This window comes from Mobula hypostoma, chromosome 19, assembly GCF_963921235.1.
Source record: "Mobula hypostoma chromosome 19, sMobHyp1.1, whole genome shotgun sequence".
Lineage (NCBI taxonomy): Eukaryota > Metazoa > Chordata > Chondrichthyes > Myliobatiformes > Myliobatidae > Mobula > Mobula hypostoma.
The window spans coordinates 2018062-2306419 of NC_086115.1; the positions used below are offsets into that span (position 1 = coordinate 2018062).

Here is a 288358-nt window from a genome sequence, read left to right on the forward strand (position 1 = left end):
GATTTTCACACATGACCATCTCTAGAGTTTACAGAGAATGATTCAAAAAAAGAACAAAAAAGAATCTAGTGAGTGGCAGTTCTGTGGGCATAAGTGCCTTGTTATTGAGAGAGATCAGAGGAGAATGGCCAGACTGGTTCAAGCTGACAGGAAGGTGACAGTAACTCAAATAACAACTGTGTTGAACATCATCTCTGAACACACAACACATCAAACCTTGAAGTGAATGGGTTACAGCAGCAAAAGACCACACGAGGCCTTATAAAGCCTCAGCATCAAATCCCTTGTCCTTCTATTCCAGCCCTATTGCCTTCCTTGCCACCGGCTCGACTTGCAGGTTAACCTTTAGGGAATCCTGCATAAGGACACCCAAGTCCATTTGCAACTCTGATTTTAGTTTACGCCCTTATTCCTTCTACCAAAATACCTGACCATACATTTCCTCAAGCTATATTCCCTTTCTCCCAATCTGCTCAAGTCCTACTGCAGACTCCCTGGTTCCTCAGCACTTCCTGCCCCACCACCTATCTTTGCATAATCTGCAAATGTGGCCACAAAGCCACCTAAATTGTTGACATATCACATAAAAAGAAACAGTCCCAATACCAGACTGTGAGGAACACCACTAGTCACAGGGAGCCGATCAGAAGTGACCTTCTTTGTTCTTACCTTTGCCTCCTGTCAGTCAGCTAATCTTCCATCCATGCTAGTACCTTTCCTTAACGCAGTACCACGGGCTCTTATCTTGTTAGAGTTTCATGTGCAGCACCTTGTCAAAAACCATGTATACAATATCCACTGACTCTCCACTGTTAATCCTGCCCGTTATTCTCTCAAAGAATTCTAACAGATTTGTCGGGCAATATTTCACTTAAGGAAAACATGCTAGCTTTGGCATACTTTATTTAAAAACCTCCAGATACCCCAAAACCTCATCCTAAATAATGGACTCCAGTATCTTCCCAACCACCGAGGTCAGATGAACTAGCCTATAATTTCCTTTCTTCTGCCTCTCTCCCATCTTGAAAAGTAGAGTTAGTTTTGCAATTTTCCAGTCCTCCCGATCCATTCCAGAATCTAGTGATTCTTGAAAGATCTTTACTAATGCCTCCACAATCTCTTCAGCCACCTCTTTCGGAACCCTGCGGTGTACACCATTTGATCCAGGTGACACATCATCCTTCACACCTTTCACTTTCCCAAGCACTGTACTCTTAATAACAGCAACGACACTCACTTCTGCACCCTGTTCTCTTCAAATTCTGGCATGTTGCTAGTGTCTTCCAGAGTGAAAACTGACACTTTTTTTCTGTGGGTGTGGGGGTCTCGGATTGTTATTGACACTGTTTATTTTCTGTGGGTGAGGGGGTCAAGGATTGTTATTGTCTGTTTCTTTTCCGTGGGGAGGGGGTCGAGGTTTGTTATTTTCACTGTTTATTTTCTGTGGGGACAGGGTCGAGGTTTGTTATTTTCACTGTTTATTTTCTGTGGGTGAGGGGGTCAGGCAGTATTATTGTCACTGTTTATTTTCTGTGGGTGAAGGGCTCAGGAATTGTTATTGTCACTGTTTTTTTGTGGAAGTGAGGGAGTTGGAGATTGTTCTGTCGTTATTTTTTTTGTGAAAGTGAGGGGAGTTACGTATTGTTATTTTCACCAGTGTTTTTCCGCAGGGAGGCTTTGGGGAGCTTTGGGGTCTGCAAGTTTTGGTTCTTTTCTTCTTTGTGCCGGTTGGCGGGTTGTTGACATCTTTTCTTTTTTCACCTCCCATGGTCTTTCTAAATGTCATGGCTATCTAGAGAATAAGAATATCAGAGTTGTATTGGCAATAAAATGAACCTTTGAACCTTTTAAAATATGTATTCTTTTCATCCACCATTTCCTTGGTGCACATTACTACCTCTCCAGCGTCACTTCCCTGCAGCTCCATATCCACTCTCGCCTTCCTTTTCTTCTTTATCTGTCTGAAAAAAATTGTGTTCTACTTTATATTATTGATTAGCTTACTTCATATTTCATCTTTTCTCTCCTTGTTATTTTTTTAGTCCCCTTCTGTTGGTTTTTATAAGCTTCCAAATCCTCCAACTTCACACTAATTTTTGCCATGTTGTATGCTGTCCTTTTGACCTCCCTGGTCACTGTCTCCTAACTTCAGCTCCCTAATCAAATCTGGTTCATTACAGAATACACAACCTAGAATTGTTTTTTCTCTTTTGGGCTGAACCACAAGCAGCTCTAAGAAGAAAAGTCTTTGACATGAAGAATTATCTCTGTTCCTTTTCACCGATTCTGTCTGACTTGTTGAATATTTCCAGCATTTATAAATTTTATTTCAGATTTCCAGCATTTGATGTCTTTTGACTTCCAATCCCAGTGGAAGTCAGAAAATTGCAAATTCTGGCTTTATTTTAAATAATAAACTGACATTTTACAGATTATTATGTTGTGCAAGATCTCAAGCGCTTTACATTTTCTCTTGCAGAAGAAAGCCTTTAGCAGGGAAGGAACATTCCTCAACACATGATGGGCTGGCTATCAACTCATTGTCTGTACAGTCCAAGCAGGAACAGAGGTGTAACAGTGCCCTCTGCTGTCCCAGCTGAGCCATTAATCATAAATGCCAGAAAGATATGTTACTGCTACTGATGAACCTGTATCCAGATTTCCGGGAAAACAGTCATAAATTTGAAAGGAGCATTTCAACAAACACTCAACAAATTTTAGCAATCCCAATTTGGAATTTATTCAGCCATGCAATAAATGATAGATCATAGTGTTTTGTGATGTAAACAGATGGAGGACTTAGACAATAACTGCAGTTGCCTCCATGGTGACTTTCTTACCCTTGTTAGTTCTAAATGTTGCATATATGACGTCAACATTGATCGCGCTATTTTTAAGTGGATGTTTTCTGACATATACAGAGGGATGATGCCACTAGGATTTTGTCCCGCACAAAAGAAATCGTGGGCTCTTCTATTTATGAGGTTAGTAAAGTCGGAACACATCACTTAAAACTGAACAGTTTAGCAAAGTCAGATCCTAATAAAATGGAAAGGGAGCAGTTTCTGCAAGCAGGTGACTAGAGAAAAAGGCAAGCAGAACTTCAGTAGTGAATCCAGGCCTCCGACTGAAATATATTTCAGTTCAATCTACTAGTTGCTGCTGTACATTGTAAATGGCGTCTCAGTGGCCGAACACCATGGAGTAACACTTTCTAAATCAGGTATCTACTGACACTGACCACTATTTCAATGCATATTTGCTCACTAACAGTACACAAGCTGTGATTTAAAATAAGAGGTCCACAACAGAGTCAATTTAACATGCTGATATTGACCTGGCTCTCAATGAACTGTACGAGACCATCAGCACCCAGGAGACTGCATACCCAGAATCTGCCTTCATCGTCACCGGTGACTTTAATAGAGTGTCATCGACTACAGTCTCTCCGAAGTTATGTCAACAGATCCAGGTGAGCACACGGGGAGATAGCATACTCGACCACTGCTATTCTCTCTTCCACAATGCTTACGAAGTGCTCCTCCGCCCACCGTTTGAAAAATCAGATCACTCCTCCATCTTGTTGCTGCCAAAATACAGGCAGAAGCTGAAACAAGAGGCGGCCATAGTTGGTCCGACTAGACGGCTTCCATGCTACGGGACTGCTTTGATGACATTGACTGGAATATCTTTCATGATAAGGATGTCTCCAAGTTCACGGATGGAGTCACGAGTTTCATCCAGAAGTGCATCTAGGATGTTGTCCCCCAGAAATCAGTTAGGGTCTATCCAAACTAGAAACCCTGAATCAACAGTTCTGTGCGAACAGCACTTACCGTGCGAGACAGAGCTTACACGGCCAGTATTCAGCAAGATCTCAAGAAATGCAGCTACGATCTGCGCAAAGTCATCAAGGCAGCAAAACAACGATACAGGGACACGATCCAGACACAACTCTCCACCAACAACACACACAGCTCATGGCAAGGTCTGCACACTATTACAGACTTCAAAGCCTAACGCAATGGTGCTGCCTCTCTCCCAGAAGAGCTAAATCTTTTTTATGCTCAGTTGGATGTCGCCAACACTGAGCCCCTGAGGAGAGCCACTGAAGCGACCTGCACATTGGTCATCTCTGAGGCTGAAGTACGCAGGTGTTTCCAACGAGTGGACAGTCGCAAGGCTGCGCGACCGGACGGCATCCCAGAACGGGTACACAGGATGTGTGCAGCACAACTGGCAGGTGTGTTTACAGACATTTTTAATCTCTCCCTCTCCCAGTGTAGAGTGCCCTCCTGCTTCAAAACATCCACCATTGTTCCTGTACCTAAATAGACCATGGTAACATGTCTGGATGACAAGCATCCTGTCGCACTCACCTCAATACAGTAATAAGCAAATGCTTTGAGAGGCTGGTCAAGGACTACATCTGCATGTTGCTACAACCCACAGTGGACCCTCCAGAACAGATGACGCAATAGCCACAGCTCTACACACCATCCTTACACATCTGGAGAAGAGGGATGCTTATGTGAGAATGCTGTTCTTGGACTACAGTTCAGCATTCAACACGATAACCATATAACAATTACAGCACGGAAACAGGCCATCTCGGCCCTTCTACCGAACTCTTACTCTCACCTAGCCCCACCAACCTGCACCGGCCCATAACCCTCCATTCCTTTCCTGTCCATATATCTATCCAATTTAACTTTAAACAACATCAAACCTGCCTCAACCACTTCTGCTGGAAGCTCGTTCCACACAGCTACCACTCTCTGAGTAAAGAAGTTCCCCTCATGTTACCCCTAAACTTTTGCCCCTTAACTCTCAACTCATGTCCTCTTGTTTGAATCTCCTCCATTCTCAATGGAAAAAGCCTATCCACGGCAACTCTATCAATCCCCCTCATAATTTTAAGCACCTCTATCAAGTCCCCCCTCAACCTTCTATGCTCCAAAGAATAAAGACCCAACTTGTTCAACCTTTCTCTGTAACTTAGGAGATGAAACCCAGGCAACATTTTAGTAAACCTCCTCTGTACTCTCTCAATTTTATTGACGTCTTTCCTGTAACTCGGTGACCAGAACTGTACACAATACTCCAAATTTGGCCTTACCAATGCCTTATATAATTTCAACATTACGTCCCAACTCCTATACTCAATGCTCTGATTTATAAAGGCCAGCATACCAAAAGCTTTCTTCACCACCCTATCCACACGACATTCCACCTTCAGGGAACTATGCACCATTATTCCTAGATCCCTCTGTTCTACAGCATTCTTCAATGCCCTACCATTTACCATGTATGTCCTATTTTGATTAGTCCTACCAAAATGTAGCACCTCACATTTTTCAGCATTAAACTCCATCTGCCATCTTTCAGCCCACTCTCCTAACTGGCCTAAATCTCTCTGCAAGCTTCAGTATTCAACACCATAGTTCCATCCCAGGCTTGACAAGCAGCTCAGAGACCTCGGCCTTCACCCTGCCTTGTGTAGCTGGATCCTGGACTTCCTGTCCGATCACCGGCAGGTAGTAAGAATGGGCTCCCTCAGCTCTGCCCCTCTGACCCTCAAAACATATGTCCCTTAGGGTTGTGTACTAAGCCTCTTCCTTTACTCTGTGTACACCCTTGACTGTGTTGCCGCCCACAGCTTCAATCTGCTAATTAAATTTGCTGACAACACTACACTGACTGGCCGGATCTCAAATAATAATGAGGCAGCCTACAGAGAAGGTGTCATCACCCTGACACAGTGGTTTCAAGAAAACAACCTCTCCCTCAGAGAGTTGTTGCGAAAACAAAGGAGCTGGTTGTGAACTATAGGAGGAATGGAGACAGACTAATCCCTATTGATATCAATGGATCTGGGTTGAAACGGTGCCTCTTTCACCTCAGACGGTTGAATAAGTGTAGTATAGCCCCCCAAATTCTAAGAACTTTCTATTGGGGCATGACTGAGAGCATTCTGACTGACTGCATCACTGACTGGTATGGGAGCTGTACTTCCCTCAATCACAGAGAGTGGTGTGGACAGTCCAGAGCATCTGCAGATGTGAACTTCCCGCTATTCAGGACGTTTACAAAGACAGGTGTGTAAAAAGGGCCCGAAGGATAATTGGATACCTGAGTCACCCCAACCACAAACTGTTCCAGCTGCTACCATCCGGGAAACGGTACTGCAGCATAAAAGCCGGGACCAACAGCTTCTTCCATCAGGCCATCAGACTGATTAATTCATGCTGACGCAGCTGTATTTCTGTTATATTGACTGTCCTGTTGTACATACTATTTATTATAAATTACTATAATTGCACATTTGAACGGAGAAGTAACAAAGATTTTTACTCCGCATGTATATAAAGGACGTAAGTAATAAAGTCATTCCAATTAATGAGGACAGGAGGTAGATATGGGACGTGATTACAATACTTCTTTCTTGCCTAATGTTGCATCTCGCCTCCAACAAAACTTGATCATGGAAATGGAACCAGTCTTCAGAACTACTGGGAAATTGCTGAATCTATGATAAACAGAGTCTCCAATTAATATCACCCAAATCTCAATCGTCAAGCTGCAGACTGGAAATAAAGTTTCCATTTGTGCATACTCAAAGACTGAGTTCCAAGACTAAACTCCATTAAAAAGTGGTTCCCATCATTTCCAAATCCGGTTCCAACAACCCCGTAAACTTTCAGAGCGTGAATTACTCAGCCTCTAGCTTCGGCCGCAACTCCACCTCCACCTCAAGGTCGAGACCTTCATCCTCCATTGGGCACCTGGACTCCCCTCCTCCCTCCGTCACTCCACAGCTCCAGGTCTCTCAGGTTCACCAGTCACCTCTTGGGTCCTCAGAGTCTTTTCCTTGCACGCCGCAACCCCACTCCCTCCTCTGACACCAACAACTCTCCTCCCCCTGCCCCCATTCCATCTCTAACCCCTGCTGTGTTTTCACCATTCTCTCTGACTTTCCCCTCTCTGCTCTAATCCCTGCTGTGTCTTCACCATTCTCTCTGACCTTCCCCTCCCTGAAACAGAACATGTTGTCCTCAACAAAGGCTTTGTCCCTCTTTTCCCGTACCTCAGTCAGTTCTGCTCCACAATACAGATTTGTTCTTCCATTGCCTCCATCTCCAAACCAACTACTTTGGCAAGGATTCCACTTGGCTGATGACCCCTTCTCCTGTCTTCAACCCTCCTCCTCTTCTTGGACACCCCGCTCTGGTTCTTTGCCTGCTCCGACTCATTTTATCTCAAATTGCCAATGAGACATCGACCGGCTCAATATCAGCCAGCTTTGCCTGCCTTTTTGTTGGCTCTGTGGAACAGTCCACATTCTAAGCCTTCCCTGGTAGAGCTCTCCCGCTCTTTCTGAGCTACACTGGTCCTGCTGAGCTCATCTATTTCATCAGCTTTGCCTCCAACTTCCACTCGGTCCTAAAATTCACTTGGTCTATTTTTAACACATCTTTCCCCTTCTTGATCTTTCTGCCTCCATCTCTGAAGACAAACTGTCCCCCAATATATTGCAATTCCCACAGATACCTTGACTGTACCTCTTCCCACCCTGTCTCCTGATAAAATGCTGTTTCTTTTTCTTGATTCCTTTGCCTCAACTGTATCTGTTCCCAGGATGAGGCTTTCCTTTCCAGGACATAAGAGATGTTCTCCTTCTTCAAAGAACATAGTTTTCCTTCCCTTCCCCCATCATTGAAGCTGCACTCAGCCACATCTGCTACATTTTCCAGACATCTTCAAATGGATCCTACCACCAAGCACATCATTACCTCCCCTCTCTCTCCACTTTCCATAGGGATCGCTCTCTCTGCCATTCCCTTGTCCATTCTTCTATCCCCACCAATCTCCCATTCTGGTACATACCCCTGCAAGTGACAGAGGTGCTACACCTGCCCATTCACCTCCATTCAGGGCCCCAAACAGTCCTTCCAGATGAGGCAACAGTTCACCTGTGAATTTCCTGGGTTCTTTTACTGTACCCAGTGCTCCCAATGCAGTCTCCTCTGCACTGGTGAAACCCAATGTAAATTGGGGAACAAGCAACACATAAAAAGTGCTGGAGGAACTCAGCAAGCCAGGCAGGTAAAAACTAAGGAGTAGATTTAAAAGGTGGGGGAGGGGAGAGAGAAAGAAACACAGGGTGATAGATGAAACCAGGAGGGGGAGGGATGAAGTAAAGAGCTGGGAAGTTGATTGGTGAAAGAGAGACAGGTGGAATCTAATAGGAGAGGACAGAAGGCCATGGAAGAAAGAAAAGGGGGAGGAGCACCAGAGGGAGACAGTGTGTAGGTAAGGGGATAAGGTGAGATGGAAAAGGGGATGGGGAATGGTGAAGGAGAGGGGGAGGGGCATCATTGGATGTTCAAGAAATCAATGTTCATGCCATCAGGTTGGAGGCTACCCAGAAGGAGTATAAAGTGTTGCCCCTTCACCCTGAGTGTAGGCTCATCGCGACAGTAGAGTAATGACATTTATGCCATTAGGTTGGAGACTATCCAGAAGGAATTCTCTCTCCCTTCCACACCCCACCTTTTAAATCTACTCATCTTTTTTTCTCCAGTGTACTTTGTTCCAGGCCGGCTGAATTCCTCTAGCATTTTGTGTGTGTTGCTTGGATTTCCAGCATCTGCAGGTTTACGAGCTCCGACGCAGACTGGGAGACCGTTTCGCTGAACACCTACGCTCTGTCCGCCAGAGAAAGCAGGATCTCCCAGTGGCCACACATTTTAATTCCACATCCCATTCCCATTCTGATATGCCTATCCACGGCCTCCTCTACTGTAAAGATTAAGCCACACTCAGGTTGGAGGAACAACACCTTATATTCCGTCTGGGTAGCCTCCAACCTGATGGCATGAACACTGACTTCTCTAACTTCCGCTACTGCCCCACCTCCCCCTCGTACCCCATCAGTTATTTATTTATATACACACATTCTTTCTCTCACTCTCCTTTTTCTCCCTCTGTCCCTCTGACTATACCCCTTGCCCATCCTCTGGGTTCCCCCCCCCTTTCCTTCTCCCTGGGCCTCCTGTCCCATGATCCTCTCATATCCTTTTTGCCTATCACCTGTCCAGCTCTTGGCTCCATCCCTCCCCCTCCTGTCTTCTCCTATCATTTTGGATCTCCCCCTCCCCCTCCAACTTTCAAATCTCTTGCCAGCTCTTCTTTCAGTTAGTCCTGACCAAGGGTCTCGGCCCAAAACGTCGACTGCACCTCTTCCTAGAGATGCTGCCTGGCCTGCTGTGTTCACCAGCAACTTTGATGAGTGTTGCTTGAATTTCCAGCATCTGCAGAATTCCTTGTATCTGCAGGTTTTCTTTCGTTTGAGTTTAAAAACCAACTTTGTTTTTATTTTAGAAATAATTAAGCCGTCTATGCTGGACCATATTTATTTCTATTCTGCTGTTACCTATGAATGGGGCTGGTATATAAATGGGTTTATTATAGTCACGTGTACCAAGATAGAGTGTAAAGTTGTTGTTTGTGGGCCATCCAGATAAATCAGTCCTTAAATAATTACATCAAGGTAGGAGGACATGAGAAAGAAATAGAATGTACAATATAGTGTTGCAATAACAGCAAAGGTGCAAATCCAGGCTGACAAATGAGTTCAAGGGTCATGAAATTGAGAAGCTCAGAGAGCAACACAACCCAGAGCTCTTTTAGAAGTTTATTAAACTTGAGCAATTGCCACAAATAAGTACAAGTATTATGCCATAAGATGTTATTTCTATGAAATATGAAATTACCAAAGATGACATGAGACCATAAGACCTAGGAGCAGAATTGGGCCATTCAGCCCATTGAGTCTGCTCTGCCGTTCAACTGTGGCTGAATTACTATCCCTCTCAATACCATTTCTCTGCCTTCTCCCTGTAACCTTTGACGCACTGATTATTGAGGAACCTGCCATATATACCCAATGACTTGGCCTGCACAGCTGTCAGTGGCAAAAAAATCCACAGATCACCACTTTCTGCCTGAAGAAATATTTCCTTGACTCTGTTCTAAAAGGACATCCCTCAATTCAGATGCTCTGCCTTCTGGTCTTAGACTCCTCAACTTTATCTAGGCCTTTCAACATTTGATTGTTTTCAATGAGATCCCCCATCATTCTCCTAAACTCCATCAAGTACAGGCCCAAAGCCTTCAAAATCTCCTCATATGTTAACCCTTTCATTCTTGTGAAAATTTTCATGAACCTCCTCCAGCTATCCTTTCTTAGATAAGGGCTTAAAACAACTCACAATACTCCAAATGTAGTCTGCCCAAAGCCTTATAAAGCCTCAGCATTGCATCTTAGCTTTTGTATTCTAGTCTTCTTGAAATGAATGCATTTGACTTCCTTCCTCAACCTGTAAGTTAACGTTTAGGGAACCCTGCACGAGTGCTCCCAAGTCCACCTACACCTTTGATCCTTGATTTTTCTCCCCATTTACAAAATAGTCCACACTTTTATTCTTACATCCCTGCACTATATTCCATCTGCCACTCTTTGCCCATTCTCCCAATCTAAATCCTTTTGCAGCCTCTCTGCTTCTTCAAAACTCCCTGCCCTTCTACCTATCTTCATATCGTCCACAAACTTGACCACAAAGCCATCAATTCCTTCATCCAAATTATTGACATACAAAGTGAAAAGAAATGGTCCCAACACCAACCCATTAATACCCAAGGATACACCAGCAGCCAACCAGAAAAGGCCCCTTTTATTCGCAGCCAATCTTCTATCCATTCTACCACCTTTTCTGTAATACAATGGGCACTTATTTTGTCAAGCAACCACTAGAGCTTAGGCCAGAGACCAGAGACCACAGGCAGTAGATGTGTGGCACCTTGTCAAAAGCATCTGAACATCCAAGTACACAACATCCACCCATTCTCTTTGCCTATCCTACTTGTTATTTCCAAAAAGAATCCCAACAGATTTGTCAGGCAGATTTCCCCTTTAGAAAACAATGCTGACTTTGGCCTACTTTATCAGGTGCCTCGAAGTACCCTAAACCCTCTTCCTTGCTAATAGACTCCAAAGTCTCTCCAACCAATGATGTCAGGCTAACTGGCCTATAATTTCCTTTCTTCTGCCTCCCTTCCTTCTTAAAGAGTGAAATAACATTTGCAATTTTCCAGTCTTCAGATCATTACTAATGCTTTCACAATCTCTTCAGCCACCTCGTTCAGAACTCTGGGGCATAGTTCATCTGGTCCAAGTAATTTATCAGCCTTCAGTCTTTTCAGCTTCACAAGAACCTTCTCCCTAGTAATAACAACGATACTTACTTCTGCCCTGATTCCCTTGAATTTCTGGCATTCTGCTAGTGTCTTCCACAGTTGAAAAGTAATTTAGGTTTCTCCACAATTACTTTGTCCCCTATTACTCGCTCTCCAGCGACATTTTCCAACAGATACACTCTCATCTTATATTTTATTCTTTGTATATCTGAAAAAACGCCTTGTATCCTCTCTTATATTATTGGCTTTCTTGCCTTCGTATTTCATCTTTTCTCTCTCTCTATGGCTTTTTTAAAATTTATCTTCTGTTAGTTTTTAAAAGCTACTCAATCCGCTCGCTTCCCACTAATTCTTGCTATATGATATGCCCTCTCTTTTGCTTTTATGCTGCCTTTGACCTACCTTGCCGCCCATGGATGCCTCCTTCTCCTTTTAGAATACTTCTTCATCTTTCAGATGTATCTGTACTGCGTGTTCTGAATTTCTTGCAGAAACTCCAGCAATTGTTGTTCAGCTGTCATCCCTGCTAGTGTTTCCTTCCAATTAACTTTGTCCAACTCCTCTCTCATGCCTCTGTAATTCCCTTTATTCCACAGTAATACCAATACATCCAATTTTATCTTCTCAAACTGCAGGCGAAATCTATCATATTATGATCACTGCTTCCTGAGGGTTCTTTTACTTTAAGCTCCTTCATCAAATCTGGGTCATTACATAACACCCAATCCAGAATTGCTGTTCTCCTAATCAGCTCAACCACAAGCTGCTCAGAAAGTCATCTCTTAAGTATTCTACAAATTCCCTCAGCACCAGCCTGTCTGCATATTGAAATCCTTCACTATAATTGCAACATTGCTCTTTTTACGTGCCCTTTCAATACCCCATTATAATTTGTAACCCACATCCTGGATACTGTTCGGAGACCTATACATAACTCCCATCAGGGTCTTTTTACACTTGCAGTTTCTTAACTCTACTCAGGATTCTACATCTTCCAATCCTATGTCACCTCTTTCTAAGGATTTGGTTTCATTTTTTTACCAAAGAGCCAACTTACCCTGTCTGTGCTTTCGATACAATGTGTATCCTTGGATGTTCAGCTCCTAACTATGATCTTCTTTCATCCACGACTTGGAGATACCCACAACATCATACCCGCCAAACTCTAACTGCACTGCAAGATTATCTATCATATTCTGTATAATGAATACATTCAAATATAATATCTTCTGTCATGTATTCATCACCCTTTTTGATTTTGGCCCCACTGACTATAATTTCATCCTACCGGCTGAGTGTCCTTCCTCACAGTTTCACTAGACACTACATCCACCTCTATCACTGCAGTTCCCACTCCCCTGTCAAATTAGTTTAAAGCCTCCCCAACAGCTCTAGCAAACTTGCCCACAAGGATATTGGTCCCTGTCGAGTTCAATGTAATCTGTCCTCTATTCACAGGTCTTTCCTTCCCCAAGAGATCGCAATGATCCAGAAATTAGAAACCCTGCCCTCTGCAACAATTCTTCAGCCACACGTTCATTTGTCGAAACAGCCTATTGTTGCCCTCACAGTCACGTGGACAGGCAGCAATACAGAGATTACTACTCCGGATGTCCTGCTTTTCAGCTTTCTGAGTAATTGCCTAGATTCTAATTTCAGGACTTCCTCCCTTACGTATGTTGCCAGATTCAGAATCAGGTTTATTATCATCGTGAAATTTGTTAACTTAGCAAATACATAATATAGAAAAAAAGGTCACTTACAGTGTATGTACATTGAATAGATTAAAATCGTGCAAAACCAATATATATTAAAAGAGTGAGGTAGCGTTCATGGGTTCAATGTCCATTTAGCAATTGGATGGCAGAAAACAAAAGCAGCAAGGGAAATTATCTGATAAACTCACCTACCTTCCCACTCTCCTGCCTTCACATATCCTCTTCTAGTTTCCATTTATTCCCCTTTTTCCATCCTTCTTATCCTGGTTTCTTCCCCTTTCCTTTCCAGTCCTAACGAAAGGTCTCAGCCTGAAACAAAGACTGTTCATTCATCTCTATAGATGCTGCCTGGCCTGCTGAGTTCCTCCAGCATTTTGTGTGTGCTACTCTAGAAGTATCTAAAAACTAAATTGTGTTTAATTACCAACGTGGATATGTTTAACATTGAAACTAGAGGTTTCTTCTTTTAAGATAACTTACTATTATTATGCAGTCCAGAAACCTGGAAATCTTTTTTAAAATGAAACGACGATCACCCAACAATAACTTCTATTTTTATTAAATGAATACTGAATTGATGTGATGTACTCACAACATAATGGTATTTTCTTTTTGGGTGGAGAACAGATAAGTTTGTCTGAGTATTCCTCAGAAGTAGTGGAGGACAACTGGTTGGTTGAACCAAACTATTTTGTAGATTTTTGTGCAAAACATAATTTCTTACAGAAGCTTCCTTTGCAGAACTGGACAAGTTTTTCTTGGATGCTGACACACATTCTAAAGCCTGTGCATCGAGCAGTGCATCAACATCATGTGGAAGTTAGAAAGTCACATGCAACGATTCTTCAAATTGTACCAACCTATGTTACTACTGTATGTATACTGACTGGCTGCATCACAGCCTACTATGGAAACACCAATTCCCTGGAATGGAAAACCCTACTAAAAGTAGTGTTTACAGCCCAGTCCATCACAGGTAAAGCCCTCCCCAGCACTAAGCACATCTTCATGAAGCGCTGCTGCAGGAAAGCAGCATCCATCATTAGCAACCCCCCACCACCCAGGACAGGCTCCCTTCTCATCGTTACCATCAGGACATCACCAGGCTCAGGAACAGTTATAATCAGACTCTTGAACCAGCAGGGATAACTTCACGTGTCCCATCAGTGAACTATTTGCACAACCTATGATCTCACTTTCAAGGACTCTTCATCTCATATTTGGTATTTATTATTTTTTCTTTCTTTTTGTATTTGCACAGTTTGTTACCGTTTGCACATGAGTCTTTCATTGATTCTATTATGGTTATTAGATTTATTGAGTATGCCCTAAGAAAATGAATCTCAGGATTGTATATGGTGACATATATGTATTTTGATAATAAATTTACTTTGGACTTTGCTAACACACATCACCCAAGACAGCAGTGTCTGCATGTGAACATTATGAGAGCTGTTAAAATAAACAGCTTCCGAATGGTAGTTCAGAGATCAGGTGATACTGTGACGTTAGCGGTTGCTCAGTGGTCCCCACTGACAGTACTGCTTTATGTTTATGGAGTTCTGCTGCTGTGATCCGTCCACTTCAGGGATTGACATGACGCACATTCAGATGTTGCTCTGCACACAACTGCTGTAACACATGCTAATGCCGCTCACGGGATTTCTATTCCACACTGTTCTCTGTAAACTCTAGAAATGTTGTGTGTAAGAATCCCAGATTAGCAGTTTCTGAGAAACTCAGCCATCATTCCACGGTCAAAGTCACATATATCATATTTCTTCCCCATTCTGATGTTTGGTCTGAACAACCACTGAACCAGACGAGACGAAAGTTGAACTTTCTGGCCTCAGGGCCTGGATAACTTGCAATCATTGAGGAAGCAACAAATTCAAAATTGTATCAAGACACTTTGTGGGAGAATGTCAGGCAAGCAGTCTGTTATCTAAAGCTTAATAGAAGTCAGATAATGCAACAAGACAATGATCTGAAAGGCTAGAGTAAATCAACAACAGAATGGTTTAAAAAGAAGAAAATCCATGTTTTGGAAAGGCCGAGTCAAAGTCCTGACCGTAATCCTATAAAAATGTTGTGGAAGGACCTGAAGCAAGCAATTGATGCAAGGAAGCCCACCAACATCCCAGAGTTGAAGCAGTTTTGTAAGGAAGAATGGCCAAAAATTCCTTCAAGCCGATTTGCAGGATTGATCAACAGTTACCGGAAATGTTTGGCTGAAGTTATTGCTGTACAAGGGGCTCACACCATCACTGAAAGCAAAGGTTCACATACTTATTCTAAAAAATACATGTAATATTGGATCATACTGTATTTCTCAATAAATAAATAAACAAGTACAATGTTCTTTTGTGTTATTTATTTAATTGGGTTCTCTTTATGTAGCTGTTGGACTTGCGTGAAGATCAGATCACATTTTAGGTCACATTGGGCAGACATAGAGAAAATTTGACAGTGTTCACAAACTTTCTAGCAGCACTGTATCTCTCCCAGATTCTTACATGCTACCATTTGCCCCGAACTTCTCCATCACCTACCAGCTTGTACCTCTCTCCCTCCTTTTCTGGCTTCTGCACCCTGAAACGTTGACTGTTTAATCCTCTTCATAGATGCTGCTTGACTTGCTGAGTTCCTCCAGCACTTGTGTGTGTTAGACAAACTAAAAAGATTTTTGAAACATCTGATAGATATAGCTCCAAAGTAACAATTCTTTCCTTTTCAGGTTGATGTTTTTAATTACGATTTACATCAAAGAGCAGGTCAACCTAAGTCAGTGCATGCAGAAACAGTCAGATCACAGTATTTCTGTTATGAATTTGTATACTTTGTGAGCTGTCAAATATTGCAGCAAGTTACTATATGGTTTCTAAACCAAATTAGATCCATAAAAGAATTTGCAGCACGTGCTCTCCGCTGTAACAGTGCCCAACTGCAGATTAAATCTATATGTAGAAATGATGGCATCATCACTTTTAATATACTGGTGAATCAATCTATGAATCATTTCCTAATTATATGAAAGGAACACTTAAAGCCCATAAACGAGTGCGCAGAATCGGTTATGGACTGAATCATAGAATGAGATAACACTGCCATCATCATCCAAGTCCATAAATCAAACATTACTAATGGCTTAATTGACCATATGACCCTGAAATGGGCATCACAAACAAGACGACCAATGGTGGCCTGACTTTGAACCTGCAGCTTTGCATCATTTGGATCTTACCTGCGGAATCTCAAGATGCACCAACCATTTTATCCTGAATCAAATTTATGGTCATAGACATACCTGCACAGGTATAAATGACATGAAAACTAGCTACTTACATCAGCAGCACAGGGACAAACACAAAGTAACATAAACTTGATTAGGATAAGCTATACATAACAAGTGTACAAAAGGTGATCTCATTATAACATGAACATGGAAGCTTTAGAGAGGAGGTAGATGAGTTTTACCAGGATGCTCCCTGTATTAGAGGACATGTCTTATGAGGATAGGTTCAGTGAATTAAGGCTTTTCTCTTTGGAGCAAAGGTTGAGATGTGACTTGATAAAATATACAAGATGATCAAGAGGACAGCCTGTCTTAAAATTGATCTTAAGAGTTGGTTAAAAGGTTGGCGCATCATGAGCCAAAGGGTCCGTACCGTGCTGTATTGTTCTATGTTCTAACAATCAATAAAAGTAACAGCACTTGTGGAAGATTTAAATAGAGTCTATATAGTCCTAGGTGGATGTTAATGTTTTGCAGGTCAGTTCAAGACCTGACGTCAGTGGGGATGAAGTAACTTTTCAAATTTAGAAAAAAGCTCACTGGCAACTAAATAATTCCAGCATGGTAGACTCAACCCATGCTTAGCTCATTGCCACCAAACTTCCCAGAGAACCGTGGCTGGCTCATTCAGTCACATACTATGTAACAATATTCCCATTAGTCACCCTAAAAAATAACCTAGACTAGTCATATTAGATGATTTTAAGATAGATACTCTTTGGGCAAGGTACACTGGAAACATGGTCCTCAAAACAAACCTTTGTCATACAATTTCAGCAGGAACGCAGCTGCATGCTACAGCCTTCTATAAAAAAGCCTTCCATTAGACTTGTCGTGTGACTAATTTTGGGTAATCTGCTTTAGGAAGAACATCACAATGACAAAGGTAGGACAGGCAACAAGATAAAAAGGTTTTAGATACTTGTTATTATGATCATGTGTTTTATTCATTGGAAGTGATCAATGTTAGTTGAAATCATTGCTACAAATAACAGCAACTGAATTGCTTCACTAATGGTCACCAAGTCTTCTGGTGCTACTACAGGTAGTTGCTTAAAGCTGGTATGTGGAGTTACGTTCATACTTTCTAATCCCAAGTGGAGATAAAAGCAAATATTCTGACCAATTAACTGCCTTCAGTAATTTTCCCCAAACTGATGAGTGACAACATACTACTGATCTGGATGACTAAGTAAATTTTAATCAGTATTACGCACACTTCCCCATGAAGCAGCAGATTAAGGAGGACTTGAGGTCTGGCTAATCTAGGTGTCTCTGCCTCTATTTAGCTAAGCAACTAAACAATTCAGCAGTCTTATAATCCCTCTATGAGACAGCATTGTTTCCCATAAACTGTAGAGAAGTTGGACCAATTGGATAGCCCTCAAAAAGCTACCACATGCATGACAAGTCAAGAGTTTCAAACTGTGCTTACAGAATTCGATGTCTGTGCATCCAATTTCACACCTACGATACCCCACCCTCCACTGGTAACAATCTAAGTTTAACTTGTACAACTACAAATGAACCAGAAATAGGTTAACCGGCTATGCTTAGATGTATGAAATAACTGCTGGCCAGTTTTTAATCACTTCCCCATTTCAGCACTTGTTTTTTACAAACATGGATGGATTACATTAAATCTGTATTTTCAGTAGTCAGTATTAGTGACAGAATACAATTTGATGCAATATAATCCAATTTTGTTCTACATTGTTTTGATTAAAATTACAGTGAGAATATGTATATCAAAAAATCCAAATTGAGTGCATACCCCAGACTAAAAAAGCAAGACATTAACAAAATGTTGTTAAGACTTAGTGGGTCAGAAAGCATTCTGTGGAAAGAGAAACTGAGTTCATGTTCCAGATCAAGTGATTCCGAGCAAAATAGTTATTGTAATTTGGGATTCTGCAAATATCAATTTTAACTAACCATTAGACGTAAGAAAGACGCAGGTTGACCTGTATTTAACTCCTCTTTTCATTAAAAATGATGGATTTCCGACAGCCTGATTTGAAGAAGGAATTATTTTACCTAAAGTGTGTAAATCAGCCTACAAAGTGTCAAAACATGTTATATATAAAAAACAGTAAAAGATCCGTTAACATATATTCAGTCAAAAGGTAGATGACTGATATTCTGTTTTAAAGTGCTAGTTGGCATGTGGGAAGGATTAGTCTATCATATGCACATTTAGTATTAGAAACATAGAAACATAGAAAATAGACTTATCCGTGTAAGCGGAACAAGTGCTACACATGCCCTTACACTTCCTCCCTTACCACCATTCAGGGCCCCAAACAGTCCTTCCAGGTGAGGCATCACTTCACCTGTGAGTCGACTGGGGTGATATACTGCGTCCGGTGCTCCCGATGTGGCCTTTTATATATTGGTGAGACCCGATGCAGACTGGGAGACCGCTTTGCTGAACATCTACGCTCTGTCCGCCAGAGAAAGCAGGATCTCCCAGTGGCCACACATTTTAATTCCACATCCCATTCCCATTCTGACATGTCTATCCACGGCCTCCTCTACTGTAAAGATGAAGCCACACTCAGGTTGGAGGAACAACACCTTATATTCCGTCTGGGTAGCCTCCAACCTGATGGCATGAACATCGACTTCTCTAACTTCCACTAAGGCCCCACCTCCCCCTCGTACCCCATCTGTTACTCATTTTTATGCACACATTCTTTCTCTCACTCTCCTTTTTCTCCCTCTGTCCCTCTGAATATACCTCTTGCCCATCCTCTGGGTCACCCCCCCCGTCTTTCTTCCCGGACCTCCTGTCCCATGATCCTCTCGTATCCCCTTTTGCCTATCACCTGTCCAGCTCTCGGCTCTATCCCTCCCCCTCCTGTCTTCTCCTATCATTTTGCATCTCCCCCTCCCCCTCCAGCTTTCAAATCCCTTACTCACTCTTCCTTCAGTTAGTCCTGACGAAGGGTCTCGGCCTGAAACGTCGACTGCGCCTCTTCCTATAGATGCTGCTTGGCCTGCTGCGTTCACCAGCAACTTTGATGTATGTTGCTTGAATTTCCAGCATCTGCAGAATTCCTGTTGTTTGCATAGAAAATAGGTGCAGGAGTAGGCCATTCGGCCCTTCGAGCCTGCACCGCCATTTATTATGATCATGGCTGATCCTCCAACTCGAACCCCGCCCCAGCCTTCCCTCCATACCCCCTGATCCCCGTAGCCACAAGGGCCATATCTAACTCCCTCTTAAATATAGCCAATGAACTGGCTTCAACTGTTTCCTGTGGCAGTGAATTCCACAGATTCACCACTCTCTGTGTGAAGAAGTTTTTCCTAATCTTGGTCCTAAAAGGCTTCCCCTTTATCCTCAAACTGTGACCCCTTGTTCTGGACTTCCCCAACATCGGGAACAATCTTCCTGCATCTAGCCTGTCCAATCCCTTTAGGATTTTATATGTTTCAATCAGGTTCCCCCTCAATCTTCTAAATTCCAACGAGTACAAGCCCAGTTCATCCAGTCTTTCTTCATATGAAAGTCCTGCCATCCCAGGAATCAATCTGGTGAACCTTCTTTATACTCCCTCTATGGCAAGGATGTCTTTCCTCGGATTAGGGGACCAAAACTGCACACAATACTCCAGGTGTGGTCTCACCAAGGCCTTGTACAACTGCAGTAGTACCTCCCTGCTCCTGTACTCGAATCCTCTCGCTATAAATGCCAGCATACCATTCGCCTTTTTCACCGCCTGCTGTACCTGCATGCCCACTTTCAATGACTGGTGTATAATGACACCCAGGTCTCGTTGCACCTCCCCTTTTCCTAATCGGCCACCATTCAGATAATCTGTTTTCCTATTTTTGCCACCAAAGTGGATAACTTCACATTTATCCACATTAAATTGCATCTGCCATGAATTTGCCCACTCACCCAACCTATCCAAGTCACTCTGCATCCTCTTAGCATCCTCCTCACAGCTAACACTGCCACCCAGCTTCGTGTCATCCGCAAACTTGGAGATGCTGCATTTAATTCCCTCATCCAAGTCATTAATATATATTGTAAACAACTGAGCCTTGCGGTACCCCACTAGTCACTGCCTGCCATTCTGAAAAGGTCCCGTTTATTCCCACTCTTTGCTTCCTGTCTGCTAACCAATTCTCCATCCACATCAATACCTTATCCCCAATACCGTGTGCTTTAAGTTTGCACACTAATCTCCTGTGTGGGACCTTGTCAAAAGCCTTTTGAAAATCCAAATATACCACATCCACTGGTTCTCCCCTATCCACTCTACTAGTTACATCCTCAAAAAATTCTATGAGATTCGTCAGACATGATTTTCCTTTCACAAATCCATGCTGACTTTGTCCGATGTTTTCACCGCTTTCCAAATGTGCTGTTATCACATCTTTGATAACTGACTCCAGCAGTTTCCCCACCACCGACGTTAGGCTAACCGGTCTATAATTCCCCGGTTTCTCTCTTCCTCCTTTTTTAAAAAGTGGGGTTACATTAGCCACCCTCCAATCCTCAGGAACTAGTCCAGAATCTAACGAGTTTTGAAAAATTATCACTAATGCATCCACTATTTCTTGGGCTACTTCCTTAAGCACTCTAGGATGCAGACCATCTGGCCCTGGGGATTTATCTGCCTTCAATCCCTTCAATTTACCTAACACCACTTCCCTACTAACAAGTATTTCGCTCAGTTCCTCCATCTCACTGGACCCTCTGTCCCCTACTATTTCTGGAAGATTATTTATGTCCTCCTTAGTGAAGACAGAACCAAAGTAATTATTCAATTGGTCTGCCATGTCCTTGCTCCCCATAATCAATTCACCTGTTTCTGTCTGCAGGGGACCTACATTTGTCTTTACCAGTCTTTTCCTTTTTACATATCTATAAAAGCTTTTACAGTCAGTTTTTATGTTCCCTGCCAGTTTTCTCTCATAATCTTTTTTCCCCTTCCTAATTAAGCCCTTCGTCCTCCTCTGCTGAACTCTGAATTTCTCCCAGTCCTCAGGTGAGCCACTTTCTCTAGCTAATTTGTATGCTTCTTCTTTGGAATTGATACTATCCCTAATTTCTCTTGTCAGCCACGGGTGCACTACCTTCCTTGATTTATTCTTTTGCCAAACTGGGATGAACAATTGTTGTAGTTCATCCATGCAACCTTTAAATGCTTGCCATTGCATATCCACCATCAATCCTTTAAGTGTCATTTGCCAGTCTATCTTAGCTAATTCACGTCTCATACCTTCAAAGTTACCCCTCTTTAAGTTCAGAACCTTTGTTTCTGAATTAACTATGTCACTCTCCATCTTAATGAAGAATTCCACCATATTATGGTCACTCTTACCCAAGGGGCCTCTCACGACAAGATCGCTAATTAACCCTTCCTCATTGCTCAAAACCCAGTCCAGAATAGCCTGCTCTCTAGTTGGTTCCTCGACATGTTGGTTCAAAAAACCATCCCGCATACATTCCAAGAAATCCTCTTCCTCAGCACCTTTACCAATTTGGTTCACCCAGTCTACATGTAGATTGAAGTCACCCATTATAACTGCTGTTCCTTTATTGCACACATTTCTAATTTTCTGTTTAATACCATCTCCGACCTCACTACTACTGTTAGGTGGCCTGTACACAACTCCCACCAGCGTCTTCTGCCCCTTAGTGTTACGCAGCTCTACCCATATCGATTCCACATCTTCCCGGCTTATGTTTTGAGTATTATCAAGTAATTGTTTCTCTACTGACCGGCAATTGTTTTTTTCTTTTACTGCATGCACCAGCATCTTACACCATATACCTATAATGGGGAGAAGAGGGAGACTGCTTGCTACTGGTAATTATAAAGATGTTGATTCAACAGAATTAAGCTATTTAAGCAGGATTTTCTGCCTGTACTTTTAGCCCCTAATATGAGGTTATCCATAATTTGGAATTAAATTCTCCAGCCTTGCTGCTCAAGTGACCTCCATTAGTCTGTCCTGCTGCCAAATGCAGAGCTGAATACTCCTGGATCCATTTTAAATGTTTGAAAGCTTTTCTTTTTAATACTATTAAACACATTTCAACCTAAAACTAAAGAACTTAAATGAGGTACTGTTCCTGTTAAAGTATGGTGTACACAGCCTCTTGCAGATATCCCTGAATCAAAAAAATCTGGAATTTAGTAAATATTGGTCTCAGTAATAGTAACCTCGAAACTACTGGAATGTCATAAAAATTATCTGGATCTTTTAATATCTTTTGACAACTACATCTCTCTCTTTCTCTCTCCATCAAATAAAATAATGCAACTCAAAATAGACTGTCAGTTTCGGGAGCTTGGTGAGTGAGAATCATACTACCATGAAGAGACTAACACCATACTGGATAGGGCAGGCTTAGGGCAGATTTGGCAGCTTAAAACTAGGCTTTCAAGGTTACAAGGAAAGATTATAAAATTTGATATTCACTGGAATTTAGGATTAAGTTGTAATAATTAAGGGGGAAACGTTTATTTAAATTTACCTTGCTTAAATCTAGAATGGTGGAGAGGACAAATATTCCCACAAGTTGAGGAATCTGGAATGAGAAAGTGTGTAAAATTTAGAAGTTTCTACAAAATGAATATTAAGGAATTGCGCTGTAAGTGCCATTTAATCCTAGGTTGATTGTCAAAATCCAAGAGCGAAGGAAATTAAGTGATATGGGGAAGGCGGGTAATACGGAGTTCGGTCATGTGTAGGGCTTCGACCCAGGATGTTGACAATTCCTTTCCTCCCACAGATGCTGCTCAATCTGCTGAGTTCCTTCAGGAGGTGATTTGTTGCTCCTGAAACCAGTATTTGCCTTTCTCCATGAGGAATTCTGCAGATGCTAGAAATTCAAGCAACACCCATCAAAGTTGCTGGTGAATGCAGCAGGCCAGGCAGAATCTCCAGGAAGAGGTACCGTCGACGTTTCAGGCTGAGACCCTTCGGACGAGGGGTCTCAGCCCGAAACGTTGACTGTACCTCTTCCTAGAGATGCTGCCTGGCCTGCTGCGTTTGCCTGTCTCCACAAGATTTTTGAATGCAGGAACAGGGTTTAAAGAATCAAGTAGCCTCCTTATGTACCTGGAGGCATATCCACCCTGTTCCCAAACTGTTATATAATTTATAAATCCCAGTTTAAAAAGTAATCACACCAGCATCAATCATCATTCAAGCCCTTCTACTTCTCCAGTAGCCGTCAAGCTTAGATTTGTAATATGTGTTACTTTAAGACGATAAAAATATTAAATCAACAGGAAAGTAAATTGCTTGATCAGGAGGGAAGATCGCGACGGAAAAATATCAGGATTTATAATGTTCCTGAAGAAGCGGAGGGATTGTCGATGATGGACTTTGTAGAAAAGCTGTTGCGGGAAGCGCTGGAGATTCCCCCGACTATGGAGATTGAAATTGAAAGGGCGCATCGTTCGCTCGTCCCGCGGCCTCCTGGAGACAGACAAAGTAAATCGCGCTCAATAGTACTTACATTCCTTCGATTTAAGAGCAAGGCGGAGATTCTACGAAGGACCTGGGGTAAGAGAGTGTTTTGGAACGGGAAGTTAATATACTTCTATCAAGATTACACCCGGCGGTCCTACAGAAATGGAAGGAATATTCTGAAGCAAAACGAATATTAAAGGAAGAAAAGATTAAATTCCAAACCCCGTACCCTGCTAAACTGAGGGTATTTTACCAAGAAGGGATACAGCTATATCAGACGGTGGAAGAGGCGACTACAGACATGAATAACAGAGGACTTCCCATTAGCGCGGTCAAACCAAGGGAAAGTCTGGCTGAGCAGTTATCCCGATCCGCTTGGGAAATAGTAAGAGAACAGAGAAAGCAGGGGACGGGAGCAGGACGAGAGAAGGATATTAGGAAGAGACTGTGAGTTCTCTCAATATAGCCCTCACCTCCTCCAGAAGAGCCATAAGGTTTGGCTAACTTTAAAAGTGCTGAGAAACTAAACGGAAAAATTGACGGTGATATACCTATATCCAGAAATACGTATGTAATGTGGATTTTATATTACTCAATTTTTAAAAAAATTCTTTCATTCATTCCTTTTTCCCCACCTAAATGAGAATATATACATGGGAGGAATACACAGGGAAATCATTTCCTTGTAATGGACATAGATTTTTTTTACTTACTTTTATAAGTACTGCAGCGGGGGCCCTCAACTCACAGGTAGGAGGGGCTATCCCCCACGGCTAGACATTTCTTCTAGCTCAACACAGGGTCATCTAGAGACCCCAGCCTTGGAACCACACCTTCGATACCTTTTTTTAAATTATTCACATTTCTTGGTTCTTATTTGTTCAGGGAGTGTATCGATTAAATTATATTCTGCAAATTTCAATGATGTAGTAACAGATAAACACACATGGCTAAGGACAAAGTAAAATTCATTTCTTTTAATGTCAATGGGCTGTTGAATCCAGTCAAGTGCAGTAAAATTCTATCAAAAATGAAAATACAAGCCCATGTAGTATATTTACAGGAAACTCACTTAAGTGATAATGAGCATGGAAAATTAAAGAGAATGGGCTTCACTAATTTGTTTTTCTCCTCATATAAATCAGGACGTAGAAGAGGAGTTGCTATTCTCATCTCAAGCAAGCTAAATTTTGAAAAAGTATTCGAAATGGGAGATAAGGAGGGCAGATATATTCTGGTAAGGGGGGATATAGATGGAAATCCAGTTACTTTATTGATTATATAAATAAAGGAGAAGGTGAACGGAGGAGAAGACGGCGGCGTGCGGCCTCTCTGGTGATGAATATCTGTTATCTGTCAAGTAGGGGACCGTGCACAATTCTGATTTGATGGAGACGGACGTGAGAGTACGGAGGAACATCTGGAAAACTTCTGAAATACCTGCTTTGCTGCCATTGCTACTGCGTGGTAACTGGAATCTCCAGAGCAGAAGGCCCCAAATCCTTGGTTTCGCTTTTTTCAGCGGCCGGGACTAGGTCGAAGGTGCTCGGGAGGCTGTATCTGAGGGGCTGGTCAGAGGCTCGAAGTTTTCGAACGGATGGACTCAGTGTCGGCTGCTTCCAAGGCATCGGCAAGTTGACGGTGCCTGGAGGTTTATGGCAGGGAGTTTCTCTCTTTTGCCGCCTGCTATCGGGGACTCAGGGACTTTGAGACTTTTTTTTACCGTGCCCATGGTTTGTTCTTCATCAAATTATGGTATTGCTTTGCACTGCTGTAACTATATGCTATTATTATGTGGCTCTGTCAGTGTTAGTCTTTGGTCTGTCCTGTTTTCTGTGATATCACTCCGGAGAAACATTGTATCATTTCTTAATGCATGTATGCATTTCTAAATGACAATAAAAAAGGACTGAGTGTTCTCATAAACTAATCTAATCTATATACGCACTCCCAGGAAGTGATAATAGTTTCTTCCAGAAAATTACTAATATTGTGGTAACGGAAACAGGAGGTCTCTTGATATGTGGGGGAGACTTAAATTTACAATTACAACCTAAGTTAGACTCTTCCAATAGAAAAACTTATGAATCAAAGTCCTTACATAAGAATGTTAACACTCTTTTTGAGGATGTTGGTCCAATTGATATATGGAGGGACCTTTTCCCCGACAGAAGGGATTACACTCATTATTCTACCCCCCCCCGCCATTCCGTATATACAAGACTAGACTATTTCATAACATTTGGAAAAGATAGAGACAAAATAGTCACCTGTGGAATTGGGACAATAGATGTAAGTGACCATGCACCTATATATATATAAAGCTCTCCGTTTCTTTTTGGATTCCATACCTAATCAGTTCTCCTCTACCACCACTCTGCTCCGTCTAGCGGAATTAGTCCTTATTCTTAATAATTTCTCCCTTGGCTCCTCCCACTTCCTCCAAACTAAAGGTGTAGCTATGGGCACCTGTATGGGTCCTAACTATGCCTGCCTTTTTGTTGGGTTTGTGGAACAATCTATGTTCCGTGCCTATTCTGGTATCTGTCTCCCACGTTTCCTTCGCTACATCGACGACTGCATTGGCGCTGCTTCCTGCACACATGCTGAGCTCGTTGACTTTATTAACTTTGCCTCCAACTTTCACCCTGCCCTCAAGTTTACCTGGTCCATTTCCGACACCTCCCTCCCCTTTCTAGATCTTTCTGTCTCTGTCTCTGGAGACAGCTTATCCACTGATGTCTACTATAAGCCTACTGACTCTCACAGCTATCTGGACTATTCCTCTTCTCACCCTGTCTCTTGCAAAAATGCCATCCCCTTCTCGCAATTCCTCCGTCTCCGCCGCATCTGCTCTCAGGATGAGGCTTTTCATTCCAGGACGAGGGAGATGTCCTCCTTTTTTAAAGAAAGGGGCTTCCCTTCCTCCACTATCAACTCTGCTCTCACTCCATCCTCCCGCCACCCCACTAGGAATAGGGTTCCCCTGGTCCTCACCTATCACCCCACCAGCCTCCGGGTCCAACATATTATTCTCAGTAACTTCCGCCACCTCCAACGGGATCCCACCACTAAGCATATCTTTCCCTCCCCCCCTCTGCTTTCCACAGGGATCGCTCCCTACGCGACTCCCTTGTCCATTCGTCACCCCCATCCCTCCCCACTGATCTCCCTCCTGGCACCTATCCTTGTAAGCGGAACAACTGCTACAATGCCCTTACACTTCCTCCCTTACCACCATTCAGGGCGCCAGACAGTCCTTCCAGGTGAGGTGACACTTCACCAGTGAGTCAGCTGGGGTCATATACTGAGTCTGGTGCTCCCGATGTGGCCTTCTATATACTGGCGAGACCCAACGCAAACTGGGAGATCGTTTTGCTGAACACCTACGCTCTGTCCGCCAGAGAAAGCAGGATCTCCCAGTGGCCACACATTTTAATTCCACATCCCATTCCCATTCTGACATGTCTATCCACGGCCTCCTCTACTGTCAAGATGAAGCCACACTCAGGTTGGAGGAACAACACCTTATATTCCGTCTGGGTAGCCTCCAACCTGATGGCGTGAACATCGACTTCTCTAACTTCCGCTAACGCCCCACCTCCCCCTCGTACCCCATCCGTTATTTATTTTTATACACACATTCTTTCTCTCACTCTCCTTTTTCTCCCTCTGTCCCTCTGACTATACCTCTTGCCCATCCTCTGGGTTCCCCCCGCCTTGTCTTTCTCTCCGGACCTTCTGCCCCATGATCCTCTCGTATCCCCTTCTGCCAATCACCTGTCCAGCTCTTGGCTCCATCCCTCCCCCTCCTGTCTTCTCCTATCATTTTGGATCTCCCCCTCCCCCTCCAACTTTCAAATCTCTTGCTAACTCTTCCTTCAGTTAGTCCTGACAAAGGGTTTCGGCCTGAAACGTCGACTGCACCTCTTCCTAGAGATGCTCCCTGGCCTGTTGTGTTCACCAGCAACTTTGATGTGCGTTGCACCTATATATTTATCTGTTGATTTTGACCTACAACCAAAGAATACTATTTGGAAACTAAATGCAAGTGTACTCAATGATCCCTATTTTAAGGAACAAATTAAAAAAGAAATTGGTCTTTACTTAGAATTCAATGATAATGGAGAGGTTTCACTTCCCATTCTAGGGAATACTCTGAAGGCTGTCTTAAGAAGGAAAATTATAGCGATATCTTCATATAAGAAAAAAATAAGGAATAAAACATTCCAGGAATTACAAAATAAGCTGAAGGAACTAGAAAAAAACAAATTGAGTTTGGCATAGGATACACTAGAGAAAACTAAAAAAATTAGGAATGAAATTAATAGTTTGCCTACCCAAGAAATTATAAAAACAATGTTTCTGAAACAGAGACACTATGAATGTGGATCTAAATCTATGAAAATACTGGTGTGGAAACTGAAAACAAAAGATAGCAGAAAATACAATTCATAGAATTAGGGATCCAAGAACAAAAGTGATAAAAAATAAGCTAAGTGAAATATATGAAGCTTTTGAAATGTTTTACAAAAGTCTATATTCCAGAGTTCCAGGGGGAAAATTAACCCAAACTGACACCTTCCTGAATTCTTTAGAGTTACACACTTTAAGTAAAGAACAAAACAGAACGATGACTGCTGACATAACTGAAGCTGAACTAAAAACTGCAATTAGTAGGCTTAAATTAAGCAAGTCACCAGGATCAGATTGATATACGGCAGAGTGGTATAAAGAGTTTAGAAGTGAGTTACTCCCTGTTTTACCCCCCACACTGAACTGGGCCCTGAGAAAAGTGCAAATGCCACCCAGTTGGAAGGAGGCGATAATCTCAGCTATACCGAAAGAAGGCAAGGATAAAATTGAATGTGGGTAATTTAGACCAATATCTCTTCTTAATGTTTACCTCCATCGTGGCCAAACAATTAGAAGAGTTTCTACCTACACTGATACATAATGATCAGACAGGTTTCATACAACACCAAACACAAGACAATATACGAAGGACACTTCACATTATGGACAATATAAAAAGATGAAATTGAAGCGTGGACGCTGAAAAGGCATTTGATTCGGTTAATTGGAATTTTCTTTATAGAAATTATTAAAACTATACAGGCACTATACGATAATCCTGGCTGTAGGATTGAAATCAATGGATATTTATCTAATAGTTTTACCCTAGAAAGGGGCACGAGACAGGGTTGTGCATGGTCACCGCTACTCTTCGCATTATATCTGGAACCATTAGCTCAATACATCAGACAAAATGAAGATATCAGGGGAATTACTATTAAAGGGACAGAGCATAAATTGGCCTGTTACACGTATGACATTTTGATCTACAAATGTTGTATCTAGGGCAATCTACAGACTCTTTACCTAAATTGATGCAATCCTTTGAACAATATGGCCAATTATCAGGATACAAGATCAACACAGATAAAACCCCAACTACTTTCATATAACTATAGCCCACCAAGAGAAATTGAAAGTAGATATCCTTGGGCATGGCAAACAGAGTCCGTCAAATATCTGGGCATCATTATGCCAAAAGAATTTGCAAAATTATCAGAATGTAATTATCAGCCTATGTATAAAAAAATTGAGGAAGATATAACAAGGTGGAACCTAATTCCTTTTCTTGGTCTCAGTTCAAGGATTGAATCTATTAAAATGAATATACCGCCCAGACTACTATATCGCTTTCAGACCCTACCAATAGAGATTAACCAAATTCAATTCAATGAACGGAACAAGATGCTATCAAGATATATATGGCAAGGTAAAAGGCCTAGGGTTCGTCTCAAAACTTTGCAATTAGCCAAGGAGGGGGATGGGGCCTACCTTCTCTTAGAGATTACTATTTTGCAGCACAATTGAGAGCTGTGATATGCTGGTACAACCCATCATATGACGCTCAATGGAAAAACATTGAAGAGAGGATACTTTCCATCCCCATACAGGCAATTTTGGCTGATAACAACCTAGAGAGTTACATAAATACAGTAATATTGACAACCCGTGGGTGAAACGGACTCTTAAAATTGGGAAAACTATTATAAAAGAATATAAACTAGAGAGAGACATTCTTAAATGGTGTGCATATGACTCCGATTTTACACCGAATAAACTGGATGCTAGATTTCAGGACTGGACAGCTAAAGGAATAACAGCTATTTGCAATATAATGAAAGAAGGAACACTGTTCAGTTTTGAAATGCTCAAAGAGAAACACTTATTAGAAAAACAAGACTTTTATTGGTATTTACAGATGCAACAGTATGTTAATAGGACAGTTAAAAATGTAACCAAGGCAAGTACATGTCTGATAGAGCTATTTAGAAAAGCATATAATTCAGACAACGGTAGTAAAATCATTTCAAGCGTGTATAAGGGTTTGTCAAGTCTTAAAACACATTCGACTTCATACATTAAAACAAAATGGGAGAAGGAAGGAGGGATAATAATATCTGAGGAAGACTAGACAATAATATGGAGGTATCAATGGAAGTGTACCAGTTCACAGAAATGGAGGGAGTTCGGGTGGAAAAACTTGATAAGATATTTTATTACACCCTTTTGGAAATCCCATTATGATAGTAACCCCCCTGTTTGCTGGAGAAATTGTGGAAATCAAAATGCAAACCATTATCATATTTTCTGGGAATGCCCCATTATCAAAGACTATTGGAGTGGGATACATAATGCCCTACAAGACATCTTTAAATGTGAAATACCCGTAGAGAGTAAGACCATATATTTTGGGTATATATCTCAAGAATGGTTGAAAAGAGAGACATATTTAATGAATGTACTGCTGGTGGCTGGTAAAAAGACCCTTACCAGGAAATGGTTATCACAGGAGAGCCCAACTTTAAATGTATGGATGGAAATTAGTCATAGTCATACTTTATTGATCCCGGGGGAAATTGGTTTTCGGTACAGTTGCACCATAAATAATAAATAGTAATAGAACCATAGTTAAATAGTAATATGTAAATTATGCCAGTAAATTATGAAATAAGTCCAGGACCAGCCTATCGGCTCAGGGTGTCTGACCCTCCAAGGGAGGAGTTGTAAAGTTTGATGGCCATAGGCAGGAATGACTTCCTATGACGCTCTGTGCTGCATCTTGGAGGAATGAGTCTCTGGCTGAATGTGCTCCTGTGCCCACCCAGTACATTATGTAGTGGATGGGAGACATTGACCAAGATGACATGCAACTTAGACAGCATCCTCTTTTCAGACACCACCGTGAGAGAGTCCAGTTCCATCCCTACAACATCACTGGCCTTATGAATGAGTTTGTTGGTGTCTGCTACCCTCAGCCTACTGCCCCAGCACACAACAGCAAACATGATAGCGCTGGCCACCACAGACTCGTAGAACATCCTCAGCATCGTCTGGCAGATGTTAAAGGACCTCAGTCTCCTCAGGAAATAGAGACGGCTCTGACCCTTCTTGTAGACAGCCTCAGTGTTCTTAGACCAGTCCAGTTTATTGTCAATTTGTATCCCCAAGTATTTGTAATCTCCCACCATGTCCACACTGACCCCCTGGATGGAAACAGGGCTCACCGGTACCTTAGCTCTCCTCAGGTCTACCACCAGCTCCTTAGTCTTTTTCACATTAAGCTGCAGATAATTCTGCTCATACCATGTGACAGTTTCCTACCGTGGACCTGTACTCAACCTCACCTCCCTTGCTGATGCATCCAACTATGGCAGAGTCATCCGAAAACTTCTGAAGGTGACAAGACTCTGTGCAGTAGTTGAAGTCCAAGGTGTAAATGGTGAAGAGAAAGGGAGACAAGACAGTCCCCTGTGGAGCCCCAGTGCTGCTGATCACTCTGTCGGACACAGTGTTGCAAGCACACATACTGTGGTCTGCCAGTCAGGTAATCAAAAATCCATGATACCAGGGAAGCATCTGTATCAAACAGGAGATTCTGCAGTGTTGGAAATCTTCAACACGGAAATTGTTGGAGGAACTCAGTAGGTCAGGCAGTATTTATGGAGAGAAATACTAAGTGGACTGAGCTGAAGCACCTGTTCTATGCTGTAGTTCTCTAGCAGTTGTAGATATGCAGCACTAGGCTGGTGTGGAGGGAGTACACAGAGGAAGAGCACACTTAGATGGTGGTGTGCGAGTTCCTGGAAATACGACCATTGGATCTATCGAAACCGAATGCAGTAGCAAACGGACCGAAAGAAAAAATGTTTTAATTACAATGGACATTTACAAAATGGAGAAGATAACAGCATCTGTAACCATAAGCAGGAACAATTTTATTCATACTGGAAAAAATGGTTTAACTACATAACACCTCATAGGCCTGGTTTTATTCTCACAAGTCAATGAGTATGTTGTAAAAAAAAAGGATCACTCCCTACTCTGTACATAGTTTTGCTTCTTTTGATTGTTCTTTCTTTCCTCTCCTTTCTATAAGTGTATACCTCACAAATATTATGTGGAGATTTGTGACAAATATGATTATATGCTGTATATGTACAGTATCTGAAATACATCTTCTGGAAATGTTTGTTTGAGGATGAAATTCAATAAAAAATAAATTACAAAAAAAAGTAGTATGTGTTACTTTGTGATCGATTCACACTAAATCTGCCCGAAAAAGTTAATGCTTTTCCTGTCTGGTACAAATACAACTTTAAACGATATATTAAACCTTATTACTGCAAGTATTTTCTCTGGTACCTCAGGTGTCCCCTGCCTTTCCAACGTTCGCTTTACGAAACCTCACTGTTACGAAAGACCTACATTAGTTCCCTGTTTTCGCTAAAAAGGTGTTTTCACTGTTACGAAAAAAGGCAGCGCACGAAAAAAATCAGCAGCCGCTCCTCCCCCGGATTCGGAACTGCATTCTCACCGGCATTGCTTAAACTCGTGCCTGTGAGCAGCCGTTTGCAAGATAAGTTCTAAGGTATCGGAAAAGCCCAAAAGAGCTCGTAAGGGTGTTACACTTAACGTAAAACTAGACATAATTAAGCGTTTCAATTGTGGTGAACGAAGCAAGGACAAAGTGAGTTTGGCTTGTGGAAGTCGACGAAGATGATGTTGAAGAGGTTTTGGCATCCCATGACTGAGAACTGATAGATGAAGAGCTGATGCAATTGGAAGGAAAGGATAACAATCGAAACCGAATGCAGTTGCAAACGGACTGAAAGTGAAGTCGTCCAGGAACCGAACGTGATGCAACTGCGTGAGTTTTTCGCTGCAATGATAAAGTACGACTCTAATTTTGAAAGGCTACGTCGGTTTAGGGCATATTTGCAAGATGGTTTGAGTGCTTACAAAGAACTGTATGGTAGAAAAATGCGCAATGCTAGCAGTCAAGCAAGCCTTCAGCAGACGACGAACCTCGACCTTCGACATCAAGGCAGGCAGACATAAAAGAAGATGATCTGCCTGTCCTGATCAACGATGAGATGACACCCCAGTGTCCCACCACCCCAACCCCCGGGCCGCCGACAGATATTGTTTCGTGGAGAATGCAGCGGTAGCCGGGAGGCACCCAACACATCTTTATGAAAAAAGCCAAAATAAACAAGCTAATTAATTAGGTGCCGCCCGGCATGTAAATATCGATCCAGATCAGAGCCGATTGCGTCGCCTCTGATCTGGGCCGACATTTACGTGCCAGGCGGCACCTAATTAATTAGCTTGTTTATTTTGGCTTTTTTCTTAAAGATGTGATGGGTGTGTCCCAGCCACCGCTGCATTCTTTGCAGATCGGTATCGGTAGCTGGCCTGGAGGGTGAGGGTCACTGCACCACCCCAACCTCCGACGACTCAGCCTAACACACCATCATCAGTGTGCTCGATGTCTTCCCGATTCCCATAAGTGATACTACACTGTACGTACATTATTTCTACTTTATATAGGCTGTGTATTTTTAGGTGTTATTTGGTATGATTTGGCAGCTTCATAGCTTAAAGGTTACTGGAGAGCGCTTGCGCCGTGTTTTTGCCCAGAGCGCTTGTGTGAGATTTTTGCTACGGAGAACAGTGCAGGCAATGATTGTAGAGAAATATTTCTACTTTATATAGGCTGTGTATTTATCATATCATTCCTGCTTTTACTATATGTTACTGTTATTTTAGGTTTTATGTGTTATTTGGCATGATTTGGTAGGTTATTTTTGGGTCTGCGAACGCTCACAAATTTTTCCCATATAAATAAATGGTAATTGCTTCTTCACTATGACATTCTGGCTTACGAACCGTTTCATAGGAACGCTCTACCTTCGGATGACGGGGGAAACCTGCATAATCACACAGCAGGAATGATGTGATTGTGCCGGAGAGAATAGATTCACTAGGGTATTGGAGGACTTCAGATAGGGTTATGGCCAACAGGAGAGGACACAGTTTTAAGGTGCTTGTTAGTAGGTGCAGAAGAGATGTCAGGGGTAAGTTTTTTATGCAGAGAGTGGTGAGTACATGAAATGGGCTGCCGGTGATGTTGGTGGAGGCGAATACAATAGGGTCTTTTAAGAGACTCCTGGATAGCTTAGAAAATTAAGAGGGCTATGGGTAAGCTGAGGAAATTTCTGAAGTAAGTACATGCTTGGCACAGCATTGTGGGCTGAAGTGTCTATATTGCACTGTAGGATTCCTATGTTTCTTTCAATGTTAGAGGTGACTGAAGGTGACCTGAAAGAGATGCATAAAATTATCAAGGGTATAGTTTCCCCAGAGTGGAAATATCAAATACTGGAGAAACTCTTAAAATATTTGTGAGGCAAGTTTTTTTTAAAATGCATTGGTAGGAGGCTGGAACACAGCATCAGGGGATGGAGGGATATAGATTGCAATAGTTCAAATTGGCATCATGGTTGGCACAGATATCAGGGACCGAAGGCCTATTCCTGTACTGTATTGTTCTATGTTAATAGTCAAAAATAATTGGATTAAGCTGAAAGACATCAGAATTGCAATTTAATAAGACGACTCACCATAGAAAAACACTAAAATATATATCTAACATTTTATTGCAACTCTTTAAACGAAAATACAAGAGAGAAATGGTAAAACGTATACAGAGCAAAGCTATTGCAATGGAAGATACGAAGTGTATAAACAACTACAAGGAATTTTACAAAGCCATGGACATACTTAAACTTTGCATGCGGAGGGTATCTGAAGCAGGTGTCTTTTTTTAATAAAACACAGCAACAAGGAGTCATAATACAAGCCAAATTCCTTCAAATAAAAATCTGCTCTGGTCACGTCCTAAATGCCATGAAGGCCAACTATATTTATCCCAGTTCATTTTCAAAAGTAGAAGTTAGAATTTTTAAGCAGCTATGTAAGATGCAGCAATTACCTAGAGTTTAGTAATAATATGAGCACTATTAGTGCAAATCAAAACTGCAGATAAAAAGTATACAACTTATGTTCAATTGACTGGAAACCAAATCCTGCCGTTATTATCCATGCGTGGTATCGTCTTCCACAAAATCTTTGGCTTGTTCAGCTGTGATCACATCAATATGACTGACCTGAAAAAGTTTTTGTATGAATATCTAAATAAAGTAGCAAAGTATATAAAATGCAAAAGCATGGCAACTGAAACTATTAACGAAGAAAAGGGGAAACTTTACAGGAGGAACTAGAGCAACTATTATCGTGAAAAGAATTCATATACCAGTAAATTACATCAAATTACACCAATTCCTGAGCTGAAAGTGTTGATGTACAAGAAGGAAGTTGTCTGGGTTCTTATTTGCTAGTGATAGAGATGACCTTATTCAAACACAAAAATTTAGGGTTTACAAAGTAGATGCTGAGAAAATGTTTCTCGAAATGAGAGTATCTAGAACCAGAGGCATAATTTCAGAATGAGGGATCTCCCACTCCAAATAGACGAAACAGCTACTTCTCCCATTGGCTGGAATTCTCTAACCCAGATAACTATGAAGGTAGAGTCACTGAATATATTCACGGTTGAGACTAATAAGTTTTTAAACTACCAGAGTATGGGGAGAAAGCAGGAAAGTGACTCTGAGGTCATGATCTTACAAGGCAGTCTCAAGGAGTTGATTAATTTACTTTTGCCTAAATTCTAAAATCTGCAAATTAAAAAAAAATAGTGTAATAAAGGCAAAGCAGTGTTTTCGGATTCCTGGGTTTTCCAAATTTAAAACCAAGTGCTGAAAGTGCATCTTGAAGCTTGGTAAGTTACCTTATCTACTATGTTACATATCAGTGAAAACCACAATTCCAAGGAGGCTTAGTCATTTATGATATAACTTGATTCTAAATTTAATTACCTTCGATTTACAGATTACAAATCAGGGAAGGGAGAGAATAAATCATTGGAAAAGCATCATTTCTTAAGAGCTTAGAATTTGCCTGTGTTGTTTGAACATTCTTGGGAATACAAAGTTTTCTGACCTGCTTGGATTTTTGCCCACTCTTCCTCCTCCCAAACCATGCCCCACCCACTTTCTTCCAACCTGTCACTAGTGACAGTCCATAAAAACTGCATAAAATTGCCAAGTCCCATTTTATTAGTTTTTAAACTAATAAACTCGTCTCGGGCTTCCAGCCAGGTACAGGTTATCACTTTTAACTGACGTTTCAATGACTAATTATGCCATCTTCATCAGGGATGAGGCCTAGGTATGTCTAGTCCGGTGGTATATACAGTGGCATGCAAAAGTTTGGGCACCCCGGTCAAAATTTCTGTTATTGTGAATAGCTAAGCGAGTAAAAGATGAACTGATTTCCAAAAGGCATAAAGTTAAAGATGACACATTTCTTTAATATTTTAAGCAAGAAAACTTTTTTTATTTCTGTCTTTTACAGTTTCAAAATAACAAAATAGGAAAAGGGCCCGAAGCAAAAGTTTGGGCACCCTACATGACAGTACTTAGTAACACCCTCTTTAGCAAGTATCACAGCTTGTAAACGTTTTTTGTAGCCAGATAAGAGTCTTTCAATTCTTGTTTGGGGGATTTTCGCCCATTTTTCCTTGCAAAAGGCTTCTAGTTCTAGTGAGATTCTTGGGCTGTCTTGCATGCACTGCTCTTTGAGGTCTAGCCACAGATTCTCGACGATGTTTAGGTCAGGGGAATGTGAGGGTCATGGCAAAACCTTCAGCTTGCACCTCTTGAGGTAGTCCATTGTAGAATTTGAGGTGTGTTTAGGTTCATTATCCTGTTGTAAAAGCCATCTTCTTTTCATCTTCAGCTTTTTTACAGATGGTGTGATGTTTTGCTTCCAGAACTTGCTGGTATTTAATTGAATTCATTCTTCCCTCTACCAGTGAAATATTCCCCGTGCTACTGGCTGCAACACAAGCCCAAAGCATGATCAATCCACCCCCCCCACCCCGTGCTTAACAGTTGGAGAGGGGGTCTTTTCATAAAATTCTGCACCCTTTTTTCTCCAAACATATTAGTCCACAGGACTTGTTTCCAAAATGCATTAGGCTTGTTTAGATGTTCCTTTGAATCTTTTGAATAGAACTTTTTGGCCGCAATGAGCAAACACCATCTGCAAAAAAGCCGAAGACGGAAAGGGGATGGCTTCTACAACAGGATAATGATCCTAAACACACTTCAAAATCCACAATGGACTACCTCAAGAGGTGCAAGCTGAAGGTTTTGTCATGGCCCTCACAATCCCCTGACCTAAACATCATCGAGAATCTGTGGATAGACCTCAAAAGAGCAGTACATGCAAGACAGCCCAAGAATCTCACAGAACTAGAAGCCTTTTTCAAGGAAGAATAGGCGACAATCCCCCAAACAAGAATTGAAAGACTCTTATCTGGCTACAAAAAGTGTTTCCAAGCTGTGATACTTGCCAAAAGGGGGTGTTACTAAGTACTGACCATGCAGGGTGCCCAAACTTTTGCTTCAGGCCCTTTTCCTTTTTTGTTATTTTGAAACTGTAAAAGATGGAAATAAAAAAAGTTTTCTTGCTTAAAATATTAAAGAAATGTGTCATCTTTAACTTTATGCCTTTTGGAAATCAGTTCATCTTTTACTCAGTTAGCTATTCACAATAACAGAAATTTTGATCAGCGGTGCCCAAACTTTTGCATGCCACTGTATACCCCATGTCGTTTGTCCCTCTTGATTGGTCAGTGCTCATCAAATCAGGTTTCTGCTCTTCCACCTTGCTTACAATCAAATTCCAGTTCTTACTTAAGAGTGAGATCTTCGTCCTTGTTAAAATTCTTTTCTAGTCTTACGTCATGGCTTCCTTCATCAGGCGGTCCCAAAAGCCAATGACGCAGCACAGTAGTTTTGTCCTGCCGAAGTTAATCCTATGGCCATTGCAAATGCAGTGTTCTGCTGCTGCCGATTTCTCCAAGTAACCCAAACAGACACACCTACTGGGCTCCTCGATGTGGGTTTCCACTATGCGCTCCGATTGGCCGATATACGCTGTTCTGCATTCACAGGGAATCCTGTAAGCGCCAGTCACCTGGAGTCCCAGATCATCTTTGACCCACATAAACTGTGATTTGAACTTCCTTACAGGTTTGTGGATGGTATTAATCTGGTATTTCTTCAGGATCCTGGCAATCCTTCCAAAAGCTGTGGAAATAGGGAAAACTACCCAGATACCCCAAATGCTTCTTCAGATACATCAATGACACCTTCATAGTGTTGCCTCAAGGACTCCAGGCACTCCAACAGTTCCACAATCATCTGAACAGCATACATCCAAACATTCAATTTATGATGGAGATTGAGAAGAATGGTTGCCTCCCATTCTTGGACATTCTAATATGACGAAAACCAGACAGTAGCCTCAAGCATGGCTATTAACATGATTTTAACATGAAAGTGAATTGGAAAAACTGAACCTCGAGAGAATTTGTAGGGGTGGCTTTTTAGAACAGCTTGTTGTTGAGTCCACTAGGGGATCAGCTGTGCTGGATTGGGTGTTGTGCAATGATCTGGAGATGATAAGAGAGCTTAGGGTTAAGGATCCCTGAGGAAACAGCGATCACAATATGACTGAGCTCATTTTGAAATTTGAGAAGGAGAAACTAAATTCCAATATGGTGGTATTTCGGTGGAATAAAGGAAATTACAATGGCATGAGAGGGGAACTGGCCAAAGTTGACTGGAAAGGGACGCTAGCAGGAGGACAGCAGAGCAGCTTATGGCTGGAGTTTTTGTGAAAAATGATGGAAGTACAAGACAGATATATTCCAAATAAGAAGAAATTTTTGAATGGAAGAAGGACACTACTGTGGCTGACAAGTGAATTCAGAGCCAAAGTAAAAGCAAAAGAGAGGGCAGACAAGGAAGCTAAAGCTAGTGGGAAGATAGAGGATTGGGAAACTTTTAAAACTTTGCAGAATAAAACTAAGAAGGTCATCAGGAAGGAAAAGATGAATTATGAAATGAAACTGGCAACCAATATCAAAGATGATACTAAAAGCTCAAGTAGATAAGAGGTAAAAGAGAAGTCGAGGACAGATATAGGACCAACAGAAAATGACACTGGACATATTATAATGAGAGACGCAGAGATGGCACAAGAACCGAATGCGTATTTTGGATTAGTAAATTTGCTGATGACACAAAGGTTGGGGGTGTTGTGGATAGTGTGGAGGGCTGTCAGAGGTTACAGCGGAACATTGTTAGGATGCAAAATTGGGCTGAGAAGTGGCAGATGGAGTTTAACCCAGGTAAGTGTGAGATGGTTCATTTTGGTAGGTCAAATATGATGTCAGAATATAGTATTAATGTAAGACTCTTAGCAGTACGGAGGATCAGAGGGATCTTGAGGTCAGAGTCCACAGGACACTCAAAGCTGCTGCACAGGTTGACTCTGTGATTAAGAAGGCATACAGTACATTGGCCTTCCTCAACCGTGGGATTGAATTTAAGGGCCGAGAGGCAATGTTACAGCTATATAGGTCTCTGGTCAGACCCTACTTGGAGTACTGTGCTCAGTTCTGGTTACCTCACTACAGGAAGGATGTGGAAACCATAGAAAGGGTGCAGAGGAGATTTACAAGGATGCTGCCTGGATTGGGGAGCATGCCTTATGAGAATAGGTTGAATGAACTCGGCCTTTTTTCCTTGGAGCGACAGAGGATGAGAGGTGACCTGATAGAGGTGTAAAAGATGATGAGAGGCATTGATCATGTGTATAGTCAGAGGCTTCTTCCCAGGGCTGAAATAGCTAACAAGAGGGCACAGTCTTAAGGTGCTTGGAAGCAGGTACAGAGGAGATGTCAGGTGTAAATTTTCTTTTACTTACACAGAGTGGTGAGTGTGTGGAATGGGCTGCCGGCGACAGTGGTGGAGGCGGATACGATAGGGTCTTTTAAGAGACTCCTGGACAGGTACATGGAGCTCAGAAAAATAGAGGGCTATGGATACCCCTAGGAAATTTCTAAGGTAAGGACATGTTTGGCACAGTGTTGTGGGCCGAAGGGCCAGTATTGTGCTGTAGGTATTCTATGTTCATAGTGGAAGACACCTGCAGTAGACCGGACATTCAAAAGTGTTGAGGAAGTGAAGTACATGCAGTGAAAATTATGACAGAGAAGGTGCTCAGGAAGCTTAATGGTCTGAGGGTGGATAAATCTCCTGGACCTGATGGAACCTTGGGTTCTGAAGGAAAGAGCTGGAGAGATTGCAGAGGCATTAACAATGATCTTTCAAGAATCGATAGATTCTGGCATTGCACCGGATGACCGGAAAATTACAAATGTTACTCTGCTATTTAAGAAGGATGGGAGGCAGCAGAAAGGAAGCTATAGACCTGTTAGCCTGACATCAGTGGTTGGGAAGTTGTTGGAATCCATTGTTAGGGGTGAGATTACAGAGTACCTGGAGGCAAATGACAAGACAGGCCAAAGCCAGAATGGTTCCCTGAAAGGAAAATCCTGCCTGACTACCTACTGCAATTTTTTGAGGAAATTACAAGCAGGGTAGACAAAAGGAGATGCAGGAGATGTGGTGTACTTTGATTTTCAGAAGGCCTTTGACAGGATAAGAGCCCATGGAATTACAGGGAAGTTACCAGCCTGTGTGGAGCATTGGCTGGTCGGAACAATACAGAGAGTAGGAATAAAGGCATCCTATTCTGGCTGGCTGGCAGTTACCAGCTGAGTTCCACAGGGGTCAATGTTGGGACTGCTGTTTTTTTTTTTATGGTGTATGTCAATGACTTGATATTGGGGATTAGTGGATTTGTGGCTAAATTTGCCGATGTTACAAAGATAGGTGGAGGAGCGGGTAGTGTTGAGAAAACAGAGAGCCTGAAGAGAGACTTAGGTAGTTTAGGGGAATGGACAAAGAAGTGACAAATGAAATACAATGATGGAAAGTGTATGGTCATGCACTTTGGTGGAAGAAATAAATGGACAGACTATTATTTAGATGGGGAGAGAATTTAAAATGCAGAGATGCAAAGGGACTTGGGAGTTCTTGTGCGGGATACCCTTAAAGGTTAACCTCCAGGTTGAGTCGGTGGTGAAGAAAGCAAGTGCAATGATGGCATTCATTTTGAGAGGTATAGAATATAAGAGCAGGGATGTGACATTGAGGCTCTATAAAACATTTGTGAGACCACACTTGAGAGTACTGTATGTAGTTTTAGGCTGCTTATTTTAGAAAGGATATACTGACATTGGACAGTTCAGAGAAGATTCACGAGAATGAATCCAGGAATGAAAAGGTTACCGTATGAGGGACGTCTGGCAGCTCTTGGGCTGTATTTCCTAGAGTTTAGGAGAATGAGAGGGGATCTCATAGAAAATTGAAAAGCCGGACCTTTATCAGGATTGCTGCCTGAGCTGTGTGCTAATGATGGTAAGAATAGCAGAATTAAGCAGATGAATGTGTGGCTAAGTAACTGGTGCAGGGGGCAGGGCTTCAAATTCTTGAATCATTGGGATCTATTTTGGAGAAGGTATCACTTATACAAAAAGATGGATTACACCTGAACTCAAAAGGTACTAATATCCTGGTGGGATTGTTTAATATAGCTGTTAGGAAGGGTTTAAACTAAGTTGGCAAGGGGAAGGAAACCAAGGTGTTAGGGTCCAGGAAGAAGAAAATAGAAATGTCAAAAATACTGTGCAGCAAAGATGGCAAGAAGGACAGGCCGGAGAATATACAGGATAATTTGCTGCAAAATAGAAATATAGCAAAATCGACAACAGATACTGATCTAAATGTACTGTACTTAAATGCACGCAGCATTAGAAATAAAGTGGATGACCTTGCTGCACAGCTGCAGGTTAAAAGATATGACACTGTGGCCATCACCTAGTCATGGCTAAATGATAGATGTGATTGGGAGCTGAATAAGGATACATAGTGTATAGGAAAGATAGGAAGGTAGGTAAAAGGGGTGGCTGGCCCTGATGGTAAGTAACGATATCAAATCAATAGAAAGAAGGGACATAGGATCAGAAGAGGTAGAATCCTTATGGGTAGAATTAAGAAATGGCAAGGGTAAAAAGACACGAATAACAGTTATATACAGGCCTCCAAACAGCAGCTGGGATGTGGACTACAAGTTGCAGCTGGAAATAGAAAAAGTGTGTTAGAAGGAAAATGTCAAGATAATTATGGGGGATTTTAATATGAAAGTGGATTGGGAAAGTCAGGAAGGTAATGGATCTCAGGAGAGGAAGTTTGTAGAATGCCTACAGGATGGCTTTTTGGAGCAGTTTGTCCAGAAGCCCAGCAGGGGACCGGCTGTTTTGGATTGGGTGCTGTGTAACGAACCTGAGGCGATTAGGGAGCTGGAGGTAAAGGAACCCCTTGGAAGTAGTGATCATAATATGATTGAGTTCAGTTTCAAATTTGAAAAGGAGAAGCTGGTATCAGGTGTATCGATATTTCAGTGGAACAGGGGAAATTACAGTGGTATGAGAGAGGAACTGGCCCAAGTCGATTGGAAAAGTAAGCTAAATGGAGGGACAGCAGAGCAGAATTGGATGAAATTCCTACAAGAAATAAGGAAAATACAGGAAAAATATATTCCAAGAAAAAAGAAAATCATGAATGGAAAAATGGCACAAATGTGGCTAACGAGAGGTTAAGGCAAAAATAAAAGCAAAAGAAACGGCGTACGAGGAAGCAAAAATTAGTGGGAAAAATGAAGACTGGAAGACTTTTAAAAACTTATAGAAGGAAACTAAGAAAGTCATTAGGAAAGAAAAGATGAATTATGAAAGGAAGTTGGCGATTAACATAAAAAAGGATACTAAGAGTTTTTTTTAAGTATATGAAGAGTAAAAGAGTGACAAGGGTAGATACCGGACCGATTGAAAATGATGCTGGAGAAATTATAATGGATAACAAAGAGATGGTGGAGGAACTGAATGAGTATTTTGCATCAGTCTTCACAGTGGAAGACATGAGCAATATACCTGATAGCCAGAGGTATCAGGGAATAGAATTAGGTACAGTCAAGATTACTGGAGAGAAAGTGCTTGGGAAACTAAGTGGACTAAGAATAGATAAGTCTCCCGGTCCGGATGAGGTGCACCCAAGGGTTCTGAAGGAGGTGGCTTTGGAGACTGTGGAAGCATTGGAAATGATCTTCCAGGAATCAATAGACTCTGGCATGGTTCCAGAGGACTGGAAGGTCGCAAATGTAGTTCCGCTATTTAAGAAAGGAAGGAGGCAGCAAAACGAAAATTACAGACCTATTAGTCTGACATCGGTAGTTGGAAAGATATTGGAGTCAATCCTCAAGGACGAGGTTATGAAATACCTCGAGGTGCATGACAAGATAGGCCGAAGCCAGCATGGTTTCATGAAGGGAAGATCCTGCCTCACCAACCTATTGGAATTTTTTGAGGTAATCTCGAATAAGATTGACAAGGGAGAGGCTGTGGATGTTATGTATTTGGATTTTCAAAAGGCCTTCGATAAGGTGCCGTGTATGAGGCTGCTTAATAAGATGAGAGCCCATGGAATTATAGGAAAGATATTGAAATGGGTGGAGCATTGGCTGATAGGCAGAAAGCAAAGGGTGGGAATAAAGGGATCCTATTCTGATTGGTTGTCGGTTACTAGTGGTGTTGGGGCCACTTCTTTTTATGATGTTTATCAATGATTTGGATTATGGATTAAATGGTTTTGTGGCTATGTTTGCGGATGACACCAAGATAGGTGGAGGAGCAGGAAATGTTGAAGAAACGGAAAGGTTGCAGAGAGACTTAGTCAGTTTAGGAGAGTGGGCAAAGAAATTGCAGATGAGATACAATGTTGACAAATGTACAGTTGTACATTTTGGAAGAAGAGATAATCGGGCAGTTTATCTCCTGGAATGCAGGGGCTAACATATGAGGAGCGTTTGTCAGCTCTTGGACTGTATTCATTAGAGTATAGAAGAATGAGAGGGGATCTCATAGAAACATTTCGAATGTTGAAAGGGTTGGACAGAGTAGATGCGGAAAGGTTGTTTCCCTTGGTGGGTGAGTCCAGGACAAGAGGCCATAGTCTTAAAATTAGAGGGTACCCAGTTGAAACAGAGATGAGGAGAAATTTTTTTAGCCAGAGGGTTGTGGATTTGTGGAATTCGTTGCCACATACAGCTGTGGAGGCCCGATCATTGAGGGTGTTTAAGGAGGAGATTGACAGGTATCTAATTAGTCAGGGTATCAAGGGATATGGGGAAAAAGCCGGAAATTGGAACTAGATGGGTGAATAGTTTAGCTCATGGGGAGCTGCGGAGCAGACTCGATGGGCCAAATGGCCTACTTCTGCTCCTTTGTCTTGTGATCTTGTGAACATTCCGAATGTTAAAAGGACTGAACAGATTAGATATGGCAAAGTTATTTCCCATTGTAGGGGAGTCTAGGACAAGAGGGCATGACTTCAGGATTGAAGGATATCCATTTAGAACAGAGATGCTGAGAAATTACTTTAGTCAGAGGGTGGCTAATCTGTGGAACTTGTTGCCACGAGCAGCTATGGAGCCAAGTCATTGGGTCATAAGGAAGAGATAGATAGATTCTTGATTAGCCAGGGCATCAAAGTGTATGGGGAGAAAGCAGGGGAGTGGGGATGCCCAGAAGAATCGGATCAGCCCATGATTGAATGGCAGAGCAGATTTGATGGGCAGAATGGCCTACTTATAAGACCGTAAGATATAGGAGCGGAAGTAGGCCATGATCTATCAGAAAGCCACTCACACAGACTTATACTTCAATAATAACAGCCACCATCATGCCTCCCAACTTAGAGTAGTTCTTTCTACTTTGGTTAACCGTGCAAAAACTATTTCGGACCCAGAGAATCTCCATGATGAAATACGTATGATGTTCCTAAAGGACAGGTACTAGGTGAATGTAATCAATTTGGTCCTTAAAAGAGCCAATGGAAAAACCATAAAACCTAACAACGAGGAGGAACCGCCTGTCTTCCGTATATTTCCAGTTTCTGAATGGATCGTGAGGATCCTGAAGAAAAATCCACAAACCTGTAAGGAAGCTCAAATCACAGCTTATGTGGGTCAAAGATGACCTTGGACTCAGTGAACACAAAATACTCTGCAGATGCTGGGGTCAAAGCAACACGCACAACACGCTGGAGGAACTCAGCAGGTCGGGCAGCATCCATAGTTTCAATGTTTGGGGCCGGAATCCTTCGTCAGGACTGAAGAGGGAAGGGGCAGAGGCCCTATAAAGAAGGTGGGGGGAAGGCCTATTCCCAGTTCCTCCATCTCCGCCGCATCTGCCCCCACTACCTTCTTTATAGGGCCTCTGCCCCTTCCCTCTTTAGTCCTGACGAAGTGTTCCTCCCCGAAACGTTGACTGATCATTTCCACGGATGCTGCCCGACCTGCTGAGTTCCTCCAGCGTGTTGTACGTGTTACCTCGGACTCAGGATGGCTGGTGTTTACAAGATTCCCTGTGAAAGTGGAGCAGCGTATATCAGCCAGACGGAATGCATAGTGGAAACCCCCATCGACGAACACAGGAGGTGCATTCATTTGGATTACCCAGAGAAACTGGCAGCAGCGGAACATTGCATTCGCAATGGTCATAAGGTTGACTTCGACCACACAAAACTATTGTCCCATGCCAAAGGTTTTTGGGACCACCTGGTAAAGGAAGCCATTGAAATAAAACAGGAGGTACAGATGATGGGGGTATCTATAATCACTGGACTAGACGTGCCAAGGCATCATACCCGATGAAGATGACAGAGTTTGTCATCGAAGTGTCTGTTAAAATCGATATCTGTACCTGACTGGAAGCCTAAGAAAAGTTTATTTGTCATATATGCTGGGAAAGCACTAGATCCTTTTTCCGTTTTTAAATTGATCAAATAAATCAGCTTTTCAAAATAAATTTCAAATACAATATAAATAGGTTACAGCATCCAATTTTCTAGTGAAATTACCTTATTCCTGAATTTCACTCCGTAGAACTTGTCTGCAGATTCAAGCAATTCCGGCCTGAATGTAGTTGTAATGAACTGGGCATGTGAAGAAAGCTCGGATATCATATCTATTATGAGAAAGATTATTAATAAAGGAAAAATAAGCAAAATTACAAATTACAAAAACATAGAGTAAATGGCAACTAGTCTAAATTAACCGACTTTTAAAGAATGGTGCAGACTACTAAATAATAGGTTCGATTTAGCAATGAGAACAAACTATTTGAATGCAGCCATCACTACAGGAGGTCTAGGTGATGAGTTTGCACAGACTGAATGCTAAGAGCCTGCCAGGTACCTAGCAGCTAAGGTAACCCATCTATCCATTTGATTTGACCTTGTACATGTAGTTGCAAACATAATCCAAATATCACGCCTCTCCTCAGCACACCCACTAAACAATCAACCCTCTGGTTCAGCGATTATATTAAATTTAAATTGGCATTAAAATTGTAAATTCTCACTCATATTCACTATTTGTTCCTTTTTTTCCCCCAAACCTAACAAAATAATCAGGCCAAGTAGTTCCAGTAGGGATTTCTGTACTTCCTAAGTTTGCCCTGTGGTCTTAATAACGCACAGCCATCAATCCAAGTCTTTTTCATTATTTTACTGATACCAGTCAGAAGTTGCCTTGTCTTATCCTTTAAATTAACTCTACAATGGTTCACATACTTTAGTTCTAGTTTCTTCATTCACTAAATTGGAAAATATTGTTTGGTAACTTGACACTTCGATTACTTATAATACTGCTTTGTGACAACCACATAACTTAGGAATATAATGTTCAGCTGCAGCCCAAATACCAATACTTGCACCAGATTTTTATGAAGATTCATGGTATTCACCCAACTCTTCCTTGTTTACTTTGACTCCAGAATGTTTACGTTTCTTTGGGGGAGGAGTTCAGATTAGGTAGGCGCCTAAGATTTGGTATGTCATCAAAGACTAGAAAATTTCTAGATGTACCATGGGCAGGATTCTAATTCACTGTCCGGTACAGAGAGGCCACTGCACCGGATTGGGAAAGCTGCACAAAGTTGCAAACTCAGCCAGCTCCACCATAGACACTAGCCGCTCCAGCAGAGGACATCTTCAAAAGGCAATGCATCAAAAAGGCTGCATCCATCATTAAGGACCTCCATCACCTAGGACAAGTCCTCTTCTCACTGCTACCATCAAGGAAGAGCTACAAGAGCATGAAGATAGGCACTCAATATTTTAGGAACAGCTTCTTCCCCTCCACCATTAGGTTTATGAATGGGCAATGAATTGATGTACACTACCTTACTTTTCTTTAGCTCTTTTTGAACTACTTATTTAATTTTTATACATTTCTTATTGTAATTTGTTTTATTATGTATTTTTAAAATTATATTTCAGTCAGAAACATGTGAAATCCCCACAGCTTTGTTACTACCACCAGATCTACACAACTATGGAATCAGCATACAAGAGGGAGACTGAACTCTTGGCTAAGTGATGCAATAACAACCACCTCTCACTCATTGTCAATTAGACCAAGGAACTGATTGTAGACTTCAGGAGAGGGTAACCAGGGGTCCCAGAGCACAACAGCACATCTACTTCCTCAGGAGTCTGCGTTGGTTTGGCATGTCATCAAAAACCTTGGTAAACTTCTGTAGATGTGTAGTGAGAAATGAGCTGACTGGCTGCATTACAGCCTGCTATGGGACCACCAATGCCTGTCAGTGGAAAATTGTACAAAAGGCACTGGATTTTACCCAGTACATCACAGTAAAACCCTCCCAACCATTGAGCACATCTACATGAAACGTTGCCGTAGAAAAGCAGCATCTGTCAAAGACCCTCACTACCCAGACCATGCACTTTTCTCACCACTGCCATCAGGTTGGATGAAGGTACAGGTGCCTCGGGACTCACACCACCAACTTCAGGAACAGTTACTACTCCTCAACCACTAGGCTCTTGAACAAAAGGGGATAGCTACACTCATTTAAGGACTCCATTATATTGTTATTTCATGTTCATTATCTATTGCTAATTATTTGTACCTGCATTTGCAGATTGTTTACAGCTCACAGTTATTGTTCTATAGATTTGCTAGGTATGCCCACAGAAAAAGAATCTCAAAGTTGTATGTGGTGACATGTACTCTGATAAACTTTACTTTGAAGTTCTCTGATAAAACTTATGCCTAAAATTTATTATAATGTTTTCCTATTTAAATATATTGTTTTTTTTCTTTATGGATGAATCACAGGACAATACTGTGCTGTGACAATAAAATTATCTAAAAGTAAAAACTGCAGATGATGGAAATCAGAAATAAAAAAAACAAGATGCAGGAATCGATGGGAAGCGCACTTGACAAATGCTGGCTATGGCATGCTTCCAGTATTTTCTGCTTTCATCTCAATAAAACAAAGTTGGGCTCTAACAACACTTCCACCATCATCAGAGCATCAATACATCTCGCATACGTTATAAGAAATCATAACTTGATTTGAGGTGGACTGTGAAATAAGTATGAGATATTCAAATGAGAGCCTGAAATTTATCGTAAAACAAAATGAAACACTCAGTACGAGAAACTCAGGTGAAGGATTGCATGAAAACAAATCAGCAACACTTAAGAAATTAAGTAGCTTTCTTTTTTGAAAAAAAAAACATCCACTCCAACTCAGTCTTTCTGCCTCCAGAGGCGTTGGTCATTTTGTATGCAGTTTGTTTCGTTCAAACATCAGTTCCTGTTCACAAGCTTCTTTTTACATCATTTCCTGCATGAATTAATTTGGTTTATGACTTACAGCAGTGTCATAAGACATCTATCTCCATCCATGCTTTATTTCAAAGTTCAAAGCACATTTATTATCAATGTATATTATATACAACCTTGAGATTTGTCTCCTTACAGCCAGCCACAAACAGATCCAATAGAACCCATAAAAAAGTTTATCAAATACCCAATATACAAAAAAAACCATGCAAACAATAAAAAGTAAACAAACAACATTCGCAACTAAAGTTCATAAAGTGAATTCAGAGTCACAAATCCAGTCCAGGACAGTTAGTTGCAGGCCACAGCTTCGGTTCAGTGCACAGACAAGTAAACTTTGCTGAGCAGCAAGCTGAACATTGGCCCATTCTTCAGCCCCGGCCCTGACACCCTGATCTTTTTAATCTGCACAAACATCAGCTTATTCCTTGCTCTCAGACCCGAGCCCCTCCACCTCAATTTGGCCTGTACTCGGCATTTTCAATCTGGCCCAGTATTTAAATCTGTCAAATATCAACTTGTTTCTTGTTCTCGGGCCCAGGCCCCACCACCTTGACTCTGCTTTGCCTTGGATCAGCCACTCTGAATCAGTTCAAAGTTCAAATTAAATTTTATTATCAAACTACATTCATTTTCCTATGGGCATATTCAGTAAATCTATAACTCCATCCACTCCAACAATGGCCAAACATTGGTTCATTCCTCACTCTCAGGCCTAGGCCTTAACCCATACACACCACCCTGCAACGGTCCCGCACATTCAAGACTTCAGTTCACACCGCAAAAATGCTAAGTTGTAAAGGCAATTCAAAAGCTCATCTCCAAAAGGGAAGTTGCAAGCTACTGGTCATAGTGACTGGTTTTCAGAAAAAAATGTGATTAATACAGCAGTTAACAGATTTGTTTGCTGCCAGTAAGGCATCACTGTGTTTCACAAGCGCCATCTTAAACCGGAAACAGCAGTAGCTGTGAGACTTAAGCTTTCTTGATATTGATAAACATTTAGTAGATGTACTTTGAAGTAAGTATTAGGTTTATTATTCATCACTATTAAGCTATCGTTAGGTATGAATTTGGTCAACTCCGCAGCATAGCTATAGAATGCTGCATGTGTGTATTACCTTGTTTAACGCTGATCGTGAGAATATTGATAATATTAAGTTTTCTCAAGCTGAAAAAAGTTTCCAGCTTGGATGATTTTTGAGAAGGTGTTTAACTCACTCCCTAGTTTTGTACACAAATAACTCCTTCAAAAGTATCGTCTGTGGACTGGTGATGCATCTGAATGCCATACGCTACAAAGTCAACTTCCGACCTGATTACCAAGACGTAAAACAGAGGACAGAATACAGTGCATTGACGTCTATGCGCTGCTCAAGTGAGTCCACCACCAGCATAGCTGCAGCACAAGCTTATGTCAGAGCTGAAGCAGCAAGAATGAGAGCGATTTATGCTAAACGTGAAGGTGAAATGCAAACATAAGCTCACATAGACATGGAGAAAGCATGTATAAACATGGAGAGAACATGTATAAAAGCCGCAGTAAATGCATTCAGGGAAGAGCATGATGCTGAGGCTGCCTTAGCAGAGGCAAAGGTGTATGAAGCAGTGGTGAACCAATCAGCCATGCTTTGTCATCACAACAGCCAATGCAGTTTTCTGAAGAATATGTCCAAACACACTTTGGCTATGAAAAAGACAGTGCTCCAGCTCTACAGGTAGAAGCTGTTCACACCACTCAAACAACATGCCTTTCACTCAGTCCTGCTGTTCACAGTCATTGTCTACAACTAGTCATGGCCTTGGTCATACTTTATTAATCCCGGGGGAAATTGGTTTTCATTACAATTGCTCCATAAATAATAAATAGTAATAGAACCATAAATAGTTAAATAGTAAGATGTAAATTATGCCAGTAAATTATGAGATAAGTCCAGGACCAGCCTATTGGCTCAGGGTGTCTGACCCTCCAAGGGAGGAGTTGTAAAGTTTGATGGCCACAGGCAGGAATGACTTCCTATGACGCTCAGTGCTGCATCTCGGTGGAATGAGTCTTGGCTGAATGTACTCCTGTGCCCACCCAGTACATTATGTAGTGGATGGGAGACATTGAGAGAGTCCAGTTCCATCCCCACAACATCAATGGCCTTACGAATGAGTTTGTTGATTCTGTTGGTGTCTGCCACCCTCAGCCTGCTGCCCCAGCACATAACAACAAACATGATAGCACTGGCCACCACAGACTTGTAGAACATCCTCAGCATCGTCCGGCAGATGTTAAAGGACCTCAGTTTCCTCAGGAAATAGAGACGGCTCTGACCCTTCTTGTAGGCAGCCTCGGTGTTCTTTGACCAGTCCAGTTTATTGTCAATTCGTATCCCCAGGTATTTGTAATCCTCCACCATGTCCACACTGACCCCCTGGACAGAAACAGGGGTCACTGGTACCTTAGCTCTCCTCAGGTCTACCACCAGTTCCTTAGTCTTTTTCACATTAAGCTGCAGATAATTCTGCTCACACCATGTGACAAAGTTTCCTACCGTAGCCCTCATCTCCCTTGCTGATGCATCCAACTATGGCAGTCATCCGAAAACTTCTGAGGATGACAAGACTCTGTGCAGTAGTTGAAGTCCGAGGTGTAAATGGTGAAGAGAAAGGGAGACAACACAGTCCCCTGTGGAACCCCAGTGCTGCTGATCACTCTGTCGGACACACAGTGTTGCAAGTACAACAGCAAAGACCCACAATACTTCCTTCTGTAGTTTTAACACAGCAAAGTCAGGATCTGCTACTGATACTAATCACATCTGCAGAGGCATGGACAACTGAGCTTTCATCTATTCCAAGACACATATTTGGCAAACCTTTCTCCACAATGGTCTTGTTCAGGAGCTACAGAAGCATTAGATTTGGCTTGGTATCTGGCTTGCTGAGACCTAGTCAGAGCAGGACTAAAAGAGTTCAACACCAGTCTGCCAGTTATGCATCCTGGAAGTCAAGCCTGCAATGCTGTGGAAGGACTAAGTCTTAAACCTTGTGAAGAGCTAGACTGGGGTTAAATTGGGGGGGGGGGGGGCATTGCAACATGCAACAAAGGTTAGAGCAGTACACATTGATAATAAAGCTATGGGTTCGAAAATGCTGTGACAGTGGCTGGACAAAAGTTATGGCTCTCCAGAGGCAATTAAAGAATCCCTTTTCAACAGACCCGACAATTTTATAAAGCTCTCACATGAAGAACCGCAGAAGTTTCTGGAGCTCACAGATCTGTTGTCAGAACTACAAGTCACAAAAAACGAGGGTCACCTACCAGGACTGAGTTTCTTGGACACTGCAAGAGGAATGAACCCTACAGTGGGGAAACTACCGAACAACATGCAAGAATGGTGGATAACTGAAGGGTCTGAGTATAAAACGAAGTATGCTGCCTCTTATTCACTATTTTCATTCTATATATAATCCGCCTGCTGACATAGAGAAATGCGAAATGACCCTAGTATTATACTCTCAACTTCTGGCTACAATTCATTCAAAGAGAGGCTTCCAGCGGAAGCATGGAAAACCAAATGCCCGATCGCAATCAACAAAAGTGAGGCAGAAAAATGCCACAAACCTCGATGGACAATGCCGTGTGCATAAGAAACCTCACTCCTAAAGGAAATGCAGACGGTTCAGAGGAAAACCATTGGCAGACTGGCAACTTTTTCTAAAGGCGAACTCAGTATGTCGTACTGTAAGGCTATCCTACACTGTACCGAGCTCAACAGTGACCAACTCATAGCAGCAATTCATTCAGGGCAAGCACATTGGGCTACTACTGGTTCCTGCACACCCGCAGAACACAACGAGCAGCCAACTGAGAGTCCATGCATTAGTTACTTCCTCATGCACAAAGGTATGTGGGAAAGTGTTCAAAGGCAAATCCTATTCTAAAATATGACAAGGTAGTATCTACCCATAAGGACATGTTGAGCAAAAAATAAAAGTGTATGTGAACACGAAGAATTCTGCAGATGCTGGAAATTCAAGCAACACACATCAAAGTTGCTGGTGAACGCAGCAGGCCAGGCAGCATCTGTAGGAAAAGGTACAGTTGACGTTTCCGGCCGAGACCCTTCGTCAGGACTAACTGAAGGAAGAGCTAGTAAGAGATCTGAAACTGGGAGGGGGAGGGGGAGATCCAAAATGATAGGAGAAGACAGGAGGGGGAGGGATGGAGCCAAGAGCTGGACAGGTGATTGGCAAAAGGGATATGAGAGGATCATGGGACAGGAGACCTAGGGAGAAAGAAGAGGGGGAGGGGGGCAACCCAGAGGATGGGCAAGGGGTATAGTCAGAGGAACAGAGGGAGAAAAAGGAGAGAGAGAGAGAGAGAGAGAGAGAGAGAGAGAAAAAGAATGTGTGTATATAAATAAATAACGGATGGGGCACGAGGGGGAGTGGGGCATTAGCGGAAGTTAGAGAAGTCAATGTTCATGCCATCAGTTTGGAGGCTACCCAGACGGAATAAGGTGAACCTGAGTGTGGCTTCATCTTTACATTAGAGGAGGCCGTGGATAGACATATCAGAATGGGAATGGGATGTGGAATTAAAAGGTGTATGTGATATTGGATGATCAGAGCAATGTGTCATTAGCAAAATCAACATTGACACATCTAAGGCTCTAAGGCTCTATCTCTTCATACACTCTAAAGATATGTTCTGGGGCATCAGAAGAGCCAGTGGATTGTCGTGTTGTTAATACCAGGGGAGGTCTGCTTACCTTTACTAACCCTCACTGAGTGCAATCATATTCCAACAGCAGGAGCAAAATCCCAACCCCTCTGCACGTGGTTATCCACATCTTAAAGACATAGCTGACAATATTCCCCAGTTGATTCTTCTGCTGAGATTACCCTGTTGTTTGACAGAGACACCATCCATGCAATATGATACACAAGCAGCACAATGGTTGGCAGAACACACTTTATGCCCAATGACTGGACCCGGGTTGGGTCATCATGGGTGAAGTCTGCCTCAATGTAGCTTATCAACCCACTGTCAACATGTTCAGGACTAATGACCAGGAGAACAGACACCCAGTCATTTCAGGCTCTGCAAGAGTAGAATCTGTATGAAAGAGAAGATTGTGGGTAAGCATCCCGACACATCTACCTCTGCTCAACCAGATTCAGGCAAGAATGTCACTTGGAAGGCACCTTCTATTGAAGGTGAGGACTTCCTCTGAATCATGAACAAAGCGTAGCCAAAGACAGTGTGTGTGCATTTGTAAGCGATCTCTCAGCACAGAGCAACTGAATTGGGCAAAGGTTAGAATCCTTCTTGTTGTTCAAAGACAGGGTTTTGCAGAGGATGTACAGTGCATCACAAAGCAGGGACCTCTTCCAATCCAAAGTTACTTTAGTGAACTCTGACTCTTTTTTGATTTTGAGGGGCGACAGCAAGTTGGAGGTCGGAGTAAGACAGCACAACTCACTTCAGAGGTACCTCATCCAATTGTCATTCTGGGTGAGCACCGTGTCACCGGTCTGCTCATCAGACATTACCATGAGGAAGAATGCTATCAAGGACAACATTTTCAAAGTGAGAACAGTTAAAGACTGTGCAGTAAGACGGTTTTGAGATTGCCCTTCTTTAAACACTTAACTAAATGAGAATTTGACTTTTAGTTTCAGTACTTAAGTTTGACATCATGGATGTCAGATGAGGAATGTTCTGCCTTTGGAGCTGCTGTTCGTTTTGCATGCAGTTTGTTTTGTAAAAACATGACATACTGCGTCCAATGCTCCCGGTGCGGCCTTCTGTATATTGGTGAGACTCAACGTAGACTGGGAGATCGTTCCACTGAACACCTATGTTCTGTCCGCCAGAAAAAGCAGGATCTCCCAGTGGCCACACATTTTACTTCCACGTCCCATTCCCATTCTGATATGTCTATCCACAGCCTCCTCTACTGTCAAGATGAGGCCACACTCAGGTTAGAGGAACAACACCTTATATTCCATCTGGGCAGCCTCCAACCTGATGGCATGAACATTGACTTCTCTAACTTCCGTTAATGCCCCTCTTCCCATTCTTACCCCATCCCTTATTTATTTTTTTTTTCTTTGTTTTCCTCTCTGTCCCTCTCACAATAACTCCTTGCCTGCTCTCCATCTTCCTCTGGCACTCCCCTCCCCCTTTCTTTCTCCCTAGGCCTCCCGTCCCATGATCCTCTTCCTTCTTCAGCCTTGTATCCCTTTTGCCAATCACCTGTCCAGCTCTTAGCTCTATCCCTCCCTCTCCTGTCTTCTCCTATCATTTTGGATCTCCCCTCCCCCTCTCACTTTCAAATCTCTTACTATCATTTCTTTCAGTTAGTCCTGACGAAGGGTCTCAGCCCCAAAATGTCGACTGTGCTTCTTCCTATGGATGCTGTCTGGCCTGCTGCATTCCACCAGCACTTTGTGTGAGATACATCGTGTTAGTAAGCTATATTTAAACCATTTTCTGCTCGGGTTAATTCCGATTTCGAGTAAGCTCGATAGAAAGATATCCATCTCCATCCACTCTTTATTTTCCATTGAAACAGCAATATCTCTGAGTCATAAGCTTTCTTAAACATTTAGGAGATGTACTTTGATTGTACCTCACTACCAACCTATTGTTATGCCACGAGTTTGGTCTATCCACGGCATAGGTATAAAATGTTGCATGTGTGTAATGCCTTGTTCAACGCTGATTGTGAAAATAATCAATAATATTAGTATATTCAGGTGCACAACCATTCTGTATTAAATCTAATATGTGTTTTACTTAACTTTCTGCAGTTTTATAAAATTCTCACATTAAAAACCCTGAAGGAAAACTTCTGGCTCTGGGGTGTGGAAACTCCCTGTCTAGCTTTGTACATGACATAATGTGAGGGCAACAAATATAAAGTGAAACACAACTCTGACATAGTACAGCACAATAAATCAGAAACTGGACTATTACTTCTGTGTATGTCACCTCTTAAACTTTACAATTTATACAAGGTTGTTATACTATGTTGTTATTTCCATCACTCGGTCAATAATTAATTCATTATCAACTTCAACTGTATGAAATGCCCTGGTTCACATTTTTACTGTTATGCTGTAAGTATTTCAATTTGCAGCTCTGTCGGAGCAGCTGTTCTGCTTTCAGCCTGTTTGGGTTATTGTTGGAGATAAGGGATGATGAGGAATGTGTGTCATCCAACTAGGATGATGGAATTGGGGGCAGGTTTTTCTGGTGAGGGACACCAAGGTTGGGCTTGGGGCTTTTGTTCAACAGGAGATGAAGAGAGAAGACGTTGAAGAGAACAGGTTGTAGGATTCACCCAGTGTGGGACCGTGATTCGATGAAGCCAGGTGCTGAGATCGATTGAGGATCGGTGAATATGGTGAAACCTGGAGCTCCAACTTGTGCACATTAGACTGTTCAATAAAAATGGGCCCTTTTCTTTTTGCTTTTCTTTACTGACCCTTTAGTTAAATTAAGATTCATATAATTCCTTTAATCATACGCAAAGTACTGTTTGTTATTTCATGGCACTGAGTTGTAACAGGGTAGCAAATGACACAGCATCCACACAAACCAGGGTTTGGGATGGGAGAGCCGTCTCAATCTCACAGGTTTGGCAGGACTGGAGAGAGTCTTCCCCAGACTTACACAGCCAAGGAGACCAGGATGTTCCATTTACATTGACATGTTGTGTTGGGGTGGGGGGGGGAGGGAGACACAGTAGTGTACTGGTTAGCACGGCGTTTTACAGTACCACCAACCTGGATTCAATTCCTGCTACTGTCTGTAAGGAGTTTACATGTTCTCCCTATGACTGTGTGGGTTTCCTCACAGTCCAAAGACGTGTGTAAGTTCATTGGTCATTGTAGACTGTCCCGTGATTAGGGTAGGGTTATAATGGAGGCAGCTGTGCGGCTGGCGCACCATGAAGGGCCAAAAGGGCCTATTCTGTGCTGTATCTCAATAAATAAAATTTTAAAAATAAATAGTTTAATCTCAGTTAAGACAGATGGAGATCATGATTTCACTGAATAGTATGTGAAACTTGAGGAACTTAATAGCCTACTTTCTACATTTGAATAAAATAGAATTTCACTGTCTCTATGACATTCCTTTCAACAGCCTCGGCAAAACATGCACATACAGCAAACCAAGAAGTGCTTTGAAATCACCAATTTTATTTGGAAAGTTTACCTGAAACAGCTTTTCTGTGTTGAGCATCCAGGGCCTGGTCAATTTCATCAAAGAGGTAAAAAGGTGCTGGGTCACATTTCTGAATGGCAAAGATTAAAGCAAGTGCTACTAATGATTTCTGACCCCCGGAAAGCTGCTGCATTTCTCTCATTTCTCCTTGTTTTCCTGTAAACGACACCTGCCAATGTTGGAAAAGGAATTAAAATGCTGTAAAATCTATCAACTATGCAAAGACAAGTATTGATAAATTAGATTCTGAATGGTCTAATCTCACGCTCTGGGAAAAGAGTACAGTTAACATGAAAACCAGTCTGCTCTATTTATGAATTTAAAGGATCTGTAACTAAATTGCAGCATTACATGTGCATCACAAACGACAACATCCAAGACAACCCCAGAGCTTATAAGCAAAACATGCTGACAAGGTTAAAAATCTGAAAAGAAATGCTCAACTAAACTACTAAAACTTGTCACAAGAAATTAAGCTTAGGAGTTTGTGCATTCTATTCATGTAAAACATGCAATAGTCAGACTGAATATTATCATTCTCTATCACTGTCTAAAACATGCTAATTTATTCTTCGATTTCACAAAAATCAAAACTAAGATTTCCAACGTGATTCATTAGGTTTATGAAACCTCTTCACCTGTAACCATTAAGTAAAAATAATCTAGAGATCATCCTTATTGACATTAATTACACTAGACAAACTTTTTTTCAAAAGCGTCGTTTCCTCAGAATTTTTTTTGTTTAAGATAGACTGCGTGAAGCTGAACACAAATATAACTACTTGGATTACATAGCAATTTGGAGAAACAAGAAATGAACTTTTTAAATATAATGCATTTAATTGTCTAACAGTGTTGAACAAAGCATTTGCTAAACCATCAAATTAACAAACTGTTCAACCAAGCTAAAAATGTTTTGTTGATGATTTTCAATTGTACTCAGTGTCTGATACTTCTCGCATAAGTATCCAATAATAATCAGCCAGCATTGATGGATTACAGCTCTGACACTATTTCTCTATGACTGCAATGTCCTGGTGAAACCATTCACCATGCTTGTCACTGACAGTGCCAAGATTGGCAGGGAAGAAGTGTAAATGGGAATACAGAAAATAAATCTTTAGTGGCATGGTTTTATATACTGAAGCATGAGGAGGTGTTTGCTTCCCTGAGGCAAATCAGGGTGGATAATCCCCAGGGCCTGACAAGGTGCTCCCTTGGACCCTATGGGAGTCAAGTGCAGAAATTGCCAGGGCACGAGCACAGATACTGAAATCATCCTTAGTGACAGGAGAGGTACTAGAGGACTGGAGGATAGACAATGTAGTCCTGCTATTTTAAAAAAGGCTCTAAACAGAAACCAGGAAATTATAGGCTGGTGAGTCTGACATCAGTTGTGGGAAAGTTACTGGAAAGTATTCTAAGGGACTGGATATACAAGTATTTGGATAGACATGGACTAATTACAGATAGTCAGCATGGCTTCGTGCATGGTAGGTCATGTCTACCATAGTTTTTTGAGGAAATTAACAGGAAAGTGGACGAAAGCAAGGCAGTGGACGTTGTCTACATGAACTTTAGTAAGGCAACTGGAAAATGCACGGTCATGCACTTTGGTAATTGAAATAAATGCGCAGCACACATAAAAGTTGCTGGTGAACGCAGCAGGCCAGGCAGCATCTCTAGGAAGAGGCGCAGTCGACGTTTCAGGCCGAGACCCTTCGTCAGGACTAACTGAAGGAAGAGTGAGTAAGGGATTTGAAAGTTGGAGGGGGAGGGGGAGATCCAAAATGATAGGAGAAGACAGGAGGGGGAGGGATGGAGCCAAGAGCTGGACAGGTGATAGGCAAAAGGGATACGATAGGATCATGGGAGAGGAGGTGCAGACTATTTTCCAAACGGGGAGAAAATCCAGGGACTTGGGAGTCCTTGTGCAGAACACCCTGAAGGTCAACTCGCAGGTTGAGTCAGTGGCGAGGAAGGTAAATGTCATGTTTGCATTCATTTCAAGAGGTCTAGAATACAAGAACAAGGATGTGTCGCTCAGGCTTTATAAGGCACTGGTGATGCCTCACCTTAAGTATTGTGAACAGTTATAGGTCCCTCATCTTAGAAAAGATGTGTTGGCATTAGAGTGGGTCCAAATGAGGTTCACAAGGATGATTGCAGAAATGAAAGGGTTATCATATGAGGAACATTTGATGTCTCTGGGTCAGTACTCACTGGAATTCAGAAGGATGGGTGGGGGGGATCTCATTGAAACCTTGCAAATGTTGAAAGACTTAAGACAGTAAATGTGGAAAGGATGTTTCCCATGGTGGGCGAGTCTAGGACATCAGGGCACAGCCTCAGGATACAGGGACACCCTTTCAAAACAGAGATGCGGAGAAATTTCTTTAGCCAAAGGGTGGTGAATTTGTGATATTTGTTGCCACATGCAGCTGTGGAGGCCAGGTCGTTGGGTTTATTTAAGGCAGAGATTGACAGGTTCTTAATTGGACATGGCATCAAAGGATACGGGGTGAATGCCGGGAACTGGGGTTGACGAGGAGATAGGAAAAAAGGATCAGCTATGACTGAATGGCAGAGCAGAGTTGATGGACCAGATGGCCTAATTCTGCTCCCATGTCTCATGGGAGGCTGGTCAAGAAGGTTCAGTCGCTCGGCATTCAGGATGAGGTAGTAAATTGGATTAGACATTGACATTGTGGGAGAAGCCAGAGATTGAAAGAGGAGGGTGGCCTCTCTGACTGGAAGCCTGTGATAAGTAATGTGCCGCAGGGATCGGTGCTGGGTCCTTTGCTGTTTGTCATCTTTATCAATAATCTGGATGATAATGTGGTTAACTGGATCAGCAAAGTTGCAGATGATAGAAAGACTGGGGATACATTGGACAGTGAGGAAGGCTATTATGGCTGCAGAGGGATCTGCATCAGCTGGAAAAACGGGCTGAAAAATAGAAGATGGAATTTAACGCAGACAAGTAAGAGGTTCTGAACTTCGGTAGGACCAACCAGGTTACAGCACAGTGAATGGTAGGGCACTGAGGAGTGTGATAGAACAAACGACCTGGGAATACAGGTCCATAATTTGTTGAAAGTGGTGTCACTGGTAGAAAGGGTCGTTAAAAAAATGCTTTTGGCATATTAGCTTTCATAAATCAATGCATTGAGCACAGGAGATAAGATATTATGTAGAAGTTCTGTAAGGTGTTGGTGAGGCCTAATTTAGAGTATTGTGTGCAGTTTTAGTCACCCACCTACAGGAAAGATGTAAACAAAGTTGAAAGTGTAAAGAGAAAATTTACAAAGTTGTTGCCAGGTCTGCAGGACCTGGGTTATAAGGAAAGATTGAATAAGCTAGGTCTGTATTCCTAAGATCGTAGAAGATTGAGAGGAGATTTGATAGAGGTATACAAAATAATGAAGGGTATAGTTAGGGCAAATGCCAGAAGGCTTTTTCCACTGAGGTTGGGTGGGACTACAACCAGCGGTCATGGGTTAAGGATGAAAGTTGAGAAGTTTAAGGGGAACATTAGGGGAAACCTTTTCACTAGAGGGTCGTGAGAGTGTGGAATGTACTGCCAGCACAAGTGGTGCATGTGAGCTTGATTTCAATGTTTAGAAGTTTGGATAGGTACATGGATAATAGGGGTATGAGGGCTATGGTCCCAATGCAGGTTGAAGAGGGTAGGCAGTTTAAATGGTTTCAGCATAGACTAGATGAGCCAAAGGGTCTGTTTCTGTGCTGTACTTCTCTATGACACTATGTTGTCAACTAGCTGCATGTAGTTTGCTATTTTGTAATTGCCAAGAAAATTTTCAACAATGCCTTCCTTCCATGTAATTTTCTTCAGTCCCACTAGAAGCGTGTCAATGATGACCTGATTGATTTGTGGACCAACAAAAGTCCCTTCCTTAATCTTGGCATCAGTTATTCTGACTTGAATTATCAATTGAAATAATAAATATAGGTGATTTCAAGAAAATGGTACATGATAGTAAAGTACTCAGGAAGCAAAATTTTTGTTGTCCAGTGTTATTCAACCTTAAAAACACAATCACTGAAAACAAAACTTGCAGGCATACAAACTGATTAAATTTTACACGCAATGGATTCAGTTACCCGAATTCCAACTCCTGTGAATTGATCAACAGATGGCACGCTGCTCTGCGATGCACTGCCTTCACCCTCATCCTGTGACTGGCTTCCTTCTGCATCACCTTTCTTCATAACCAAGGATGCTTTACCACCTGGGACCAACTTTGTAAACACCTCACTGAAATTCTTGGATACCTGTTCAGCGTAACGCAACATTTCGAAATGTTTATAGTTTTAAAAAATGACAACACAGACCACACATTTTCATTTATTACATTAATGCCACACATTGTTATTGCATCAGAATTCGCTCACGCAGTATTGTCAAACTCAAAGCTCAGCAACATTTAACTGTTCAGCTGATGACCATGCATAAACACGCAGAGTAAAACTAGTTGTTAGAGAAATCTTTCTCCGCTTATGACAGAAGATGCACTCCACATTAAACCCTCTGCTTATCATCATTTTACAGTCTATTTCTTTACAAGGAGCACACTGTCGAAAGCCATAAAAATGCCCCATTCAGTTCCATCAATTGTGTCCTATCACTACTGTAATTTAGTTTGCAGCTAGTTGTCAATTAATTGCTGATTAATGCAACTGTAACTTAAAAGTTTTAATCAGTAAAATAATCTTATAAAGAATTTTAAGTTTAATGCAATACCTGGTATAGGCTAAAGATGTTCTGTAATTTTTCTTTAGATGACATTTTGTCTTAACTATTTGCCACCTACCATTTTATCAATAATTCTACGCAGCCTATCAAACCATCTCCCTCTCTACTTCGCACAATAGCTTCCAATTTGTCATAATGCTGTCTGCATTTAGCTATCACCACTGAATTATAGACAAACCATTTATTTAACAGCAAAATTAAAAGCTTTTGGTCAAACAAACAAATTCTTTAAACCTCTTGACAATTTTATGACAGTAAAAATTCAAACTCAAAATATCAAGATTTGCTTTTAAGCAAAGGATACTAAAAACTGTCTGCTTAACCACAATATTCAGAAATTTAGAAATGAGTAATTCATTCAATGAGTAAATCAGGTGCTACTCTGACAATAATCATACTTACTTGGTTCTCAAGCGGAGCAAACTAAATACCAAGCTCACTCAGCACAGGAGCAAGGAGCTAAGGTTACTGCAATATTTGTTTGCAGTGTCCTTAGCGCCATCTTGAAACCCCCTCACAAATAAAGGTGTGGCACTTCGCTCATCTGTAGCACTTTGATGTTACACATTGACTAACTAGGACAATTCAGGAGTGGTCTAACTACCCACTACCCACCATCTTGATGGCTAATCAAAGTACATGAATGTCCCACAGATCATGGATCAGACTCGAAAACAAATGGCACAGTCGTGTCCACATGACGCAGTGTTGCAGTGGTTAGTGTAATACTTTATAGTGCTAGTGAACGGGGCTCAGTTCCTGTGCTGTTTTGTACTTCTCCTGTGACTGTGTGGGTTTCCTCCGGGTGTTCTGGCTTTCTCCCACTTTCCAAACACATGGATTAGTAAGGGTTAATAAGCTGTGTGTATGCTATGTTGACATTAGAAGCATAGGCTTTGCCCAGCACATATTCAGGCTGTGTTGGTCATTGACCCAAATGATGCATTTCACATGTTTCAATGAACACCTGACAAATAAACAGAATCTTCCCTTTTAAAAAAAGTGATTTTCACTAAGCCTTTGATATAAATGTCCACTCCATACTCCCCATCTCCCCCACATTATTAATATTTACAGGAGTTACAAAGTTGACATTGAATGTCCATTGATCAAAAATACTACATAGCAGAAAAAGACACTAGTTTTATGAGCCATTTTTTGAACAAACAGTAAAGATTTAATATTCACCTACATTATAATCTATTAATATCACACAATATTTTACCTGCTTGAAGGTAAGCTGTATGGCTTCATATTTTCTCAACTCAAGTACATTCATAAGCTCCATGATGGACTTGTGGCCACGGTCAAGCTCTTCTTGACGCTTCATGAGTTTCTCCTTCTGTTCAGAGAAATTCACAAACTGGTCCAAGGCCTTTTTGTTGACATGACTGTACTTCTTCAGCTCCTGATTACACTGTTCCAATTTCCGAAAAAGCTGGAAAAGATAGGAAACAAATAGAAAGCATAACAATCAGTAGGAAACAACTTACAAAAGGCAAAACACCACCAGTAGCTTCTAGACAAACTTTAAATTATAAGTGCCAAACTAAAAACTTGCAAACCAAATCATGCACAGTGACTGATGTAAATACAGCAAAATATTACATTATTATTACCTGGATGAGATTTACAATACATTTAGATACTCTGGTTTTACTGAAGGTATCAACAGAATGTGCATTATATTAATCATCGACAAGGCACTTGTTATGATCACACAGGCCTCAATTCCACCAGGAAATACCATACCTTTGTTGAACTGCCAAATTTAACACCCATTTACCCTTGCATCCTGGTAGATATCCTAGTAACTGTCAGCAAGTTTGGGACTTGACACAAATCAATTAGACCATAAGACATAGAAGCAGAATTAGGTCATTTGGCCCAACGAGTCTGCTCTGCCATTCTAACATGGCTGATCCTTTTTTCTCCTCCTCAGCCCCACTCCCGGCCTTCTCCCGGTCACCTTTGATGCCATGTCCAATCAATAACGTATCAATCTCTGCCTTAAATACACCCAACGATTTGGCCTCCGCAACTGCCTGTGGTAACAAACTCCACAAATTCACCACCCTCTGGCTAAAGAAATTTCTCCACATCTCTGTTTTAAATGAACACCCCACTATCCTGAGGCTGTGCCCTCTTGTCCTAGACTTACCACCATGGGAAACGTCCTTTCCACATCTACTCTGTCTAGACCTTTCAACATTCAAAAAGTTTCAATGAGATTTCCCCTTACTCTCCTAAATTCCAGCGAATACAGACCCAGTGCTATCAAATATTCCTCGTACGATAATGCTTTTATTCCTGGAATCACCCACGTTAACCTCCTCTGAACCCTCACCACCGTCTACCTGCAAGTTAACTTTAGGGTTTTCTGCACAAGGACTCCCAGGTCCCTTTGCATCTCAGATTTTTGGATTTTCTCCCCATTTAGAAAATAGTCTACACAGTTATTTCTACTACCAAAGTGCATGACCATGCATTTTCCAACATTGTATTTAATTTGCCATTCTCTTGTCCATTCTCCTAATCTAAGTCCTACTGCAGCCTACCTGTTTCCTCAATACTATCTGCCCCTCGACCAATCTTTATATCACCTGCAAACTTCGTCACAAAGCCAACTATTCCATCATCTAAATCATTGCTATACAGCATAAAAGGCAGTCCCAACACTGACCCCTGTGGAACACAACTAGACACTGACAGCTAACCAGAAAAGGATCCTATTATTCCCACTCGCTGCCTCCTAGCAATCAGCCAATGCTCTAACCATGCCAGTAACTTTCCTGTAATACCATTGGCTCTTAACTTGGTAAGCAGCCTCATGTGTGGTATCTTGTCAAAAGGCCTTCTGAAATTGCAAATACATCTACTGCATCCCCTTTATCTCTGCAACTTGTAGTCTCCTCAAAGAATTCCAACAGATTTGTCAGGCAGATTTTCCCTCATGAAAACCATGCTGACTTTGTCCTAGCTTGTCCTGTGTCACCAAATACTCCATAGCCTCACCCTTAACAATTGACTCCAACATCTTTTCAACCACTGAGGTCAAGCTAACTGGTCTATAATATCCTCCCTGCTGCCTTCCTCCTTTTTTAAAAGTGGAGTTGCAATATTCCAGTCCGCTGGCACCATGCCAGCGTCCAATGATTTTTGAAAGATCATTACCATTGCCTCCACAATCTCTATCGCTACCTCTTTCAGAACCCTGAAGCACAATTCATCTGGTTCAGGTGATCAATGTACCCTGAGGTCTTTCAGCTTTTCAAGCACCTTCTTTCTCCCTTGTAATAGCAGATGCACTCACTTCTCTTCCCTCACACCCTTCAACATCCGGCACACAGCTAGTGTCTTCCACAGTGAAGACTAATGCAAAATATTCATTTAGTTCATTTGCTTTCTCCTTGTTCCCTATTATTATTTCCCCGGCCTCATTTCCTAACAGTCGTATATCCACTCTCATCTCTCTTATTTTTTTTACATAGTTGAAACAGCTTTTACTATCCACTTTGATAATGTTTGCTAGTTTGCTTTCATATTTCACCTTTTCCCTCCTAATGATTCTTTTAGCTGCTCTCTGTAGGTTTGTAAAAGCTTTCCAATACTCTATCTTTTCTGTTAATTTTTGCTGATGGGCTAATTGTTGTATGCCCTCTGTTTTGCTTTTACATTGACTTCCCTTGTCAGCCACAATTGTACTATTTTACCATTTGAGTATTTCTTCATTTTTGGAATACATCTATCCTGCACCTTCCTCATTCTTTCCAGAAACTAATGCCATTGTTGCTCTGCTATCATTCCTGCCAGCATCTCCTTTCAATTTATTTTGGCCAACTCCTCTCTCATACCACTGTAACTTCCTTTACTCCACTGAAATACTGCTACGTCAGACTTTATTTTCTCCCTATCAAATTTCAAATTGAACTCAATCAAATTATGATCACTGCCTCCTAAGGATTCTTTTACCTTAAACTCCCTAAATTGCCTTCAGTATATTACGTAACACCCAATACAGTATAGCTGATCCCCTGGCAAGCTCAATGACAAAGTGCTCTAAATAGCCGTCTTGTAGGCATTCAGCAAACTCACCCTCTTGAGGACCATTATCAACCTGATTTTCCCAATCGATCTGCATGTTGAAATCTCCCATGACTATCATAACATTCTTCTTTTGACACGCCTTTTCTATTTCACATTGTTATCTGTGGTCCACATCCCAGCTACTGTTGGGAGGCTTGTATATAGCTGCCATCAGGGCCCTTTTACCCTTGCAGTTTCTTAACTCAACCTACAAGGATTTCAACATCTTCCAATCCTATTTCTGAATGGACAATGAACCCATATGCATTACATCTATTTTCCCCCCTCTTTCTGCATTAGTTATTTAATTTAACTAACCGATATACCGGAAACAACACCAAGAGCAGTGAGCACAGTATATGATCCCAACAGACTCACAGGTGAAGTGTTGCCTCACTTGGAAGGACTGTCTGGGGCCCTGAATGGTAGTGAGAGGAGGTGTAGGGGCAGGGGTAGCACTTGTTCCACTTGCAAGCATAAGTGCCAGGAGGGAGATCAGTAGGAAAGGACAAATGGACAAGGGAGTTGTGTGGGGAGCGATCCTTGCGGAAAGCAGTAAGTGAGATCCAGTTGGAGGTGGCAGAAGTTTCAGAAAATTATGTGCTGGATGGGGAGGCTGGTGGGGTGGTAGGGTAGGACAAGAGGAATCCTATCCCTGGTAAGGTGGCGGGAGGATGGGGTAAAAGCACATCTTTCCCTCTCCCCCCCCCCCCCCACTTTCTGCCCCCTCCACTGTCTTGATAAGGCCACATTTAGGTTGGAGGAACAACACCTCACATTCCATTTGGGTAGCCTTCTACCTGAACATCAATTTCTCAAACTTCCAGTAATGCCTCTTCCCCTCCCCCCCATCCCCCTTTCCCTCTGTCATGTCATCTCTTTGCCCACCCATTGCACTCTCTGGTGCTCTTTTTTCTATGGCCTTCTGTCTCTTTCACCAATCAACTTCCTAGCTCTTTGCTTCATCCCTCCCCCCTCCAATTTTCACCTATCGCCTTGCGTTTCTCTCTCCCTTCCCCCCCACCGACCCAAAATCTACTCTTCAGCTTTTTTCTCCAGTCCTGCCAAAGGGTTTCGGCACAAAACATTGACTGTGCTTTTTTTCCATAGATGCTGCCTGGCCTGCTGAGTTCCTCCAGCATTTTGTGGGTGCTGCTCAGATTTCTAGTATCTGCAGATTTTTTTCTTGCTGAAATGTTGAAAGGACTGGATAGAGTAGATGTGGGGAGGATTCAAGCAAGAATATGGTGATGGTATCCAGAACAAGAGGGCACAGCATCAAAATAGAGGGGTGACACTTTAAAACAGAGGTAAGGAGGAATTTTTTTAGTTTGAGAGCAGTAAATCTGTGGAATGTTCTGCCACAGACTGCGGTAGAGAACAAGTCCTTGCGTATATTTAAGGTGGAAGCTGATAGTTTCCTGATAGGTCAGGGCATCAAAGGATATGGCGAGAAGGCAGGTGTATAGGGTTGAGTGGGATCCACGATCAGCCTTGATGGAATGGTGGAGCAGACTCGATGGCTGAATGGCCTAATTCTGCTCCTATGTCTTATGGTCTTGTTGAGTTATTGTGAGTATTTTCTAGTGATGCTAGAAAGTTCGTGAACCCTGTAGAATTTTCTCTATTTCTGCATAAATATGACCTAAAATGTGATCTTCATGCAAGCCCTAGAACTACATAAAGAGAACCCAATTAAATAAATAACACAAAAAACATCTTACTTCAAAATGATCCAATATTATATGTATTAGTTGGAAAAAATGTGAACCTTCATTTTCAATAACCGGTGTGTCCCCTTTATACCAATAACTTCAACTGAACGTTTCCCGTAACTGTTGATCAGTCCTGCACACCGGCTTGGGAGGAATTTTAGTCCATTCTTCCTTACAAAACTGCTTCAACTCTGGGATGTTGGTGAGCTTCCTTGCATGAACGACTTGCTTCAGGTCCTTCTACAACATTTCTATAGGATTATGGTCAGGACTTTGCCTCAGCCATTACAAAACACCATTCTTTTTAAACCATTCTGTTATTGATTTAGTCTTGTCTTTTAGATCATTGTCTTGTTGCATTATCCAACTTCTATTAAGCTTCAGGTGCCAGACTGCCACCCTGACATTCTCCTGTGAAATGCCTTGATACAATTTTAAATTCATTGTTCCCTCAACAATTGCAAGCTGTCCAGGCCCTAAGGCAGCAAAGCAGCCCCAAACCATGATGCTCCTTCCACCATGCTTCACAGTTGGGATGCAGTTTTGATGTTGGTGTGCAGTGCCCTTCTACCTCAATATAGCAATGTGTATTTCTCCAAAAGTTCAACATTTTTCTCACCTATCCACAGAACATTGTCCCAGAAACACTGTAGAATATCCAAGTAATCTTTTGCAAACTTGAAATGTGCAGCATTTTTTTTTTTGGAGAGCAGTGGTCTCCTCCGTGGGGTCCTTCCATGAACACCATTCTTGTTCAATGTTTTTCTTATAGTGGACATGCCAACAGACTTTAGCAAGTTCTAGAGATTTCTGCAGGTCTTTTGCTGTTGCCCTTCGGTTCTCTTTCACCTCCTTCAGCATTGCACATTGTGCTCTTGGTGTCATCTTTGCAGGATGTCCACTCCTAGGGAGAGTAGCAACAGTACTGAGTTTCCTTCATTTGTAGACAATTTTTCTTACTGTGGACTGATGAATGCTCAGGTCTTTAGAAATGCTTTTGTAGCCTTTTCCAGATTTTCCATTCTTCTTCTTCTTCTTCTTCTAAGGTCCTCTGAAAGTTGTTTTGCTCAAGGCATGGTACACATAAACAGATATTTCTTGAGAACAGTAGGCTCTGTCAGTAACCTGACTTTGTGACTTTTTTAACAGGCCATGGTACCTCTACAACCCACACCTTCAATCTCATCTCATTGATTGGAACACCTAACTCCAAATAGCTTTTGTAGAAGGCATTACCCCAGAGGGTTACATACTTTTCCCAACAAATACATGTAATATTAGATCATTTTTCTCAATAAATAAATGAACAAGGATCATGTTTTTTGTATTTATTTAATTGGGTTATCTTATCTAGTTTTGGGGCAGGTGAAGATCTAATCATATTTTATGTCATATTTATGCAGAAATAGAGAAAATTCTACAAGGTTCACAAACTTTCTAGCATCACTTTATAAAGAAAATGGAAATACTCAGCAAACCAGTCCACATCTATGAGAACCAGAATTAGTGTTTCAAGTAGTTTCTGATGAAGGGTCTCTGAAACACTGACATTTCTCTTCGCAGCCTGACCTTCCTAGGATTTCCATCAATTTCTGTTTTATTTTAGACTTTCAGCACCTGCCCTCCCCAACCCAGATTTTCTTTACATAAGTGATTAATTAACACTTCTGGAATTGTCCTGAATGTCAGGGAACATCTAGGTCGACTGCTGGCAAACCCAGCAATGTGGTTTTATATTTTCAAAGATTCTCCAAGCATTTCACATGCAGCAATCTAGCTTTTACAGAAAGAATCCAGCCCATATATTTTCCCATAAATCAACACCAGCAATCACTGCTTTGACAATAGGTTCTACCACAAATCTGTGTACATCTTTTATGATGGCTCTGAACTTTAGATGGCTTTACAGAATGGAAACATGGTCAAATCATATGGATGGTAAGAATTGGCAGGAAAAGCCCAATGAATCTGATCTACCATTCAATAATTTCATGGCTCAGCGTGACAATCAAATATGTCCTCAGTGACTCATTACACATCTTTGAGAAATACTGATATAGTTTGTGGGGAACTCTAAAATGTACCAGAGCTTGATGCATAACTTTGTTATTCTTGTAATCAACTGCCCCACCTGATTTTTGCTTTGAATATTCAAATTTACATAATGTTCTATGTAAATATTACAATTGAACCCAAGTCTACTATTTACTGATGACTTCATCTGAAATGGAAGTCAAGTGATGGTAGAGGACAAATGTATGAAGTCACTAAATTGGCATCAGTAGAAGACAATCATTACTTAAGTATTAAAGTCATTTTTAAAGTACATTACCTCAACTCCCTTACTTCAGCATTTTCAAACCTTACTACATTGAGATGCATTATCACTGACATACAGTAGGCCACTAAAATTACTGTTGAATCAGAAAATGTAAAACAAGTTCTCTTAAAAATTGTTGTGCATTGTTTTTATCATAGTAAATAATATAGAAAAGAGATCTAATACCACAATAACCTATTTCAATGTGACACATAATTCAAGCAACACACATAAAAGTTGCTGGTGAACGCAGCAGGCCAGGCAGCATCTATAGGAAGAGGTACAGCCGACGATTCGGGCCGAGACCCTTCATCAGGACTAAGTGAAAGAAGAGATAGTAAGAGACGTGAAAGTGGGAGGGGGAGGGGGAGATCCAAAACCCTCTCAAATCTCTTACTATCTTTTCTTTCAGTTAGTCCTGACGAAGGGTCTCGGCCCGAAACGTCGACTGTGCCTCTTCCTTTCGATGCTGCCTGGCCTGCTGCATTCACCAGCATTTTTTGTGTGTGTTGCTTGAATTTCTAGCATCTGCAGATTTCCTCGTGTTTGCATAATGCACAAAAATAGCAGCGACAGTAAAAAAAAAAATCCACTCTTTTGTTAGATGTAAGTGCATCTCACTCCCATTTGTCACTGTACTGGGAAAAACTAACCAAAGTTTTAGATCACTGCAGCAGTTCACTTTGTCAGTGGCACAGATTGCTGTCATTGAGCACTGAGAATGAGTGAATGAATGCTTAAGGTGCAAGATCATTAAGCGAGAAACAACTCCAAGCCTATATACAGTGGGGTGCAGAAGTCTGGGCATCCCTGGTCAAAATTTCTGTTACTGTGAATAGCTAAGTGAGTAAAAGATGAACTGATTTCCAAAAGGCATAAAGTTAAAGATGACACATTTATTTAATATTTTAAGCAAGAAAACTTTTTTACTTCCATCTTTTACAGTTCCAAAATAACAAAAAAGGAAAAGGGCCTGAAGCAAAAGTTTGGGCACCCTGCAAGGCAGTACTGAGTAACTTAACATCCCCTTTGGCAAGTATCACAGCTTGTAAATGCATTTTGTAGCCAGCTAAGAGTCTTTCAATTCTTGTTTGGGGGATTTTCGCCCATTCTTCCTTGCAAAAGACTTCCGTGAGATTCTTGGGCCGTCTTGCATGCACTGCTCTTTTGAGGTCTATCCACAGATTCTCGATGATGTTTAGGTCGGGGGATTGTGAGGGCCATGGCAAAACCTTCAGCTTGCACCTCTTGAGGTAGTCCATTGTGGATTTTGAGGTGTGTTTAGGTTCATTATCCTGTTGTAAAAGCCATCCTCTTTTCATCTTCAGCTTTTTTACAGACGGTGTGATATTTGCTTCCAGAATTTGCTGGTATTTAATTGAATTCATTCTTCTCTCTACCAGTGAAATATTCCCTGTGCCACTGGCTGCAACACAAGCCCAAAGCATGATCGATCCACCCCCTGTGCTTAACAGTTGGAGAGGGGTTCTTTTCATGAAATTTTGCACCCTTTTTTCTCCAAACATACCTTTGCTCATTGTAGCCAAAAAGTTCTATTTTAACTTCATCAGTCCACAGGACTTGTTTCCAAAATGCATCAGGCTTGTTTAGATGCTCCTTTGAACTTTCTGAGTAAAATGTTTTGGCTGCACGATGAAGGCAAGACAGTGGTTGTTGTCTACATGGACTTTAGCAAGGCACTTGACAAGGTCGTTGGTCAAGAAATTTCGGTCACTCGGCATTCAAAATGAGGTAGTAAATTAGATTAGACATTGACTTTGTTGGAGAAGGCATAGTGTGGTACTAGATGGTTGTATGGGGTGTCAGGGAGGGGTAGCATCTCTGGTGGGGGAACATGTTGTGTCCTTTTCAAGGTGGTTAGTCCACCTTTGGTCCCCACCTGGCACTCAGCTCTCACCTGTGGCTCCCCATAGCTGTTTGCATGCGACAGCGGCCACACCCCAGGCAACGGCTGCGACAAGCCAGCTAAACCAGGTGAGGGTAGCCGACGGGTTTCAAACCCTCGGTGAGATAGGGAGTTGTCTATCCCAGCATGTGAAGACAGACTCCAGCGGATTGAGCGGACGAGACCAATGGAAGGTCCAACCGTCAAGAAGGCGGTCTCTGCAAGCGTCATGAAACGTGTAGAGCAGGACAAGACACAGAAGATGTCTTGGACATCCAGTGCGCCTAGTCCCACCTCCAGCCCTCTTGACTCTGTCTTGCCACTGGATCCAGATGGGAACTGGGAGTGAGACAGATGCTGCACAACTCTCCCCTACCTAAATCCAAATCATGCGCCAGTCTCGACACCATCAATAATGGTGTCGAGGTCCTCATCGACAACGATGGACCAACACACACAGATGGTTGCCTCTCTATCTAGAGACCTGTGACCAGTGGTGTGGCACAGGGATTGATGCTGGGTCTTTTGCTGTTTGTCATCCATATCAATGATCTGCATGATAACATGGTTAACTGGATCAGCAAATCTGTGGATGACACCAAGATTGGAGGTGTAGTAGACAGTGAGGAAGGCTATCATGGCTTGCAGTGAGATCTGGACCAGCTGGTAAAGTGGGCTGAAAAATGGGAGATGGAATTTAAAGTGCAAGGTGTTATAGGTATTGTGTCACCAACCTGCAGGAAAGATGTAAATTAGGTTGAAAGAGTACAGAGAAAATTTACAAGGACGATGCCAGGTCTGGAGGACCCAAGTTATATGTAAGGACTTCACTCCTTGGAACGTAGGATTGAGATAGGATTTGATAAAGGTATACAAAATTATGCAAGGTATAGATGGGGTAAATGCAGGCAGACCTTTTCTACTGAGGTTGGATGGGACTACAACTGGAGGTCATGGATTATGGGTGAAAGGCTAAAAGTTTAGGGGGAACATGAAGGGAAACCTCGTCACTCAGAGGGTCGTGCCAGCACTAGTGCATGCGAGCTCAATTTATATGCTTAAGAGAAGTTTGGATAGGTACATGGATGGTAGGGTTATGGAGGGCTCTGGTCCCAGTGCTGATCAATGGTATTAGACAGTTTAAATAGCTCAGCATGGACTAGATGGCCAAAGGGCCAGTTCCTATGCTGTACTTATCGATGATTCTCTGACTCCAAAGCAGCACAAGACAATTTTTCTCCAGAAAAAAAAATGAAAGTAGGACACCAAAGAAGGTGTGAAATTTCAAAATTACTTCAATGCCTAGGGATATTTTGGAGGGGTGGGAGAGCAGCCAGATGTCCTGGTACATATTGGTACCAATGACATTGGAAGGAAAAGCAAAGAGGTTCTGAAATTAGACAGCAACGTAGAAAGCTGAGAAGCAGGACCTCCCAGGTAGTAATTTCTGGATTGCTACCTGCGCCACATACCAGAAATGGTAGAAGCAAGATGATATGGCAAATTAATGCGTGGCTGAGAACCTGGTGCAGGGGGCAGGGCTTCCAAGTTCTTGGATAATTGGGATCTCTTCTGGGCGAGGTATAAGCTGTTCAAAAGTGACAGGTTGCACCTGAACCCGAGGGGAACCAACATTCTCAGGGGCAGTTTTGCTAGAGCTGTTGGGGAGGGTTTAAACTAATTTGGCAGGAGGTTGAGAATCAGACTGAAGGGACTCAGGATAGGACAGATAGTGAAAAAGCAAAGATAGCGTGCAGCCATACTGTCAGGAAGGGTAGGCAGGTGATAGGCCAAAATTGCAGCCAGCGGGATGAGTATCAGTACATTAGGGATTCAGATCAAAAAGGGTTGCAAATACAGTACTCAAAGTGTTATATCTCAATGCATGGAATACTGTTAAGAAATAAGGTGAATCATCTTGTTGTACTATTACAAATTGTCAGTGAGGTCGTGGCTGAAGAATGGTTGTAGTTGGGAGCTGAATGTCCAAATTAAATATTGTATCGGAGGGTTAGGAAGGTTAGCAGAGGGGGTGGCGTGGGTCTGTTGATAAAGAAAGGCCTCAGATCAGTAGAAAGATGTGACATAGAATCGGAAGATGTTGAATCCTTGTGGCTTGAGTTCAGAAACTGCAATAAAGGGACCCTGATGGCAATTCTACAGAGGCCTCCCAACAGTAGCTGGGATGTGGACCACAGATTACAACAGGAAATATAAAAGGGGTGTCAAAAGGGCAGTCATGGAAAATTCCAACATGTAAGTTAATTGGAACAATCAGGTTGGAAATGGATCTCAAAAGTGTGAGTTTGTTGAATGCCTACAAGATGGCTATTTAGAGTAGTTTGTTGTTAAGCCTACTAGGCTATACTGGATTGAGTGTTATGTAATGAACCGGAAGTGATTAGGAAGCTTAAGGTAAAAGAAATCTCAGGAGGCAGTAATCACAATATGATTTGAGTTCAACTTCAAATGTGATAGGGAGAAAGTAAATTCAAATATAGCAGTACTTCAGTGGAGTAATGAAAATTACAGTGGTATGAGGGAGGAGTTGGCCAAAGTGAAATGGCAGGGATAACAGCAGAGTAGCAATGATGTGAGTTTCTAGGGAAAATGAGGTGGTACAGGATAGATGTATTCCAAAAACAAAAAAAAATACTCAAATGGCAAAATAGTACAACTGTGGCTGACAAGGGAAGTTAATGTAAAAGCAAGAGACAACAAAGCAAAAATTATCAGGAATATAGAGGATTGGGAAGCTTTTAAAAACTAAAAGAATCATTAGGAGGGAAAAGAAGAAATATGAAAGCAAGCTACCAAACAATATCAAAGTGGATAGCAAATGCTTTTTCAAGTATGCAAAAAATAAAAGAGAGATAAGAGTGGATATAGGACCACTAGAAAATGAGGCTAGAGAAATAACAACCGGCACCAAGGAGATGGCAGATGAATTATATGAGTATTTTGCATCAGTCTTCACAGTGGAAGACAGTAGCAGTGAGCCAGATGTTGAAGGGTGCGAGGGAAGAGAAGTGAATACAGTTTCTATTACAACAGAGAAGCTGCTCAAAAAGCTGAAAGACCCAAGGGTACATAGGTCACCCGGGCCAGATGAACTGCACCCAAGGGTTCTGAAAGAGGTAACAGTAGAGATTGTGGAGGCACTAGTAACAATCTTTCATCAATTATTGGACTCTGGCATAGTACAGAGGACTGGAAAATTGCAAATATCACTCCAATAAGAAAGGAGGAGAGCAGCAGAAAGGAAATTAGAGACCAATTCGCCTGAAAGCAGTGGTTGGGAAGATTGGACATGGCATGAAGGGTTACAGAGAGAAGGCTGGGGAGTGGGGCTGAGGAGAGGTAAAAAAGGATCAGCTAAGATTGAATGGCAGTGCAGACAGAAACACAGAAAACCTATAGCACAATACAGGCCCTTCGACCCACAAAGCTGTGCCAAACATGTAGTTACTTTAGAAATTACCTAGGGTTACCCATAGCCCTCTATTTTTCTAAGCTCCATGTACCTATCCAAGAGTCTCTTAAAAGACCCTATTGTATCCGCCTCCACCACCGTCACCGGCAGCCCATTCCATGCACTCACCACTCTCCGCCTAAAAACTTACCCCCGACATCTCCTCTGTACCTACTTCCAAGCACCTTTAAACTGTACCCCCTTGTTTTCGCCATTTCAGCCCTGGGAAAAAGCTTCTGACTATCCAATCAATGCCTCTCAAGATCTTATAAATCTCTATCATGTCGCCTCTCATCCTCCATCGCTCCAAGGAGAAAAGGCCAAGTTCACTCAACCTACACCCTATCCTCGTTATATGCGTCTTCAGACAATGCGGATTCACAGTTATGTGAGGAACCTATTTCTACCAACCTCTCCTTATATGCGTCCAAAACTCACAGTTATGCGAGGGGCACTGCTTTCCCGCCAATACAAGTCACGTGCGCACACCTCACAGTCTCACTGTTGGGACGAGAAGCACCACTTTCCTGCCAATACAAGTCACGTGCGCATGCCTCAGTCTCACTCCTGCCAGTCTTGCATTGGTTTTGGCAACGTGTGGGTGTGCGATCTTGCACTCTTAAAACTTTTGTTGTTTTTACCTACAGTGCAGTGATTTTGTGCTTCAAATATTTAACTATGCCTCTTAAGCATCTGCTGTCAAGTCCTGGGCCATCAGCCAAGTGGCAGAGAACCACTTTAACACTTGAAAAAAAGTTGGAAATTATAAACAGGGCTGCATCAGATGAAGATAACACAGTTCTGGGACGCTACTTTGTGCTGGGTGAGTCCACGATCAGAAACATAAAGAAAAATGCTGAGAAAATAAAAAGTGCAGTGATTGATTGATCACAAGTGTCTTCAAAGATTGTTACCAAAATGCATAACCCGATTATGACAAAAATGGAGAAAATGTTGAGTTTGTACACTGAGCCTGAAACAAAGAAAAAAACACTTAGTTCCGATCATCTTCATGTGAAAGCTTTGGATATTTATGGTCGCCTTTGTTCAGTGGCTAGTGAGGAAGTGCCAAGTGATATTGTTAGCATTAATGCACGTAGGGAATGGTTTTCTAAGTTTGTTAATCGTCACAGGCTTCACAACTTAGCTGTGCACGGTGAGCAAGCCAGTGCTGACCACGAAGCTGCTGAACTCTACCCTGTGCAGTTGCGGGCTTTGATAGCTGAGTTAGGCATCACACCAAAGCAGGGGTTTAATGCAGACGAGTCCGGGCTTTTTTGGAAGCATATGCTGAAATGCACTTACATAAGTAAGGATGAAAAAACTGCGTCAGGTTTCAAGGCAGCAAAGGACAGATTGACTTTGCTTATGTGTTCCAATGCCGAAGGAGACTTTAAGATGAAGCCTCTCTTAGTTTACCATTCACTAAACCCCCGTGCTTTTAAGGGTTTGAGTAAGAATATGCTTCCTGTCCACTGGGCAGCTAACAAGAAAGCATGGGTCACTGGTCAAATCTTTGAAGACTGGTTTGCTAATCATTTTGCTGTTGAGGCTGAACTCTACTGCCGGGAACAGAATCTTGCCTTTAAAGTTCTTTTGTTGCTTGACAATGCACCAGCCCATCCTAAACATTTGGACAACATTCATCCTAACATAACAGTGCGTTTCCTGCCGCCTAACACAACATTGCTGATTCAACCACTCAGCCAAGGTGTGATATCCACGTTCAAGGCATATTTTTTTACGGCAAACTATCTCTCGGATGTTGCAAGCAACAGAGGATTTTGAAAATCCCGGGAGTTTACCAACGGTGAGGGAATGGTGAAAGTCCTTCAACATCAGACGTGCCATCAACAACATTGATGAATCCTGGAAAGAGGGCAGGTCTTCCACTCTCAATGGAGCATGGAAATCAATTTGGGCAGAGTGTGTGTGCACCCTCAAGGGGTTTCCTGCCTTCTTGCCTTTCCTGTTGCACTTAAACAAGCGCGAGGTCAATACGCGCGCGTCATCCATGTCAGCGCGGGAAGGAGATCAACTCCTCAAGCTCGCAATTGACGGCGGGCTGAAAAGTATGTTTGACATAACATCTCTGCCGGCATTCCAGATCAAAGTCAAGGCTGAATATCCTGAGATAGCCATGAAAGCACTGAAAACATTGCTTCCATTTCCAACATGTATCTGCAATGAATGCAACGAAAACTAAATTGCGGAATAGACTGGACATAAGGAACCCCTTTCAAGTAAAGCTGTCTCCCATCACTCCTCGATAGGACCGTCTTGTTTCAGGGAAACAAGCCCAGGGCTCCCACTGATTCAGCGATATTGGTGTGGTTGCAATGATTTTATATGTTCATACGGGGAAAATATGTGCTGTGTGTTTAATATCCGAACGTTATTTAAAATGTTATGATGCTATTGACTTATAAGTGACTTATATAACCATATAACAATTACAGCACGGAAACAGGCCATCTCGACCCTTCTAGTCCATGCCGAACACTACTCTCACCTAGTCCCACCGACCTGCACTCAGCCCATAACCCTCCATTCCTTTCCTGTCCATATACCTATCCAATTTTTCTCTAAATGGTAGTATCAAACCTGCCTCTACCACTTCTACTGGAAGTTTATCCAACACTTACTTCAAGCTCCCCTGTCCTCTCCTGATAATTGACTTAGCATTATATCCATGCAAGGAAAATATGCGGTGTGTTTAATATTAAATTCGTTAGATAAACCCCTTTAGAAACAAAGTTGAGTGTATTAGCCACTTATCACCTATATTCCGGTCGTGATTACACTCCCCCCCCGAACAGAATCGTCAAAAACAATTTGTAGGAAAAAAGCGGCACATACACACATGCGCAAGTCACGCATGCACACTGGTGCCCAGGCAAGGCTTCATGGTCATGGTAGTTTTTCCTCGGGGTAAACAACGTATTTGACTGCTACTCTTGTCCGTTGGCAACCCTATGCGACCGCCCCCCCCCTGCCCCACCACAGGGTCGGCCGGTCCCAAGAATATTGTCAACATTAAACCGGTCCGCAGTGCAAAAAAGTTTGGGGATCCCTGATATACTGTGTCTGGTGCTTCCGGTGATGCCTCCTGTAAGACCCAACATAGATTGGGAGTTGGGAGACTGTTTCACCAAGCACCTACGCTCCATCCACCAGAAACAGCAGGATTTCCCAGTGTGCACCCATTTTTATTCCACTTCCTATTCCCATATGTCCATTCACAGCCTCCTCCACTGTCGCGATAAGGCCACACTTAGGTTGGAGGAACAAAACCTTATATTCCAACTGTTAGCTCCCAACCTGTTGGCATGAACATCAATTTCTCAAATTTCCAGTAATTGCTCCTCCCCCTTCACCATTTTCCTCTCTCACCTTATTGCGTTCCCTTCCCATCACCTCCCTCAGGTGCTCCGCCCCCTTTTCCTTCTTCCATGGCCTTCTGTCCTCTTCTATCAGATACCCCCATCTCTAGCCCTCTATCTTTTTCACCATTGAGCTTCCCAGCTCTTTAACCCCTCCTGGTTTCACCTGTCACCTTATGTTTCTTTCTCCCCTCCCCCAGCTTCTAACTCTGACCTCTCATCTTTTTCTCCATCCTGATGAAGGATCTCGGCTCAAAACGTCAACTGTACTCTTTTATGTGTGTTGCTTGGATTTCCAGCATCTGCAAACTTTCTCTTCTTTTGACATTTGCAATGTTCCAGTCTTCTGGAACCATTCCATGATATAGTGATTCTTAAAAGATTATTACTGATGCCTCCACAATCTCTTCAGCTACCTCTTTCAGAATTCTGGCATGTACACCATCTGGTCTAGGTGACTTACCTACCTTCAGACCATTTAGTTTCCTAACAACCTTCTCTCTAGTTTTGGTAACCACACACTTCATGTTCCCTGACATCTGGAACTTCCACCATACTGCTTCTGTCTTCCACAGTGAAGACAAATGCAAAATACTTATTCAGTTCGTCCACTATTTCGTGGTCCCCCATTAGTGCCTCTCCAGCATCGTTTTCCAGCAGTCCAATATCCACTCTTGCCTCTCTCTTACACTTTAGCAACGATAAGTTTAATACATAGCAGCATAAATGCATGCAGAATAAAGAAGCAGATTATGTCAATGAGAATAAATGAAGTTGACTCATGCAGTATTAAGATAGGCATCAGAATATGCAATACAAATCATCAAATGATTCACTCCACCTGCAGATGGCGCTCATAACCAATCTTCAAGCACATGCATCACTTTTTAATCAGTGTTTCAATGTAGTGAAGCAATCACCTCAGAATATGTATACCTAGTCAAAGAGGTTGTACACGCCAAATCTATTAGCTTCCAAGTCCAATAATTCTACTGCCCAAAGGCCTTCCATTATGAAACATTAAGATAATAGCAGGTGATGCTAAATTGAAAACTCTACACCATTGCTAGTGCTGCTTAACCCCCTGCATACACTAGAATTGGGGAACAACTCATCAAATTTAGTGACTTCCCCAGTCTGCAGAAATGTATACTTCATTCTTCCATTTATATAGTATCTCGGTGAAGCTCAAAAAAAATGTACAAAACAATCATACAGTAAAGCAGAAGGGGTGTGATTTACTTGTAATCCATGGAAGGCCAATGGAACACTTTCACTTTTACGCTAGAAGTATGGAAACACCATCACCTGGATGTTGCCCTCCAAGTCTGACACCATCATGACTTGGAAATATAATGCCCATTCCTTGACATTCATTGACCCAAAAATGCTCTCTCCCTAACAGCATTTGTACACCCACACCTCAAGGACCGTAGAATCTCAAGAAGTTGGTCGTGATCTGCCACCTCAGGAGCTATGAGCTATGGGTAATTAAATGCTGGCTCAGCCTGAATGAACAGTAATAAAACTGGTGCCAGAAATGACTTTTTTTTATTTTAGAATATTCAATTATTCAAGATATAATACCTGCTTGAGGCTCAGTGTTTGATACTTTTCAAAAGCTTCCTGTGGCAATGAACCCAATTCTCTGATTTTCTTCATGCATTCTTCTTTTTTCTTAAGCAACATGCCCTGCCGGTTTGTCATCTTCTCCAGCTCCTTTGTGTCATGGTTAATAGCATCCATATGATCTTTCTCCATGCTCTTCCAGCGGTCCATGCTTTTAAGACGATCCTTGGTTTCTGCTTCTGTTTTGTCTATCAAAGCTTCTAGTTCTATAAAACACATCAAATATTTTAGCACAATTATCTCTCCAGCAATCACCCTAATCCAATATTAACATAGAACTCACCAGATGTTAATAGTTAACATCACAAGAACTAATCTTATTTAGATAATTAAGATTTGTGAACTGCTTTTCTAATACCAACTACTGCAGTCAAAAAATGCCTAATGAATATTTATCCACTTGAGTTCATTCAGTTATACTATATAACTAAAATTAATCCATGTTTCTGACCAGTTAATGGAATCACCAATTACATTCAGTCGCCTGGAACTCAACTCGTGCTCCAAAAATTAATTTCTGATCCTACCCATAAACTTCAATTCAAAAAAAAGCACAATCTTCTTTGAGCAATCCACAAAAACAGTATTTTCAGCCAGGATGTCCGTAACTTGACAAATCTTATTTCTAACCTTTCTGCAAATGATCAACAGTGATTAGAATATCCTGATTCAGAAAAATGCTGTCATCAGTAATGTCATGAAATACATTATACGTGGATGGAGCAATAAAGAGTAAATCTTTTATTGAACAAGTTACATTTAATAGAGTTAAGTTTGTAATTAATAAATCATGAAGCAATACAGCATGCAACATAATCACAAGATTTACAGTCAGAGAATACACTGATCATGAAGCATGTAAATATGAGTACATAAGAGTAAGAGTCGCAGAACACCACAGCACAGAACCAGGTCCTTTGGCTCATCTAGTCCAGGCTGATCTATTATTCTATAGGAAGAGGTGCAGTCGACGTTTCAGGCCGAGACCCTTCGTCAGGACTAACTGAAGGAAGAGTGAGTAATCCCTTACTCACTCTTCCTTCAGTTAGTCCTGACGAAGGGTCTCAGCCTGAAACGTCGACTGCGCCTCTTCCTATAGATGCTGCTTGGCCTGCTGCGTTCACCAGCAACTTTGATGTATGTTGCTTGAATTTCCAGCATCTGCAGAATTCCTGTTGTTTGATCTATTATTCTGCCTGGTTCCATCGACCTCTCCATAGCCCTCCTATCCACTTGCCTATCCAAGTTTCTCTCAAATGTGGAAATCGACTCTGCATCCACCATTTGTGCTGGCAGCTCGTTCCACACTCTCATCACCCTCTGATTCCCTCAAAATTTTCACCTTTCACCCTTAAGCCATGACCTCTACCCTTAGTCTCACCCAACCGCAGTGGAAAAAGCCTGCTTACATTGATCCTATCCATATCCCTCATAATTTTGTGGACCTCTATTACATCCCCCTCATTCTCCTAAGGTCTAGAGAATAAAGTCCTATCCTATTCAGCCTTTCCCTGTATCTCTGGTCCTCATATCCTGGCAAAACCCTTGTAAGCTTTCAATGCACTCTTTCAACCTTATTTACATCCTTCTATAGGTAGATGACCAAAAGATGCACACAATACTCCAAAGTAGACCTCATCAATGTCTCATACAACTTCAACATAACGTCCAAACTCCTGTGCTCAGTACCTTGATCTCTGAAGGTCAATGTGCCAAGAGTTTTCTTTATGACCTTATCTACCTATGAGGCCACTTTCAAGGAATTATTCATCTGTATTCCCAGAACCCTCTGTTCTACCACATTCCTCAGTGCCCTACTACTCGTCCAGATCTGCCCCAGTTGGTCCTCCAAAAGTGCAATATTTCACACTTATCTTCGTTAAATTCCATCTGCCATTTTCAGCCCATTTTTTCCAGCTGGTCTAGGTTCCTCTGCAAGCTTTGAAAGTCTTCCTCGCTGTCCACCACATCCCCAATCTTGATGTCATCCGCAAATGTGCTGATCCAGCTTACCACATTATTTCACAGATCGCTGACATAAACAACAAATAAAATTGGGCACAGTACCAATCCCTGCGACACACCAATAGTCACAGCTCTGTAGTCAGGGAGGCAACCATTTACTACCACTCTTTGGCTTCTTCCAACAAAGCCAATATCTAATCCAATTTACTACCTCACTTTGAATGCCAAGCAAATGAACCTTCATGACAAACCTCCCATTCATGACCTTGTCAAAGATCTTGCTAAAGTCCATGTAGACAGCAACCACTGTTTTGCCAAAATCAACTTTTCTGGTAGTTTCCCCAAAAATCTCTGGAAAATTGGTCTGACACAACCTATCACGCACAAAGCCATGTCGACTGTCCCTAATCAGATCTTGTCTCTCCAAATACTTATACCTGTTCCCTTAGAATACCTTCAAATAACTTACCCACTACTGATGTCAGGCTCAGCCGCCTATGAGTTCCTGGCTTATTCTAAAAGCCTTTCTTAAATAACGCAACATTAGCTGTCATCCAATCCTCCGGCAGCTTACCCACAGCTAAGGACATTTTAAATATCTCTGCTAGGGACCCTGAATTTCTGCACAATCCTCCCATAGGGTCTGAAGAAACACATCGTCAGCCGCTCAGAATTTACCCACTTTAACTTTCCTCAAGACAACAAAAATCTCCTCCTTTATAATCTGTAGAGGGTTCATGACCTCACTGCTGCTTTGCCTCACTTCTATAGACTCCATGTCTGTCTCCTGTGTAAATACAGATGTAAAAAATCCACTTGAGATCTCCCTCATCTCTTTCAGCTCTTCCATTTTTGCACCTTGCTATTTTTTTGCTCTTAATATATCTGTAGAAGCCCTTGGGACTCTCCTTCACCCTGTCACCAGAACAACTTTACGCTTTCTTTTAGCCCATCTGATTTCCTCCTTAAGTGTCTCTTGCATTTCTTATACTCCGTAAGCACCTCGTTTCCTCTTTTCTGCTTATACCTGCTATGCATCTCCTTTTTCTTAAACAGGGTCTCAAAATCTATTGAAAACCAAGGTTCCCCAAGACTGCTATCCTGTACTCTCAAAATTTCACATTTGAAGGCCTCCCACTTACCAGGTACATCTTTGCTCGAAAACCTGCCCCAATCCACACTTGCCAGACCTTCCTAATATTATCAAAATTGGCCTTTCTCCAATTTAGAATATCAACCCAAAGAGCAGACCTATCCTTCTCCATAATTATTTAGAAACTAACGGCATTATGCAAGTGCTCCCCTACACAAAATTCTGTCACCTGCCTTGTCTCATTCCCGAATATGAGATCTAGTATCACACTCTCTCTGGTTGGGACCTCTATGATCTGATTAAGGAAACTTATCTCAACACATATGACAGATTCTATCCCATCCAGCCCTTTTATGGTGTGGGAGTCCCAGTCAATATGTGGCAAGATAAAATCACTACTATCACAACCTTATGTTTCTTACAACAGTCTGTGATCTCTCTATAAGTTGTTCCTCTAAATCCCACAGACTGTTGGGTGGTCTACACATAATCCAATTAACAAGGTCATTCCTTTCCTATTCTTCAGTTTCACCCATATTTCCTCAGTAGATGACCTCTCCAGTCTGTCCTGGCTCCCGCTCTACCATGTCTAAATAACGGCCTGGAATATTGAGCTGCTAGACCTGCCCTCCTGCAACTAATGAAGCATTTTGTATCTAAAATCTATGACTATGACTATATGTGCTTTACAGAATAATTGTCTCAATAGCTAACAACTCAGATGATGCCAGAAATGTTCGTTATTCAAAAAATATGGAGAGTCAGTTAATTAAAACATATCAAAATGGAATTTAGGAAATGTGTGTTAGACAAGGATACTGAATTTATTGAGATACAGCACAGCGTAGATTCCGCCAGCTGCGCCACTCAGCCACCCTTGATTTAAACTGAGCGTAATCAAGGGACCAATTATCCTACAGACCAGTATGTCTTTGGACTCTGGGAAGAAACCACAGCACCAGGAGCAAATCCTTGTGGTCACGGGGAGGACGTACAAATGCCTTACAGGCAGCACTGGGAATTGAACCCGTGTTGCTGGTACTGTAAAGTGTTCTGCTAACCACTACTCTACTGTGCTGCCCCAGAAATGATACAGAAACAAAGGCAAAAACACATCAACCTACCATTATGCAGTTAAATAGTTCAAGCGGCTGAAAGGACTGAACAGTCTCTCTCTTTTGCTGTTTCTGGGATATGGACAACAATGACAATAGACTCTTATCCTACAAATTACAAATGCAAATCTCCAAGCACTAGCATAACACAAACAAATCCATTAACTCCATATTAGTCTCAGGCTGAAATACTAAGATTTGCAACTCCAGTGTCCTAATATTTACTACATCACAAAACATCAGTTGTTTTGCCAAAAATCTGCTACTAAATTCTATGCCCCATCACATCTGCTGACCTACCACCTGTGCCCTCATTCGATACCTCATTGCCGAACTCCTTGTTGTTAAGTCCTTTCATGGGCTTGTTTCTTCCTATCTTTATCACCCCCTCCAGTCTTACAATTACTTTTGATTTTGTTTCCTCCCCCCGCACCACTAATATCAGCTATACTTTCAATCACTAAGCTTCACACTCAAGTTCTCTTACCTACATTACCTTCACAAAGCTCTTCTGCTGATCCAGCAGATACTTTGCCCTCAACTAACATCAGTAAAAAGGACAGTCAGGTTATGATCTCGTTACACCCCTGGGACTTTGTTGTGTTGAAATGCATTAGTGCACTCCTGTATCAAGAGTGAAAATGCTTTGAAAACACTTCGCCCTTTCCTTAAAATTCACCTTTTACCAATCATTTCTCTTTCCTATCCATTTCTTTCTGACATACATATATAATTCAAAATTCAAAAGTAAATTATCAAAATACATATATGCTACCATATACCATGAGATGTATTTCCTTGCAGGCATTCACAAGAAAAAATACATTATAATTTAAGAAAAACTGTACATATACAGACGTACATAAGATGAACTTTAAATACTGAATTGTGTAGAAAATAATTTGTAGTACCATTTTAAAACAGCAAGCAAGTGGGGGACTTATCTATTAGAAGCCTTTAATGAATTAATTGAACTGTGTTATAATTCTATAAACTAGAACAATAGGCAAAAAAATGTCTGGGCACTTAAAATTTTTCCAACCTTCCGCCCGTGCAGTGGTGTCCCTCACACGCTTGTTAATGGTCTCCAGTTCAGTAGTTGTGGCAGTTAGAGCAGTGTTGCCCTCAGTTTCTCGCAGGTCATTTAACTCCTAAGTAAAGGAAATACACAATCAAATTCATCATATCTTAACACCCAGTCTCTTCAATTTGTAACAAACAGCACAACCAATCTCAACACAATACAGCTGGTCACAACACAATAAAACAAAAAATTCCACAGAACGCACAACAGATTTACATGATTACATAAATCACTCGTAGAAACATAGAATATAGAAAACCTACAGCACAATACAGGCCCTTCGGCCCATAAAGTTGTGCCGAACATGTCCCTACCATAGAAATTACTAGGTTTACCTACAGCCCTCTATTTTTCTAAGCTCCATGTACCTATTCAAGAGTCTCTTAAAAGACCCTATTGCATCCGCCTCCACCACCATCGCTGGCAGCCCATTCCATGCACTCACCACTCTCTGTGTAAAACACTTACCCCTGACATCTCCTCTGTACCTACTCCCCAGCACCCTAAACCTGTGTCCTCTTGTAGCAACCATTTCAGCCCTGGGAAAAAGCCTCTGACTATCCACATGATCAATGCCTCTCAACATCTTATACACCTCTATCAGGTCACCTCTCATCCTCAATCGCTCCAACGAGAAAAGGCCGAGTTCACTCAACCTATCTCATAAGGCAGGCTCCCCAATCCAGGCAACATCCTTGTAAATCTCTTCTGCACCCTTTCTACAGTGTCCACATCCTTCCTGTAGTGAGGCGGACCAGAACTGAGCACAATACTCCAAGTGGGGTCTGACCAGGGTCCTATATAGCTGCAACATTACCTCTTAGCTCCTAAATTCAATTCCACGATTGACTGTACGCCTTCTTAACCACAGAGTCAACCTGCGCAGCTGCATTGAGGGTCCTATGGACTCGGACCCCAAGATCCCTCTGATCCTCCACACTGCCAAGAGTATTCTCATTAATACTATATTCTGCCATCATATTGGACCTACCAAAATGAACCACCTCACACTTATCTGGGCTGAACTCCATCTGCCACTTCTCAGCCCAGTTTTGCATCCTATCAATGTCCCACTGTAACCTCTGACAGCCCTCCACACTATCCACAACACCTCCAACCTTTGTGTCATCAGCAAACTTATTAACCCATCCCTCCACTTCCTCATCCAGGTCATTTACAAAAATCACGAAGAGTAAGGGTCCCAGAACAGATCCCTGAGGCACACCACTGGTCACCGACCTCCATGCAGAATATGACCCATCTACAACCACTTTCTGCCTTCTGTGGGCAAGCCAGTTCTAGATCCACAAAGCAATATCCCCTTGGATCCCATGCCTGTTAACTTTCTCAATAAGCCTTGCATGGGGTACCTTATCAAATGCCTTGCTGAAATCTATATACACTACATCTACTGCTCTTTCTTCATCAATGTGTTTAGTCACATCCTCAAAAAATTCAATCAGGCTCGTAAGGCACAACCTGCCCTTGACAAAACCATGCTGACTATTCCTAATATATTATATCTCTCCAAATGTTCATTAATCCTGCCTCTCAGGATCTTCTCCATCAACTTATCAACCACTGGAAGTAAGACTCACTGGTCTATAATTTCCTGGGCTACCTCTACTCCCTTTCTTGAATAAAGGAACAACATCTGCAACTTCTCCCGTCCCCATTGATGATGCAGAGATCATCGTCAGAGGCTCAGCAATCTCCTCCCTCGCCTCCCACAGTAGCCTGGGGTACATCTCATCTGGTCCCGGAAACTTATCCAACTTGATGCTTACCAAAAACTCCAGCACATCCTCATTCTTAATATCTACATGCTCAAGCTTTTCAGTCTGCTGCAAGTCATCACTAAAATCACCAAGATCCTTTCCATACTGAATACTTAAGTGAAGTATTCATTAAGTGCCTCTGCTATTTCCTCCAGTTCCATACATACTTTCCCACTGTCACACTTGATAGGTCCTATTCTTTAACGTCTTATCCTCTTGCTCTTCACATACTTGTAGAATGCCTTGGGGTTTTCCTTAGTCCTGCCCGCCAAGGCCTTCTCATGGCCCCTTCTGGCTCTCCTAATTTCCTTCTTAAGCTCCTTCCTATTAGCCTTATACTCTTCTCGATCTCTAACATTACCTAGCTCTCTGAACCTTTTGTAAGCTTTTCTTTTCTTCTTTTTTAGATTTATTACAGCCTTTGTACACCACGGTTCCTGTACCCAACTATAACTTCCGTCTCATTGGAACATACCTATGCAGAACTCCACACAAATATCCCCTGAACATTTGCCACATTTCTTCTGTACTTTTCCCTGAGAACATCTGTTTCCAATTTAAGCTTCCAATTTCCTGCCTGATAGCCTCATAATTCCCCTTACCCGTGGCATGAGAAAGGAACTGGCCAAAGTTGACGGGAAAGAGACACTGGCGGGAAAGAGCAGCAGTGGCTGGAGTTTATGTGAGAAATGAGGAATGTGTAAGACAAGTATATTCCAAAAAAGAAGAAATTTTCAAGTGGAAAAAGGATGCAACCATGGTTGACAAGAGAAGTCAAAGCCAAAGTTAAAGCAAAGGAGAGGGCATACAAGGAAGCAAAAATTAGTGGGAAGACAGAGGATTGGGAAATTTTTAAAACCTTACAAAAGGAAACCAAGAAGGTCATTAAGACAGAAAAGATTAACTATGAAAGGAAACTAGCAAATAATATCAAAGAGGATACTAAAAGCTTTTTCAAGTATATAAAGAGAAAAAAGACAGGTAAGAGTATATATAGGACCGATAGAAAATGATGCTGGAGAAATTGTAATGGGAGATGAGGAGATGGCAGAGGAACTGAACAAGTATTTTGCATCAGTCTTCACTGAGGAAGACAGCAGGATACCGGACACTCAAGGGTGGCAGGGAAGAGAAGTGTGCGCAGTCACAATTACGACAGAGAAAGTACTCAGGAAGCTGAATAGGCTAAAGGTCGATAAATCTCCTGGACCAGATGGAATGCACCCTCGTGTTCTGAAGGAAGTAGCTGTGGAGATTGCGGAGGCATTAGCGATGATCTTCCAAAAGTCGATAGATTCTGGCATGGTTCCGGAAGACTGGAAGATTGCAAATGTCACTCCGCTATTTAAGCAGGGGGCAAGGAAGCAAAAATGAAATTATAGACCTGTTAGCTTGACGTCGGTGGTTGGGAAGTTGTTGGAGTCAATTGTCAAGGATGAAGTTAGAGTACCTGGAGGCATATGACAAGATAGGCAGAACTCAGCATGGATTCCTTAAAGGAAAATGCTGCCTGACAAACCTATTACAATTTTTTGAGGACATTACCAGTAGGCTAGACAAGGGAGATGCAGTGGATGTTGTATATTTGGATTTTCAGAAGGCCTTTGACAAGGTGCCACACATGAGGCTACTTAACAAGATAAGAGCCCATGGAATTACGGGAAAGTTACATACGTGGATAGAGCGTTGGCTGATTGGCAGGAAACAGAGAGTGGGAATAAAGGGATCCTATTCTGGTTGGTTGCCGGTTACCAGTGGTGTTCCGCAGGGATCAGTGTTGGGGCCGCTTCTTTTTACACTGTACATCAACGATTTGGATTATGGAATAGATGGCTTTGTGGCTAAGTTTGCTGACGATACGAAGATAGGTGGAGGGGCCGGTAGTGCTGAGGAAACGGAGAGTCTGCAGAGAGACTTGGATAGATTGGAAGAATGGGCAGAGAAGTGGCAAATGAAGTACAATGTTGGAAAGTGTATGGTTATGCACTTTGGCAGAAAAAATAAACGGGCAGACTATTATTTAAATGGGGAAAGAATTCAAAGTTCTGAGATGCAACAGGACTTGGGAGTCCTTGTACAGGATTCCCTTAAAGTTAACCTCCAGGTTGAATCAGTAGTGAAGAAGGCGAATGCAATGTTGGCATTCATTTCTAGATGAATAGAGTATAGGAGCAGGGATGTGATGTTGAGGCTCTATAAGGCGCTGGTGAGACCTCACTTGGAGTACTGTGGGCAGTTTTGGTCTCCTTATTTAAGAAAGGATGTGCTGACGTTGGAGAGGGTACAGAGAAGATTCACTAGAATGATTCCGGGTATGAGAGGGTTAACATATGAGGAACGTTTGTCCGCTCTTGGACTGTATTCCTTGGAGTTTAGAAGAATGAGGGGAGACCTCATAGAAACATTTCGAATGTTAAAAGGCATGGTCAGAGTGGATGTGGCAAAGTTGTTTCCCATGATGGGGGAGTCTAGTACGAGAGGGCATAACTTCAGGATTGAAGGACATCCTTTCAGAACAGAAATGCGAAGAGATTTTTTTAGTCAGAGGCTGGTGAATCTATGGGATTTGTTGCCACGGGCAGCAGTGGAGGCCAAGTCATTGGGTGTATTTAAGGCAGAGATTGATAGGTTTCTGAGTAGCTAGGGCATCAAAGGTTATGGTGAGAAGGCGGGGCAGTGGGACTAAATAGGATAAAATGGATCAGCTCATGATAAAATGGCGCAGCAGACTCGATGGGCCAAATGGCCTACTTCTGCTCCTTTGTCTTATGGTCTAAACCCTTTTCTAACTTGTCTGTTCCTATCTCTCTCCAATGCTATTGTAAAGGAGATAGGATTGTGATCACTATCTCCAAAATGCTCTCCCACTGAGAGATCTGACACCTGACCAGGTTCATTTCCCAATACCAAATCAAGTACAGCCTCTCCTCTTGTAGGCTTATCTACCTATTGTGTCAAGAAACCTTCCTGAACACACCTAACAAACTCTATCTAAACCCCTTGCTCTGGGGAGATGCCAATCGATATTCCGGAAATTAAAATCTCCTATCACGACAACTTTGTTATTATTACACCTTTCCAGGATCTGTTTCCCTATCTGCTCCTCGATATCCCTGTTACTATTGGGCGGCCTATAAAAAACACCCAGTAAAGTTATTGACCCCTTCCTGTTCCTAACCTCCACCCACAGAGACTTTGTAGACAATCCCTCCATGGTGTCCAACTTTACTGCAGCTGTGACACTATCTCTGATCAACAGTGCCACGCCCCCATCTCTTTTGCCTCCCACCCTGTCCTTTCTAAAACATCTAAAACCCGGCACTTGAACTAACCATTCCCGCCCCTGAGCTATCCAAGTCTCTGTAATGGCCACCACATCATATCTCCAAGTACTGATCCACACTCTAAGCTCATGTGCTTTGTTCACAACACTCCTTGCATTAATATAGACGCATCTCAAACCTTCGGTCTGAGCGCATCCCTTGTCTATCATCTGCCTATCCTCCCTCTCGCACTGTCTACAAGCTTCCTCTATTTGTGAGCTAATCTCCTCTTCCCCAGTCTCTTCAGTTCGGTTCCCAACTTTTATCATGGTTCATGCCATGATAAAACATGTGTTATTTAAACTAAAAATACTGATTTCTTTTGTGAGAGGAAAAACTTCTGATCCTGTTAAGTGTGCATATTTTTATTGTGGGATTTCTCTGAGAGTGTACATAAAATCCTGAACATTTTAAATTAAGCACCTCTTCAGGACACACAAACTGATGTGTCACTCCTCCCAACACTCTTTGATCCTCTTGACATAACAGGACAATGCTATATGAAAGATGTGAAGATTGTGGAAAGGTGCAGAAGTAGCTTACCAGGATGCTGTCTGGATTAAAGGGTATGAGTTAGGCTGGACAGTTCTTTTTAGGAATGTCAGGGACTGATGAGAGACTTGAAGGAGCTCTTTAAAATTATGGGACTTCGATAGTTAGTCAATCCAAACCGATCCCCAAGGTAGAAATGTGAAATACCAGAGGATATGCTTTTAAGGTTAGAGGGAGCAAGTTAAGGGTGTAGGGAACAATTTTTTTTTTAAATGCAGAGTGGTAGGTATATGGAATGGGTTCCCAAGGGAATCAAGCAGTTTGAAGTTTAAGAAGCTTCCAGATGGTATGAAGGGAATGGAGAGATATGGGAGATGAACAGAAGGATGACAGTATAAATTAGCATCACGAATTACACATGATGGGCTAAATATGTAGGAAGTGCAACCAAACCACAACATAGGTATTTGTTTAATCTATTACTCAAGTTACTTTACCTGCTCAACCTGGTCCAAGCGCTTCCTCAAATTTTCACTGAGATACGTCTCTAATCTGGTCATTATACCTTCCAACTTAATCCGTTCATTTAATAATTGCCGATTATCCTAAAAGAACAAATTAAAGATAGAACAGTCTTAAATTATATTACATTCAGAGTGCTGATCCTTCTCAATCTGTGCTTAAATGGAAAGCACTTTCATGCCATCTTCAGCATGTTTGCAGGATCACAAGAAATTGCAGATGCTAGAATCTAGAATATCGACAATTCCTTCACCCTTCCCCTCATCCCACAGATGCCTCCCAACCCAAGTTCAGGACATCTGCATCTATTCATTTACAGCTCAAGACTATGGCAGAATTTCAGTTGGTTGCAAGTGAGATAGATCAGCTGGTTCAGTGGTGTCGCAATAACAACCCTGCACTCAACATCAGTAAAACCAAGGAATTGTGGACTTCAGAAAGGGAAGTCAAAGGAACACACACTGGTCCTCATCGAGGGATCAGCAGTTTCAAGTTCGCGGATGTCAACATCTCAGAAGACATATTTTGAGCCCAATTATATTGATGGAATTACAAAAAAGGTTCAACAGCAACTATATTTCATGAGGAGTTAGAGGAGAATTGATATGTCAAAGACCCTCACAAATTTCTAGAGATGTACCATGGAAAGCATTCTAACTGGTTGCATTGTAGTCTGATACGAAGGGGCCATTACAGAGGATCGGAAAAGGCCGCAGAAAGTTGTAAACTCAGCTAGCTCTGTGATGGGCACTAGCCTTCCCAGCATTGAGGACATCTTCAAAAGACAATGCCCCAAAAGTGGCACCCTTCGTCACCCAGGACATACTCCCTTTTCATTGCTACCATCAAGGAGATAGTACAGGAGCATGGAGCACCACTCAGTTTCCCTCTGCCATCAGATTTCTGAATGGACAATGAACCCATGAACATTACCTCACTGATGTTTTGCTCTTTTTGCACTATGTATTTAATTTTTATATATACTACTTTTAATTTATAGTTTTATTATTATTAAACAACAGATTTCACAACAAACACCAATGATATTAAATCTGATTCTGACTGTTTACAATCAAGTGATTTCTATACTGCAGTTAGTGAAGCTGGCTTAATATGGATATTAACATATTGTCCGCTTTTTCACCTGCTTACAGCTCAGTGTTTTAAGTTATTTACAAATGATAAGTACCTTGAGAAAAGATTAGAGTCACTTTTCATATCATATCTCAACCTAATCCCCGATGATATAAATAACTTGGTGCATTTGTAATTTGACTAATTCTATCATGACTTTTCAAAACTTTAACCTAAACCATTAATTTAATTAGCAATCACTGCAACTCATTTGACAAGCTCTCAGATGGAATGTGAAAACTATATTTCAATTTCCAGTTCAAACAATAAAAGGAAAATCTAAGTGATAGTCTAATGCAGTGCCCAATATAATTACTATTTTGCTGTTTTGGGCAGCAGAGTTTGCTGAATTAGCTCCAAAGTTTCCTTATATAAATCCCTAACATTCAGAAACATCTTTGGAACACAGATTACATAATGTGTTCTACACTCAGTGGCCACTTTATTAGCTACACCTGTCCATTAATGTAATTATCTAATCAGCCAATCATGTAACAACAACTCAATGCATAAAAGCATGCAGACATGGTCAAGAGGTTCAGATATTCAGATCAAACAACAGAATAAGGAAGGAATCTGATCTAAGTGACTTTAACAGTGGAATAATTGTTGGTCCTAGATCAGATGGTTTGAGTATCTCAGAAACTGTTGATCACCTGGGGCTTTCACGCAAAACATTCCTCTGGAGTAAACAGAGTGGCATGACAAACAAAAAAGTATAGTGAGTGGCAGTTCTGTGGGTGAAAATATCTTGTCAGAGAGGTCAGAGAAGAACAGCCAGACTGGTTCAAGCTGATAAGAAGGCGACAGTAACTCAAATAAAACAGTGGTGTATAGAGAGCATCTCTGAATGCACAACACGTCAAACCTTGAAGTGGATGGGCTACAAAAGCAGAAGACCACAAACATACCCTCAGTGGCCACTTTAGGTACAGGAGGTACCCAATATAATAGCCACTAGTGTATAAATGCAAACTAATAATGCTATGTACCCCTAGGGTTCATATTTTCTGTGGACTGTCACTTTAAAATGTCGGGAGAATGAGACTGACTTTTGGACACTGAGCTATTACAGAGAGAGAGAGAGGGACGAAGCCTGCCTTGGGATGGTGTTTATACGAACTCTAAAGCATGTTTACACTTATACAAGTACGCTACCTGCTTGTGAGTTCTTACAGAGAGAGAGCAACGAGCAACTCGTGGGTCGCCATGGTGACCGAGGGAGGAGTTATTTGATGGACAGCCGGTGTTCAGCATGTTTGGATAAATGCAAGGTCAGCTGGTTGTTAGAGACACACACGTGGTTTCGGACACTGGATGAGCTTGGTGTGCCCACAGAAGGGTGGGTTTCGGAGGATTGATCGGGAGAATTGATCAGTGGCTCTCGCAGTGTGGAAAAGGGGTGACCGGTGGGAAGTCATCAGTGTGTCCAACCCTTGCCTGGGTTGACAGCTTCACCACAGAAGACGGTCTCCTTTTTGAGGTCATATTCGGTGATGTTTAAGGATTTCGGAGGACAACGGAGGATGGACGGCATCGGCTTACCTGAAGAACTAAACACCTCTCTCTCTCTCTCTCTCTCTCCAACACTACTCAACTCAATATTTACCTACTATCGTAAGACTGTATGTCTTGGTGTGATATACTGCGTCCGGTGCTCCCGGTGAGGCCTTCTATATATTGGCGAGACCTGACGCAGACTGGGAGACTGTTTCACTGAACACCAGAGAAAGCAGGATCTCCCAGTGGCCACACATTTTAATTCCACGTCCCGTTCCCATTCTGATATGTCTATCCACGGCCTCCTCCACTGTCAAGATGAAGCCACACTCAGGTTGGAGGAACAACACCTTATATTCCGTCTGGGTAGCCTCCAACCTGATGGCATGAACACTGCCTTCTCTAACTTCCGTTAATGCCCCTCCTACCCTTCTTAAATTATTTTTTTCCCTTTCTTTCTCCCTCTGTCCCTCTCACTATAACTCCTTGCCTGCTCTCCATCTTCCTCTGGTGCTCCTCTCCTCCCATCCCATGATCCTCTCCTTTCTCCAGCCTTGTATCCCTTCTGTCAATCAACTTCCAACTCTTAGCTCCATCCCTCCCCCTCCTGTCTTCTCATATCCTTTCGGATCTCCCCTCCTCCTCTCAAATCTCTTACTATCTCTTCTTTCAGTTGGTCCTGACAAAGGGTCTTGGCCCGAAACGTTGACTGTACCTCTTCCTATAGATGCTGCCTGACCTGCTGCGTTCCACCAGCATTTTGTGTGAGTTGATTGTAAGACTGTATCCATTTACCCCCTAAGCTTGGTAGTTACTAATAAAATAGCTTATGTTAACAGCAACACCAGACTCCGGCTGTGTTCCATTTCTGCTGGCTCTTTAAACCTGTTACGGGGTACGTAGCAATAACTAAACCCTCAAAAGATGAGTTTGCTAAGGGATTTTTTTTTTTAAATTGTGCCATTTGTTTCTATACAAACCAGTGATGTGTAAATGTTCACTCATTGATGCCCTGGGCATTTTCACACCACGGGCATATCTCTAATTAAATGAATTAACCTGTTTAATGGTTCTTTAAGATTGCTTCTATAGATGGGTTCGGAGAGCAATCATTTCTTTCTAATTACATTTCAATTTTTTTTGTTTAACTACAAAGCTTCTACTGAACTGTGTAACAAAAATTAAAGGCAGAAAATTTCAAACTCTTAAATGAGGAAACTTCATAACTTTTTGCATCACCAAACACTGTACCTGTTGGAGCTGTCGGATTTCATCATTGAGTGCATCAACTCGCTTTTGATCTTCCAGGCTAAGCTGAGAGAGCAGATCTGTGCCAAGTTCAGCTTTCAAGGACTCTCGTGTCGATTCCATAGCATGTAAACTTGCTTCTAGACTCTGCAGACTTCGTTGCTACAAATAAGATGGGGAAAAATGAACTTTTATTAAAAACTGGTGAAAACTGAATAAAATCCCATCCAGTCACTAAACATATAATTTTTTATCATAGAAACTACTATCTTGTTCACCACTAATGAAATTATTATTCGCATTACCATATTCTTCAAGAATAAGGAAATGAAAAGTCCAACTAGTGGAGCTGCCTATCACAGTTCTAACGACTTCTGGTGTGCCTGAGTGGAGTATCCATTGTCTCATGATCATGTGGACTCTCCCCATATGCTCCAGTTTCCTCCACATCCCAAGGGCATGCTACTTCTTAAATTAAATGATCACTGTAAATTGCATCGAGTATATTGGATTGCAGTAAACTATCCAGGGGGTAGGGAAAGTGATGAGAATTGGAAAAAATTGGTTACAGGAAAGAATGATGGGGGCTGGTGGAATCACTCTATGAGTATAGCCTGAATATACTGAATAACCCCATGCCAGAAAAGTGCTCAAATATTTTTTCAATTAATTGGTACCTTAGGCATGAATGTTTTTTCAGATTGTTGCCTCTTCTCTTTCAACATCTTCATCTCTGAAAGAATGCTGTCTCGTGATGCCTTAAACTTTCTCTGTTGTGTTTCGATCTGCTGCATTTGATTCATCAACTGATCAATCTCGTTATTAATCTGTATGTTGTGCTAAGGAATGGCATATTCACAATAACGTAGTGAAAGCACCTTAAGTAATATAAGCAAGCAATAACTTTAACCAGTGAACAAATTTATTCAATGTTTGGGCAAAATCATTAGTTCAAATGAACAAGGAAATAATGGTTCAGTTTACAATTCACCTTGCAGCATATAAACCAAGTCAATGGATGGCCACAAAATAATGTAATTTTAAAATTCAGAAAAATACAAAGAAGCAAATGTCCATTCAACAAATTCTGACTCCAAAACCTCTAAAATTTATTTTGACTTTCTTTTCCCTTTAATGCTCTCACATCTGAATCTCTGAAATGTTTCAGCATATTAGTGCAAGAGGAAATCTATCTCATTTTTTGGCAATAAAATTACTTACAACAAGTTCAACCAACAGATAGCTATACGGAGGCATGACCCAGAGTCAAACACGGGTAAATGGCAGAAGTAAAGCATCAGAACTTTAAGAATTTATAAAGCAGAGCAGCACCACCAGCATGATGGACATAGACTTTGACTCCAGCTTCAAAATTCAAACTATTTCATTTTTTCCCCAAAAGTATTAGATGTGACCATCCCAAGATCATAAAAGTTGCTGGTGAACGCAGCAGGCCAGGCAGCATCTCTAGGAAGAGGTGCTGCCTGGCCTGCTGCGTTCACCAGCAACTTTTATGTGTGTTGCTTGAATTTCCAGCATCTGCAGAATTCCTGTTGTTTGCATCCCAAGATCATATTCATTTTTCTTAAACAAAAGAAAATCTGCAGATACTGGAAACTCAAGTAACACACACAAAATGCTGGAGAAACTCAGCAGGCCAGGCAGCATCTATGGAAGAGTACAGTCAACATTTCAGGCCGAAACGTCCTGCCGAAGGGTCTCTTTTCCATGGATGTTGCCTGGCCTGCTGAGTTCCTCCAGCATTTTGTGTGTGTTGCTATTCATTTTCTTATCTGGCCTAAGAATCTCATTAAGAGAAAGGGAGATGCATTTTATCTAACACATATCAACTAGTTCTCAAAGCATTTTATAGTCAAGAATGTGCTGTGATAATGTAGGAACCACGTATGTGCTGTCAAAACAATAAACCTGCCTTTAGGATCATGACTGAAGGACAAATCTTACCAAGATGTTGGGAATAATTACCTGCACTTGTTCAAATTAGCACATTATATCCAACTGCAAAGAGCTTAATACATAATGGCAAAGTATCTCAACAAAATAATAAACCTGCAAGCAGGTATCTGTTCAGGGCTGAAAACTAAAAATGCAACTTCAAACCTGACTCAAAATACAGTGATTCTGGTTAACTGGGCCATTGGTTAATCAGGGCAGCCACTTATTTGGAACAACTTCTAAAGAACAAAAACAAATTGAAGAAAATTGCTGGATTCCCTTCATTTATTTGGGATACTGTGCTGCCTAACTGGAGCAGGAGACCTGCTGAACAAGTTCTGGCCAGTGTCGGTCAAGCCTGTTATACACTATTCTGTGCTTAAAGCGAACACTATTTAAACATGCCAGTTGCGTGTTTGTGTTCAAAAAACATGGTTTTTGTCACTGATAGTTGGCGAGAAATAAACATTAAGACAATTCAGAACTGTCTTGCTCACTACTGTTCCAAGCATTTGGACTTGGAGATACCAGATATGGCCTGGAGTGAAAATGAAATGATTTCATTACCTCAGCAAGTTAGGAACTACAAAGAATTTGAAGTAATCTATTGACAATCATCTTGAATGTTATAATGAAAAGGAAGATTTGGAGGATGCAGTCACTCAGAGCATTGTATGAAGGCAGTCCTTTATCTGCACTAGGTGCCCTCAGTGATTTTGTTGTTGCGTACACTGAATGAATTCCTCTGACAGTAACTATTAGGAACTCATACACAGTTTTATACTACTGTAGACTATTGGTAATGTTGTAATTGGTACTATTTCATTTAGATATGTAATTTATTACACAGCTTCTAACAGTTTCTTTTTAACTATTTCCATGAAACTTTGGCAACTTGGACAGCTGCTTAATTGGGCCAATTGTACTGGTCCCAATGTGTCCCATCATTAGTATACTCTGTACACGTAACTAAGCTATAAACAGAAAGTCACATATTTACATGCTTGAGTTAAAGAAGCATTTTCTGTGAACTATATATCTCATTAGCTCAAATATGCGCAAAGTCAATTCCTGTTATTTTCAGAAGTTGCATTGTGCTTTAAAGAGTATTGTGTCATAAGTGCATTCTGTTTGTCCTATGTTGATGACATTAATTGAGGATGAATCATGCAGATCTAAAGAGTCCTGTCACCAGCTGTGCACTCATTATTACCAACAGCTTAATGATATATCACACTGACTCACTGCTATCAGGGGAGTCCAATTTTTAACAAACCAATTAAAACAACACTTTTCATACAATTTATTTCTAAGAAAACCAATGCTGAAGTGTCACTGAAACTAAAGTGAGTTCTATTCTCTTTTGTTTCCTTTACACATCATTCCTCCAGAAAGGTTACCCTGTAATGAGGAAAATCAGTGAAGACTTACTCGGATCATTTGCTAATCGAATTAAGACAGTGCTCATTTGTTAAGCAGATATTTCTACTCAACTTTCTACATCGCGACACAAGTTATTTTACAAAACATTGAAAGCAATTCTCTCAAACATCATTTCCTTTGTGAAACAAACTTAATTTCACAAGGTAAAACATGAGTATGTTTGAGAAAACTAAAAGATAAACTCTGGTTAGGCCACACTTAGGAGTACTGTGCCAGTTCTGGTTGCCTCACTATCGGAAGGATGTGGAAGCATTGGAAAGGGTACAGAGGAGATTTACCAGGATGCTGCCTGGTTTAGAGAGTGTGGATCATGATCAGAGATTAAGGGAGCTAGGGCTTTACTCTTTGGAGAGAAGGAGGATGAGAGGAGACATGATAGAGGTGTACAAGATAATAAGAGGAATAGATAGAGTGGACAGCCAGCGCCTCTTCCCCAGGGCACCACTGCTCAATACAAGAGGACATGGCTTTAAGGTAAGGGGTGGGAAGTTCAAAGGGGATATTAGAGAAAGGTTTTTTTACTCAGAGAGTGGTTGGTGCATGGAATGCACTGCCTGAGTCAGTGGTGGAGGCAGATACACTAGTGAAGTTTAAGAGACTACTAGACAGGTATATGGAGGAATTTAAGGTGGGGGGTTATATGGGAGACAAGGTTTGAGGGTCGGCACAACAATGTGGGCCAAAGGGCCTGTAATGTGCTGTACTATTCTATGTTCTATGATATGACAAATTAATATCTTGGAATTGCCAGATGCAAGAATTTGTGCAGATGCATGTTGAAAAAAGAGAAAATGAAGATGCTGAGAACATGCTGCAAATTTCACTAATTTGTTACATTAAAAAAAATCTGAATTTAATTGATATAGTATACTATTGGCACTCCACTGCTGTTAGCAATTCTGGATGAATGTATGTACTGAACAATACCACAAAATCAGAAACAATAGGAGGCACCATGCCAATTTCAGTTTTGTAGAATATAATCCCTACTCCCCACCCCTCACCACCTCCAAGTCCAAAGAAACTTTTTGCAGTTACTCACAACTCTGAACATTACACTGAATTTTCTTTCCATATTTTTCTCATTGAACCACAGTGTGCAAAACAATACAAGAAATTTGAATCACTAACATATCTTTTATATTATTAAAAGGCATTTCTGAAGGATATTTTCAATATTTCTACGGAGATTTTCATTCAGTTTTGCTTCCAGTTCGGTTAATTCCTCCTCTGCTTTCCGTGCATCCTTTTGAAGTTCCAGCCTTGATTTTCGGGTATCATAATAGCCACCAGTAAGAGCGCCACGGTGACTAACCTGGTCCCCTAGAAGATTTTAAACAATATGAACAGTAAATCACAATTCTTGCCACATGCTTGACATTAGCGTTTACAACGTTTCTGGAGGTCCAGAACGAGGGGTCACAGTTTGAGGATAGAGGGGAAGCCTTTTAGGACCGAGATTAGGAAAAACTTCTTCACACAGAGAGTGGTGAATCTGTGGAATTCTCTGCCACAGCAAACTGTTGAGGCCAGTTCATTGGCTATATTTAAGAGGGAGTTAGATATGGCCCTTGTGGCTACGGGGTCAGGGGGTATGGAGGGAAGGCTGGGTTCTGAGTTGGATGATCAGCCATGATCATAATAAATGGCAGTGCAGGCTCAAAGGGCCGAATGGCCTACTCCTGCACCTATTTTCTATGTTTCTATGTTTCAAAACACTAGAGGGGAGCAAACACTGGTATTTAATTATTCACAGTTCAGTGGAATATTTATGAAAGAGCCATGATAAGAGTACAAAAATTAACCAGAAAGAGCATGCAAAGCATGTAGGTCAAAGATACAGTACTGTGTCAAAGCCTTAGGCACATATTCGGTTGTGTGTGTGTGTGTGTGTGTGTGTATGTATGTAGAGAGAGAGCGAGAGAGAGAGATAGATAGAGAGACAGAGACACAGAGAGAGAGAGCGCGCGCGCTAGGGTGCCTAAGATTTTTGCACAGTACTGTAATAATTTTATGTATTGCACTGTACTGCTGCAACTAAAAAAAAAAATCATGATATATGTGAGTAATGATAAAGCCGATTCTCATATGGGCCTCTATTGTGGACAGAGAGTAGGAAGAGGGCAGGGAGAGCTTGAATCATGGTTGAGAAAAGGGTGAGAAGGGAGGGAGTGGGAAGCACTAGAAAGACATTCTATTATGACAAAATAAACCAATTATTTGGAACCAAATGAACTTGACTGGTGTCTGCACCTACACTACTCCCCCCCACCCGCCCCGGCACTCCTCGGCAACCTGTCCCACACCGCTCCTGCAGCACCCCACCCTTGCCATTCTTAAAATTCTTTCTCCTACCAGATTTGCAAACATGCTTTCCATTCCACGTTGACAAATACAGTATTCTATAAAGATCTTAAAGACTATATATATATGCCTAAGACTTTTGCAGAGTACTGAAGCTGAGCAAAAAACAGAGCCATTGTGGCAATGGATTCTCAAATATATTGTAAAGTCTATTTATGGGTTGGATACAGCTGTGAATTTTCCTTGAGAGTTTCTGAAAGAAATCAAACAGGAAAAGAGAGGAAAGGTAAAACACTTATTCACTTCCAAGCACAAGCAGCAAATAGTCCCAAAGCAATATCCAGATGGCTGAAAGGAGGACTTTTTCAAAATGTGTCTTCCAATAAGAGCTATTCTGCTGGATAACACACACTTGAAAACTGTAGGTACACATCTACATCTCAAATAAGGTATTATTTGCTTAGGACATGTAAGTATTTATGATGTAGTCTTCATGAATTGATGAAACCATGATCAAGAGACTAGAATATAGTTTGAGAAAGGTGCACATGACCGAGAACAAAATTAAACAGATCAGTTGAATTTCCAGACTAACCAGGGATTAGGAAAAATCAGCTGTTTAGAACTTTAGGACCAGCCTATAATGCAAAGGGGGGAGCTACGATGGCATAGACAGCAACTTATTCGAGCTCATCTACGGAAACAGCTTAATTTCTACCTTTAATGTTTCTCTCTTTTTCCTTCTCAAGGTGGGTGAGGTTCTGTCGAAGACCCTGACCTACAGCTGCACTCAAAACTCCAGTTCTTTAGGATGTTGGTTCCTGTTCTCAGGGCTCACCGACTGGTCATTTTTCAATATCCCAAGAACACGGCCTACAAGATGAATGCGCCTTCAGAGGTTCCAAGGCTTTGCAGCCCTGGGGACGAGCCAATTCTATGCCGGTGACACCAACTGAAGCATGCGGAAAAATATGGAATATCGGGAACAATGGATCAGCTATCAGGGGTTCTGTACTCAGCAAATAGCGTGCTCTCTTCCTCTTTTTGGTGGGGGAGTTTCTTGCTGATTCTCAAGTCAGAGAACTTGGAAAAAAGTGACACAGCAAACTCCATGTCTCCATGGGGAGTTTTATGTCGCCCCTCTCAGAATGACACCTCTCTGCTCAATCAATTCTTCTCACAGCCAAGTTTACATGTGCAACTCACAATGCCAGATCAAATGAAGGTCATGCATGACCATTACATTGCAATTTTATCCATTGCATGCAAAGTGTAATGATAGGATTCATAGCTATTATGCCAAGACAAGGTTCAAGCCTCTACCCTAACTATTACAAATGATCCAATTTACCAGCTGTTAATGACAACAATTAGTGGTTACGGCTGCAAAAACGCAGCTTGCACAGCTGTTTTAAAATTCTAAAAAAAGTCAATTAGAGTTGAAAAATTAAAAGGGAAATTAAAGGAAAAACTAAGACAAACATACACTATGTAAATTCAAAATTCTGATTCTATATACGTCTGTTACTGTTGCATTTCCAACCAAGTGAAATTCGAGTATGGGGACAAAATAACAACTTTGATATAATTAAAGGTACAAAATGATGTGAGGTTGTAAAAAAAAATCAAAAAGTCTGCTGCACTTTGACAATGATAAACGGATCATCATCTGAAAACATCAATTTGTGCAGATTCAGCCAGAGAAATTGCACATAAAAACCCATCATCTCTGCTGTGTATGAGTCAGCCTTCTCAATCCTCCTACAGAACAGCCAACTTACCTCAGGTGTAGAACAAAATTTACATTAATACTTCCAGCTAAAATAGGTGCACGTCCAACTAGTTCCATCAGAAAGGCTTCATTACTCTTATAATGTTACAATAATTGGAAGCTTTGGTAGTTTATTGCACACAGTCTGAGACAAAATAAAGCTTATCGAATATTGATCCCAGTCTGGCTAACCTGCATAACCCACATCACCCAGCACTGAGTCACAACTAACCCAAGCAGCACCAGAAATCAGTAAGCAGAATTAGTTAACAGACACTGGCTATTAAGTGTGCAAAGCTGATTAACTTTTTATATTTATATCCAAATAAGTTTGCAATAAGCATTAAATCCAGAAACTTTATGTAGAAGGCATTCTCCAGGTCAATCATGTCTAATCCCTAGCACAGGGCTCCTTGAGACAATTGTTTTAGAAATAAATAATACTGTGTGTCCTATGTTAAAAAGCGTCCAGTTATTAAAATACCAAATGTTCAAAGTAAAATTTTTTATCACAGTACGTATATGTCACCACATACAACTCTGAGATTCTTTTTCTGCAGGCATACTTAGCAAATCTATAGAACAGTAACTAAACTATAACATCAGGAACAGTAAACTAAACTGCAAGTGCAGATATAAATAAATAGCAATAAATAACAAGCATGAAATAACAATATAACAGACTTCTCAAATAAGTGTAGCTATCCCCTTTTATTCAAGAGCCTGATAGTTAAGTGGTAGTAACTGTTCTTGAATCTTGAAGGCACATGTACGTTCTACCTGATGGCAGCAGCGAGAAAAGAGCATGGCCTTTGTGGGGAGGATCTTTGATGATGGATGTTGCTTTTCTATGGCAACATTTCATGTAGATGTGCTCAATGGTTGGGAGGGTTTTACCATGATGTACTGGGCCAAATCCACTACCTTTTGTAAGATTTTCCACTGATGGGCAGCGGTCTTCTCATAGCAACCCAGTCAGCACATCTTTCTTTTTTTTTTAATTTTATTTTTATTTGGATAAGGAGTTCACAATTATCATGTACTTTTTTCACACATATAACCTTTTCCATTTTTTTATATGTATAAAACTACAATTATTTATACATTCTTAAGTACACATTGAGATGATATAAAAGCAAAATAAACATTTAAATAGATAATTATGTACTGTGGTAAATCTAACCTATTAGGCTAAGTAATGAAATTAGTTGTTAAGAAAAATGGTAATAATAGTTTCCATACAACCCTTCTGGACCATTTCCACTGGTCCAAAATGTTGCATACAAGCCTATATACCAACCATTGTAGGTGTTTCTATCCCAATTTGTTCGTGCTTGTTCCTGCCCACAGACATAATTATCCAATCCCTATGTATTTATTTACTTAATTTTTTCATTTTTTTTTTATCCCTTTCCCAAATCTTTCCCTTTACTTGTGTTAATTCTCTATTTTCCAAAAAAAAACAACAAACATTTAGACTAGGGGTGCTTACATTAGCAATATTACTGTGTTGATGAGAAGAGCAATATAAATCATTAGGAGAGTCATCTAAAGTCTGCTCGCATTGGGGTTATATATTCAATCCATTTATTCCAGATTTGATAAAATGTTTCTTTTTGAGTTCTCAGGGAGTAGGTCAACTTTTCCATTTTAAATATTTCCAAGATAATTTCGTACCAATCTTCTAATGTAGGTGGTATTGGATTTAGCCATTTTCTAGTGATTGATTTCTTACTTGCCACTAAGAGGGCCTGCAGCAACTTTATATCTTCCTTCTGTTCAAGGAACAATACATGCCCCAAATAGAGCGTCTCAAAGTTCAGAGGTATCTGGGACCTAAGTACCTTAACTAATGTTCTATGAATACCTTCCCAAAATAGACTTAATTTAGGGCAATCCCAGAAAATATGAAAATGATTTGCCTCCTTGGAGCTGCACCTTCTCCAACACATCACATTTGTATCTTTATATTTTTCCTGATATGGGGTCTTGAAGTATCTTATAATGTTTTTCCAACAATGTTCTCTCCAAGTCAAAGAATTAGTTGAGGACCATTGAAAGCTGCAGATTTTCCCCCAAGCCTCCTCTGAAAGTACCAACCCCGCTTCTTTCTCCCACTTCTCTTTAATATACAGTGTATTTACATTTTTTGCATGGGAGAGTGCATTAGATAGGCGAGAAACTGATTTACTAGGTATTGAACTGCAAGCCGAATTCAGAATCTTGAAAAATTCTAATTCTACTGTTGATAGGTCTGTATATCTACAACTCTGGTTAACATAGTTTCGTATTTGAAGGTACCTAAAAAAGTCATTATGTTCTAGGCCATGTTTGTCCTGCAGGATTTGGAAACTTTGTAATACTCTTTTATCTATAAATGAGAGGTAGGTCCGTAAGACCTTTCTTTATCCATAGCTCAAATCTTTTATCTCCTCTGTTGGGAAGGAATTCGGTATCATATGCACACCATCTAAACAGTTTTAGCATGTTATTAATTCCACATGAATTAACCACCTTCTGCCATACTTTTAATGTAAGATTTATCCAAGCATTATTAAATTTTTCCAACTGGGCCATCAATCCTTTGTCAGCTATTGAGGCCTGAAGAGGAAAACTGTCAACTAATCCAAATTCTATTTCCTTCCATCTAGCCTTATATTCCCTATTACACCAATATAACAGAGGGGTTATCTGTGAGGCATAAAAATAATTTCTCAGGCAAGGAAGAACCATACCTCCAGTTTCCTTCCCTAACTGTAAGGTGTTATATCGAATTCTAGGTTTCCTTCCTTGCCAAATGAAGCGGGAAATCCATTTGTCCCATTCCCTGAATTGATTATCATCCACCTCCACTGGTAAAGTACGGAAAAGATATAATAACCGAGGAAGAATATTCATTTTTATAGTATTTATCCTTGAATTTAAACTTAAAAAGGGGATAAGATTCCATCATGCATATCTGCTTTTATCTCTGAGATTAATGGCCCATAATTTACCTGTGACAGTGTTGAAAGATCCTTCGGCAGGGTTATTCCTAAATATTTTAATGATTTAGCTTCCCACTTAAGATCGTATGTATCCTGCAATTTTTTGGATGGTGTATAATTTAGGGACATAACCTGCGTTTTCTTTACATTTATTTTATAACCTGATATTTTCCCAAAGTCATCCAACAGTGTAAACAATCCTATAAATGATTTTTCTGGTTCGCTCAGATAGACCAAAACATCATCTGCGAATAACGCCACTTTCTGTTCAATCCCTGCCACCTTGATACCTTTTACGATTTCGCTCTGTCTTATTAGTTGGGCAAGTGGTTCAATATATAGCGCAAAAAGGAGAGGAGAAATTGGGCATCCCTGTCTAGTGCCTCTCTCTAAAATGAAGGAGTCAGAGAGGTCCCCATTTATCTTAATTCGGGCTGTTGGGCTGTCATACAGTCTGAATTACTTTAATAAACCTTTCTTGAAAGCCGAATCTTCCTAACACTCTGTATAGGAATGCCCAACTAACTGAATCAAAAGCTTTCTCAGCGTCCAATCCTACTACCATTGTCTCTGTCTCGTTCTTATTAACCTGTTCTAATATGTGCAGAGTTCTCCTTATATTGTCCTGTGTTTGTCTTTGTTGAATAAATCCAGTCTGGTCTAAATGGATTAGGCCAGGTAAAAGCTTTTCCAATCTGCGCGCTAATATAGATGTAAATAGTTTGTAATCTAAATTAAGAACACTAATTGGCCGATAATTGCCACATTCTAGTTTATCTTTACCCTCTTTAGGAATAACTGAAATAATCGCTTCTCTCCAGGAAGGTGGAGTTTCTCCTCTCTGCAAGATCCAATTAAAGGTGTTAAGTAGTAATGGGGCTAACTGTGTCTTCAGGGACTTGTACCACTCTGAGGTAAACCCATCAGAACCCGGGGACTTTCCAGCCTTTAACCTAGAGATGGCCACGTTCAGTTCTTTGACAGTTACTGGTTCTAATAAACTTTCATTTTGTAAATCTGTAAGTTTAGGTAGATCTAAAAAATTCAATACACTGTCTATATAGGGCTCATTGGGGGCCCGGGGTTGGGAGTACAGCTCTCGATAATACGTTTCAAAACTCTCTTGAATTTTCCCTATTGTACTCTCCACAAGCTTTGTCTTTGGATTCTTTATTTTATGAATTGTATTGTCTGCTTGTTGTTTTCGTAATTTATATGCTAATAATCTAGCTGATTTACCTCCTACTTCATAATTCTTTTGTCTCAGGTAAAGAAAATTTCTTTGAGTTTCCAACGTATAAATATCATCAATTTCACTTTGCAATTTCCTAACTTCCTGTTTTCGATTTGAATTACTTTTGTTGCTACCTCCAACTTGAAGTTGTTTTAATTTTCCTTGAAGGCCTGCTAATTTTTGTGCATTGATTTTTTTCATGTGAGTAGTAATGGAAATAATTTTCCCTCTCAGTACAGCTTTCAATGTATCCCATAAAATCACTGGTGATGTTTCTCCCGTGTCATTAAGGTCTAGATATTCTTTGATTTCTCCCCTTAATCTCTCCATTACTTTTGGGTTATTAAGTATATGTGAGTTTAGCCTCCATAGTGTTTTCCTCATTTTCCTTTCCAGGATTAGAGACATAGAGACTGGGCTATGATCCGACAGATCAATTGTTGCAATATTATAGTTTTTTATCCTGAGTCTATCTGTATTAAAGATAAAGAAATAGTCTATCCTTGAATAGGCTGAATGAGGGAAAGAGTAATATTTATAATCTTTACTAGTAGGGTGTAATTCCCTCCAGACATCTATAATTCCCAACTCCTCCATCAATGAATTCACTTTCCGAGTCAGAGGTTTATTCTGAGTAACTATTCTTGAAGAATCTAATATAGGATTTAATCTAATATTAAAATCCCCTCCACAAATTACTACCCCTCGAGAACTGACCATTAGGTCAAAAATGTGTCTATAAAATGACCATTCACTACCTGGAGGAGCATAAACATTCAGCAATGTTATTTCTGTACCTTCTATTCTTCCTGTGATTTTTACAAACCGTCCTTCTTTGTCTCTAGTCTCTGAAATATGTTCATAATTAAGAGTACTTGATATTAAAGTAGCTACCCCTCTTTTGTGACTCAATTTATATGATGAATAAAATACATGCTTAAAGCCCATTCTTTTTAATTTTCCATGTTCAGATTGGCTCATATGTGTTTCCTGGAGGAAAGCTATTTGTGCCCTCTCTTTTTTCAATTTAGACATAATCTTATTTCTTTTAATTGGATTCAAAACCCCATTAACATAGGAAATTATTTTTACCAATTCAGTTTGCATTTTTCTCTAGTAGAAAAAAAGCACTCTCCTTTTCTAACCAAACAGTAAGCAATCCCTTCTCAACAGTAAACCAAGACGTATAACCACACCCTAGACATTTTTGAACGTATAACATTTGAAAATTTTCCCCGACTTCCCACAGTGAGGCCTGAGCACCGACCCGCCTCAGTTCAGAGGGATAACCTCTATCTTCACCCTGTGTTAGAGGGCCCTCAGCAGTTTGAATAATCATAGAGAATTTTCTCCTATTTATGTCTCGACCATATTGCTATCATTCAAGTTATTCCGCCTAGATTATTTTCAGTTACCAGTTTTCATTTTACTTTTAAGTCCGATTTACTCTTTTCAGTCATTTCTCTTAATTAATCTGTATTCTCTGTACATTCGCGTCTGAATATTTGCAGCTTTTCCTTGTAGTTTGACACTCTGGTTCGAGTGGAGCGTCCTCGCCCCACTAACTGCCACGACTTCTGCCGAATCCTCTCCAGTAGCGACTCCGGTTGAGTGATAACTTTAACAGGTAGTCCCCGGTCCGCCAGGTCCGACGTTGCCTCCTCCACCGTAGCGTAAGTTTTTGTCCCTTCGTCGTAAAAGACTCTCAGCCGAGCTGGATACAGGGTCTGGAATCTGATGTTGTTTTCCTTCAGGACTCTCCATGTTTCCGTATATTCCTTCCGTCTGGCAAGAATCCCCGGTGCGTAGTCGTGGTCTAAACTGATTTTACAGTTGTTCCACATGAAACGTTTCTTTTGCCATGCTCTTCTAAGCACCTCTTCCTTCGTTCTGTAACTGAGAAATCTGATCAGAATCGATCTGGGCTGGGTGCCTGCCGGAGGCTGTGGTGCCAACGCACGGTGAGCCCTTTCTATCTGTAGGTCTTTTGCGGCCGGTATATCAAGGTTCTCTCTAAGCAGCTTCTCCACGAAGGGAATCATCAATCCGGGTTTACCTTCGGTTCCTTCGGGAACTCCGTAGATCCTCACATTTTCCCTTCTCGAGCGGCCTTCTTGATCTATTAGTTTCCACTGGAGTTGGTCTTGTAGCTTCAGCATTTCTGCTATCACCTCCTCTGCATTTTGTAGCTTCTCTTCAATTCCAACAATCCTCGCTTCGGCTTCATCTATCCGCGAGTTAGTTTTTACTATTTCTCCTTTAATATCTTCCAGCTGTTTGCTGTTATCTTGTCGGAACTCGCGAATCTCTCCGAGAATCAAAGACAAAGTCACCGATTCCCCCTCATTATCTCTGTCCTGGCTTGCCATGGGAGAGCTAGGCCCTTCGCCTTGCTGCATCTCTTTATGTTTATCAGCCTTCAGAGCGGACTTTTTATTCTTGTTCTTAGACATCATCCTTGCCCCTTTTATTAATATAGTTATGCAATATTAAGTATTTGTCTAAATTCGATTTTGGGGCAGTTTACCTTCTTTTTTGTCGAGAGACCTTTTCCTTACGCCGCCATTCCCTTGATGACCCGGAAGTCCCCCCGTCAGCACATCTTTCACAACACATCTATAGAAGTTTGTCAAGGTTTTCAATGACATGCCGAATCTCCGCAGATTCCCGAGGAAGTAGAGGTACTGTCATGCTTTCTTCACAATATTTATATGATGGGTCCAGGACAGGTCTTCTGAGATAATGACACCAAGGAATTTAAAGTTAATGACCCTCTCTACCTCTGATTACTGGCTCATGGACCTCTGGTTTCTCTCTCCTTAAGGCTACAATCAGTTCTTTGGTCTTATTGACATTGAGTGAGAGGTTGTTGTTATTACAGCACATAGCCAGGTTTTCAATCTCCCTCCTGTATGCTGATTCATCACCTCCTCTGATACAGCCCACAACAGTGGTGTCCTCAGCAAATGTGTATATGGTGAATGCCACAATCAAACCAAATCAGATAATGTTGTGACTGAGGTCATAAATCTTCTGCCAGTGGGTGAGGTGTCCTTCGTAAATCATCCATCATGTGGCCATTACATTTTCTCCTGAGCCAGGCTAAAACTTTCAGTGCAATACTCCATTGCACAAATGTTTTCTCCAATTGTGAATTTAAAACGCACAGAATCAGAATTGTACAGCACAGAAGCAGGCCCTTTGGCCCAGTTTATCTATGCCAATGGTGGTGCACATCTATATAATCCCATTTGCCATTTAGATGCTTAAACAGCTGGAGTTTTGTCAAAATTCAACTCACTTCACCAAAAACGACTCACTAGAGGGGTAAACCAACATCCCAGCTGGGCGTTCACTTCATCCTTTTACAGACGATGTGTAAATTGGCAATTTATTGGCAATTCCAAGAGACCTGCTTGTCAAGTGCATTGAGATATCATCATGTTATTTCATTTTCACTCATTCCTCTTTTTTTCTATCTTGCACTGAATATGCATTTCTACCAGTTTTTATTAGTATGTTTCTTTTTTTAAAATCTTATTTACATAATTTTGGACATGCATGGAAACGTTAATGGACAGAGGGATTAGGCCAGTAACCAAAATCAATGAGATTTGATGTTATTGTGTGTGTGTGGCTCAGAAGACTGGATGAGGAGGAATACTTGTGCCCAACTAACAATTTAGAGCATATTAACATAGTAGTTCCAGAGTACATAATCCCAACTAACTGGTAGTTTTCTTTTTAAAGTTGTCCTCGAGGACTGCTTATGTTTACTCCAGAGCCCCGATGAAGCCCATATAGGAGCTGCAGACTATCAGAAAGTAGAGCAGCTCTGGTGCTTGATGAAGCTGACAGTGATACATTCTCTCTGCCTTTCAGGTAATGCATCACAGAGAAGTCCAGTCTAAGGTTCCTAATTTGATATGAAATGATCCAACCCCATTTTGAGCACAGATCGGAGATGACAGGATGCTTCATCTTTCAAGGATGTTTCAAGAACATCCTCAACCCTACATTTTTATTTATCCAGCTGGTAATCTCATTTATTGAGGGAGCTCAGAGTACAGCATCTGTTTTGAGTCTTCTGTCAGGCATGTGAAAGATTTGGCCTGTCCATCAGAACAAACAGTCTAATTAGCACCCAGCAGCTGGATGACTTAAGTATGCCTCCCCTTCCATGTTCCACTGACAAGGTATGGCACACCTAACTGATAAATACATCAAAATAACAACCCTTGAAACATCAATACCATTGTACACAATAAGGACTCAATATCTTAGAAAGATGTATGTAAATCATAAAAAAAATGAATTAACATAATACTAAGAGTGCAGCTGTGTCCTTTGAAGTTACAAAACAAACAATGGATGAGTTTCTGCTAGAGTAAACTAAATTTCGGATCTAAATTTTGTGAAACTAGAGAGATGTACCACAATTTTCATCATGTCTGAGAGTCTAACAGTCTGGGAGGAAGGGCTTCTCTCGCAGTTGTTTTTTTGTTTTTGTTCTGTGTTGACCCAGAATGTGTGGCAATACATTCTGGGCAATCTGAAAGTTTAAACTGAATACCAAATTAATGGAAAAATAAGTTTAATACAATTGTTCTATCTAAAATGGCAATCATATAAGTGCCATCAAATATGATCTCTTTCTTATTACTAAATTGACATTTCCCGCAGTCACATCAACTGTCTTTCCTTCTCCCTCTACTGTTTTATGGGAGGTGGTGGGTAACATGACTGCAAGCTATATTTGAAATCTGAAGAGAAAACACAGCTTTCAGCAAATTTTGTACCTCCAAACAAATACTCCCCTCAACACCTACTGAAGTGTTATACCATGTAATACACAGTAAAATTGAATGAAAAGAAAACTGTAATCAGATTTAAGATATTTCACAGAAAAAATACAGTACATGATAGCTCTGTTCACTCTATGAGTGACCTGCAATAAGCAATAAATATAGTAGCCGAGATGAAAACAAAAACAAATTTTGTTTTCCATTTTATCACGTCATAAATAAGATGCTGGCAAATGAGTAGTTGAAAGATCATGGCAGTTTAAAACTGTTCCTGAAAACAATATCCCATGTGGTGGAGATACAAAGCATAACCAAATATCGCTTTCTGCGTTAATTGCAGTTGATGACTCATCTAATAGGAGCAAAGCAAACTCAGAACCCCTTCCTCAGCTTTCATCTAAACAAAGCTGTCATTCCAGATGAATCATCAATGAATCATAACGATATCATGTTAATCATACATCAAATGTCCTGGAGCATTCATTTTAATAACACTCACCTAAAAAGACATGATAGCCGACTTCAAAATGATCTTACTTTGTCTAAGTTAACCGCAAATAAATACTCCGCAATTCTAAATGTGACCTGATAAGTACCCATATGCAATGGACATATTACCCAATTTCATTGCTTCGAAAGTACTAGATTATCCACATGATCAAGTAAAGTGCACATCGGTTGTTTAATTCACAACTTTATTTTTTACCACACTGCATCCACCAGCTAAATGTAAGAATATTAAATATTAAATTTTCTGTTGACTTCACACATTATTCTCGTCACTTTTACAAATTTAACTGTCTTTTTGAGCTTTATTTATAGTAAGGATTCAAAAGCAAAATACTACACAAGCTAGAAATCTGACATAACAAAAAACGCTTAAGTGATTATTATATCAGGTACCAATGCTGGTCTCTTACACTGTTATAATAAAGTTCAATGCAAACCTAAACAGCTTCCAGCTTCCAACTGGATATATTAAAGACTTCTACTATCCAAATCGCACAACTCCAGCATTTAGAACATAGAAGAGTACAGCACAGAAACAGGCTATTCAGTCCACATGTTGTGCCAAACCAGTTAAAAGGAAAATCAAAAACACCTAACACCAAACACTACCTACACAATGTCCATATTCCTCCATCTTCCTTATAACCATGTGCCTATCGAATCGTCTCTGAAAAGCCTCTAATGTATTTGCCTCTACCACCATACCAGGCCGTCCATTTCAAGCATTCACAGTGCTGAGTAAAAAAACAGCCCTCACACCCCTTCAATGCACGCCCTCTGGTATTAGACATTTCAACCCCGGGAAACAAAAGCACTCTGTGCCGCTCATAATCTTGTAAAGCTCTATCAGAACTCCCCTCAGCCTCCGATCCTCCAGAGAAAATAATCCAAGTTTATCCAGCCTCTCGTGGTAGCACTCTAAATCAGGCAGCATCCTGGTAAGCCTTTTTTGTACCATCTCCAAAGCCGCAACATCCTTCCTATATTCGGGCGACTAGAACTGTACAATACAGGTGTCCCCCACTTTTTGAACGTTCACTTTACGAAACCTCACTGTTACGAAAGACCTACATTAGTACCCTGCTTTCGCTAACAGAAGGTGTTTTCACTGTTACGCAGAAAGGCAGCACGCGGGGAAAAGCAGCACACGAAAAAAATCAGCGCGTGCCCCGAGCAGCCGCTCTCGCCCAGATTCGGAATGGCATTCTAGCTGGCATTGCTTAAACACGTGCCTGTGAGCAGCCGTTTGCAAGATGAGTTCTGAGGTATTGGAAAAGCCTAAAAGAGCTCGTAAGGGTGTTACACTTAGCGTAAAACTAGACATAATTAAGCGTTTCGATCATGGTGAACGAAGTAAGGACAAAGTGAGTTTGGCTTGTGGAAGTTGACGAAGATGATGTTGAAGAAGTTTTAGCATCCCATGACCAAGAACTGATAGATGAAGAGCTGATGCAATTGGAAGAGGAAAGGATAACAATCGAAACTGAATTCAGTAGCGAAAGTGAAGTCGTCCAGGAATTGAACGTGAAGCAACTACGTGCGATTTTCGCTGCAATGATAAAATTCGACTTTAATTTTGAAAGGGTACATCGGTTTAGGGCATACTTGCAAGATGGTTTGAGTGCTTACATAGAACTGTATGACAGAAAAATGCGCGAGGCTCAGCAGTCAAGCAAAATGTCGTTTTTCAAACCTTCCACATCAGCCACAGCAAACAAACCTCGACCTTCGACATCGAGGTAGGCAGACATAGAAGAAGATGACCTGCCTGCCCTAATGGAAACAGACGACGATGAGATGACACCTCGGTGTCCCACCACCCCAACCCCCAGGCCGCGACAGATACCGATTCGCGGAGAATGCAGCGGTAGCCAGGAGGCACCAGCACATCTTTAAGAAAATACCGAAATAAACAAGCTAATTAATTAGGTGCCGCCCAGCACGTAAATGTCGGCCCAGATTAGACGTGATTGCCGACTGCGTCGCCTCTAATCTGGGCCGACAATTACGTGCTGGGCGGCACCTCATTAATTAGCATGTTTATTTCAGCTTTTTTCTTAAAGATGTGCTGTGTGCCTCCCGGCTACCGCTGTACCCCTGCATGCTTCGCGGATCAGTATCGGTCAGCAGCCTGACACACCATCATCAGTGTGCTCGGCAAGCTGTCTTCCCAATTCCCGTAAGTGAAACTACACTGTACGTACATTATTTCCACTTTATATCGGCTGTGTATTTTCCTGCATTATTTGGTATGATTTGGCAGTTTCATAGCTTAAAGGTTACTGGAGAGCGCTTGCACCGTGTTTTTGCCAACAGCGCTTGCGTGAGATTTTCTGCCAAGAGCACTTGCGTGAGATCTTCGCTACGGAGAACAGTGCTGGCAATGATTGTGGAAAAGTATTTCCACTTTATATAGGCTGTGTATTTATCATATCATTCCTGCTTTTACTATATGTCACTGTTATTATAGGTTTTGTGTGTTATTTGGCATGATTTGGTAGGTTATTTTTGGGTCTGCGAACGCTCACAAAATTTTCCCATATAAATAAATGGTAAATGCTTCTTTGCTTTACGACATTGCGGCTTACGAACCGTTTCATAGGAACGCTCTACCTTCGGATGGCGGGGGAAACCTGTATATTCCAGATGTGGCCTAACCAGAGTTGTATAAAGTTACATCATAACCTCTTGACTTTTGAACTCAATGCCTCAATTAATAAAAGCAAGCATTCCATAAGCCTTCTTAACCAACCTCGACCTGTGTAGCCACTTTCAAGGAGCTATGAACTTGAATCAAGATCTCTCTGCTCAGAAACACTGTTTAGGACCTTGCCCTAAACAGTGTACTGTCTCCTTACATTTACCCTGCCAAAGTGCCACACCTCACATGCGTTCACCAGCAACTTTGATGTGTGTTACCTCACATTTATCTTGGGTTACACTCCATCTGCCATTTCTCTGCCCATATCTGCAACTGATCTGTATTCTTCGCCAGTCTTCTACACTATCCACAACTCCACCAATCTTGGTATCATCCACAAACTTGCTAACCCACCCATCTACATTTTCATCCAGATCAGTCATGTACATCGCAAACAACAGAAGTCCCAGCACAGACCCCTGTAAAACTCCAATAATTAGAGATCTCCAGCTCCAGTAAGTCCCCTCAATTATTATCCTCTGTCTAACATGCACAAGCCAGTTCTGAATTCAAATAGCTAATTTGCCAGATCCCATGCAAATTAAACTTCTGGATTAGCCTCCCATGAGGGAATTTGTCAAACGCCTTACTAAAACCCATGTAACATCCATAGCCCTACTCTCATCAATCTCTTTCATCCCCTTGTCAAAAAACTCAGTCAAGTTGGTAAGCTGGTAAGGCATGACCTGCCATGCACAAAGCCATGCTTCTTCTCCCTAATTCGGCCACAGATTTCCAAATGTTCAAATATTCTATCCTGAAGAATTTTCTTCTGCAATTTCCCTATAACTGACCTGAGATCCGCCGGTCTAAAGTACTCAGGATTTTCCTTTATTCCCTTCTAAATAGAGGTACAAACATTAGCCACTTGCCAGTCCTCCAGGGCCTCACCTGTGTCTACAGAGCACACAAAGATTCTGGTCCTGGGCCCAGCATCTTGTCTCTTGCCTCCCACAATATCCTGCCTAAATCGCATCAGGCCCTGGGGACTTATCCACCTTAATACTCATTAGTGGAGGCTCAATATTTCCTTCTCCTTGTCCTCTAAATGCCCTAATATATGTACAGTTGTCCCCCGCTTTTTGAATGTTCACTTTATGAAACCTCACTGCTACGAAAGACCTACATTAGTACCGTTTTCGCTAACAGAAGGTATTTTCACTGTTACGAAAAAAGGCAGCGCGCTGTGCAGCCACTCTCCCACGGATTCGGAACTGCAATCTCGCCGGCATTGCTTAAACACGTGCTTGTGAGCAGTAATTTACAAGATGAGTTCTAAGGTATCGTAAGGATGTTACACTTAGCGTAAAACTAGACATAATTAGGCATTTCAATCGTGGTGAACGAAGTAAGGGCAAAGTGAGTTTGGCTTGTGGAAGCTGACGAAGATGATGTTGAAGAGGTTTTGGCATTTCATGACCAAGAACTGATAGATGAAGAGCTGATGCCATTGGAAGAGGAAAGGATAACAATCGAAACCGAATGCAGTAGCAAACGGGCCTCGGACAGATACCGATCTGCGGAGAATGCAGGGGTACAGCGGTAGCCCGAACACACACAGTACACCTTTAAGAAAAAAGTTGAAATAAACAAGCAATCGCCTCTGATCTGGGCCGACATTTACGTGCCGAGTGGCACCTAATTAATTAGCTTGTTTATTTCGGCTTTTTTCTTAAAGATGTGCTGGATGCGTCCCGGCTACCGCTGCATTCTCTGCGAATCGGTATCTGTCCGCGGCCCGGAGGGTGGGGGCCACTGCACCACCCCAACCTTCGACTCAGCCTAACAAACCATCAGTGTGCTCAGCGCTGTCCCAATTCCAGTAAGTGATACTACACTGTACATACATTATTTCTACTTTATATCGGCTGTGTATTTTTACGTGTTATTTGGTATGATTTGGCAGCTTCATAGCTTAAAGGTTACTGGAGAGAGTGTTTTTGCCAACAGCGCTTGCGTGAGATTTTCTGCCGAGAGCGCTTGCGTGAGATTTTCGCTACGGACAACAGTGCAGCAAATGATTGTGGAAAAGTATTTCTACTTTATATAGGTTGTGTGTTTATCGTATCATTCCTGTTTTTACTATATGTTACTGTTATTTTATGTTTTATGTGTTATTTGGCATGATTTGGTGGGTTATTTTTGGGTCTGCGAACGCTCACAAATTTTTCCCATATAAATAAATGGTAATTGCTTCTTCGCTTTACAACATTCCGGCTTACGAACCGTTTCATAGGAACATTCTACCTTCGGATGGCGGGGGAAACCTGTACCTACAAATAAGAGATTTTTTACAGTCTCAAATAAGTATATTTCCTAAAAGCCCTGATAAAAATCTACGAGATGTAATCTTTAATCTGAAACCTTTTTATAATGGATCGATATCTAATATTTATAATGTACTGTTGGGAATGAGAAGTATTCCTTTAGGTAAAATTAAAAATCTTTGGGAACAAGATTTACAGACTTCAATTTCTGAGGAAACTTGGAATCAAATTTTTAAATTGGTCAGCACTTCATCGTTATGTACCCATCACTCTCTCCTTCAATTTAAAGTGGTCGATAGGGCCCATATGACTAAGGACAAGTTGTCTCATTTTTATTCAGGTAAATCTCCATATTGTGATAAATGTAATAATGGAGAAGCTTCACTTATTCCTATGTTTTGGACATGTCCCAGTCTTGGAAAATATTGGAAAGAAGTATTTCAAACCTTTTCCATACTTTTTAAAGTAAATTTCAAGCCTAATCCTTTGACTGCTTTATTTGGTATTGTTGGAGGAAAGGATATTATTTTGAAGCCATCTGATTTGCACATTTTGGCTTTTGTCTCTCTTATGGCCAGAAGGACGCTTTTTGCTTAAATGGTAAGATGTGGCCCTTCCTATTCACACCCAATGGTTATATGATGTGATGTCATGTTTAAATTTACAGAAGATTCGATGTTCAATCTTTGAATCTAATCAAGACTTTCAAACATTGTGGTGACCCTTTCTGAATTATTTTCAAAACCTTTGATTTGCTTCTAAAGAACAAATGATAACTAACATTTTTTTTTCTTTTTTTTCTATTAATCAGCTTCCGTCTTGGTAGTGGGTTAGTTTTTTTATATATAAAAAATTATTATTTTTCAATGTTACGAACTAATTGATTTGTACGAATATAGGGCAAGGAGTCTTTATATGCAATTTAGTTTAATGTATTGACATATATTTTTTTCCTGTACTCTGTATTCTTATATATAAATTAATAAAAATATTGGAAAAAGAAGCTTGTGAGGACAACTGCCTGAGCCAGGGACAGATTAGAAATATCCGTGAAGACCCCGGCCAACTGCCCGGCACAGATTCTGAGCACACAGCCAGGTAATCCATCTGGACCAGCTGCCTTCCATACATTCACCCTGCTCAGGGTGGCGCAAACATCGGAGGTGGAAAGTGAGAGAGGCAGTTCACCAGGTGGGAGATCCGCTTTGACGGTGACCTCTTGTTCTCTCAGTCAAAGCGAGTGTAAAAGTAATTGAGCTCATCAGGGAGGGAAGCAGAGCTGGAAGGGGGCACGGTACTAGGTGGTTTGAAGTCTGTAATGACCTGTATGCCATGCCACATACGCCAGGGGCCCGAGGAGTTGAAATACTCCTCAATCCTCTATTTGTATATGTGTTTAGCCTAAAAGATTCCCCTTTTCAGGATGGCCCTGGCTGAGCTGTAAGCCTCCTGGTCTCAAGACCTGAAGGCTGAATCTCTGGCTTTGAGCAGGAGGTAAACTTCTCTGTTCATGCATGGTTTCTGATTGGGGAAAACTTTTATTTGTTTTTGTGATGTCACTCTATCTACACACTTGTTGATGTGCTCAAGGACAGAGTTGGTATATAAGTCAATGTTAATCTTAAGAGTCTGTGGTGGCACTGATGCTGGAATTGGTACTGAAGAACAGAGTCAGCACCCTCCAGCCAGATCTTAATAGCCTTCAATGTGGCTTTCACACGTTTAATGACCGGGCTATACTTGGGAAGCAGACACAATGAAAGATAATCGGACTGTCCCAGGTGGGGGAGGGTAGTGGCTTTGAAAGTGTCAGCCCATTTGTGTAGACATGATCGAAGGTTTTATTTCCCCTTGTGGTGCATGATACACGTTGGTAAAATCTTGGAAGCACGATACGTAGGTTATAATGATTAAAGTCCCCAGCGACAATAAAGGCTCCGTCTGGATGCAATGTCTGCAGCTTGCTAATAGCAGCACTGAGGTCTTTCATGGCTGCTTTTGCATTAGCATCCAGTAGTACATAAACTGCGACAGCAATGATGCATGTAAACTCTTGTGGTTGATTAAAAAAAAGGTCTGCACTTAATGGACAATCCCTTTTGTTCGCTCCACCCCACCGTTATTGCTATAATTTATAATTTTCTTTTTCTTTAACCTCTTCCAGCTCCATTGTTTTCCTGTGCATTGAATGAAATATTTTCCAGATTTTTCTGTTTTGATCACAGGCAGTTAAGAACATGTTCACATTGATGTCAGTCCATTAACAAACATCCCAGAAACGATACTCTAGTCATTAGCAGTTTTTCAATGTTGCATAAGTGCAACATATTAAGTGACATATTGAGAATTACATTATGAACAGATGGCTCCTAAGAAACAAACCAGAATTTAACGCTTCATCTAAGTATTCCCAGGGGTTATAACTGTATTGTAACAGAACTCTTGAAATGAGAAATTAAAATTATACCACAGTTACTGCACAACTTTACAAATTAAAACAATTTGGGATTGAAGTTGACCTTTCCAGTGCAATAACCTCAAAATATACAGTAATTTAGCATGGTACAAAGAAATGGAAAAAGATGTTAAAACCATAAGGTATAGGAGCAGAATTACATCATTCTGCAGCCTTACCTATCAAACTCTGCTATAAATATACTCGACGACTTGACCTCCACAGCTATCTATAGCAAAGGATTCCAGATTCACCACCATTGATACTGTAGCAATTACATTTCCAAATACATTTCCACATCAAAATATGACATAATTTTAACAAATACAAGTTACATCTGAAAACATCCAATTTGATAACAGATCCTTAATGCTAAGTTATTATTTATACATACCTTCCAGAGTAATGCAATCCATGTTGAATGCTCTGGCCAACTGAGTGGAAACTTCCATACTGCGACATATTAACGTTTTACCAAATACGTGTTTGTATGCTTTATCAAATCTTTGAATGTACCTCAATTTACTGATCATTGGAATTGCATCCTGGAAAGTAAAAATTATGTATCATAAGCAAGGTATAGAAACAAAAACAGCTAAAAAGGATTAGATCTGAAAGTTGATTGAACCGAATACAAGATTATAAATAATCGAATTCTGGAGGACTAATATTTCATAAAAGGCAGCCCAGAATAAATACTTTTTGCACAATTACTAATCTGGAAAGCTATTTCCACCAAAAAATTACCTATAGATTCATGGAATTTTTTGTCATAAAAATTTCATGAACTACAGCCAAAAGACTTTAATTTTAAAATTAGATACTGGGAGAAACTAGATATTTAAATACTTGGTTACTTCAGTGATTCAAAAGATTTTAGAGCTGGAAGCATAAAATACAGAGGAAAAGAGAGTTGCTTACGTACATTTGTTTCAGGATACGCAGTATCTCGAACATCCAGCTTGTTTAGGGGAAGAAAAGTAACTTCACCAGGGAAATTTTGTTTATTAAATTCCATCAAAATCTTTGTACTAACTTCATCAGACTCCACAATATGATAAAACAAACTGAAAACATAAAAGATAGTTGAGACTCTTATGGTCCATTTTTAAAGTTCTCTTGCAAAATATCTATCTAGCAAAATGACGTTAGGAGTAATTAACAGTGGTGACAGAAAAAACAGCATAACATTTTCCAAATTAATTTTTTCTTCTCCTTACTAAATGCTCTTTTCCTACAGGATTTATTCCTCGTGGCTTTATAAATGGTACCGTTCTACCACAAGAAAATCTAAAACATCAGGCTATACAACATGAGAAAGTTTAGAGCTACTTGACACTGAAACAGTAAGGGGTGCTGTAAACACAAGGAGCTTCATCACAAGTCTTCACTGTAATGATAATGCAATTTCAAAGTTCCCCAATACACACAAAATGCTGGAGGAACAGCAGGCCAGGCAGCATCTAGGAAAAGAGTACAGTCAACATTTCAGGCCGAAACCCTTTGGCATTTTGTGTGTGTTGCTCGGATTTGCAGCATCTGCAAAGTTCTGCATATAGCATAATCTTTTTAAATGAAGAACAACTAACATTACATTCTGCAACAAAATCCTTATTTCATAAAAGTTGTTTACCGGTTTCCTGCAGTAACTTCCACACAGGTATAAAAAGCTGGATCACATTCAAAGTTATTCATTACAATCCCATGATAGCCGTTAATGATGTGTGTGTTGATGCCTTTACGACCAAAGTGTTCTAATACTTTGTTTATGCTATCAATACCATTCAAAATTGCCTGTAGGGAAAGAAAGATTGTTTTGTACAAATCAAAATATCAGCCTGTTAGATATTAGAAAATACAACTTGGCTCAAAGTGAGTATTAGACATGTGTAGCTAAGCTTCTGACAATCCTGGAAGTTGTATCACAAACTTCAGTTTCCAGCTGTCGTGTCTGCAAGTACTGACTTTCAGTCATGCATTCAAAAGCAGGCACCAAATAGAAAAAGGGACTTCCCTTGTAAGATAAAACAGAGAAAAATAAAGGATAAAATTAGGCTAAATACTCAAAACTTCTTTCAAATGTAGTGGGGAAGTGGGAAAAGGATCACTTAATGAATAGCCTGAGAAATAGCATACAGATTAGATGCAAAACAAGCAAAAAAACATGAAATTTTGGAAATGCACCATAGATTATTTTCTCACACACCACTTGTAAATGAGCTGCCACAATGAAAGAAGCATACTTTTTTATTTTGTTTTTGTGACCGGGCTTTCTCAATGCAGATAAATGTGTGGTACTACATCTCGGGAGATCAAACCAGGGAAGATTTTGTACAGTAAATGGTAGAGCCCTGGGGTGTAGTATGGACTAGAGGGACTTTGTAGTGTAAATGTGCAGTGCACTGCAAGAGGTTCTGAAATAGATAGGGTGGTGAAGACAATATCTGACATGCTGGTCTTCACCACACAGAGCACAGTTTAGGAGTTGAAGTTATTTTGCAGTTACAATAAAAGTCTTAAGCATGTGTAAAAAAAAAACCTGTAAAGTGAAGGTGCTTTCAAAAATAATGAAAAGTTTCTAAATATCAAAAAAAACTATAAAGAGCTGTAAACAGTAAAAAACTAAAATCAATATTTGGTGTGACCACCCATTGCCTTCAAAACTGCATCTATTATCTTATTATCTTGTCATGCAGTTTTATAAGAAATTTGGCCAGTTGGTTGTTCCAAACATCTTGGAGAACTGGCCACAGTTCTTCTGCCGACCTTGGCTGCCTCTCGTTTGCTTCAGTCTCACCAGGCAGCCTCAATCATATTGAGATCAGGACTTGTAAAGGTCATGCCACCTGCTGCAGAACTCCTTATTCTTCAAAAACAATCTAATGCTTTGAAAGGAAAAAGGACCTAGTGCCTTGTTCTCCTTTTTGCTGAATATAGTTCTTGGCATCATCAGGAGCCTCCCTGAAGGTACTGTGCATTGAAGATTCCATTAATTCTGATCAGATCACTGACTCCATTTGCAAAATGCAGTCCCAAACCTGCAGGGAACCTCTGCTGTGCTTCAAATTTTGACTCGTCAGTTCAGAGCACTTGCTGCCATTGTTCAGCACCCCAGTACTTGTGTTTTTGTGTGCAGGTGAGTCCACTTCGGAGAAACTGTTTCTGGCAAAAACTCTTCCATGAAGACCACTTCCCATGAAGACCACTTCCGACAAGACATCTCCAGACTTTAAAAGGGTATACTTGGGTTCAGAGCTGACGACAGTACTGGACTTCTTCAAATTTAGAATGGACGTCAGTTTGATGTATTTCTTGGCTGCTGCACTCAGTTTCATTGGCCAACCACAGTTCTGATCCTCAACCTTGCCTATTTCTTAGAAGAGCTTGGATAATACATGTTGAACCTCCTGTCCGTCGCTAAATTTCTGCTTGGGAAGAGACCTTGCTGATGCAGAATGACAACCTTGTGTCTTGTTGCTATGCTCACTCTTGTCATGATATAAGAATTGATGATTTGAAGGTTAAACTGTCACACTTGCCACACCTTCACATTTTAGTTTGGTTGTCTTTCGCCCAGTTTGATTCCTTCTACAACCGTTTGTTTTAGTTTATCAGTTTAGTTTATTCACCTCATTATGTCATTAATCATTAGCATCCAGCCTGTTATCTTTGTTTAATCATGCATTGGGCTATATACCTACAAAAGTGGTCTATTATTACTTTCTTTAATAAATTACAGAGAAAATTTTGTATCTTTTTTTGGAAAACTAAAATTTTCTCTTTTCTACTGACACACTAATACAGAAGACAAAAATAAACATCTAAAACAAAATTTATATTAAAAAATCTAGGGTGCCTAAGACTTTTGCACTCTAGTGTATAATAAGACATTGGTGAGGCTGTATTTTAGAGTACTGGTACAGCTTCAGTTGACCTGTTATAGGAATTACGTTATTCAGTGAAGAATGCAGAAAATATTCACCAGAATGTTACCTGGACTTGGGGGCTCAGAGTTATAATGAGTTTGGGAGTTTATTTCCTGGAACCTAGGAAGTGATCTGATAGATGGTTACTAAATCATGAGGGGCATAGACAGGGTGAAAGCAAAGTCTTTTTCCCCCCGAGGGAGGGGTTGCTATAAACAAGAAGGTATAGACTCAAGATATAAAAGGGGCATCAGGGCAGTTTCTTCACACAAATTCTACACTCTAATCCAACAGCATAATGTGTATTTGGAAAGAACTGCCAGAAACATCACAGTAGTATAGTGGTTAGCACAATGTTTCACAGTACTAGCGACAGAGGGTTCAATTCTAGCCACTGCCTGTAAGAAGTTGTACATTATCCCTGAACAGCACGGATTTCCTCTGGGTGCTCCAGTTTCCTCCCATAGCCCAAAAGTCTAGCAGTTGGTAGGTTAACTGGTCATTGTAAAATCTCCCGTGACTAGGCTAGGATTAAATCAGGGGTTGCTGGACAGCACGTGGCTCGAAGGGCCTATTCCGCACTGTATCTCAAAAAATAATACATAAATAGTTGAATTGGGCACATTAGCAACATTTAAAAGCCATCTAGATGAGCACACAGGTAGGAATGATTTACAGAGTTGATGAGACTAGTTTGCTGGACAATATAGTCTATATGGATGAGCTGGGCTGAAGAGCGTTTTTCTTTTCTCTATCACTATGATTGAGACGTCATCATTATTGAAACACAAAACCTAAAACAATTTGCACTATTCAATAATGAACATAACAGTAAAGTTATTCATCTTCCTTCCAATAAAAATCTGAGTATTACAGGTGTGGAGTTTGTGGTAAACTTCATACTCGTGAGGCAAACAGTTAATAGAAACAACATGAATCAAATGCAATTGACCTTGTATTCCACAATTTAGCTGTAAAAGGGAAGTATTATCCAAAACACAATTACCAAGTACAAACTGTAATCTACAACTCTGCTCTGTTAGTTTTAGCAGAGCTTTACTGAAATTAATAACGAGACTTACTTTTCCTGTTGCACCTCGAAGTAGCTGCTGCTTCTTTTCCAACTCTTCTCGTTTTGCTGCCAATGCTTGCTGTTCAGCATTTTCTTCCCGCCATAGGTAGCTAATGAATAAAAAGCACCTGGTGTAAAAAATGTTGATACAGTCCAAAATATATTTTGCTATATTCTCAGACCGTAGTCCAAACACTTCTCAACCTCTATAAATTACATTCTATTGTTGTTGGAAAGACAATCCTGAGAAAGCAAGAACAAAATTCACCACCACAGCTTTCAAATTTTAATCAAGAATAGGAAATAAAAATATTGTATTAAAGTAGCAAACACAAAATACCAGAGGAACTCAGCAAATCAGACAGGATCTATGGAGAGGAATGAACAGTCAACATTTCAGGCTGATACCTTTCATCAAGATTCCTTGAAACATTGACTGTTCATTCGTCTCCCTAGATGCTGCCTGACCTGCTGAGTTCCTCCAGCATTTTTTGTCTATTCTTCTGGGTTTCCGGCATCTGTTGAATCTCGCGTTTGTATGAAAGTAAGGTTGATTTATGAAGCTAATAGATTTTAAAACCCATCAATTCTGCAAGTACTGATGAAGGGTCTCAGCCCGTAACATCAACTGTTTATTCCCATCCACAGATGCTGCCTGGCCTGCAGAACTCCTCCTGCACATTGTGGGTATTGCTCTAGATACCTAGCATCAGCAGTACCTCTTGTGTCAATTCCCCAATAATCTTTCAGAAAAGAAGTCCACCATCTTTGAAATAACGTTTAAGGTAAATCACACTCAACATTCTTTATTTAAAAGTTAAGTTTTTAAGTGGTCCAGCAGGCTACTTAATTCTACCTTCTTACTTCAGTGTAATTCATCGTGGCCACTACACCACATTCCAATAATGGTGCAAAACAAGCTCTCAGTTTATGTCAAACACAAGAAAATCTGCAGATGCTGGAAATCCAAAGCAACACATACAAAGTGCTGATGGAACTCAGCAGGTCAGGCAGCATCTATGGAAAAGAGTAAACAGTTGATGCTTCAGACCAAAACCCTTCTTCAAGACTTCTTCAGTTATGTGTAACTAAAGTAAATTAATGGGGTGGAATATTTATATATAACAACTTTAAATGTTTCTGAGAAGTGTAAGTAATCTTGATCTTGCAGTCCAAACACTATTCATTATTTAAAATCATCACAATTTATTGCTTTTTTTAAAAAACTTACTTCCTCTCACTTTGTAGCTCATCCTTTCTGTTTTTTACTTCGTAGTATTTCTTGTCCAGCTCCTCCACTCGCGATTTCATTTCAGCCAGATCTTGATCAAGTTTCTAATAATGAAAATATCTTCAATCCATCAGTGTTTTTAATCCTAAAATGCTTAATTATTCCTGGCCAATGAGTGGTGGATTTTTTTTTTTGATATTTATTATAATCACTGTATCTGCCCATTGATAACTTAGCCCTGTTTTGGAGGGAGTCAGGATGTTATTTGACATGCAAATCCGCCAGCACACACCACAAGGACTTTTCTTTAATGCATCTTCTAAGCACAATGGACTACATTTAAGATAAACAATAGCTAACATTTAATGACCTAGTCCTAGAGGGAAAACTTAAACTGAATTAATTGTCCAGAGGCCACATGCCAAGGGGGCTAGTTTAAAATGTACACACCCAGTAAAAATATACAGTGTGGTCAGAAACAACTGACATTCTTTTTATTCACAAATGTTAATTAAAGCAAGATATGCAAAGAGTACCATGTGGTCTTGAAGAATTTCTCCTGAGAGCATAGTATTGAAGTACCAGCCTTCTTCATGTACTCAGGTTTTCCCACTGGAGTGTGCATCCAAAACCTGACTTAGTTGACAGTGTTACCACTGATCAAAGCTGACAAGGCTTAATTTTGTTTATGATTCTAAACATTTTTCACATTCAAATTCATCTTCTGGCCACTAATACAAGTCTTCTTCAGGGAGTTTCCTCAAATTAAAAGGAATTATTGCCAAAGCCACAATGCAAAAATGGAAGACATCTCAGTCCATAAGTGATGTTAATTACTTACACTGTACTGTTCTAAATTTTTCTCTTTATTGGCTTCTGTATCCTCTAGGTCTTTGGTAATTGCAGCAATTTGTCGTTTTTTATCATTGATAGCTTGATCAAGTGACCTCAGCTCTTTCTTGATCCATTTATCTCTTTCCTCTTTTGATGTAAACTGACTTCCTCGACCCTGTTTGGCATACAAGTCTGTTCTTTCCTGGGTAGCTTGTGCCAACCTAAGAAAATCAAAACAAATTGAATGCAAACTAAAAGACTACCAGGACTTCTAATAGTTCTCTTTCAATATTACACATCAGATCTTTACATACAAGAAATGGTGCTTTCAAAGTGATTTCCTAAATTTATTTCCTCAATAAATTGATAGAGGAGCTCTTTCTGTTTCTCCTTCAAATTCTGTTCCAAAGAGAAATATTGATAGATTTGATTTAGTGAATTAATGTTGGCAGACCACTTCAATCAACTCCAAGATGTATTTCACAGAAAATGACCAAATGCTCAAAATTCTTTAAATTGCAGTGAGCCAAATTATTCTGATCCCATTATCAAGTTAACTTAAAAAACGGTGATCAAACCTCTCAGAAAATGAAGTGCAAGTTCAAATTATTTCACATGTTGAAATTACAATAGGTAGCAAGGCTGAGAATGGATTCTTAACTACTATCAAAAAAATGAGCATCCAGCACAAAATGTGAAAGACAGAATATTCAGTGCAAACACCAATACTGATCAGAAAGCGTAAACAAACAAGGCACGCAGATGATATATTTTTCTTTCCCACTTACCAATGTCAAACAAACAAAGTAGAAGTAATAAAAGATTTAATTGACAAACACAAAGGGGCCATGACCTGAATTGTATATTATACAGTCTAATGCTTCTTAATCAAAAGATGCTTCACTTGAATTTTACGCAAATTTAAACACTAATGTATAACTTTGTCTTATTACACTGCATTCCTTGTGGTGTCAGGTTAAGGGATGTCTCGAAAGAGGGAGAGCAGCCAGATGTCTTGGTCCATTTTGGTACCAATGACATAGGAAGAAAAAGCAAAGAGGTCCTGACAAGAGAAATTTAGAGAACTAGGCAGAAAGCTGAGAAGCAGGACCTCCCAGGTAGTAATTCCTGGATAGCTACTTGTGCCACGAGCCAGTGAGAGTAGAAAGGGGATATTTTGGCAGACAAATGTGTGGCTGAGAAGCTGGTAGGGCTTCAAGTTCATGGATCACTGGGATCTCTTCAAAGGGAGGTATGACCTGTACAAAAGGGACGGGTTGTACCTGAACCTGAGGGGAACCAATATTCTCACAGGCAGGTTTGTTGGAGCTGCTGGGGAGGACTAATTTGTCAGGGGGATAGGAACTTTAGTGAAGGGACTCGGGATAGGACAGATGGTAAAAAAGCAAAGATAGTGCGCAGTCAGACTGTCAGGAAGGGCAGGTAGATGATAGGACAAATTGCAGCCAGCAGGGCAAGTATCAGTGCATTAAGGATGCAGAATCAAAAAGTGTAGCAAATACAGTACTCAAAGTGTTATATCTTAATGCACAGAGTATAAGAAATAAAGAGGACGATCTTGTTGCACTTCTACAGATTGTCAGGTATGATGTTGTGGCCATTGCTGAATTATGGCTGAAGGGCGGCTGTAGTTGAGAGCTGAATGTCCAAGATTACACATTGTATCGGAGCGATAGCAAGGTAGGTAGAGTGGGTAGCGTAGCTCTGCTGGTAAAGATTGGCGTCAAATCAGTAGAAAGATGTGACACAGGACTGGAAGATGCTGAATCCTTGTGGGTTGAGTTCAGAAACTGCAAGAGTAAAAGGACCCTGACTGCTGTTACATACAGCCCTCCAAACAGCAGCTGAGAAGTGGACTACAGATTACAAGAATTAGAAAATGCATGTCAAAAGGGCAATGTTATGATAGTCATGTGAGATTTCAACAAGCACGTCGATTGGGAAAATCAGGTTGGTAATGGATCTCAAGAAAGTGAATTTGTTGAATGCCCACGAGATGGCTTTTTACAGCAGTTTGTTGTTGAGCCTACTAGGGGATCAGCTATATTGGATTGGGTGTTATGTAATAAACTGGAGGCGATTAAGGCGTTTAAGATAAAAGAAGATAAGATAAGAGGCAGTGATCACAATATGATTGAGTTCAACTTGAAATTTGATAGGGAGAAATTAAAAGTCTGATGTAGCAGTATTTCAGTGGAGTAAAGGAAATTACAGTGGTACGAGGGAGGAGTTGGCCAAAGTAAACTGGAAGGAGATGCTGGCAGGGATGACAGCAGAGCAGCAATGGCTGAGTTCTGGGAAAAATGAGGAAGGTGCAGGATAGATAGAAAACCTACAGCACAATACAAGCCCACAAAGCTGTGCCGAACATGTCCTTACCTTATAACTACCTAGGCTTACCATAGCCCTATTTTCTGAGCTCCATGTATCCATCCAGGAGTCTCTTGAAAGACCCTATCATTCCTGCCTCCACCGGCGGCAGCCCATTCCACGCACTCACCACTCTCTACGTAAAAAACTTACCCCTGACATCTCCTCTGTACCTGCTTCCAAGCACCTTAACACTATGCCCTCTCGTGCTAGTCATTTCAGCCCTGGGGAAAAAACCTCTGACTATCCACACGATCAATGCCTCTCATTATCTTGTACACCTCTATCAGGTCATCTCTCATCTTCCGTCGCTCCAAGGAGAAAAGGCCCAGTTCACTCAACCTATTCTCATAAGGCATGCTCCCCAATCCAGATGTATTCCAAAAACAAAGAAATACTCAATGGGAAAATAGTACAACAGTGGCTGACAAGGGAAGTCAAAGCAAATGTAAAAACAAAAGAGCTTTTTTTTTCAACAAATTTTTTGCTTTTACAACAAAGCAAAAATTAGCAGGATGACAGAAGATTGGGAAGCTTTAAAAACCTCCAGAAAGCAAGTAAAAGAATCATTAGGAAAAGATGAAATATGAAAGCAAGCTAGCAAATAATATCAAAGTGGATAATAAAAGCTTTTACAAGTATGAAAATAAAAGAGTAGATATAGGACCACTAGAAAATGAGGCCATATAAATAACAACGGGGGACAAGGAGATGGCAAGTGAACTAAGCGAGTATTCTGCATCAGTCTTCACTGTGGAATACAACAGCAGTGTGCCAGATGTTGAAGGGAGTGAAGGAAGAGAAGTGAGTGCAGTTACTATTACAAGGGAGAAGGTGCTCTAAGACCTACAGGTACACAAGTCACCCACACCAGATGAACTGCACCTTGGGTTCTAAAAGAGGTAGCAGTAGAGCTTGTGGAGGCATTAATAATGATTTTTCAAAAACTGCTTGACTTGGGCTTGGTGCCAGAGGACTGGAAAATTGCAAATGTTACTCCACTCTAAGAAAGGAATAAAACAGCAGAAAGGAAATTAGAGACCAGTTAGCCTGACCTCAGTGGTTGGGAAGATGTTGGAGTCAATTCTTAAAAAATGAAGTTATGGCATACCGCATGATTTTTCTAAGGGAAAATCTTGCTTGACAAACCTGTTGGAAGTCTTTGAGGAGATTACAAGTAAGATGGATAAAGGGAATGCAGTGAAGGTTGTATATTTGGACTTTCAGACCTTTGACGAGGTGCCACACATGAGGTTGCTTACCAATTTAAGAGCTCATGGTGATACAGGAAAGTCACTAGCAGGGTTGGAGCACTGGTTGATTGGTAGAAAACAGCGAGTGTAAAACAAATATAATGCTTTTTGTCTTATTTATTTAATTGGGTTCTAGTTTTAGGACTTGCATGAAAATCTGATCACATTTTAGGTCATACTTATGCAGAAATAGGGAAAATTCTACGGAGTTCACAAACTTTCTAGCACCACTATATATCAGGAGATTCCACTTATCAACCCTCGGCCTTAAGAAAAACAAGTCAAAACAAAGACCTTCATTTGCTTGCAATGAATTGCGGGAAGAGCTAAAAGCTAGAAAATGGTCATTTCCATATTACCATGATACTAGGCCTGAAAATTCCATAGATCCTGATTTTGGTCCTTTTGCTGTGAAAACTTCTGGGGCGTGGAGATGAAATTAATCCATAAACTATGAAATATATCAAAATTGCATGAGGATCACTAACGTATTTATTTAAAGAGGTAAGTGGATATCAATAGTCTATTAAAAAATTGCAACCATTTGGAAACCAAAACACTGCAATGCACTGTAAGCATCCAAATCCACCCTGATTGCTGAGCAGTGACCCCTGCTGGAAAATACAATATGGCCAAGGAAAGGGCTAAGTTAAGCATTCCCAACAACAAATAAAACATCAATACCCATCTACTGCCCTTGAAGTAAAAAAACATGCAAAGGTCAGCTCTGTACTAAACTCCGCCAAGATCATTGTTTCTGATAGTGCTTACAGCTGTCCCTAGGTTACAAATGCTTGACTTATGGACAACCCTGCATACAAGTTCCCCTTTCTCCCATCTTTTATTAATTGTTCTTTCTTATTGTTCTATTCAGTTTTACGTGCTTTGCTGCCATTCACTGCAATACAATGGAAGTTACCATAGTTACTATGTTACCACAGAGTAAATTTTGTGATTTCTGACTTACAAATTTAATATGGATGTCGGCAAAAACAGAACATGTTCTTTACCAGGGAAAGCCGGTATTTTAAACCATTTTCCACAAACCTTGCTATACCATTTTCTTCTTTTTCTTTAACAGCACTGAATTTTGGTTCTGTTTCTGCAAGCTCTTTTTGCTTCTCTTCTATTTTTTCTAGCAATTTTTGCCTTTCCTTCAAAAGACGTTTCTATAAGAACAGGGAAAATACAGGTATAAACACAATGCATTTTATTTTAATCTCTGCCTCTATTATATCAAACTAAAGACAGTTTATGGGGCAAATACTATGCATACCATTTGACATACTGAAAATAATAAACCGGAAATCTGCAGACCAAGTTCACAACATGATTTCCATGGGTTAAGGCAGTGCAGCAAGTAGAGGTATTAGAGGATTTACATGCATGTTTATATCTGTGCAGCAGTTCAATTTAGTTATAAAATAATGCTGAAAATATCTCCTCTATTCATAACTTAGATGCAGTTAGCTTTACTTAAAGTACTGTTTAAACCTAACATCTGAAATTTATAATCACATACAAGCATACTGCAAAAGCAGACTCAGTATCAGTTATTCAAATACCATCTGTAGATGACAGTTGTTTTTAAATAGAAAAATAATTCAGTATTTTTTGATTGAGTTACTTGATTGATACGTGCATTAAATGAATAACATAGTCCAATTCCAAACAATATTTAAGGCAAATTTACTTCATTAGAACAATCAACAGCTGTTGATGTACATTACAATAAATCTTCCGTACACTATATACATATTACATACAAATCTTTCACCCAAATCACTTACACCTTTCAAGGTGAATGATTAATACTAACCATTTTGTACAATGGATTACAAAAAAAGGGTAGAAAGATATAACACTAAAGAATGGTCCCTATTTATGCATCATTAGACTTTTAGAAATAACATGCTTTCACCAAGAGGACCTTAAAGCTCTCCACTTCTTTCTTGACAACAGACCTAACCAGTTCTCTTCCGCCACTACCCTCTTCCGTTCTGTGGAACTGATCGCACCCTCAACGATTTCTCCTGCTCCTCCCACTTTCTCCAAATTCAAGATGCAGCCACGGGAACCTACATGCGCCCAAGCTACAGCTGCCTTTTTATTAGCTATATGAAACAGTCTATGTACCAAGCCTTCCAGGCTAATTCTCCCTAACTCTTTCTGTGCAACACTGACGACTGCATTGGTGCTGCTTAATACTCCCTTGCTGAGCTCATGAATTTCATCAACTTTGTCTCCAACTTGCAAGCTGCCCTTAATTTCACTTGGTCCATTTCCAACACTTTCCTCTTTCTCAATCTTTGTCTCCATCTCTAGAGACAAACTGTCTACCGATAGCTTCTCTTCCTCCACCATTGTTGCTGCCCTCACCCACATCTCTTCCATTTTCTGGACAGCCGCGCTCACCCCATCTTCCCGCTGCTTTAACAATTATAGAGTTCCTCGTGTCCTCATCTACCATCCTATGAGCCTCAGCTTCAACACATTATTTTCTACAATCTCCACCATCTTCAATGGAATCCTACCACCAAACACATCTTTACCTCACCCCACTCTCCACAGGGATCGTTTACTCCTCGGTTCCTTTGCCCATTTGACCCTCCCCACTAATTTCCTCCAGGCAAATATTCATGTAAGTAACATAAATGCTACACCTGCCCATTTACCTCCTCCCTCGCCTTCATTCAGAAACACAAACAGTCCTTCCAGGTTCACTTGTGAATCTGATGGGCTGACTACAGTATCCAGAGCTCTCATTGCGGCCTCCTCTACACTGGTGAGACCCAACGTAAATTGGGGGACTATTTTGTGAAGGATCTCCACTCCACCCGCAAAAAGCGGAATTTCCCGATAGCCAACCGTATTAATTCCGATCTCCATTCTAGTTCAGAAATGTTCCCCCTTGACCTCCTCTTCTGTCCTAATGTGGCCACTCTCAGGATGGCGAAGCAACACCTCATATTCTGTCCAGGTGGCCTCCAACCTGATGGCCTGAACATTGATTTTTCCTTCCAGTAATTTTTTTCTCATCCCCTTCCTTCTTCTATTCCCCACTCTAGCCTCTTGTCTCTTCTCACCTGCCTATCACTTCCTTCTGGTGCCAGCCCTCCTTCCCTTTCTTCTGTGGTCCACTCTCCTAACCTATAATATTCGTTCTTCTCCAGCCCGTTGCCTTTTCCACCTATCACCTCCCAGTTTCTTATTTCAGCTCCTCCTCCACCCACCGGGCTTGACCTATCACCTGTCAACTTCTTCCCCCTTCCCCTCCCCTCCCCTCCTTTCCAGTCCTGACATAGGGAATTGCTCCAAAAAGTCAACAGTATTCATTTCCATTGATGCTTCCTGAGCTGCTGTGTTCCTCCAGCATTTTGTGTGCTGCTCTGGATTTCCAACATCTGCAGAATCTCTTGTGTTACCCTTAAAAAGGTGCTTGTATAAATGCAAATTATCAGAAAAATTCACAAGCACACACTTCAAGCCACCCTCTCAATATCCTAGCTTTTGAAACAAAGAACATAGTCTAAAACCAATTCTACTGGTTAAAGATTACATAAATAGAGAATTCTCACAAAGCTTCACAGAATAATTACTTCACAAAGCAGCCAGGCAGCTGAACTCTGCACATGTGCTTTGTAGAGCAACCCAGTCCATCCTATATCGTAATTATACTTATCCTACACTTCCCTCTCCCCACAGTCCAGTATATTTGTTATTTTCAAATACTTATCCAGTTCCTATCTGAAAACAATAATTGAATGCAATACTATTTAGAAATATAGAAAACCTACAGCACAATACAGGCCCTTCAGCCCACAATGTTGTGCCGAACATGTGCTTTAGAAATCAACTAGGGTTACCCATAGCCCTCTATTTTTCTAAGCTCCATGTACCTATCCAGGAGTCTCTTAAAAGACCCTATCGTTTCTGCCTCCATCACCATCGCTAGCAGCCTATTCCATGCACTCACCACTCTCTACGTAAAAGACTTACCCCTGACATCTCCTCTGTACCTACTTCCAAGCACCTTAAAACTGTACCTTCTTGTTTTAGCCACTTTAGCCCTGGGATAATGCATGTTCTCTAATCCAGGCAATATCCTTTTAAGTATCCTCTGCACCATTTCTATAGTTTCCATGCCCATCCTGGTGGCTAGAACTGAGCACAGTACTCCAAGTGGGGTCTGACCAGGGTCCTACAGTGGCATGCGAAAGTTTAGACATCCCGGTCAAAATTTCTGTTCCTGTGAATAGCTAAGCGAGTAAAAGATGACCTGATTTCCAAAAGGCATAAAGTTAAAGATGACACATCTCTTTAATACTTTAAGCAAGATTACTTTTTTATTTCCATCGTTTACAGTTTCAAGATAACAAAAATAGAAAAAGGCCCGAAGCAGAAGTTTGGGCACCCTGAGGTGTGTTTAGGATCATTATCCTGTGGTAGAAGCCATCCCTCATTTCATCTACAGCTTTTTCTTTACAGATGGTGTGATGTTTGCTTCCAGAATTTGCTGGTATTTAATTGAATTCATTCTTCCCTCTACCAATGAAATGTTCCCCGTGCCACTGGCTGCAACACCCGAAGCATGATCGATCCACCCCCGTGCTTAACAGTTGGAGAGGGGTTCTTTTCATGAAATTCTGCACCCTTTTTTCTCCAAACATACCTTTGCTCATTGCGGCCAAAAAGTTCTATTTTAACTTCATCAGTCCACAGGACTTGTTTCCAAAATGTATCAGGCTTGTTTAGATGTTCCTTTGCAAACTTCTGAGGCTGAATTTTGTGGGGAGGACGCAGGAAAGGTTTTCTTCTGATCGACTCTTCCATATTTGTGCAGGTGTCGCTGCATAGTAGAACAGTGCAGCACCACTCCAGAGTCTGATAAATCTTCCTGAAGCTCTTTTGCAGTCAAACAGAGGTTTTGATTTGCCTTTCCCGCAATCCTACGAGCAGTTCTCTCGGAAAGTTTTCTTGGTCTTCCAGACCTCAACTTGACCTCCGCCATTCCTGTTAACTGCCGTTTCTTAATTACATTACGAACTGAGGAAACGGCTACCTGAAAACACTTTGCTATCTTCTTATAGCCTTCTCCTGCTTTGTGGGCATCATTTATTTTAATTTTCAGAGTGCTAGGCAGCTGCTTAGAGGAGCCCATGGCTGCTGATTTTTGGGACAAGGTTTGAGGAGTCAGGGTATTTGTAAATTTTTGAAATTTGCATCACCTGGCCTTTCCTAACGATGACTGTGAACAAGCCATAGCCCTAACAAGCTAATTAAGGTCTGAAAACTTGGTAAAAGAGCTCAAACCTCTTGGGGTGCCCAAACTTTTGCATGGTGCTCCTTTCCTTTTCGTCACTCTAAAAATTGTACAAAACAAAAATAATACACAAATTTTGCTTAAAATGTTGAAAAGAATGTTTCATCTTTAACTTTATGACTTCTACTCACTAACTATTCACAGTAACAGAAATTTTGACCAGGGGTGCCCAAACTTTTGCATGCCACTGTATATAACTGTAACATTACCTCTGGGCTCTTAAACTCAATTCCACGATTGATGAAGGCCAATGCACGATATGCTTTCTTAACCACAGAGTCAACCAGCGCAGCAACTTTGAGTGTCCTATGGACTCGGACCCCAAGATCCCTCTGATCCTCCACACTGCCAAGAGTCTTCTCATTAATACTATATTCTGCCATCATATTTGACCTACCAAAATGAACTCCATCTGCACTTCTCAGCCCAGTTTTGCATCCTATCGATGTCCCGCTGTAACCTCTAACAGCCTTCCACGCTATCCACAACACCTACAACCAGCAAATCAGCAAATTTACTAACCCACCCCTCCACTTCCTCATCCAGGTCATTTATAAAAATCACGAAGAGAAGGGGATCTCTGAGGCACACCACTGGTCACCGATCTCCATGCAGAATATGACTCATCCACAACCACTCTTTGCCTTCTGAGGGCGAGCCAGTTCTGGATCCACAAAGCAACGTCCCCTTGGATCACACGCCTCCTCACTTTCTCAATAAGCCTTGCATGGGGTATCTTGTCAAATGCCTTGCTGAAATCCATATACACTGCATCTACCTTCATCAACGTGTTTAGTCACATCCTCAAAAAAAATTCAATCAGGCTCGTAAGGTACGACCTACCTGTGACAAAGCAAAGCTGACAATTCCTAATCATATTATGCCTCTCCAAATGTTCATAAATCCTGCCTCTCAGGATCTTCTCCATCAACTTACCAACCACTGAAGTAAGACTCACTGGTCTATAATTTCCTGGGCTATCTCTACTCCCTTTCTTGAATAAGGGAACAACATCCGCAACCCTCCAATCCTCTGGAACCTCCTCCGTCCCCATTGATGATGCAAAGATCATTGCCAGAGGCTCAACAATCTCCTCCCCTGCCTCCCACAGTAGCCTGAGGTACATCTTGTTCGGTCCCAGAGACTTAATCCAACTTGATGCTTTCCAAAAGCTCCAGCACATCCTCTTTCTTAATGTTTATATGCTCAAGCTTTTCAATCTGCTGTAAGTCATCCCTACAATCGCCAAGATCCTTTTCAGTCGTGAATACTGAAGCAAAGTATTCATTAAGTACCTCTGCTATCTCCTCTGGTACTTTTCCACTGTCACACTTGATTGGTCCTATTCTTTCATGTCTTATCCTCATGCTCTTCACATACTTGCAGAATGCCATGGGGTTTCCTTTAATCCTGCTCGCCAAAGCCTTCTCATGGCCCCTTCTGGCTCTCCTAATTTCATTCTTAAACTCCTTCCTGCTATTTTTATAATCTTCTAGATCTCTATCATTACCTAGTTTATTGAAGGTAGTTTCACTCTTTTTAAGGTAGGATACTCTTGCTTTTCTTTGCAATACACCTTCACAGTATTTACGTGTTGACTCAGGTCAATATTTTAACTCAAATTTTACTAAAACTAAATTCCTTTTCATCTTTCAAGTGCACTGAACGTACAATGTAAGAAAGCACTCCTGTATTTCTCTCTCTGAATCCAATTAAGAAAAAAAATTGCAATGCCATATCCCATTCCTTAAAATATAGAGTTGTAATAGTTGAACAGATGACAAGAGGAGTAGGGTTTTGCAGCTGGATAGTCTGATTTTAAGGACCCCATTTCAGATTTCAAATTACCACATGGAATCTCCTATCCCTGCAATAGTCTGGCTATTCTGTGATCCACTTTCCTCTCCTCATGACCCCTCCAAAAATCCACCCAATTCATTCAGTAGTGAACTTAATTGTACTTATTTTCTTACCCTTTGCTCGCTGTTCCCAGCCATTTCATCCTGCAAATCCTTTGCCCTCAGCTCGAGCTTAGTCCTCTGTTTAATCTGTTCTTGTCGTTCATGAGTTAGTTGCTCTTTCTCTTCCTTCATTGATGAGATCTTTGCTCTCAGTTCACGTGCTGCCCTCTCAATATCCTTGTTTTTGGAAAAGCCATGTTTAGTTCAAATACAATTGGCAAGACAAATAGCATTCTACTTAGCACAAGATCAGTTGGATGGCACACCATAGCATAAGCAAAGAAGGGGAGAAAGAAAATCCGAAATAACTTTCAATTGGTTGGACACAAGTCAATGGACTAAGAATTCAACTTTTTTTTGCATTTAAGTAAATGAAGTAGCTTTTAAAATCTTATCAAATGCGTGCAGTTAAAGTTGCTTTTAAAGCTGGACCTCTGAATATCAAGATGTCTTAAACATTAAGCACAATCTAAGTGAAAGCAAATATGCAAGTCAAAAGGCAAACATTCAAACCTTTCTGAAATTCAGGTCAAGTTGGGAATGTTTTAGTTAACATAAATTTGGTTACAGCTTAACAATTTTCACTGAGAAATCCTGAAATAATTTTTTAAAATCTATGTAATCCACCAGTACACTTGCCAATTATACTCCAACAACTGAAATTCACAGACCTGCAAGAAAAATATTACCTCCATTTTATCTCTAGCTTCTTGCTGTGCATCACGCAGCTGCCTTGACTTCTCACCACTGGTCTCTCGTTTTGCAGAGAGCTACAGAAAGACAAAAGTTCTGTTCTAATCATCCAGATAGAAGAAATAAGTTTTAAAAGTTTTATTGACTTAACCAAATATATTCTTAGTATTATCAAGAAATTTAATAGTCATAATAAATTTCAAACTAAATATACAACCTTTCATTTAGTACATTAAAAATTATAAAGAAACTAAAAGCCTACTATACTCTACTGAGATGGAACTAATTAAGAATAAATGCCATGAAAGCTGAAATTCACAGAAAAATATACAGGAAAAGCTAGCTTGATACCAATAGCATGAGATTTGAGATACTTTTCCCCCCAATCTATGTTTTCAAGTCAACATTACACTATTCAGTACACACAGTACAATGATGCAATGAAACTTTCCAGAGAAAAAAAGTGCAGTTACACAAAATGCTCAGCTCCTTCTTACCTCATCAAGTTTGGCACGAGTCTCATTTAGTTCCTGATTGTAAATAGTATATTCCAGTGCTCTTCTCATTTTATCCCATTTTTGATACTGTGCCAACTCTTCCTTTTCATCTTCTAGTGTATGCAGACGCTCCTCAATGTATTTCAACAATTCATTAATCTTCTCTCTTTTACCCTCTGCAAAGCACACAGAAACTGATCATTAGAAAATCATTCTCTGAGAGAGTTTCCTAATCCGGGGAGACTATGACTAAAGGGAACAGTCTCAGAATAGAGCAGGGACCTCATACCGAGGGGTATGTGGACACCAGGTTGGGAACCCCTGTAATACTGGGACATTACTTTGGAACGGAGATGAGAAGGAATTTCTTTAGCCAGAAGGCGGTGAGTATGGGGAATTCATTGCCACAGGTAGTTGTGCAGGCCAAGTCATTGGGTGTATTTAAGGTGAAGGTTGATAGTTTCTTGATTAATCAGTGTGTGAAAGATTACAGGGAGAAAGCAGGAGAATGGAGTTGAGAGAGAAATATATCAGCCATGATGAAATGGTAGAACAGACGTGATGGGTCAAATGGCCTAAATCTGCTCCATTGTCCGTAAGACATAGGAGCAGAATTAGGCGTTTTCATATGGTCTAACCTCCAAACTGGACAGCAAACTTCCAAAAGGCAATTGTACCAGTATCAAAAACCTGTTCCATATTCTGAACCAACACCAATAAAAAAAAACCAAGCTGATGCCACCAAAATACTTTTCACAAGACCACTGCAGCAAGTTTTAAAGCCTACGTACTAAAGATAGATCAAAACTTCCAAGTCCATAGTTTACCTACAGTATTGCACCACCTAACATATTTGCATCTTTGAACCAAGCGCTTTTTTTTTGGGAAAATGGCAATTGCAAAATTCATAGATTTTCCCCATAATGATCATGCATCAAACTAATCCAAGTTTCAGTTTGCTTCTCTAAGGTCACAGTTAGCAAGCATAAAACATCAGCAGTCAATCAGAAGGCACCAAGGCCATAAGACATAGGTCGCCAGCATCTTTAAACATTCTGAGACCATCGTTAATAGTGAGAAGATCAAAGCAGATGTGACACCCTGATGACTCCCTAGTTTCTCTTTTCAATTACCATCCTATTGAGGGAATAAATCGTAACTAACTGCATCTCATTCATAGTTGATTGATACATAATGAACCAAAAAGCCTCTTCTGCCTTTTGATGCTCCAACTTCAAAGAAAGCAAAATAATTCAAATGGCAATGAACAAAAACAGAAGAGCTCCACTGAGAACCTACATTTTTATTTTTTAAGACGAAGATTGAAATAATATGTAAAAGCATAGTCTAAGTTTGCTCACCAGTTTCTTTCATAAGATTGATGCTCTCCTCTTTACGTTCATCGTACACTCTTGTACCGGCAACTTCCCTCAAAAGTTTCAGTCGTTGAGAGTCTGGTGCTGTTGCCATTTGATTAATCTAATCCAAACAAATACAAAAAGCTCACAAAATGCATTGCGAAGATAGCCCAGAAAATACTTGTCTACGATATCAATGGAAAATACTTCTCAATATATACTGAAATATTTACAGAGGGGCGATTGTTGCTCGCTGCCGCTTATGCGCGAGAGGGGGAAGCTGGGGGGGGGACTTTGGGGTTCTGATGTTTAACTGTTGTTCATTCTTTGGGGCACTTCTCTGTTTTCATGGATGGTTGCGAAGCAAAAGCATTTCAAGATGTATATTGTATACATTTCTCTGACATTAAATTGAACCTTTGAACCTTTGAAAGACTGCAACAAGCTCCAAAGCCATTTTCAAAGTATCACTTCAAAAAATACTATATACTGATTACTCGGGCCGCAAGGACTTCAGGACCACACAACATTGAATCCTGAACTGCACAAAAAGCAGTACAGATTTCCCCCACTCAGAAAATGGCAACACCTGGGGGAGATGAGACATTGAACAAACAAGCCCACTGACTAAAGGAGATAAATCCCTCAGTAACAGGAAAAAACAATCAAATGGGATGGTGGTGGACAGGATGTAAAATGGGCAGATGACTTGAAAGTAAACACGATGTAATGTAATACACCCAATCCCACAAATAAAAATTTTGTAATGTGTACTTTCAATTTAATATCCTTTTAAATATAATCATGTGCATGTCAAATAGGCTCTCCAAAGCTATAAAAGTGCAATATTTAAAGGATTTATTTTTATAATTTTATGTTTTAGATTTGAAAATATGATTTGCAAATATACATTCCGTTCAGAAAATGCTGCAACAATGCGCACAGTAATTAAGTCAATCAGCTCCTAGACCTAAAGTTGGTGATTCATGCTGAATTCATAGTGAGCAAAACAAAACAAATATGATTCATACAGTGACTATGTCAGCATGTTCTACCTTACCAACCTAAAAAGAATAATTGATTTACAATATGAAGCTAATGCAAATACGAAAAGTTGCCTTAAAATTACAGGCAGATAAAATTGATTTCTGCCCTACCCTTCTCCCTCAAGATACTTTCAAACTATCCTTTTAGTAACAAGCACAAATGTTTTGCATTTGTGACAAAACATTTTACGTTGCACCCTCTAGTAGATATTCTGTGGCAAATCATAGGAGGATGGAATGTTGGAATGTTAGTGTCATTGGGCTATTAAACAATAATCTAGATTTAGTGAAAGAACCATTTTAAAGCACTAGATCTATCAATTTTCTTCATCTCCAAATCAGTGCTTTCTGCTTAGAAATTTTAAATTAGTGTAGTTAATACACACTCTTCCACTTCAACTTTCTTCTGTCCAAACAAAAAATTCTAAGATACAAAAATCAGCAAATTTAAATACATAAGCTTGATGAAAGAAGGGACATCTGAGAGATCTGGCATTCAATGACACTCCCAATTTTTGCTTTAATGAACTAACACTTTAACATAAAACAATCGTTTTTACTTACCATCAACAGTTACTGTTTAAAATACTGCAATCATAATACAAATCGTAAGGCAAATATTACAAGCAGCAGAGTGAAGGGTAAATTTCAACAGGTGTGTGTGTGTGTGTGTGTGTATGTGGGTACACACACACACACCAGGGTTAGATTTTCTTTAAAATGTCGGATACGAATTGCTAAGACATCATGGTCCTCTCCAATTTAAAATCACAACTGTCAGTGTGTTTGGTCTTTTTTTGCATTCTGACATTATTTTCATGTGGACAAAAGCTCCAAAGTCAAATTGCATTCACACTTACTAAACAATGCTTATAGATGGTTTATCTGTCCGAGGTAGGTAAGTGGAATGAATCATGAAGATAAGCCAGAAAAGATGTTCATTTCCTGCATACCCTGCAGATCCAGACCACTGTAAGTACCAAATCCATCAACAAATCTCTCTCAACTTTATTGTTGCTTCCGGAATACTATTTGATATTCCAGGCTTCAAATTTGTTTCATTAGGAGTGCAATATCAGACAGACAATCCAGCAGCAAAACTGTTTTAATTGACAGGTTTCATTTGAACAGAAATAGCAAAGCGTAGACACCAAACAGTATTCTTTTGCAGCTTGGTTTTTGGATCATAGAAATACAAGCCCTCTGGGGCATCAACAACTGCTACAGGGACAGTGACTAAGAAGGCCAAAGTCTGCAATACAGCACCCATGATAATTTAAAACTTACATTGCCTGGATCTCTGCACCTTTTCTACCAGTGATGTTAATGTTAGCTTGCATAGCTCACAATCAGTTCAATAACACTGAGTTTTCTATTAGTCACCTCTATTTTAGTTTGCACATGACAGGGGGACCTACCACACTAAACAATTGCACCTTTTTTGTTCTAGTGAAAATCACAGCAGCCAAAGTCTCAAGAGTAATAAACTTAATGCTTTGAGAACAGTGCATTCACCATATTAACCCTGGCAGGATTAAATGAACCCAAGGAAACGGCACTATCCATTATTTTTTAATGTCTCCAACAAAACATGTATAACACTTCTTTTCATGACTCACTGCATCTCTCTTTAGACTACAAACAAATGAAAATGAACCTCACTGAGGATGATCAAGAACTCATACCACACTAAACCAAATTGACTTAGTTCTATATTTGGTCCAATTTAATTTGGTGGCGAGACTTAAAATATCTACTATGATGTGACTTCACTTAATGCCCACGTAATTCCAAATACAAAATATTTTTAAATGGTACAAATGCAGTGCTTATTGTCTAGTTGTCTGTGTCTAAGGTAAAAATGAAATCCAGAAAGAAATAGTTACAAAATTAAGGCCTAGTTCAACTTTCTTAAAAAAAATGTTAAGCCTTCACATACTAACTACAGGTCCACAATCCCTTATCCGAAATCCTTGGGGCCAGTTGCATTTCGGAATTCAGAATATTTTGGATTTCAGAAAATTGATAATTATATTGATAATTAACCTGTCTCAGTGTGGGTGAACTTTAGGACCCGGGGGAGCTCAGGACCTATGCACATCCTCCCATATACTTTAAATCATCTCTAGATTACTTATAATACCTAATACAATGCAAATGCTATGCAAATAGTTGTTATACTATATTGTTTAGGGAATAATGACAAGAAAAAAAAGTCTGTACATGCTCAAACAACGAGTGCTGGAGAGAGAACTTCAGGGTTTTCCCTATCCACGCTCTTTTACAAATACTATTACAGTTTATTTGTAGAGTAATATACTGATAAATGAAATAGTGGGGTAATTATATACACTGGTACATTTTATTTCCAACAAAAACATTCAATAAAACATAAAAATATACAGCTTCAAACAAACCGAATCAAACACATGGTAAATGACTTATTGGAATAAATGTAGAACGTAACTACTCTAGGACATATACAGGTTCAAACTAAGCTAAATATCTACAGGTACCTCTAGTTAAGTTGCATTACGTCTGGCAACTCTACAGGTACCTAATGGGCCAGGAACAGGATTCTCAGGTTATGAAGCAGCACTATGACAGAAGGCGTTTTTATTTAAAGACTTCTTCAAGTGTCATCTGTCTCATTAACATAGGTTTATGTCTAAGCAATCTCACTTGAACTGAGTAACTGCCATAATTTTTCATTAGTTTATGTTCATCACTGTCACTATAAAACTTCAGTAACTTGTCTTTGTTTCTTTAAATCATATATAGTGGTAGTTCGAACACCATATTCTTCAGTAAGACGCCGCACAGACACACTACGATCAAGCTTCTGCAATAACTCCACTTTCTGTGTTATTAATAATGATAGATGCTTCTCTTTTTCTCATTGTTACCCATAGGGGTATCTGCAGCTTTTTCTGACATTTTCACAGTGAAATTAAACACAAAGTCAACAGTGAACACAAAATATCAGCGAACAGCAAATACACGTGTAACCAGTACGAGTGCTGAGCCACAACTGACGTCTGGCGGCCTCTGCTAGTGCTGCCACGTCACACCCAAGTGACGTCAGCTGTTGGCGCGCCAAACAAGCCTTGTTACAACACGCTCCACACTCCATGAAAAAAACTTCGGTTTTTGGATTTCAGAATTTCGGATAAGGGATTGTGGACCTTAAATTTTAGTCCCATTGCTGATAGTTTAATGTGTTACTAATAAGTATCTTTCAACTCTTCAAATTTACCAAAAGATAAAGTTAAATTGTTAGATTGAACAATAAATCTTAAATGTATTATTGGAAAGTCATTAGAAACATTTTAAGTCAGGAAAAACAATTTGCATTTCTAAATTCTATTACCTTTCCTTGTTTGACAATATAGTAAGGATTGCTTCTGGAAAACCCAGCACTCTCCAGAAGATTCATCACATCGTTTTTCCTATTTAAACAAAAACAGGGTTAAAGTATGATCAACATACATCAAAGTTGCTGGTGAACGCAGCAGGCCAAGCAGCATCTATAGGAAGAGGCGCAGTCGACGTTTAAAGTATGATGTTAAGTTTAAGATTCCAGCCACATCTGTATGAGCCAGCTGAAGCGGCACATCTTGTGTGCAGTTACTAGCCTAAATAACACATTTAATAGTAAACACAACATAGTTTGCAGATGGTGGAAATGCTGCAGGAACTCAGGTCAGGCAGCATTCATGAAAAAGAGTGAACAGTCAACACTTCAGGCCGAGATCCTTCCTCAGGACTGAGAAAGGGAAGATGCCAGAATAGAAAGATGAGGAAAGGGAAAAGAGGTTAGCTGGAAGGTGATGGGTGAAGCCAGGTGGGTGGAAAGGTCAAGGGCTGGAAAAGAAAGAATCTGAGGGAGAAGAGATTGAACCAGAGGAGAAAGGAAAGGAGGAGGGGGGGGGTCCAGGGGGAAGTAATAAGCAGGTGAGATGAAGTAAAAGGTCAGAGTGGGGAATGGGGGGTGGGGGGCGGGGGGAAAGGGGAACTTGTTTACCGGAAGGAGAAATCAATATTCAAGCCATCTAGTCGGAGGGTATCCAGACAGAATATAAGGTGAAGCTCCTCCACCCTGAGGGTGGCCTGATCTTGGCACAAGAGGCCATGGATCGACATGTCAGAACACGAAAGGGAATCGGAATTAAAATGCTTGGGCACTGTGAAGTCCCGCTTATGGCAGATGGTGCAGGAGTTTTCTACAAATAGTGCCTCAATTTACGATGGGTCTCACCAATGTAGGAGGCAGCATTGGGATCACCAGACACAACAGCCGACCCCAGAAAATTCACAGGTGAAGTGTTGCCTCACCTGGAAGGACTGTTTGGGGCCCTGAATGGAGGTGAGGAAGGAAGTGTACAAGCAGGAGTAGAACTTAAGCCGTTTGCAGGGATAATGGCTGGGTGGGCAATTAATGGGGAGGAATGAATAGACAAGGGAATTGCAAAGGGAGTGATCCCTGTGAAAAGCAGAATTGGGAGGGCGGGGGGGGTAAGGATACATTTAGTGGTCAAATCCATTTGGAGATGGCGAAAGCTGCAGAGGCAAATGTGTTGGATGTGGAGGCTGATGGGGTGGTAGGTAAGGACAAGAGGGACTCTTATCACTATTAAGGTGGTTGGAAAATGGGTTGAGCAGAAAATGGAGGAGATGCAGGTGAGGGCAGCAACAATAGTACAGGGAGGGAAGCCTATCCTGGAATAGAAAGCTGCATCCTGGGAACAGATGCAGTGAATGTGAAGAAACGGGGGGAAAAGGAATAGCATTTTACAGGAGATAGGGTAAGAAAGGGCATTGTTGAAATAACCATGGGAATCAGTAGGTTTATAAAAGATGTTGGTTGACAGTTTATCTTCAGAGTTGGAGACAAAGAGATTGAAAAAGGGGAGGGAGGAGTCAGAGATAGAGAATTTAAGGGCAGGATGGAGGTTAGAGGCAAAGTTGACAAGCTCAGCATGGGTGGATGAAGCAGTTGTCAATGTAGAGGAGGAAGAGTTGGGGAGTACAACTAGGGAAGGCTTCGAACATAGACTGTTCTACATTGCTAATGAAGAGTCAGACATAGCTGGGGCTCATGCAAATGCCCATGACTACCCCTCAAATTTGGAGAAAATAAGAGGAGTCCTTGGAAAAATTGCTCTGGGAAATGACCAGTTCTGCCAGATGGAAGACAGGGATTGGTTGTTTTTTTCATCAAGAAAAAAAGCCAACATCTTTAAGGGCTACTTGATGGGGGGTGGGGGGCAGAAGCATACAGGGACTGAACATCAATGGTGAAGATGAGGCAGTCAGGGCTAGGGAATTGAAAGTTACTGAGGAGATCGAGGGCATGAGAAGTGTCGTGGATGTAGGTGGGAAAGCACTCAACCAAAGGGGATAGAATGGAATCAAGATACGAGGATATGAGTTCAGTAGGGCAGGAGCAGGCAGAGACAACAGGCCTACCCGGACAGTCCAGTTTGTGGATCTTGGGTAAGAGGTAGAAGCAAGCAGTGTGGGTGGTGTAAGGGAACTATAAGTTTGGTGGCAGAGATAGGGGTTCTCCAAAGTGGATGAAGCCAGTGATGATGTCAGAGAAAGTTTTCTGACGGTGTGGTCCTCCTCAAGGGGTAGGTATGAGGAAGTGTCTGAGAGTAGCTGCCTAGCCTCAGCAAAGTAGAGCACCCCCTTTGTCTGCGTGTTTGATGGTAAGGTTGGGACTAGTGTAGAGGGCAATGCGTTCAGAGGTAGAGTTCGAGGAGGAGCGAGAAGTGTTGAGGTCAAGGCAACTGATGTCTCATCAACAATTCCAGATGAAAAGATCCAGAAAATAATATATCCTCACTCAATAATTCAGTGGATTCTGGTTGATTAAGACACATTGGAACCAGTACATGTTAGCCCAACTAAGTGGCTGCCCCAGTTAGCTAGTTTTATGGAAATAGTTAAAGGTATTAAAAAAACTAAAATTTTAACTAGTAACAAATTATGTATTAAAATTAAACACAGAACAAATTAGAACACTACCAATACTACTACAGTACTATAAAACTATGTATTACTTTCTAATAGTTATTAACAGAGGAAATCAGACAGGGTACACTGCCATGTTCTTTTGATTGACTGTAAATGAATCAGAATCAGGTTTAATATCACTGGTATATGTTGTGAAATTTGGTAATTTTGCAGTGGCAATACAATGCCATACATAATAGAAAAGAAAAAATCTGTTGTTTTTTTTTCCACACTGGTTGAATACGCAAGTTGGTGCAGTATTGCATTGATTCTATTGTGGTTATTGTTCTATCACGGATTTATTAACTATGCCCAGAAGAAAATGAATCTCAGGGTTGTATATAGTGACATACATGTTCTTTAATAAATATACTTCGAACTCTTTTCTTGCAACTGTTCAGCCGAAGCCAAGGTGGCACAGGATGTTCCCTGTGAAAACACTCACTGTCTTTAGGTTGTAAAAATTGTTTATTGCTTCATTTTACACCAAAGATAATCAATATATGTAATTTTTTTTATTACAGGTGGGGTTAAAGAATAGAGCAGTGGCACTGCATGCCACATGCCAACAAAGTTTTTAATCACGTGCCACTTTGCTCTGGGCAATTTCACAGAACAGTTAAGAAACAACTACATTGGAGTGGGACCGAACAAGTAAGAGTGCCAAATTTGCTTCCCCAAGACATACGTCAGTTGGGACTTTCCCATCAATCTAATACCTTCATGGTCACTTGAACCATAAGTAATTTTACTGACGTACTTTGAACTGAAATAATATTAATCAAATCAAAATCCAAATTCTCTTTCTTTGAATTATTAGTCCAATCCACTGGCATAATAGTGTAGCAATATTAACATACTCTATTTACCAGTATCTGACAACATACTTAGAAAATTATGGTTACCTTCTGGATGTTGAAATAACAACATAAAAGTATTATGCTATTTCCTTAGTAGCTTTCTCTAAAAGCTGAAATGTAAAAAAATTTAGAAACTTACGTCACCATTTTCTTGTCCAGAAAGTACTGATCCTTCTTTGCTCCAATGACACGACGAAGAGAAACCTCTTCTTTGTCAATCTATAAATGAAATAGCCAACACTTCAATAATTATAAATTGTGCTATAACAACTCATTTCTGCATATCCTAAGCAAGTCAATAAAATAATACCTCAATCAAGACAATTTCTTAAAAGTTCAGCTACAAAACCACTTATCTTGGCTTAGTAAACTTGCTCTATTTCAATGAAGATACACATGTGCACAACTCTTGCAAAGCAATGATAAAATAAGAACTACACTCAATTCCTAATTCATTCCTTGCTAATATTAAAAGGACATACGAAATTGGTCTGTCAAGCCTGCTCTGCCGAAATGGCTAATCAGGCTGGATGGGTCTATTTCAGTGGTCCCCAACCTCCGGGCCACGGACCAATACATTGCCGCAAAGCATGCAGGGGTGCAGCGGTAGTCAAAATGCACCCAGCACATTTTTAAGAAAAAAGCTGAAATAAACAAGTTAATTAATTAGGTGCCGCCCAGCATGTAAATGTCGGCCCAGATCAGAGGCACCTAATTAATTAGCTTGTTTATTTCAGCTTTTTTTCTTAAAGATGTGTTGGGTGCGTTCCGACTACCGCTGCACCGCTGCATTCTTTGCAATGTATCAGTCCACGGCCCGGAGGTTGGAGACCACTGGTCTATTTGCTTCCAAGTCATGGCTGATCTAGCCAAGGATTCAACTTCACCTACCTGCCTTTTCCTCGTAACTCCAATTGCAAAAATCTATCTAACTGTCTTAAAAATATTTAATGATGTGGCCTCTACTGCTTCCCTGGGTAGAGTATTCCATAGATTCACCACTCTCTGGGAAAACCTGCTTGTCCTCATCCCATCCTAAAGCAGACTACCATTACAGTCACACATGAAAAGCATGGTCTACCTTAAACAGGATTTTCAGAACATCACATTTTGGTTCATCACATTCACAGACAAAAATAGTGCAGCATAACATGTTTCATCTTATCAAAGTACAAAATAATCTGTTGTTCATTTACTCAAGTGAGAGGATTAAACTTCTCCACCGAACTCAGCAGGTCACAACCCTAAGGATATTTAGGCTTACACATCTTACTGCCACGGGAACATAAAAGAATATTCATGTTTGAACATTTGGTAACAGTACTTTGACAATGACTTCAATTAGTGAAGCCTGGCTTTCAGACTGTGTTTCCCTCTTGATTAAAAGGTAGATTTAAAAAGTTCCCCCTCATCAGAAAGCAGACACTACACTCAATGAATAATTTACTTACAGGTAACCTGTTGTCTGAATTGTCAAATATTATTTCAACAAATGCAGAAATAACACGAGGTCCAGTTCCTTCCTAAAAGGACAGTTAAAACTTATGTTAATATGTGGAAATTGAATAACTCGAGGATAAATTGTGGAAAACACACACTGTTACAAAGCCAAACATATAGGAGTTAAAATATCCACATATTTATTTCAAAAACTGAAAAATAGTTTGAAAATATAAAACAATCAACATGCTAGAAATCAAACTAACAGAAAATGCTACAAAACTCAGGTCAAGCAGCATCCAGGGAAACAGAGACAGTTAATGTGTCAGATCAGAGACTCTTGATGTGATCTTGTGCTCTGTCTGCTAAGTTCTTCCAGCAGTTCATGTTTAACTCCAGATTCAAGCATCTGCAGTCTTGTATATCTCCTGCTGAATTTTTCAGCATTTTCAGGGTTTATTCAGGAAAAATAGGTTGAATAGTTTCCCTAATTAAGTATAAAAGGGAATTATTTTTTTTAAAACTACATAACTCTTCAGATAAACATTTAGATTTTACAATGCATTGAGAAAAGAAAATTGACCCAAAAAGTCAGCTCCATTTCTTTAACCAAAGCTATTACTAGGCCCAGAATTACAGGACTCTCTGTCACACTATTCCTCAAGTCTGCCAAGCAGAAACTAAGAGAACGATGAGTTTGCCTCAGTAATTAGAAGGGCTTCACAACAATTCACATATTTAAAAATGAATCACACAGATAATTGAACAATCCCCTCAAAATGAAGGTGCACAACATATTGCAGTTCAGAAGTAAACACTTACATGCAGCAGAGCAAGCCTCTGCTCTGGACGAAGGTGGCTGAACTCATCACTAAGTACAAACTGGATAGCTACAAGTATGGAGGGAAGAGAGAGTGGGAAAAATTGAAAAGGATAGAATATAAGTTACATCAAATAGATAAATTTAAACTCCTGATCTGACTGTAGCCTGAAGTCTTCACTCCCAGCTACCTACATTAACATTTCACCCTTTTGCTCATCACAAATACAGCCGTGTCTTAAATAAGGGCTCAAAAACTCAAGTTTCCATCACCCTTCAAAAAAGGCAGCTCCAAAGACTTAGAACCTTAAAAGAAAGCATTTTACCTCTTGTTTTAAACAGGCATTTTTTTAATTATAAATGCTGAATACTAATTTGATTCTCCCACATTAGAAACTTCTCCTTCATCCTGTCAAGACTGTTCGGAATTTTAAATGCTTCAATCAAGTAATTTCTCATTCTTCTTCCCTCGTCAGATAAGCTAAGCATTGCATTGCATTGCATATGTCCTTACAATTGTGAAGTGCAGTTTCCCCTGCTCAGTCAATGAACTAGTTCCATCACACCGTACTGCAACTCCCTGGAAAAAGTGTGCTAGAAAAAATAGAAGACCACAAGTTCACTGTCCCAGGGTTGAGATTTTTGATTGGAGAAAGGTTAACTTTGAGGAGATGCGAAAGGATTGAGGAGGAGTGGTTTGGGACAATTTGTTTTATGGGAAGGTTGTAAAAGAGAAATGGAGGTCATTTAAAGGTGAAATTTTGAGGGTACAGAATATTTATGTTCCTGTTAGGTTGAAAGGAAAGGTTAAGAGTTTGAGAGAGCCATGGTTTTCAAGGGATATTGGAAACATGGTTCAGAAAAAGAGAGATATCTACAATAAATATAGCAGCATGGAGTAAATGAGGTGCTCGAGGAATATAAAGAATGTGAAAAGAATCTGAAGAAAGAAATTAGAAAAGCTAAAAGAAGATATGAGGTTGCTTTGGCAAGTAAAGTGAAAATAAATCTCAAGGGTTTCTACAGTTATATTAATAGCAAAAGGATAGTGAGGGATAAAATTGGTCTCTTAGAGAATCAGAGTGGACAGCTATGTGTGGAGCCAACAGAGATGGGGGAGATTCTGAACAATTTCTTTTCTTCGGTATTCACTAAGGAGAAGGATATTGAATTGTGCAAGATAAGGGAAACAGGTAGCGAAGTTATGGAAACTATGATGATTAAAGAAAGTACTGGCACTTTTCAGGAATATAAAAGTGGGTAAGTCTCCGGGTCCTGATAGGATATTCCCAAGGATCTTGAGGGAAGTTACTGTGGAAATAGCAGGGGCTCTGACAGAAATATTTCAAATGTCATTAGAAACGGGGATGGTGCCAGAGGATTGACGTATTGCTCATGTTGTTCCATTGTTTAAAAAGGGTTCTAAGAGTAAACCTAGCAATTATTGGCCTGTGAGTTTGACATCAGTGGTGGGTAAATTGATGGAAAGTATTCTTAGAGATGGTTTATATAATTATCTGGATAGACAGGGTCTGATTAGGAACAGTCAACGTGGATTTGTGCATGGAAGGTCATGTTTGACAAATCTTACTGAATTTTTTTGAAGAGGTTACTAGGAAAGTTGACGAGAGTAAAGTGGTGGATGTTATCTATATGGACTTCAGTAAGGCCTTTGACAAGGTTCCACACGGAAGGTTAGTTAGGAAGGTTCAATCGTTAGGTATTAATATTGAAGCAGTAAAATGGATTCAGCAGTGGCTGGATGGGAGACACCAGAGATAGTGGTGGATAACTGTTTGTCAGATTGGAAGCCAGTGACTAGGAGTGTGCCTCAGGAATCTGTACTGGGTCCAATGTTGTTTGTCATATACATTAATGATCTGGATGATGGGGTGGTATATTTGATTAGTAGGTATGCAGATAATACTAAGATAGGTGGAGTTGTGGATAATGAAGGAGGTTTTCAAAGCTTGCAGAGAGAATTAGGCCAGTTAGAAGAGTGGGCTGAAAGATGGCAGATGGAATTTAATGCTGATAGATGTGAGGGGCTACATTTTGGTAGGACTAATCAAAATAGGACATACATGGTAAATGGTAGGGCATTGAAGAATGCAGTAGAACAGAGGGATCTAGGAATAATGGTGTATAGTTCCCTGAAGGTGGAATCTCATGTGGATCGGGTGGTGAAGAAAGCTTTTGGTATGCTGGCCTTTATAAATCAGAGCACTGAGCATAGGAGTTGGGATGTAATGTTGAAATTGTACAACGCATTGGTAAGGCCACATTTGGAATATTGTGTACAGTTTTGTCACCGAATTATAGGAAAGATGTCAACAAAATAGAGAGAGTACAGAGAAGATTTATTCGAATGTTACCTGGGTTTCATCACCTAAGTTACAGAGAAAGGTTGAACAAGGTCTTTATTCTTTGGAGCGTAGAAGGTTGAGGGGGAACTTGATAGAGGTATTTAAAATTTGAGCTGACGTGGATAGGCTTTTTCCATTGAGAGTGGGAGAGATTCAAACAAGAGGACATGAGTTGAGAGTTAATGGGCAAAAGTTTAGGGGTAATATGAGGGGGAACTTCTTTACTCAGAGAGTGGTAGCTATGTGGAACAAGCTTCCAGCAGAAATGGTTGAGGCAGGTTCGATGTTGTAATTTAAAGTTAAATCAGATAGCTATGTGGACCGGAAAGGAATGGAGGGTTATGGGCTGAGTGCAGGTCGGTGGGACTGGTGAGAGTAAGAGTTCGGAACAGACTAGAAGGGCTGAGATGGCCTGTTTCCGTGTTGTAATTGTTATATGGTTATTCCTAAAGTCCATGAGGGTTATCATATTAGCTCATAAGGTTACAGTTTACATGAAGTACATCCTAAAATTTCAATTTCTAAGTAACAGCAATCCTAAATAAAGGATCCGATCTTACCATAGAAGAAGTTACTTTTTCCAGATCCATTTCGACCAACTAAACAGGAAAATTATAAATGTTAATATCTTATATTTCCATTATTTAATAGCACTGCACAAGGTTTCAGCTTTAATAGCAACAAACCAAGAAAAACATTACAGTGAAAAAACATTACAGAAATAGGGTATGTCTAATTAAATGGTTTGAAGGAAAAATGCCCACTATTTTTTCCAATTCAGATGAAATTATGCAGACTTTATCTGCCGACATTGCAGACAGATGCAAAGTACCCATTAAGTTCATCTGCCATTTCTTTGTCCCTCATTACTACCTCACTAGCATAATTTTCCAGTGGTCCAATATCAACTCTCACCTCCATTTTACACTTTATAACTGAAAAGACTTTTAGTATCCTGCTGTATATTATTGGCTACTCTGCCCTCATATTTCATTTTTTCCCTTCTTATAGCTTTTTAATTGCCTTTTGTTGGATTTTAGAAGTTTTCCATTCATCCAATTTACTATTCACTTTTGCTTCCTCATGTGCCCTTTCTTTGGCGTTTATGCAGTCCTTAACTTCCTTTGTCAGAGACGATTGCCTGCCCCTGCCATAAGAGAACTTCTTCCTCTGTGGGACATATCTATCCTGCACCTTGTGAAATATTCTCAGAAACTTCAGCCATCTCTGCTCTGCCATCAACACCGCCAGCATACCCCTCCAATCCATCTGGGCAAGCTCCTCTCTCATGCCTCTATAATTCCTTTATTCCATTGATACATGTGAGTTATGCTTCTTCTTCTCAAATTGCAGTATTATGATCACTGCCTCCTAAGGGCTCCTTTATATTAAACTCCCTAATATGATCTGGGTTATTATGCAACACCCAATCTAAGATCGCCTTTACCTGAGTAAGCTCAAGCACAAGCTGTTCTAAAAAGCCATCTCAGAGGCTTCCCTTTCTCCACTGCGTGTCTTTTAAGAAAGTAAAACTTGGTAGCCATCTGGCATCAGCAAAATCCCATAAAATACAAAATGAAACAGCTAACCAGTTGCCAGCATTGGAGGAAAACAGGAGGCTATACAGAGCAGTGAACCTGGCCATTCCCATCACACGTATAGCTCTCCTAAGCATGAAAGACATTCACAACAGGAAATATCTCAAGAAGGCGACATCCACCATCAGGGATCCCTCACTACCTGGGCCATGCTCTCTTCTTGATGCTACCATCAAGCAAGAAGTAAGAGTTTGAAAACCCACTCCTCAAGGTTCAACCACAGCTATTTCCTTATCACCACTGGGTTTTTAAATAAACCTACGTACCCTAATAATAACATGGACTTTATTTCTATTTGACAATAAACTGGATTGGACTGGTCAAAGAACACTGAGGCTGTCTACAAGAAGGGTCAGAGCCGTCTCTATTTCCTGAGGAGACTGAGGTCCTTTAACATCTGCCGGACGATGCTGAGGATGTTCTACGAGTCTGTGGTGGCCAGTGCTATCATGTTTGCTGTTGTGTGCTGGGGCAGCAGGCTGAAGGTAGCAGACACCAACAGAATCAACAAACTCATTCGTAAGGCCAGTGATGTTGTGGGGATGGAACTGGACTCTCTGACGGTGGTGTCTGAAAAGAAGATGCTGTCTAAGTTGCATGTCATCTTGGTCAATGTCTCCCATCCACTACATAATGTACTGGTTGGGCACAGGAGTACATTCAGCCAAGACTCATTCCACCGAGATGCAACACAGAGCGTCATAGGAAGTCATTCCTGCCTGTGGCCATCAAACTTTACAACTCCTCCCTTGGAGGGTCAGACACCCTGAACCAATAGGCTGGTCCTGGACTTATTTCATAACTTACTGGCATAATTTATATATTACTATTTATGGTTCTATTACTATTATTTATGGTGCAACTGTAACAAAAACCAATTTCCCCCAGGATCAATAAAGTATGACTATGACTATTTCACATTTCCTCCTGTAACTTATGTATAATTTATTTTAAATTAAATTTGCATTAATATACAGGTGTCCCCTGCTTTTCGAACGTTCGCTTTATGAAACCTCACTGTTACGAAAGACCTACATTAGTTCCCTGTTTTCGCTAACAGAAGGATCAGTATCGGGTCGCTACCCGGAGGGTGGGGGCCACTGCACCACCCAAACTCTGACGACTCAGTCTAATACACCATCAGTGTGCTTGGCGCTGCCCCAATTACGGTAAGGTGTTTTCACTGTTACGAAAAAATCAGCGCGCGCCCCAAGCAGCCGCTCTTCCCCAGATTCGGAACTGCATTCTAGCCGGCATTACTTAAACATGTGCCTGTGAGCAGCCGCTTGCAAGATGAGTTCTAAGGTATCGGAAAAGCCTAAAAGAGCTCGTAAGGGTGTTACACTTAGCGTAAAACTAGACATAATTAAGCGTTTCCATCGTGGTGAACGAAGTAAGGACAAAGTGAGTTTGGCTTGTGGAAGTTGACGAAGATGATGTTGAAGTGGTTTTGGCATCCCATGACCAAGAACTGATAGATGAAGAGCTGATATAATTGCAAGAGGAAAGGATAACAATCGAAACCAAATGAGTAATGATAAAGTACGACTTTAATTTTGAAACGGTATGTCAGTTTACGGCATATTTGCAAGATGGTTTGAGTCCTTACAAAGGACTGTATGATAGAAAAATGCGCAAGGCTCAGCAGTCAAGCATACTGTACTATCGTTTTTCAAGCCTTCCACATCAGACGACGAACCTTCGACATCGAGGCAAGCAGATATAGGAGAAGATGAGCTGCCTGCCCTAATGGAAACAGACGACAATGAGATGACATCCAGTGTCCCACCACCCCAACCCCCAGGTCGTGGACAGATACCAATTCACGGAGAATGCAGCGGTAGCCGGGAGGCACACAGCACATCTTTAAGAAAAAAGCTGAAACAAACATGCTAATTAATTACGTGCCAGGCGGTACCTAATTAATCAGCATGTTTATTTCGGGTTTTTTCTTAAAGACGTGCTGGGTGCCTCCCGGCTACCGCTGCACCCCTGCGTGCTTCGCGGATCAGTATCGGGTCGCTACCCGGAGGGTGGGGGCCGCTGCACCACCCAAACTTTGATGACTCAGTCTAATACACCATCAGTGTGCCTGGCGCTGCCCCAATTACGGTAAGTGATACTACACTGCACATACATTATTTCCACTTTATATCGGCTGTGTATTTTTACGTGTCATTTGGTATGATTTGGCAGCTTCATAGTTTAAAGGTTACTGGAGAGCGTCTGCGCCATGTTTCTGCAGACAGCACTTGCGTGAGATTTTCACTACGGAGAACAGTTCAGGCAATGATTGTGGAAAAGTATTTCTACTTTATATAGGCTGTGTATTTATCATATCATTCCTGCTTTTACTACATGTTAGTGTTATTTTAGGTCTTTTGTGTTATTTGGCATGATTTGGTAGGTTATTCTTGGGTCTGTGGACGCTCACAAATTTTTCCCATATAAATAAATGGTAATTGCTTCTTCGCTTTACGACATTCCGGCTTACGAACTGTTTCACAGGAACTCTCTACCTTCGGATGGCCGGGGAAACCTGTACTTGCCTTGCTTATAATGTATAATGCTGTTGCAAAAAAAGCTAATTTTCATGGCATTTATGCATGTATGGCTCTAACAATAAACTTGAACGTTATCCTCTGTCCTCCTAAAAATACTTTGAAACTCAATTACTTGGCATTCTTGGGACTTTGGTCATGCCAGTCTGGCAGATTTTCCAGATTACTAAAAACTACTCCTATTGATACCTTAATACACATTTATTTCATTTTTGAAGTTACACGATGATATCATAAATTTTCCAGTGAACCTTAACAAATTTAAAGTTAGAGTGCAACTAGAAACCAGTAAACCAGATATATTTAATCAGGCAATAAATAAAACAATAGCAGATCATGAGAATTTCACTACAGTACTGGATCCATTGTGTCACATGAATGACCAGATAAACAAATAAGACCTTAAACAATGGCCACTCTCTATACTCCAAGAATCAATTTACAATATGTTTGAAAATGCTGCTGTGAGGGGGAAGCCAGTGGTGATGTTTCCAATAAGATCAGACATGCTGCTGGCAATGAGAGAATCAAGACTTGAAACAGTCAGGATATTTTCTATCTAAATATTTTAAGGAAAGCTTAAAATCAGAACCTAGTCAGTATTTCAATTTCAACTTGGTGATTTAGGTTAATTTGATTTTCACACTTCAATAAACCACATTGCATGCAATTCAGTGAGAACCAGATGTGTTCAAACAGCAATTTACAACTAAAAGCATGGTTTATATCCATGCAATACAATTATTTAAAGTTATTAGGGAATTTAAAACAAAATAACTGGACACCTACTTTTTTGATTTAGCTCAGAAACTCACCTATGACATTGTGCTTGGAGCTAAAGGGATCAACAATCGTTTGATCCCTGTAGCTGCGAAAACCCTGGATAATTACCTGAAAGAAAATGTGTAATTAGATCTATCTTGCAGTATTGTAAAATTAAATTTCATATTTAGATTTCAGACTTAAATTTCATATATAGTGAGATTCAATGCACAGGGCAAAAACAACTTCAAAACCAAACAAAATCCATCATAATTCTTGCTCTACAACAGAACTCATTTAAAAAAATTACTTAAATCAAAATAAGTGCTCATGAACTTTTGTATATGACTTGGACTTGGCTATTTTAAAAAAAAGTGTCAACAATTAGACATGAATGATCAGAAAACCAAGCAAGCTGTTGCTAAGACCGCTTACTATGAAGTTGTGTGTACGTACATTAACTTACCATTTCCAAAATTTCATAGCAGGTTAGAAATACACCTCTGTCTGAAATGCATGATTGCCCCGATTCTGCTCTCAAAGATTTGAACTGACCCATGATGCTAATACACTTTGCAAAATCACCCATATCCTCTGCAAGCCTCTCCCCACCACCCCTAAAAATAAGAAGGCTTTTTCCAACCAATCATAAACATAATAGGGCCCACGAGAGCATAATCCACATAAATACTCCACCTTAATGAAGATACCATGGATTGGGTGATTGCTCTGTAGGTCACCTGTGCCTGGTCTGCAGCTCCAATGCAACTGCCACTTAAAATCAATACTCACTGCAATCTTTTGTCTGTGGTCTCCTGCACCATAATATTGAGGTGCAACTCAAGCTCGAAGAACAACACTTCTTATCCATCTGACACTTTGTTACCTTCTGAACACAACCACAAATTCCCCAATTATACACAATATGATCTTCTTGACATTTTATGAATCATTTCTGCCCACCAGCTTTTTCTTTTCTCTGGGTGTAGGATGGGGCAGAATCCATGTTGGTGTGTTGCAAAATCAACACAGATGGAGTTGAAGTGAGCAATTCAGAGAGGAGTCAAGGCAGAGGAGTTTCGATGCCCGGGTGCTAGGTTGGATCACTCCAAGCGCTGAACCAATTTGGAGAGGTCGAGAACAGCTTGCTGGGTGGCACTGTCTAGGCCCAGGGCATTTCACTGCACCGGGACCCAGGTCCTGACGTGAGGCATGATCGCTGTTTGGACAATTTAAACACTGGCCCAAAGAGACTGGAAAGGCAGGGTGTTGGGACCCGAGGCGAGAGTGGAGCTGATTTCGCTAACTCTCCTGGGACACTCACTCTTCTTCTGCAACACTGAGACTACCAGACTGCCCCGGCTGCTGCTCTTCATGTCTGCGAGCTTCGCAGCCATTTGCTCCACGAAAAAGATGAAATGAGATCAAGGCTTTGGGCCCACTACTGGAATTCGGATCCAAGGACTCAATTTGGTTTGAAATGCTTGCTTGCTTCTAATGCTTGCAAGATTTGTGTTTTTTCTCTTTCTCTGCACGATGGGTGTTGGTCTTTATTTTTCTTAAATTGTGTTCTTTGAGGTTTCTTGCTTTCTGGCTGCCTATAAGCAGACAAATCTCAAGGTTGCATTATTCATACATTCTTTAATGTACGAATTCTTCATAAATCTACCTAAATCTTGGATTTATTAAATGTGTCCAAGAAGGATTCCAGAGAAAATATGTGGAAAAGCTGACTAAAGGAGAGGCCATAATGAATGTGGAACTAGGTAATGAACCTTGGTGGGTGAGCATTTCTGAGACAATAACCACAACTCCCTGATGTGCCTCATGAGCATGACTGAGTTCTTCAAGGAAGTGACAAAACAAATTTATAGAAGTAGAGAAGTTTATAGAAGTTGATAGGCTCATACAGAACAACATGAGGCATGGAATGCAGGGAAACTTGGCTGAGTCGATTTGGAAAAGGCTTGCCCACAGAAGGCAGAGGGTGGTAGTGGATGGAATGTATTCTGCCTGGAGGTCAGTGACCAGTGGTGTTCCACAGAGATCTGTTCTGGAACCCTGCACTTTGTGATTTTTATAAATGACTTAGATGAAAAAGTGGTATGATGGGTTATTAAATTTGGTAGTGGTGGTGTTGTGGCGAGTTAGAGGATTGCCATAGGTTACAAGATATTAACAGGATACAGAGGTGTGGCAGATGGAGTTCAATCCAGAAAGATGTGAAGTGACACAGTTTGAAAGATCAAACCTAAAGCTTAATGGCAGGATTCTTAGCCATGTGGAAGAACAGAGATCTTGAAGTCCACATCCGTAAATCCCACAGAATTGCTGCACAAAGGGTGGTTGAGAAGTCACATGTGTGTTGGCCTTTGTTCAAGTTACTGTTGTAACTTTATAAAACTCTGGTTCGACCACACTTGGGAGTATTGGTTCAGTTCTGATCACCACATATTAGAAAGATGTGGAAGCTTTAGAAAGTGTGCAGAGATTTACCAGGATACTTCCTGGATTAGAGAACATGTCTTATGAGAATGCTGCCTTGATTACAGAATGTTTTATGACGAAACGTTGAGTGAGTTAGGACTTTTCTCTTGCACTTTGGGGAACTTGATATACAAGATAATAAGAGGCATAGATAGGGTGGACAACCAACACCTTTCTCACAGGCCGGCAATGGCTAATACAAGAGGGCATAAATTTAAGGTGACTGGAAGAAAGTATACAGGGAATGTCAAACGTGATTTTTTTTTTAACTTAACTGCATGGAACACACTGCTGAGGTAAGTACCTTAGGAACATTTTAAAAAATCTTAGGCACATAGTTGTAAGAAAAACAGAGGATTATGTAGGGAGGAAGGAGAGGATGTAATTACGTAGGAAGTGGGAAAACTATCTGTCTTGATCTGGTTATTGGAGATTCAGAGTCACTGCCACTCTGGTCTGGCCCTCGCCTTCTTTATCCGGGTCAATATTACTTAACATTACTTTTCGTCAATGGGATCTCGCTCCTTCTTACACCCATCTTAAGGTTTAAGGTTATGAATATGCTAAGGACTTGTGGGAGTGGTGGAGTTGTTACTTATGTTGGGGGGTAGAACAAGTGCTCGGGTTCGGGGGATGCGGGTCAGGGATTGTACCGGTAATGAATTTAAAGTTAGAGATAGGGGTAGATTTGGGAGATGGAGGTCAGAGGCTCGGCCGGGAAGGACAAGGGACCTCACAGATGAGTTTTCAGGTTTATGGGGAAGTGAAGGTTAGGGTTTTTTTTTAATAGAGGTAGGTTTGAGGGATGGAGATGAGAAGTTGGAGGGGACCTGTCCAAAGAGGTTTTTGCCTGGTCTACTTCCTAAGCAGTTATTCCAGAGTACCATATTGCTCTATGCCTACCTGCAAGATGGGGTGGGTACCCTCTTTGAGTTGGTCTGCCTTAAGGGAGGGATCTGTAACAGGGGTTGTACGGGGCTGTGCACGAGTTCAAAGACGACAAAACTTCCCTACTTTGAGTAGTTTTCAGTAATCTCTTTTGCATCTGGGTGTATGGGGTCCTCAGTCTGAAATAATTAACAAGAAATAGTCCTACTCTCAAAGTTCTATTTTGATGGATCCAAACAGTCTTTTTAGGCCCAGTTATGAAGCTTAGTTTCGACCATTTGGGGAGCAGGTTTGAATTCCCAGATATTTGAGGATAACAAATACCTGGGGATACGAATTGACAATAAACTGGACTGGTCAAAGAACACGGAGGCTGTCTACAAGAAGGGTCAGAGCCGTCTCTATTTCCTGAGGAGACTGAGGTCCTTTAACATCTGCCAGACGATGCTGAGGATGTTCTATGAGTCTGTGGTGGCCAGTGCTATCATGTTTGCTGTTGTGTGCTGGGGAAGCAGCTGAGGGTAGCAGACACTAACAGAATCAACAAACTCATTCGTAAGGCCAGTGATGTTGTGGGGATGGAACTGGACTCTTTGACGGTGGTGTCTGAAAAGAGGATGCTGTCTAAGTTGCATGCCATCTTGGACAATGTCTCCCATCCACTACATAATGTACTGGGTGGGCACAGGAGTACATTCAGCCAGAGACTCATTCCACTGAGATGCAACGCAGAGTGTCATAGGAAGTCATTCCTGCCTGTGGCCATCAAACTTTACAACTCCTCCCTTGGAGGGTCAGACACCCTGAGCCAATAGGCTGGTCCTGGACTTATTTCCTGGTATAATTTACACATTACTATTTAACTATTTATAGTTCTATTACTATTTATTATTTATGGTGCAACTGTAACGAAAACCAATTTCCCCCGGGATCAATAAAATATGACTATGACTATGACTTGCCATTTCCAGAAAACCTGTCCTGGGCCCAGCACGCAAGTGCAATTACAAAGAAAGCACACAGTGCCTCTACTTCCTTCAGAGACTCTGCATGACATCCAAAACTTTGTCAAACTTCTATAGACATGCAGTGAAGAGTGTATTGGAAACACCAATGCCCTTGAACCAAAGATCCGACAAAAAGTTACGGATATGGTCCAGTCTATCACAGGTAAAGCCCTTTCCACCATTGAGCAAATTTACATGAAATGTTGATGCAGGAAAACAGCAGCCATCATGAGGGACTCCCACCACCCAGAACATGCTCCTTTCTCACTGCTGTCATCAGGAAGAAGGTACAGAATTTCAGGACTCACAGCATCCAGTTCAAGAACAGTTAATAAATCTCCACCATCAGGCTCTTAAACCAGTGGCAATAACTTCACTTGCCCCGTCACTGAACTGTTCCCATACCAATGGACTCACTTTCAAGAACTCTTCATCTCATGTTCTCAATCTTGTTATTCTCCATTTGCTATTAGTTCTTCAGGGAGGTTTGTTAGTGCTATTGGGGAGGCTTTAAACTAGATTTGCAGGGGGATGGGAACCAGAGTGCCAGAGCTGACAGTGTGGCTGGGGTGAAAATAAATGACGTTCAAAGTTCAAGCAAATCCACTAATAGAAAGGTTGTGAGTGGTGGATAAAAATCTTCTGAGGTGTATATATTTCAATGCTAGGAGTATTGCGGGGAAGGCGGATGAGTTGAGGGCGTGGATTGACACGTGGAATTATGACGTTATAGCAATTAGTGAAACTTGGCTACAGGAGGGGCAGGACTAGCAGCTAAATATTCCAGGGTTCCGATGTTTCAGATGTGATCGAGGCAGAGGAATGAAAGGTGGGGGAGTAGTATTGCTTGTTAGGGAAAATATTACAGCAGTGCTCAGGCAGGACAGATTAGAGGGCTTGTCTACTGAGTCCTTATGGCTGGAGCTGAGAAACAGGAAAGGTATGGCCACATTAGTGGGATTGTATTACAGACCACCCAATAGTCAACAAGAATTGGAAGAGCAAATCTGCAGAGAGATAGCAGGCAACTGCAGGAAACATAAAGTTGTGGTGGTAGGGGATTTTAATTTTCCATATATTGATTGGGACTCCCATACTGTTAGGGGTCTAGATGGTTTAGAGTTTGTAAAATGTGTTCAGGAAAGTCTTCTAAATCAATATATAGAGGGACCAACTAGAGGGGATGCAATATTGGATCTCCTGTTAGGAAACAAGTTAGGACAAGTGACAGAAGTCTGTGTAGGGGAGCACTTTGGTTCCAGTGATCATAACACCATTAGTTTCAACTTGATCATGGACAAGGATAGATCTGGTCCTAGGGTTGAGGTTCTTAACTGGAAGAAGGCCAAATTTGAAGAAATGAGAAAGGATCTAAAAAGCGTGGATTGGGACAGGTTGTTCTCTGGCAAGAATGTGATCGGTAGGTGGGAAGCCTTCAAAGGAGAAATTTTGAGTGTGCAGAATTTGTATGTTCCTGTCAGGATTAAAGGCAAAGTGAATAGGAATAAGGAACCTTGGTTCTCAAGGGATATTGCAACTCTGATAAAGAAGAAGAGGGAGTTGTATGACATGTATAGGAAGCAGGAAGTAAATAAGGTGCTTGAGGAGTATAAGAAGTGCAAGAAAATACTTAAGAAAGAAATCAGGAGGGCTAAAAGAAGACATGAGGTTGCCTTGGCAGTCAAAGTGAAGGATAATCCAAAGAGCTTTTACAGGTATATGAAGAGCAAAAGGATCGTAAGGGATAAAATTGGTCCTCTTGAAGATCAGAGTGGTCGACTATGTGTGGAACCAAAGGAAATGGGGGAGATCTTAAATAGGTTTTTTGCGTCTGTATTTACTAAGGAAACTGGCATGAAGTCAATGGAATTAAGGGAAACAAGTAGTGAGATCATGGAAACTGTACAGATCGAAAAGGAGGAGGTCCTTGCTGTCTTGAGGAAAATTAAAGTGGATAAATCCCCGGGACCTGACAGGGTGTTCCTTCGGACCTTGAAGGAGACTAGTGTTGAAATTGCAGGGGCCCTGGCAGAAATATTTAAAATGTCACTGTCTCCAGGTGAGGTGCCGGAGGATTGGAGAGTGACTCATGTTGTTCTGTTGTTTGAAAAAGGATCGAAAAGTAATCCGGGAAATTATAGGCCAGTAAATTGAACGTCGGTAGTAGTTAAGTTACTGGAAGGAGTACTAAGAGACAGAATCTACAAGCATTTGGATAGACAGGGGCTTATTAGGGAGAGTCAATATGGCTTTGTGCGTGGTAGGTCATGTTTGACCTATCTGTTGGAGTTTTTCGAGGAGGTTAGCAGGAAAGTGGATGGAGGGAAGGCAGTGGATATTGTCTACATGGACTTCAGTAAGGCCTTTGACAAGGTCCCACATGGGAGGTTAGTTAGGAAAATTCAGTCGCTAGGTATACATGGAGAGGTGGTAAATTGGATTAGACATTGGCTCAATGGAAGAAGCCAAAGAGTGATAGTAGAGAATTGCTTCTCCGAGTGGAGGCCTGTGACTAGTGGTGTGCCACAGGGATCAGTGCTGGGTCCATTGTTATTTGTCATCTATATCAATGATCTGGATGATAATGTGGTAAATTGGATCAGCAAATTTGCTGATGATACAAAGATTGGAGGTGTAGTTGACAGTGAGGAAGGTTTTCAGAGCCTGCAGAGGGACTTGGACCAGCTGGAAAAATGGGCTGAAAAATGGCAGATGGAATTTAATACAGACAAGTGTGAGGTATTGCACGTTGGAAGGACAAACCAAGGTAGAACATACAGGGTTAATGGTAAGGCACTGAGGAGTGCAGTAGAACAGAGGGATCTGGGAATAGATACAAAATTCCCTAAAAGTGGCGTCACAGGTAGATAGGGTCGTAAAGAGAGCTTTTGGTATATTGGCCTTTATTAATCAAAGTATTGAGTATAAGAGCTGGAATGTTATGATGAGGTTGTATAAGGCATTGGTGAGGCCTAATCTGGAGTATTGTGTTCAGTCTTGGTCACCAAATTACAGGAAGGATATAAATAAGGTTGAAAGAGTGCAGAGAAGGTTTACAAGGATGTTGCCGGGAGTTGAGAAACTCAGTTACAGAGAAAGGTTGAATAGGTTAGGACTTTATTCCCTGGAGCATAGAAAAATGAGGGGAGATTTGATAGAGGTATATAAAATTATGATGGGTATAGAGTGAATGCAAGCAGGCTTTTTCCACTGAGGCAAGGGGAGAAAAAAACCAGAGGACATGGGTTAAGGGTGAGGGAGAAAAGTTTAAAGGGAACATTAGTGGGGGCTTCTTCACACAGAGAGTGGTGGGAGTGTGGAATGAGCTGCCAGATGAGGTGGTAAATGCGGGTTCTTTTTTAACATTTAAGAATAAATTGGACAGATACATGGATGGGAGGTGTATAGAGGGATATGGTCCGTGCGCAGGTTAGTGGGACTAGGCAGAAAATGGTTCGGTACAGCCAAGAAGGGCCAAAAGGCCTGTTTCTGTGCTGTAGTTTCTATGGTTTCTTTTTGTATTTGCAGTTTGTCGTTTTCTGTACTCCGGCTGAATGCCCTTGTTGGGTGATCTTTTACTGATCCTGTTAATGTTATTATTCTATAGATTTATTAAGTATGGTTGCAAGAAAATAAATTTCAGGATGTATAAGGTGACATGTGTACATTGGTAACAAATTTACTTTGTACTTTTGTACTTGTAAATTGATCTTGAGGTAGGGTCAGTACTGCACTGTTCCATGTTCTTCACTTAAACTTCAAGGACCTCGTTTATTTTTATTTTCTTATGCTCCCTTGCCTACATCCCAAGAGACCCCAGGCTTTCATCCTTCCTTTCATTACTGTAAGCCTGCTCAGCAGCCTCAGGCCTTCCATACCAACACATAAACACACAAACGGCCCCCTCCACTCCAGCATCAACATCACCAGACTCGTCTCTCTCCTTCCTTCCACAACAGGCTGAACCTCTCCACCCACCTCCCGGCAGCCTCCAGCCCTTTCCCTCCCCACGCACAGCGGGTCAGGTCGCTGTAAACCCCGTTTGCACCCCGGGTCGCTCTGGATTTTACCTGTTTAATGTACATTTCTGCAGATACGGCGCGACCCGGCCCGGCCCAACTCCTCGGCCGCAACACCCCTACCCACACGGGTTTAACCAAAGCGACGGCGACTGTTCCTCAGCAATTCTGGTCAATGAGGCTCAGCGGCCAAAACTGCGGGCCACGGGAAACAAAATAAATTCAAAGCCGCTAACTCTGCGCCAAGCGAGGAAATGGCGGCAGCTGCCCGCCCTCTGCCAGCAGCGACTGTAGGGAAGGGGTCACACAAAAATTACTAGGGCGGTAAGAAGGTGAGAACAGTTAAATAACCACAAATTCACAAACAGATGCTTTGATAATTTCACTATCAAATTTAATTTTCATTGTGACTTTTCAAATGACTTTTAAAGAAACTAAAACCTATTTCCTTTCATTGTATTCCCTGTCATCCCTTTTTTGACTTGGTATGGTCTAAGTGAGGTTAAAGGTTCGGCGCCAAAGAGGATGTCTGGAGACTGCGGCTGCGCATTATATTAAAGGCGCACTTCTCAATGTCCTTTCAAACGTCATAAAATTATCTGTCGGCAGGTTTTATTTCAAGTTCAACTTTATCATCATCCGACTATACAACCATAGAGACAACCAAACGAAGCAACCTTCTCTAGACCATAAAACATATATCACACACAGCACATAGAACAAAATGTGATCACAAGTAAGCTGGTAAATATAATTCAGAATATATGTAGTTTCCAGTACAGGGAAACATTAACCAGTAAACAACTCCCTGTCTTAGTGATGAAACCCCAGTGGTGGCAGGGTATTCACTAGTCTCACAGCCTGGCCCGGGGGGTGGGGGGGTGGGAGAGAAGCTGTAACCCAGTCTGACAGTCCTTGTCCTGATGCTCCTGTACCTCCTTCCTGCTGGTACTGGGTCAGTGATTGTGGGATAGGTGGTAGGGATCTTCAACAATGTTCCAGGCCTTTCATCTACAGTAAATGTCACAAATGGGGGGGAGGAGGGGGGAGACCCTTGTGATCCCCTCAGCAGTTTTTACTATCTATCATCGGGTGTTGTTGTCTGATGCCTTGCAACTCCCATAGCACACAAGGATGCTGCCAGACAGTATGGTCTTGACAGTGCTCCTGTAGAAAGTTTTGATAATGAATAATCTGTTCTGATGGTTTTGAGGCTTTGCTGGAAATCTTCACTATTATTTCTTTTTTGATCGAAAAGCTCCAGAATCGGGGCCTCTATAACTGGATCCTTGAATTTCTCACTGGAATACCACAATCTGTGTGGATTGGAAATAACATCTCCTCCTCGCTGACGATCAACACTGGTGCATTACAGGGATGTGTGATTAGCCCACTACTCTACTCTCTATACCTCTACTCTCTAGGTACAGCTCAAATGCCATCTATAAATTTGCTGATGATACAACCATTGTTGGCAGATTTTCAGATGGTGACAAGAAGGCGTATAGGAGTGAGCTAGATCAGCTGGTTGAGTGGTGTCGCAACAACTTCCTTGCACTCAGTGTCAGTAACACCAAAGAACTGATTGTGGACTTCAGAAAGGGTGAGACAAGGGTACACACACACCATAGAAGGTGAGAGAGTGAGTAGGTTGTCAGTATCTCCGAGGATCCAACATGGACCCAACATATCGATGCAGCTACAAAGAAGGCAAGACAGAGGCTATACTTAATTAGGAGTTTGAGGAGATTTGATATGTCACCAGAAAGACTTGCAAATAGTCATAGTCACACTTTATTGATCCCGGGGGAAATTGGTTTTCGTTACAGTTGCACCATAAATAATTAAATAGTAATAAAACCATAAATAGTTAAATAGTAATATGTAAATTATGCCAGGAAATAAGTCCAGGACCAGCCTATTGGCTCAGGGTGTCTGACCCTCCAAGGGAGGAGTTGTAAAGTTTGATGGCCACAGGCAGGAATGACTTCCTATGACGCTCAGTGTTGCATTTCGGTGGAATGAGTCTCTGGCTGAATGTACTCCTGTGCCCACCCAGTACATTATGTAGTGGATGGGAGACATTGACCAAGATGGCATGCAACTTAGACAGCATCCTCTTTTCAGACACCACCGTCAGAGAGTTCAGTTCCATCCCCACAACATCACTGGCCTCACGAATGAGTTTGTTGATTCTGTTGGTGTCTGCTACCCTCAGCCTGCTGCCCCAGCACACAACAGCAAACATGATCGCACTGGCCACCACAGACTCATAGAACATCCTCAGCATCGTCCGGCAGATGTTAAAGGACCTCAGTCTCCTCAGGAAATAGAGACGGCTCTGACCCTTCTTGTGAACAGCATCAGTGTTCTTTGACCTGTCCAGTTTATTGTCAATTTGTAATCCTCCACCATGTCCACACTGACCCCCTGGATGGAAACAGGGGCCATCGGTGCCTTAGCTCTCCTCAGGTCGACCACCAGCTCCTTAGTCTTTTTCACATTAAGCTGCAGATAATTCTGCTCACACCATGTGACAAAGTTTCCTACCGTAGCCTTGTACTCAGCCTCATCTCCCTTGCATCTACAAGGTCTACAGATGTACCATGGTGAGCATTCTACCTGGCTGCATCACCATCTGGTATGGGGGTGGCTGCAGTTTAGGATTGAAATAAGCTGCAGAAAGTTGTAAACTTAGTCAGCTCCCTCATGGGTACTAGGTTCTGTAGTATCCAGGTCATCTTCAAGGAGCAATGCCTCAGAAAAGGGACATTCATCATGAAGGACCTATATCATCCAGGACATGCCTTGTTCTCATTGCTACCATCAGGAAGGTCCACAGGAGCCTGAAGGCACACACTCAGCTGGTCAGAAACAACTTCTTCCCTTCTACTATCAGATTTCTGAATGGACATTGCATCCATGAACACTATCCCACCATGTTCTCATTTCTATTTTTGCACTACTTATTTAATTTAACTATTTAATAGTTAACTGAACTGTGTATGCTTAATGTAATTCACAGCTTTTTCCGATTATAATGTATTGCAGTGTACTGCTGCCACAAAGAACAAATTTCACGTCACATGCCGGAGATATTAAACCTGGTTTTGATTCTGATTCTTCAGAATAGTTCCATTTTTTGCAGATATTTTTGTAGGCTTTATATGTGTAAAACCTGTGGAATATTGATGAGTTAACAATGTTAAGACTTCATCAAGTTTATTGTACTTAATACTTCATGAATCTGTCATGGCTCCAAAAATTAACCCTTCACAAATAATGTTTTATCGATATTTTTAACTTTTGTTGCACAGTTCCAATATCTGCAGTATTTTGCTGTACTGGAACTCAAATGTTAACTTAGCAACTTTATATTGAAGGCGATACATTTCACCGCACAACAGCAACTTGAAGGGAAATCCAAAATGTGTCAGGCAAACAAGTGGCCCACTCCATACCAAACAGTGATGCAAATGGTTAGAATGCTCTCCATGGTACATCTGTAGAAAATTTCAAGTGCCTTTGGTAATATACCTATTCTACAAAAACTTCTAATGAAATATAACAGCTGCCATGCCTCTTGGTAACACATTGATATGCTGGGCCCAGGATAGATTCTCAGGGATTCTGACAGCCAGGAACTTGAAACTGCTCACCTTTCCACTTCTGATCCCCTGATAAGGACTTGTATGTGTTCCTTCGATTTCTCCTTGCTGAAGTCCACAATCAATTCCTTGGTCTTACTGACAATGAATGTTGCTGTGACACCACTCAACCAGCTGATCTACCTCGCTCATGTAAGCCCTCTCGGCACCATCTGAAATTCTGTCAACATTGTTGTGTCACGAGCAAATTTATAGATGGCATTATAGATGGTGGGCTAAGTATGAATTCTTAATGTTCATCAGTGTTGATTGTCAGTGAAGAGGAGATGATATTTCCGGTCAGCACACACTGTGGTCTCCAGCTGAAGAAGTCAAGGATCCTCTTGCAGAGGGAGGTACAGAGGCCCAGAATTTGAAGCTTGTTGATTAAAACTGATGGTATGATTGCGTTGAACACTGAGCTGTAGTCATTAGACAGCAGCCTGTCGTAGGTAATACCATTGTCAAGGACGAGAGAGGAGCCAGTGAGATTGCAACCACTGTAGACCTATTGTGGCTACAGGTAAATTGCAGGGTGACCAGGTCCTTGTTTAGGCAGGAGTTGATTCTAGTCATGACTGTTACATGTTCATGTACATTTGACCCATATGGGTTGCTGTTAATCTGCCCTGTGCATTATGTAATGAACAGAATGTGAGGGGGCATTCTGGGCAGGTCATCTCTCCGTCTCTCGTGTGTGTTGTGCAGCCATCTGGCTTCCCAGCACCACAAACCGAACAACCAGCAAAGAGGTGACAAGTCCTCATGCAATATTAATTGTTTTGTTCCCTTCAGCAAGCAAAGTACGTGTGCAACACCAGCAGTGCACTGCTGTGTAATGTGGGAGTGCAAAAAGAGGATGTCGCATGCCACGTGAAAATGGTGACTGGAAGCATGTTGAGTGAAGAATCCCTTCACCCAACACTCAATGTCGGATCCCTTAGGATTCTCCCTCACCTTGTCTGCTACAGCAAATTCATGCCTTCTTTTAGCCCTCCTGATTTCTTCCTTGAGTGTTCTCTCGCATTTCTTATACTCCATCAGCACCTCATTTGTTCCTACCTGCTTATACCTGCAATGCACCTGTTACAGTTCCAGAGCCATCCCGGAAAGAGATCGAGGAAGTGTGGCACAAGTCCGGATGCACACGCATACCGACCCTGGTTTATCTAAAGTGTTGTACATGATAACTCAGGAGAACCAGCCATAGAACTGAGACCTTACTGGGCTCGATGGAAGAGCTCACAGTCCAATGAAGATGTCTACTATGGGGGCAACATGTTGTCATTTCTCCACCATTAGGAAAGCAGGTGCTTGATGAGCTACGTGCAGGACACTGTGGTGTAGTGTTCATGAAAGAAATCTCACACAGCTACTTCTGGTGGCCAGGACTAGAAGCAGCCATTGAAAAAAAGGCCAACACATGCCCACATTGTCAATGAGTGAGAAATGTTCCTCAGCTTACTTCCTTGCATCTATGGGAACGGTGACCTGAAGAACCACGGCAGAGGATTCACATAGAATTTGCAGGACCTGTCGAAGGCCACATGTTCCTGGTCATTAGAAGACACACTCAGCAATTAGCCCAAGGTTGCCATCATGAGGAGCAGTACATATGGAAAATGCACTGAGGAACTACGTTCCATTTTCAGCCATTTTGGACCTCCTCAACAGATTGTAAATGACAATGGCCCACAAATCCTGTCTGAAAAGTTTATTAAATTGTCCTTCCTGAACGATTTGTACGAACAATGAAACAAGCCCCCAAAACTTCAGTGGGAAGTGGATCCCTCAACCAGCGTCTTAGCACTTCCTTGCTGACAAACCGCAAAACACCTCACATCACCATTAATGATCATTTTGGATCTCCCCCTCCCCCTCCCACTTTCAAATCTCTTACTATCTCTTCTTTCAGTTAGTCCTGACGAAGGGTCTCGGCCCGAAACGTCAACTGTACCTCTTCCTATAGATGCTGCGTTCACCAGCAATTTTTATGTGTGTTGCTTGAAATTCCAGCATCTGCAGATTTCCTCGTGTTTGCGTTTTTAGATTCACCATTTAAATAGTTCTGGCCTCTGCACTGATGGAAAGAGCTTTGCACCCAGCTTCGTGTGCTTAAACCCCCAAACGCAAAACAGATTGTGCTAAATGAACAGAAAACCCAAGCAGAGAGACATGTCAAAGCGAAGTACAGAACTTGCACAGCAGGAGAGAGAGTACTTGCCTGGAAATACATCTCTGGAGCAAAGTGGATACCTGGGACAGAGGTGGCACAATCTGGTCCTGTGTTGTACACAATGCAAACCAGTAACCACAACATCTGGAGAAGGCATTTGATCAGCTGCTGCCCACTTCTGAAGCCGCTGAAAACCAACACAAACTGACCAATCCAGGTCCAGTTGCAGAAATGGAGCAGGATTCTGGGATAACGACTAGAGAACCTCCATTAAGATCAAATGACTCAGCTGGTGCTCTCCCATCACCAGTGCCCCCTACTGACAATCCAGTACTGAGCCAAGATATACACATGTACCACTAGGTCAGACAACCGCAATAGGCGGACTGCAGGCCAGGTCCGGACCGTGAGAACCAAATGTCTGGACCGCGCCGACCCATTGGCACTTACGTGAATGCACCTTTCATAACATGTAAATAAAGTGCACGCTGCTCTAATTTATTTTAACCTCATCCCACACTGTATACTTGACCTACATAGAGCACGCCACCTACTGCGCGCTATCTACAGTCCTCGACTAGACAGCAGCACGCACCAGCTACCTGCCTGTCATCTAAGAAGTGAATCTGTCATCTAAGCGAATTGTTACCAGCAGTAAGTCACTGACCCTAAACCAAGAACAACATGGCCTGCGTGAAAAAGCGCAAAGTCGACCAGGAAAACCGTCAGTTCAAATCTGACTGGACTGATCAGTTTTGTTTTATTTACCGGACCAGGCCAATGCTAAACCAACATGCTTAATATGCATGCAGTCCGTAGCTGTCTGCAAATCAGAAAATCTAAAGCGGCACTTCAACACTATGCATGCTGCCAGTTTTGATGCCAACTACCCTGCAAAGTCAGATCAATGCAAACAAAAAATTGCAAGTATGATAACATCATACAAGCACTCTGTTTCTACTATCTGTAAGCCAACATCTGCACAAGAGAGCGCAACAGCTGCATCATTGCATGTGTCATGGAATCTTGCCAAAGCTAAGAAGCCATTCGCTGATGCTGGGTTGATTGAAACGTGTGCAATTGATATGGTTGGCGAAGTTTTAAGTCATGATGAGAAAACCAAGAAAACGGTTGTGTAGCTATTAAAGACGGTGCCATTGTCGGCTAACACGGCAACAAGAAGAGTAGAAGTTTTAGCGGAGGAGCGTTTTTCCAATTCTGTTGCCACAACAGAATACAGGCCCGACACCAGAAGGATTGCCTCACCCCGTCGCTGTCACTTCTCTCACTGATCGGTGAGTGAATCAATTTATTTTTGTCCATTTGTCAATCTTATTGTGGTATAATAATATTACAACAACAATACAACTGATAATTTCATTTATAGCTACACTTCATACTTCCAATGCTATAGCTTAATTAAAAAGAACAAATAGATTAAATGAGGAACAGAAACAGTGGAAAAGGTAGTACTACTGAAACTCTTTGTGTGAAGAGAAGTGGTGAAGACTACCATGTTTACTCTGTGTGTGTGTGTGTGTGTGTGTGTGTGTGTGTGTGTGTGTATTTTAAGTCCCAGATGAGTTCTCAAAGTGAGAGCTGACAGTTGTGATAGCTACAGTCATAATTAAATGGTTGGTTTTGGACTTATTTTGTTTCAAGAGTGCATTTTTTTTCTTGTGTAACCCACAAAACAGGCTTTGAGAATCCCAGGCCTAAATTATTACTACTACCACTACTACTAATAATAATAATAATAATGGTAATAGCAGCAACAACAACATCTGCCCATAAAACAACTTACTGGCACAATGAATAAAAACCCTACTCGTTTTGGCCCTTGGCTTTGCATGCTTGACATAATTTGGCCCTTGTGGAAAACTAATTGGGGAACCTTTCACTAGGTCATCAGAATGGGCAGCCTCCAGACAGATTGCATCTCTAGTTTAGTGACTAACCCTCAGCACACGGGGCAAAATTATCTTCATGGTTACAGTGTGTCTGGGAATGGGGCCAGTCTTCCCGCTTTCCCTAGTTTAGAGAAACAAAATGTTCTTTGGTGTTGGTTGAATTTGATGACAACTCCGTTGAATTGAATGATAATAGTTCAGCTGGTCTGAGAATGGGAAGGGGGAAAGCCTTTAAAATAGGGGGAGAAGGATTTGTTATGTATTCGTGTATATTTGACGCTTACGGTTTGCTGTCAAGCTTGACTGTGTGTTATGTAATGAGAGAGGGCATTCTGGGTAAGTGACTCACAAGCTGCACATTTGTCCCTCACTTCACCGTCTCTCGTGTGTGTTATTCACAGCCATGAAACTTTTCCGTGTAGATGTGCTCAATGGTGAGGAGGGCTTTACCCATGATGGAACTGGGCCGTATCCACTACATTTTCTAGGATTTTCCATTCAAGGCATTGGTGCTTCAAACCAGTCAATGTATTCCCCTCCACACATCTATGGAAGTTTGTCAATGTTTTAGATGTCATGCCAAATCTTTGCAAACTTCTGAGGAAGTAGAGATGTTGCCGTGTTTTCTTTGCAATGTATTTATTTGCTGGGCCCAGGACACATCCTCTGCACCGAGGAATTTAAAGTTGCTAACCCTCACCAGCACTGATCCTCCGATGAGGACTGGCTCATGGACCTCTGGTTCCCTCCTCCTGAATATTCAGCTTCTTGGTCTTGCTGACATCGAGGAAGAGGTTGTTGTTGTGGTACCGGTTAGAAATATTTTTAATTTCCTTCCGATATGTTGATCTTTGATATAAAACGATTCATTCAGAAGAAGTGAACCTGGAAAAACACACAAAATGTAGGAGGAACTCAGCAGGCCAGTCAGTATCTATGGAAAAGAGTGAACAATTGTTGTTTGGGGCTGAAACCTTTCATCAAGGCTTTGCATAGATGCTGAGTTCCTCCAGCACCTTGTGTGTGTTCCTCGGATTTCCAGCCTCTGCACGTTTGCTTGTGTAAGTGACTCTGGTGATAGGATTTCAAATATGTTCTTCTTCGTGAGCACTTCACTCCAACTGATGCATAGACCTCCGACAGAGACCTCAGTCCTGGCACATAGAACTCCGACAGAGTCCATAGTTCTGGGGAATAGAACTCGGACAGAGACCTCAGTCCTGGGGTATAGACGTCCAACAGAGTCCTCAGTCCTGGGGTATAGACCTCCAACAGAGTCCTCAGTGCTGGGGTATAGACCTCCGACAGAGTCCTCAGTCCTGAGGTATAGACCTCCGACAGAGTCCTCAGTCCTGGGACATAGACCTCCGACAGATTCCTCAGCCCTGGGGAATAGAGCTCCGACAGATTCCTCAGTCCTGGCACATAGAACTCCGACAGAGTCCATAGTTCTGGGGAATAGACTTCTGACAGAGACCACAGTCCTGGAAAATAGAACTTGGACAGAGTCCTCAGTCCTGGGGTATAGATGTCCAACAGAGTCCTCAGTCCTGAGGTATAGACCTCCGACAGATTCTTCAGTCCTGGGGTATAGACTTCCAACAGAGTCCTCAGTCCTGGGGCATAGAACTCTGACAGATTCCTCAGTCCTGGGGCATAGACCTCCGACAGTCCTGGGGTATAGACCTCCGACAGAGTCCTCAGTCCTGGGGTATAGACGTCCGACAGAATCCTCAGTCCTGGGGTATAGACCTCCAACAGAGTCCTCAGTCCTGGGGTATAGACCTCCAACAGTCCTCAGTCCTGGGGATAGACCTCTGACGGAGTCCTCAGCCCTGGGGAATAGACCTCCGACAGAGTCCTCAGTCCTGGGACATAGACCTCCGACAGATTCCTCAGACCTGGGGTATCAACCTCCGACAGATTCCTCAGTTTTGGGACATAGACTTCCGACAGATTCCTCAGTCCTGGGCCAAGGGATCATAAGCCGTATTGTATCTGCTTTCACCACACCCCTTCATACGTCTTGAGGGTGAAGATCCTCCCTCTCAGAGGGAGGAAGTCTTTGGAGCTTCTGTTGGCGTTTCTGTACCTCTGGGTTTTTAACAGGATGGCGTGGCTCTCCCCATGGCCAACTCTTCACCTTCCGCAGCCGGGTTTGGGACCGTCAATGGCGGAGTTTTAGGATATGTGAAAGAAATCTTGGAAACACCTGCACAAACACGAGGAAATCTGCAGATACTGGAATTTCAAGCAACACACATAAAAGTTACTGGAGAATGCAGCAGGTCAGGCAGCATCTCTAAGAAGAGATACAGTTGACGTTTCGGGCTGAGACCCTTCATCAGGACTAACTGAAAGAAGAGATAGTAAGAGATTTGAAAGTGGGAGGGGGAGGGGAAGATCCAAAACTATAGGAGAAGACAGGAGCGGGAGGGATGGAGCCAAGAGCTGGACAGTTGATTGGCAAAAGGGATATGAGAGGATCATGGGACAGGAGGCCCAGGGAGAAAGAAAAGGGGGGTGGGGAGGGGGAGGCCCCCTCTGTCCCTCTCACTATTCCCCTTGCCCATCCTTTGGGCTTCTCCCCCTCCCCCTTTTCTTTCTCCCTAGGCCTTCTGTCCCATTTATGATATAAGGAAAAAAGTCGTCCCTTAAACACTGAGTGTAGGTATGCAGACTCCTGTACTTCCTGTCCAGTGATAGTAAAATGTCCCGATGCTGACGGGCATTTGGATGCCACATTCTTGGAGCACATGCCTCTTGAAGATGCTGTTGATGGTAGAACATAGAACATAGAATAGTACAGCACTGTACAGGCCCTTCGGCCCATAATGTTGTGCCTACCCTTAAACCTTGCCTCCCATATAACCCCCCACCTTAAATTCCTCCATATACCTGTCTAGTAGTCTCTTAAATTTCACTAGTGTATCTGCCTCCACCACTGATTCAGGCAGTGCATTCCACGCACCAACCACTCTCTGAGTAAAAAAACTTCCTCTAATATCCCCCTTGAACTTCCCACCCCTTACCTTAAAGCCATGTCTTGTATTGAGCAGTGGTGCCCTGGGGAAGAGGCGCTGGCTGTCCACTCAATCTATTCCTCTTAATATCTTGTATACCCCTATCAGGTCTCCTCTCATCCTCGTTCTCTCTAGACAGTAAAGCCCTAGCTCCTTTAATCTCTGATCATAATGCATGCTCTCTAAACCAGGCAGCATCCTGGTAAATCTCCTCCGTACCCTTTCCAATGCTTCCACATCCTTCCTATACTGAGGCGACCAGAACTGGACACAGTGCTCCAAGTGTGGCCTAACCAGAGTTTTATAGAGCTGCATCATTACCTCGTGACTCTTAAACTCTATCCCTCGATTTATGAAGACTAACACCCATAAGCTTTCTTAACTACCCTATCTACCTGTGAGGCAACTTTCAGGGATCTGTGGACATGTACCCCCAGATCCCTCTGCTCCTTCACACTACCATATACTTTGTACTCTGCCTTGGAGTTTGTTCCTCCAAAGTGTACCACCTCACACTTCTCCGGGTTGAACTCCATCTGCCACTTCTCAGCCCACTTCTGCATCCTATCAATGTCTCTCTGCAATCTTTGACAATCCTCTACACTATCTACAACACCACCAACCTTTGTGTCATCTGCAAACTTGCCAACCCACCTTTCTACCCCCACATCCAGGTCGTTAATAAAAATCATGAAAAGTAGAGGTCCCAGAACAGATCCTTGTGGGACACCACTAGTCACAATCCTCCAATCCGAATGTACTCCCTCCACCACGACCCTCTGCTTTCTGCAGGCAAGCCAATTCTGAATCCACCTGGCCAAACTTCCCTCGATCCCATGACTTCTGAGTTTCTGAATAAGCCTACTGTGTGGAACCTTGTCAAATGCCTTACTGAAATCCATATAGATCACATCCACTGCACTACCCTCATCTATATGCCTGGTCACCTCCTCAAAGAACTCTATCAGGCTTGTTAGACATGATCTGCCCTTCACAAAGTCATGCTGACTGTTCCTGATCAGACCATGATTCTCTAAATGCCCATAGATCCTATCTCTAAGAATCTTTTCCAACAGCTTTCCCACCACAGACGTAAGGCTCACTGGTCTATAATTACCCAGACTATCCCTACTACCTTTTTTGAACAAGGGGACAACATTCGCCTCCCTCCAATCCTCTGGTACAACGAGGACATAAAGATCCTAGCCAGAGGCTCAGCAATCTCTTCCCTTGCCTCATGGAGCAGCCTGGGGAATATTCCGTCAGGCCCCGGGGACTTATCCGTCCTAATGTATTTTAACAACTCCAACACCTCTTCTTCCTTAATATCAACATGCTCCAGAACATCAACCTCACTCATATTGTCCTCACCGTCATCAAGTTCCCTCTCATTGGTGAATACTGAAGAGAAGTATTCATTGAGGATCTTGCTCACTTCCACAGCCTCCAGGCACATCTTCCCACCTTTATCTCTAATCGGTCCTACCTTCGCTCCTGTCATCCTTTTGTTCTTCACATAATTGAAGAATGCCTTGGGGTTTTCCTTTACCCTACTCACCAAGGCCTTCTCATGCCCCCTTCTTGCTCTCCTCAGCCCCTTCTTAAGCTCCTTTCTTTCTATATTTCTCAATAGACCCATCTGATCCTTGCTTCCTACTAGATTTTCCACCTCACTTGTCACCCATGGTTCCTTCACCCTACCATTCTTTATCTTCCTCACCGGGACAAATTTATTCCTAACATCCTGCAAGAGATCCCTAAGCATCGACCACATGTTCATAGTACATTTCCCTGCAAAATCATCATCCCAATTCACACCCGCAAGTTCTAGCCTTATAGCCTCATAATTTGTCCTTCCCCAATTAAAAATTTTCTTGTCCTCTCTGATTCTATCCTTTTCCATGATAATGCTAAAGGCTAGGGAGCAGTGGTCACTGTCCCCCAGATGCTCACCCACTGAGAGATCTGTGACCTGACCCGGTTCATTACCTAGTATTAGATCTAGTATGGCATTCCCCCTAGTCGGCCTGTCTACATACTGTGACAGGAATCTCTCCTGGACACACTTAACAAACTCTGCCCCATCTAAATCATCGGAACTAATCAGGTGCCAATCAATATTAGGAAGTTAAGTTCACCCATGATAACAACCGTGTTATTTTTGCACCTTTCCAAAATCTGCCTCCCAATCTGCTCCTCAGTGTCTCTGCTGCTACCAGGGGGCCTATAGAATACTCCCAATAGAGTAACTGCTCCCTTCCTGTTCCTGACTTCTACCCATATTGACTCAAAAGAGGATCCTGCTACATTACCCACCCTTTTTGTAGCTGTAATAGTATCCCTGATCAGTAATGCCCCCCCTCCTCCCCTTTCCACCCCTATCCCTTTTAAAGCACTGAAATCCAGGAATATTGAGAATCCATTCCTGCCCTGGTGCCAGCCAAGTCTCTGTAATGGCCACTACATCATAATACCATGTATGTATCCAAGCTCTCAGTAAATCACCTTTGTTCCTGATGCTTCTTGCATTGAAGTACGTGCACTTTAGCCCTACCTTACTACCTTTACACTCTTTATTCTGTTTCTCTTTCCTCAAAGCCTCTTTATATGTTAGATCTGGCTTTAGTCCATGCACTATACTTGCAGTTCTCGCATGACCTTTATCCTCCTCCACCTCACTATCTGCTCTAACAATCCGGTTCCCCTCCCACTGCAAATCTAGTTTAAACCCCCCGGAGCAGCACTTAGCAAACCTTCCCGCAAGGATGTTAGTACCCCTCCAGTTCAGGTGCAACCCGTCCCATCCGAACAGGTCCCACCTTCCCTGGAACAAAGCCCAATTGTCCAGAAACATGAAGCCCTCCCTCCTGCACCAACTCCTTAGCCACGTATTTAGCTGCATTATCTTCCTATTTCTAGCCTCACTAGCACGTGGCACGGGTAGCAATCCTGAGATTGCAACCCTGGAGGTCCTGTCCTTCAACTTTGCATCTATCTCCCTAAACTCTCTTTGCAGGACCTCCTCCTTCTTGCAATGCACGTCATTGGTCCCTATATGGACCATGACATCTGGCTGCTCACCCTCCCTCCTGAGAATACCAAGAACTCGATCTGAGATATCGCGGACCCTGGCACCAGGGAGGCAACAGACCATCCGGGATTCTCGATCTCTCCCACAGAACCTGTTATCTGTCCCTCTAACTATCGAATCCCTTATCACTACTGCTCTCTCTCCTTCCCTTCTGAGCTGAAGGTTCAGTCTTGGTGCCAGAGACGCAACCACTGCAACTTGTCCTGACCAACAGTATCCAAAACGGTATACTTGTTATTGGTGTGAACGGCCACAGGGGTGCTCTGCTCATTCTGTCTATTCCCCTTCCCTCTCCTGACAGTCACCCAGCTACCTGTCTCCTGACTTTTAGGGGTGACTATCTCCCTGTAACTCCTCACAACACGCTGGAGGAACTCAGCAGGTCAGGCAGCATCTGTGGAAACGATCAGTCAACGTTTTGGGCCGGAACCCTTCATCAGGACTGAAGAGGGAAGGGGAAGGGGCCCTGTAAAGAAGGTGGGGGGAGGGTGGGAAGGAGAAGGCTGGTAGGTTCCAGGTGAAAAGCCAGTAAGGGGAAAGATAAAGGGGTGGGGGAGGGGAAGCAGGGAGGTGATAGGCAGGAAAGGTGAAGAAGGAATAGGGGAACTCCCTGTAACTCCTGTTTATTTCTGCCTCTCCCTCACGAATGATCCGAAGTTCATCCAGCTCCAGCTCCAGTTCCCTAACTTGGTTTGTCAGGAGCTGCAGCTGGATGCACCTTTTACAGGTGTAGCCACCGGGGACAATTGTGCCCACCCTGACTTCCCACATACTTGCAAGTGGAGCACTCGACTGCCCTAACTGCTGCCTCCATTACCTACTCCTAAGTTAATTTGATTAATTAAAGGAGCTTACCCGGCCTCAGCCTCTGCTCGCCGAAGGCTCTCGAGCCAAAGCCTTCCTACTCTGTCTCCCACTACTCCGTCGCCTGTTCCGTTAATCTGCTTGCTTTTGAAACTCTCCCACTGTCTCACAGGCCGACCTTCACGCACTTGCGCAATCGTGCCCCGTTCAAACTGCTTCCCTGAAGGAGGGTAATGCAAGTGAAGGGACTGGCTGAGTGTACAACCATCCTACCCGTTGAAGCCTCCAGAACAGGCAGTCAGTTGGAACACTTTCCACCATCCAACCGTGCAAAATCCCCTCAAACTCCAATGAATTATAGCTGGTGGCACGCCTTCTTTGTGATTGCATCCATGTGTTGGGCCCGTCAGATCCTCCAATATCGACTTCTCTATGGGCATGTGATCATCAGAAATGGAAAAGTCGTGGCGGTATCAGAGGGCTCAAAGTGCTGTACTGTCTATTATTCTCTCTCTCTCTCTCTCCCCCTCCCACCCTCTACCCCTTCTCTCTCTCCATCTCTCTCCCTCTCTATCTCTCTCTCCCCTTCCTCCCCCTCCCTCTCTCTCTCTCTCTCTCTCTCTCTCTCTCCTCGCCCCCCCAAAAAAACTGTAGTGCCTTCCTCTGACAGCATCAAGGTGAGAGAGATCATTTCAAATGCAGAGATCTTCCTTCGGGAACAGCAGATGAGACCATCATCTTCTACACCTCTATCAGGTCATCTCTCATCCTCCGTCGCTCCAAGGAGAAAAGGCCAAGTTCAGTCAACCTATTCTCTTAAAGCATGCTCACCAATCTAGCAAAGTCCTTGTAAATCTCTGCTGCACCCTTTCTATGGTTTTCACATCCTTCCTGCAGTGAGGTGACCAGAACTGAACACAGTACTCCAAGTGGGATCTGACCAGGGTCCTATATAGCTGCAACATTACCTCTCGGTTCTTAATCCCATTCCCACGGTTGATGAAGGCCAATACACCGTATGCTTTCTTAACCACAGAGTCAACCTGCACTGCAGCTTTGAGTGTCCTATGGACTTCGACCCCAAGATCCCTCTGATCCTCCACACTGCCAAGAGTCTTACCATTTACGCTATATTCTGCCATGATATTTGACCTATCAAAATGAACCACCTCACACTTATCTGGGTTGAACTCCATCTGCCACTTCTCAGCCCAGTTTTGCATTTTATCGATGTCCCACTGTAACCTCTGACAGCCCTCCACACTATCCACCACACCCACCACCTTTGTGTCATCAGCAAATTTACTAACCTATCCCTCCACTTCCTCATCCAGGTCATTTATAAAAATCACGAAGAGTAAGAGTCCCAGAACAGATCCCTGAGGCACACCACTGGTCACCAACGTCCATGCAGAATATGACCCATCTACAACCACTCTTTGCCTTCTGTGGGCGAGCCAGTTCTGGGTCCACAAAGCAATGTCCCCTTGGATCCCATGCCTCCTTACTTTCTCAATAAGCCTTGCATGGGGTACCTTATCGAATGCCTTGCTGAAATCCATATACACTACATCTACTGCTCTTGCTTCATCAATGTGTTTCATCACATCCTCAAAAAATTCAATCAGGTTCGTAAGACATGACCTGCCTTTCACAAAGCCATGACGACTATTCCTAATCATATTATGCCTCTCCAAATGTTCATAAATCCTGCCTCTCAGGAACTTCTCCATCAACTTACCAACCACTGACGTAAGACTCACTGGTCTATAATTTCCTGGGCTATCTATACTCCTTTCTTGAATAAGAGAACAACATCTGCAACCCTCCAATCCTCTGGAACCTCTCCTGTCCCCATTGATGATGCAAAGATCATTGCCAGAGGTTCAGCAATCTCTTCCTTGCCTCCCATAGTAGTCTGGGTTACATCTCATCCAGTCTCAGAGACTTATTCAACTTAGTGTTTTCCAAAAGTTCCAGCACATCCTCTTTCTTAATGTCTATGTGCTCAAGCTTTTCAATCTGCTGTAAGTCATCCCTACACTTGCCAAAATCCTTTTCTATAGTGAAGACTGAAGCAAAGAATTCATTAAGTATCTCTGCTATCTCCTCCGATTCCATACACACTTTTCCGCTGTCACACTTGATTGGTCGTATTCTCTCATGTCTTATCCCCTTGCTCTTCACATACTCATAGAATGTCTTGGGGTTTTCCTTAATCCTCCTCACCAAGGCCTTCTCATAGCCCTTTCTGGCTCTCCTAATTTCATTCTTAAGCTCCTTCCTGCTAGCCTTATAATCTTCTAGATCTCTATCATAACCTAGCTGTTTGAACCTTTTGTGAGCTTTTCTTTCCTTCTTGATTAGATTTTCAACAGGTTTTGTATACCATGGTTCCTGTACCCTACCATCCTTTCCCTGTCTCACTGGAACGTATCTATGCAGAATGCCATGCAAATATCCCCTGAACATTTGCCACATTTCTGTCGTATATTTCCCTGAGAACATCTGTTCCTAATTTACGCTTCTAAGTTCCTGCCTGATAGCTTCATATTTCCCCTTATTCCAATTAAACTTCTTCCTAACTTGTCTGTTCCTATCCCTCTCCAATGCTATGGTAAAGGAGTTAGAATTGTGATCATTATCTCCAAAATGTTCTCCCACTGAGAGATCTGCCACCTGACCAGGTTCATTTCCCAATACCAAATCAAGTACAGTCTCTCCTCTTGTAGGCTTATCTACATTTTGTGTCAGGAAACCTTCCTGAACACACCTAACAAACTCCACCCCATCTAAACACCTTGCTCTAGGGAGATGCCAATCGATATTTGGAAAATTAAAATCTCCCACAACAACAACCCTGTTGTTATTACTCCTTTCCAGAATCTGTCTCCCTACCTGCTCCTCGATGTCTCTGTTAACCCAGTAGAGTTATTGACCCCTTCTTGTTCCTAACTTCTTCCCACAGAGACTCAGTAAAAAACCCCTAAAGCTTGGCGCTCGAAGTAACCATTCTTGCCCCTGAGCCATCCAAGTCTCTGCAATGGCCACAACATCATAGCTCCAGGTACTGATCCACACTCTAAGCTCATCCGCTTTATTCATGATGTTTCTTGTATTAAAATACACACATCTCAAACTATCGGACTGAGTGCATCCCTTCTCTATCATCTGCCTATCCTCCCTCTCGCACTGTCTACAAGCTTTCTCCATTTGTGAGCCAACCACCCATTCCTCCGTCTCTTCATTTCAGTTCCCACCCCCAGCAATTTTAGTTTAAAGTCTCCCCAGTAGCCTTAGCAAACCTCCCTGCCAGGTTATTTGTCCCCCTCGGATTCAAGTGCAACTCGTCCTTTTTGTACCGGTCACGCCTGCCCCAAAAGAGGTCCCAATGACCCAGAAATCTGAATTCCTGCCCCCTGCTCCAATCACTCAGCCACGCATTTATCCTCCACCTCATTCTATTCCTATACTCACTGTCACATGGCACAGGCAGTAATCCTGAGATTACTACCTTTGTGGTCCTGCTCCTTAACTTCCTTCCTAACTCCCTGTATTCTGTCTTCAGGACCTCCTCCCTTTTCCTACCTATGTCATTGGTACCAATATGTACCATGACCTCTGGCTGTTCTCCTTCCCACATCAGGATATTGTGGACGCGATCAGAAACATCTCAGACCCTGGCACCTGGGAGGCAAACGACCATTCGTGTTTCTTTCCTGCATCCACAGATTTGCCTGTCTGACCCCCTAACCATGGAGTCATTACTGCTTCCTTCTTCCTTTCCCTACCCTTCTGAGCCACAAGGCCAAACTCTGTGCCGGAGGTGCGGCCACTGTTGTTTCCCTCAGATAGGCCCCCCACCCCCAACAGTACTCAAACAGGAGTACTTATTGTTAAGGGGGGACAGCCAAAGGGGTACTCTCTGGTACCTGACCCTTGCCCTTCCCTCCTGACTGTTATCCACTTATCTGTCTCCCGAGGCCCCCATGTGACTACCTGCCTATAGCTCCTCTCTATCACCTCCTCACTTTCCCTGACGAAGGTCATCGAGCTGCAGCTCCATTTCCCAAACCCGGTCCTTAAGGAGCTGCAGCTCAATGCGCCAGGTGCAGATGTGGCTGTCCAGGAGGCTGGGAGACTCCCGGACGTACCACAACCGACACCCAGGACAAAACACCGGCCTCACAGACATACTTCCTATTCCTACTCTTCACAAGTAACTTACCTCGCCTCAACCCATTGAGCCAAAGCCCTCCTACTCTGTCTCCCTCTACTCCATCCCCGCTCTTCCTTTTAAATCCTTCCCGCCAGTCTAACTCGCTGACGTCCATGCGCTTGCACAGTCGTACCTCAATCAAACCGCTGAATACCTTTGGAGATAACAAAGCGCCAGATCACTCAATCGGCCCAATCACACAGCACCAAACTGTAGATCTCAGGCTTCAACAGTAGGAGAATCACATTTGAAAGAAAAAGAAGACATAAAATAAGTGAAAGAACCATTTTGTGAACCATCTGGAGGATGTTGCTGTCGGTTGTGTTGTTCACTGGCGCCATCTTCTTCCCCCTCTGAGTTATGAGCAAAGTACAGAAAGACTTAAAGAGGGATGCAGGCAGGCTAAGTGAATGGGAGAGGATGGTCAGGTAGAATGTGCAAAAGTTTTCCGTGTTGGTAGAATAAAGTAGAAAAATGGTATACTTTTAAACACTGAGAGATTGAGAAGTTTCATTCAAAGCTAATATTCAAGTGGAACATCCAGATAGGATGGTGGCTAGATTGAGATTAGATTTGATAGATTAGCTTTATTTTAACTTGTACATCGAGCATGCAGTGAAATGCATCGTTTTGTCTTATTGACCAACTCATTTGATCCAAGGATTGTAATGGGGGCAGCCCACAACTGTTGCCATGCTTCCATCACTAACATGGTGTGCCCCACTACTCTGTATATATCCCCACAGAAAAGTACAGGAAAAGCCCCTTTGACCCATAGTGTCGTGCCAAACCGGTGAAAAGGTAAATAAAAAACAAACAAAAATCGTCCCCATGTCCATATTCCTCCATCTTCCTCACATCCACGTGCCCATCTAAACATCTCTTAAAAGTCTCTAATGTATTTGCCTCTACCATCGTACCAGGTAGTGCATTCCAGGCATCCACCACTCTCTGAGTAAAAAAACTTACCCCTTTATTCCTCCGTCTCCGCTGCATCTGCTCTCAGGATGAGGCTTTTCATTCCAGGACGAGGGAGATGTCCTCCTTTTTTAAAGAAGGGGGCTTCCCTTCCTCCACCATCAACTCTATTCTCAAACGCATCTCCCCCATTTCACGCACATCTGCTCTCACTCCATCCTTCCGCCACCCCACTAGGAATAGGGTTCCCCTGGTCCTCACCTACCACCCCACCAGCCTCCGGGTTCAACATATGATTCTCCCTAACTTCCGCCACCTCCAACGGGATCCCACCACTAAGCACATCTTTCCCTCCCCCCCCGCCCCCCCACTTTCTGCAGGGATCGCTCCCTACGTGACTCCCTTGTCCATTCGTCCCCCCATCCCTCCCCACTGATCTCCCTCCTGGCACTTATCCTTGTAAATGGAACAAGTGGTACACATGCCCTTACACTTCCTCCCTTACCACCATTCAGGGCCCCAGACAGTCCTTCCAGGTGAGGCGACACTTCACCTGTGAGTCGGCTGGGGTGATATACTGCGTCCGGTGCTCCCGATGTGGCCTTCTATATATTGGCAAGACCCGACGCAGACTGGGAGACTGTTTTGCTGAACACCTACGCTCTGTCCGCCAGAGAAAGCAGGATCTCCCAGTGGCTAATGCCCCACCTCCCCCTTGTACCACATCGGTTATTTATTTTTATATGCACATTCTTTCTCTCACTCTCCTTTTTCTCCCTCTGTCCCTCTGACTATACCCCTTGCCCATCCTCTGGGTTCCCCCCCACCTGTCTTTCTCCCTAAGCCTCCTGTCCCATGATCCTCTCATATCCCTTTTGCCAATCAACTGTCCAGCTCTTGGCTCCATCCCTCCCCCTCCTGTCTTCTCCTATCATTTTGGATCTCCCCCTCCCACTTTTAAATCTCTTACTAACTCTTCCTTCAGTTAGTCCTGACGAAGGGTCTCGGCCTGAAACTGTACCTCTTCCTAGAGATGCTGCCTGGCCTGCTGCGTTCACCAGCAACTTTGATGTGTGTTACCCTTTTATCACCTTTGAACCTATCCCATCTCATCTTCAGTGCATGTCCTGTGGTATTGGACATTTCAACCTTGGGAAACAGATACTCCCTGTCTGCTCGATCTATGCCCCGTGCCTCTCTATGACAGCCAGAACACAGGTTGATATATTGGTGATCATTGCAAATAGATTTGAGTCTGAGAGTGAAATTATCAATGACATAGGACCCTATTGAAATGGTACTGGAATGTTGTGCATAGGTCTGGTCTCTATCTAATGCATGACGAACAATAGATTTATGTTCGAAGGTGTGCAACGTAGACGCAGTACATTGATTCCTGAGAAGAGATGGAGGGGAGGACGTTTTTCAGTGACTGATAACCTGAATGTAGCAATTTTCTCTACAGTTTTGAAGACTGGTAGACGATGTCATGACATAATCAAGGACTCCTCCCACATGCTTCATTTTCTTATCTCCCTCTCCTGTTAGACAGAAGATACAAAAGCCTGACAACATCAACAATTTCTATCTTCTGTGCATCACCTAGGTGGTGATAGAGGCACCAGCATTTGAAGAAATATTTTGAATTTTGAAGATGCTTTTGTATATAAAGTTCTCCTGCCCACAAACATGGAGCTCACCAAGTTTTTTTCAACAGTTGTCCTGCTACCATAAATGTAACAGGCTAACCGTAACACCACATGAGGGGGCATCATAGGTTAGACAGGCTAACCGTAACACCACATCATAGAAACCTACCAGATCTTGAAAGGCTTTTATAGGGTAGACATGGAAGAGGATGTTTCCATTTGGTAGGAGAATCGAAGATCAAAGGGTACAACCTCAGAATAAAGGAATGTCCCTTTCACATTGAGATGAGGAGGAACTTCATCAGCCAGACTACAATGAATCTATGGAATTCGTGCCACAGAGGGCTGTGGAGGCCAAGTTACTGAATGTAGTTAAGGCAGAGATTGATAGATTCTTGACTGGTAATGCAGTTAAAGAGTTAAGAGGAGAAGTTGGGAGAATGGGTTAGGAAAAGAAATCGGCCATAATTGAATGGCAGAGCAGACTCGATGGGCCAAATGGTCTAATTCTCCACCTATATCTTATGGTCTGCTGGTCTACCACCACCCCGTCGGTTTCCTTCCAAGACTGTCTGCTCTGATTTGAGTCAGAATCCCTCAATGGACCAGGATGGTTTAAGAAATGGTTCGTTGCCACCTCGTCAGGAGCAAGGCCTGGCAAAACAATACTGGCCAATGAATTCACAAACAAGAGAAAATCTGCAGTTGCTGGAAATCCAAGTAACACACACAAAATGCTGGTGGAACTCAGCAGGCCAGTCATCATTTGTGGGAAAAAGTACAGTCAATGTTTCGGGCCGAGACCCTTCGGCCGGACTGGAGAGAAAAAGATGAGGAGTAGATTTAAACGGTGAGTAGTGGGAGAGAGAAACACAAGGTGATTGGTGAAACTGGGAGGGGGAGGGATGAAGTAAAGAGCTGGGAAGTTGTTTGGTGAAAGAGATACAGTGCTGGAGAAGGGGGATCCGATAGGCGAGAACAGAAGTCCATGGAAGAAAGAAAATGGGGGAGGAACAGCAGAGGGAGGCGATGAGCAGGCAAGGAGATAAAGAGAGAGAGGGAAAAGGGGATGGGGTGTGGTGAAGGTGGGGGAGGGAGGTGAGGGTCATTACTGGAAGTTTGAGAAATCAATGTTCATGCCATCAAGTTGGTGACTACCCAGACAGAATATGAAGTGTTGCTCCTCCAACCTGAGTGTGGCCTCATTGTGACAGTAGAGGAGGCCATGGATAGATATATCAGAATGGGAATGAGAAGTGGACTTGAAATAGGTGGGCACTGGGAGATCCCCTTTTTCTGGGGACAAAGCATAATGCTCGGCGAAGTGGTCTCCCAATCTACGTTGGGTCTCACTGATATTCAGGAGGCCACACTGGGATCACCGAACACGGTATATGACACCAGCAGCTTCACAGGTGAAGTGTAGGTGTAGCACTTGATCCGCTTGCAAGGATAAGTGCCAGGAGAGGAGATCAGTGGGAGGGACGAATGGACAAGGGAGTTGCATAGGGAGCAATCCCTGCGGAAAGCAGAAAGTGGTGGGGCGGGAAAGATGTGCTTGGTGGTGGGATCACATTGGAGATGGTGGAAGCTTTGGAGAATTATGTTTAGGCTGATGGGGCGGTAGGTGAGGACAGAGGAACCCTATCCCTGGTAGTGTGCCTGGAGGATGGGGTGAGAGCAGACGTGCGTGAAACGGAAGAGATGCAGTTGATGGTGGAGGAAGGGAAGCCCCTTTCTTTGAAAAGTGAATTGGATGTATTTGGATCCCACAAACATTAATTAAATAAGATAATTTAAAACTGTTTTCTTGCTGCGTTGGGCTGATGAAGACTAAGAACACTCCTGTTTATCTTTAAGTAATGCCACAGGAGCTATAAGTTCAAAGCAGAGTTTATTGTCAGACACCTGTATGCACAGGTGCAATGAAAAACTTACTTGCCACAGTATCAGAGGCACATAGCAACAGATAAACAGTATTCCCAAGAAAACCATAAATTACACACAAATTTTACAAGAAAGAAGAGAATTAGAACAAAAAATACCTGCAAATATAGGCAATGCCACAGTTCAACTCACATCTGGGAAAGGCAAACTCTGCAATGTGACACTCCCTCCGTGGTTGGAGAAGGATCCCAAAGCCGATGAATATTTTCCACTTTTGAGGTTGTAGGTGTTGTCTGGTGTCTCAGTCTAGATGTTGTGCTCAGCTACGAAACGGGACTGGAATACGTGACCTTGCCACTGAGGTGAGAGAGCCAGCACTGAGACAGCACTGCGGAGTACACAGGGAAACTGGACATGTCAATAAGTAACCGTTACATAACATCAAATTCTGATGATGAATACTCCCGGATTGTGAAGAGATAATGTAATGCCCCAGAGTATGTAAGAAGATGGCATTAAACTGCATTTATTTCTGGCAGTCCCCTTACAGGAAGGATGTGCAGAAAAGATTTACCAGGATGCTGCTCGGATTGTAGGGCATGAGCCATAAAGGGAGACTGGAGAAATTGGGCTGTATTCTCTGGAGTAGCGGAAGCTGACAGGAGACTATGAAAGTGTAGAAGATTATAAGAGGCTTAGACAGGGTAAACAGCCAATATATTTTTCTCCAGAGTTGAAATACCTAATATTTGAGGGCTTCAGCTAAGTTCAAAGGAGATGAGATTTCCATTCAGAGTGGTGGGTGCCTGGATTGCTCTGCCTGTGTGGTGGTGGAAGCAAGCATGATGAGATGTTTGAAAATATGATGAATGCGTGGAGCCTGGAGGGATATGGACATTTTATAAGCAGAAAGGATTGGTTTTGCTACATATTTAATTACTAGTTCAATTAGTTCAGCACAACATCATGGGCTGAAAGGCCTGCGCTTATCCTGTATCATTCTACATTCAAAGTCAAAGGCAAAGTAAATTTATTATCAAAGTACATACTGTTTATGTTACCATATACTACCCTGAGATTCAATTTCCTTCAGGCATTCCCAGGGAAAAAAAAAGAAATACAATACACTTTTGTGAAAAATGTACATTTACAGACAAAGACTGACAAACAACCAATGTGTAAAAGAAGACAAAGATCATAAGACACAGGAACGGAATTAGGCTGTTCAACCCCTTGAATCTGCTCCGCCATTCCATCATGGCTGATCTCGGATCCCACTCAACCCCACACACCTGCCTTCTCGCCATAACCTTTGATGCCCTGACCAATTAGGAAACTATCAATTTTTGCTTTAAATATACCCATAGCGTTGGCCTCCATCGTAGTCTATGGCAGAGCATTCCACAGATTCACCACTCTCTGGCTAAAAAAAAAATCCTCTGTTTTAAAAGGTCACCGTTCAATTTTGATGCTGTGCCCTCTAGTTCTGGATACCCCCACCATAGGAAACATCCTCTCCACATCCACCTGATCTGGTCCTTTCAACATTCAGTAGATTTCAATGAGATCCCCCCTGCGTTCTTCTAAATTCCAGTGAGTACAGGCCCAAAGCTGCCAAATGCTCCTCATATGTTAACACTTTCATTCCTGGAACAATCCTCGTGAACTCCTTTGGATTCTCTCCAATGACAATACATCCTTTCTGAGATATGGGGCTCAAAACTGTTGACAATACTCCAAGTGCGGCCTGACCAGTGTCTTATAAAGCCTCAGCATTATCTCCTTGTTTTTATATTTTATTCCTCTTGAAATAAATGCCAACATTGCATTTGTCTTCTTTACCATAGACTCAACCTGTAAATTAAACTTCTGGGAGACTTGCATGAGGGCTCCAAAGTCCCATTGAACTTCTAATGTTTGAAACTTCTTCCCATTTGGATAATAGTCCGCACTACTATTCCTTTTACCAAAATGCATTATTAGTTTAGATTAGATTAGATTCAACTTTATTGTCATTGTGCCGAGTACAGATACAAAGCCAATGAAATGCAGTTAGCATCTGACCAGAGATGCAAAGAATAGTGTTATTTACAAAATAACTGCAAATAAAAAGTAAATGCTACAGCACACAAATATAAAAGTATTGAGACAGTACAATATGGGTGCAATACTGCTTAGCGATTTGATGTGAGGTTCAGCAGGATCACAGCCTCAGGGAAGAAGCTCTTCCTGTGCCTGCTGGTGCGGGAGGAGAGTAAAAAGTCCATGGTTAGGGTGAAATGCATCCTTGATAATGCTTTTCGCCCTGCCCAGGCAGCGTTTATAGTAGATGTTCTCTTTTTTCTTTTTTTAAATCTTTTTATTGAATAAGTACACAAAAGGTAAACCACATAGGCACTAATACACTGTTAGAATATAATATATTACAGGAAATATTAATACAGAAAAAATTAATACAAAACAGTGCAATTTAAACATAAAATAACAAGGTAATATAATAGTATACTAATTTTTATATATATAAATAATATCAATAAAGAGAGAAAAAAAAACAAAAAAACCCCCCAAAAAAACCCACCATGCAACTAATCTAAAAAGCAAAGCAAAGCAATGGGCTAACATGGAATCAAGTAGAGTTAAACAACTTAAAACAATCACATCCTCAAACCCGACCTCCATTAAAAACAGTTAAAAAAAAAAGAAGGGAATATAAATATGGACTGAGAGAAAAAAAATTACATTAAATGAAAATGTTGAATAAAAGATCTCCAGGTCTGTTCGAATTTAACTGAAGAATCATAAAGATTACTTCTAATTTTCTCCAAATTTAAGCATAATATCGTCTGGGAAAACCAAAAGAACGTAGTTGGAGCATTAGTCTCTTTCCAATGTTGTAAAATACATCTTTTCGCCATTAAAATAAGAAATGCAATCATTCTACGGGCTGAAGGAGAAAGATTACTGGAAATTTTAGGTAATGGTAGATGTTCTCAATGGTGGGCAATTGGCTGCCGATAATCTGCTGGGCAGTTTTCACCACACGCTGGAGTGCTTTGCTTTGAGATAGGGGACAGTTGCCATACCACATTGAGATGCAGTTGGTGAGTATGCTCTCAATGGTACAGCGGTAAAAGTCCGTCAGTATCCTGGGACAGAGGTGAGCTTTCTTGATGCTCCGCTGGAAATAAGGGTGCTGTTGTGCCTTTTTGATCAATATGGAGGAGTTCAGGGACCAGGTGAGATCCTCGGAAATGTGGACACCAAGGAATATGAAGCTTGATACACGCTCCACTACAGCTCCGTTGATGTAGGTGGGGACGTGAGTGTGACTCCTGGCATGCCTGAAGTCCACAATGATCTCCTTAGTCTGCTGGGTGTTAAGGGCCAGGCTGTTATCGGCACACCACCCGGCCAGGTGCTGGACCTCGTCCCTGTAGGCCGTCTCGTCATTCCCTCTGATCAGGCCAACCACAGTGTTATCGTCTGCAAACTTGATTATGGAGTTAGAACCATGTACAGGAACACAGTCATAGGTGAAAAGGGAGTACAGAAGAGGGCTCAGCACACAGCCTTGAGGCACGCCAGTGTTCAGGGTGAGAGTGGAGGAGGAGAGGTTGCCTAACTTAACTGATTGGGGTCTGTTAGGCAGAAAGTCCGAAGTCCAATTGCAGAGGGATGAGCTAATACCAAGCTGGCGAAGTTTGGTGATCAGCTTGGAGGGGATCACAGTATTAATTGCTGAACTAAAGTCAATGAACAGCATTCTGATGTAAGAGTTGGGGCTGTCCAGATGGGTCAGGGCAGAGTGAAGTGCCCTGGAGATGGCATCCTCTGTTGACCTGTTGGTGCGATAGGCAAATTGATGGGGGTCCAGGGTAGTGGGCAGACAGGATTTCAAATGTGATAGAACCAGTCTCTCAAAGCACTTTGCAATGATGGAAGTGAGTGCAACTGGACGGAAGTCATTCAGGCCCATGGCAGTGGAATGCTTTGGCACTGGCACGATGGTGGCGATCTTGAAGCTTGTGGGGACAACTGCCTGGGCCAGGGACAGATTAAAAATGTCCGTGAACACCCCGGCCAACTGCCCTGCACAGACTCTGAGCACACGGCCAGGTATTCCATACAGACCAGCTGCCTTCCGTACATTCACCCTGCTCAGGGTGGCACATACATCGGAGGTGGAAAGTGAAAGAGGCAGTTCACCAGGTGGGAGATCCGCTTTGAGGGTGACCTCCTTGTTCTCTTGGTCAAAGCGAGTGTAGAAGTAATTGATCTCATCAGGGAGGGAAGCAGAGCTGGAAGGGGGCACGGTACTAGGTGGTTTGAAGTCTGTAATAATCTGTATGCCATACCACATGCGCCGGGGGCCCGAGGAGTTGAAATGCTCCTCGATTCTCTGTTTGTATATGTGTTTAGCCTGAGAGATTCCCCTCCTCAGGTTGGCCCTGACTGAGCTGTCAGCCTCCCGGTCTCCAGACCTGAAGGCTGAATCTCTGGCTTTGAGCAGGAGGCGAACTTCTCTGTTCATCCATGGTTTCTGATCGGGGAAAACTTTTATTTGTTTTTGTAATGTCACTCTATCTACACACTTATTGATGTGCTCGAGGACAGAGTTGGTATATAAATCAATGTTAATGAATTATCAATTATCATACATTTCCCAACACTGTATTCCATCTGCCACTTTTTTATCCATTCTTCCAATCTGTCCATATGCTGCTGCAATTGCATTGCTTCCTCAGTACTACCTACCTCTTCACCCATCTTCATATCATCCGCAGACTTTGCTACAAGGCCATCAATTCCATTATCTAAATCTCTGACAACAATGTGAAAAGTAGCGGTCGCAATAGTGACCCCTGAGGAACACCACTAGTCACCGGCAGCCAACCAGAAAAGGCCCCCTTTATTCCCACTTGCTGCCTCCTGCCTGTCAGCCATTCCTCTACCCATGCCAGTATCTTTCCTGACAAACTCTACAAAAAAATTACTGAAAACAGGAGTTGTAAAAATCTTTGAAAGTGAGCCTGTAGGTCATAGAATCAGTTTAGAGTTGTTTTTCCCACCCTTTCATATGCCATGGAACCCTACCATTATCCGAGGAGTCCGTGGGCACCAGGTTGGGAACTCCTGGTTTAGAGTAATGGTTCTCTATGCTGGTTCTCTGCATGGACTATGTCTGGCTTGGTAAAAAACAGGAAGAAGAACAGGCCATATGGACTCTCCTGCCTGATCTGTTATTAAGTAAGATCACAGTGTCTTCACTTTTATGTCTGTTCCACAAAGTTATTCTATCTAAAATTCATCTCGCAGTCAAATATGTTAATTGACTCATCCTTCAAAGCTCTCAGACGCAGAGAATTCCAAAAAATGTTTATGCTCTGAGAAATAAAATTGTCCATATTCTGTAATAAGATTGCGCTAGCTCTATATTCTCCTGCAGGGTAAAACACGCTCATGGTTCAATGAGTTCAAAACAACATCCCTCAAAAGTAAAGGTGATGTGATGAAAAACAGTACCACATCCTCTCACAGAGCAATAAGAATGCAGATAGTGAAAAGATTGCGTTAAGGAGATTTTAATCTCAAAACTGACAACAGAGTGCTGTTCAAAGGGAAATTATCCACAGTGATATGAGAGTACAGGGGATGACACAAATAGCGTCCAATAAAAGATTGCTACAGGCCAAATTGCATTGATAGGAAATGAGGAAAGGAAATGTATAAATTGGCTCCCGTGATCACATCTCTGAGAAGTTGCTCAGGCTCTTCTCAGTACGCATCACATTAAATCTTGAGTTCATGTTTGCACAGGCCACCTATTCAGTAACAGTTAAGTTCAAATTGATTAATCAGCTTTACAGAGAGGAATTTAATTATGCTTGCTTTTGAAGGGATGTGCACACATGATAATGTAATGAGGCAAAATTGTGCATGTGCACTCCTAAGTTTTCATCTTTTATTATAAGAGGGACATCCTCCTTCTTGTTCATTTTCAATAGAGTGCAAGAGAGTATTGTCACAGTGATGGGTTTTCAGGAGGAGATTCTTGGCTGGTGAGGGATAGATATTATGGGTACTGGTAGGGCTAGCCACTTGAAAACACAGCCACAACAGTGAACTACCAGTGTTAATGGAACAGAGTTGAAATACAATCAGCTTACCCTCTACGCAAGAGATTCTGCAGATGATAAACATCTTCATAGACGCTGTCTGATTTGCTGAGTACAGTGAGCTTTCCCTGCATCTTGCTGTGCTCAAAGAAACAAGTGGTTAGACAGTGCAACCTGCCCTAGTCAATCTAACTCCTTACTCCCGGTACCCATTGTTTACATCAGTTAACCTTCCCCAGTCAATTAACCGCCTTACTCCTGATAACCATGGTTCACATCAGTTAACCTGCCCTAATCAATTAAACTCCTTACTCCAGGTTAACCTACCGTCGTCAATTAAACTCCTTACTCCTGGTAACCATGGTTTACACTGGTTAACCTGCCCTAGTCAATTAAACTCCTTACTCCTGGTAACCATGCTTTACATTGGTTAAACTGCCCTAATCAATTAACCTCCTTACTCCTGATAACCATGCTTTACATTGGTTAAACTGCCCTAATCGATTAACCTCCTGACTCCTGGTAACCATGATTTACATCGGTTAACCTGCCCTGGGTTTACATTGATTCACATTGGTTGGCCCTTTGTGATATGATAATTGTTTTCTATCCCATGTCATTCATGCCCTAGGTCCCTTAGTAATCCTTGCCCAATTTAATGAATTTTTCAATTTATTTTTGGAACACTGTTTTCTGATGGAAGATATCACAATTCACTATTTCACATCCAAGTTCCTGTTAATAAAGTGTTCAGAGAAGAATTCTGAACATTCAGTGAAATTATGCAGATTAATTTCAGTTCAAACCAGCTGCCTTGACAACTTTCAGTACATAGTATGAGTTTGAGAAGACAATAAACATTTTTTTAAAATCCATTCTTTTATAACGTACTAAAACCAATAAAGAGTCAAACTTAACAGGGACAGCTTTAATGGAATGTACTGTATGTTGTTACAATCTGCTTCCTTCTGATGATAATCAGATCAGAGAAATTAAATTAGATAAGTGACGATCTTGATAAGTGATTTGAGCATAGCAGGCAAGTTGTCCTCAATCATTTCCAACTTCTAACCAACTGTTCTAGTGTTGTCTCTTTAGAATTCTAATAACAGATTTATTGAACAGTTTACTACACCTGAAGATCAAATGTATTATTCATCATCATAGCTTGTCACACACTCTAGTGTTGTTTGGTTGATGTTGAGCAGGTCAGTGTCAGCTAAATCAGGTGAGAGTGGGCAGTTGCGCTGAACGTGTTCAATGTTCTGCACCCTTTCACCACCCTCACAGGATTCGCTGGTCTTTAAACCCCACTTCACCATATTGTCTCCTGTCCTACAAACCCCCGCTCTCGCTCTGTTGAGAGTGCACCACTTCCGTCTGTCAAGCAGTGCCCCGTCTGGCAACATTTCTGTGGGGTCTTGCACTGTATTGTTTGGTGGGGTTCTGGCTTCTGTTTCTCACTAGAGATCAATCCTGTATGTCTGGGGGGATGTTCCATGCGGAAGTTCCTCCACTGTAGCAAAGCTTTTCCTCGATTGCTTAGTGGTTGAGGCAAGTTTTATGTTGTCGTTTAAAGTTAAATTGGACAGATATATGGACAGGAAAGGAGTGGAGGGTTATGGACTGAGTGCAGGTTGGTGGGACTAGGTGAGAGTTAGAGTTCGTCACGGACTAGAAGGGCCGAGATGGCCTGTTTCTGTGCTGTAATTGTTATATGGTTATATGGTTATATGATTTTAGGTGGTTGGAAACTGGCACATGATGATGTAGTGGCTGCCATGGATCCAAGTTCTATTTACCTTTTTCAATTTTTGTTGGTGTGTGTCTTCGGATCTCTGGGGGAACAATGCCTGCAAGTCTGTAGATGATATTAGTGGGTGTGGGGCGCAGTGTGCCCGTGATTATTCGGCAGGCTTCGTTAAGCAAGGGGTCTATTTTCTTCACATGGGCTGATCTGCCCCACACAGGTGCACAGTATTCTGCAGGTGCATAGCAGAGTACTAGGGCAATTGATCTAAGTGTGTGAGCATTAGCTCCCCATTTCGTGCCTGCTAATTTTTTCAAGAGGGAATTGCGAGAGCCATCTTACCCTCGGAGCTTTTAGAAGTGGGTGGCAAATGAGAGCATCCCATCCAGTGTCACGCCCAGGTAAATTGGAGTCGGATGGTGTTCGAGCCCCTTCCCACACCAGAAGATCTTGAGCTTCTGAGCTGCTTCTCGATTCCTCAGGTGGAATGCACACACTTGAGTTTTTGATGGATTTGGGTTCAGAGACCATTTTTCATAATACTGCTTCATTGCTTCAAGGACCGCTGTAAGTCATACTTCAACTTCTTGGAAGGAGTTAGCTTGTGTTGCTTTGCATAGGTTGTCTGCATAGATAAACCTGCGTGTGTTAGGAAAGGTTGGTTGGTTGTTTGTGTAGACATTAATTAAGTAGAGCTGCCAGGACTGATCCCTGTGGTAGTCCATTCTTTCGTGGACGCCACCTACTCTTAATTCCATTCATTTCTACATAAAATCTACGATTTTCTAGAGGGCTTCTTATTACTTTGACTGTGGTTTCGTTCTTTAACATTTTAGATAATTTCAGTAGAAGGCCTCTGTGATTCACAGTGTCGTATGCTGCTGTTAAGTTAACGAATACTGCCCTAGTAATTTGTCGCATTTCAATATACTGGGTTAAGTTCAGGACTTGACGGCAGCAAGAGCGGCCTGACCTGAACCCGGCTTGGTCTGGTGTTAGGAGATCTTCGACTAAGGGGGATATTCTTTTCAGTATGAGTCTCTGGTAGAGTTTATAGAGGGTGCAGAGCAAGGAAATCGGTCTGTAGTTTTTAGGAATGTTGGGGTCTTTATTGGGTTTTAGGAAAGCAACAACTTTGGCTCTTCTCCACGTTTTAGGTATCTTTAATGATCTTACGTAACAGTTAAAAAGGGACAGAAGCCAGTGGAGTGCTTTAGGTCCAAGGTGTTCAAGGAATTTGTTAAGAATCCCATCTATGCCAGCAGCTTTGTTGGATTTTAGCTGTGATACTTCATCCTTTAATTCTTTTAGGGTGAGAGGTGGGAAGTTGTTATTCCCATTTGAGAGAGCTGACTCCATCTCCTGATGTTGCTTTTTCTTTTGCCTCCGTTCCTTGTTATTTGGTCGACCATTCAGTATTAGTTGGTGGGCAACCTGATTGGGTGTTACGGCAGCAATTCTCTGTGGTGGTCTATTGTCTGAGTTGAGTTTCCGAACAGCTGCCCATGCCTTTTTACTGTTCTTGGTCATGTCTGTGTTTTCTATCAGTTCCTGCCAACGCTGTTTCTCTTGGCTCAGTAGGGACAGAACTGACTCTCCCAATTCAATTGTGTCTTGACCAAACGGGTCTTGGTCGTATAAGTTGACATACTCATCATAACTTTGCTTGATATCACTAACCAATTCCTGATTATATTTGGTTCTGCAGCCTCTAGGTATGTTCTGCTGTGCAACTTTCCAGATTAGTCGGACAAATTAATCATAATGATCAGGTTCTGGTGGTATGGTATCGATGTTGATCAAGGGATTCTGCAAAAGATGTCCAATTCGCTTTTCTCAGGTTAAATCTTGGTAGGTACTTTGATGGTACAGGTCTCAGAACTGGAAGGAATTCTACCTGGACTGGACGGTGTTGGGATTTGGGTATATGTTGGAGGACTGTTCGTGTGAAGAGGTTGGAGCTGCCGAGGTAACAAAGGCAAGTTCTGGATTGTATCCTTTTCTCCATCTGGCACTTGTGAAGGTAGGGGTGTCCTTTGTCTCGTATAGTAGCTCAAGGCTGTTGTTTAGAGCCCATGATACAACTTCTTCTCTATTTGCATCATCATCTTCATATCCCCAGTTGGTGCTATGACTATTAACGTCACCAATAATGAGGTACATTTTGTCCTGGAGATCTAGGTTAGGTGGCCACATGAATGGTTCATTAGGGGGTTTGTAGACCGAGATGATATTTATGTGTTTTGTTTCAACTTTCAGAAGTTCCATTGAGCCAGCTTGGATGTTTGCTGTGCTCACTACTATAGATTTCTCTTTAACAAAGATTGCACTTCCATAAGTTTGGCTGGGGGTGTCAATAGCCAAGTGCATTCTTGGCACATAGGGTTGGTTGTTCAGCCTAATGAGTTTGTTGTATGCAAGTTTTCTGGTTTTAAGTTTGCCAGGATTTCTGCTTGACTGTGGCTGAAGCCTTCGATGTTGTGGCTAACGATTTTCCTGATTTCCAGTGGGCCGAGGGTTTATCCTTTTACCACCCACTGGATCACTTGATCCAATAAATGCATTATTGAAAGAATGATTATGTTTGCTGGAAAGGAAGAAGAGCTTGTTCCATGGCCTCTTTATTTATTCAGTTACAGGATGTGATGTCACAGGAAAGCCCAGCATTTATTAATCATTGCCTGACCTGCCATGAACTGAGTAACTTCCTCAAAGATCAAAGTAAATTTTATTATCAAAGTACATATATGTCACCATATGCAACCTTGATATTCATTTTCCCGCAGGCATACTCAGCAAATCTGCAGAATAATAACTATAACAGGATCAATGAAAGATCAATCAGAGTGCAGAAGACAACAAATTGTGCAAATACAAATATAAATAAATAAAAAGAACATGAAATAACAGAATAAAGAGTCCTTAAAGTGAAACTATTGGTTATGGAAACATCTCAATGGATGAGAAAGTGGGTGTAGTTATCCCCCTTTGTTCAAGACCCTGATGTTTGAGGGGTAGTAACTGTTCTTGAACCTGATGGTGCGAGTCTTGAGGTTATTGTACCTTCTACCTGAAGGCAGCAGCGAGATAAGGGCATGATCTAGGCCTGGGTGGTTGGGATCTCCGATGATGGATGCTGCTTTCCTAGAGCAGCATTTCATGTAGATGTGCTCAGTGGTTTGAAGTGCTTTACCCATGATGTACTGGGCTGAATCCACGACCTTTTGTAGGATTTTCCATTCAAAGGGATTGGTCTTTCCACAGCAGACTGTGATACAGCCAGTCAATGCACTCTCCACTACACATCTGTAGAGGTTTTGATGACATGCCGAATCTCCGCAGACTCCTGAAGAAGTAGAGGCACTGTCGTGCTTTCTTCGCAATTGCACTTACGTGCTGGGTCCAGGACAAATCCTCTGAAATAGTAACACACAGGAATGTAGTTACTGACCCTCTCCACCTCCCATCCTCCAATGAGGTCTGGCTCATGGGCCTCTGGTTTCCCTCTCCTTGGTCTTGCTGACGTTGAGGTTGTTGTGCACCACAAACACATTTTCAATCTTGCTCCTGGATGCTGATTCATATCACCTTTGATATATCCCACAACAATGGTGTCGCCAGCAAGCTTGAACGTGGCATTGGAACAGTCATATGTGTAAAATGAGTAGTGCGGGGGGCTAAGCACACATCCCTGTGGCGCTCCTGTGCCGATGGAGATCACGGAGGACATGTTTTTGCCAATCCAAACTGACTGTGTCTATGTGAGGAAATCCAGAATCCAATTTCAGAGTTAATTACATTGCTGTGTGGGTCTGGAGCCACACATAGACTACAGTACTAAGAGGGAGTACTAGGGGACAGAATCTACAAGCATTTGGATAGACAGGGACTTATTAGGGAGAGTCAACATGGCTTTGTGCATGGTAGGTCATGTTTGACCAATCTATTGGAGTTTTTCGAGGAGATACCAGGAAAGTGGATGAAGGGAAGGCAGTGGACATTGTCTACATGGACTTCAATAAGGCCTTTGACAAGGTCCCGCATGGGAGGTTAGTTAGGAAGATTCAGTCGCTAGGTATACATGGAGAGATGGTAAATTGGATTAGACATTGGCTCAATGGAGGAAGCCAAAGAGTGATAGTAGAGAATTGCTTCTCCGAGTGGAGGCCTGTGACTAGTGGTGTGCCACAGGGATCAGTGCTGGGTCCATTGTTATTTGTCATCTATATCAATGATCTGGATGATATGTGGTAAATTGGATCAGCAAATTTGCTGATGATACAAAGATCGGAGGTGTAGTAGACAGTGAGGAAGGTTTTCAGAGCCTGCAGAGGGACTTGGACCAGCTGGAAAAATGGGCTGAAAAATGGCAGATGGAGTTTAATACAGACAAGTGTGAGGTATTGCACGTTAGAAGGACAAACCAAGGTAGAACATACAGGGTTAATGGTAAGGCACTGAGGAGTGCAGTAGAACAGAGGGATCTGGGAATACAGATACAAAATTCCCTAAAAGTGGCGTCACAGGTAGATAGGGTCGTAAAGAGAGCTTTTGGTATATTGGCCTTTATTAATCAAAGTATTGAGTATAAGAGCTGGAATGTTATGATGAGGTTGTATAAGGTATTGGTGAGGCCGAATCTGGAGTATTGTGTTCAGTTTTGGTCACCAAATTACAGGAAGGATATAAATAAGGTTGAAAGAGTGCAGAGAAGGTTTACAAGGATGTTGTCAGGACTTGAGAAACTCAGTTACAGAGAAAGGTTGAATAGGTTTGGACTTTATTCCCTGGAGCGTAGAAGAATGAGGGGAGGTTTGATAGAAGTATATAAAATTATGATGGGTATAGATAGAGTGAATGCAAGCAGGCTTTTTCCACTGAGGCAAGGGGAGAAAAAAACCAGAGGACATGGGTTAAGGGTGAGGGGGGAAAAGTTTAAAGGGAACATTAGTGGGGGCTTCTTCACACAGAGAGTGGTGGGAGTGTGGAATGAGCTGCCAGATGAGGTGGTAAATGCGGGTTCTTTTTTAACATTTAAGAATAAATTGGACAGATACATGGATGGGAGGTGTATGGAGGGATATGGTCCGTGTGCAGGTCAGTGGGACTAGGCAGAAAATGGTTTGGCACAGCCAAGAAGGGCCAAAAGGCCTGTTTCTGTGCTGTAGTTTCTGTGGTTATGGTTTCTACAGTCCACAAACACATGATCGCCTTCCTTAGAATATATTAATTGATCAGATGTGCATTTATGTCATCATTACTTTCATTACAAATTGAATTAATTTAAATTGTCCTATGCCTTCATTGATGTCTCTGGCCTCTTTCTGACGTGTCATGACCTCTGCGATAAAACCTCGGATTTTCATCCTTCCATTCAGTCAGGGTTGAGAAGGGAACTCTGAACAAGGACCTGTGCTGACAGAGTGAAACCCGGGCCCCGGTGGCCAACTATTTTAATTCCTGTCCCAATCCCATGCTGACATGTTTGTGGCCTCCCCTTTTGCCCAATGAGGGTGGAAGAGCATATACCATCAGGGTAGCCTCCTACCTGATGGCATTTCCTTGTGGTAATTTTTTTTCCCACCTCCTTTCCTCTTCTTCTATTCTGGCCTCTTTACTTCTTCTCCTCGCCTGCCTATCAACTCTCCCTGGTGCTCCTTCTTCCCCTTCTCGCCTGGTCCACTCTCCTCTCCTATCAGATTTCTTTTTTCTTCGGCCCTTTACCTTTCTCATCCACCTAGCTTCATCTATCACTGTATTCCCCCTTCCTTTCCAGTGTTGAAGAAGGGTCTAGACTCAGAACATCAACTGTTCATTCATTTTCATAGATGCTGCCTGACCTGTTGAGTTCCTCCAGCATTTTGTGTGGTTTGCTCTGGATTTCCAGCATCTGCAGAATCTCTGGTTTTTAAGAATATTTATGATTATGAAGACACGTAGTCCTCTTTTATTGTCATTTAGTAATGCATGCATTAAGAAATGATACATTATTTCCTACGGTGTGATATCACAAAACACAGGACAAACCAAGACTGAAAAAACTGACAAAACCGCATAATTATAACATATAGTTACAACAGTGCACAATACCATAACTTGATGAAGAAGTCCATGACCACAGTAAAGTTAAAAGTTTCTCAAATGTCCCACATCTCATGCAGACGGGAGAAGGAAGAAAAACTCTTCCTGCCATGTCGACCACAATCTAACTCTGAGTCATCAAACGCTGGTTGTTTGATTGTAAATGGCTTTCTTCAGAAGAGAAGCTGCTGAATAAAAACAATCGAGAGGAACAACCTGAAAGTTCCAGGATAGCTGTGGAGTAGAGAAGAGAGGCAGAAAGGGTTAGATACTTAACTGAAGATACCGTTTGACCAATCATTTCCTATCATCTATGTGGCTTACCGTCTCACCAATCTACAAACATGGTAAACAGTTTGTGACTATATCACAGATGCATTACATTAGCCCTTCAGTTCAATAATTTACAGACTTTTATTTATTTCCTTCAAATCCTTTTTGTTACTTTGATAATTACGTTGACAAGGTTAGTCACAACAAAGTTTGTGGCCAATATTACATCAATGTCACATAGATCCACTTCTACATACAAAATTCTATTTACTTCAGCAACCATTGACATTTAACAACAACAGCATTTTCAACTCTCATGCTAATGTATTTTCCCCTTATTTAATGAAATGCCTACGTGTCTTCATAATCATAAATATTCTTAAATTAAGTTTGCTATTTTTATGATTAACATGCTTTACTCGATATCTTTGCATTTTAAATGTCACCTACAATACACCGGTTTAATTATGATGTATCTGTAAACTCTTCGACAGTATGCTTTTTCTCAGGGAATTCTGCTCTTCCACATTCAAGTGTATTTATCACGTTTATATTGCAACATATGGTGAAATGTGTCGCTCATGTTGGCGCCCGACATACCTGAGGAGGTATGTCCATTGACACCCCCAGCCTCCCCCCTCCCCCCTCTGATCCCAGCTCTCATCCGTGCCGGGTCTTTACCATCCCCTCCGACCTTCAACTGTCGGAGGCAGAACGCTCTGTTCTCAGTAAGGGCCTATGTTTGTCCCCCTTCGCCCACACCTCAGCGAGTTCTGTGTTCGCCACGATGCGGAACTTTTCTTCCGCCGTCTCCGTCTCCGAGCCTACTTCTTCGGCAAGGACTCTTCCACCCCCACCGATGACCCCTTCTCCCGTCTTCAACCCTCCTCTTCTTCATGGACACCCCGCTCTGGTCTTCTGCCTGCTCTGGATCTCTTTATTGCCAACTGCCGACGGGACATCAACCGTCTCGACTTCACCGCACCTTGTCCCCATTCCAACCTCACTCCTTCGGAACGCTCTGCTCTCCACTCCCTCCGCACTAATCCTAACCTTATTATTAAACCCGCTGATAAAGGGGGTGCTGTTGTAGTCTGGCGTACTGACCTCTACCTTGCCGAGGCACAGCGACAACTCGCGGATACCTCCTCTTATTTACCCCTCGATCGTGACCCCACCAAGGAGCACCAGGCCATTGTCTCCCACACTATCAACGACTTTATCCGCTCAGGGGATCTCCCATCCACTGCTACCAACCTTATAGTTCCCACACCCCGCACTTCCCGTTTCTACCTCCTACCCAAGATCCACAAACCTGCCTGTCCTGGCCGACCTATTGTCTCAGCTTGCTCCTGCCCCACCGAACTCGTTTCTGCATACCTCGACACTGTTTTATCACCCCTTGTTCAATCCCTTCCGACCTATGTTCGTGACACTTCTCACGCTCTTAAACTTTTCGATGATTTTAAGTTCCCTGGCCCCCACCGCTTTATTTTCACCATGGATGTCCAGTCCTTATATACTTCCATCCCCCATCAGGAAGGTCTCAAAGCTCTACGCTTCTTTTTGGATTTCAGACCTAATCAGTTCCCCTCTACCACCACTCTGCTCCGTCTAGCGGAATTAGCCCTTACTCTTAATAATTTCTCCTTTTGCTCCTCCCATTTCCTCCAAACTAAAGGTGTAGCTATGGGCATATAACTCATATGTTTTGGTCTTGCCCTACTTTGGAAACTTTTTGGAGAGATATTTTCAATATTATTTCTAAGGTATTAAATATAGATATCTCTCCTCACCCTATTACTGCTATCTTTGGACTACCTAAAATTTCTAGTAATCTTTCCCCTTCAGCCCGTAGAATGATTGCATTTCTTACTTTAATGGCGAAAAGATGTATTTTACAACATTGGAAAGAGCTTAATGCTCCAACTACCTTTTTTTGGTTTTCTCAGACGATTTTATGTTTGAATCTGGAGAAAATTAGAAGTAACCTTTATGATTCTTCATTTAAATTTGAACAGATTTGGGGACCTTTTATTCGATATTTTCATTTAATGTAATATTTACCCTTCTTGTTTTCTCTTCACTGTTTTAATGGAGGTCGGGATTGAGGACGTGATTTTAAGTTTAACTCTGTTTGGTTTCAAGTTAGCCCATTGCTTTGCTTTGCTTTTAGTTAGTTGCACGGTGGGTTTTTTTTTGGGGTTTTTTTTTTTTTTTCTTTTTTTCCATTGATATATATAAAATCTAGTATACTATTATGTTATCTTGGTTTCTTATGCTTAAATTACATTGTTTGTAGTATTTTCTTTTTGGTATTGTTATCTTTTGGAATTTTATTATACTTTAACATTGTATTAATGTTTATATGGCTTACCTTTTTTGTATACTTACTCAATAAAAAGATTTAAAAAGAAAGAAAAAAAAAGACACTTCTCACGCTCTTAAACTTTTCGATGATTTTAAGTTCCCTGGCCCCCACCGCTTTATTTTCACCATGGATGTCCAGTCCTTATATACTTCCATCCCCCATCAGGAAGGTCTCAAAGCTCTACGCTTCTTTTTGGATTTCAGACCTAATCAGTTCCCCTCTACCACCACTCTGCTCCGTCTAGCGGAATTAGCCCTTACTCTTAATAATTTCTCCTTTTGCTCCTCCCATTTCCTCCAAACTAAAGGTGTAGCTATGGGCACCCGTATGGGTCCTAGCTATGCCTGCCTTTTTGTTGGGTTTGTGGAACAATCTATGTTCCGTGCCTATTCTGGTATCTGTCCCCCACTTTTCCTTCGCTATATCGACGACTGCATTGGCGCTGCTTCCTGCACGCATGCAGAACTCGTTGACTTTATTAACTTTGCCTCCAACTTTCACCCTGCCCTCAAGTTTACCTGGTCTATTTCCGACACCTCCCTCCCCTTTCTAGATCTTTCTGTCTCTGTCTCTGGAGACAGCTTATCCACTGATATCTACTATAAGCCTACTGACTCTCACAGCTATCTGGACTATTCCTCTTCTCACCCTGTCTCTTGCAAAAACGCCATCCCCTTCTCGCAATTCCTCCGTCTCCGCCGCATCTGCTCTCAGGATGAGGCTTTTCATTCTAGGACGAGGGAGATGTCTTCAATTTTTAAAGAAAGGGGCTTCCCTTCCTCCACTATCAACTCTGCTCTTAAACGCATCTCCTCCATTTCACGTACATCTGCTCTCACTCCATCCTCCCACCACCCCACTAGGAATAGGGTTCCCCTGGTCCTCACCTACCACCCCATCAGCCTCCGGGTCCAACATATTATTCTCCATAACTTCCGCCACCTCCAACGGGATCCCACCACTAAGCACATCTTTCCCTCCCTCCCTCTCTCTGCATTCCGCAGGGATCGCTCCCTACACAACTCCCTTGTCCATTCGTCCCCCCCATCCCTCCCCACTGATCTCCCTCCTGGCACTTATCCGTGTAAGCGGAACAAGTGCTACACATGCCCTTACACTTCCTCCCTTACCACCATTCAGGGCCCCAAACAGTCCTTCCAGGTGAGGCATCACTTCACCTGTGAGTCGACTGGGGTGATATACTGCGTCCGGTGCTCCCGATGTGGCCTTTTATATATTGGTGAGACCCGACGCAGACTGGGAGACCGCTTTGCTGAACATCTACGCTCTGTCCGCCAGAGAAAGTAGGATCTCCCAGTGGCCACACATTTTAATTCCACATCCCATTCCCATTCTGACATGTCTATCCACGGCCTCCTCTACTGTAAAGATGAAGCCACACTCAGGTTGGAGGAACAACACCTTATATTCCGTCTGGGTAGCCTCCAACCTGATGGCATGAACATTGACTTCTCTAACTTCCGCTACTGCCCCACCTCCCCCTCGTACCCCATCCGTTATTTATTTATATACACACATTCTTTCTCTCACTCTCCTTTTTCTCCCTCTGTCCCTCTGAATATACCTCTTGCCCATCCTCTGGGTCACCCCCCCCCGTCTTTCTCCCTAGGCCTCCTGTCCCATGATCCTCTCGTATCCCCTTTTGCCTATCACCTGTCCAGCTCTCGGCTCTATCCCTCCCCCTCCTGTCTTCTCCTATCATTTTGCATCTCCCCCTCCCCCTCCAGCTTTCAAATCCCTTACTCACTCTTCCTTCAGTTAGTCCTGACGAAGGGTCTCGGCCTGAAACGTCGACTGCGCCTCTTCCTATAGATGCTGCTTGGCCTGCTGCATTCACCAGCAACTTTGATGTATGTTACCTGAGGAGGTGCTGGAGGCAGCCTTCAAAGGTCACCATGCATTCCAGCTCCAACACAGCATAACCACTATACTCAGCAGAACAGCACAGAACACAACAAACAACAGAACAACAACAAAACAAGCCCCTTTCAAGCCTCCCATTCACACATACACAGTCCTCCTTTCACATTTACCAATCACTGCCTGGTCCACTCACTGCTACAAAACATTAACAGCTCACTGACTGCTAGGATCACTACCCGCTCACTACCTGCTTACTAACTGTTAGGAAATGAACACTAACTGCTCCCTAACTGTTAGGAAACGAACACTTCCTGCTCACTAACTGCTAGGGAACAAACACTAACTGCTCACTAACTGTTAGGGAACAAACACTAACTGCTCACTAACTGTTAGGAAACGAACACTTCCTGCTCACTAACTGCTAGGGAACAAACACTAACTGCTCACTAACTGTTAGGGAACGAACACTACCTGCTCACTACCTGTCCGCTAACTGCTCGGGAACACTACCTGCTCACTAACTGTTAGGAACACTAATTGCTCACTAACTGTTAGGGAACACTAACTGTTAGGGAACGAACACTACCTGCTCACTAACTGTTAGGAACACTAATTGCTCACTAACTGTTAGGGAACACTAACTGTTAGGGAACGAACACTACCTGCTGACTACCTGCTAGGGAACACAATTGCTGGGGAATAAAAGGATCTCAATCTCTCATTGCGCAGGACATCTCAATAGAATGATCAAATTCTCTGGTTACATGGCAAAGATCAAAGCTTCTGTTATGGCTACACACTTAATGAATGATTTCAATAATTCAAAATCAGAATTGGGTTTATTATCACCGGTATGAGACGTGAAATTTGTTAACTTAGCAGCAGCAGTTCAATGCAATACATAATCTAGCAGAGAGGGAGAGAAAAAAAATAAAATATAACATAATAATAAATAAACAAGTAAATCAGTTATGTATATTGAATAGACTGTATATTAAAAAAAAGTGAGGTAGTGTCCAAAGCTTCAATATCCATTTAAGAATTGGATGGCAGAGCGGAAGAAACTGTTCCTGAATCGCTGAGTGTGTGCCTTCAGGTTTCTGTATCTCTTACCTGATGGTAACAGTGAGAAAAGGGCATGCCCTGGGTACTGGAGGTCCTGAATAATGGATGCTACCTTTCTCAGACACCGCTCCCTGAAGATGTCCTGGGTACTTTGTAGGCTAGTGCCCAAGATGGAGCTGACTAGATTTACAATCCTCTGCAGCTTCTTTCGGTCCTGTGCAGTAGCCCCTCCGTACCAGACAGTGATGCAGCCTGTCAGAATGCTCTCCACGGTACAATTATAGAAGTTTTTGAGTGTACTTATTGACATGCCAAATCTCTTCAAACTCCTACTGAAGTATAGCCGCTGTCTTTCCTTCTTTATAACTACAACGATATATTGGGAACAGGTTAGATCCTCAGAGATCTTGATACCCAGGAACTTGAAACTGCTCACTCTCTCCACTTCTGATCCCTCTGTGAGGATTGGTTTGTGCTCCTGTTACGTAACTGGCAACAGTGAGTATTAATCGAAACAGGTTATATAAAAACAACCAAACATTTATTAAACACGTATAAATGGTAAGGGAAAAAAAACAAAAACTTTAACCAGAAGTTAACTGTTATGCAGCCGTTCACCAACTCGTCACTCGGCTCTGGTTCTTAAAGCGTTAAATGCGAAAACAGTTCTTAAAGCAATACAGTCAGATATAGTTCTTAAAGCGATAAATTCAAAAGTCCAACAGATTTATACCTTCCATTAGGCGAGACTTCTCTGGAGAAGGATTTCTTCATAGACACGACTTTCCTGCTGGTTCTGTCCACAGGATTCACAATGCCGAAAATAAACAGTTTAAACCAACTGACCTTAAATTCTTTTAGAGAGCGAGCAAACCGTTGCATGAACTCTTTGCTCTTTTTGGCAAGAGTTATCTCTAATGCAGGTCGCTACTCCTCCAATGAAGCCTCAATAAGGTCGATCCTTTATTAAAACTGCCAAACGATGCCGACTTCTCTCAATCCTTCAGTCCTGTACTTTGATAAATTCTTCACTCTCCCTTCTACTGTTGGAATTGGGTAAATCAACACATCTAGCCAAAAAATTCCAGTCCAATAATATGGTATCTTGCAATAGAACGCACAACCGTTTTAAAAATGAAACTGCGTCACAAAAACAAACACGCAACAGAAACAGAGATACAGCACATTCTGCCTGGAAATCTACAAACTAAAAGCTAACTGCCTCACCTGGGTCGACCCTTATATAGTCACGGGGCACATGACATCACGTGACCTCACATCGGTGGGAAAATCACATCAGGTGACCTCCAAAAGACCATTACATCATTCTCACAAAAAAAACACAGGTCTCCTTGAGCATGTAACACCTCCCTCCAAAAAAAAATTGTGGTCTCTGGAAGAATAAAACTTTAACAATTTATACAACAAAAAATACAAAGGTATAAAAATTACAAAATACACAATACATACAATCTTATCTTTCAGCCCTTTACAGACTAATGTACAGTAAGAGTGTTACAAATGTTAAAATATCACTCCAAAAAAAAACAAATTTTCATTGTACATTTAACATCTAGACAAACAATCAGCGATCACATTGTCTTTACCTTCTATTTTTGTTTTTCATCTTACTCAAAAACACTAATGGATTGTGATCTGTATAAACTGTGAGTGGTTTATGAGTAGTACAAACATACTCTTCAAAATGTTGTAAAGCCAAAACAAGAAATAACAATTCTTTTTCTATTGTTGAATAGTTTCTTTGATGAGCATAAAATTTCTTAGAAAAATAAGCTACCGGACGATCAACTTCAAAACCATCATCTTTTTGAAGTGACACTGCTCCTGCAGCTTCATCACTAGCGTCTACATCTAACGAAAAGGGTCTTTCAAAGTCAGGAGATTTAAGTACAGGTTGACTACATATTATAGCTTTCAATTTATCAAATGCCTCCTGACAAGACTCTGTCCAAACAAACTTCTCATTTTTCTTTAAGAGATTAGTTAATGGAAGAGCAATGTTTGCAAAATCCTACAAAATTTTCTGTAATAACGTACCATACCCAAGAATCTTCTACCAGTTGGAGTGGGTACTTCTAAAATTGCCTGAACTTTTGCTTGAACAGGTGCTAATTTTCCCTGACCCACAACATAACCAAGGTGGCATGATATGTGCTTTCCACATATCATTCCCTGTAACCAAATCATCAAGATAGGCATCTGTATCTTTTAATCCCTGAATCATGCCATTAATCATCCTCTGAAAAGTACCTGGTGCATTCTTCATCCCAAATGGAAGAACATTATATTCATATAACCCAGATGAGGTTACAAATGCTGAAATCTCTCTACCTCTATCCGTCAATGGAACACACCAATAACCTTTTAACAAATCAATGTTTGTAAGGAATTTGGCCTGTCCAACTTTATCCACACAATCATCTACCCTAGGGATTGGATATACATCGGTCTTTGTCACAGCATCCACCCTTCTGTAATCCGTACAAAACCTAATACTGTTGTCTGGCTTAGGCACCATAACACACGGTGAACTCCAATTCGAATTAGAATGTCTAATAATATCATTCTCTAACATATACTTAATTTCCTGTTCAGCAAGTTCACATTTTTCCCTCTTCATTCGATACGGATGTTGTTTTATGGGTTTTGCATCTCCAACATCTACATCATGCGTAGCTACGGTGGTTCTTCTAGGGACGTCTGGAAATAAATCGCTATATTTAAAAAAATAACTGTTTCATCTGCTCTCTCTGCTCTGGCTATAAATGAGCTAATTTTTCATCAATATTTTCCAGAAGTTTTGAATTTGGTAACCTGGCTGAAATAATGTTGGGTTTAAAATGAGTTTCAGACGAATCCTCCAGTAAGTTTTCATCAAGATCAGACTCATTATCGATCACTACGGTCATAGTAGCAACTTCTCTCTCATAATACAGTTTTATCATATTTATATGACAGCTGTGTTGTCTTCCTCTGATCTAGGGTTTTTACCATGTAATCTACATCATTTACCTTAGATTTAATCTCATAAGGACCATGGAATTTGGCTTGTAATGGGTTTGTTTGCACTGGGAAAAGAACCAACACCTTATCTCCAGGCTTAACCGACCTCATCCTAGCTTCCTTATCATACCACATCTTCATCTTCTCTTGAGCTAACTTTAAATTTTCCTTGGCCAAGCTACAAGCTTTGTACAATCTGTCTTTAAATTTCAAAGCATAATCTAGCAAATTAGTGTGTACTTCTTTATTAATCCACTGTTCCTTCAACAAAGCCTAAGGTCCTCGTACTTCATGTCCAAACATAAGTTCAAAAGGACTAAAACCTAATGATTCCTGTACTGCCTCCCTTACTGCAAAAAGTAGTAAGTGTATACCTTCATCCCAGTCCTTTTCATTTTCCACACAATATGTCCTAATCATAGTTTTTAGTGTAGAATGAAATCTCTCCAAGGCTCCTTGTGATTCTGGATGATAGGCTGAGGAAATAATCTGTTTTGCTCCCAGTTTATAACCTATTTGTTGAAACAACCCCAACATAAAATTACTACCTTGATCTGATTGTATTTCCTTAGGCAACCCAAAATAAGTGAAGAATTTTATAAGAGCCTTTGTCACAGTTTTGGCTGTTATATTCCTAAGAGGTACTGCTTCTGGAAACCTAGATGCTGTGCACATAATAGTTAATAAATATTGATGTCCAGTTTTAGTTTTTGGCAAAGGACCTACACAGTCTACAATGATTTTTGAGAACGGCTCACCAAATACAGGAATTGGTTGCAGTGGGGCCACTAGAGTAACTTGATTAGGTTTACCCACAATTTGACACGTATGACATGTTCTACAAAATGTCGCCACATCTTGTCTTAAACTAGGCCAATAAAAGTGTTTAGAAACTTTGTTCATAGTTTTCTTTACCCCTAAATGACCACCCAAAGGAATACTATGAGTCATAGTCAAAATCTCATTCGGTAAATTTTAGTAACTGCAACCTGATGATTAACTTCCCATTCCTCACTAGCAGGAATTGTAAGCGATCTCCACTTTCTCATTAATACCCCCTTTTCAAAATAATATCCAACTGGTACTTTTTCAATCTCACTATCTGGAAGAGCTTGTTCTTTTAATTTAACTATCTCAGGATCTCTACCCTGCTCTGCTATCATCTCCTTCTGAGATAAAGGTAAATCTTCCTGATCAGACTTACCATCAAAATCCTGATCAAATAATGTAGGCAAGAAAGTTTCTGATACATCCTCAAAATTCGAATCTTGATTTGAACTGTCATGGGTGACAACCTCATCCTTTACATTGGTCTTTTTAGCCATAGCTCTTGTTACAACACAGGAAGAATCTGTTTTAGAATCCCTCTGTGGTTCCTCAGAATTTGAATTTATTGTCAAATGCACTTCAGGAAAAACTTGTCCACCTGCTAAATCATTCCCTAATAAAAGAGAAACATCATTCACAGGTAAACTGGATTGTAGTCCTACTTTAACAACCTCTATAACTAATCCTGACCTTAAATTTACTCTATGTAAATGTACTGGCATAAGGGCACTCCCTACTCCTCTTATATAATTTACCTCACCAGTGTCAGACTTAATACTAAACCTTAGCACACTGTCTAGTATTAGTGATTGCGAAGCTCCAGTATCTCTAAGTATCCTTATTGGTACTGCATTGGATCCCTCTTTCAAGGATACAAATCCTTCTGTTATAAAAGTTTCATATCCCTTCTTAACTTGGTCAGATTCTGACACATCTTCATTAGTCTTTTCTGAACCCTGTAGCTTTACATGTTTTTTAATATGCTGCACACAAGCATCTGGGACCACTTCTTTCTCTTTCCATTTCAATCGGAAGCAATTAGCTACTACATGTCCAGGTTTCTTACAATAATTACAAATAATATCAAAATGTCTTTCCTTCACATGTCTCCCTTCATCCTTACTTTTCTCACTAACTTCAGATTTAATTTCTGATTTACCTTGACTCTCTGTGCTATTTTTCCTTTTAAAAATTTACCTGGAGAAAATTTATTCTTGTGAATTAAAATATACTCATCAGCCAATTTAGCAATCTCCTGCAATGTAGCAGTGTCCCATTAATTTAAGTATGTTCTCACTTCAACAGGAATGCTTCTTTTAAATTCTTCCTGCAAAATCAGCTCTTTTAATTTATTATACTCCCCATTCACATTTTTAGAGGAAACCCATCTCTCAAAACACACAGATTTCTCATAGGCAAATTTCACATAATTTTTTTCCACCAATTTCTTCAAACTTCTAAATCTTTCTCTATATGCTTCCGGAACCATCTCAAATGCCTTTAATATGTGCTGCTTAACAATATCATAATCCAGTGCTTGCTCAGCATTTAAAGCTGTATAAACTTGTTGTGCCTTGCCTTTAATTACACTTTGTAACATCACTGGCCATTGGTCTTTTGGCCACTTTAAACTCAGAGCAACTATTTTGAAATGTTGGAAATATGTGTCCACATCAGCTTCATTAAACAGAGGAGCCAAAATAACCTCACGACTAGCAATAAATTGTTTCGTAGAACCAGAAGACTGATTCCCAGACCTTAATTTCTGCATCTCTAGCTCAAATTTCCTCTGGTTTTCAGCTTCTGTTTCTTTAAATTCCCTTAAATTAATAGCCTCCATAGCCTTGAATTCATTCTGTTTATTTACAGCTTCTAACTGACTCTTTTCCAAATCAGCTTCTAATTGCTTTAACTTTACTTGTTCAAGATGCAACTGCATTTCCAGATTACTCATTGGAAACTTATCTAACACCTCCTCATCAAACAATTCGAAATTAATATAATGTTCAGTGATTTTTCTTTGTATGAAAGCCTTGGTGGAATTCCTCGTACTTCCTTTAATATCCAACTTCCTAGCAATCTCCAATACCTCAGGTTTTCTCGCATTCTCTAAAGATCCCGAGTCAGGCATCTTCAAAAACCCGTCAATATCCATTGTTGCCGGATACAACACACACACCAATCAAACCAAAAAAAGTTGGGTATTTCCCTTTTCCCAATCAAAATGGCAATTACCAGCACTTAAACTCAAAATCCGAACATATCCTGGCCGAGCCCCCATAGTTTATGTTACATAACCGGCAACAATGAATATCAATCGAAACAGGTTATATAAACAACCAAAGATTTATTAAACACGTATAAATGATAAGGAAAAAGAAAACAAATGAAAACTTTAACTGGAAGTTAACCATTATGCAGCGATTCACCAACTCGTCAGCCGGCTCTGGTTCTTAAAGCGTTAAATGCGAAAACAGTTCTTAAAGCGATACAGTCAGATATAGTTAAAGCGATAAATTCGAAAGTCCAACCGATTTATACCTTCCATTGGGAGAGACTTCTCTGGAGAAGGATTTCTTCATAGACACGACTTTCCTGCTGGTTCTGTCCACAGGATTCACGATGCCAAAAATAAACAGTTTAAATCAATTGACCTTAAATTCTTTTAGAGAGAGAGCAAACTGTTGCATGAACTCCTTGCTCTTTTCGGCAAGAGTTATCTCTGCCAAACGATGCTGACTTCTCTCAATCCTTCGGTCCTGTACTTTGATAAATTCTTCACTCTCCCTTCTACTGTTGGAATTGGGTAAATCAACACATCTAGCCAAAAATTTCCAGTCCAATAATATGGTATCTTGCAATAGAACGCACACTCAGTTTTAAAAATGAAACTGCGTCACAAAAACAAGCACACAACAGAAACGGAGATACAGCACGTTCTACCTGGAAATCTACAAACTAAAAGCCAACTGCCTCACCTGGGTCGACCCTTATATAGTCATGGTGCACATGTCATCACGTGACCTCACTTCGGCAGGAAAATCACATCAAGTGACCTCCAAAAGACCATTACATCATTCTCACAAAAAAAACACAGATCTCCTTGAGCATGTAACAGCTCCTTCGTCTTACCCTTCCTGAAGTCTACAATCAGCTCTTTCATCTTACTGATGTTGAGTGCCAGGTTGTTGCTGCGACACCACTCCACTAGTTGGCATATCTCACTCCTGTATGCCCTCTCGTCACCACCTGAGATTCTACCAACAATGGTTGTATCATCAACAAATTTATAGATGGTATTTGAGTTATGCCTAGCCACACTGTCATGGGTATATAGAGAGTAGAGCAGTGGGCTAAGTACACACCCCTGAGGTGCACCAGTGTTGATCTTCAGCGAGGAGGATATGTCATCACCAATCCACACAGATTGTGGTCTTCCGGTTAGGAAGTCGAGGATCCAATTACAGAGGAAGGTACAGAGAACAAATTTCCATTGTTCCACTTCAATCATTTACAAGCATGAATGGAACAAATAAAGAGATACTTTAAAGGATTTGGCCGTGATGAAGTGTCTTGGCCCAAAGCGTCGACTGCACTCTTTTCCATAGATGCTGTGGGCCTCCTGTTCCTCAAGCGTTTACGTGTGTTACTTTCAAGGATTCTCCAGCGGTTACCCTTGTAAAGGTTGCATCTGAACCTAGCAGGTTGGACACACTGTGTTACTACAGCGCCTGCTACTGCTACAAAAATCAATATTTATTTATATATCGCCCTCGCTGTGAGGTAATTCACTATGCCGATACAAATATGCATTAAACAAATTAGGTGACATGCCAAACAAGTACATATTAAATGGAGGCAGCAAAAATTTTGCATAAAGCATCTTTTTTTAAAGATGGATTTAAAAAAAAGGGAAAATGGATTTATAAAATCCCAATTCTCACAGTTTAGGTGGCTGAAGCTGCATCTTTACGGTGTTGGAAAAGGTAAGTGGGGGGGGCATATACGAGGCAAGAGTTAAAGGCATGAGACTTTGAGGTAGGGGGAGTGGAAATACGGTTAAAAGAGGCTCCAGTGTAAGGGAAAGCAGTTTTGATGAAGGTAAGTAACTGAACCCTGCAATGGACTGCTGAAGATACTCAGCATGTGGGCAGCATTAGGCTATATGACATAGGAGCAGAATTAGGCCATTCAGCCCATCGAGTCAGTTCTACCATTCCATCATGGCTGATCCTGGATCCCACTCAACCCCATACACCTGCCTTCACGCCATATCCTTTGATGCCCTGACTGGTCAGGAAACGATCAACTTCCACCTTAAATATACCCACGGACTTGGCCTCCACCACAGTTTGTGGCAGAGCATTCCATAGATTCACTACTCTCTGGCTAAAAAAATTTCTCATTACCTCTGTTTTAAAGGGTCACCCCTCAATTTTGATGCTGTGCCCTCTAGTTCTGGATACCCCCACCGTTGCAAACATCCTCTCCACATCCACCCGATCTGGTCTTTTCAACATTCAGTAGGTTTCAATGAGATCCCCCACCCCCCACATTCTTCTAAATTCCAGTGAGTACAGGCTCAAAGCTGCCAAACACTCCCCATAATTTAACCCCTTCATTCCCGGAATCATTCTCATGAACCTCCTCTGGACTCTCTCCAATAACAATATATCCTTTCTGAGATATGGGGCCCAAAACTGTTGACAATACTCCAAGAGTGTCCTGACCAGTGTCTTGTAAAGCCTCAGCATTATCTCCTTGCTTTTATGTTCTATTCCCCTTGAAATAAATGTCAGCATTGCAATTGCCTTCTTTCCCACAGACTCAACCTGTAAGTTAACCTGCTGGGAGTCTTGCACAAGAACTACTAAGTCTCTCTGCACCTCTGATGTTTCAACCTTCTTCCCATTTAGACAATAATCCACGCTATTGTTCCTTTTACCAAAATACATTATCATACATTTCCCAACACTGTATTCCATTTGCCACTTTTTTGCCCATTCTCCCAATTTGTTTAAAACCTGCTGCAATTGCATTGCTTCCTCAGCACTACCTACCCCTCCACCTATCTTCATATCACCCGCAAACTTTGCCACAAAGTCATCAATTTCATTATCAAAAATCATTGGCAAACAATGTAAAAAGTAACAGTCCCAATACTGACTCCTGAGGAAAACCACCAGTCACTGGCAGCCAACCAGAACAGGTTCCCTTTATTCCCACTTGCTGCCTCCTGCCTGCCAGCCATTCCTCTATCCATCTCAGTATCTTTCCTGTAACGCCATAAGATTTTATTTTGTTAAGCAGCCTCATGTGTGGCACCTTATCAAATGCCTTCTGAAAATCCAAGTAAATGACATCCACTGCCTCTCCTTTGTCCACCCTGCTTGTTACTTCCTCGAAGAACTCTGACAGAGTTGTCAGGCAAGATTTCCCTTTTCAAAAATCATGCTGACTTTGATTTATTTTATCATTAATCTCCAAGTACCCCGAAACCTCGTACTTAATAATAGACTCCAACACTTTCCCAACCAGTGAGGTTAAGTTATGATTCCCTCTTTTTTGCCTTCCTTCCTTCTTAAAGAGTGGAGTGACATTTGCAATCTTCCGATCCTCCAGGACCATACCAGAATCAAGTGATTCTTGAAAGATCATGACCAATTTCAGGACTCTGGGATGTGGGCAATCTGGTCCAGGTGACTTAGTCGCCTTAAGACCTTTCAGTTTGCCTAGCACTTTTCCCTTTGTAATAGCAATAGCACTCACTCCTGCCCCCTGGCACTCACAGACCTCTGCATACAGCTAATGTCTTCCACAGTGAAGACTGAAGCAAAGTACTCATTAAGTTCATCTGCCATTTCTTTGTCCCCCATTATTATCTCACCAGCATCATTTTCCAGAGGTTCAATATCAACTCTAACCTCCCTTTTATTCTTTATATAACTGAAAAAAAATTAGTATCCTGCTTTATGTTATTGGCTAGTCTGCCCTCATATTTCATCTTTTCCCTTCTTATAGCTTTTTTAGTTGCCTTTTGTTGGATTTTTAAAGCTTCTGAATCATCCAATTTCCCACTCACTTTTGCCACCTGATCAGAGATAGTGTTACGGCAGCAGAAAAGGCGGACACCATGGAGGGATTGTCTACGGAGTCTCTGTGGGTGGACATTAGGAACAGGAAGGGGTCAATAACTTTACTGGGTGTTTTTCATAGGCTGCTCAATAGTAACAGGGATATTGAGGAGCAGATAGGGAAACAGATCCTGGAAAGGTGTAATAATAACAGAGTTGTCGTGATGGGAGATTTTAATTTCCCAAATATCGATTGGCATCTCCCTAGAGCAAGGGGTTTAGATGGGGTGGAGTTTGTTAGGTGTGTTCAGGAAGGTTTCTTGACACAATATGTAGATATGTTTACAAGTGGAGAGGCTGTACTTGATTTGGTATTGGGAAATGAACCTGGTCAGGTGTCAAATCTCTCAGTGGGAAAGCATTTTAGAGATAGTGATCATAATTCTATCTCCTTTACAATAGCATTGGAGAGAGATAGGAACAGACAAGTTAGAAAAGTGTTTAATTGGAGTAAGGGGAATTATGAGGCTATCAGGCAGGAAATTGGAGGCTTAAGTTGAAAACAGATGTTCTCAGGGAAAAGTACAGAAGAAATGTGGCAAATATTCAAGGGATATTTGTGAGGAGTTCTGCATAGGTACGTTCCAATGAGACAGGGAAGTTTTGGTAGGGCACAGGAACCGTGGTGTACAAAGGCTGTAATAAATCTAGTCAAGAAGAAAAGAAAAGCTTACAAAAGGTTCAGAGAGCTCAGTAATGTTAGAGATCTAAAAGATTATAAGGCTAATAGGAAGGAGCTTAAGAAGGAAATTAGAAGAGTCAGAAGGGGCCATGAGAGGGCCTTGGCGGGCAGGATTAAGGAAAACCCCAAGGCACTCTATAAGTATGTGAACAACAAGAAGATAAGATGTGAAAGAATAGGACCTATCAAGTGTGACAGTGGGAAAGTGTGTATGGAATCGGAGGAAATAGCAGAGGTACTTCATGTATACTTTAAATCAGTATTCACTATGGAAAAGGATCTTGGTGATTGTAGTGGTGACTTGCAGCAGACTGAAAAGCTTGAGCATGTAGATATTAAGAAAGAGGATGTGCTGGAGCTTTTGGAAAGCATCAAGTTGGATAATTCGCCCGGACCAGATGGGATCTACACCAGGCTGCTGTGGGAGGCGAGGGAGGAGATTGCTGAACCTCTGATGATGATCTCTGCATCATTAATGGGGACGGGAGAGGTTGCGGATGTTGTTCCTTTATTCAAGAAAGGGAGTAGGGATAGCCCAGGAAATTATAGACCAGTGAGTCTTACCTCAGTGGTTGGTAAGTTAATGGAGAAGATCCTGAGAGGCAGGATTTATGAACATTTGGAAAGGTATAATATGATTAGGAGTAGTCAGTATGGTTTTGTCAAGGGCAGGTCATGTCTTACAAGCCTGATTGAAATTTTTGAGGATGTAACTAAACACATTGACGAAGGAAGAGCCGTAGATGTAGTGTATATGGATTTCAGCAAGGCATTTGATAAGGTACCCCATGCAAGGCTTATTGAGAAAGTAAGAAGGCATGGGATCCAAGGGAACATTGCTTTGTGGATCCAGAACTGGCTTGCCCACAGAAGGCAAAGAGGGGTTGTAGACAGGTCATATTCTACATGGAGGTCGGTCACCAGTGGTGTGCCTCAGGGATCTGTTCTGGGACCCTTACTCTTCATGATTTTTATAAATGACCTGGATGAGGAAGTGGAGGGATGGGTTAGTAAGTCTGCTGATGACACAAAGGTTGGAGGTGTTGTGGATAGTGTGGAGGGCTGTCAGAGGTTACAGCGGGACATTGATAGGATGCAAAACGGGGCTGAGAAGTGGTAGATGGAGTTCAGCCCAGATAAGTGTGAAGTGGTTGATTTTGGTAGGTCAAATATGATGGCAGAATACAGTATTAATGGTAAGGCTCTTGGCAGCGTAGAGGGTTAGAGGGATCTTGGGGTCCAAGCCCATAGGACACTCAAAACAGCTGCGCAGGTTGACTCTGTGGTTAAGAAGGCATACAGTGTATTGGGCTTCATCAATCATGGAATTGAATTTAGGAGCCGAGAGGTAATGTTGCAGCTATATAGAACCCTGGTCAGACCACACTTGGAGTACTGTACTCAGTTCTGGTTGCCTCACTACATGAAGGATGTGGAAGCCATAGAAAGGGTGCAGAGGGGATTTACAAGGATGTTGCCTGGATTGGAGTGCATGCCTTATGAAAACAGGTTGAGTGAACTCGGCCTTTTCTCCTTGGAGCGACGGAGGATGAGAGGTGACCTGATAGAGGTGTATAAGATGCTAAGAGGCATTGATTGTGTGGATAGTCAGAGGCTTTTTCCCAGGGCTGAAATGGTTGCACAAGAGGACACAGGTTTAAGGTGCTGGGGAGTAGGTACAGAGGAGATGTCAGGGGTAAGTTTTTTACTCAGAGTGTGGTGAGTACGTGGAATGGGCTGCCGGCAACGGTGGTGGAGATGGATATGAAAGGGTCTTTTAAGAGACTTTTAGATGGGTACATGGAGCTTAGTAACATAGAGGGCTATAGGTAAGCTTAGTAATTTCTAAGGTAGGGACACGTTTGGCACAACTCTTTGGGCTGAAGGGCCTGTATTGTGCTGTAGGTTTTCTACGTTCTATGTTCTGTATGCCCTTTCCTTGGCTTTTGTGCAGTCACTAACTTCCCTTGTCAGCTATGGTTGCCTAGCCCTACTGTTTGAGAACTTCCTCTTCTGTGGGACATATCTATCCTGCACCTTGTGAACTATACCGAGAAACTTCAGCCACCTCTGTTCAGCATCTGTGGAGAATGAAAGAGAATTCATCTTTAACATCAACAACTTTCTTGAGAAAAGTGAGAAGTTTATACAATTAAGCTGCAAAGAAAGTAGGGCAGAGAAGTGAGAATAAACGGAGAGGTCTGTGATTATGTAGAAAATTAAGGAGACTAAATGAAAGAAAGGAATGATGTTTCTTGGTAAAGGGGTGTTTATAGGATGAAGAAACAACACAAAAGTTAATAACAATGTTCAAATAAATCGAATGCTGCATGTTCAGAAGTTGGTTAAAATGAGTAGGTGAAGTGAAAAATTATTACGGTCAATGTCACACCAGCAGATTACAATGGATAAATCCAGAGAGGGTAGGAGTCTTGAAGTGTGGTCCAGACTAAATGGAAATTTAGAAGACAAGGAGAAGGGTGGGGTGCAAACTCCTAGTCAAAGGAGATGTACTGAGAGAAGAGCTCAACATCAGAATGAACTGAGACAGAAACATAAGGGACTAAGACATGAAATTAAAATGTCAACTGAAGACTGGTAGCTTGAGGTCAGCTGGGAAAAGTCCTGGAGGTACCGTATTGATAGAAGTGTACGGAGTGAGATTGAGAGGGCAATACATCTGAGAAACTTGAAATAGTTATCGAAGTTTGTGTCGAAGATATGTTAAACAAAAAGAAAGAAAAAGAAATATTTTGAAATGAATGCTGAATTGGAAGAGCAGACCAGGACATCTCTCAGTTACGAGTGAGTCAGTGTTGTTGCAGAGATCTTTATTGCCACTGCTTTGTGAATCTAGGAATGTGACAAGGCCAGTGAATTGTAAAGTGCCAAATATTAATTTGACCATGGATCACACACATGCAATTATGGTTGGAGCTAGCTCCCGATTTTACCTGGATTTTCTTTTAATGGTTCTGCAGTTAGTTAGTTGCTTACTTCCAAATGCCGTGGCTCACCAATGAGAAATGACTCTTTAGGATGCAAACCAGAGAATTTTCTGTACTCCATGTGGAAAGTGGGTGTTTACTGACATGCCAGCATTTATGGCCCTAAATAAAGGCAGCAAATGTCCAGTGAATGCTGGATCAATCTGATTACCCCTCTGTCAAGCGCCCTGGGATATTCTTCTGTTTTAAAACTCCTATGAAATAATAGAATTATCTGTTAATTGTCCCGTAAAAGAGAAAACAGGCACTAGTTTAAAATGCAGGAGGATGAATTTCCTGCTACTTCTGTCAAGACTTCAGGTACAAAGGTCTGACTCTAACAAACATCTTCTCTGCTATAAAGATCTGCGATAAAGATCCTTGAGTCTTGCCTCTGATACCCAAATCGACTCATTATCTTGTAGCTAGTGAAGATAAAGGTATATCAAAAGGTAAAGCCTACATTCAGTGGTCACCCGAGGGACTTTATAGAGTGGGCACTAAGTATATTTCTGTATGTTTGTTGTTTGCTGTGGCTGTAGTCTATCTGCTTCGAAGTTCAACGTGTTGTGAATTCAGAGATGCTCTTCTGCACACCACTGTTATAATGCATGATTTTGTGAGTTACTGAAACCCTTTCAGCTTGAACCAATCTGTCCATTCTCCTATGACCTCTCTCATGATCAAGGTATTTTTACTCACAGAACTTTTGCTCACTAGATTTCTTGTTTCTTGCGCCATTTTATTAAGCGCTAGTGACTTTTGTGCATGAAAATCCCAGGAGATCAGCAGTTTCTGAGAATCTCAACCCACCCCATCCAGCACCAACAAACTTTCCACAGTCAAAATTGTGGTAACTTCTACTTTGAAAAAGGCACACTTGACAACCTCATGCCCAAAGAAACAACTTTATCTCGAACGTCAAAAACTTTATGTTTATACAGAGGCTTTCACAAACCGTATGGCATGGCAGGAATGCTATATACAAAGCACACTGGAAGTAAAAAGAACAGAAGTAAAACCCCATATTATCCTAATTAGTATTAACTTACTTTTAATAATGCTCACATTACAACAAAAATCATTTAGATCACATTTCTTCCCTATTCTGATGTTTGCTCTGAACAACAACTGAATCTCTTGACCATGTCTGCATGTTTTCAGAAGAGTGGGCTGAAAGATGGCAGATGGAGTTTAATGCTGAAAAATGTGAGGTGCTACATTTTGGTAGAACTAATAAAAATAGAACATACATGGTAAATGGTAGGGCATTAAAGAATGCTGTAGAACAGAGGGATCTAGGAATAATGGTGCGTAGTTCCCTGAAGGTGGAATCTCATGTGGATAGGGTGGTGAAGAAAGCTTTGTATGGGTGAAGCTTTGAAAGTATGCTGGCCTTTATTAATCAGAGCATTGAGTACAGGAGTTGGGATGCAATGTTGAATTTGTATAAGACATTGGTAAGGCCAAATCTGGAGTATTGTGTACAGTTCTGGTCACCGAATTATAGGAAAGATGTCAATAAAATTGAGAGAGTACAGAGGAGGTTTACTGAAATGTTGCCTGGGTTTCATCTCCTAAGTTACAGAGAAAGGTTGAACAAATTAGGTCTTTATTCTTTGGAGCACAGAAGGTTGAGGGGGGACTTGATAGAGGTGTTTAAAATTATGAGGGGGTTAGATAGAGTTGACATGGTTAGACTTTTTCCATTGAGAATGGGGAAGATTCAAACAAAAGGACATGAGTTGAGAATTAAAGGGCAAAAGTTTAGGGGTAACATGATGGGGGACTTCTTTCCTCAGAAAGTGGTAGCTGTGTGGAACGAGCTTCCAGCAGAAGTGGTTGAGGTAGGTTCGATGTTGTCCTTTAAAGTTAAATTAGACAGCTATATGGACAGGAAAGGAATGGAGGGTTATGGGCTGAATGCAGGTCGGTGGGACTAGGTGAGAGTAAGAGTTCGGCACGGACTAGAAGGGCCAAGATGGCCTGTTTCTGTGCTGTAATTGTTATATGGTTTTTACGCATTGAGTTGCTGCCATGTGTTTGCCTGATTAAATATTTGCATTGACGAGCAGATATACAGGTGTAACTAATAAAGAAGCCACTGAGTGTATACTTGGGGAAGTTTGCAAATCAAAGTTATAGCATATTCGATATTATTGTTACAATTTAAATTCAGCCTGGTGCTTGGAGCATTTATTTTCCCAGGCAGCAAACTTCTGCAAATCCCATTCCTTGTGTTGTCCCATATAAATCCTGCCCATCCGCAAGTCGGCTTACTTTGCTACTCACAGGAACCTCAGTGATTCATTATTTCCCAAAAAGGAATAAACGTGGATGAATTATTTCCAACCACTGTTCCCACTGCTGCCTGTCAGGAGTTTGTACCTTCTCCCTGTGACCATGTGGGTGTCCTCCCACAGTCCAAAGACGTACTGGTTGGTAGGTTAATTGGTCGTAAATTATCCCGTGATTCGGCTCAGATTAAAACAGGAAGTTGTTGGCTTTTTATTAATCTTTGACAGTTTAATAATCCGTCGTTTTATTAAAGAAATTGCAAAGAAGCATGATACAAGAAAAGCTGTGTATTTGACACTTTGAATTGTAGGTGAAACTGCTTTGGCACAAATGCAAGTTCTATTGAATCATTGGAAAAGGAAGTGGGCAGTGTCCTGATTCACGAGGGAGTCGAGGGATATGTGTTTGGCTTTTAGGTGAAGTGATGTTCATTTGGGCTTTTTTAAACAAAACATCTTTAAACAGCACCTTCACATAACAAATGAGATTTTTTTTTGCCAACTTTCACTTGTTCTAATGTTTCAAGGCAGTTTATTAAATTGGAAAATGTACTGGAAGGGATAAGGCTAATAATGTCGAGACAGGAAAGGTTGATAAATGTTTGACAGAAGGTAACATCAATGCCAGGGTTGTGATAAATTAACAGTATTTTACAGTGACAACACCATGTTTGTGCTGCTTACATGGAACAGATTTTAGAGTAGTCTTTTATATTATCTCAATCTCATCAGAAAAGAACTACAGTATGTTGAACAAAAATGTACTCGAATTTATCATTTTACTGTGCTACGTTAAGGTAAAACTTGATGGGTCTAATAACAAATGGGGTGGGTTGAGATTCTAATAGCTGGAAGAGGCCATTTGGCCCCATGCCTGCTGTACTAGCCAATAAAATATTGGATGATCTTTTATTTCCATATTCCTTCGTTGATCCCATTTCCCATGATGCCCTTCCTTCCTAAACAGCTATTTCATCTTCAATGATCTCTGGCTAGAGAATTCCAGAGTTTCACTACCCTTTGACTGAAGAAATTTCTTCTCATCTCTCCCAATCCCTTATTTTTGGAATTGTGACCTATGGTTCTGTACACCCTGCTGGAGAAAACATCTACCCTATTGAGCCCTGTGATATTTAATATATTTCACTGACTTGACTTTGTCTTCCTCTAAACTCCAGGAGCATTTAATCTCTTCTTCAGTGGGAAGAACATGTCTGGAATCACGCTGGTGAAATCACACTGCACTTGCTGACTGCATAATACCACTTGTTAGTAAGGGTGAGCCAGTTTCTACATAATGATCCAGGTGCAAATTCATATGGGTCCTGAATAATTACTGTAGTGCTGTATTCTTGCACTGAAGGCCAACATCCTGTTTGCCTTCCTAATTGCTTGTTTCACCTGCTTATTTGTGTAAAACAATACAGATGCCCCGCTCAATATGAACACTTTTCAATCTCTCATGAGTTAGTAAAAGGTTGTTACTATTTTTCCTGCCAAAACACTGGAACATAGATTAATCCCATATTTTATTCCATCTGCCACATCTTTATCCCTTTATTTTGGTTGTCCACAGCCCCTGAAGCCTTGCCTGATTCTTTTCAAAACCTAGTTTTATACCATTACTCATTAGTAAAAAATGAACAATGCTGGGCTTTTTTCTGTGAAGCAGAAAATATGGATAATGAGCTATTTAAATGTCTCTGCCCCCACACCAGGCAGCACATTCCATGCACCCACCACTGTGCAGAAAAATTGCCCCTCACATCTCCTTCAAAATTACCCCCTTTCACCTTAAATGCGTAAGACATTTCACCATTCAAAAAAGATGTTGTCTACCTTCTCATAATCTTATCGACCTCTATCAGGTCTCCCCTCAGCCTCTGTCACCCCAGAGAAACCAACCCAAGGTTGTCCAACCACTCGGTACAGCACAATTCAGGCAACATCCTGGTAAACCCCTTCTGCACCCTCCCCAAAGCCTTGACATCCTTCCTATAATGGTGTGACTGGAACTGTTTGTGGATTAACTAAAGTTTTATAAAGCTGTATCATAACTTCTTGACTTTTGAATTCAGTGCCACACCTAATAAAGGCAAGCATTCCACAAGCCTTGTTAACCACCCTATAAACCTGTGTTGTCACTTCCAGGGAGCTATGAACTTGGATCCCAAGATCCCTCTGCTCATCAACACTGTTAAGGATCTTGTCCTTAACAATGTACTGTCTGTTTACTTTTGACCTAACAAGGTGCAACACTTCACATTTAGCCGGATTAAGCTCCATTTGCTATTTTTCTGCACATATCTGCAAATGATCTATACCCTGCTGTATTCTGTGCCAGTCTTCTACGCTATTCACAACACCACCAATCTTCAACTCATCTGCAAAATTACTAACCCACCCATCCAGTTTATTTATATACATCACAAACAGCAGAGGTCCCAGCATGGATCCCTGTGGAACACCACCAATTACAGACCTCTACCTAGAGTAAGTCCCCTCAACCATCTGTTTTCCATGGGCAAGCCTGTTCTTAATCCAAACAGTCAATGCACCATGGACCTTATGCATCTTATTCCTCTGGATGAGCCTCCCATGAGGGACCTTCTCAAATGCCTTACTAAAATCCATGTAGACAGCATCTGAGCTCTACCTTAATCACAGGAACATGGGAGCAGAATTAGGCCTTTTGAACCACTGAGCCTGCTTCATTATTCAATCAAAGTTGATCTAATACCCGTCTCAACACCATTCTCCTGCCTTCTCCTCATAACCTTGGATCTCTTACTAATCAAGAGCCTATCAAATTCTGCTTTAAATTTATGGAAGACACCGACTGGGGGTGTAGTAGACAGTGAGGAAGACTATCAGAGCTTGCAGTGGGATCTGGACCAGTTGGAAAAAACGGGCTGAAAAATGGCAGATGGAATTTAATGCAGAAAAGTGCGATGTGTTGCACTTCAGTAGGACCAACCAGAGTAGGTCTTACACAGTGAATAGTGGGGCACTGAGGAGTGTGGTAGAACTAAGGGACCTGGGAATACTGATCCATAGTTCATTGAAAGAGGTATCACAGGTAGATAGAGTCATAAAAAAAGCTTTCAACTCATTGACCTTCATAAATCAAAATATTGAGTACAGGAGATGGGATGTTATATTGAAGTTGTGTGAGACATTGGTGAGGCCTAATTTGGAATATTGTGCATAGTATTGGTTACCTACCTGCTCGAAAGGTTGAAAAAGTGAAGAGAAAATTGACAAGGATGTTGCCAGGTCTGGAGGACCTGAGTTACAAGGAAAGATTTGATAAAGATATACAAAATTCTGAGGGGTATAGATAGGGTAAACGCAGGCTTTTTCCACTGTGATTGAGTGGGACTACAACCAGAGATCATGGGTTAAGGAAGAAAGGTGAAAGGTTTATCAGGAGCACAAGAGGAAACTTCTTCACTCAGAGGGTCATGAGTGTGGAATAAGCTGCCAGCACAAATGGTGCATGCAAGCTTGAGTTCAACACTTAAGAAAAGTTTGGATAGGTACATGGATGGTTAGAGATATGGAGGGATATGGTCCCTGTGAAGGTCAATGGGAGTAGGCAGTTTAAATGGTTTTGGCATGGACTAGATGGGACAAAGGGCCTATTCTGTGCAGTACTACTCCATGATTCTAAATACACCCAAGGACTTAGCCTCCACAGCCATCAGTAGTAATGAATTCCATAGATTCATCACCCTCTAGTTAACAAAATTCTTCCTCGTCACTGTTCTAAAGGGACATTCTTGTGTACCCAAGATCCTAGTTTCCCTTACTATAGGAAACATCCTTCCCACGTCCACTCTATCTAGGCCTTTCAATATTTAATAGTTTTCAATGAGACCTCCCCACATGCTTCTAAACTTCAGCGAATACAGGCCCAGAGCCTTGTGACAAAGTTCATTGGATCAGATCTGGGGGATATTTTTTCAGCTTGTTGGATATCAAAGACAAAACTGGGGCTAACATACCCAACAGTGAATTAAGGAGAAAGTCTTTCCCCTTGAGAAGTTTCCTATTTAGCTTCATTTATAATGTGTTGGAAATAATTTTCAGAGAATATTACAAAAAAATGGAACTTGTTTTCACAAGAGGAACAGAGCCATATTCTTTGTACGTTCTTCTAGCAAAGATACCCATCTTTCCACCAGCTGGTGCAACGCTGTTGGTTCATTCAGCGTTTGATGATGGCAGGATGAGCAATCAGAAAGACTCTCAGGATTAGGATTCTGGGTGCTCCTGGTGTGGCCTTGAATAACTGGGGTAAATAACAGGCCTCACAATAGGAGTACTCTGCGGTAGAGGGTAAGCCATGACCATCTGTCATATTTGACATTTCTATTTTCTGCACCTCTGCTCTCACCTTTCTCCTCTTAAGCACGGAAAAGATAAAGTTCCCTGCATCCTCACATTCCATCCCATAAACCTCTGCATTCAAGACATCATCCTTTGCATTTCCATGAGTTTCAACATGTCTTTCACCAGACGTACCATTCAGCATGTTGAAAAGTCCACATGCTTTGTAATTCTCTGGCCTGTTCTTCCATCCTCAAAAACTATATCCCTTCTTACAGAACCTTCTCACGCAATTGCAAGAGATGCAGCAACTCATGTTCCTGGTCATTACGGATAAGTGGCGAATGTAACTTTACTTGACAGCACTGCTATGAGGTTGAATATGCATGATGGTCAATCATTTTGGGGGCATTTCAGAAGGGCTTGGAGAACTCACCAGAGCCTGACCTTCAAGGAAGAGGGCTAGCTGATGAAATAGCAGACTTCTGTTCAATCCATAATTGGCACAATATTCTCCTGCAGAGACTTGAACTCATAATCTGGAATGGCTTTTCAGTGTAAGACAGAGCTCCTGCTTTTCAACCTGGCAGGCATCTCCTCACAGGCAAAAGCTTATTGTAAGAAGAGAAGGAAATTCTAAGTGTGTTGGCATTGATCAAAAGCACTAAACAGATTATCCAATCATTGATTTTGTTTTGCTTCTTTGGGGCTTTACTATGTGTTAATCGGTTGCCATGAATTGTAATAATTCAAGAGAAAGCATTTAATTAGGCAAAAGTGGCTTTAGGGTAACTTGACCTTGTGAAAGTCACTATGTAAATGAAATTGATTTCTTTCAAAAAATTACAGAATAGATAATTAAATATTACAAAATAGTAATGTGCAAGTTTAAATTAAAATTAATAAACATTCCTATGCACACTAATATATAGCTATCTCTAAAAGAATTTTTAAGTTAATGTTTTAATCATTCCCAACATTATACCTTACCTAAGAGTTCATCCCTCTAAATGGATCAATACTTAAATTTGCTCTTAAATTATTGAATTGAATTGAATTAAATGATCTTTATTGTCATTATACATAGGTACAATGAAACTCTGTTTGGCTTCCTCTCAGGCAATTAAATAAAGCAGTAGATAAAAACAAGACAGTAATAGAAAAACAGTCTTAAATAGATAAGTAGCAGAACATAAGTTGCAGCAGCACCAGAATATCACAGTAATGCACAAAGTGCCATTAGTGCAAGTATTTGAGTCCTTGTGTGTGGACGTGTGTGCTCACAGTTTCAGTTATTGTTCTGTGGGAGTGCTGTGATGGAGGCCACAGCTCTGGGATAGAAGCTGTTCCTCAGTCTCTTTGTTCTGGCTTTTAGTGTCCTGAACCTTTTGCTGGAAGGCAGTGGGTCAAACAGGGAGTGGCCGGGGTGTGTGGTGTCTCTGGTTATGCTGATTGCTTTCCTCCTGAGTCTGCTGAAATTCTGGTTCTTTATTTGAAAGTACAGTCATTTCCTTGCAAATTAGAAAGTCTATCACTGAATTAAACAATACACGGCTTTCATGACTTTAGGGGGAAAGTAAGGGTCTCTCACTTGAAAACATGAGGTTCAATAACCAGTGATTATAATGCAATCCTCATAGAGGGATCAGAAGTGGAGAGAGTGAGCAGCTTCAAGTTCCTGGGTGTCAAGATCTCTGAGGATCTAACCTGGTCCCAACATATTAATGTAGTTATAAAGAAGGCAAGACAGCGGCTATACTTTATTCGGAGTTTGAAGAGATTTGGCATGTCAACAAATACACTCAAAAACTTCTATAGTTGTACTGTGGAGAGCATTCTGACAGGCTGCATCACTGTCTGGTATGGAGGGGCTACTGCACAGGACTGGAAGAAGCTGCAGAAGGTTGTAAATCTAGTCAGCTCCATCTTGGGCACTAGCCTACAAAGTACACTCACAACACGCTGGAGGAACTCAGCAGGTCGGGCAGCATCCATGGAAAAGATCGGTCGACGTTTCAGGCCGGAACCCTTCGTCAGGACCTGATTCTGATTCTGATATCATTATTTTCTCACTAATAGCAAGTCCTGCAATCGTTTATAAATGACAGATACGGCATGCAAGTTGAATGGAAGCTGATTCAAATGGATGCCTTTGACTGCAGCCTTGTTGGGGTTTAATTGAGGGAGGAGAGCAGGAAACAGGGTGGTGGTCACAAGTGTACACAGCAGCTTGTTTTCAGTTTTTCTGACAGAGGATTAAATGACTCATTGTTGAATCTATCACCGACCCTTGAGTATATAAGCAGTTGAATCTAGCTAATTTAGATGTAGATTTATTTACTAATTACATGTACATCAAAACGTACAGTGAAAAGTGTCATGTTCATTAGCATCCAACACAAACAGAGGATGTGCTGGGAGCAGCCCGCAAGTGTCACCACACATCCTGGTGCCAACATAGCTTGTCCACAGTGTTCAGCAGAACAACATACAGCCAACGTGCAAGCAACAACAGAAAAAACCCCTCTCCCACCACCCCACCCACACACACAGAGCTGGCTTCCAACCCCAGGACAAGTTCCTCTGGGCCTTTGACCTCCAGACAATGACCCTGGCTCACAGAGATTGGGCTTCGACCTCCAGTCTTGCTGGTACAGGGGCTTCGACCTCCAGACTCGCTGATAGAGGGGCTTCGACCTCCAGACTCGCTGATAGAGGGGCTTCGACCTTCAGACTCACTGATACAGGGGCTTCGACCTCCAGACTCGCTGATAGAGGGGCTTCAACCTCCAGACTCGCTGATACAGGGGCCTCTAACTCCAGACTCGCTGATACAGGGGCTTCGACCTCCAGACTCGCTGATACAGGGGCCTCTAACTCCAGACTCACTGATACAGGGGCTTCGACCTCCAGACTCGCTGATAGAGGGGCTTCGACCTCCAGACTCACTGATACAGGGGCTTCGACCTCCAGACTCGCTGATAGAGGGGCTTCGACCTCCAGACTCGCTGATAGAGGGGCTTCGACCTTCAGACTCACTGATACAGGGGCCTCGACCTCCAGACTCGCTGATAGAGGGGCTTCGACCTTCAGACTCACTGATACAGGGGCCTCTAACTCCAGACTCGCTGATACAGGGGCTTCAACCTCCAGACTCGCTGATACAGGGGCCTCTAACTCCAGACTCGCTGATACAGGAGCTTCGACCTCCAGACTCGCTGATACAGGGGCCTCTAACTCCAGACTTGCTGATACAGGGGCTTCGACCTCCAGACTCGCTGATAGAGGGGCTTCGACCTTCAAACTCACTGATACAGGGGCCTCTAACTCCAGACTCGCTGATACAGGGGCTTCAACCTCCAGACTCGCTGATACAGGGGCCTCTAACTCCAGACTCGCTGATACAGGGGCTTCGACCTCCAGACTCGCTGATAGAGGGGCTTCGACCTTCAGACTCGCTGATACAGGGGCCTCTAACTCCAGACTCACTGATACAGGGGCTTCGACCTCCAGACTTACTGATCTTGGGGCTTTGACCACTGAGGCAACTCCATACTGAAATTTCTTTATTAGAGCAGTTTTGGTAAACGTAGCTGGGAAATGACATTCATCTCTTTTCAAAGTGGCTGGTTTTGTGATAGTTACTAAGTTGTAGTTAACCATTGATTTACCATCTATGAATCCTTCTACACACAAGTTTCAAAGTTCAAAGTTCAAAGTAAATTTATTATCGAAGTATATATGTATATGCCAGCACATACAACCCTGAGATTCATTGTCTGGTGGGCATACTCAATAAAGCATAATATAATAATAACCATAATAGAATCAACTGAAACCTGCAGCAGTTGGGAACACCAGAGGTCAGAAACAAGGATGGTCTTGTTGTTGGGATTGGATCTGGAACATGGGCCAAGAATACAGGTGGATCTGCGGTTGGCGATGGGGTTGGAATTGGAAAGACCGGGGGAGGTGGTGATGGTGGCCAGGAAAGTGGGCAGGTTTACATGAAAGCTGCAATTCAGACCTGAAGGAGAACTTGCTATATCCCTGGAAATGTTGACCACTGTATGCTATTACAACCTTAGTGCTATTACCAGCAGTCTCAGGTGTGTCCATATTTTTACGTTGTTCACGAGAAGCTCCTACCCCAAGAACTTGCTGTCTCACTTTTTCAGCAGTGGATATTAGCGAGAAGGATATATAGTCTTTATTGATTTGGATCTTTTTTTATTTCTTTTGAAACCTTGTTTTATTGATGTTGTACAAGAAGACATACAAATAAACACCACTGCACATATTCCCAAAATGTATTGCTCATTTACAAGAGGATATTGCAACTTTCCCTGAAAGTATTTCCACATACTGTAGCTCACGGGTTGTATACAGTACCTCACAGGGTCATGAGATAAACTTGACAACAATACCTCCAACTCTATTGTAGTCTCATTTCAGTAGGACAGCTGAAATAATGAAACACAGGATTCAACAACGCTGTTAGTGTAGAGAGCACCAAGGTTATATTAACACTTATTTTACTTTTAATGTTTTAGAGGTAGCAGTTTGGTAAGAGGATGGTGTGATGGAGAAAGGTCTCTAGCAAGAAGGCGTAAGGCGCTCCTTCCCTCCCCTAGCCTGTAGGTCACCCTTGGACAAGGTGCAGAGCCTGCTTAACACCCTCCCCCCTGACTGGATCAGGGTCACATGAAGTCATGGGAGCAGGTAGTGGATGGTCGGATGAGCAGCTGGTGCACATCACAAATCCTGGTTATGTGACCACTGACGCCAGGCAGACAATCTCTGAAGAGTATTGATAATGACTGAGGTCACCACTCTTGTAAAGACAATGCCCAGAAGAAGGCAATGGCAAACCACTTCTGTAGAAAAATTTGCCAAGAACAATCCTGGTCATGGGAAGACCATGATCGTCCACATCATACAACACGGCATATAACGAATGAATGAGTGCTGTAAGATATTCACGAGGTTACTGCTGGTATCATTCACCCCCACACTGGCTGACCCCAGGTGGCTATTAGTGGCTTGATTTCTATTTGCATGGGAGAGGATCAGTCCATTGAAGTTCAGCCACACAGGTAGAGGAAGGAATGTTTTAAACCCTATTCTTCCCTGGACCTTAGAGGAGCCAGGATAACAGTGATGTGCTACTTGAGTGAGCAGAAGATTATGGTGTTTATTACCAACTTCCATAATCCTAACCCAAAAACAAATTATAAATACAAATAAATACCAGGATTTCTGTAAAGGAGGAACCAAACTAACTTTGTCAGCAGTTCAGCAGTTCAGGGCTTCATGTCCAACTACTGATCTTAACACTTGACATCCTGAAGTGGGTTCCTTTTATCAATGAGATCAAATCAAGACCCATCTGAAGAAGACCAAGGAGCTCTCATGGTGTTCCAACCACGGTTTATCAATCAACCATAACAGATGAACTGAAGATTCACCCAATGTCTGATTGTGGAATCAAGCTATGTACAACATTGGCTGCTAATTATGTTACAACAGTGGCTGCACCTGAGAAACAAAGGAATTGGCAGCAAACTCTGGCAGGACATCCGTAGATGCAAACAACGGTACATGAAAACTTTTCTTTCAATTAGATTAGACTTCAAGCATTTGAAATCTCTGATTCCATGCAAGAAAATATTTTGTTATCACAGAATCAGATAAAACTTGATGCTTGGGGTAAAAGCTTATTTCAATTGAATTAGTTTTCGTTTCACATAGGTTTTGTTTGAACTGGTTGCGTAAACTAAAAGAGGCATTTATTCTAAAACACAAGAGGTTCTGTAGATGCTGGAAATCCAGAGCAGTGCACACAAAATGCTGGAGAAGCTCAGCAGGTCAGGCAGCGTCTATGGATTTCTGGCAAAGACCCTGCATCGGAAATCAAGAAGGGCGCTAAAGGGTCGACTCTTTATTCCTTTCCGTAAATGCTGCCTGACCAGTGTTTTGTACCAGCCATTTATTATAAGATGGTAAAGAAGCACAGGGATTCTAGTTCTTGAACAATGGTGATTAAGATTTGTAGTTGTTCCTCCTGTTCTTTCATATTATGGTTGTTTTCATAGGGGGAAAAAAACATTTATTGGTATTTTACCTTGTTTAATATCACACATATGACTGTTCATGCAATTGTTTGAGACACATGGACCTGAAGTGAACACGGTGGTGTAAATGTAGAAACAGATTATACTGTTGAAATCAGCTTTGGTTTGTGTTCATGTGCTCAGAACATATGAGACATAAAAGATTGGAAGGCCTTAGCTCAATCACACTACGTAGACATGTAACAGCAAAGACGATGCTCCAAAGTTACACTGCCTTTTCCATTTCATTGGTAACGAGTTACGTGTCAGCAGAAAATGTGCTGAGCTGACTTGGTTGAAATTGAACAAACACCGTCAGCACAACGTATTGCGGAAGAAAAGCAGTCAAGGTTCTCCATCACCTGATGTCAGCATTTTTGTGTTTCTCCACTTTACAGTTTCTGGCATGCTGTGTTTCAGCACGAAAGCGATACCTTTATTGGACTGAATTCAAACTGATGACCTGGTGCTGGGATTGGCACTGTACTTAAGAGTGAACTGGGAAAGGAAAAAACTGAACTGTCCAAACTTTTGTTGTAGGTCAATTCCTCTGCAGAGCAGGACGCTGTGTCTCTTTTACAAGAACTGATGGTGTGGGTAAGGGGGAGCATTTCAGATTCATAATGTAGTAGCTGGTTCATAAATCCAAAATTTGGAGAAATCGTACTTCTTCGCTCTTTGATGTAGTCAAAGGCTTCCTCCAGTCGTAGTTGCTTGCTTTTCATTAGATAGGCTAAGCAGATCGTGGGTGACCGAGAGACTCCTGCTTCACAGTGGACTAGAACCTTCCCTCCTGTGTGTCTCACGTGATCTGCAACATAACATTGGCTTAAGTTAAATCATGGTTAAGTTGTTTTCTAAAATGTGACTTGCCTGTACACTCCATTCAATAAGTTTTCAGCTAAGTATGCTTTAGTCAAGAGGTACAAAACAACCAGTTTCCTCCCACATTCCAATGGCATACAATTAGAGTGAGTAAGTTGTGGGCATGCTATGTTGGTGTCAGAAGCACGGGCTGCCGAATACAATTATCACCCGTTTATTTTGACTGAAACAACACATTTCACTGTAAGTTTCAACATTCCAATATACATGTCACAAATAAAGCTAACTTTTTTTCTTTAAAAGAAGTCATTGCCTGGTGAACAGGTATGGAAAGAATGTCTCACTTTATTTCCTCCTGTAGTTACTAGTCATTGAGACTAGTAATAGGTCTACTGTTAATCTCTAGTGACCGTGGATTAAACATAGGATGATTTTGCATTGCTGTGGTTCAAGGCATTCATTTAACAACTGTCACATTTTTGGAAGTAGGTATTCCTGATCAACTATAAGAATTTCATTATATCAAAGAACAATTGAACCTGTTTTTCAATTGTTGCACATGCTTGCTGGATATTATGAATGATCAGATGCCTGGGAACCAGATGCCTGGAATTTCAATAATTAGTTCTGATTCTGTTATATAGCACAGTACAGGCTCTTCGGCCCTCAATGGTGTGCCAACCCCTTTAATCTACACTAAAATCAAACTATCCCTTCCCTCCCACATAACCCTCCATTTTTCTTTCATCCAGGTGCCTATCTGGGAACTTCTCTATTGTCTCTAATGTATCCGTCTCTACCACCACCATGGCAGAGAATTCCACGTACCTACCACTCTCTGTATAAAAATCCTACCTCTGACATCCCTCTTATACTTTCCTGCTATCGCCTTAAAACTATGGCTGCTCATTTTAGTCATTTCTACCCTGGGAAAAAGGCTCTGGTTGTCCACTCTACCTATGCCTTTCATCATCTTGTACACCTCTATCAAGTCACCTCTCATCATCGTTTGCTCCAAAGAGAAAAACCCTAGCTCACTCAACCTATCGTCATTATGGACATCTATTCTGAACTTTGTTCTATTCAATATCACAGTGCTCAGGAGCAGAATACTTCCCATTTTGAGTAACTGATGACAGAACCAAGTACACACAAAATAGGTGATGAGCAGTCAAACATAAAACTCACTCTTCTCTACTCTACGATATGTCACTTGTAAGAAACCCCACTATCGCACTGCTTATAGAAACCCTAAGCCTCATTGAACAATTAGAGTCAAGTTAGAACTAATTCTATATTTTAGAGTAACCCGTACTGGAGGAACTCCGTTGGTCAGGAAAGGAATAAATTTCCTATGGACAGGAATAAAGAGTTCACATTATGAGCCAAGACCTTCTTAAGACCATAAGGATTCCTGAAAGGTCTTGGCCCGAAATATCAACTGTTCATCAAAAGAATGGGAGGAACAGCTTAATCATTATTTTGCAAGAACCATAGTCCTTGTGCTGGTTTATCATGTTGGAATAAATAGCTCTGCAAAATGGTGGATCAGGTCTCGGCCCCAAAACATTGACTCTTTGTTCATTTCCATAGATGCTACCTGACCTGCTGAGTTCCTCCAGTATTCTGTGTGTGTGTGTTGCTCTGGGTTTCCAGCATCCGCAGAGTCTCTTGTGTTTGATATTTTAGATCCACATTTGAACTCTGGTCAATTATTAGCAAAACTGATTTTGGAATCAAGCGAAATGGTTCAAAGATCAACAATCTGCTCAAGGATTTAAGCAGGTCAAGCAGCATCTGATGGGTGGGGAGGGGAGGGGAAAGGGATTGTCCCTGGTCCTGATGTAGGGTTGTGAATGGAAGTGTCTACCATTCCTTTACCCCCACAGATGCTACTCAGCCCACTGAGTTGCTCCAGATTCCAGAATCTGCAGCTTCTTGTGTCTCCCAATGGCTCATAGAATTAGTCTTCAGTGGAGAGAAAAACAAGGATTGTCAATATTAATCCACATTGAAATGTCCCCTTTTCTTTGGCCACTTATATAATGGTCTTAGACAGGCATTTCCATTGTAGTTTTCTGCAGAATGTGACAGAAATCTCATTGAACCAATAGTTAGAAATCTGAAAGGCCTATAATCTGTATGAAAATGAGGCTTTTAATTGATAGAATCATGATATTGATCAAAGGTAATTCTCAATTCTGGCATTGAATCCATGCCAATAAGTGCCTTAAAATAAACATTAAATAATGGATAAAGACAAAAATCTACACAATTGGTACATACCAATGAAGTCTATTGCTTCCTGGAAATGGGAACTTATATCTGCCGAAGCACTGTCTTCTACAGGGATGAACTTGTAAAGATAATTGCTTTTGAAGTATTCTGCACAGCTCCGGGAGACATTTAGCAAAGCAGTGATGTGGAGATCATCTAAGAAGTCTGGTCTTGAGGCATGGTAAGCACTGCCCAAGTATAAAAAAGGCAGAATCTCCACAGGCTTCCCCTGGAAATTGAAGAAAACGAAGAAGGTAAATAACAATTTGAACAACATGGTAGCACAAAACCTCATGCGTACCAAAAGCTGATTAAGGCAGCTCACAAATGGTTTTGTCATTATTTATTTTCCTGTGGATTTCTAGACCACAGAGAGTAATGGTCTAGACCCAGCTTATGGAAGGTGGTTTTCTCACAAATGGAAACCCATCATCAGACAAAGAAGTATTTTAGCCTAACCAAGTAATTTCCATGTATGATTATTACTTTCTGACATATATTAACCATCTCAACACTCTGCCTTGCTCCATTCCCCATTCATGTTCTATAATGAATTCAAAGTGGATTCAATCCAGAATAAAAATAGAGCATAAACATGAACTACATTAGCATTGACATGAGGAAATCAGTGCTCCAACCAACTGCTTCAAAATCGGAAAAACAAAATGGTAAACAATCTCTAGAGGTGGCTGTAGATCTCTATCCTGTGATGCTGATAATTAAATGAACAGACAGTGCCGAGAAAGAGACATCAGCCACATCCGCTCACGTCCTGTTAAAGTGGCCAACAATTTTAGCTGCGTGGGCACATGCAAGCTAACATCATTAGGCATAAGTGACCCACTGTGATGATCTGTCTGGCTGAGCAGAACAATATGAAACAGGATGAAATTATTCATCTGGAGCATTTGTTATCGATGTGCTTTTTGGGCAAGTTTCGTTTGACTATTACAGTGCAAACATTTCACATTTATATTGTGTTTACACTTATCCCACTCAGCTTCTTCTCCTACCTACTTCCTGCTGGCTTTAGAAGCTGCTCTTAGCCTGTTTTCATAACTGCAGCTATCAGATCTCTTGAACAATTTGCTGTGTTGAATGATGGGTGCATTTGCAATATTGTGTTTATTGTTAGTCACACCATTACTGTGATGGGTCAACCAGGGACCAGGTGCATCCATACAGGAAGGGAAAAACAAACAAAGTAGAAATCTCACTGGGCCATTATTGTCTGATGCAGATTATATTGTGGCATTTTTAGAGCAAGTGCCTCATCTATGCACTCAGGCAGAACTAGAAAGGGAGTGAAAATAAAAGACATTGTATGTTGCAGTTATCTCCTGGTTTAAATGAAATTTGTTAAATTAATTTGTCCAATTTTCAACATAGAAACATAGAAACATAGAAAATAGGTGCAGGAGTAGGCCATTCGGCCCTTCGAGCCTGCACCGCCATTTATTATGATCATGGCTGATCATCCAACTCAGAACCCAGCCTTCCCTCCATACCCCGTGACCCCTGTAGCCACAAGGGCCATATCTAACTTCCTTTTAAACATAGCTAATGAACTGGCCTCAACAGTTTGCTGTGGCAGAGAATTCCACAGATTCACCACTCTCTGTGTGAAGAAGTTTTTCCTAACCTCGGTCCTAAAAGGCTTCCCCTCTATCCTCAAACTGTGACCCCTCGTTCTAGACCTCCCCAACATCGGGAACAATCTTCCCGCATCTAGCCTGTCCAATCCCTTTAGGATCTTATACGTTTCAATCAGATCCCCCCTCAATCTTCTAAATTCCAACGAGTACAAGCCCAGTTCATCCAGTCTTTCTTCATATGAAAGACCTGCCATCCCAGGAATCAATCTGGTGAACCTTCTTTGTACTCCCTCTATGGCAAGGATGTCTTTCCTCAGATTAGGGGACCAAAACTGCACACAATACTCCAGGTGTGGTCTCACCAAGGCCTTGTACAACTGCAGTAGTACCTCCCTGCTCCTGTACTCGAATCCTCTCGCTATAAATGCCAGCATACCGTTCGCCTTTTTCACCGCCTGCTGTACCTGCATGCCCACTTTCAATGACTGGTGTATAATGACACCCAGGTCTCGTTGCACCTCCCCTTTTCCTAATCGGCCACCATTCAGATAATAATCTGTTTTCCTATTTTTGCCACCAAAGTGGATAACTTCACATTTATCCACATTAAATTGCATCTGCCATGAGTTTGCCCACTCACCCAACCTATCCAAGTCACCCTGCATCCTCTTAGCATCCTCCTCACTGCTAACACTGCCACCCAGCTTCGTGTCATCCGCAAACTTGGAGATGCTGCATTTAATTCCCTCATCCAAGTCATTAATATATATTGTAAACAACTGGGGTCCCAGCACTGAGCCTTGCGGTACCCCACTAGTCACCGCCTGCCATTCTGAAAAGGTCCCGTTTATTCCCACTCTTTGCTTCCTGTCTGCTAACCAATTCTCCACCCACACCAATACCTTACCCCCAATACCATGTGCTTTAAGTTTGCACACTAATCTCCTGTGTGGGACCTTGTCAAAAGCCTTTTGAAAATCCAAATATACCACATCCACTGGTTCTCCCCTATCCACTCTACTAGTTACATCCTCAAAAAATTCTATGAGATTCGTCAGACATGATTTTCCTTTCACAAATCCATGCTGACTTTGTCCGATCATTTCACCGCTTTCCAAATGTGCTGTTATCACATCCTTGATAACTGACTCCAGCAGTTTCCCCACCACCGACGTTAGGCTAACCGGCCTATAATTCCCCGGTTTCTCTCTCCCTCCTTTTTTAAAAAGTGGGGTTACATTAGCCACCCTCCAATCCTCAGGAACTAGTCCAGAATCTAACGAGTTTTGAAAAATTATCACTAATGCATCCACTATTTCTTGGGCCACTTCCTTAAGCACTCTGGGATGCAGACCATCTGGCCCTGGGGATTTATCTGCCTTCAATCCCTTCAATTTACCTAACACCACTTCCCTACTAACATGTATTTCGCTCAGTTCCTCCATCTCACTGGACCCTCTGTCCCTTACTATTTCTGGAAGATTATTTATGTCCTCCTTAGTGAAGACAGAACCAAAGTAATTATTCAATTGGTCTGCCATGTCCTTGCTCCCCATAATCAATTCACCTGTTTCTGTTTGCAGGGGACCTACATTTGTCTTTATCAGTCTTTTCCTTTTTACATATCTATAAAAGCTTTTACAGTCCGTTTTTATGTTCTCTGCCAGTTTTCTCTCATAATCTTTTTTCCCCTTCCTAATTAAGCCCTTTGTCCTCCTCTGCTGAACTCTGAATTTCTCCCAGTCCTCAGGTGAGCCACTTTCTCTGGCTAATTTGTATGCTACTTCTTTGGAATTGATACTATCCCTAATTTCTCTTGTCAGCCACGGGTGCACTACCTTCCTTGATTTATTCTTTTGCCAAACTGGGATGAACAATTGTTGTAGTTCATCCATGCAACCTTTAAATGCCTGCCATTGCATATCCACCGTCAATCCTTGAAGTGTCATTTGCCAGTCTATCTTAGCTAATTCATGTCTCATACCTTCAAAGTTACCCCTCTTTAAGTTCAGAACCTTTGTTTCTGAATTAACTACGTCACTCTCCATGTTAATGAAGAATTCCACCATATTATGGTCACTCTTACCCAAGGGGCCTCTCACGACAAGATCGCTAATTAACCCTTCCTCATTGCTCAAAACCCAGTCCAGAATAGCCTGCTCTCTAGTCGGTTCCTCGACATGTTGGTTCAAAAAACCATCCCGCATACATTCCAAGAAATCCTCTTCCTCAGCACCTTTACCAATTTGGTTCACCCAGTCTACATGTAGATTGAAGTCACCCATTATAACTGCTGTTCCTTTATTGCACACATTTCTAATTTCCTGTTTAATACCATCTCCGACCTCACTACTACTGTTAGGTGGCCTGTACACAACTCCCAGCAGCGTCTTCTGCCCCTTAGTGTTACGCAGCTCTACCCATATCGATTCCACATCTTCCCGGCTTATGTCCTTCCTTTCTATTGCGTTAATCTCTTTTTTAACCAGCAACGCCACCCCACCTCCCCTTCCTTCGTGTCTATCCCTCCTGAATATTGAATATCCCTGAACGTTGAGCTCCCATCCCTGGTCACCCTGGAGCCATGTCTCTGTGATCCCAACTATATCATAATCATTAATAACAATCTGCACTTTCAATTCATCCACCTTATTACGAATGCTCCTTGCATTGACACATAAAGCCTTCAGGCGCTCTTTTACAACTCTCTTAGCCCTTTTTAATGCTTGCCCTGGATTTGTCGGCCTGCCACTTTTACTTTTCCCCTTTGTACTTTTTGCTTCTACGCTCACTTTACACTCCTCTGTCTCTCTGCACTGGTTCCCATCCCTCTGTTGTGAACTAACCTCCTCACACCTAGCCGCTTTAATTTGATTCCCACCCCCCAACCATTCCAACATCTTAAATAAAACTGAGGAACAATTTTCATCCATCTTGGATCTGCCGAAAAATGTCGACTTAAAGTTTAAACCGTTTCCTCTAACCTGGTAAGTGACTAGTCCTGGGCCTGAGTGCAGTAAAAGGAAATAGATGAATAGGGATTGCCCAGAAACCCAAGACTGCTGATCCTGCACAGTGCTTTAATAACTTAAATGGGATCGCTCTTAAAAAATATCACAAACCCAAACCTGTACTGAGAAAGAACTTCTTGGACAATATGCTAAATGCAACAATCACTTACAGTCTGGACAGGAGAAGTTTTGAACAATAAATAGCTGACCCTGAAGAGAGAAAGATCACTTTTATTTTAAAGATAATATCAGATCTCCTAGGAAAGCCAAGATAGAGGAAGGCAGTTTTATAACAGGTGCTATATGTAATTTTTCTAAACTTTCAGACACAAATTCAGTTGCAGCATGAAAGAATGTATGTGGGGTTAAAGTTGGCCACTCCTGGATAAGAGTCTGTTAATACATTCTGTCATGTTGACCGGAGGTGGAAGTGGGTGTCTTTACTGTTCAGTTTAAAAAGAGAATTTGATCTGAATTAACAAGTGGGAAAAGTTTTCTACTTGCATTATCAACAATAGTCTGATGTACATTATTAGATCAATCATTTCCAGTCTCATGAGTTCCAGTTTGATCTCCGGCTAAAGCTATAATACTGATTCCAGATTCCCTCCACTTAGCTGTAGGATTGATTTGGCGTGACATCAGGGAGTCCAGTCCAGAGGAAATGGCTAGGAAGAATTTATTTCCTTAAGTTAATTATGATATTAAATATTAATTTAATTGTACACTAATCAGAGGCAAATGTATGCTGAAATTACTTTAAATGTTAATGTTGTTACAGGCTTGTTCCATTGGTATCAACTCAATTATAATCATGGGACTTCACAACATCCGGTCTGGAGACATGAGTAACTAGATTATCAGTAAATGGATTTGAATACTCATCCGATGCAGTAACCATTTCATGCACTTTGCCCAATTGCCTAGGTTAGCTTTGATATATAGATGGAGCTTAATCTCCTAGAACTCTTTTAACTGTCTCAGCTGTTGTCTAATACTTAAGGAGTCTTTGAAAATCAGGAGCTCATATCCAGCAGAACCTAAGGGCCATTAAGTATTCCCTGCACTCCTGTACACTTCAGAGACCTATTGCACCATCTCAAGATGCCACAGTGACAGAACATAACATATAGAACAGTACAGTACAGGCCCTTCAGCCCACAATGTTGTGCCAACCCTTTAATTCACTTGAAGCTCAGTCTAATTCTTCCTTCCCACATACAGTAGCTCCACATTTTTCTATCATCCTCATATCTAACTAAGAGTCTCTTAAATGTCCTTAATGTATCTGCCTCTGCCACCACTCCTGGCAGCACATTCCATGCATCCACCACTCTGTGTGTACAAACCTAACTGTGATATTCTGTTATACTTTCCGCTAATCACCTTAGAATTACACCCTCTCATATTAGCCATTTCCACCCCGTGATTAAAAAGCTCTGATGTCCACTCGATCTATTCTTCCTATCGTCTTGTACATCTCCATCAGGTCGCCTCCCATCTTCCTTTGCTCCAAAAAGAAAAGCCCCAGCTCACTCAGCCTATCCTCACAAGACATGCTATCTCTGATCCAGGCAGCATCCTGGTGAATCTCCTCTGGATCCTCTGTAAAGCTTCCACATCCTTCCTGTAATGAACACAAATCTCAAGTGTGGTCTATCAGGGTTTTATAGAGCCGCAACACGACCTCATGGCTCTTGAACTCAATCCCCTGACTACTGAAGGCCATCGCAATATCTGCCACCCTGCAACACTGAGGACATGGACCCCAAGGTCCCTCTGTTCCTCCACACCGTGAAGAATCCTAACATTTATCCTATATTCTTCCTTCAAGTTCAATCTTCCAAAGTGAATCACTTCAGAATCTGCCCGAAACGTCGACTGTACCTCTTCCTAGAGATGCTGCCTGGTCTGCTGCGTTCACCAGCAACTTTGATGTGTGTTGCTTGAATTTCCAGCATCTGCAGAATTCTTTGTGTTCACTTCAGAATCTTCTGGGTTGAACTCCGTCTACCACTTCTCAGCCCAGCTCTGCATCCTATCAATGTCTCACTGTAGCCTATGACAGCCTTCTACACTATCCACAACAGCACCAACCTTTGTGTCATCTGCAGATGTGGCCAATACCGTGCAAATCTTCCAAGATTCACAGGCAGAATATATGAACCAACACCCTCTCCCAGAACAATATTCCCAGCACCGAATCTTTAACTCAACCCAGCTACCTCTGAAGGGTAACCTGTAGTCTTTGCTTACTCATCATAAGACCCCTGAAAGATTGACTCAGCTCAAAGCCCAATCAAGGAAGAGAATATGCTCAGTGTCTGCTGGGAAGCCTACAACATCCTTACTGCCTGTGGTAATCCCTCGCCTATGGCTCCCTCAAAAGAGACAAGTAGCAGTGGGATGCATTCAAACCCCAAATATTCTCCCTACGAGTGTAGAGAAGCCGAGTGAAAACTGTGGAGAGCGTGAACTCTCACCCCCTCCCCAACCTGCCCGGATAAGCAACTCCTGCTCCATCTCCACCTCATCAGCCACCTCAGAACTGGAGTGGATGCCAGAGCAATTGCAGAAAAAGGGAATGGGGGAAATATATATTGCAGTTTTATGTCAATTGTGCCTTTCATGAGAAAAATACATTTCTGTTGCTGTCAGCATTATTGTGATCCGAATGATGATTGGAGGGTGAAGGGCACTTTCATTGGTGCAATCATCAGAAAAGTAATGAAAATGTTGATAATAGTACTAACAAGAGTCACTTACCAAAAACCAGCTAAACTTTGCTAACTTGGGTTTCAACACGATCACTTTTCCCCAAACCTCACGATGGGCTTGGTCCCAATATGAACTAAAATGTTGAGTACCAGAGCTGGCCCCTGACATCAATGCATCAAACAACTGAAGTCAAAGGACATCAGGTAGAAAACACTCCAGTGGTTGGAGTTACAGTTTACACAAAACAAGATGGTTGAAGTAGTTGGAGGTCAATTAACCCATCCTCATGACATCAGAGCTTTGACTGGGCCCAACCATTTTAAACTGCTTCATCAAGGACCTTCCCTCCATCATAAAGCCAGATGGACGCAGGTGACTGCAAAGTGTTCAAGTCCATTTGCAACTCCTCAGCAAATAGACTGTCCAGCAAGACCTAAAAAGCATGCAGGAAGAAGATAATGAATGACACATGAGAGACTCTTGCACATACCCTTGATGTTTATTTTCGCACTATTTCCAAATGCTCCGCTACCAAACTCCTAGGGCTGGGCATTAACCAGAAACCATTATCAGTGCAGCCACAGGCGAAGGTCTGATACTGGATACACTGTGGCAAAGGACTCACCTCCTCACAGCCCAAGGCCTTTGCACTATCTATGTAGCACAACTCAGGAAAGGAAGAGAAGTTCTCAATCTGCCCTAATGATTGCAGCTACAATGATACTCAAGAACCTCAACGCCACCCAGGGCAGGTGGATCATCCTCCACTCTAAGCATTCTTCCAGCCTTTCACTGGTGAACACAGTTGCAATATGTGGCATCTGCAAACCACACAGCCGTTACTTGTCCACACTCCCCTGACAGCAGCCCACGAACCCACAATTACAAATACCACAAGAAGGACAAGGGCAGTGAGCACGTGTGAACACAGTCAACTGCACGTTCACCTTCAAGTACTTACTGGAAATAGATTACTGGTCCTTCATGGGTCTAAATGCCAGAACTTATTTCCCAACAGGACTGTGGGAGTAGCTTCAGCTGAGGACTGCAGCAATTCACAAAGCTGGTATAGCAACCCCTCCTTCTCAAAAATGGTTACAGATGGGCAAAGAGCCATCTGTAGCAATGCTTCAGTCCCGTCAAAAATAAGAAATGGCTAGTTGGAATAATGAAATGGCTAGTTCTATTCCACTTGAAAAAATTACTTATAATTTAAGAGATAAATATGTAACATTTTTGAATATTTGGCGCCCTTATTTACAAAAGATAGGATGGCATATTTAAGTGCTCCGATAAAGATCTTGGTCCCTTGGGGAAAGTAACGAATAAGTATACCAAATTTATTTTGAACTCCATGGAGCATGTGGAAACCTTCCAACACCCAAGCGGTTCTTCTTTTTTTTTCTTCTTCTTCTTTTTTAGGTAGGACTATACATGGGGGGGGGGAAGGTAGACACTATCTTTTCATGTATTCATTTTGAAAACTCAATAAAAATTATATTAAAAAAATAAACATATCAAACTTTGGATTGAACCATCATTTTTGAAAAATTTGGGTCTCTTTAAAAGCAAAGCATTTGTTAATTCTCACTAAGTTGTTTGTCTGAACAGAACTGTTTAAATGTCCACTGCCACCGCCTGTCCGTATGATGTAATCCAAGAATTGTGGGAATATAACCAGTTATGCAAATCAGAAGGTAAATAGTGAAGACAAACGAATCAGAAAACCCATAAGATAGCATGTTCAAAACCTTTGGGAAACAGGAATTGAATTATGATTTTAAAAAATACCTTTGCCACATCACCCATTCACTTGGTTTTTGATTCAGGAAACACCAACCTTCTGTGTAGTACACATTTATCTGTACCCAATTATGGTGGAGTGATGTCATGCTGTGGTGACAATTACCCACAGTGGCTTTTGAAAAACAACTATGTCTGATACTGTTTCCTCTTTTGTAGCACTTTTCAAAGGAAATGTACTATAAAGTTAGTCCGTTCCCTCAGCAAAGGGTTCAGTGCGTCTATTCTTCCACCGTACACACCTGATCGTAGGCTGGCCTGCAGGGGTTTTCAAGCTGGTTTGAACGGCTTGCATCAGCTTCTTGCAGACTGGAGTAGTTCAAGCCTTGTTCCAGCTCCGTGCAGCACTCTGGATACTGAGAGTGAAAATCTTCATACCCCCCTACAATCAAAGATCAAAGAAGAAAAATTACATGAATGTGTGCTTTATTTATTTGTTCTCATTTAGAGATACATACAGCCTTCCAGCCCACCCAAGTGATCAATTCACCTAATAACCTGTACGTAGGCGGAATGTAGGAGGAAGTTGGAGCACCTGGAGGAAACCTAGGCAGTCACGGAGAGAATGTAGAAACTCCCTAGTCAGTGTGGAATTGAACCCACGTTGGTGGTGCTGTCATAGTGTTACGCTAACCACTACGCTACTGTGCTGCCCCGATGCTTCTATCTGCTCTTTCAAAAATGGAAATACAAACCTTTGTGAATAAGAAAACCCAAATATTCCAACTCTTGGCATTGAGAGTTAATACTCAATGTTTTTACATTCACATCTTTTCTCTTGTTAAAGGGATGTAGGTCTCACCAAGCCAAATGCTTGCGATAGGGCAAGGAAAATGTCATAACATGTATTACAGAATAGAAAGAAGCCTTCTTCTATTGTTGCTTCTGCTAAGCACAATATTGCAAACAAGAAAGTTAGTGATCAAACTCTCAAAACATGAGAAAACTGGATATAAATCCAAATTTGGGGAGGAACTATTGAAGACAAGTGGAAAGTGGTAATGGAAAAAGACAGTTAACTGAGAGGTCAGCACTGTATGGAACACAATGCTATTAATGCCCTTAGCGTTAGTTTAATTTAGTACTCCAACAATTTACATTTATATAAACTTCTAATCTTCTAAATAAAATCCTCATGTGCTTCGCAGCAGCAAATTTATCATTACCAATAATACATTAACAACTGAAGCATTTGGTATCGAACTCACCAAATTGGCTGAAAGAGGTAATTGAATTATGTTAGTCTACTGGAAAATGAAAGTCTGCCATGGATGGTCTCAAACTTGGCTATGAAAGGAGGAGGGATGGGCATGAAGCTAATAACCCCATTCTGTAAAAACCCGGAGCTACAGAAACACCAACAGAAGCTCCAAAGACCTCCTCCCTGGGAGAAGTCGTATAGATGGGTTTGAAATGGACATTTCCTTTGGGCCAGGACAAAGGACACTGATGAGCTGCTGTCGGCAGCCTATGCCCCTGTAGGAGTGATGGGCTTCAGAAGATTATAAAATAAAAATCTGCTCTTAGTCAAGTCCACTGAGGGTTACAGAAAGGGTAAACACAAGTAGGCCTTTCCACTGAGTTGTGTGAAACTGGAACCAGATGTCGTAGGTTAAGGGTGAAAGGTTTACGGGGAACCTTTACATTCAGAGGGTGGCGAGTGTGGAAGAAGCTAGCAGAAGAACTGGTGGATGTGGTTTGATTTCATCATTTAAGTAAAGTTTGGATATGTACCGTATATGGACATGGGTGTGCAAGGGGGGCTATGGTCCAGGTGCAACTCAATGGGAGTGGGCAGAGTAACAGTTCAGCATGGACTAGATGGGTTAAAGAGCTTGTTCTTTGCTGTAGTGCTCAGTGACTCTAATGAAGGATTTCAAGCTGTGTTACAAAGAAATTGATGATAGAGTAATTTGAGCCCATTTTAAACTGAACTCAAAAGCTTTCTAGTGAGAAATAATCTAAAGAACCCAAAGCCACCGACAGTCACGTCTCTGTAGATTCTACTGTTGACGGAAATATTTAGCTGGCAGGGTGTGGAAAACTTTCTGGGAAGGATGTACAGATATCTCATCTTTTATCACCATGTTTTGTTTTTTTTTTAAACAATATTGCACAGTACTGTATATACCCAATCATAAAAACTTCATGTCAGCCCTAAATTCTAATTACCAACTGGACTGTATGGAGAGTTTTATAGTCCACCTAGGAGTGACTCAGATTTACAAGCTAACAATGCTTCCTCCCCATACGGAATGTAAATGCCTTCAAGTAAACCGTTCATAATTATCTCTTTATACCAACTACTGTGACACATTCAATAACATAATAATATTCGCCCACAAATTTACACAGAGATCACATCTGCCATCCAGTAAACTCTTTCATATTTCACTTGACTTCCCAAGTAGAATCTTCTTTTCAGAAAAGTCTAAATCTCTGTGGGATGAGCTCTAGCAAGGATACAGATGGGAAGTTAGCCACAAGGAGAACTGGATCGTTGTCTTGAAAAGTAAAGGAATGAGGGATGGAGAAATAGCACTGCTTGATTTCTAAACATCTCTCTCCGGTTGGGTTCCTAAAGTTACCATTCATGCAGTGACTTCTCTGGATTTTTGTCTACTGACTGGTATATCATTGCTCACCAGTCTGGCATCAAGGACTGGCAAAAAACAGAATATCTTTTTGCTTCATAAAAGGCTCCCAAACAGACATGTAGGATTTCCACATTCCTAGATACCAGTTTAAATACGCAGTGTTAATTTTTACCTGTTGTGTGGTAATTGGGGGACTGAAATTCATCTAATTTCTACCAATTTTAATAAAGAAACAATATCTTACAGGTCATTTTACTGTAATTTGTCTTGAAATGGTGGCTGACAGCATTCAGTGCTTCTGGGATCAGACATCCCCAAATCTACTCAGATACTCGTAGAAACAGTCACCTATACTTCCTCTTCCATTCAGGCAACAACATCATCTTTCTGCCCACCAGTTAGTCACCACATCCACACATATCCTTTCCTTCAAATTGCCAAATCCAGTGGAACCATATCACTGATGTACGGTGTGACAATGAACTGGGATCGGGTCGCCCCCTATCTTCAGGGACGGAACTCCACTGAATTTTCCTTCCATGAGTCAAAAAAATGACTTCACCGGTGACTATCATTGCATTCTATTGTGCTGTAAAATATAGACATCATGCAATCTGCTTCCTAGCCTGGGTGCAATGGGCTGTATGTTTCTAGATTTCTATGAACCAGAGATTCCATATAGTAGACCTTCTAGCAGAAGGTTTATGGATTAGAGGCTTTAAGTTTAATATCTCTGATGGTGTTTTGCCAAAGCAAAGATGAACTCAACTTTCCTCCAAGGCCTTCATCCCCTCCCCTCCCCACCTGGGGGGGGGGGGGGTAGGTCAAATAGGTGCTGGAGTATTGTAAACGGAGAGGGCCCAAACCTCATGATTTAGAGCCAGACTGGATGATGTGACTGTCCCAGGGTTGAGTTAGCTTTTGGTGTGGTGTGATGTGAACAGTCACACCTGAAACATTTATTCCGGTTTGTTTTGCATTTCCCGATCCTGCTTCCATTACATTCAGTCCAAAAGCATTTCATTTCATAATCTAACCCCGGGTTCACATTTATAGTATGGGCAATGATACATTCTTTTAGTTCCCGCTTCTCGCAGGGGACTGCAATCTCCGAAAGCTTTCTCCAGTTACTATCTCAAAGCTCCTGGTATAAAGTTACGCCATACAATTGAAAGAACGCTATGCTACGCACACAAACTCCGCGGCAAGAACAACCCGGAGTGAAAAATCGCCGATCAGTTAGTTTGCTGAGCTTCGTTACGCAAAACTGTACCATTTCAGTGTCGGAAATGGCAGTAAGCCGTGGTAAATTGTGATATAAAAAAGATAGCTATGGATCGGCAGCATTCCATGGTCTGTTACAATATTCCGGGAAATTTAATAATAACCCGGGGAACATTGTAAATGTGATCGCTGTATCCACGATTTCACTCCAAAAGCAAGCATGTACGTAACTGTAAATTGCCAGCGATCCCTGAACTAACCTGATAATCCTAGAATTTGGGAAGGGGACGCGATCCAAATAAATAAATTCTAGTATCGAACTGGAGAAAATTCCGCCGCGGTAAAATATGTTAAACGTGCATGATTTGCATCCCGATCTCACCTTTGAGAAAATATATTTTGGCCGTTGATATGACAGCAGTTAACGTGTTTAACACGTTCTGCGCCGTACTGTCTTTGCTCAGTCTCTGCTTCTGCGAAGTTCTCTCGTCCAGTATCACCACAGTGGACACCCTGCCTTCTCGAAGCCGGGCTCTGGCTTTCTCGTCCGGGATGATGAACTGCAGAGGAACCGGGCCACCTTTGGATCTTCTCACCACCACCGAATTCAGGTTCACGCTGTGCGAACCGCGAACGTGAGACGCGGCGAAGGACAAAAACGGTCTACAGTCCAGGATCAGGTTCCTGCCTCTTTGTTTCCGAAGGACTTTGTTTAAGCGTTGGCTGTCGATCGCGGAAACTGTCATGATTAAATACTATCTACTGTTTTCTAAAAACAACTTTGTCTTCAAGTTCAGATTTTTTTAAAAGGAAATTGGAATTTTACACCACGGAGAAAAGTCGCCTACTCTCCGTGGTTTAAGGCTGTTACTAATCAAGGTTCTGGGAAGGGTGAATTCCCCCTAGTGGCATTTATAAGTGCCGGAGCGACGTAGATGCCCATATATGGGCGTGTGACGCCATATGGAATCCATATACGGAATACAACGTAATCAGATTTCCATATTTGGATCCAAGGTTGACGCCTACCCTCCTCCTCCGCTGTTGCTTAAGGGTTGGAAGATAGGAGGCGGGAGGTGGTGCACTTACTCACTCGCAGTTAGTCAAGGAGAAGCAATACGGATTTTTCCCACTGAAAATTTGAAAGGATATGTGTATGCATCAGAATTAGCTCACCTACACATACAAAACTGGATGAACCAAAACGTGAAGGAACTGCGTCACCCACGCAGTTCCTTTGAGGTGCATCATCAGTGCTGGTCGGCAGTTTGTGTTGGCATCGTGCAGTGTTGGGGAAGTGGCAAGATGACCCTTGTATGATGAAACCATGATATGCCACATGATAAACATGTTGGAAATCCAAGCAGCGGACGGGGCGATCACACTGCAGGCTGGGCACTCTCAGAGACATAGACCACAGAACGCCCAGAACAGGCCATTCAGTGCCGAAGGCAATGCAAATAAAACTACATCTTCCTGTACGTGATCTCTTTCCTCTATCTATCTAAAGGCCACTTAAGTACCACTTGTATCTGCTTACACCGCCAACCGGGAGTTGATTCCAGGCTCCTACCGCTCTCTGCGTAAGAAAAAGCTTGCATCTATCTCAAACGTTTCCCCTCTCATCGCAATTGCTACTCCGGGGATAAAAGATTCTGACTGGTTCATTTCTCCCAATTCTTACTCATTCTATCAGTGATTAATTAGTCGGATGTTTCCAACATTTTCTCTTTCACGTTTCCAGCACCGACAATAAAGGATGCAACAACAGATATTTAACCAATAATGACAGTACTAAACACAGTCAGTGTGAACAGTGTCAAGGTCATTAGGTATCACGAAAAGTTTCCTTCAAAGTTCTAAGTGAATTTATTATCGAAGTACATATATATCACCATGTACAAACCTGAATTTCATTTTCTTGACAACAAACTGTGCAAGTACAAAAAAATAAATAAGTTATAAATATCAAAAACATGAGATGAAAAGTCCTTGAAAGTGAGTCCATAGATTGTGGGAACATTTCAGTGATGGGGTGAGTGAAGTTGAGTGCGGTTATCCCCTTTGGTTCAAGAACCTGATGGTTGAGGGGTAATATCTGTTCCTGAACCTGGTAGTGTGAGTTCTGAGGCTCCTGTACCTCCTTCCTGATGGCAGCAGTGAGAGGAGAGTGTGACCTGGGTGGTGGGAGTCCCTGATGATGGATGCTGCTTTCCTGTGACTGAAATCACAGGATGGTCAGGGGCTGTTGGAGTTTGTGATAGCTCCTCATGTTTTGATGGTCAAAGGGAGCACAGAAGGCATTGAGCTCATCTGGAATTGAAGCCCCGTTGTCACCTATGTTGCCTGATTTAACCTTATAAGAGGTATTCAAACCCTGCGGCAACTGTTGAGTATCTTTCGTTGATTTAAACTTAGTATTGAATTGCCATTTCGCCTGTGAGACGTTCCTGCAGATCATATCTTGACCTCTTGTTACTTTCTTGGTCACCAGACTTGATTGCTTCTGATATGACCCTCAGAAGATTGCAGATCTCATGGTTCAGCCAGCACTTATGGTTGGGGAAGACTGAATGATTTTGTGGGGGTACACTGTTTTAATAAAGTCTGTGACAACCACAGTGTATTCATTCAGATCCATACATGTCCTTGAACATGGTTTAGTCCACTGACTCGAAACAATTCCATAGATGTCGCTCTGCCTCCTGCAGCTACCCCTTTGTTGTTCTAATATCTGGAGCTTTGCTCCTCAGCCTCTGCCTGTATGCAGGTAGGAGAAGTGATCTAAGTTATCGAAATGCAGTCTGGCCAAGGAATGGTAGGCATTCCTTATCTTAGTATAACAACGGTCTAGTGTGTTGGGACCTCTGGTGCTACAGGTTATATGCTGATGGTAATTGGACAAGATTTTCTTCAAACAGCCTGGTTGAAGTTCCCGACTATGATTTGAAATGTGTCAGGCTGGACTGTCACTTGTTTGGAGATGTCATCAATAGTATCTCCGTCATTTGATTAGAGTCAGCCGCTGGTGGTATGTAAACTGCGGTCAGGATTATGGAAGAGGCATAAGCAGATAAGCAGCATTCACAAGGGAAACAAACCTAAATAGAACATAAACTTTACACAAGCTTTATAAGAAAGAATGTTATTATAACAAAAAAGAGGAATCCTGTGACTTCCCATGATGATTCACAGTGAGGTTGTGGCTAGTTTAAAGGAAATTTATTACCCAAGTACATATATGTGACTATATACAGTGTACAATCCTAAGATCATTTTTTTGTGGGCATACTCAATAAATTTAATAACCATAATAGAATCAATGAAAGACTGCACCAAGTGTATAAAAGACAATATGCTGTGCAAATATAAAAATAAATTTTACAAATGAGATAATAAATAAATAAATAAACAATCAAATAAATAAATAAATAAATAGATAAATAAGTAAACAAATATCAAGAACATGAGATAAAGAGTCCTTGAAATGGAGTCCATAGATTGTGGGAACAGTTCATTGATGGGGCAAGTGAAGTTGAGTGAAATTATCCCTTTGGTTCAAGAGCCTGATGGTAAGAAAGATAAGGGACAACTAGTGGATGTGGTGTATTTAAACTTTAATTTTTTTTTATAAAATCCCTTTCAGAAGGTTAGTTAACAAGATTACAGCACATGCAATTGTGGATAAGGTAGTGGCTTGTACTGGGAATTGGTTATAAGAGGTGAAAAGCCAATTTAGAAGGGAATTGACATGTTGGTTTTACTACAAGAGGATTTAAGTGATAAGAATAATGATATTTTACTGAATTTATATAGGGCCTTCATGAGAGGGCACCTGGTCTTCTTACCTCAAAAAGAGTGCCACAGAATGGGTATGATGGAGGTTCACCAGACTGGTTTCTGAGATGACAGTTTTACCATATGAGGATGGATTGGGTTGACTAGGCTTGTGTCTTCCAACGCTGAAGAATTTATGGGTACGCATGAAAAAATACAGAATTCTTTCAAGGTTCAACAGCATAGATGTCGCAAGCATGTTTCCCTTGGTCGAAGGGTGGCAAACCAGCTCCCACTGTCTTAGAACAAACACCGGGCTGTTTTGGACACGCGAATAGTGCTGAATCTTTGGAATACCCTGCCCTGGTGATGCGTGCTTGTTCGGTCATTAGGTTTATATACTTCTGAATATTCTGGGCATTAGAGGATATATGTGGTGCCAAAAAGTGGAGCTGAGACAGAAGATTTTGTTGAAGAGCAGAGAAGGACGAAAGGGGCAGGTGGGCCTCTCCCTATCTTCTTACTACCCTGAGATTTATTTTCATTTTCACATACAAGGAATTGCTAGAAAACAATGCATTTACAATGTCGGCTCTATTTTGTCCTTTTTTTGGTAGGAATAGGGTGGGTGACTACGGTTCTATAATCACCATTATATGCTGGTCTATACATACTTAAGCTTAATCAGGATAATATATGTCCAGTGTTCTCACCCATTCCACCGATAGTGCCGAGTCCTTCCCCTTGCAAGTGTCGACGGTAAGAAATGACGCACACAGTCAAAAGTTCAAAGTTCAAAGTAAATTCATTATCAAAGTACATATGTCACCAGATACTACTTTGAGATTTATTTTCTTGTAGGCATTCATAGTAGAACAAAGAAACACAATAACAAAATCAATGAGCAACTACACATAAAGACTAATGAACATCCAATGTGCCAAAGAAGACAAACTGTTCAAATAAAATAAACAAATAAGTAAACAAACAAACAAACAGGTAAATAAATAATACTGACAACATGAGTTGACAAGTTGGAAGTGAGTTCACAGGTTGTTGAGTCAGTTGAGAGCGACTAAAGTTTTCCACACTGGTTCAGGAGCCTGACGGTTGAAGGATAATGATTATTCCTGAACCTGGTTGTGTGGGATCGAAAGCTCCTGAACCTGTGAGAAGAGAGCATGGCTTGGACGGTGGATGTCCTTCATGATGGATGCTGTTTTCTTGTGACAACATCTGTGTAGGTGCACTGAATTGGTGGGGAGGGCTTTGTCTGCGATGGATTGGGCTGTAACCACCACTGTTCTCAGGCATTGTTGTTTCCATAGCAGGCTGCAATGCAGCCAGATCAGTCAGCACAGCCAGGCAGCACAAGCCTTTAATCAAATGTGCTCCAATAAATTTGGAGAGTCAGGGCTGATCTGTTAATGCAGTCTCAATGATATAGGCAATTTAACATTGATTATTTTATATTACCAAAGAATATCAATAATCTTGTTTGAATTAAATAAGTTCAATTATACCTGCTGCAACAGACATTTACTGTATCTCACAACAAAACTGACTTAATAACTCACGTCTGTCTGCATCTGACCAACTGTCTGCTTGGTCTTTCTTTAACAACATCAAAGAAGAGTACACATGAAACACACTATTATTGAATTTAAATACTGTAACCTCTCCAGGCATTGGCATGTTGCTGAAAGGCAGCACGAGCCAAGGGGACCAGATGGTGCTAAAAACAAATAGTGAGCTCAAGAAGGTATCTACTGCAAACTCAGATTGTTCAAACACCCAGATGAAGAACGCCACACCATTGTGGCAGGAGGTGAGGAAATGAAATTATGGATGACCATAGCAAACTCACCAATATAGAATCTCCATTTAGTTAACAGTTTTGCTGTAGGTCTCTAATGAACTTACATTAATTACGTTCCTTCAAGAGTGCAGAGTGTCGACTGAAAGCAAAGTGCAGTGTAACTGAAAATAAGTGAAATAGGAAACTGGCTTCACAAGAAGAACAAGGTGAAAATTTACACAATTGCCTTGGATGCACTGAAGCTTTTCCTGGTAACTCCTAACTGGTAACTAAAACAATGCTGTTCACGGCTGTCCCTGAGCTTGCGCAAAGCTCCCTCTGAAGACATGGTTCTCCCTTAAGCAAGCATTACAGTGACCACTTTATTAGGTACACCTGCTTGTTAAGGCAAATATCTAATCAGCCAATCATGTAGCAGCAATTCAATGCATAAAGGCACGTAGACATGGTCAAGATGATCAGCTGTTATTCAGAAGAAACATCAGAATGAGGAGGAAATTTACTCCAAATGACTTCGACCATAAAATTATTATCGGTGCCAGATGGGGTGGTTTGAGTATCTCAGAAACTGCTGATCTCCTGGGATTTTCACACACAACTGCCCCTAGAGTTTGTAGACAATGGAGCAAAAAACAAAAAAAAAACAAAAATCCAGTGAGCATCATTTCTGTGGACCTTGTTAATGAGAGAAATCAGAAGAGAATGGCCAGGGAGTCACTGTTCTCTCTGAGATGCACGGCTGCATGCTCCAGTGCACATAGCATTCACCCTGCACAGCTGAAATTTTCATAACACTTAAAAATTTAAAGTGCTGCACAGTTTTCAGGCTGTGTAAGCATTTCTTGCTCAGTGCAATGGTCTGCTCTGTAAAAAATTTAGTGGGAACATTGACGACAGTAACTCAAATAATTACACGTTTCAACAGTGGTGTTCGGAAGAGCATCTCTGGACAAGCAACATGTTGAACATTGTAGCAGATGAACTACAGCAGCATGAAGACCACAAACATACACTCAGTGGCCACTTTATTAGGAGTAGGAGGTACCGAATAAAATTCTACTTAGTGCATGTTTGATCATAAGCAAACAATACCTGAGCAATTCAATGAAATTACTAATACCATTGACGTGTTAGGACGGCCAGAACATGCTGTTGGTAAAGCCACACCCAACTATTAATTGCTCTTCCTTCTGCAGATGCTGATTCACCTGCTCTGTATTTCCAGCGTTCTTTTGCACGTCATTACCATCATGTTGGGCAGGAACCTGCTTTCAGAATCCCTTTCATTTCGATCTCAGTCAGAGCAAATGAATGAGTAACAAGTGAATGGATATTCTTACCCTATTCAATAGGGTGGACTGCAGCATGCCAAGATATTGTCTTCTTAGTAACATTAATGATAAAGGAAAGTGTACATTGTTAACATGAGAAAATAAAGGGGCAAGGAGTCAGACTGAGAAGGTGGGGGAAGGGGAGGTAAAAACACAAGGTGACAGGTGAAACCGGGAGAGGAGGAAAGGGCTGGGAAGTTGATTGGTGAAAGAGATACAGGGGTGCACAAGGGGCAAATTCAGAATACATGGAAGAAAGGGAAGGGACAGGAGCACACTGCCACACCGGACCCTATACTTTCTCCTTCACTACCATTTAGGGCCCCATATAGTCCTCCAAGTGAGGCAACACATCACCTGCGAGTCTGTTGGGGTCATTTACTGTATCCGGTGCTCCCTCTCTCAACTTATCTCCTTACCTACCCATCACCTCCTCTAGTGCTCCTTGCCCTTCTCTTTCTTCCTTGGTCTTTCTGTCCTCTTCTACCATATTCCCTCTTCTACAGCCCTTTATCTCTTTCACCAATTAACTTCCCAGCTCTTTACTTCACCTCCTCCCCCTCTCCTGGATTCACCTGTCATCTGCCACCTTGTACTCCCTTCCTCCCTCCTTCCCAGTTCTGACGAAGGGCCTCAGCCCTAAACATCAGTTGTTTACTCTCTTCCATAGATGCTGCCAGGCCTGCTGAGTTCCTGCAGCACTTTGTGTGCGTTTGATGAAGTTCTGTGTTCTCACGCATGCATAGCACGCTGGAGAAATTCAGTAAGTCAGGCAACATTTATGGAGTATGTTTTGGGTTGAGACCCTTCATCAGGACTCAAGATTCAAGTTGCTCAAGATTTCCAGCATCCGCAGAACCTCTTTTGATTATGTGTGTTCGTACATTTGGATATGCTGACCACCTACAATAACCAATCTGATGGTGAGGGTAGTTAGCATCGTAAGTTCAAATTAAACTATCCATTCCAACTCAAAAAGAGGATTGCTTTAACAAATGATGATCGACTAAAATACGTTAATATCAAAACCACAGGCAGTACACATCTACCTCTTTGCATTGCTCAGTGATCGATGGTTGTGCCTGCAAAAACCTAGGCTTTAAACTCCACAATGTGTTCACTGAGTCTTTCTTCTTCACTAGTTCTTCCCCTTCTCTCAGATACTCCGTAAATGTCTATGCTTTAATATTCATTTTCCCTGCAAAGCAGAGTGAGACTCTACATTTGGTTTGGAATATTATAAACTGTAAATTGTTAATTGTTGTTGGATTGTCAATGCCGAGTGAATTGTACAGAAAACTTGACACATTGACCATAAAGCATCCCTGGTCATTAATCTTACATTCATCTCATTATACTCCCCACAATTTCCCCCAGAGTCTACTGCTCAGCTGCACACTAATGACAAATTAAAGTGTCGATTATCAGCCCATCAGGAAAATTTGGAGTGGACAATTAACCTATTTACCCTGTTTAGTTTGAGTAATCTTTTGTAGTGTCATATATCATATGGAAAGAATTGGTCCCTGGTCACCAACACATCAACTCATTTCTCAATTTCTGAAACTTCTAAGGCAGTTTGAAGTTTAGTTTGCATTTTCTTAAGAATGGTTAAATTATATTTGATGGTCTGTGTTCTTTCCTCCAAGATAAGCATTTTGCTAAACAGTTTTATCCTGTCAAATGTTTGAATTGTGCAGTATGTTATGTTTCACTTTATCAAATTCCTTCTAAAAATCCAAATCAGAATCAAAATCAGCTTGTTATGTCTGACATGGCGTGAAATTTGGCATCTTCTGGCAACAGTACAGTACAAGATATAAAAATTAACATAAATTGGAATAAATAAACACCCACTCAGTGATTCAGGAACAGCTTCTTCCCCTTTGTCATCCGATTTCTGAATGGACATAGAACCCATGAACACCATCTCACTACTTTTATTTCTGTTTTTGCACTACTTACTTAAATAAACTTTTTAAATATATATATACACTTATTATAATTTACAGTTTGTATTATTATGTATTGCATTGTACTGCTGCCGCAGAACAACACATTTCATGACCTATGCTGGTGATATTAAACCTCATTCTGAAGAGGGCAAAAGAGAAATCGTGAGGTAGTCTTGGTGGACCATTCAGAAATCTGATGGAGGAAAGGAAGAAGCTGTTCCTAAAACATTGAGTGTGGGTCTTCAGACTCCTGTACCTCCTCCCCAAGGGTAGTAGTGAAAGTGCATGTCCCAGGTGGTGAGGGTCTTCAACGATCAGAGCGGTCACCTTGAGGTACCACCGTATGAAGATGTCCTCGATGGTCGGGAGGGATGTGCCTACCGTCCATAATACTCCCTTTAATCATAGAGGCAGAGTTAAAATTAAGTTGGATAAGTGCACCTTTGCTAAATCAGGGATAGCTTCTTCCTTACCTTTCCGCGAGTTAATTCATCGAAATAAACTCAAAGTATGGAAGAGGCTCAGCAAGTGATGTGGACTTTGTGGAAACAGAAACTGAGTTAACAACCAAGAATTGATGAAAAGTAATTGGGCTGATAGGGCAAACATGCTCCTGTCTCTACAGACATCATCTGAGCATTGAGAATCCCCGGAGTTTTCTTTTATTAAGATTTTGAGCATCTGATTATTGTTGTTGCTCTTTGACTAATCTTTTGCTTATTATGGTTTCAAGGGAAATTCACTGTTACATTTTGTAAGTCCAGAACATAAAACTAATTGGAAGCAAAACATGCAGTTGGGAGAAGCATGTCTTAGTTTTGTTTTTTTTTTGTGTGTATGTTTGTGTGTGTGAGTGTGTGTGTGTGCATGAGTGTGTGTGTGAGTGTATGTGTGTATGAGTGTGTGTGTGTTTGTGTGTGTGCATGAGTATGTGTGTGTGTTTGTGCATGAGTGTGTGTGTGCGTGTGTTTGAGTGTGCATGTCTGCGAGTGTGTGTGTTTGTGTGTGTGTGTGTGTGTGTGTGTGTGTGTGTATGTAGAGTTAACTATATAATACAACTACAATATAGATATCCACAACATAGTAAATTTTAAATTGTCCCATTAAGGCCTGAAGATATAAATGTCGTGGAGGATTTCTTACTCTTTTGGGGTAATGTCTTTCCTAACAGCGGGGGGCGGGGGGGCCGCGGTGGTGTTGGCATTCTGCTTGGCAGGTGAGACCTGTGGCTGTGAAACAATCTCAGGTTTCGAGCCTCCTCCGTGATAGTTGACTCTGGGCTGCAGGAAGTGGTTCTGACAGCTCTGGACATCCTTCTTCTCTAACAATTAACATGCTCTCAACTAATCGATGTGTCATCTCCAGATGCCATCAGATGCAATCTCTAGGAGAATGGTCTAATTCTGTCCTTAATCCTTCCAAGTACCCACTTTAGATCACCTCTGTAGACCCTCATCAAGACTGCTTGTCTGGGAGTGAGACATCAAACCTCCTTGCTTGAGGAGGTTTCAATTTGCCTCAGCTGTTTGTCCTGCATTCCCCTTCTGAGATTGAGTTTCAGGAGATCCAAGCGTGACTGCAAGGGGCAACTGAGGAACAGCATAGCTGGCGAGTTGTTTGTTGTGGGGTGTGCTGCATTGTGATATGCAAGGAGGAAATTAGAGAGCTTCTGCTTCAGTGTTAGTGCACTGTGATTTGCTGACATTGCTCACAGCGGAATCTTCAGACTCTGGACAAACCTTCTGCCAAACCATTCGTAGCTGAGTGGTACAGTGCAGATGTAATATGTCTCCTTCTATTCATTTTCAGGAATGACTGAAACTATTCTGCAACAAACTGTGCTCCATTGTCACTGACAAACTTGTTCTAGAACACTAGTCCTTGAGAAGAGTGCGAGGCTGTAGTGAAGGCTATTGGGAACTCTTCAGGTCACTTTGTAGATGCATCCATTACTACCAAGACATTTGTGCCCATGAATGGTTGGACACAATCCTCAAGAATCCTCTACCAGTGCAGTGCAGTCTACTCCTAGGGATGGAGAGGCATTGCTCGTGGCATCTTCTGGGCGTGTTGACATCCCAAACAGTGCATGATGAGCTGCTCGATCAGCTGATCTTTTCCAGCCCACCAGACACAGCTTCGAGCCAACACTTTCATTCTGACCATGCCTACGTGTAGCTCCTCCAACTCTTGAGCTCTTGGCTTGAATGGTACAACAACTCTCAATCCCCACATAAGGCACCCCCTCTCAGGGGCAAGATCATTATGGCATTTGTAAAACTGTGGTAACTGGAGTTTCCCCTGTACATTTCAGACATTTTGGGTGTCCATGCTCACCTGACAGGGTGTGAGGTCCTTTTCTGGTTTCGTTTGGACCATCTCTGCCGTAGTAGGGAGACTTTTGCTAGGTGTCATGGAGAATACGTCAAGGTGTCCTCTTTTGTCAATTTTTCAAGTATTTCCTTTTCCAAGGGTAAATGTGACAATCCATCAGCATTTCCATGATTAGTTATCCCCTTGAATTTGGTCTTGTAATTGTGTGCTCCAAGAAACAGAGCCCACCCATGCATTCGTGCTACTGCTGTTCGTGGAACCCTTTCTGTGGATTGAAAATAGACACCAGGGGTTGATATGAGGAAATCTGCAGATGCTGGAAGTTCAAGCAACACACATCAAAGTTGCTGGTGAACACAGCAGGCCAGGCAGCATCTCTAGGAAGAGGTACAGTCGACGTTTCGGGCCAAGACCCTTCGTCAGGACTAACTGAAAGACGAGCTAGTGAGAGATTTCTTGCTAGTAAGAGCGTTCACTAGCAACTTTGATGTGTGTTACCAGGGGTTGATGATCAGTACTGAGGGTAAACTCTCTGCTGTACAAGTTCTACTTGAAATGTTTTACACCCCAAACCAGACTCAAGGCCTCTCTGTCAATCTGTGTGTAATTTTTCTCTGCAATGGTAAGGGAATGTCATGTAAAGGGTGTGGGGCATTCATTTCCATCATTCATAACATGTGACATGACTGCATATATACTGTACGGTGAGGAATTCAGCAAGCTAGGCAGCATCTATGGGAAGGAGTAAGTAGTTGACATTTTGGGCCGAGACCCTTGATTTTTTTTACATAGATGCTGCCTGACCTGCTGAGTTCCTCCAGCATTTTATCTGTGTTGCTTTGGATTTCCAGTATCTGCAGATTTTCCTGTGTTTACCAGAAGGTGAGGAGTCACAGCAAGTTTCACTGGACAGTATGGATCATAAAGTGGGAGTGTAGTGACTGACATCACCATTTCTTTTTGGAAAACCACCTTACATTGGTCTGTTCATTGCCATCTCTTATCAATCTGTTGTATTGAGTTCAAGGACACAGTAGCCAGGTTTGACAGGAACCTGTTATGGTAATTGATAAATCCTAAAAAGGATGCAACTGTGAAATATCCTTTGGCCTTGGCCACCTACCACTGCTTGAATTTTCTCAGTACACTTGTGTGATGCTTGTGTGTCAATGGTGTGCCCACAATAAGTTCAAAATACATTTATTATTAAAGTATGCATACATTATACAACCTTGAGATTTGTCTCCTTACAGGCAGCCACAAAACAAAGAAACCCAATAGGACCTATAAAAATAGATGGTCAAACACTCAATGTGCAGAGAGAAAACAAAATCGTGCAAATAATAAAAGTAAGCAAATAGCATTCAGAACAAAAGTGAGTCCTCAGACATGGAGCTTGGAGCAGCCAGAGCAGGCCACAGCCTGAGCCTCAGTTCAGTGCAGAGCCACGTAAATGTCATGGAGCCCGGAGCAGGCCTCGGTTCAGAGCAGAGCCAAATAAACGTCATAGATCCTGGAGCAGGCCTCAGCCTGAGCCTCAATCTCAGTCTCAATTCAATGCAGTACCTAGTAAATGTCATGGAGCAGTGAGTAGAACCAGCCTGACCCTTGCCTCTGGCCCTGATCTTCTCCCTTTCCAATCCATCTGACCTGGTGTTTAAACTGTCCAAACATCAGGTAGTTCTTCTTACTAGGACCCAAGCCCTGTTGCTTTGAAATGCTCTGGCCCAAACATGCCCTTCCCAAATTGGCCTGGCACTTAAATCAATCAAACCTCACTGTCAGTTTAGGTGGACAGACCTCAAATCTGCCTCTCCTCTGCTCTGATTTTCCTCCACTCCACTTGTCTGACTTTACCTCAAATATACCTCAACTTTACCCCGATTTTGCCGCGAGTGTTCCTTGACTTTGCCTCATACTTGCATGTTTCAACCCTCGACTCAGCTGTGCATTCACTTGCCTCTCTGTTGTTTGTGGTGTTAAATTTTACAAGAAGAAGTGATATTAATAAAGTATTTAGTTGTACTCTTTGTTGTGTTTTCAACCAGGAAGTTGTCACTGGGCTTCACAGCACCATCTTAAACCGGAAGTGAAGCTAGGTTTAATAACTCATACTTGTGTTGTGTTCTGAGCCCACAATCTTTTAATCTTTTCAACCCAGTCTTGAGATTTTGGAGATGTTCCTTGTCATCCTTACTGGTAACAATGATGTCATCCAGGTAACACTGAGTGCCTGGGCAGAGTTGCAACACCTGGTCCACAGATATCTGCAGACACAAAAAGTAAGCCTATTATTGTGATAAAGCCATTTGTGAAAAACACTTTGGATTCTTCTGTCATATCCATCAGCTAAAGTACGCCTCAGCTAAGTCCATTTTGCAGAAGTGTTTTTCTATAGAAAGGTTTGCAAATATATTCTCTATCCTTGCAGAAGGTATGAATCTACTTTCAATACTAGGTTGATGGTGACCTTAAAATCAGCACAGTTACTAGCAGATCTATTCTTCTTGGCGACTGGGGGCATTGGCATTGCTCATGGGCTCCACTCAATCTTGGAAATAATTCCGTCAGCCTAAATGTGATCTAGCTCACATCACAGATGGTAAGGAACTGGATGGCCATTGTAAAACTTACGTTGTGGCATTTTTATTTAACTCTATTTTACCCTTGATATGTTTCTAATGCCGTCCTTGAACACAGCTGTGTCATCATCCAATACCTTTCTGAATTTGATTTCAGTTGACTCTATTGTAAGGTAAATAGCATGCAAATTGTGGCTGGATCTCCAACTGAGCTGTAGTCGTCTCAGCCACTCGTGGTCTACGATGATAGCCTTCCTGTTTTTACCATGTGCAAGGCCAATGTAGCTTGTTGGTTATTGTATTTCACTGTTACATACATCATTCTCACAGGAGTTATCTTTTCTTCAGTATACGTTCTTAGCTGGATATCTGCAGGCTTCAGTTCAGTACCTTTGAAATGCCAATCAAAGTCACTTTGTGGAATAACTGCAAGAGCCGAGCCAGTCTCCAATTTCATCTGAGCTAATTTGCCATTCTCTGCTGGTGCAAGCCATATGCTTATCTTTTAATAGTTTTCACATCGTAAATCTCAAGGCTGTTAGTCCTGTGTTACTCTGGTTGTTATCAGGTTTTTCTTCAACAGTATGCAGATTTGTGCTCTTTTTGAAACTGAGATGCAGTACAGAGCATCATAGGAAGTTATTCCTGCCTCTGGCCATCAAACTTTACAACTCCTCCCTTGGAGGGTCAGACATCCTGAGCCAATAGGCTGTTCCTGGACTTATTTCATAATTTACTGGCATAATTTACATATTACTATTTAACTATTTATGGTTCTGTTACTATTTATTATTTATGGAGCAACTGTAATGAAAACCAATTTCCCCCGGGATCAATAAAGTATGACTATGACTACTTTATCATTTTCGCTTCCCTGTGCGGTCCATTTATGTTTGCCTGTCCCACGTGCTCTTTGTGTGTCTCTTACTCTGTTGCATATTTTGCAAGTTTTGCCTTTAAGCTTGCATTCATCTGGTGAATGTGAGCCCCTACCACAATTGTAACACAATTTGTTCAGCTAGGCTGGTTGATGTTTAGACTTTGAAATTTTGTTCACGCTCACTTTTATTTTCGACTAGAACTCAATTGCGTCTCTGACAGCTGTTTCCATTAATACAGCTATTTCAGCTGCTCTTTTAAATATTATAAAACAACTGCTAATGACATGCTGAACCTCTGCAGACTCCTGAAGAAGTAGAGGCGCTGTCGTGCTTTCTATGCAATATTATTTATATAGCCAGCACACATCAAAGTTGCTGGTGAACGCAGCAGGCCAGGCAGCATCTCTAGGAAGAGGTACAGTCGACGTTTCAGGCCGAGACCCTTCATCAGGACTAACTGAAGGAAGAGTTAGTAAGAGATTTGAAAGTGGGAGGGGGAGGGGGAGATCCAAAATGATAGGAGAAGACAGGAGTGGGAGGGATGGAGCCAAGAGCTGGACAGGTGATTGGCAAAGGGGATATGAGAGGATCATGGGACAGGAGGTCCGGGAAGAAAGACAAGGAGGGGAGCGGAACCCAGAGGATGGGCAAGGGGTATAGTCAGAGGGACAGAGGGAGAAAAAGGAGAGTGAGAGAAAGAATGTGTGTATAAAAATAAATAACGGATGGGGTACCAGGGGGAGGTGGGGCATTAGCGGAAGTTAGAGAAGTCAATGTTCATGCCATCAGGTTGGAGGCTACCCAGATGGAATATAAGGTGTTGTTCCTCCAACCTGAGTGTGGCTTCATCTTTACAGTAGAGGAGGCCGTGGATAGACATGTCAGAATGGGAATGGGATGTGGAATTAAAATGTGTGGCCACTGGGAGATTCTGCTTTCTCTGGCGGACAGAACGTAGGTGTGCAGCAAAGCGGTCTCCCAGTCTGCATCGGGTCTTGCCAATATATAGAAGGCCACATCGGGAGCACCGGACGCAGTATATCACCCCAGCCAACTCACAGGTGAAGTGTTGCCTCACCTGGACGGACTGTCTGGGGCCCTGAATGGTGGTAAGGGAGGAAGTGTAAGGGCATGTGTAGCACTTGTTCCGCTTACAAGGGTATTATTTATATGATGTGTTCAGGACAGGTCCTCTGAGATAGTGACACCCAGGAAATTAAAGTAACTGACCCTCTCCACCTCTGATCCTCTGATGAGTACTGGCTCATGGACCTCTGGTTTCCCTCTCCTTAAGTCTACAATCAGTTCCTTGGTCTCATTGACGTTGAGTGAGAGGTTGCTGTTATTACACCACTCAGCCAAGTTTTTGATCTCCCTCCTGTGTGCTGATTCTCAAACCACCCCACTTGGCAACAACAATCATTTCACAGTCAACTTAGATTAGATTACATTAGATTAGGTTATGAGGACACTCAGTCCTCGTTTATTGTCATTTAGAAATGCATGCATTAAGAAATGATACAATGTTCTTCCAGCGTGATATCACAAAAAAAACGGGACAAACCGAAGACTAACACTGACAAGACCACATAATTATAACATATAGTTACAGCAGGCAAAGCAATACCATAATTTGATAAAGAGCAGACCATGGTCACGGTAAAAAGAAGTCTCAAAGTTCCGATTGACTCCCGATAGCCCCCGATAGCAGGCGGCAGAAGGGAGAAACACTCTCTGCCATAAACCTCCAGGCACCAACAGCTGTCGATGCTTTGGAAGCACCCGACCACAGCCGACTCTGAGTCCATCCGAAAACTTCGAGCCTCCGACCAGCCCTTCAACACTGAGCACCGAGCACCATCTCTGCTGAGCGCTTCGACCCTGTCCCGGCCGCCGAGCAACAAGCAAAGCCTAGGATTCGGGGCCTTCCGGAGATTCTGGATCACACAGTAACATTTCTGATGTTTGGTCTGAACAAAACTGAACCTCTTGACTATATAACTATATAACCAGGGGGTCAGTGTGGACATGGTGGACGATTACAAATACCTGGGGATACGAATTGACAATAAACTGGACTGGCCAAAGAACACTGAGGCTGTCTACAAGAAGGGTCAGAACCGCCTCTATTTCCTGAGGAGACTGAGGTCCTTTAACATCTGTCGGACGATGCTGAGGATGTTTGACGAGTCTGTGGTGGCCAGTGCTATCATGTTTGCTGTTGTGTGCTGGGGCAGCAGGCTGAGGGTAGCGGACACCGACAGAATCAACAAACTCATTCAGAAGGCCAGTGATGTTGTGGGGATGGAACTGGACTCTCTGATGGTGGTGTTTGAAAAGAGGATGCTGTCTAAGTTGCATGCCATCTTGGTCAATGTCTCCCATCCACTACATAATGTACTGGGTGGGCACAGGAGTACATTCAGCCAGAGACTCATTCCACCGAGATGCAACACAGAGCGTCTTAGGAAGTCATTCCTACCTGTGGCCATCAAACTTTACAACTCCTCCCTTGGCGGGTCAGACACCCTGAGCCAGTAGGCTGGTCCTGGACTTATTTCATAATTTACTGGCATAATTTACATATTACTATTTAACTATTTATGGTTCTATTACTATTTATTATTTTTGGTGCAACTGTAACGAAAACCAATTTCCCCCTGGGATCAATAAAGTATGACTATGACTATGACTATGACTATGACTATGACTAACCATATAACAATTACAGCACGGAAACAGGCCATCTCGGCCCTTCTAGTCTGTGCCGAAATCTTACTCTCACGGACCTGCACTCAGCCCATAACCCTCCATTCCTTTCCTGTCCATATATCTATCCAATTTAACTTTAAACAACAACATCGAACCTGCCTCAACCACTTCTGCTGGAAGCTCGTTCCACACAGCTACCACTCTCTGAGTAAAGAAGTTCCCCCTCATGTTACCTCTAAACTTTTGCCCGTTAACTCTCAACTCATGTCCTCTTGTTTGAATCTCCCCCATTCTCAAAGGAAAAAGCCTATCCACGTCAACTCTATCAATCCCCCTCATAATTTTAAACACCTCTATCAAGTCCCCCCTCAACCTTCTACACTCCAAAGAATAAAGACCTAACTTGTTCAACCTTTTTCTGTAACTTAGGAGATGAAACCTAGGCAACATTTTAGTAAAGCTCCTCTGCATTCTCTCAATTTTATTGACATCTTTCCTATAATTCGGTGACCAGAACTGCTCGCAATACTCCAAATTTGGCCTTACCAATGCCATATACAATTTCAACATTACATCCCAACTCCTATACTCAATGCTCTGATTAATAAAGGCCAGCATACCAAAAGCTTTCTTCACTACCCTATCCACATGAGATTCCACCTTCAGGGAACTATGTACCATTATTCCTAGATCCCTCTGTTCTACAGCATTCTTCAATGCTCTACCATTTACCATGTATGTCCTATTTTGATTAGTCCTACCAAAATGTAGCACCTCACATTTTTCAGCATTAAACTTCATCTGCCATCTTTCAGCCCACTCTTCTAACTGGCTTAAATCTCTCTGCAAGCTTTGAGAACCTACTTCATTATCCACAACGCCACCTATCTTAGTATCATCTGCATACTTACTAATCCAATTTACCACCCCATCATCCAGATCATTAATATAAATGACAAACAACATTGGACCCAGTATAGATCCCTGAGGCACACCGCTACACACCGTCCTCCAATCTGACACACAGTTATCCACCACTACTCTCTGGCATCTCCCATCTAGCCACCGCTGAATCCATTTTACTACTTCGATATTAATGCCTAACGATTGAACCTTCCTAACTAACCTTCCGTGTGGAACCTTGTCAAAGGCCCTACTGAAGTCCATATAGACAACATCCACCGCTTTACCCATGTCAACTTTCTTAGTAACCTCATCAAAAAATTCAATAAGATTTGTCAAACATGACCTTCCGTGCACAAATCCATGTTGACTGTTCCTAATCAGACCCTGTCTATCCAGATAATTATATATACCATCTCCAAGAATACTTTCCATCAATTTACCCTCCACTGACGTCAAACTCACAGGCCGATAATTGCTAGGTTTACTCTTAGAACCCTTTTAAAACAATGGAACCACATGAGCAATACGCCAATCCTCCGGCACCATCCCCGTTTCTAATGACATTTGAAATATTTCTGTCAGAGCCCCTGCTATTTCCACACTAACTTCCCTCACTGTCCTAGGGAATATCTTGTCCGGACCCAGAGACATATCCACTTTTATATTCCTGAAAAGCACCAGTACTTCCTCTTCTTTAATTGTCATACTTTCCATAACTACCCTTCTTGTTTCCTTTAATTACACAATTCAATATCCTTCTCCTTAGTGAATACCGAAGAAAAGAAATTGTTCAAAATCTCCCCCATCTCTTTTGGCTCCGCACATAGCCGTCCACTCTGATTCTCTAAGGGACCAATTTTATCCCTCACTATCCTTTTGCTATTAACATAACTGTAGAAACCTTTGGATTTATTTTCATCTTACTTGCCAAAGTAGCCTCGTATCTTCTTTTAGCTTTTCTAATTTCTTTCTTAAGATTCTTTTTACATTCTTTATATTCCTTGAGCACCTCATTAACTCCAAGCTGCCTATATTTATTGTAAATCCCTCTCTTTTTCCGAACCAAGTTTCTAATATCCCTAGAAAACCATGACTCTCTCAAACTTTTAATCTTTCCTTTCAACCTAACAGGAACATAAAGAGCCTATATCCTCAAAATTTCATCTTTAAATGACCTCCATTTCTCTATTACATCCTTCCCATAAAACAAATTGTCCCAATCCACTCCTTCTAAATCCTTTCGCATCTCCTCAAAGTTAGCCTTTCTCCAATCAAAAATTTCAACCCTAGGTCCAGTCCTATCCTTCTCCATAATTATATTGAAACTAATGGTATTGTGATCACCGGACCCGAAGTGCTCCCCAACACATACCTCCGTCACCTGCCCTATCTCATTTCCTAACAGGAGATCCAACACTGCCTCTTCTCTAGTTGGTACCTCTATGTATTGCTGCAAAAAACTATCTTGCACACATTTGACAAACTCCAAACCATCCAGCCCTTTTACAGAATGGGCTTCCCAGTCTATGTGTGGAAAATTAAAATCTCCCACAATCACAACCTTGTGCTTACTACAGATATCTGCTATCTCCTTACAAATTTACTCCTCCAGTTCTTGGTCCCCATTTGGTGGTCTATAATACACCCCTTTTAGCGTTACTACACCTTTCCTATTCCTCAATTCCACCCAAATAGCCTCCCTGGACGAGTCCACTAATCTATCCTGCCAGAGGACGCTGTTATATAATCTCTGACAAGCAATGCAACACCTCCCCCTCTTGCCCCCTCTCCCATTCTATCACACCCCTGGATACCTGACCGGTTAATCCCGACCACGGGAGGAGATACCTGACCGGTTAATCCCCACCACGGGAGGAGATACCTGACCAGTTAATCCCGACCTCGGGAGGAGATAGTCTATTTTTAACAACCTAGAAATGTTTAAAGATGTTTTAAAGAAAACTCTAATAAAAACAATGTTCAACTGCACATAGGTAAAGAATCACACAATTGAAATTTTAGGCAATGGTGTATGCGAATGTGAATGGTAACAGTGTTAGAGGCACACATCAAGAAAAAAAGAGGCAGATGGGTTACCTCTGAATAGTTCTTTTTTTCTGAGCTATCTTTAGCGACTGCCATGTTGGAATGGTTTAGCTTGGACTTTATTGTCGGACGAAGAGGAAACAACAGGCAGAGTGTTGCGTGAACCTTGAACTGACAGCAGTGCTTGATTTTCCGTAGAACCCTTCTTCATGAGTTTTAAAAATACACCCACATCTTAATTATATCCACAGACTTCTAAAATGATTTTCATCAAAAAAGAGCAAGTATTTGAATGAGTCTTACCGCTGTTATGTTGATGTGCTCTTTTGGGAATTCTGCAGTTTCTCTCTGTTGGATATCTTTCACAGAATTTTTAACAGCTTCCTTACGCTAACAGCTCTGACTCATACCGTTACAAATTGACAGTTGAGAATTTCTTGACATCTTAATACAATGGCCAGGCTTTTGTAATCCTTTTCGGATTGCAAAGGTTCTTACGCAGTTCTTCCTGTTGCTGACAACGTTTTCACAAACAGCTGCTAATTTCTCCAGCCTCAGTGGAACTGCAAACTTATTTCCAAAACATTACCCATGTTTCTAGAAAATCCTTATGGATGCACTGGGTTTCCTGAGCTGGTCCTTGAGACACTATTATCAGTGATGGCACACTGGACAAATAATCGGGTGAATATTTTACTTCTGAAACATATAATTTGCCCACTTGGTTTCCTAAATACTATTGATTCATTGTTCGAGCTCAATGCTTAGTAACTGTGTTTGAATTGAGCATGGGAATTAACTGGAACTGATCTTAACCCCCAATACAGTTGGTTTGGGTCAGGTGACTTTAACATTTGAAAGCTCCAACCTGCTTCATTCATTAACACGATCTTTTCAGAGGTTGGTGATAAACAGCCAACGTTTCAGGACTCAAGCAGGGTCTCTGATGAAAGGTCTCTGACAAAGGGTCTTTGATGAAGAAAGATAAAGATTCTTTTAATGATGGGTCTTTGATGAAAAATCTCTGATAAAGGGTCTTTGATGAAGGGTCTCTGACGAAGGGTCTCTGACGAAGAATTTCTGATGAAGAATCTCTGATGAAGGGTCTCTGATGAAGAATCTCTGATGAAGGATCTTTGATGAAGGGTCTCTGATGAAGGGTCTCTGACGAAGGGTCTGATGAAGGGTCTCTGATGTAGAATCTCTAATGAAGGGTCTCTGATGAACAGTCTCTGATGTAGAATCTCTAACGAAGGGTCTCTGATGAAGGGTCTCTGATGAAGTATCTCTGATGAGGGATCGCTGATGAAGGGTCTCTGATGAAGGGTCTCTGACAAAGGGTCTCTGATGAAGGGTCTCTGACAAAGGGTCTCTGATGAAGGGTCTCCGGTGAAGGGTCTCTGATGAATGGTCTCTGATGTAGAATCTCTAACGAAAGGTCTCTGATGAAGGGTCTCTAATGAAGGGTCTCTGATGAAGCGTCTCTGATGTAGAATCTCTAATGAAGGGTCTCTGATGAAGGGTCTCTCATGTAGAACCTCTAATGAAGGGTCTCTGATGAAGGGTCTCTGATGTAGAATCTCTAATGAAGGGTCTCTGATGAACAGTCTCTGATGTAGAATCTCTAATGAAGGGTCTCTGATGAAGGGTCTCTGATGAAATATCTCTGATGAAAGGTCTCTGATGAAGGGTCTCTGATGTAGTATCTCTAACGAAGGGTCTCTGATGAAGGGTCTCTGATGAAGGATCTCTGATGAAGGGTCTCTGATGTAGAATCTCTAATGAAGGGTCTCTGATGAACGGTCTCTGATATAGGATCTCTGATGAAGGGTCTCTGATGTAGAATTTCTAACGAAAGGTCTTTGATGAAGGGTCTCTGACGAAGGGTCTCTGATGAAGGGTCTCTGATGAAGGGTCTCTGATAAAGGATCTCTGATGAAGTATCTCTGATGAAGGGTCTCTGATGAAGGATCTCTGATGAAGGATATCTATTGAAGGGTCTCTGATGAAAGGTCTCCGATGTAGAATCTCTAATGAAGGGTCTCTGATGAAGTATCTCTGATGAAGGGTCTCTGATGAAGTATCTCTGATGAAGAATCTCTAATGAAGGGTCTCTGATGAAGTATCTCTGATGAAGAGTCTCTGATGAAGGGTCTCTGATGTAGAATCTCTAACGAAGAGTCTCTGATGAAGGGTCTCTGAGGAATGATCTCTGATGAAGGGTCTCTGACGTAGAATCTCTAGTGAAGGGTCTCTGATGGATTGTCTCTGATATAGGATCTCTGACGAAGGGTCTCTGACGAAGGGTCTCTGATGAAGGATCTCTGATGAAGGGTCTCTGATGAAGGGTCTCTGATGAAGTATCTCTGATGAAGGATATCTGATGAAGTATCTCTGATGAAGGATCTCTGATGAAGGGTCTCTGTTGAAGTATCTCTGATGAAGGGTCTCTGATGAAGTATCTCTGATGAAGAATCTCTAATGAATGGTCTCTGATAAATGGTCTCTGATGTAGAATCTCTAACGAAGGGTCTCTGATGAAGGGTCTCTGATGTAGAATCTCTAATGAAGGGTCTCTGATGAACGGTGTCTGATATAGGATCTCTGATGAAGGGTCTCTGATGAAGGGTCTCTGATGTAGAATCTCTGATGAAGTATCTCTGATGAAGGATATCTGATGAAGGGTCTCTGATGAAGGATCTCTGATGAAGGATCTCTGATGAAGGGTCTCTGATGAAGGGGCTCTGATGTAGAATCTCTGATGAAGGGTCTCTGATGAAGTATCTCTGATGAAGGATATCTGATGAAGTATCTCTGATGAAGGATCTCTGATGAAGGGTCTCTGTTGAAGTATCTCTGATGAAGGGTCTCTGATGAAGTATCTCTGATGAAGAATCTCTAATGAATGGTCTCTGATAAATGGTCTCTGATGTAGAATCTCTAACGAAGGGTCTCTGATGAAGGGTCTCTGATGTAGAATCTCTAATGAAGGGTCTCTGATGAACGGTGTCTGATATAGGATCTCTGATGAAGGGTCTCTGATGAAGGGTCTCTGATGTAGAATCTCTGATGAAGTATCTCTGATGAAGGATATCTGATGAAGGGTCTCTGATGAAGGATCTCTGATGAAGGATCTCTGATGAAGGGTCTCTGATGAAGGGGCTCTGATGTAGAATCTCTGATGAAGGGTCTATGATGAAGTATCTCTGATGAAGGATATCTGATGAAGGGTCTCTCATGTAGAATGTCTGATGAAGGGTCTCTGATGAAGGGTCTCTGATGAAGTATCTCTGGTGAAGGGTCTCTGATGAAGTATCTCTGATGAAGAATCTCTAATGAAGGGTCTCTGATGAATGGTCTCTGATGTAGAATCTCTAACGAAGGGTCTCTGATGAAGGGTCTCTGATGAAGGATCTCTGATGAAGGGTCTCTGATGAACGGTGTCTGATATAGGATCTCTGATTAAGGGTCTCTGACGAAGGGTCTCCGATGTAGAATCTCTGATGAAGTATCTCTGATGAAGTATCTCTGATGAAGGGTCTCTGATGAAGGATCTCTGATGAAGGATCTCTGATGTAGAATCTCTGATGAAGGATCTCTGATGTAGAATCTCTGATGAAGGGTCTCTGATGTAGAATCTCTGATGAACGGTGTCTGATATAGGATCTCTGATGAAGGGTCTCTGATGAAGGGTCTCTGATGTAGAATCTCTGATGAAGTATCTCTGATGAAGGATATCTGATGAAGGGTCTCTGATGAAGGATCTCTGATGAAGGATCTCTGATGAAGGGTCTCTGATGAAGGGGCTCTGATGTAGAATCTCTGATGAAGGGTCTATGATGAAGTATCTCTGATGAAGGATATCTGATGAAGGGTCTCTCATGTAGAATGTCTGATGAAGGGTCTCTGATGAAGTATCTCTGGTGAAGGGTCTCTGATGAAGTATCTCTGATGAAGAATCTCTAATGAAGGGTCTCTGATGAATGGTCTCTGATGTAGAATCTCTAACGAAGGGTCTCTGATGAAGGGTCTCTGATGAAGGATATCTGATGAAGGGTCTCTGATGAAGGATCTCTGATGAAGGGTCTCTGATGAACGGTGTCTGATATAGGATCTCTGATTAAGGGTCTCTGACGAAGGGTCTCCGATGTAGAATCTCTGATGAAGTATCTCTGATGAAGTATCTCTGATGAAGGGTCTCTGATGAAGGATCTCTGATGAAGGATCTCTGATGTAGAATCTCTGATGAAGGATCTCTGATGTAGAATCTCTGATGAAGGGTCTCTGATGAAGGATATCTGATGAAGGGTCTCTGATGAAAGGTCTCTGATTAAAGGGTCTCTGACAAAGGGTCTATGATGTAGGATCTTGGCCCGAAACGTTGACAGTTTATTCTTCTCAATTGATGCGACCTGACCTCCTGAGTTTCTTCAGCATGTGTATATTATTCTGGATTTCCAGCATCTGCAGAACCTCCTGTGTTTAAAAGATTGGGGGCTCCATTTTAACATATTTTATTAACATTTTATGTAATATCAGATGTTTCCTTGAATTTAGAAGACCCAAAGGTTAAAGGGAGGCATATCCATCCTTAACAGCAGTTTTTTTCCAGATACAGTACATGATAACATATACACTCCTGTACAATCTCCCCCCCCCACCCCCCACCCCCGGTCTACCCTTACCTCTGATGACTACCTCATCATGTCTTAAATCCATAAGACAGAAAAGCAAATTTAAGCCATTTGCCTCATTGAGTCTGCCCGCCATTCCATCGGGACTGATTTATTTTTCCTCTCAGCCTCATTCTCCTGCCTTCTCCCCTTTATTGATCAAGAAGCTTTCAAACCTCTGATCTAAGTATACCCTGATGACCTGGCCTCATCTGTGGCAATGAATTTCACAGACTTACTGGCGAAAGCAATTCCTTCTCTTCTCTGTTCTAAAGGGACACTTTTCTATTTTGAGGCTGTACCCTCTTGTCCTAGACTCTCCCACTAATGGAAATATCCTTTCCATATCAGTTATTGTTGTTATTCCTTTCCGCGCCCTGTGGCGCATCGGGCGGCAGCCTTGCTATTTCTTTGGCATTTTTGTCAGTTTTTATGAGGCCAAGTTGCTAGCTTGACACTCAACCCAGCACAGATGGAAAGTGTGCAAGGATCAGGCTGGATTCGAACCTGGGACCACCCACTTCAAAATCCAGTGCTGATGCCACTACAACACCAGCCAGCATCTATATAGTACAATACCAGAAATCAAGGGTACTTCATTGGGTGTGAGCCATATTGGGATGTAAATGACTCAGCAGGGGTATTGCAGTGTTCAAACAAGGGTTGTCTTTGATGAACTCAAGTAGACTGAGCTGTGGATAGTCAATGTGTGTTATGGTTCGCAATGGGCCTTTGAGTAACATAAAGGAAGCAGAAGAGACCTTAAGTTGAGAATCAGGAGGACTAAAAGGGGCATCCTTGGTGAGAACTGAAGAGAATACCAAGCATTTTATACACATGTCAACAACAAGAGGGTAACCAGACAGAGGGTAGGGAATTGTGCCTAGAATCAGAGGAAGAAGGTGAGGTACAAAATGAGTACTTTGCATCCATATTGACAGACAAAAAAAAGGACATGGATGATTGCAAGAGCAACATGTACAAAATGCTGAAGGAACTCAGCAAGTCAGGCAGCATCTGTGGAGGGAAATAGACAAATAAAGTGTCTAAACTGGAAACATCATCTGTTCATTTCTCTCCACAGATTACTCTCCTCAACTCTTCAGTTTGATGCTGTAGATTCTAGCATCTATAGTCTCTTTGTCTCTCTCCTTGATATGGCATTTTCCGAGGGAATCTACATTTAAAAGACTAAATGTGAAATAAATGTGGGAATGGTTTTAACTAAATGCCTCAATATAAACAGTAAGGGATGTTCTCCTTCAAAAGGTTACTCTTTCCTGGATTTTACTGTGCATTTTTCTTTTTTCATTGGAATCATCCAAGACCTTTAATGAACAAAATTATACAAAAACTAAACAGGGAAATGTATGCATTAAAGTGCGTAATGTTTGCATAACTGTTATGGCATGTCGGCCCCTGCACCATAACCTATCCTGAAGCAGGTTTAAGGGATTGGAAATTGAACTATGGTCATGTATCCAATGCTTCAGAACACTTTTCCTGGTATGCAGATGGATTTCATTCAGAGGGTGGTGCAAGTGTACAAAATCATGTTGTTATTAAATTACAGGTATTGACAACTTCATATATATGAGTCAGCTTCTCAGATGACTGAAGAGAAGTTTGGGTAGAGGGGGTTATGGGTAGATGGGTCGAGGAAGAAGAAACAGTTCAGCATGGACTAGATGGGTCAAAGGGCCAGTTTCTGTGCTGTAGTGCTCAGTGGCTCTGTGATACCTTTCAAAATGAAATTCAATGAGAGAGGGTTACAGATCAATGGCACCAGAGCAGGGTGTTGAAACACAGGATTGTCCTTTGGAAAAGATAGCATGGTCTCAAGGGGATGAATAGTCTCTTTTTGACCTGCAGTTTTATCACCTACATTGGACTAAGCTCCTCAATCTCCAATGATGCTTTTTTATATAAACAGTAGACTTCTGGTGCCTGAGATTTGCAATAAAAACATAGAATACCAGAATTACCTGGCAGGTGAAGCAGCACTCTGGAAGGAGAAAAAGAGGTTTGATATTTTATACATAGCTAGTGGAAAGAATGGGTTGAGCTGCCTTCTGTTATTCTTATATCAAGGGAGCGTGTTCCTCTTCTTGTTTAACATTAAGTACAGTGCAGACTTATAGAATACTCACAGTCTCTCTGCTTAGCTGACCTTACCTGACAGATTTCTACTAAAAAGAATGTAATTATTAAATTATAAGTGTGGACAAATGCATATCTATGAGTAAGCTTCTCAGATGACTTTTATAAATTACTGATTGCCTGCACTGACAGACTAATGAGTTTACATGCTGGGCAGTGAATGCCTCACCAGGAAGCAGCCCCATTCAATTTCTCCACATCCATTAGTTCATCTCTTGCCATATAAATTCATCCAGTTATGACTTAGGGAATCTTCTTACAAAGGAACTCCAGGCATCGATGGTAGTTGATTTTGTGGCATTATTTTAGCTCAAAGGATCAATCATTTTCCATATTCTGTATATCGGTGACATTTGCCACCAAACACAACAATAATTAAGAAATTTTGTTTAACCTTGATGAGGAAAATTTCTTATTTTTGCTTTGCTCCACAGCGGCCTGATATCAAAGTTCTAGTTACATAAGTCCATAAGATTAGGAGTAGAAATAGGCCATGAGACCCTTCGAGTCTGCTCCACCATTCCATCATGGCTGATTTATTGTCTTTCTCAACCCCATTCTTCTGCCTTCTCCCTGTAACCTTTGTTACCCTGACTAAAGAACCTGTCAATTTCTGCTTTAAATATACTCAATGACTTAGCCTCCACAATCATATTTTGCAATGAATTCCACACATTCACCACCCTCCAGTTAAATAAATTCCTCCTCATCTCTATTCTAAAGGGAAGTATTCTGAGGCTGTGTCCTCTGGCCCCAGGCTCTCCACCACTGGAAACATCCTTTCCGCACCTACTCTCTCCAGTCTTTTCTATATTCGATCGAATTCAATTAGACCCCACACCCACTCTTGTAAATTCCAGTGAGAACAGACCCAGAGACAAAAAATGTCCCTCATACATTAACCTTTTTATTCCAGGATCATAATTATTTTGTAGAACTGAAAAGGGAATTTTCAATCATTAATTTCAGTCTGATGGAAAAAACATTTGGGTAAATTAATTAGCCTGTTACTATAACAATAGTGATAGGCAGATGGCGAAATGGCATATATACGTATATATATCATCCCTGTCACTCAATCTGCCCAACTCAGCTGGGGTGCCCTGCATGTCACCACTTTCCCCACTCCCACATCACTGATGTGGGCCACATGGAGAAGGCTGAAAATCCAGGTTAAAACACAGGAAAATCGAGGAAAAATCAATTTGGGAAATTCTTAGAGCACTGGATGTTTGGATGCTGATGGAAAGCGATCCTGTCTCTGTTCACTAATAGGTTTAATATTTCTGCTTACATTAGATTAACCTTATTTGTCACAGGTACATCGAAGCATCGAAACATTTGCGTCAAATCAAATCAGCGAGGATTGTGCTGGGGGCAGTCCGTAAGTATGACTACGCTTCCACACCAACATAGCATTCACCAATTTGCTAACGTGCAGGTCCTTGGAATGTGGGAATAAACCGGAATGCACGGAGCCAGGCCACATATTCGAAGGGAGAACGCAGAGGCAGTGGCGGGAATCGAACCCCCATCACTGATCATGGGTGCAGTAAACCGATGTTCTCTACAGTCAGTGTTCTCTACACATTTCCAGTGTCACAACAATTACTCAAACTCAGAAGTACTTTACTGGTTGTGAAGTGCCTTGTTGATAAGAGTCTGTGTAAAGAAAATCTTTCTTTCTTTTGACAGACATCGAGCTCCTAATTCATCGGCAAGCTTGCTTGGTGTCGTGTGCTGCTTTCCCATGTTACTGGCAGCCAAGTTATGAATCTCGAGCCAGAGGTCATGTCAGTGATTGGAACTGGTGTTTACAATAAATATCAATGATTGAGATGAGTGTTAATCAGATCTCAGGCTCACATTCAGAGTTATTTATCTCCTGTGCAATAAAATGCATCATTTGTGTAAAGAACCGAAGATGTGCTGGGGGCAGCCTGCAAATATTACAGCAGATTCCGACACCAACATAACAGGCCTATAATGTTCCACAGAATAGCACAGGCAGCAGCAACAATCTATCCCTCACACCCACCAGCACATCCAGAAAGGCCTCTAATCCCAACCAAGTTTTCCAACCATAAAAGTCCAGGTGAGAAAAGCACAGTGAGATTTCAAAGGAATGCAGAGAAGTTGGATTTATTTATTTTATTTATTGATTGAATTACAGTGTGGAATGGGCCCTTCTGTTGCTATGAATTGCACAGCCCAGCAACCCCTGATTTAAGCTAGCCTAATCATGGGACAATTTACAATGACCGATTAACCTACTCACCAGCATGACTGTGGAATCAGAATCAGGTTTATTATCACTGGCATGTGTCAGGAAATTTGTTGACTTAGCAGCAGCAGTTCAATGCAATACATGGTAATATAGAAAGAAAAAATAAATAAATGAAGTCAATCAGTAAATCAATTACAGTAAGTATGTATATGTATAAAAGTAGTTAAATTTAAATAGTGCAAAACAAAAATAATAAAATGAAAATGAGTATGTGTTCAAGGGTTCAATGTCCATTTAGGAATCGGATGGTGGAGGGGAAGAAGCTGTTCCTGAATTGCTGAGTGTGTGCCTTCAGGCTTCTGTATCTCCTCCTGATGGCAACAATGAGAAAAGGGCATGCCCTGGGTGCTGGGAGTCCTTATTAATGGATGCCTCCTTTCTGAGACACCGCTCCTTGAAAATGTCTTGGATACTACGGAGGCGAGTACCCATGATGGAGCTGATTAATTTAACACCTTTCTGTAGATTCTTTTGGTCCGGTGCAGTAGCTCTCCCTCCCCACCCTGCCCCCCACCATACCAGACAGTGATGCAGCCTGTCAGAATGCTCTCCATGGTACATCAATAGATGTTTTTGAATGTTTTAGTTAACAAACCAAAGCTCTTCAAACTCCTAATAAAGTATAGCCACTGTCTTGTTTTCTTTATAACTGCATTGATATATTGGGACCAGGTTAGATCCTCAGAGAACTTGACACCAGGAACTTGAAACTGCTCACTCAATCCACTTCTGATCCCTCTATGGGGATTGGTTTGTGTTCCCTCGTCTTACCCTTCCAGAAGTCCACTGTCAGCTCTTTCATCTTACTGACATTGAGTGCAAGGTTTTTGCTGCGACACCACTCCACTAGCTGGTACATCTCACCAGCTGGTATGTCTTCTCATGTCCATCTGACATTCTACTAACAATGGTTATATCATCAGCAAATTTATAGATGATACTTGAGCTAGGCCTAGCCACACAGTCATGGGTATAGCAGGAGTAGAGCAGTGGGCACATGGCCAGGTGGTTAAGGCGTTCGTCTAGTGATCTGAAGGTCGCCAGTTCAAGCCTTGGCTGAGACAGTGTGTTGTGTCCTTGAGCAAGGCACTTAACCACACATTGCTCTATGTCTGTGTGAGGAGTGGCGCCCTCACAGACTTTCGTTCCGCGCCTTATAGGGCATGAAAATGCCCGACGCTGGCCTCTCAGGCCTGAGTCGACGGTCCCCTCCCTCCCCCTCCTAAGCACACACCCCTGAGCGGCACCAGTGTTGATCGTCAGCGAGGAAGAGATATTATCACCAATCTGCACAGATTGTGATCTTTCAGTTAGGAAGTCGAGGATCCAATTGCAGAGGGAGGTACAGAGGCCCAGGTTCTTCAGTTTATCAATCAGGACTGTAGGAATGGTGGTGTTAAACACTGAGCTATAGTCAATGAACAGCAACCTGACGTAGGCGTTTGTATTGTCCAGGTGATCTAAGGCCGTGTGAAGAGCCATTGAGATTGCGACTGCAGTAGACCTATTGTGGTGATAAGCAAATTGCAGAGCGTCCAAGCCCTTTGCAAGCAATAGTCTGTACCTTCTCTCTGGACTTGCAGTCGACTGTGGAAGGAAAGCAGAGCACCCGGAGAAACCACACGTAGTTAAGGGGAGAACATACAAATTCCTTACAGGCAGAGGCGGGAATTGAACTCAAGTCAGTGGTACTGTAACACGTTGTGCTAACTATGCTGCTGCCTCATGGTTATGTGGGCAATGGCTGAAAGCTGGAAAACCTATTTCTCCATTTCAGAAGCATAGAAGAGCAGAGATTGGGAAATGTTGTTCAGCTGGATGTCCTTGTACACGGGTCACAGAGAGTTATTATGCTGGTATAACAAGGAATTGGGTAAAAAATAATTTTTATGTTCATCCACAGGATGTGGGCATTGCTGGCAAGACCAACATTTCATTCCCATCTCAAATTTCCCACTAATTATGTGGACCTGAAAACTTACTTCTGAAGGCTGGTTAAGGGAGAGTCTGGGCAGGCTAGGACCTCATTCTTTGGACCATAGCAAACAAAAGAGACAATGCTAAAAATCAGCTTCCTTCCAAATACAATGCAGAGATGAGTGAAATCAGGAGGGGCATAGGGAGGGTGAATGCAGACAGACCTTTTCCCAGGGAAAGGGATTCAAAATCTAGAGGGCTTAGGTTTAAGGTGAAAGGGAAAAGATTTAAAAGGGTCCTGACAGGAATATGAAGAGTGGTGGGAACATGGACCAAGCTCCCAGAGGAAATGGTTAAGACAGGTCCAACAACAATATTTGAAATATACTTGGACAGGTACGTGGGTAGGATATAGACCAAGTGCAGTCAAATGGCTGATGTGGGTGGGTTAGCCTGAAGGGCCTGTTTCTCTGGTTTGTGATGGCGCTGGTGAATATCAATGACTTCTGGTTGGTGTCTAATGAAACAAAGAAAACAACTAAATAACTCATTAATCACGCTGTTTCTGGTAAGCAATCATCGTAAACAATAGTCATAGTCATACTTTATTGATCCTGGGGAAATTGGTTTTCGTTACAGTTGCACCATAAATAATAAATAGTAATAGAACGATAAATAGTTAAATAGTAATGTGTAAATTATGCCAGTAAATTATGAAATAAGTCCAGGACCAGCCTATCGGCTCAGGGTGTCTGACCCTCCAAGGGAGGAGTTGTAAAGTTTGATGGCCACAGGCAGGAATGACTTCCTATGACGCTCTGTGTTGCATCTCAGTGGAGTGAGTCTCTGGCTGAATGTACTCCTGTGCCCACCCAGTACATTATGTAGTGGATGGGAGACCTTGTCCAATATGGCATGCAACTTGGACAGCATCCTCTTTTCAGACACCACCGTCAGAGAGTCCAGTTCCATCCCCACAACATCACTGGCCTTCTGAATGAGTTTGTTGATTCTGTCGGTGTCTGCTACCCTCAGCCTGCTGCCCCAGCACACAACAGCAAACATGATAGCACTGGCCACCACAGACTCGTAGAATATCCTCAGCATTGTCCGGCAGATGTTAAAGGACCTCAGTCTCCTCAGGAAATAGAGACGGCTCTGTCCTTTCTTGTAGACAGCCTCCATGTTCTTTGACCAGTCCAGTTTATTGTCAATTCGTATCCCCAGGTATTTGTAATCTTCCACCATGTCCACACTGACCCCCTGGATGGAAACAGGGGTCACCGGTACCTTAGGTCTCCTCAGGTCTACCACCAGCTAATTAGCCTTTTTCACATTAAGCTGCAGATAACTCTGCTCACACCATGTGACAAAGTTTCCTACCGTAGCCCTATACTCAGCCTCCCTTGCTGATGCATCCAACTATGGCAGAGTCATCTGAAAACTTCTGAAGATGACAAGACTCTGTGCGGTAGTTGAAGTCTGAGGTGTAAATGGTGAAGAGAAAGGGAGACAAGACAGTCCTCTGTGGAGCCCCAGTGCTGCTGACCACTCTGTCTGACACACAGTGTTGCAAGCACACGTACTGTGGTCTGCCAGTCAGGTAATCAAGAATCCATGATACCAGGGAAGCATCCACCTGCATCGCTGTCAGCTTCTCCCCCAGCAGAGCAGGGCGGATGGTGTTGAATGCACTGGAGAAGTCAAAAAAAAAACCCTCACAGTGCTCGCTGGCTTGTCCAGGTGGGCGTAGACACGGTTCAGCAGGTAGACGATGGCATCCTCAACTCCTAGTTGGGGCTGGGAGGCGAACTGGAGGGGATCTAAGTGTGGCCTGACCATAGGCCGGAGCAGCTCCAGAACAAGTCTCTCCAGGGTCTTCATGATGTGGGAGGTCAATGCCACCGGTCTGTAGTCATTGAGGCCGCTGGGACGTGGCATCTTCGGCACAGGGACGAGGCAGGACGTCTTCCACAATACAGGAACCCTCTGGAGCCTCAGGCTCATGTTGAATACATGGTGAAGTACTCCACATAGCTGAGGGGCACAGGCTTTGAGCACCCTGGTACTGACACCATCCGGTCCTGCAGCCTTGCTTGGGTTGAAAGGTTTCAGCTGTCTTCTCACCTGTTCAGCTGTGAAGCCCATCGTGGTGGTTTCGTGTGGGGGAGGGGTATAGTCATGAGAGCAGGGTGGGGGACTGTCAGGAGGGGTAGGAGGGGAAAGTGAAATATGTGTTGGTTGGGGGCCGACAACAGATGACTCATGTGGGGGATGGGCAGGGGCCACAATGTCAAATCTGTTAAAGAACAGGTTAAGTTCATTGGCCCTGTCCACACTGCCTTCAGCTCCTCTGTTGCTAGTTTGCCGGAACCCAGTGATGGTCCTTATCCCCCTCCAGACCTCTCTCATGTTGTTCTGCTGGAGTTTCCACTCAAGCTTCCTCCTGTACCTGTCTTTAGCCTCAATCGTCTGTAACTTCCCTTTGGACTTGGAGGCAATTTGGTGAGACGAGGTGAGGCGAGGCAACGGGCCTGTTGCTGAGAGTGAGGAAGACTTGAGGTTCGATTGATTTCAGCACCAGGCTGAATGAGAAAGATTGGGTACAGGCTGAATCGAGGGGGCAGGCTCCAGGCCTCAGAGCGTATCGAAGGAACAGAACCTGAGGTTTAGACGACAAGTTAGGTGCCAGGGCAGATTGAAAAGGTCAGAGTGTCGGGGCTCGAGGTGAGGGACAAGCTGGTTCAGTTTGTTGCTCCGCACGTTTACTTGGCTCTGTGCTGAACTAAGGGTCTATGGATGGACTTCATTTCGAACACCATTTGCTTACATTTATTAATTTGCAAGATTTGTTTCTTTTCTCTGCACATTGGGTGTTCAACGGTCTTTCTTATGGGTTCCCTTGGGTTTCTTTGTTTCATGGCTGCCTGTTAGGAGAGGAACCTCAAGGTTGCATAATGTATGCATAGATTGACAATAAGTGTACTTTGAACTTTGAATTTTTGACCTTCTCAGTAGCAGATTACTCTATGATTGGTAGGATTTAATCAAGTTGCTGGATGTCATCAAAGACCATGAGTTATTGAAGCCATTCAGCCCCTCTTGCCTACTCAACTTTTCCATGTAACCATAGTTAACCTTTTACCTCAGCCCAACTTTCCTGCTGTAAACTCCAACTTCCTTAATTCCTTTAAAATCCAACATTGTTACGATTTTCCTATCCAAGGCAGGATATACTGGACTGAATGCCAAAGGAAATTATTTGATTCTGAGATGAAGAGATTGTCATTTGAGGAATGATGATACTAGGTTGAGACAAAACTGAACAAGTGGTGGTCATGACAGGATATGCATGGGTTGATGAGACTAGACCAGAGGGCGTGGGTTCAAAGTGAAGGAGATGCTATGTTGGAATGGATCTTTCAGGGGTCCTGACCCAAACCGTCAACTGTTTGCTCCCTTGCAAAGATGCCACCTGGCTTTCTGAGTTCCTCCAGCATTTTGTGTGTGTTACTCAAAATTTTCAGCATCTGCAGAGTCTCTTATGTTTGTGAGCAGAACTTTAGAATTCTCTACTCTACAGGGCTGCAAACATGAAAATAGGAACAGCCACTTGTATGCTTAACATGTCCAGACCTCAATCTTCTTCTGTAACAGATCCCCAAAGCCCCTAGTTTCCTAATCTTTCAACAATTTACAAACCTCCTCTTTAAATATTTCCAATGAGCTAGCCTGCTCACCTCAGTCTGCTTACAATCTAACACTAGATTTCAAGGCTGAAGTGAAGAGATTTTTTGAACTCTAAGAGAATCGGGGGATGCGGTGATCAGGCTGGAGAAGTTTAGCCATGATTTCACTGGACAGGGCAGCAAGTTCAGAGAGATGAAAAGCCCCTTGTTCTCTTACTTCTTATGCTTTGCAAGTAACTAGTTCTCTCTTTCATCAGTGTTGTTTTTATTGTCTCCATATTCTCCTTGGAGGCAGATAAAATGAATAAACTTTTTAATGTTCCTCTCCCAGACTACACCTCCCCCAATGCCACCCTGCAGAGAAGCTCTGGGTCCTTGCAGGGAAAAATCAACAATTGTTTCGTCCTTTGACCAACTTGATCTTTTCAAGTGTATACTGAGATTAACGGATTTGACCGTGAAGAGATTGTAATACAGTCATTGAGTTTCTGAACAATTATTGCAGAGGCAGGAGTTCAAATCACACCACAAGTAATTAATTTACAATAAAATTATAGGTTCAGTAATGGAAGTCATAAAAGTGCTGGATCATCAAAAAAAAATATCTGACTTATTCTTTACCTTCAGGGAAGAAAATCTGCTATTGTTACCCTGTCTGGTCTACATGTCACTGCAGCTTCATCAATGTATATAAATGACCTGGATGAGGAAGTGGAGGAATGGGTTAGTAAGTTTGCTGATGACACAAAGGTTGGAGGTGTTGTGGATAGTATGGAGGGCTGTCAGAAGATACAGTGGGTCATTGGTAGGATGCAAAACTGGGCCGAGAAGTGGCAGATGGAGTTCAACCCAGATAAGTGTGAGGTGGTTAATTTTGGTATGTCAAATATGATGGCAGAATATAGTATTAATGGTAAGACTCTTGGCAGTGTGGAAGATCAGAGGGATTTTTGGGTCCAAATCCATAGGACACTCAAAGCTGCTGCTTAGGTTGACTCTGTGGTTAAGAAGGCGTATGGTGCATTGGCCTTCATTAATTGCGGGACTGAGTTTAAGAGCCAAGAGGTAATGTTACAGCTATATAGGACCCTGGTCAGACCCAACTTGGAGTACTGTGCTCAGTTCTGGTCACCTCACTACAGGAAGGATGTGGAAACCATAGAAAGGATGCAGAGGAGATTTACAAGGATGTTGCCTGGATTGGGGAGCATGTCTTATGAAAGTAGGTTGCATGAACTCGGCCTTTTTATGGAGCGACGGAGAAGGGGAGGTGACCTGCTAGAGGTGTATAAGATGATGAGAGGCTTTGATCATGTGGACAGTCAGAAGCTTTTTCCCAGGGCTGAAATTGCTAGCACAAGAGGGCACAGTTTTAAGGTGCTTGGAAGTAGGTACAGAGGAGATGTCAGGGGTAGGTTTTTTACTCAGAGAGCGGTGAATGTGTGGAATGGGCTGCCAGCAACAGGGGTGG

General features: G+C 41.8%; 2 protein-coding genes across 3 annotated transcripts; both read right to left on the reverse strand.

Annotated features, from left to right (window-relative positions):
• Window positions 1–34703: 34703 nt before the first annotated feature.
• smc3 (structural maintenance of chromosomes 3) lies at window positions 34704–166773 on the reverse strand. Its single transcript, XM_063071234.1, has 29 exons — window positions 166559–166773; window positions 158160–158235; window positions 153746–153784; window positions 150822–150889; window positions 150011–150082; window positions 148699–148778; window positions 145052–145130; window positions 140639–140756; window positions 139278–139453; window positions 138777–138857; window positions 138100–138264; window positions 131851–131972; window positions 127167–127380; window positions 126326–126429; window positions 125105–125204; window positions 121730–121890; window positions 121022–121163; window positions 120491–120641; window positions 100232–100385; window positions 96341–96491; window positions 95667–95825; window positions 91757–91864; window positions 85625–85733; window positions 80368–80615; window positions 63124–63336; window positions 61247–61417; window positions 57113–57290; window positions 46092–46198; window positions 34704–35240 (listed from the first exon to the last, which is right to left on the reverse strand). The coding sequence occupies exons 1-29, from the start codon at window positions 166571–166573 to the stop codon at window positions 35169–35171; spliced, it is 3633 nt and encodes a 1210-aa protein (XP_062927304.1). The 5' UTR covers window positions 166574–166773; the 3' UTR covers window positions 34704–35168.
• A 66651-nt stretch (window positions 166774–233424) lies between these two features.
• Window positions 233425–252687, reverse strand: dusp5 (dual specificity phosphatase 5). Of its 2 annotated transcripts, XM_063071235.1 has the most exons (4): window positions 252201–252687; window positions 248240–248379; window positions 238880–239099; window positions 233425–236579 (listed from the first exon to the last, which is right to left on the reverse strand). In XM_063071235.1, the coding sequence occupies exons 1-4, from the start codon at window positions 252562–252564 to the stop codon at window positions 236185–236187; spliced, it is 1119 nt and encodes a 372-aa protein (XP_062927305.1). In that variant the 5' UTR covers window positions 252565–252687; the 3' UTR covers window positions 233425–236184. The 2 variants fall into 2 exon arrangements, with proteins under 2 accessions (XP_062927305.1, XP_062927306.1); XM_063071236.1 differs by lacking the exons at window positions 233425–236579; window positions 238880–239099 and adding an exon at window positions 246414–246627.
• Window positions 252688–288358: the final 35671 nt, after the last annotated feature.

Coding starts and splice junctions, on each gene's coding strand:
- smc3 (XM_063071234.1), bottom strand. Junction 150,083..150,821: donor AGAGGCTTGCTCTGCTGCAT/GTAAGTGTTTAC, acceptor CTGTCCTTTTAG/GAAGGAACTGGACCTCGTGT. Junction 126,430..127,166: donor AAAATTTAGAACAGTACAGT/GTAAGTAATTAA, acceptor TTTCATTATTAG/AAACTTGATCAAGATCTGGC.
- dusp5 (XM_063071235.1), bottom strand. CDS start 252,564: ATGACAGTTTCCGCGATCGACAGCCAACGCTTAAACAAAGTCCTTCGG. Junction 239,100..248,239: donor GCAGGCCAGCCTACGATCAG/GTGTGTACGGTG, acceptor TTCAATTTCCAG/GGGAAGCCTGTGGAGATTCT. Junction 236,580..238,879: donor GGAAGCAATAGACTTCATTG/GTATGTACCAAT, acceptor GTTATGTTGCAG/ATCACGTGAGACACACAGGA.